Genomic DNA, 288,358 nt, shown 5'->3' with positions numbered 1-288,358 from the left:
TGCATTACTTTTTAGTGGCTCCAGTTTTAGAAAGTTAGAGGCTTTCTTTCAGTTTGTGGGACTCCATTTCATTTCTAAATCGCTGTTCTACATATACCAACGTGATTATCTGTTTCTGGCCATTAGTGATGCTTGGAAAATGGAACAATTGTCTCTAGTAAGTACATTCGAAGGGAAACGTTTCAGGCTAGCCGGCGATGGACAGGGCGACAGCCCTGGATTTTCTTCCAAGTACTGCACCTACCACTTTCAGGACATGGATAGTAAGAAAATTGTGAGTTCGGTGGTCGTGCAGGTAACACAATGTACATCCTCAGTGGCCATGGAGAAACTAGGATTTATAAAATCAGTGGAATATCTACAATCAAGGGGAATGCACATCGACCTCATAGCCACGGACAGACACGTTTCAATTGCCAAGACAATGAGAGAGCAGTTCCCACATATTAATCATCAATTTGATGTATGGCATCTTGCTAAATCAAATAGGTAAGAAAATCTCAGCTGCAGGGAAAAAAAAGGTTTTGAAAGTATTTTGCAGTGGTCCCATTCTATCGCCAACCATCTTTGGTGGAGCTCAAAAACTTGTGAAGGGTCAGTGGAAATACTACTTGAAAAATGGCGGTCACTGATGCACCACTGTACCAATGTTCACCGCTGGACAGAAAATCAACATTTCCACCAATGTGAACATGGCCCTTTGTCCCCAGAGGAGGCACAGAAGAAGAAGTGGTTGATTCCATCTTCACCGACACACAAAGCCATTGAGAAGATTGTTTGACAAAACTCTATCAAGAGATTTGAGAGGACTGACAGCATTCTGTCACACAGGAGATTTGGAGGTGTTCCACAATATGTGCCTAAAGTACAGGCCAAAGCGCTTGCATTTTAGTTTTCGGGGCATGAAACATCGCACTCTACTAGCGGTCTTGGCCCATAACAGCAATGTCATACGTGAACAATCTAGGACTAGGGGTAAAGTAAGGATGCCTCGCTACACTAAGGTGTTTTCAAAACGAAGTAAGCAATGGGTGATCAAACCAGTCTATGATGAAATGCAGTTCGACTTTGTGAAAGGCCTTGTTGCTGTGTTAGAGAAGCACAGATATGGAATTTTGGACATTTCTGTGCAGAGCAGTGATCCATTGCCACCGAACATTGCAACTGTGCCATACCCACCCGAAGCACAGCTGGTTGTGAAGTACAAATCCCGGTTTAAATAATTGCAATACGATTGTCTTTTTGTAAATAAATGTTATTGTACAGTGTACCTGAAACCCTAACCCCAACCTTCACCATCATGGGTGGCGAACAAGCTGGGTGTCATCTTTGAATTCTCTCTATTCACCTCATATATGTGTATGTATATATTTTTCTCATGTCTCATCTCATGTAAATGTAAATGCTGCGCACTGTTGCGCACTGTTAACGGATTGGAGGCTTGCGTATTGCAAATAATAAAACAAACAAACAAACAATAAATCTCACTTTTAACTCAACTCCTGTGGTACTTTATACTTTCCCTGACCTTCCGCCAAAAATTAAATGTCTCCATTTGGGCCGCAAAGCTCGCAGACAATGGGGACAAAATTGGGGGCCTTAGAACGCGCCAAGCGGGCCGTGGCATTTGGGAGAGAAGCCAGTTCGCATTTGCACATTGAGGCGCACTACATAGAGGGATTCTAAACTTCAAGTTCTCACAGATGCCTTTACTAAGTGATGTTACAAATAAAGAATGCAAAGGACAGTGGCTTTGATTTTCAGCTCGCGCCCAGAAGAGGCCCACAAGTCTCACTGGAAGTATAAGGGTCTATTGTTTTTTGACCTTGAGACAGGGACCATGCCGAAAGAACTACATTTGAAGGGGGTACGCAATAACGTAAGAGACGATAAGGCAGAAAATTCAGAAACTAGACCGAGTTTCATTTTAGTTCAGTATACGAAAAATCGTTGTCAAGAGCACGGTCCGTTTTACAGACTGCATTACGAAGAGACACAATGGAAATTTCAAATATAATGTGAGTAAATCTTTAGACGCTTTTATACCGGAATGAAGATTTAATAAATGGATGCATGAATAAATGAATGAATGAAGAGCTAGGAAAAGCAAGGAAAACGTGTTCGTAGTGGGCACATGGGCATGCAGGTCCACTGATCTCACCGATCTCGGTCCTTGGCCCAGCCACTTTTCCCTGCACTGCCTACCTGCACTACGGGACTGTCTCTGTATCCTTCAGCCCCTTCTCCCAGCATTTAACTTGCACTTGCCACTAGCTGGCCCTATTATTTATCTTGTATTCGACTAACCATGTACAGCACTTTTACCCCCCCCCCCTTCCCCATGCGTGATCAGAAAGACACCTGGCCTAGTAGGTTCGTTGTCTCTCTGCCCTTGTTCCCCACCTGCCTCGTCGCGCCTTGAAACACTTGTGTATAGGCGCGTTACAAATGCCATATCATATATCATATCATTCCAAACGCATATAGACTAACTGTCGTTTATCATTGAGTGTTGGCCTCGATTTATTTCGTTACTTTTCGCATTGATTTTAGAGCCGAACATACTCCATTGAACTATCCTTGCAAGCAAATAGTTTCTGATTAGCTGTAATAAATAAAATGAGTAATATTAATGAAGATCGGCTGGCGAGACTAATTATAATTTTTTTGTTTTCATAACAGGTATTTGCTCCCCTTCTGCTACTGTCATCGGTTTGAGACACCGGCAGACGGTTTCTTCGTGAGACACCTGCAGCTTTGTGTGAACAACTGGAGCACACTGACAATTTTATGGGACGATCGCCAAGGGCCCACATGCCCTTACGCTGTACTAGTAGCTACAAGCAACATATCAACCTATATCAACCTTTACGATGGACTAGTGCCTAGATGATGGAACAGCCTTGCGGTTCACCGTGCTTCCAAAGTGCTTCTTTTAATGAAAAGCAACACCCTGTGTACCAATGCGGATACAGATAAAAGAAAATAAATGGCTTTCGGAGTTCATATGGCAATTGCTGAATATTCTCTAAACATTCAATGTCAAATAAATGTACTTTACCAAATGTACCGTGTTGCTGTTTGATTTTAAAGTACAGTTTCATATTCCGAATTGGGGCGCGCTGTGTTGTGAGATGGTCTGTGTTGGTTTCCGGGTTCTGTGTGAAGTCACGTAGAAGACGACTGGGCGCGTCTGCCTACGCAGCACAGTAACGTCACGGAGAGAGGCGGGGAATATGAATGTTTGGCTAATGTCAGGCTCAGGGGCGGGGGAATTGATTTAGTGCCGCAGAAGCAGGTCAGCCAGGGCGATGCGGCAAGTGATAGGATTGTCACAAAATAGCGGCTCCCTGGTGCCTGTTTTCGCGTGCGTTTAATGGATGAAAACTCGGGTAAGGTCCATAGGAAAGTTTTCTAAAATCGAGCCACTTAGGCTTAAAAAAACAGGCCGACCCGTAGGGACAATAAAAAATGTTACTAGACCATGCCTTTAAGTTTAAGATGAGTGTGTGCATTCTGCCAGGTTAGGATTTAGGAGGGTTGGCTGAGCTCCAGTAAGTAGCCCTGAGGTCAGGCACATGGGTGGGTGCTGTTGGAGGATTAGGATATAGTGCTAGTGCAGGAGATGCGATGTGTGCCAAGCTAGACTGATTTCTTTCTGTAGATTGTCGCTGTATACTACTGGCAGAGGTGTTGCGGTATGTCAGGAGTTTCATTGTGGGCGGCTACGTGAGCTGCTAGACCAGGTTTGCACAGCCATAGCTGCATTCTAGAGTGCATGGATGTGGTGCAAGTTACACATACCCTCGTCTTGGATGGATTTTCGTTCAATGTCATTTTCTTCGGTATTACAAGATGATAGGTCAGTCATTCGAGGGCATCTTTGGGGGTGTTAGCATACTACTTTTGTGGAGGATCTGGCTGGTGCCCTTCGTTGAGTGCAATAGGAAATAAATGGAATAGATTTTGCCACCTATGGCCGAGACCAATAGTATTCTAAAGAACAGTCTATGTGCTTCTTAATGTGTCTCTGTTCCTACCCCCACAGCTATTAAAGTGTTCCGTGCCCAATAGCCCCGATTGAACTGGTGCTTTTCCTCAATACTCCCAGTGCGACCTATGGGTTTAGCGTGCTGTGTGCTTGTGTAAGTCCTTTGATAATTAGGTAGGAACCTGCAGCTGAGTGCGCAACTCCTAGCTGTCCCTCGTTAAAACTGATCAGGCTACCGTTGCCATCTCTAATTGTCCATCTGAAGAAGCATTTTGTCCCTGCATCTTTAAGACGCCACATCCAAGGTGCGTCAGATTTACCGGCATGGTTGAGTTACCCGATTGCACCTGTTACAGAGTTGGTGGTTCGGGCTTGGGTGAGATTGTGAAGAGTAATCGTCTGTGGGGGAGGGTTTGGGGAAGAGTGCAAGTATCTCTCACGGGGTGCTGCTACGAACACTGCCAGCATCTGCGGTGGTTAGGGAGTGTAGGTGTTAAGTTGGGTCTGGGCCAGTACTTGTGTGCCTGGGGCAGTACAAGTGCACGTTTCTCATGGTGTGCTGCTGCGAACGCTGCTGGCATCCATGATGGTTTTGTAAAGTGGGTATTTAATTTTGTCTCCACCTGTACTTTTGTGTCCAGGCAATCACAATATAGAGTGGGAGAGTTTCAGGAGGAGGAAGGAAAAAGGCAAGTTTGATGGAGCATAAAGTTCCAGATGGTGGGAGCTTGGACGTAGAAGAAGGATCTGCCCAGTATGGTGTAGTTATATTGCGGGATAACTAGGAGAAAGGCTACGCTAGATCTGAGTGTCCTGGAGGGTTGGTAGAGTGTTAATTTGTCTTGGAGGAATTCCGGCCCTGTGTTATGGATGGCACAGCAATTAATGCACATAGCTTTGAAGGTAGTTTGTCATCCAATAGGGAGCCAGTGGAGGACTCCGTGTGGGACTGTGTTCTCTGGGTGCGAGGCCGATGAGCAGGACGGACCGCAGCATTTTGGAATGTTTGCAGGAACACCAGTGCACTGAGAGAGTATGGTGAGGATGGCAGACATTCAGTGAAGATAGGTGAGGTAGGGGAAGTTATGCCTGAGGATGCGTAGGTGGCAGAAACAGGTTCTGGATACTGAGTTGATGTGTTGGGGGCGAGGGATAGATCTGTGCCGAGCATATATCCAAGGTTTTTCACCATAGTGGAGGATGCTGGGGGGCTCCTGGAGGGGCCAGGGGATAGGATGGGGAAGGAGCATGTTTTTTCCACAGACTAGGATTTCTATTTTCCCAGAGTTGAGGATGAGGGGGTTGGTCGTGATCCAGTGGTCAATATCAGAGAGGCATGATGACGGATCTGGACAGGGGGGTTGGTAAAATGAAGACTGGGAGAACCTTTGCGATTTTGGAATTTTGAGGATGATCTGGGTATGAGGGGAGACCGGTAAACTCCCTGTGGGACCTCTTTTGGCACACTAGATGGGGTGCAGAGGTGAAATGGTGGAGGAGCATGATTTGCGAGTGATTACAGATGAAGGAGGTGTTCCACGTGAGGACAGTGTATTATTCCTAGAGTGTAGCCTGTCTCCTAGGAGAACAGTGTGGTCAATCGTATGGAAGGTAGCAGAGAGGTCAAGGAGAATGAGTACAGCGCATCCTTCCGCGTAAGATGTTCTTTTTAGATCGTCCTAAATTGACACTAGGGAGGGCTGAGATCCTCAGAGGGGTCTGAAGCCGGATTGGGCAGGATCAAAAAGGTTGTTGGCTTCTGTGAAGTGACCTAATTGCTTGTATGCTGTGTAGTCCATGAGTTTAGCCATGAAGCAGGTCCGTAGTTCTGAGGAAGGAGTGGCTCGAGCTTAGGTTTGAGGAGAGGTTTGATGTAGGAGGTTTTTATGGCTTTCGGGAAGATTCCCAGTGTAAGGGACTGATTAGGGATAGAGCATGCAATACAGCCTGCACAAGTTGAGGTTAGAATGTTTTTTTTAATCAAGGGTCCTCAGGGGATCCTGATGGGTGGCTTTGTGCTAGGAGCGAGGGAACTCCTTGTGTGAGATCAAGGAGAAAGAAGTGAAGGAGGGAGTTGGGACAGGGGATGGGACGTAGCCGGGCAGCAGGCAGGGGCATTATTTGTATTTTAGAGAGGATGGAAGCATGTCTGTCGATAGCAATGTTATGAACATTTTCTGATAACACATCACATAGGGATTGGGAGTTTGGTGGAGGAGGGGTTGAGCAACCTGGCGATTTGAATTCAGGGGTTCAATGCAGTTCCTTGCTTGGGTTGCGAGATTTCAAGATTCAAAGGGTGTAGGGGGCTGGTTCTCCAGGTCAGTTCAAGACAGTGCTTGCAGGTTTTAAGAGATTTGAGGTGGGTGGTGTACCACCTGTGTGTAGGGCCTGATCTATGAGAGGTCAGTTTTGTTAGGGTAAGGGGTGTGAGGGCACTGGAGAGCCATTGGTCAAAGAGGTTGATGGGCCTGGGAGTGAGATGGCTAGATCAGGGGTGAAAACCTTCCAGAATGGGGAGAGGGGTGCAGAAGTTGGTGTTGGCCAGGCATGGTCTTGGGAGGGGGCCAATGGTGAAGATAGTAAGGCGAAGAATGCTGAGGGATTTGTCTATGTTAGGGGGGTGGGAGGCAGAATGGATACAGTGTTTGTGGCACTGAAGACCAAGTTGTGGGTGTGACCTGCAGTGTGGGTGGGCAGTGAAATGCTCTGTCAGGTTGAAGGCTTCCAAGTTATCGGTGAGAGAGCAGGTCATGGGGTTTGAGGGCGTGTCAAACCAGATATTGAAGTCATCTAGAATGGTGAGTGTGGGATGCAGGTTGGAGGTAGTTGATAGAGCGTCACTGAGCCCGTCTGCAAAGTTTCTGTTGTAGCCTGGGGTCCTATAGAGGAGTAGGAAGCTGTGGGAGGTGGATGGTGAGAGTTGGAATTTTACAAGGGATTCATAGGCTGTGGTGTTGGCTAAGGTATCCTTGATGAGCAGAGGAAATTGGTGTTTGTGTAGGATTGCTAGTCCCCATCTCTTCTTGATCTATTCTGAACAGTCAGGTTGTAGCCGGGGGGATTAGAGGGGGGTGGAGGCCTTGTGTGCAATGGGTTCGTAGTCATCAGCAAACCAGGTCTCTGATGAAAAATATGGTTTAAGTTACTTAGCTGCAACTATTGTTCTCCAGCATGGGTCTGGCATAGATTCAGATGCTCATGAATATTCCCCGTGGTCAGGCTAAGAATCCTCGGTAAAAGAAAAAAAAAACAATTTCACTTTCACTAACAAACTGTACCTCTCCTGTAAACCAATCACTGCCCTCTGGGTCATACTGTCCCATCCAATGACCGTCCTCTCCCCAAGCCCCTCCTCTGGCAGGCATCTTCAGATTTGGTAAGCACGTAAAGTGGCATTATGACCAAGAAGAGCCACAGAGGGGTCGAAGGGGCAGTTCGCATGTGAATCCATGCAAGACCCATGCTGGAGAACAACAGTTACAGGTAACTTAAACCTTCTTCAGCATGGGGTCTGGCATGGATTCACATGGTCATGAATAACGAATACATAGCAGTACAACATTACACAACCACGGAAGGTGGCAAGGATCAACAGAAGCAATTACACTTACCCATTGAACAGACTCACCTCAAGCACACAGGTTACGTAGCACTGCTTGGCCGATGTCGAGCAGGGGCCGTTGCAGCGATCGCTCTGGTGGAGTGGACTCTCGGGCAGCCGGGCAGCGGTCGGTTAGCCAACTGATGAGTGTTGAAGCCAGAGAGCCATCTTGAAATGGAACCCTTGGACAAGGCCTTCCCATGGTTCACAGGACCAAAGTTCACAAACAGCTGAGAAGTCTTCCGAAAACTCTTTGTGCGTGTCACTTAGAACTTCAGGGTACACGCCACGTCCAGCGAGTGCAAGGCCCTTTCCGCCAGGGATGAAGGTTTTGGGGAAAAAAACAGAAAAAACCCAAGGCTCATTAAGGTGGAATTCTGACGGAACCTTCAGCATAGAGGGGTGCGTACGCAGCACCACCCTAGATTCAGGGAAAGTCAGGTAAGGTTGTTTGTAGGATAGGGCCTGGATCTCACCTACACTCCTGGCAGAGGTAATGGCCACAAGGAAAACCGTCTTCCATGAGAAAGACTTGAGCGGGGCCTGATGCAGAGGCTCGAAGGTGGTCCCTATGAGCCTCATCAGAACCATGTTCAGTTCCCATGCCAGGACAGGAAACTTCACCGGCAGGAAAGTTCTGAAAGGTTTGAGAAACTCCTTGACGAGTTGTGGGACCAAAGTGAAGATCTTCCTGGTGACCTGGTGTGGCGGGAGATAGCCGCCTGATGTACCTTGATGGAGGCATGTACCAGTCCGGCCTTGGCCAAGGATAGTAAGTACGGCAGGATCTATGGGGCCGTGACTCTCAAAAGGTGTAATCTTCTGTGCCCAGCACCACATAGCAAAACACTTCGACTTGTGACCGTAGCAATTTAAGTTCGACAACGCCTTGGCTTTGGCGAGGACCTCCCTGCAGTCCGCTGGCAACTCATATCCTCCAAACTCTAGGGCTGCAGGAGCCAAGCCCTCAGGTTCAGCGATCCTGGATTGTGATGCAGGATTGTGCCTCCTCTGGTGAGAAGATCCGGAACCACCTGCAGCTTAACCGGAAGGGACACTGACAGGCTGAGAACGTCTGGGTACCAAAGCTTCCTCAGCCACGCCCGGACATTGAGTATCATCCTGAATTGACACTGAGCATAATGATGATTCGTAGCAGGAAGGAAAGGAGGAAATGCATACAGAAACAGCCCTTCCCATGGGGAACAGAATGTGTCCTCCATGCTCCTCGGTCGGTGAAATCTGCTGGCAAACTTCTGGCATTTGGAGTTCACCGCCATGGTGAATAGATCTAGCTGGGGCCTGCCCCTACTTGACCAAGATGCAGTCCACCTGATCCTGCCAAGATTCCCACTTGTGACAGGATCGCAATTCCCTGAGGGAGTCTGTGATGGTGTTCTTGACTCCCGCTAGGTGAAGAGGAACTAGGAAATCCCTTGTCCGACCGCCCAGCACCACAAGTCATGCGCTTACTTGGAGAGTGCTGGAGATCGAGTGCCCCACTGTTTCCCGATGTGCAACATGCTGATGGTGTTGTCCGTGAAGATCCTCACCACCTTGCCCTTAAGCGACGGAAGGAACGACTTGAGGGCCAGAACACTGCCCGTAGCTCCAGGATGTTGATATGGATTTCCTTCTCTGGCAGCCACAGGCCTCTGGCGTGAAGACGTCTGGTGTGGGCTCCACAGCCTTCCAGCGAAGCGTCCGTGGTGACCGTCTCCTGGTATGGGGGTTTTGAAATCCTGTGCCCTGGCCGATGCTGGATCTCGTCGTCGAGAGTAATCTTGTCCGTGAAGCTTCTGGACACCTGTATCCAGAGAGCGTCCAGGAACTCCTGAAGGGGTCACATTTGCAAACTGCAGACCCGGATTAGGTAGATGCAGGGCATCATGCCGAGTAACAACTTGATGGCCCCGCACAGTGGCTGTCCTTGTTGACGACGGTCGCTGCACCTTCCCTTGAATGGCAGCTACCCTCTCTTCCGAGGGTGACGCCAGCCAAAACACTGTATAGAGTCTGGAACCTAGGAACAACACAGTTCTGCAATGGTGTTAAGCAGGACTTTGGATAGTTGATGGACAATCCCAGATCTGTCAGTAGCTGGACGGTCATTTCCATGTGTCCGACGGCCAGCTCCCATGAGCAGGTGTTAATGAGCCAAGCATCTAGGTACAGGTATACGTGTATGCCCCGTAGACGTTGATGGGCAGCCAGTGGTGCCAGGCATTTTGGGAACACTCTGGAGGCAGACTTCAAGCTGAAAGGTAGTGCCTTAAACTGATAGGGCTGTCCCTGCACTACGAAACATAGAAATTTCTCATGTTTCTTGTGAATGGAGACATGGAAGTAGGCGTCCTCCAGGTCCAACAAGGTCAAGAAGTCTCTTTCCAGCTGGCCAAGCACATGCTGCAACGTGACCATCCTGACGTGGGACTTTTAGTTGTTCAGACATTATAGGTCTAGGGTGATCCTCCAGCCACCTGTCTTCTTTCTAACCAGAAAGTATCTGCAATAGACTCTGGAGCCATTGGGGAACTAGCTCCATTGTCCCTTTTTGCAGCATGGCCCGTACCTCTTCCAGGAGCTGAGGGATGTGCTGCTCCTGATGGGTAACCAGAGGGATCCCTGGACAGCTGCGTTGAAACTCCAGGGTGTGTCCCTGAGCGAGAGCGTCCAGCACCCATCTGTCAGCGATGTTTTTCCACTCGCTGACGAACTTAGTCAGCTGGCCTCCCACCAGGATGCACAAGTGGGGGCCAAACGTCCCAGCCAGTGGTTCAGGCTTGCTTCGGTGCTGGCGTCCTGCCCTGCGGGTGACAAGGACGCTGTCTCCCGCTACCATAGACCTGGGAACAGCCTCTGTAGGCTTCCTAAATTGTGGATCTGGAGGGCTGACGGTACAAAGTGGAGAAACTTGGGAGTGAAAAGAACGATGCTGCTGGAGAGTGCCCAGGGAATGGGCCGTCTCTGTATCCACCTTGGACTGAAAGGACTCATTGACGACCTTCCCAAATAAATTCTCTCAGTCGAAGGGCATGTCTAGCACCTTAGCATGGACCTCCAGATGGAAATTTGTGGCCTTTATCAAGTCTTGGAGATGAAGGCAGACACTGTTCCCCATCTGCCGGAACCCTGTGTCTGCAACGTCCAGTGGCACTGTGAAGGCGTGATCAGATGCTACTTCCCCTTCCGGGAAGGGAGCAATTGCTTCCATTCTATTATCGTCGGGAGGAACTCAGAATAGGTGCCAGCTTGTCCCACAGCTCCCTGTCGTACCGGCTAGGATCGCCAGTACGTTGGCCGCCTTGATAGTAGAAGCTGCAGTGTAAATCACCTTCTTTCCCATGGCGTCCATCCTCTTCCTCTCACTGTCCGGAGGGACTGAAGATGAAGACTGTTTGGCTGACAGTTTCCTCGCAGCCGCCGACATCACCGAATCAGACGACGGCTGCAACCTCGGGCACGGAGTCCAGAACCACATACTGCTTCTGCAGCCTATCCGATTTGGTTGGAGCATGCAACGATGCTTCATGAGGGCCAGGCCCTCTTGCCACACATCGTCCAGAAGGGGTACCGTGATGATAGTCTTCATCTTGGACTCCTGCCTCAGGTACAAGAATCCCTCCTTCTTGGTTTCCTCAGGCACAAGCTGGAATAGCTTGGAGGCTCTGGAGATCATGGAATGGAACGATCTCACTCCATCCAGTGGGGCACCCTATGTGGAGACTTGCCATCCCCTGCAACAATATCATCATCTGTTGTGGCCATCCCTGTACCAGTGTCAGCCTGCTAGGGGGGAAGGGGCAAGACATGGAGGTTAAAATGGGGGCGTCGGATGACGCTTCCTCTTCTTCGTTGGTGGCTGATTGGGGACCTGGGGGTTCACCAGAGCCGGATTTGGAGGCATCCACCTCTGGATCTCTGACACCAAGGTGTGCAGGGTCAACAGAATGCCCAAAGAAATGTCCCTTGACTGAGTAGTGCTATTAGCAGCTGCCAACTCTGTCCCCGAAGTCAGCCTGTGATGATTGGGCCTGCTTAGGCTGTTCAGCCTTCTCTTCCATCCACAGCTTCTCAGATTTCTACCGCAGTTTAGCTGGGGTAGATTTCCTTTTTCGAGGAGGAGCTTGATTGCCTGCTGGCAATGAAGACGGAGGGTGATGTTGATCGCACCCTATCCAACTTGGGACCTGCTTCCGCAGCGAACACGGTGGACCCATACTTGCAGTTCTTGGCCTTAGCTTGGGCCCCCACGGATGAGGCGGCCTCAAAGGACTTAAAAAATCGCTCCTCGACCGGCCAGTCCTGGGGTGAGGCATGACCCTGTTTGGAGCATGGGTCAGAGGCCTTGGCCCCCAGTCTACTGTAGGAGTAAGAATGGGTAGGTCCCAATTGTTTTGTTTATGGGGGATTGAGCAAAATAGGGACTAGTTACAATGTTAAAACAAACAAACAGGATGCTCAATTACCCCTCTTTTAGTCCACTTTAGAACCAGGTCACTAGACAAAAGGAGGAATACTGATAGATTATCTATTTCATCTATCTGAAATTCACATGGAACACAAACTTTTTTGCCAAAGCATAGACAAAGTAAAAACACATTTTAATCAGGCAATTTTCAACACACAGAAAAAATATGGGGGGTGCTTTTCACAAGACACCTCACACGTTTAAAAAAGGAATTCACGATTAGAAAAACACCAATCATAAAAAGTCCAGCAAAATCACGTTTTCTACCAGGGGTGTCTAATGTTAGTAAAGTGACACTTGTGACAGATCACCTTAATATATTGTTTTCCAATATATTTTTGTATTGCAATTTCAGGGGAACAAACTGTAAATGTACAGCATCAGGTGAATACTTGTGCTGCAAGAGAAAGACACATTTCTTTCATTGTCTAAAGGATGTCTACATATGTTTCGGCACACAGATTACATCAACACCATCCCTGGTGTTCTGCTGTTTTAGTTGTGGCCCTCTTCAGGACAATGTATTTCTTGTTCAGTTTGACAGAAAGTTCAAAAAACAAATCCCCAGTTCATGCACAGTTTTTATCGGGTGCTGTAAAAAATAGAAATGCGAGATGTGTGTTAGGGACTGGTCTAGAAGATAGAGTTTCTTAGACTCAATTGGGATACTTCACAATGTTAAAAAATCTTTTTTTGGCAACGTTCATGTGTTAAAGGTAGGTTAATTGCCCATCTCCACCCTTTTCACTGACCTTTATATTCTCTCGTAGTTGGACTAAAGGACGATTTCTTTTGCAAAAAGGGGAGAAAACACTTCCTTTCCGTGGGTTGCGCTATGCAACAACTTCTTTTGTTCTGCTTATCAATTTGGCAAAAGTTGTTCAAACGGCCATGATGCCGGTGTCTTAGGTTTCTCGAAAAAAGGTTCTCTGTTAGCCACTTCGTGGAACCTGTTTTTAAGCTCAATGATATTTCTGAATTAGGACCTTGTATTTCCCTAATCTGTGAGACACCACAAGTCATAGGACAACATTTTTGTACTGCAATTTCAGGGGAACAAACTGTAAATGTACAGCATCAGGTGAATACTTGTGCTGCAAGAGAAAGACACATTTGTTTCAATGTCTAAAGGATGTCTACATATACATACCCCAGTCTACTGTGCCTGTCCCTTTTCTTCTTGGAGAACCCAAGGCATATCTCGCACTCCACTTCCTTGTGGTCCAGATGCAGGCAGTAGAGTCATTGCAGGTGCTTGTCTTCTACAAACACATTCCGTAGCCTGTATTTGGTGCAGGGCTTGAAGAGGGACCTTCCCTCCTTCCCTTCTATCATGGTTGGACGGTGCAAAGTAGGCCCAATGGCCTTCTAGAATCTTAGACGATCCTCGCCCTTGAGGGGTGCTGAAATTCACAGACCGATCCCTGTCAAAAAAACACGAAAAAACATAGAAGTAGCTCGAAGAGCAAACTCGAGGACTCCAAACACTGAAACATGCAGTAAAGATCTGAAGATGGCTGCCACAGGGGCTTAGGGAGAGGACTGTCATTGGATGTGGGCAGTATGACCCAGAGGACAGTGATTGGTTTAAAGGAGAAATACAGTTTGTAAGTGAAAGTGAAAGTGAAACTTTCTTTTACAGAGGATTCCCAGCTTGACGATGGGGAATATTCATGAGAATGTAAATCATGCCAGACCCCATGCTGGAGAAGTCTGGCTTTTCATCCAACAGAAGGTCAAAGATGTTAAATGTATTTTTAGAGACCAGCCTGTCATTCAGGAGAATGCAAGAGACTTGGTGGGATGAGCTGGCCAGTATTTGTTTGCCTGGGTCGTCGTGGAGATTTTTTAATGGGTGGGAATGGTGGGGGGGCGGGCAGCAGTGGGGTGAGGGATGGGGAGGCCAGTGGAGGGCATAGTGGGTGGAGGGCCACAGTTGGGTAGGGGGGAACACAACAGTGAATGCAATTAAATCAAGTGATTGGTGCTCAGCAGTTATGGGACCACTACTTACTAGCTGAATAACCTTGGTGTGCTAAGTTATGTAGATGAGACATGTGGTAGGGCTTTTGGGATACAGCAATTGCTGTATTCCCCACCCAGACCACACTTACCTTGTTAGTTACTGCAGGTTTACAGCTGGCCAGCTTCCCAGGCAAACACAGGTAAACAGTCTGGAGCTGCTTCTTTTCCGGGAGCTGCCCTTTGCCCTGGAGCCCTTACCCAAGGGCTGCCCAGGCAGGGAGGCTGCCCTGGGTGCTGGGACTGAAGTAGGCCTGCAAGGCCCAATCACAGAGCTCGGGGACCAGGAATACAGAAGAGGGTGCAGGGAAGGGGGCAACAGGAGAAAGTGCACACACTAGTGCGAAATGGAAGCCAATAGAGCCAAACGTTTTTAAAGAAGGTGGAAAATGGAATACAGACCCAGACCTTACCTCTGCCTCGAGCTGGGAGCTAAAAAAAAAACCTAAAAAATAAAACAGCCCATACAAATGGATTCAATGGTGGCTATTTGGGTGGCATTCCTCAGCTTCCAGTTTGAAAACATTTTTCTCATTTTCAAACTCCACTTGTAAAATGGTTCTTTTGACATTTTTTATCTTCTGCACCTCCATCAGCAATTCTAGAAAATTATCAAATCAATATCCAACTATGGATGACAAATCGTATGTCTGAGATTTATCTGTATTTTTAACTCTACCTGCCAATGGATGGCACATTACTCACTGTAATATTTGTGATGCTTGTGAATCTGCTTAGTATCACATGCTGTGCATAGACTTTCAGACAGTACCAGGAGATGGGGGTGGAATGTAAGAAGGAACAGCAGCAAAGCGATGCCTTAACACCACCTGAGAATCAGTATTGGACTGCGTATTTAAGCAGTAATATTGAATAAAGGTGTGAACAGAACTACAGGTAGCTGCTTTGCAAATGGAATCTAGAGTAGCATTTGCAATGAAAGCTATAGTAGCTCCTGTGCCTAGGCGTAAAGGGTAAATCTCCTAGACAGAATAACACATTTGGATACATTTAACAACCCATTTAGAGATTGACGACATGGACAAAGGGTGCCATTCACTACCAGCGACAACAGAGAATGAATTGATCCGTTTTTTGTAGTGGTTTTGTCTTAAGGTAATACATCACTGCTCTCCTAACAGCTAGTGTATGGATGCTTCTTTCAGCTGAGTTAATGGGATGCTGAAAGAAAGTTGGAAATTCAACTGACTGGTTTACATGGAACCTGGAAATGAATATGTAGGTGTGTGCGCAAAACCACTTTTCCTTATGAATAGTAACAAATGGGTCTTGAACAAAGAGCCTGCAGTTTACGAATCTCCTAATGGAAGTAATAGCCACCAGAAAAGCAGTCTTATAGGTGAAAGCCTCAAAAGTAGCTTTGTGCATTGGCTCAAAAGGAGGGCTCCTAAGCTTAGTAAGGACAACATTCAAATCCCATCTGGGAGTTGGATTAGAAATAGGCGTTATGTTAAAGGATATTTATACTGTGCACTTTCGCCACCGGAGTGGTCCCCTGGCAGATCTGAAAAGGAGATAGGGTAAGTTAGTAGGACTTTGCGAGAACAGGCGCAAGAGAGCTGAGATGTGCTGTTAACAGCTTCAATTCAGTTTACACCGTTAGCTGAGCATGGGTGTTTTTTTGTTTTTCAGTCGGTAGCTGCTGTGTGCTGTTGTGCGAGGCTATGTGCGGTTTGTTTCGTTGTTGCGGTGTAGTGAAGTGTGCGGTTTGTTATGCAGTATGGGTATGGTTGTTTTATGTTTAGAATTTGAGGTGTGAGCAGAGTGATGGGATTTTTAGTGGGTTTGGTTAGTAGTGGTGCTCCATCGTAAATCCTACACTTTGGCCCCCTGCTAGTGTCGCATATTTTGGTGCTCCAAGGGGGTGGAGGTTCTCCCTCCTATATTCTGTGTAGGGTTGTGAGTTGTCTGCAGGTCTATTTAGTGGAAATGCGCCCCCCCACCCCCGCACCTCCTTGTCCTGGATAATGGATTCCAAACCGCTCTGGCACCTGGCATATCCTGGTGTGCAGCCGCCATATCCTTCCTGGGGCCCTTGTGGGTGGCACAAGTGGGGGGCAGTGGGACCTCTTTCCTGTGCCCTTGATCTACCTGGTCCTCATGGGTTTTCTGTTCAGTCGCCACTTTCTCTCCGTCAACTCCTCTTTTCACCCCTTCCATGAAAGCTTTAAATATCAGGACCTTCCACCAGGAAATCTTACTTTGAGAGGTGGCGTGAAAGAGGGCACCAAGGTGAACATTCAATGAGTTAAAAACTAGTCCCAAGTCTAAGAGGGGAGTTCAATAAAGGCCAATGTGTGGGCCAACAGTCACTTGGGTTGATGTTAAGAGTGCCACAACAAATGAGTGTTTTCACTTACTGGAATAACAAGTGCCTGGTATTTAGTTTCCATGCCTCTCGAAGAATGTCCATACAACTTTGAGGCAGTCGGGGATGCCCAAACTATGACCTCAGAAGCCATGCTGCTTAGTTGAGAGTTTGAGTGCAAGGGTGCAGTATTGTCCACCGACATAGGGACACCATGTTGTAGGGGAAAGGCAGCATCACGGGAGGGCAAATTGACATACTCATGAGATGCGAATACCACAGCTGACACGCCACATTGGTGCTATCAGGGATTAGTTTAACTTGTTCCTGGTGCATCTTGCTAATTATCCTGTGGAGGAGTTTTGTGGGGGCTGGGGGCCGGGAGCATAAGCACATCTCCCTGACCATTTGACCCAGAGACCATTCCCCTTTGACATCTTTTTGGGGATACCTGGAGGCATAGTATTGCGCGTTCCAGTGTTGCAAAGTGGTTGAGGTCTGGATGTCCCTATTCTGCAAAATCATTGTACAAAATGTGTTTGTGCAAGCGCCACTCAAGCTCTACGTATAGCTGAATGTCTCTGCTGAGCATGCCTGCAAGAAGATTGTGTTCTCCAGGAATGTGCTGTGATCGGTACATGTGTTTGAGTGCCCATTTCCAAATTCTGACCGTTTGGACAGCTCTGGAGAGTGAGTACCTCCTGGTTTGTTCAAGAAAAACATGGCCGTGGTGCTGTCTGTAAGGACTAGAACAGTCTTCCATTGATGTTGTGTCTGAAAGGCTTTGAATACTGCTAGTAGCTCGAACAGGTGTTTGTTCACTACTGATGGTGACCACGTGCTGTATGCTGCTTGGTGCAGGTGAGATATCCACCCCGACAGTACTATTTATTTTATTTATTTGACTTATTATATGCCCAGACCCTGGGGTATCACGGCATGGTTACAGACAGTTTTAGGCATTAGTAAAGCAGTTGTACATACTACAATGACATAAAAAGAAAAATATGTAGACGAAAATATGCGGTACATTAATGGGCCTAGTTTACACGATTTGCAAATTACTACTGGGAGTCTTCCGTTTCCCTAAGTTGTCACAGTGATGTGCTAAAATTGGTTAAATAACCATGTTTTTAGTAGTTTCTTAAAGCCGGGGAAAGATAACACTTTCTTGATATTGAGAGGGAGGGTGTTCGTGTTTGGGTGCTAGCACATGGAAACTACTGCCACCTGCTCTAGTTGTTTTGTAGCGGGGGGGTTCTAGCAGGCAGTTGTCCGTGGATCTGAGGGTTCTTGAAACCTCTTTTTTCTGTAGGGCATTAGTAAGGTAGATGGGGCAAGACATTTGTGAGTGATGCAGAGGGTGATGCAGAGAGTTTTAAAGATAATTCTGGCTTGAATGGGGAGCCAGTGGGCTTCCTTTCTTGCCCTGGAGATATGATCACATTTTTTTATCCCTAGTACTGCCCTTAAGGCTTTGTTTTGCAGGAGCTGCAATTTGGCAAGGTTGGTGTTGGAGGTACCTAGCAATAACACATTGAAGTAATCCAGCTTGGAAAGTACAAGCGCTCTGGCAAGGGTGAGACAGTTAGTAGGTGTCAGAAATTGCCTACTAAGAGCAATGAGCTTGGATGTGTAGGCCGTGGATGATGAGGGAGCCGATGTGTTTTGTCATATTAAGGTTGGCGTCTAGTTAAACACCAAGGGTTTTCACCTGTTTGAGTATAGGGATTGAGGTCCCATCAATGTTTTTTTTAATAACATTTTATTGAAGGTTTTTGAACATTCATACAACATACCAACTGTTTCCCCCCACCCTCCCTCTCCCTTTGCCGGGTCGGTCGTCGATCTGTTCGTCTCCTGCCACTCTGTACATCACCTTTCCAGTAATATGTTCTTTGCAGTGTCCATGTTGTGCTCCTGCACTTCCCGCTCTCCCACCCCTTAGACCGATCTCAGGTCACACGTTCTTCCCACTTTCCCCAGATTTTTGTGGCCTTTGCCGGGCATCCCTGTGCTGTATAAATTCTGAGTTCTTTCGCCGCGCAGCTGTCCATTTCGTTGGACCACTGAGCCGCTGTCGGGCACTCCAGGGCTCCCCGTTTCTGTGCAATGTCACGTTTTATCAGGCCCATTGCTGTGGAGAGAAGAATGCCCTCCCATTTGTTCGAGATGTTCTCATCTGGGACCCCCAGTAACATTATTGCGGTTCGCAATTCTATCGTGCGACCCAGTGCTCTTGCCAAAATTTGTAAGCATTGTGTCCAGAAGGTCTTGATTTTAGGGCAGTCCCAGAGGAGATGGATGAAGGTGCCCTCTTCCCCCCGGCATTTCGAACAGTTTGGATCCGTTGCCCTTCCCCAACCAAAAAGGGCCACTCGGGGGTAGTATACCCTGTGAAGTATCTTTAGCTGTATCAGTCTTATTCTGGAGTCTATAGAGATTTCACGTGGATGCATGAGAACCTGGATCCAATCCTCAGGCTCAATGTCCGCGACATCCCGTTCCCATCTGGCTTTGAGGCTGGTCAGCTCGGGGGTGGCGAATGCATTAATAGCTTTATATAGAGTGGTAGTTACCTTGGTGGGGATGTGTTGTGGAAGTAAATTGCGTTCCAGGGGCGTTTAATCTGGGGCGTCAGCAAGTGCTTGCCTGTGGCCACTAAGTGCATGTGATAATTGTGTGTAGTGGTAGTGTTCTGCTGCCGAAATACCATATTCCTGCTGGAGAATTTCAAACGAAAGAATAGAGCCCTCGGTTAAGATATTTCCTATCGTGGTTATTCCGGCCCTCACCCACCGGGTCCAGACGGCCAGCTTCCACACTTCCGTCAGCATGTGGTTATTCCATAGTGGTTGTGCCATGGTAATCTTGTTCCCCCAGCCTATGTGCTTGTATGCCTGCCTCCAGACGATCGCGATGTGAGAGGACATTGTCTGTGCGGGGGGTCTGGATAAGTGTTGATACATTGTTGCGAGTGGTGGGGTATCTTGCCTGAAGGGTAGTTCTGCTCTGATGTGTGGTAGGTCGCGGTCCCCATGGAGGAGGTCATTGACTATGTTTAGTTGACTGGCCCAGTAGTAGGATTTCAGGTGTGGGACTCCAATACCCCCCTCCCAGATTGATCACTGCAGCATGGTCAGAGCAATTCGAGGTTGCCCCCCCTTCCATATCAATTCCCTGAGGAGGCGTTCCACCCGGACAAATTCCGAGTTTGGTATGGCCAGTGGGGCGTTCTGCAGTACTTAGAGAAACTGTGGAAGTGCCATCATTTTGAAGAGGGCCGCCCTCCCCATGAGTGTGAGGGGGAGGTGCATCCAATGTCGTACATCCCCGCGAAGCGGGCCGTTAGTGGGTGCAGGTTGAGACGCACATAGTCTGAGAGAACCCCGGAAACCCATATGCCCAGAGAGCGGAAGCCTTCTCTTTCTTTTCGGTATGGGGAGTCCCGGGGGATTGCCAGATCATCCCCTTTTACTGGGAAGAGAACTAATTTCCCCCAGTTTACTCTAAGGCCACTGAAGTCTCCATAGGTCTTTAACATTTGGGTTATGATTGGGCATGCTTGGTCTGGATTACTCAGGTAGAGTAATAGGTCGTCTGCATAAAGGGAAAGCTTGTCCTCCCGTCCATTTGGCCAACGGAATCCGGACCACGTGATGACCTGTCGGAGCCATTGGGCCAGTGGCTCGATTGCTAGGGCGAAGAGGAAGGGAGATAGAGAACAGCCCTGCCGGGTGCCTCTGCCCAGCGGGAAGGTCCCGGAGGTCCAGCCGTTCACCCTAACTGTAGCTAGTGGGGTTTCGCATAGGAGTTGAATCCAGCTAAGGAAAGTTTCGCCGATGCCCAAGTGCCTCATTGTTGCCCAGAGGCTAGCCCACACCACCGAATCGAACGCTTTCTCGAAATCAATTGCGAGGAGTGCGAGTGGGGTGTTAAGGGTTGGGGCCTCTTCCAATAGCAGGTGTAATCGGCGTAGGTTCATTCTGGTCGATCTTTGCGGCATGAAGCCTCATTGATCTTGATGGACCAGTGAGGATATTACCCCTTGGAGCCTGTTGGCCAGTACTTTGGCCAGGATTTTAGTTTCACTATTGAGAAGCGATATCGGTCTATACGATGTGCACTGATAGGGGGGTTTACCTTTTTTGGGAATGACCACTACGTTGGCCGTTCGTAGATCCGATGGGAAGGTACCATGTTCTTTGGCGGCGAGGAATAGGTCCCGGAGGGGGGCGGCCATCTTATTGCTGTTCAATTTCTTCCAGGTCTCGGCCAGGAAGCCATTCGGGCCAGGTGTCTTCCCAGATTGTAGCTGGGTCATGGCTTCCATTATTTCGGTTTCGTCTAATCCCCTGTCTAAGTGAGTCCTCTGCAATTCCGATAACTGCGGAAGCACGATCTCATCCAGGAGGGAAGCGTATGTGGGGACCGTTGGGGCGGCGTAAAGCATAGTATAGAATTTGGCAAAGGCCTCTGCTATTTCTGGGTCTGTTCGGGCCGGCCCGTTCGGGCCGCTGGTGATCTGTCTGACATGTCTGTGCCCCTCCTCCCGTCTTTCCAGCCATGCCAATAGTTTGCCGGCTTTGTCCCCTTGCTCATAAATTCTGGTCTTTGATTCCCAATGCGCCTGCCGTGCGTTATCAAGCGCCGTGTTATGGAGTGATGCTCTAGCCTTCAGGAGGGAGTGGTGTATTTCCAGGGAAGCGTTAGATATATATCTGGTTACCCATTTCTTTACTTCCTCCTCTGCCTCCGTCACCTTCCTGTGATGTTCTCTCTTTTGGTTACAGATCCAGGCTGTCATTTCCCCCCTAAGCACTGTCTTATGTGCCTCCCATAATATCACAAGGTCCTCTACCGAGCCCATATTGATCTCAAAGAATTCATTGGATTTGTCCGTGATGAGCTCCACGAACGCGGGGAGGCCCAGGTAGTAGCCATTTAGCCGCCATGTTTTGGGCGGCAGGGAACGATCCGTACGGAGCATCACCTCCAGGGGAGAGTGGTCTGATATGCCCCGGGGAAGGAAATCTGCCGATATAACCCTATATGCTTCTGGGGCCGGGAGGAAGAGGTAATCCAACCTGGATAAGGATGCATGGACCCCCGAGTGGAAGGAAAATCCTTGGTCTGTAGGGTGGAGCTCTCTCCACACGTTGCTCAGACCAAGCGCTGATGTGAAGGTCGCCAGCCGCGTGGGACGGTCTGGGTTCCGGCTGCAAATGTGGGTCCGGTCAAGTGTGTTGCACATAACATCGTTAAAATCCCCCCTCACGATCCACACCTCTGCTTGCTGTTGTGCCATCAGGGCCGTCACCTCCCTCAGGAGACCCTCCCCCAACCCCGGCGGGGAATATATCGCTAGAATGGCCACTGTCTCTCCCCTCAGCGCGCCCCGGATCATCACAAAACGGCCCGAGGGGTCCTGTACCACAGCAGATAGATCAAACGGAGGTCGCTTATGGAAAAGGAGCCAGGCGTCCCGGGAGCCCATCGTGTACCCTGCATGGTATGCTAGTCGGTAATTAGTTCTGCGAAAGAACTGGAAGGTTGAACCCGCTAAGTGGGTCTCGGTTAGGAGGGCTATGTCGGGAGAGCGTCTGTCAAGGAATTGCGTGACTAATCAGCGTTTTATACTTGAGCCCATGCCATTTACGTTCCAAGTAATGATTTTGAGTGACCTGTGGCGTTCGTTGGGTGTCATTGGGGCTAGCGCGTTTCCATAAGTGGGGTCATCTTGGTGCTGTGTGGTCATTGCTGTCTAGAGATCTGGAAGGTTGTGCCAGATGGCTGGATGGTGAGTTTGGCCGTGGAGATGTGGCGTATGTGTGAGGTGGAGGCGTTGGCATCGGACATGGTGTGTTCGGTGGCATCTTGATCAATGTGGATATAGTGTGATTTCCCAGAAAGTAACTAACATAGAACTGTATCCCTTCCCCCTCCGCATACTCCTCCCCAACGTGAAGTATCTGTCGCCCAAAATCGAGCATATTACCATTGGGTAGCTACAGAGGAACCCTTCCGGAGCGGTTGCCAGTGTTGCCGATACCATGGGCGGTTGGTTCCTTCCGCTACCTCGGAATAGATGTGTATCACAGGGTAGAGGAGGAACATTTGCATAACACCGAGGTGGCTGTGGGAAAAATCTGCATAAGCATGAAGTTTTGGGAGAAGTTGCCGTTGGCGATGATGGGACGGGGGCGATGCTTAAAATGGTGGTCCTGCCTCTTAAATTTTTTCAGCAATATTCCGTATATGATACCTAAGAAGTTTTTTGCCAAGCTGAATAGTATGTGCAGAGACTTCCTATGGCATGGCACCAGGAATAGAGTGGCGCTACGGAAGTTGCAGGATTTCTATGAGACGGGGGGTATTAAGCTGCCTAATTTTGAGGCCTATTATGTAGCTGGTCAGTTGCAATATGTGGTCAAATGGCTCTCTGATGAGGTAACTCCCGAATTTAGGCTGTTTGGACAGGACTGCACTCCGTTTTACCTGAAGGAAATTATTTGGTTGCCTAGGTCAGAAATGAAGGAGCGCCCGGGAATGATGTTGCTGGGGTGGAAGATGTGGCGTAGAGTATGTCGAATGATGGAGGACCCGTACCCGTGTTCCCCGCAGGTGCCGTTGGTTGCTTTGGCAGGGGAAGACAAGCAACTAAGGATGATAATCAGGACCTACTGTGAGTCGGTCGGGCTGGTTACATTGGGGGATGTTTGGCAAGAGGGGACCATTAGGGATTTTGAAGGACTAGGGGAAGAGGCGGGCTTGCATAGGGGCCAGTATGTCACGTACCTAAGGCTGGTGCAGAATATTCGTAAAATCTGGCCTGAGACTGTATTGGCGGAGGAACCAGACGCCACTATGGGGACAATATATGACATATCAGAAGGGGGGCATGAGATCTCTAGATTATATGAGATGGTGATGACCCGGGTTGGGAAGGAGTTGACGCATTTGAGGTTGGATTGGGAAACAGAGGTGGGAGCACAGATGGAGGATGGGATGTGGGAGCGTGCTATGGGATACCACAAGAAGGTGTCAAGAAATGCTAGATTACAACAAATACAGTTGTATATAACGCACAGAGCTTTCGACCCCGATGAGAATAACGAAGTTTGTAAATACAGGACGACAAGCGTGCCCAAAATGCGATAAGGAAAATGCTGATATGACACACATGTTTTGGTTTTGCCTAGTGATTGAGAGTTTCTGGGGAGAAGTTGTGAAAAAACTAGCGGACAAAGGGGTCACGCTCATTATAGATACGGCCAGGGCCTGCCTGTTGGGAGGGTTTCCCAGACCACGGAAACTTAAACATGTTGGAAAATTGAAGGACTTGGCATATGTGCTTGCAAAACGAAGGATTGCCATGGGATGGAAGCAGTGTCATAAGCCACGGGTGGAAGTATGGTGGCGGGAATTGCAGAAATGGGCGGAGGCTGAAACAGTGGTATGGCAGGAGGCATGTAGCATGTGTGGGGAAGAAGAAGTGGGTGCCCTGATGGCATGGAGAGTATTAATAGCAGGACTGTTTGGAACAATAACGGATTCTGCAGTCTCAGAAGGAGGTGATACCCTGCCACATGTAGCAAATACAGAATGTGAAGGACAAACAAGCTCTTGAGGGGGGAGGGATTGGGGGAGCAGTGGTCTTGACTAATTGATGTTCATGTGATTGTTGAAAAAAGCGCTGCCAGTTTGGTTTGTATTGTTGGTTTGTTTTAAAAAAAAATAAAAACCGTTTAAAAACAAAAAAGTATCTGTCGCCCAAACTCTACTGGCGCTCAAAACTGTGTCGCCAGAGTAACTTAATGTGAACTGTGGTCACCTTCCCACCAACTTACTACTCGCTTGTGGGTCTGGTGACTCGGGTCAGGGGCGTGGTGTCCGCCGATGGCATGGTGTGATAGGGATGGCAGCGCGTGACTCTCTGATCAATTGTGTGGGAGCGACGGCATCCCATCACTGGTGTCGTCCGGTGAGGAGCGTTGCATTGCAAATGGTTGCCAAGAAAAGGATCGATCGTTGAGGGTACTGATGTTACCGCGAGTTCCCCTCTCTGGCCAACATGACTGTTCCAGGAACCTCATCAGGGATCGCGGTCTATGTCCGGTTCTGCTGGGATCTCCGGTATGGGTCATTGGGCGGGTCCCTCTCCCCGTGGTCGGGGTCTTGGTCTACCTCTGCGGTTTTGAACGGGTGCAGTCCAGTCCCCTACGATATGGGTCTCGGCCCATTTCCAGGCTTCCTGAGGATCGGTGAAGTGGACGGTTTTACCTTCATGCTGGATTTTTAACTGGGCCGGGAACAGCAGCCCGTATCTCACGTTCATAGAGTGGAGCTTGCTTTTAAAGGTGCTCGAAGGATTGTCTGGCTTTCTGGACCTCACAGGTATAGTCTGGATAGAATGCAATTCTGGCTCCGTTATATGTTATATGTCATTGTCCCTTTGGTTTGGGCCATTTGTAAGATGGCGTCCCTCTCTCGATAATTGAGGAGCATTGCGAATATTGTCCTTGGGGGTGGGCCCTGGGTCGGCCGGCCTGCTGGTATGCGGTGTGCACGTTCCACCGAGAAAAAGTTCGAGAGAGTCTTTGGCGCATACAGGTCTGCCAAACATTCCTCCAGAAAAAGCTCCATGCTGGGTCCCTCTTCGCGTTCCAGCAGTCCCAGGATGCGAATATTGTTGCAGCGGGACCTGCCTTCTCCCTCATCTACTCGGGCCTCCAGGGTTTTCAATCTGGTTAGTGCTTGCACCAATTATTGGTGCACCCCACCGAGGCCATCCTCCACACCGGAGATACGTTGTTCCGCCTCCCCAGTTCGGGATGACAGTTTTTGGAAGTCATGGTGGAGGAATGAGGCCTCGGTAGAGATGGCGTCCATTTTTTGCTCCACCGAGGAACGCGAGCTGGCTGTAACGCTCACCTGATTTTCGCAGAGGCGCCGGTCTTGACTGGGCGACTACCGTATCTTCAAAGGTGATGTGTAGCACCCGGTTGGCTCTTTGGGCTGGACCTCTGTGCACTGTATGCCTGACGTGTAGAGTAAGATGTCTGCAGATAGAAAATATGGGGTTAATGAACTGGGGTTATTGGGGTGTCCCTATCTCTTTCCTCTTCTCCTCTCCTGTAGACCCCCAAAGGTTAACGCTCTCACCTTAGGTAAGTGAATGCCGAGCTCTCCATCTGCCTCGGGGCAGGGTGCTGTAACCAGTTTCTTCACTGGATGGGTAGCGCAGGCCTCTTGACTTCAGAGGACTGCTGTCCGTCGTTTACTGCACGAACGGTAAGTTTCGAGTCATTCAAATGTCTTTAAAGTCTTTAGTAATGATGTCTCTTGTTTTGCAGGGTTCCGGCGATGGCGGATGACGGGCTGAAGTGAGTTGAAGATGGAGCCCGTGTGATGAATAGAAGCGCCTGGAAGCACGTAAGTAAGCGCTTGTTGCCTGCTTCACTATGCGCTCTAACTGTCTTTTTATTTTGCAGGTACGAGTTCGGAGCGGCTGCAGGGTGCCGGAATACCCACTGGATTAGATGTGGAAAGGAGTAATGGCACGTGAGTATTAAAGTTCCCCAATGTCTTTAAACGCACCTTGTTTTGTCTTTCAGATGCGGGATGCAGCGCCGAAGGCCTCCGGAGCGTGCGAAGAGTTGGTAAACTTGCCTTTCAGATGCCGGAATGCTAACCTGTTCTTTCTTGTCTTTATAGGTGTTGCTGAAGACTGGATTCAGGATGGTAAGCCTTTGCCTTTCAGATGCCGGAATGCTAACCTGTTCTTTCTTGTCTTTATAGGTGTTGCTGAAGACTGGATTCAGGATGGTAAGCCTTTTTCCTTAGGCCCAGGACCGGATGCAGAAGACACGATGAGCGTTCTGCTGCAGAGGTTGCAGAATAACGCAAAGCAAGATTCATCCACCGGGTGTGGTTTAAATAGCCTCCTGTAGTGCTTAGGTGTCTCCTTCCACAGCCACGCCTAAGTAAGAAAAGAGTTCCTGGTAAGAAAAGAGTTCCTGCCTTCCAGAAGAGTTCCAGTGTTCTGAATCTAGGGAGTGGCTCCAGCCCCACCCAACAGGAAAAGTAGTTCCAAACAGAAGAGGATCAGAGGCTCAACTGGCAGGCAAGTAAGCAGCATGGTCTGCTGAAGGTAAATCCACCCAAGCATTATGAGCCCGGCGCTTCCAGCGCTGGGACTGGGCATATTTATGAGCCTGGTGCCACTGGCGCCAGGACTGGGTCCAAAAGGTCCCAATTGGGACTGGTTGGCACTCGGAACCTGGGTTATGGATCTGCTTCCAAGGGAGTTGGGAAAACCCTGACCTTTTGGAAGCAGAGATCATGACAGTACCCCCCCTCAAGGCCCCTCCCAAACCGGGCTTCTCCGGGGGTTTTGGCTTGTCAGGAAATGTTCGGTGAAATCTTTTGATTAGGCGAGGAGCGTGGACATATTCAGCAGGTTCCCAGGATCTCTCTTGGGGGCCGTAGCCTTTCCAGTCAATTAGGTAGAATAGTTTAGATTTGGAGATCTTGGAGTCTAGAATGCTTTTGACTTCAAACTCGAGTTCTCCATCCACTAGGATAGGTTTTGGAGATTTGGTTAGTCGGGTTTGAGGTTGCACGGGTTTTAATAGAGAGACGTGGAAGACCGGATGTATCTTCATGTGCGGGGGCAAGTCCAACTTGACCGCTACTGGGTTTACTATGGTAGTGATGGAATAGGGACCAAGGTATCTTGGGTTGAATGTGCGTGGCCCTTTTAGAGATAGATATTTGGTGGATAACCAGACTTGATCCCCTACTTGATAGTGAGGGGCTTCCTTCCGATGTTGATCTGCTCCTTTCTTGTATTGTTCTTTAGCCCTTTGAAGGTGAGAAACAGCTTCCTTAAAGGCTTGGGTGATTGTAGAATGCAGGTAGTCTACTGCTGGTGTTTCAAGATCTTGGAGGGGATCCAACTCCGAGGTTCGAGGGTGACTGCCGTACAAAAGAAAAAACAGGGTTTTCCCAGTTCCCGAATGGACAGAGTTATTGTAGGCATACTCGGCTATCCAAAGGATATCTTTCCAAGTTTTTTCAGTTTGTTGCAGCATGCAGCGTAAATACTGTTCCAGAGTTTGATTGGTCCTCTCGGTTTGTCCGTCGGTCTGAGGGTGGTGACTGGTCGATAGTCTCACATCAATTTGAGCCGACCGACAGCAACTTCGCCAAAAATGAGAAATAAATTGACTACCTCGATCCGAAATTAGAACCGAAGGAAAACCGTGCAGTCAGACGATGTTTTCGAGAAATTCTCGGGCCAAAGTTGCTGCTGTTGGCAAGCCTTTGAGCGGAATGAAATGCGCCATCTTGGAGAATAAGTCCACGATTACTAGAATCGTATTGTATCCGGAGCATGGAGGTAGATCGGTGATGAAGTCCATAGAAAGCGTATGCCAAGGGCGAGGTGGGATGTCAATAGGGCGTAAGAGGCCTGCTGGTCTTTCCTTTTGACTCTTGTTTTGGGCGCATACTCCACAGGACATTATAAAGTCTCTGATATCTTTTTTCCAAGACGGCCACCAGAAGTAGCGCTTGATCTTTTCTGAGGTCTTGGCTATACCGGGATGACCTTCCATTAAAGAGTCGTGATAACAAGAGATTACTTTTTTCTGTAAATCTGTGCTGGGTAGGTATAATCGTTCTTGGAAATACAATAAGTTGTCCTTTACTGCAAAGTCCTTTCCCTGCAGATGCCAATTCTGTATGTCTGCTGGAGTTACAAGTTGCCTGGCTTTATCCTTAACTTCCTCTATGGATTCTGTGGCGATTACACCCAGAATTCTTTGTTCGGGAATGATTGGTACAGGTTTAGGGTTGACCAAGTGTTCTTCCACTCCCATCCGAGAAAGGGCATCGGCTTTACCGTTCTTTGTACCAGGTCGATAGGTAATTATGAAGTCAAACTCGGCAAAGAATAATGCCCAACGGAGTTGTCTAGAGGATTGGGCTTTTGCGGTCTTCAAATATTGCAGGTTTCGGTGATCCGTAATCACAGTAACGGTGTGTCGGGCCCCCAGCAGATAATGCCGCCAAGCCTTAAAGGCAGACTTGATAGCCAGAAGTTCCTTGTCAGTAATCGTGTAATTGATTTCAGGAGGCGAGAATTTGCGGGACCAAAATGCCACGGGATGCAACTGATTGGTTACCGGGTCCTTTTGTGATAGAACTGCCCCCATGGCAAGGCTTGAAGCATCAGTTTCCACGATGTAGGGGAGTTCGGGGCGAGGGTGTTTTAAGATTGGTGCAGAGATAAATTTAGTCTTCAAATCCTGGAAAGCTTGTTCCGCCTCGGTAGACCATTCAAAACGTTTGTTTTTCTTTAACAAGGCAGTGATGGGCTGGACTATTCGAGAGAATTCGGGGATAAACCTGCGGTAAAAGTTAGCGAAGCCTAACATGCTTTGCACACCTTTTACGGAGGATGGTGATGGCCATTTGAGAACTGCATCGACCTTCTTTGAATCCATACGCACTCCGCCAGGTGATAATATGAATCCCAAGAATTCAACTTCAGTCACGTTGAAAACACATTTTTCCAACTTAGCGAAAAGTTTGTGTTGACGCAATCTTTCGAGGACCATTTTCACGTGTTTCCGATGTTCAGATTCCGATGAAGAATAAACGAGGATGTCGTCAATGTAAACAACAACACATACATCTATGAGCTCTCTGAGGACATCGTTCATAAAATATTGAAAGGCGGCCGGGGCATTGCAAAGTCCGAAGGGCATGACCTGATATTCAAATAGCCCATACTTGGTGCGGAAGGCCGTCTTCCATTCATCGCCCTCTTTTACTCGTACCAAGTGGTAAGCTCCTCTAAGATCCAGCTTTGTATATATGCATGCTTTTCTGACTTGGTCCAGGAGTTCAGGGATCAAAGGTAACGGATATCTATTCTTAACGGTGATCTGGTTCAGGGAGCGATAATCGATACAAGTTCTAAGGTCTCCTTCCTTTTTTGGAACGAAGAACAAAGCTGAAGAAGCAGGGGACTTGGAAGGACGAATAAACCCATTTGCCGGGTATTGATCCAGGTATTGTCGAAGGTGAAGGTTCTCAGGCTCGGTGAGGGCATAAATTCTACTACAAGGAGGAGTAGATCCAGGTATCAGGTCTATCTGGCAGTCATAAGACCTATGAGGAGGTAGAGAGTTAGCCTGATCCTTCCGGAAAACATCTTGGTATTCTAGGTATTCGGGAGGTAACTGGGGAGTCTCTGAAGAAATTGCGGCCAGTGCAACACCAGGTGGAGGGTGACAAGTAGAGACACATTCTGGAAACTGGACCGTTCTTGCTCGCCAATCGATCAGAGGATTGTGTTTCTCTAACCAAGGTATTCCTAGAATAATCTGAAACTGAGGGGCCTTGATCACATCGAACACGATCTTCTCATGGTGTCCATCTTGACTTACTAGCGTCACCTCTTGAGTGGTATGCGTTACTGGCCCGGAGGCTATCTCCGTACCATCCACCGTAGTAATGACGTCCTTTACAGCCTTGGGACAAAGAGTTAGATTCATCCTCAAAACCATTTCATGATCCACATAATTGCCGATGGCACCGCTGTCGACGTAAGCTTCAATTGCATGTAATCGATCCGGATTATCAGGGCTAATGAGGACCATAGGTATCACGAAATGCGAGGTCACGGAACTGGTTTTCACGCTCGGCAAGAGGACCTCTATTCTTGTCGAGCGAGGTCGTTTCCCTGCTCAGTGTTTGTAACTTTGGTAACTGCAGCTCCTACTGCCTTCTTGGCAGGTTTCACCGGACAGTCTCGAAGAAAGTGCCCTGAGTTTCCGCAATATAGGCATAATTGCAACTGTTTCCTCCTTTCCCGCTCCCTTTGTGTTAGAGGACCTTTCAGACCCCCTATTTGCATGGGTTCCCCGGAGTCTACTCCTTTGGAAGGAGTTGGCGGTTTGGAAAATACTCGAGCATCAAACTTGGAACGATTGGCCTTCCTGTTCTGCAGCCTGTGATCTATTTGAACGACCAAGTCTATATAATCCGAACAGTCTTGTGGGGGATTCACTACTTGGGCTAAAATGTCTTTGAGCTCTCCACGTAGACCTCTATAAAACAGCGTAATCCTTTTGTCCTCGGGCCATTGAGTTTCCACTATTAGTCTATTGAAAGATGCAATATAAGCCAAAAGGTCTTGATTACCCTGTTGCAACGAAAGAAGCTCATTGTCCAAGGCCTGCCCCTGTGAATGTCTTGCGAACAGTTTTTCAATACTAAGCTGAAAGGCTTGAAAATCATGGAGAACCGGATCATCTTGATTAACTAGAGGGATCGACCAGTCTGCGGCATTGCCACTAAGGTACGAAAGTACAAAAGCTACTTTTGCTTGATCAGTTGGAAAGGCTGCTGGCCGGCATAAGAAGTGCAACCGGCACTGATTGATAAATACTGCAAACCTCTTTGGGTCACCAGAAAATCGTTCGGGCGGAGCCAGAGGTACATTCCCAGGTAGGTTGATCTGCACTGGATTCATAGAGGATGTTGAAGGAAGATTTGCCCCTGATGCGGGTAACGGGGTCTGTCCGGCTTGTGACTGTAGCACTTGTCTAGCAAGATTGTCTGTTCTCTCCTTGGAAATAATTAGTTCCCTTCTTAGAGCATTCGTTTCCTGATGAGCTGCATGCACTTCTGCCCTTAGTTCCCCAAGTAACCGGGCTAGGGGGTCAGTATCCGAGGTTTCCATAGCGCCTGGGCGAGAGTTTTGCGGTAGGCTTTGCGTTCTGTAACGCTCACCTGATTCTCGCAGAGGCGCCGGTCTTGACTGGGCGACTACCGTATCTTCAAAGGTGATGTGTAGCACCCGGTTGGCTCTTTGGGCTGGACCTCTGTGCACTGTATGCCTGACGTGTAGAGTAAGATGTCTGCAGATAGAAAATATGGGGTTAATGAACTGGGGTTATTGGGGTGTCCCTATCTCTTTCCTCTTCTCCTCTCCTGTAGACCCCCAAAGGTTAACGCTCTCACCTTAGGTAAGTGAATGCCGAGCTCTCCATCTGCCTCGGGGCAGGGTGCTGTAACCAGTTTCTTCACTGGATAGGTAGCGCAGGCCTCTTGACTTCAGAGGACTGCTGTCCGTTGTTTACTGCACGAACGGTAAGTTTCGAGTCATTCAAATGTCTTTAAAGTCTTTAGTAATGATGTCTCTTGTTTTGCAGGGTTCCGGCGATGGCGGATGACGGGCTGAAGTGAGTTGAAGATGGAGCCCGTGTGATGAATAGAAGCGCCTGGAAGCACGTAAGTAAGCGCTTGTTGCCTGCTTCACTATGCGCTCTAACAGTCTTTTTATTTTGCAGGTACGAGTTCGGAGCGGCTGCAGGGTGCCGGAATACCCACTGGATTAGATGTGGAAAGGAGTAATGGCACGTGAGTATTAAAGTTCCCCAATGTCTTTAAACGCACCTTGTTTTGTCTTTCAGATGCGGGATGCAGCGCCGAAGGCCTCCGGAGCGTGCGAAGAGTTGGTAAACTTGCCTTTCAGATGCCGGAATGCTAACCTGTTCTTTCTTGTCTTTATAGGTGTTGCTGAAGACTGGATTCAGGATGGTAAGCCTTTGCCTTTCAGATGCCGGAATGCTAACCTGTTCTTTCTTGTCTTTATAGGTGTTGCTGAAGACTGGATTCAGGATGGTAAGCCTTTTTCCTTAGGCCCAGGACCGGATGCAGAAGACACGATGAGCGTTCTGCTGCAGAGGTTGCAGAATAACGCAAAGCAAGATTCATCCACCGGGTGTGGTTTAAATAGCCTCCTGTAGTGCTTAGGTGTCTCCTTCCACAGCCACGCCTAAGTAAGAAAAGAGTTCCTGGTAAGAAAAGAGTTCCTGCCTTCCAGAAGAGTTCCAGTGTTCTGAATCTAGGGAGTGGCTCCAGCCCCACCCAACAGGAAAAGTAGTTCCAAACAGAAGAGGATCAGAGGCTCAACTGGCAGGCAAGTAAGCAGCATGGTCTGCTGAAGGTAAATCCACCCAAGCATTATGAGCCCGGCGCTTCCAGCGCTGGGACTGGGCATATTTATGAGCCTGGTGCCACTGGCGCCAGGACTGGGTCCAAAAGGTCCCAATTGGGACTGGTTGGCACTCGGAACCTGGGTTATGGATCTGCTTCCAAGGGAGTTGGGAAAACCCTGACCTTTTGGAAGCAGAGATCATGACACTGGCGATGGCGCCATCACATCATAGAGCGAGAGGGTCTCGTCTGGCGGAGGGGGGTCGGGTCACCCCATGGACCTCAGTGTCCTGTACGGTGAATGTGCTTGTGGCGTATTGGTCCATGGTACTTTGTGTCGAGGTCTTCTGCTTTTTTCTTTGCCCATGGTGTTACTTTGTGTAGGGCGCCGTATATCTGTCAGTGCCAGTGGAGGAGGCCCCGTTCGTCAGATTGGCTTCTTTTGCGCACTGGAGGTGTCTGTATGTCTGTATGCTTCTGCCCTTATTGCGTGTACGGGCATAAGTTGCTGTTTCCCCCCAGGGGCACTCCCTATGGGCACATCGGATTCGGTTTGGCAGGTCCCGCGTGGCGGCTTACCCGTGGCTGTTCACTTTAGTTCCGAGGTCCAGGGGGCGGAGGGGTAGATTCCGAGCTGTCACTGCCTGTGTCGGGTTCCCCCTCCAGGGGGATCCGCTCTCTGTCTCGCCCACTCTGGTCTTCCCTGCCCGGCCGTACCGGGGACAGATGACAGGATTCGGTGGCGGCGCACCCTCGGATCACCCCGGGGATGCTGGCGCAGCTGCTGTGTTCAGCAGTCGGGGCTCGTGGTCTGCATTCGCTAATCCCTGTCACACTTCAGCGGGTCTTGGAGGCGGCCATCTTGTTCGGGCTCGGGGAGTTCCCGGGCAAAACTTCCAACGCCGACATCTCATGTTTCCCTTTGCGAAGTTAGCTCTGTTCTCCACCGGGTATTGCTCCGAGGTTCTGCCGGCCGGAGTTATCTTTATTTTGCTTTTACACGATCCATATGGCAGGATTTTGCAGGATGTTTCAGGCGGCCACGGGAGCGCCGAAGATTCACGTCTTCATCGCTTGCTCGCTGGCCATGCCCCCCAGATCCCATAAATGTTGATGGTTGCGTATTCTGAATGGAGGGTGGCTATTTTGGCTGGGGTCCCCACGATGAGAATTTCTGTCTTCTGATCATTGAGACACAGACTATTTAAAGCCATCCAGTTTTGAATATCGGCATATATTTTGTTAATGGTCACAGTGTCTTGGTCGTAGTTACCCATGATGAGGATCTGGGTGTCATCAGCAAAGTTAGTGTAGATGACACCCATATCATCTAATGCTGAAAAGAGGAGCTTTGTGTAGGCATTATAGAGTGTGGGGGATAGGCATGAACCTTGGGGGAGTCTGATGGGGACTGGGATAGGGTCCGCTGCTTCTTTGCCTATGGCTACTCTCGAAGTGCATTCTGCCAGGAAGGATTTCACCCACATCGTGGCGTCCTTGGAGAAGTAAAAATCCTTGGCAAGGGAGGTACAGAGTTTATCATGGTCAACAAGGTCAAAAGCCGCGGATAGGTCTAAGAGCAGAAGTATGCAGAGTTTGCCTTGGTCTCTAATGGTGTCCATTTGGATTTTGAGGTCTAATAGAGCTGTTTCCGTACTGTGGTTTGGCCTGAAGCCTGATTGTCTTGTTCCAAAGAGCTGGTTCTGCGCGTGGTGTACTTGGATTTGATTGTAAGCTATTTTATCTATGAGTTTGAGTAGGAATGGAACTGTCGTTATAGGTCTGTAATTGGTCGGTATTGTGGAGTCTAGGGTAGGTTTTTTAAGAAGTGGAGTGACCCAAGCTTCTTTGATATTGGCGGTGACTGTATTGGTATTGAAGGACGAGTTAACAAAGTTGGTGATAGTGGGGGTGAGTGTGGCGGCGCATGCTTTGACTAGTTTAGCTGGGACACTGTCTCCTTTACAGTTGGAGGCTTTAAGCTTGGAAATAGTGTCAAACACTACTTCTTGGGTGACTGGGGTGAAATGGAATAGTGTGTTGGTGTTATCATTGGGTGTAGGGGTGGGGTTCGAGGTAATGGTATTTTTGACTGCAAGGAGCAGTTTTTTGTGGCTATTTTGTTTTGAAGCAAAGATATTTTGGATGCGAGTGCATCTTGTATGGTTGTGCACCATTCTTTTCTCGAATTGGAGGCTGTCACAATGGGTATGGGATTTTCCAGTGCCCTAAGGATGGAGAAAAGTTCTTTCGAATCTGAAGAGGCGTTGCTAATACGTGTGTTGTAAGGAGTTCGCTTTGTGGGATATAATGGCTGTTTTATAGATTTTGTTTACGTTCTTGAAGGCTTTGGCGGAAACAATGGTAGGACACTTATTATGGATGTGTTCAAACGCGCGTTTAGTTCTTCTTAGGGAGACTAAATCTTCATTGAACCAAGAGTGAGACTTTTTTTAGGCACGTCTGATTTTCGTTGTGATGGGGGCTACTTCCTCAATAGTGAGAGTGAGGCATTTGTGGTAGTAGTCAGCGATGATGTTAGGATAATTGCTGATGATTGCGTTATTTTCTAATTTTCTATTGTTTTGTTAAGGATGGACGCAAAGTTATCTACAGTAAGGTTCCGTGAGTTTCTAGCTTCAACGGTATCCATTATTGTAGTTTTGGGAGGACATGGTTGGTCACTCATGAGGGTGAATTCTATGCAATAGTGATCTGTCCAATTTAGGGGGGTAATTAAGTGTATGGTGAGTCTGGTGTTAAGAGTGAGGGTCCAATCCAGGATTGTACCTTTAGAATGCGTGGGGGCGTTAACCAGTTGGATGAAGTTCATTTCTTTGAGTATTAGTTCGAGGGCTGCCGCTTTCGGGTCTAGGTCATCATTAAAGCCTAGGTTCATGTCCCCTAAAATGATACATTTTGTTTTTGGTTTGATGATAGGTGAGAGAAGTAGTGGGATGTCTATTTCTGGGTGACTATTAGAAGCAGGTGTTCTGTAAATCACCACAATGTTAATTATGGTATTCTCATTCACGGCGAATGTACCTAATAGTAACTCATAACCTGCGATTTCTTCAATGGCACTTGATCTGATTTGTAGTTTGCTCTTTGCTATTATGGCTACGCCACCTCCTGTAGATAATGTTCTGTCAGCTCTGAGGATGGAGTAGTCCAGTGGGATAGCTAAGGCTAGAAGAGGTCCTGATGCTTGGTGGAGCCAGGATTCAGTAATTACTAGAATGTCCAAGTTTTGTTCAATGATTAGGTCATGGATTTCAATAGCATGAGCTCCTAGGGATCGGGCGTTCACAGGGGCGCTCTTGAAGGTTGTGGGTGGCTTAGGATCTGCTACCGGGGCAATCTTAGGGTCCTGGGATTGTGAGACAGCAGATGTTTTGTTGGTGGAGGCTGGAGTCGTAGTTGTGTTGTACTTTTTGTGTTGCCAGTGGTCAATATATTTAGGTGCTTTGGGTGTTGTGGTAGTGGGGGTGAGGCTCCAGTGGATGGACTTGGTGTGAGATCTTAGGCGATGAATTCGATCATTTCCTGAAATGGGATGAGTTTTGAGGCCTACCCTGGTTAGTGGTATGGGTGCAGGGGCAATTCTGGGATTTGTAGATGTGTGCTTTTTACCTGACGTAGTGCTAGGGGAGTGCGCTCGGATGACGCTATTTGGGGATGGTGAGGTGGATGGCAGAAAAGGTGTTGGACAGGGTATGGGGTGGTGCCTGGGGCAAGCCAATCTGGCGAGGCCATTGCTGAAGGCAACAAAGTGTGTACCTGTGCACGGGGTACTATCTGGTAAGAGGCAGAAAGGGAACATGACGAAGAGACAGTTGAGCATGGCTAATACTGGGCAAATAGTGAAGCATCTAAGGGGTACCAGGCCACTACCGATGAGCCGTAAGGCCAGTAGTGTGGATATAATAGGTATGGGTGCAGTCTGAGATAAGTACAGTCCTGCTGGTCTGGCACAAAAGAGGCAGGTGGGATGAGTGCAGAAGGCAGGTCCGACTAAGAAACAGGGATGCTCCCACAGTGTTGAGTGGCAAAACGTTTCAATACAAAATGCACTGTCAGCTAATGCGAAATACGAACAAATGCAAACAAATCACAGTGTGGTAATTGGGCTGAAAGCAGAGTGCAAGGCTAGCTAAATATAGTAATGTTTATACCATGCAGAATAAAAGTGCTAAATGCAGCTGCATTATCACTGGATTTTCTAAATGCTAATGCATTACGATATAGCGAGCGAGCTGAATACAGCAAGTAGGCCTAACTGGGTGTGAGGCTACTAACATAGCGCAGCATAATAGCTAGCGAGATGCAAGTAGGACAGAAACAAGATGCTGGGCTTTACATACAGGAAGCAATTGACATTGTACTAGTGGGGAGGATGGCTAAATAGGCAGCAGTGGGGAATGTACTTCCCCAAATAGGGGTGCGAATGTGGACGCTTGTTACAGCCAGGTCATGTGGCAGGATGATTGTCCATTGGGGCGTAGCAATGCTGAGAGACCCAGGAGGAATATTTGTCACTTCGGCAACCAGAGGTGCTAGGGTACTCACTGTCAGATATGCAGCTCTATCACAGTGTCCTGGGGGTGATGCAGTCGATGCTCCCCGAGGCGAACAGGGGAAAACAGGGCCTTTTGCAGGCCTTCTGCGTGGCCGGCATTTCCGCCTGCCGGCCAAAATCAGGTACTTAAAACGAGATGGTTGCTTGGGAACGGGCGAAGCCAGCCTCGTTCAGGCGCCGCTTAGCGCCGGACATCTTGGAACAGGAAAATAGATGTAAAGTTCACCTAGCTGGGGTCGCTTAAGTACAGAGAGTAAACTGCGGGGGTGTTCAATTTCTCCTTCAGAACGTTGTCCTTCGTTCACCATTGCAGTGACAGAGCAAGGGCTTTCAAGACGACCACTAGATCGTCCCACTGACCGCTTGCCTGACACCATTGGCTCGAGAGCCACTCTTGCATAGGACGCATGCACAGACGCAAATGTGGAACCAGGAAAAAGCAGGATGCCATCATTCCCAATAGCTGCATGGCTTTCCGTACGGTTATTGGACGACCGGCTACATACCGAGGGATCTGGAACATGTTTTGGACCCTCTCGTTGGAGGGGAAGACAAGACAGTCTTCTGTTCAAGGCCCCCAGAAATTGTATGGATGGAGAACCCCAGTTGAAAAAGTAGGTCTGTAGTCTTTTGGGTGTTCTCCAAACGCGCTTGATGTGCGTCTCCAGTTATGAGCCAATCATATACATACGGGTACATCAGAATAGACTGCGCAGGTGAGCTGTTGCCACTGGCAAAAACTTGGTAAAATCCCTCGGAGTGGAGGCAATGGCGAAGGGGAGTACTTTGAATGATAGTGAGTCTTCTCTATCTTGAACCCAGGTACTTCCTGTATGCCGGCAACATTGAAATATGAAAGTATGCATCTTTCATATCCAGTGTGCCCATGTAATCCCGGTGCATCAGTGGGGGAATTTCATCCTGCAGTTGTCATCCTGAATCTCTGAGGCTTGACATATTTGTTTGCAGGGCACAGGTCTAATAAATGGCACATGGTCAGATGCTTTTTGGGTACAAGGAAGTATATTGATTAGATATCCTAGTTTACCTGATCTGGGACGAGTTCCATTGCTCCCTTTTTCAGCTGCTTTTGCAGCAGTGCCTCCACTTCTGCTTGAAGGATGAGGAGCTGGTCAGGAGACAGTCTGTTCTTTGGCGGGTGATCGAGATGTTCGAAGAAACTCTATGCAATAACCTTCGCCTACAGTCTTGTCTGAAGTGATCCCCTCCTATGGGTGGGTGAATCATGCTATCAGACCTTCTGGTGAGGCATGGGAGAGGCCCTGAATCCAAGTCATTTGCTGGAAAGGGGAGGGGAGCCTCTGGCGGCTGCATTCCTACCCCTTCCCTTGCTGCGGCGAAAGCCCCACTGTGGAGGGGCTTGATACGTGTTAGACTTTCCTTGGCCCGTGTACCAGGGTGATCCGCTTGTACAGTAGGAACCCTGAGTAGTTCAATAGGATTGCTCACGAATGAAGCGGCAGGTATTAAAAACTCCACAGTGCACATACAGCCTGCAGGGAATTTGGTGGAGAGATTTTAGTGTCTCATGCGCTTTCTTTGCTGTCTCGAGAGCGTCGTCCACTCCTTTTCCAAAAAGAGCAGACTCTTCTATTGGCTGATTGATGAGTGAGGCTTGCGTTTTGGGTTTAAACCCTGAGTTCTTTAGCCAAGCATGGTGTTTTAAAAGAGTCCCTTCTGCCAACACTCTGCCAGCCGTCTCCACAGCATCAAGTGTGATTTTAGAATATTTTGCTGGTAAGCAGAGTGGTGTTATTGGCAATGCAGGTACTATAAGCCACAGAAGAAGTAATTCTCTTGCCCAATGCATAGTTTTTCATGCAGTCCTTATCAGGAGGAGCCTCAGCTGAAGAAAGGGAACACCTGCATGCTTTCCAGTTGTGGTGACCACCAGGGAGTCTGGAATGGAGTGTCCCCAAAAATAAAGGAGAGCAGAGGGCACGGGTCAAAACATCTTTTCAACAAGCAGATTCACTGTCCAAGTAAGGGAGAGCGTAAGTAAAGAGGGGGGAGGGGGGGTACTACGCTTAACGGATTTGAGAAGGGAAGCTAAAGTTTCTTTTACTGAGGATTCCAGCCGGATTGGGAATATTCATAAGCATGTGAAACCATGAATTGAAGGTGCGGGAGGGGGAAGCCCTGGTGCAACAGAACATCTAGAGAGAATAACTGCACTAAAATAAGCAGTCTTGGCACAATGGAATAGGTTGGGGAAGTCTAATTATGTGAAATACCTTGAGAGAAGCCATGTGCAGAGGGATAAACCAGGGATAATGCTGGCTTGGCTATGTAGACGGAAGGACACTAGGACTTCAATATGCTCTATTAAGAACACTGATATGGAGATGGTGAATACACAAGAGGGCATAAACAAGGTGTTCGACTACTATAGGGTATTATATGCGGACCCCCGGGAAAGTGCAGGGGAGGATATACAGGAGGTCCTCGATCAGATAACCCTACCCAGGCTCGATGCTCTGCAGGCTGAGCCTCTGGAGGCACCTATAACTCCGGAGGAAGTCATGGCTATCATTAGGACACCACCAACTGGAAAAACACCAGGAACTGATGGGCTTCTGAGCAAATTTTACAAAGCCTATGCTGAGAAGCTGGCACCTGTGTTGGCTAAGGTATTTAATGAGGCATATGCAGATAATATTCTGCCAGCAAGTATGAGGGAAGCTCTAATAGTTCCGCTACGCAAGCCAGATAAAATAGGTATAGATTGTGGATCCTACAGACCACTGTTGCTATTAAATCAGGACAGTAAGATCCTCACGGCTGTCTTAGCTAATAGACTCCAAAAGGTAATACACATGCTTATTCACCCAGACCAGACAGGGTATGTACTAGGGAGGAATATTTCTGAGAATCTTAGAAGGCTACACCATGCGATTTATAATACGAATGATCGTGACTCAGAGTGCACAGTGGCTTTCTTGGATGCGACAAAAGCATTTGACTGGTTATATGCCACCATGACAAGGATGGGGATCGGCCCGCGGTTCATGAAGTGGGTACAATTAATATACACCCAGCAAATGGCCAGTGTCAGGATGGGGAGTGTGTATTCAGGAGCATGGCGACTGTACAGAGGCACGAGACAGGGGTGTCCGTTGTCCCCGATCTTATACATAATAGCAGCAGAACCCATGGCGGCATATTTGAGGCAGGAATATGGCACAGGCATAGACATAGGTGGGGTGAGACATGTTGTGTCCATGTATGTGGATGACATGCTGCTGTATGTGAGCGTTTCGGAGACGAACCTCCCATATATTTGAGGTACTGGATAACTCTGGTAAAATAACAGAAATCAAAATAAATAAAAAGAAGTTGTGCCGCTTTCCACTGGCTGCCACCGCGAAGAAAGCAGAGGAGGAATGACCAGACCTTTCCCTCCCTTGGAGCAGGAACACCTTTAGATATTTGGGTATTAACATTTATCGGGACTCCAAGCAAGAGTATGAAAATAACAGTGAGAGTTAAGGCTGGATTGGTAGTGTCTATGGGGTTTTTCATTAAATTACCCTTGTCGGTGAAGGGCAGAGCGGCATTGCTAAAAAATGGTTGCACTGCCAAGACTCATGCATTGTTTCAGGAATGTCCCATATGATATACCAAGGTAGTACTTCCGTGAATTAGATGGGATGTGTAGAGGGTTCCTGTGGCAGGAGGGGAGGAACAGGGTAGCCCTGAGCACACTGCAAAAGCCGTACAAAAATGGGGGGGTTAAGGATACCTAATTTTGAGCTTTATTTTCCGGCGTGTCAGCTGCAATACGTGCTGCAATGGATGGCAGATGAATCCACTGCGGAAACGGCATTGATCCAACTAGTCATAAAGCAGAGATACGAGCGATATCCTGTGGGTCTCCACCAGGGAGCAAAGAGGGAACCCCTACTTAGTGAAATTGGGTATTCAAATCTGGCATAGGGCATGTAAGGGTATGGGGAAGAAGGATCCACTCCCACCACAGATTCTATTGGTAGCGATCCTGGAGGGGAAACCGGGTGTCAGAGCAGTGATTGTGACAAGGACAAGGTGGGAGATGAGCGAAGTGGCAACGGCTGGAGATCTGCGAAATGAGGGAGGGTGGAAGACACTCCCAGAACTGCAAGAAGCCACAGGCATACACACAGGTCAGTTCCTGTTGCATAACACAGTGATGCAGGTCCTAAGGAATAGATGGCCACACAATGAAGAAGGAGACATCGAAGGTGAGGATATCGATATGTTACTCACGATAGCAGAGGGAGGGCATGCTGTTTCCAGAATCTATGAGATTTTGATAGGCTAAGCCTTGCGTTCAGAACTGAAATGTAAAGAGAAATGGGAAACGGAATTGGGGAGGACATTTGTGGACAGGGAATGGAAAGATGTGAGATTATATCATAAGGTCTCGATGAATGCTCGACTACAGCTTATACAACTCTATCTCAAGCAAAGAGCATACCTTACACCTGAGGTTATTTCTACCTTCAAGGGGGCCCCACCAGACAAGAATGTCCCAAATGTAAAATGGACAGTGCCGGGCTCACACACATGTTTTGGGAGTGCCCTACTATACAGAGGTTTTGGAAGGGGGTGGGAAGCAAGGCGGCCCAGGTAGGCATCAAGCTAGACATTCAGACGCCAGAGGCTTGCCTGTTGGGCCGATATACGCAAAGATCTGATGTACATCATGGCTAGGCGCACCATAGCTATGGGTTGGAAGGATACAAAAGAACTGAATATAACCAGGTGGTTGAGGGAGCCAGAAAAGTGATGTGTGGCGGAGACAGGAGTATGGGAGAAGGCACTTAGAGAACAAAAAGTGGAAATGAGTATGGATATACAGAGATGGATTGCACTTACAGTAACATTGTTTGCAAAAGAAGGAGAGGAGGCTGTGGAACAGGTGCCAGAGGAGGTTGATGCGTAGGGATCTGTATGACTAAATGTGGTTTAGGCTATGTTTGGGGAGGCTAAGTAGTTTTAGTAGAGGTTACTGAACACAGACAATATGCTTTTTATTATGACGAAGTGTGTTATGTGTCGATTGGTTATAAATTCAAATAATTTCTTTTTTAAATGTGAATCCATGCCAGACCCCATGCCAGAGAAAGACACTGCCATATTGATGTCACGCGCCAGACGGAGAATTAGCACAGGTTGCACAAGAGCCACAGCAGGTCCTCTCAAACCTTCACCCAGCGCTTCTAGCCAAAACAGTTGAGTGGTCATCTCCAGTTGCTTTCAGTTGCTCATTTCGATAGTGCTGTATGTCACCACATGCAATGTCCCTTTGTCTACCAAAAGGCTCCTAAATGAGACTTGAGCACATTCTATGCGACTGCTTAAAATCACACAGAACTTTCCCTGTGCTTGCATCTATATTAGATCTGTGATCCAGTTAGCAACCCAGTTGCACAAATGGAGGTCTGGACTATTGGAGAAAGCATTGGGCCCCTGTAAATATTCCATGCCAATTCAAGAAATTCACTACATACCAGATGAGACCTTTCAAATATTTTTACATTTTTATTTTATTTTTTATTTGACACAGCTGAATTAAAACAGCCTTTCAAATGTATCATACAATTACATAAAAGATTAAAACATTTCAAATTGTCATACATTTCAGCTAACACATATATACTAAAATCAATTCATTTACATAAGTAAAAGAGGAACGTATAAACCTAGTTTGTTTTGACACACCCGCATCTCAACATACACCACCCTCAAATACAAACATTCAAGCAGACCAGACATCCCCCCCACCCCTGCATCTCAACATACACCAAACAGACAAAAACAAACATTCATGCAGACCCGACACTCCCCACCCCCGCATCTCAACATACACCGCACAGACAAAAACAAACATTCATGCAGACCCGACACCCCCGCATCTCAACATACTCCGCACAGACAAAAATAAACAGTCTGTCACGACCCTCGCCCAAAACCCCTTCTGGCAAACCTATTGGCCAGGTGGAGTCAGGACTCGGGCCTCTAGAGCCTGGCATCCTCTTCAAAAGCCATCATGGGGCCAGTCCTGGCACCTATGGCACCAGGCTCATACACCATCAACAACAATCTGCTTGGGAACTACTTTATTATATTGTCAGCCAACATGGAGGCATCCACGTAGCTTGGTTCCTAAGAACCAAGCTATGCGGTCTTGTGTTTTGGGTGTGGCAGGCCTGGAACTACTTTCCCTGGTACTACTTTACCTGGGCTATATAAACCACACCCTGACTGCTGAACATGCTTCGTGTTACTTTGCAGCTTGCAACGTGACGCTCACCTTGTCCAGCTATTCCCTCGAACCTCGGAGAAGCAGAACCTGCAAGGAGGCAAAAGGAACATCATTAGCAGCAGCATCTTACCTGCAGTCTTCATCTTTAAACACTCGCAGCTACTGAGAACAGCTTCCTCGAATCTGCACGCCTCCCGGACAGAACGACCTGAAAGAGGAAGATAGAGGCAACATTAAAGAAAGCTGTAGAGACATTTACAAATTACGAACTGCTCAAAAGGCTTACCTGGCTGGTCGCCTCTCGGCTGGCACCACTCCGGACATTCCACTCGCGCTGAAGAACACTGCGACCTGCGAAGGAAAACACAGGTCAGCAAAGGCAAGACTTTGCAGCGCTGCGCATAGCGCTTACTTACTGCATCATAGCGCTCTAAATGCACCATCATTTACCAGCGGGGCTCAACCAAGCCAGTTCGCCGCGCTGAAGCTGCGCATACCTAAGGGAGAAAAAAGACATTTTAAACAAAGAAAGGCATGCAGGATAGCAACAAAACTAAAGAACAGCAATAAGACCAACTTGAACAATATCAAACGGGCCGGTATCAGTGAAGTAACTGGACCGCACTCGCCCCTGAAAGACAACGCGCCCCTGCAAAGAAGGCAGGACGGAGAGCACGCCTAATTCTACCACAAGGTAAGGAGAGGGTGCCAGAGGGGCTGAAAGCATGCCGGGGTGGAGGGAGGATACTTACCCCAGTCGGTCAGTCTTGAACACAGTCCTCCTGTATTTTCAGGCAGAACCTTCCCCGCAGACCACATCAGGGCAAAGCTGAGAAGCATACCAGAGAGTAACCCAGCTGGGTGGCGTCCCTGTGGATACCAGGTGAGCGTAACAGTCATGCAGACCCGAAACCCCGGCCCGCATTTCAACATACATCATACAGACAAAAACAAACATTCATGCAGACACGACACCCCCCCACCCCTGCATCTCAACATACACTGTACAAACAGACAAAAACATACATTCATGCAGACCCAACACCCCCACCAACCCTGCATTTCAACATACACCGCACAAACATACAGGCAGAACAGACTGACACACAAACAGACCACTTATCGGACGTGCTAGAAGGCAGGCTAGCTGGAACGCTGGCGAGGTATCTGGAGTGGTACTACGGCTGGCGTGGCAAGGCTGAAATGCCTTCCGGCATCAAGCCTTATTGACCACACCAGCCAATGAGGGGCAGTGTTTTGTCCTGCCTGGAAGAGGTTCAAAGACTTTCCTAATGGAGGGCAGCGATGCTGCTTGCGGTACCGCACTCCATTAGGAAAGTCTTTGTTCCTCGCTGGCCGGACAAAACAGCATGGCACAAAACAGCATGGCGGGCGGAAACTGCCCCGCAAGTTGTGCACCCGTGCTGTACGTGCTTGCCACAACACATTTCTTACCAACTCAGACTTCATCCATAATTTTACTACGGATAGGTCATGTTCTCTCAAAAACTCGATCTGGTCAATATCATTGGAAACTATTTCTTCCAGCTCAGGGATCTCGGACAAGATGTTCATAACAGATTGTCTGTTAAGATCATAGACCGGAAATGAGTGTGATCGACATTGAATAATGAGCTGAAATAAGTTGGTTTTATCAGCATTCGATCGGGGAATGTTATTCACAAGTTTGTCATCAGCCACACGAGACACCGCTATCGGCTGGACTTGTTTTTACTCTTTATGAACTTCAACTGGGTCATTTAAATTTCTTTTAGAGGTGCTTCTTAGGTCTGAAAAGTGAAGTTGAAGAGATTTTTCAATTTGCTCTTGCCTATCTTCCAGCGTCAGAATGGCTACGGATTCCTCTCCAGGACGCTTAATCAGCACTTCTCTGTTGTCCTTATTTGTCAGTGGGGCAACCATTATGTGCGAGCCAACAGCTGGCACCGTGAATGTCTCAATCTTTTTGTCTACATGAGCCATAGATGATATTGTTTATTAATCGTTCATTTTAATTAGCTCATCATGGGGCTCATATGTCAACAACTGATCCTGTGAGCTGTTTGAGATTAAACTCTTTGCATAGCAGTTTTGCGGTATCTTTTTGCTATAGCTTGTCTAGTTGCCTTTAAGACTGTTTTCAGACCGATTGAGGTAAAATTTTGAATGAATTTACGTGAGCCAGATGATTTAATACCCCTCTGATCGCTCTGTAGTTTTCATATGTTTTTTTTTATATTCCTTTGTCATTATAAATTGCGGATTTGTTTTAAAAAATATAAGTTAGTTTAGGAGTCGCAGCGCCATCATTCTGTGGTAGCACAGGTAATATGGTTGCACTGATCGCCTTACTCACTGGCACAGGGCTGACAGTTTTTTATTTTTTGCTTTCGCTTTTTTTGAACATGGTTTGTCAGACTGGCAGGGATCATCTAGGGAATATTTACGCGCTGAGGGAGTATGAGAGGGAGATTTATCTTTGTAAACTTTGTCCCCCTCAGTATCTGCCATCGACAGATGTTCATGCTGATGAGTTGGAACTTGTGTCGGGCCCAAGTTATTACCAGATCTCACATCTGTGTGCAAACTCAGCGGTGAGTAAATTTGTGTTTAATCAATTGATGGCACTTCATACAGAAAAACATACAACCATCTTGTCGTTCTCCCCAGTTTGATATTATTTTATTTTAGTAGTTAAATTTGGTATCTAAAGTTTCATACAATTTCGTAAGAGAAAACAAGGCCATGTTCATGGAACGTAAAGTAGTATCAAAGTTCACAGTATATTCCTGCACAACTGTATTGGACACATTGAAAGGAGTAGTCAACGTCCGTCGCGGAGTGGATTGGTTAAAAGAGCTGGATAGCGTGGATGAGTTCTATTCTGAAGGTTGTTCAACCGATGCGAACATAACAGGAGATTGGGATAAATCTCTTTTAAGGCATTTAGAATCAGGTTCATACAGAGCAGAGACTTGTGCCTTCACCTGTATTACATTATTAAATTTTGCCACTATTACAGGGATGGGTCTTTCAGGACTTTAAGATTATCATATCATCAGAGTCAAATCAAACAGAACTAGAAAGTTGGGAGTTATTAATCGGTACTACCGATACAGATGTTTCGAGTGGACCATCTGTTTTCCTGCAGGCTCCTTTAAATAAGATTCAGAGTACAGAGATGGAAACAATAGCGCTCCAGCATGTACAAGTGAGTCTGGCAAGGTGTTAGTAAGGTCATCTTGCGCCCCGTGTCATCTCTTTGCTGGGATTTATTTACACTCTCCCTTGACAAGCTAGGTAGCTGTGAAGCCGGCACAATCTCAGGGGTCCAGGGCACAAAATTTAAATATATCGGACGTAAAGGTCCAGGTGCGTGTGTTCCTTATTGCATTACTGCTACGTGAGAGCTGAATCGACAAGAGTTGACATTTTGGGGGTAATCATTGCATTAGTGATGCGAGTAGCCATTTCAGAGGTAGAGGGCATATCCGATTTTAATGAATACGGCTTCAGTGTGAAATGTGTCTTGGACCAGCCAAGCAACCACGTAAAACAGAAATTTCTCTGGGGCCAATACCACAGTCACAAGAACACAATGAAACTGTTGTTCAACATACAAAATATACAGAGAATGTACAATACTCAAGCACGTACTCTCGCAATCTTGAGTCTGCCACACAGTGTGCAGGTATTACGATTCACACTCAAGGAGGGGAACCACACCCTACAGAGCATCCAATCAACCTGGACCCAGACAGCAGAGACAGTGCTAGAGGTGTGGAATGGCGTTCCTGCATTCAGGGTGCTGCCCTGCCCTGTCACAAAGATGTGCCAATTGTAGAAGAGAAGGGCACTTTCAATCGGTCTGCCGGGAGGGGAGACCATTCCCTACCCCGAGACCCCGGATGTCCAACAGGATGCCATACCAACCACCACAACCCCAGTACTACCAGAACTGGTTCGACCAGCCTAACCAAAAGGCGCTACGTCAGAGCTGTCGAAGAGTACCACAATCCAGACTACCCGCAAGACTATGGCTATCACAATCAGCCATCCCGCCTGGTCGACGAGTATAACGGGCCCCCGGAGTAATACCAAGAGTATGACAGCTCATACCCAAGCAAGCCCTACCAGAGCACCACCGACTACGACCAACCACCTCACGATGAGTATGTCAACCTTATCCAGGATGACAGAGGCAAAAGAGGCCCAACGCATTCCTGTCAAGATGGGCAATGGCCCTTTTCACTTCCTAGTAGACTCTGGCGCCACCGTTAACATCATGGGGAGCAGGAATACCTGAAAATCCCTGACAAGCCTTCACTCGAGAACACATATTCGAGGATTTTTCAATGGGCGCAGCAACTCCTTTGCATACTATTGGACACCTCAAGAGCCGCCTCCTCCACAAAGAGTTGCAGACCAACACAACCATCCACGTCATCCGAAGCCCGACCAAAGGTCGGTGTCTCCTCAGCTATTACACAGCCTCGCGTCTGGGGCTCATTGACATTCACTTTGGTGAGGGTGATGTGATAACATCGGCTGCTGTGGGCTGTTGATGAAGCGACACCGTGAGCACCATTGCCACTGGTGACCCCCCGTGAACTCATTACCAAACACGACATCGTGGAGCGATTTCCCCAATTATGCACGGGACTAGGCAAGCTGAAGGGCCCACCTGTCAAGCTGCACATCGACCAGTCAGTGCGCCCTGTTCCCCAGCTCCCCAGACGAATGGGGTTCCACCTCCAAGAAGCGTTCTCCAGGGAACTGAACCAGCTGCTCACAGATGGCATCATTGAATCGGCCACTGGCCCGACCCCATTGGTGCCCCCCTTGTCATCGTGCCGAAGGAAGGTGGGCAGCTAAGCCTGTGCGTAGACATGAGACTGGCAAACACTGCCATTCAGAGGGAGAGACACCCGGGACCGTGCATTGAGGACATGATAGTGTAACTCAATAACTCAGTAATGTTCTCCAAGCTTGATCTAATACAGGGATATCACCAAATGGGACTTCATCCTGAGTCAAGGGTAATCACATCATTTGCTACCCATGAAGGCCTCCTCTCGTTTTGATACCAACGTCTGAATTTTGGCATCTCGTCGGCAGCCGAGATCTTCCAAGAAGCCAGATAATCAGACCGATCAAGGGTGCGCTAAACTAATGCGATGACATCCTCGTGTTTGGCACGTCACGAGAAGTACATAAGACCGCACTGCTAGCCACCTGCGCTGCGATCCAATCTGCAGATTTGACACTCAACATAGACAAATGTCGGTTTAGCAAATCTAAACTTAAATTTTTTTGACACATCTTCTGTCGACAGCATGACTCCTGACCCCGAAAAAGTCGACACCATTACCAAGCTGAAGGAACCACAACAGATGGCAGATGTTCAATCCTTCTTGGGGATGGCTGGATACTGCGCGAGATACAACCCACACTACGCGTCGATCACCAAACCGCTCAGGAAATTGCTGCAGAAAGAGGCTGTATTGGGCTGGTCCCCCACCTGCCGCATGGCTTTCAAGTCCATCAAGGCAGCCCTGGCTGAGGCCCATCGTCTGGTGTACTTTAACCCGAGATGGCACACTGAAATAACTGGACGCCAGTCCCGTCGGCCTCAGGGCCATTCTAGCGTAGACCAATGGCGCAGACACAAACCTGCGACACATTGTTGCATATGCCAGCAGGACCATGTCCACCCCTGAGTTTGCCTACTCGCAGGCTGAGAAGGAGCGTCTGGCTGCTATTTGGGCCTGCAAACACCTTCATAACTTTATAATTGGAAAGAAGTTCACCCTTATTATGGACCCCCAAGCGCTGCTGTCCCTGTTTGGCAGCCCACGCACGAAGATGCCCCCGGATTGAGCGATGTGGGGCTTAGGCTACAGGAATATAACTAAGACATAATACACAAGCCAGGGGGCGACCTGAATCCAGCTGACTACCTGTCCCGCCATCCTGCAGGCCCTCCCATCACCCGGGCCGGCGATGTTGCATACATCGATTATGTTGCAGTCAGCTCGTTGCCTCCTGCTCGGTCCTTGGACACGGTCGCAGCCGCGTCGGCTGCTGACCCAATGACCTCCCAGGCTATCAGCCTGACAAACAACAACAGGTGGAAGGATTACCAACGTGCAATGCTGGCACATCCGGGGGGGTGCAAAGAGGAAATGGAGAGACTAGCGAGGATACAGACGGAGCTCACTGTCAAGGACCACAACATCCCACTGAGCGGCTGCCGCCGAGTCATCCCTGCAGCCCTCAGGGCCGATGTGGTCAGAACAGCTCACGAAGGACACCGAGGGGCGGAGAACACAAAAAGACAATTACGCTGCCACCTCTGGTTCCTTTTCTTAGACTCGCTAGTCGATGACTGGATCAAGAATTGCCTGGCCTGACAGTGCACAGCATGAGCAGAGCCCCTAATACCGCTGCAGCCAACCCACATCCCAGAGCGACCGTGGGAGAGAGTCGCTGTTGATTTCTATGGACCACTGGAGTCAGGAGAATACCCATTACTACTCAGACTAGTACTCACTTTTCCCCATTGTCAAGAAAGTCACCACCACAGCGTACTCTCATGTCGCTGCCACGCTTAAAGTGCTCAGCGAAAGGGGCATTCCGAGAACAAAATGTCGGACAATGGGTCGCCTTTCAATAGCCATGAATTCAAGGCTTTTGCAAAACATGTAGAGTTCAAGCATCTGAAGATAACCTGAAGGTGGCCCCAGGCAAATGGCATGGCAGAGCGCTTCCTGGCCTCCATAAAGAAGACACTCCAAAGAGCCTGCATAGAAGGCACTAGTGATAAAACCTTTATGCAGACTCCTGCGTGACTATCGCAACACCCCACCCGAGGCCATCAACAAGACCCCAGCAGAACTGATTGTAAGCTATGATTTACACACTCGCATCGTAAGAGATTCCAATGCCCCAGGAGACATAGACAGTGAAGTCATACAGCGAGACACAGAGGGGAAGGAAAAGAAAGCATGATTCAGACCTATGGCAGAAAGCAGTGCCCAAAGACTTTAAAGTTGGAGATGAAGTACTTGTCCAACAGCCAATGACCAAAGAGACAGACTCCCGATATGCCCCGAAACCCACGAATGTCATCGCAGTCAAAGGGATGACGGTGACGGCCCAAAATGAAGACAAGGAAGTAACGAGAAACAGATCCCTATTTCAACACCTTGTGAAAAGAGGACTGTGATCCACTCCGGCCAGAACCAGACCTGGAATCTCGAGAGCCATGCGATGACCTATGGGTCCCCTCCAATGAGACTAGTTGCAGAATAATGATAGCGACCAAGTCGCCAGAACCTAAAGAGCCAGGTGACAGAATCGGAAGACTCCAGCGGGTGATCCAGAAACCATTCCACTGGGTCAAAGAGTGCTGACCGCGACATTTGAATATTTGTCCAGGGGTGGTGTTACCGCTCTTTAAGGCAGAGGCCCCAGTGTTCATTGTGACGTAGGTGTTGAAGGGGAAGAGTAGGTGCGGAACAGCAGTTTCGAGTTGCATGTTGAATAAACAGGTTATGAAGTTTCCCTCTGGCTCTACGTCCAGTCCAGGAAACAGATGCAATGGCATTTAAAAAAAAAAAGTTTCAGCTTCCGCCTCAGAATAGATTGCGCCTTTACCCGGCCAAGCATCCATGTTACAGTAATATTGTTAAACAAAACACATAAAACTACAATTCTTCTCGGGCACCAAAATCACAGACATTGAGACACTATAAAACTATTTCCCCAACATACAAAATGCGCACAATATGAAGAATATAGGAACTTACAGTACTCAGAGATATGTTCTCCCACGCTCGTGTCTTATTGCACAGCGTGTAGGTAGTACAGGTGAAGGTCAAAGCTGTAATAACATTTAAAAGCAATTTCAGCTTCAGTGCTGATAAGGCATATACGGGTCAAATAGAATCACGGCTGGTCCGCGTTCTGCTGCCACCGGACAGCACTAACACAAATCACTTCCACCAAATGCACGCTTGGTGATTACGTAGGCTTCTGGGAAAGGGGGCAGGACGTGGATGGATTCAGAGTCAAATAAGAAGAAGAAAAAAAGAAGCAAAGTGACGGGGTTGCTGTTGCCCGGCTCGAAAGATGGCCGCCATCTGAGAGCACGCCGTTGAAGGCTGTTACATCTGCCCATAAATTCATGCTTTGGTGACCTGCTTGCTCATTAGTGAGGGCGTGCGGCACGGCGGGAACAACTGCTACACCCGCCGGGTGGCGGAGGGCCCGTACGGCCCTCGCATCCACGGGATGCCAGCAAAATTCGGAAAATCCGTGTGGGGTTGGGGTGCCAATCCCCCCACCAGCCGCTTCGCCTGTGGAGCCTTGAACCAGGGGTGTCCCCACCCGGGGCCCGGATGTCCTCCCCTCCCTGGGCTTTCTACTTTGGGGTGCCGTTGGCTGCCCTGCTTGGATCATTTGGGGCAGTGGAGGCTGCCCGCCATCACAGCCCCCTCCCCCCCCCCCGAGGACTCCTGTTGCGGGACGCGCCAGGAACCATTTGGGGACTGTGCTGCATCAGTGAGGGCGGCCCTGCTGTTTGGAGGGGCCGGGCCTGGGCTCAAGCTCTGGCGGGTGCCGTTAGGGGCACTCGGACCATGCACCGTGTTTGGCAGAGAAGACCGGCTGCTCCGCTTCCAGCAACATCCACACGTCGGTGCCGACCAGTGCAGCACTGGAGGACACTGCTACGAACGGAGCGAAGTGAGCCTGCATGGACAGGGGGTGTCATGTGTATGTCCCCCCCCTTCTCCCTTCACACCCAATTTTGACCACAGGCCCGTCTTGAACGGGGAGGGAGGCTCGGCAAGGAGCGGGCCCCATCTGATTGGGGAATATACCCAATTGTGCGGTCCCCACTCCCAGGCTGTGCCTTGAGTGAGGGTCTTGTGCCCCAGCTGGACTGGCATTGGAGGGGTTTTCGTCCTATATTCACCTCCTGCATAGTTGCCCCACACCAGAACAATTGGCATTGTGCGGATCCCGGATTGGTATTGGGAGGCGCTCCGTTTCACTCAGAATCTAGGTGCCATCCTCACCAAATCTATTGACAGCGGTTTCTGGTCCCCCCGCCCCGGTTCTCCACAGGGGTGCGGCCGCCCCTTCTGGCCTGAGGTTTTGCCACCCCTACATTCTGCGCACTGGACAAAGCTCCCCCACCCCATGTCTAATCATTGGAAAACAGTGCCGACCCACCTCAAAACACTAACCTGGTCCTCTCCTAAGGTGGGCTCCGAGTGTGACTCCCCTTCACAAGAGGAGTCCCCTGGCCCCTCACAGCTGGACATAGCGGCACTTAATCAGACCCCGTTAGCTTTAAAAGGCAGCACAGACAACCTTGGCACGAAAATCAATACATTGACCTGTCAGGTGGATGTTTCAGCTGTTCAAATAGAGAGGTTATGCGGCAGGATGTCTGAAGCTGAACAAAGGCTTGGTCTGGGCGAAGATAATATAAGTGCGCTTCAACGTGATGTTGCTACCCTCAAACAAACCGTGCAAAGAGTGGTCGCCAAGAACGATGATCTTGAAGGGAGATCCAGGCAAAATAACATACGGATCCAGGGGTGGCGGAGAGTAGTCCGATTGACAACATGGAGCAATTTGTCGAGAAGTTACTTCAAGAAGTACTTCGAAATCCACCAGTCGCACCCCTCTTCATGGTGGAACGTGCCCACCATTCGCTGGTGGCTAGTCCTCCCCCGGGTTCCCCCGAGAGGGCCATCATAGCACGAATTTTCAACTACTGTGATCGAGACATATTGTTACGTGTGGCAAGGGAGAAAGGGTCCTTGAAGTGGGGATCCGCGACTATCCGCTTGTTTCCAGACTTCAATCAGCAGGTACAGGATCAGGAAAAAACATTTCAAAGCACCAAAAATGTTCTCAGGAAGAAAGGAGTATGATATGCAATGCTATATCCAGCCAGACTCTAAGTCGTCCATGATGGCAAGACTTTTTTTTCACATCCCTGGAGGCGGCGGAGCGTTTTGCTCTGGACCTTCTGGACCCGGGGGCCTTTCCCCAGGAGTCCTGTTGAACAAAAGCAGAGTAAATTAAGGTTACCACTCCTACCAGGAGATCCCTCCCTCTGTGGGATGGGCTCACCCAAAGTTTGGCTACCTTTGGTGCCATACAAAATCTAAGGAACGTAACCGTGGATTAACAGGCATGGTAAACGTCCTCTCGACAGCAGGAGCGCAGCGGCCGCCAGCAAGCCCCCCGCCCCCTCCCCCTCACCCCCCATGCGCAGTGGCAGGTTTCTCTTTCTTGGGGTTGTATTACAAAGTTATGCAGGAGGCGGGTGGGAAATAGTAGCCAGTAGTTTGGAGTTTCTTGGGTGGGAAGTTCTAGGTTATGTAAGGTTGGCACTTGGAGCCTTAAGGGGACGGGTAAATGGGAAACTTTTTTTTTTTTTTTTTAGGTACCTACTTCCTCATGCATTTGGGGTGCTCAATGAAACTCATGTTCACCACAATGCCACACTTGGTCCAGAGGACAGAAACGGGAGGACCTTCCTGGTCGCGGAGCCGGGGATTCATCTGTTCACGACCACTACTAAATTCCTAATTCTTTACACACTAACCTGCCCGCTCAGAGCATATCCTTCATATTCCACCTCCGGTCCAGCGATCTCGTGACGCATCTCCAGAGTGCTACACTCCAATCCAACATAGCCATTACCTTAGCCCATGGAACATTAGAGGGTTCACCAACGGGAAAAAAACTCACCTTATTTCGAATTATGTTATGGGCCACCACGTGAATGTTTTATGTATTCAGGAAACCCACCTGGGGAAGGGGCATAGGCTTCCCGCTCTGCCTGGATGGGGGATTCACAGATATGGGTCAGCATATACCACTTATTCAAGGGGGGTTGCAATATATATTCACTGCCAGCTGGAATTCAAACTTCACAAAGTGGTAACTGATGACGAAGGGCGATTTGTTCTGGTGCCGGGGGTAATCGCGGGGTGGTCCATGCTATTTGTAAATGTATATGGTCCAAACTACAACTCCCCAGAGTTCTTTCAGTCCTGCTCTGACCATTTGCAAACTTTCTCCGGATACAAGATAGTGTGGGCGGGCGACTTTAATCTCGCCATCTCACTGTCACATGATAGATCAACTTCTGTGCAGACTTCCCTCTCTCGTGTGGCAAAAAAATGGTTGGCCATCACTGCGGATTACTCACTGGTTGATATATGGCGTCTCCACCATCCAGATGGCTGCAAGTTCACCTTCCACTCTAGCGTACATGGGAGCTCTTCCAGGATGGACTATATTCACCGGTCTCCGGAATTGGCCCGTACATCAGTCAAGTCCCTTATCCTCCCTCGTACCCTATCCGATCACTCCCCAGACTTCGTTCAGTTCATGGGTCCATCCCTCCCTCCTAGGCATCTCAGGTGGAGATTCAGAGCCTGAGCACTCAAGGATGTTGCGTTTAGGGAAGATATCCGACAAGCGATTCTGGAAATTTTCCAGATAAATGCAGGTTCTGTCCCAGACCCCAAGGTGGTCTGGGAAGCGTTTAAAGTGTATCTTCGGGGAGGGTGCATTTCGCATTTTGGATTGATTAAGTCCAAGAAAAAGAAAAAGATTTGAAAGGTATGGAGGCCCTTTATGCTCAGCATGGGTCTCCAGAGCTTCTGGCCAGGCTAGAGGTGGCGAGACAAGAAACCGCTCGCTGATGGTTGAGGAGAGATTCTTGGGTGACCCGATTGCTGCCGCTAGATACGGCGAGGGTGACCGCCCAAGTCAAACTCTGGCATGGGCCATAAGGCAGGGACGCAACCTAGATCCAATACTCAAGGTCGAGACACGAGAGGGGGACCTCATCAGGGACTCTAAGGGGATAAATAACACATTCTGCCACTATTACGAGGCATTATATACGTCCCAGAGTATGGGCGGGCATGATGACATAGTGCAGTATCTAGATCGTATTTCCCTGGGATGGCTGGACTCAGCAGTAGGCTCGCTGCTGAACGATCCCCCTACAGATGAAGAATTTCTCAAAGTTATTCAATACCTCCCCAACGGCAAGGCCCCAGGGACCGACGGTATTACCGCAGAATTGTATAAAGCTTTCCCTTCTCTCCTTGTTCCTCATCTACACAGTATGTTTGAGGCGGCTAGCTCGGCGGGTGTACTCCCTGAATCCACCAGGACCGCCTTGGTGACGGTGTTACTTAAACCAGACAAGGAGCCGCGACAATGTTCGTCCTACAGGCCATTGTCATTGGTGAACACAGACAATAAGATTCTGGCGAAACTCCTTGCCGCCAGGCTGTTATCCCACATGCCTGCTCTGTTCCTTCCAGACCAGGCAGGCTTTATACCTGGGCGCTCCACACAGAATAACCTTCGACGGTTGTTCACTCTTTTGCACAATGTGAACACTGAGGTACCAATAATAGTGGCAGTGCTCGACGCCGAGAAGGCGTTCGATTCAATCGAGTGGCCTTTTCTGTTCGAAGTCCTCCGTCGGCCGACTTGGGCACCAAGTTTCTGCACTGGATTTGCTTGCTCTATACAGCTCCATGGGCCATGGTGTACACTAATGGAGTCCAGTCTGATCTTATCTACCCATCCCAGGGAACCAGACAAGGCTGTCCCTTCTCCCCTACCCTGTTCGCCCTAGCCATTGAACCGGTGGCATGTGCCCTGAGGGAAGATCATGCCCATAAGGGGGTTAAGTTTCATTCACACACGTCCATAGTATCTCTATATGCGGATGACATGTTAATCTATATCAAGAACCCACAAACTAATTTAGAGCCCGTGGTGGAAGAGATTACTAAATTTGGTGCATTATCTGGTCTCCGCATAAACTTGTCCAAATCCGAGGTGCTCCCCCTCACCACGGGGGTGTCGAGTCAAAGGATCAATTACAAAAGGCTTATATGCAAAAGGTGAGAGTCAATAGGGTCGAAAACCAAAAGGTTCGATTTTTTTTATTTACATATTTATTTTTGGGTTTCCGTGTAGGTAAAAAAAAAAGTGGTTTTTACCACAAAAACGGGGGTTGGAAGGGGACCCCCCAGACACCCTCCCAAAAAAAAAAAATATATTACAAAAAAAATGTCAAACCTTTCGTTTGAGACTATTGACTCGTACCTTTTGTCATTCGTGTCTTTGCAGTCGATCCTGAGACCTATAACCACCACGGGTGTCTCTCCGCAAGATGTTGGGGATGCCTTCACTTGGTGTCTGCAGGGTATGCGCTGTTTGGGTGTTCGTGTGTCCATGTCCCGAGTAATGTATATGAAGAAAATTATAGTGCAGCGCTGCAATACCTGAAGCACAGAGTGGACACTTCGGTGCATCGCCCTATCTCATAGGCTGTCCAAATATCACTTTTGAAGATGGTGGTTCTCCCGAACTTATTATATATTTTTAATAACATCCCGATATGGCCTCCCGCCTCCTTCTGGAAGTGGACAAAGAGTCTGATGCTCAATTAATTTGGGCTGGGAAGCACCCCGGAATCTCTCTGGAAACTCGGACACGCCCGTACTCCCAGGGTGGGTTGGATGTACCTGACCTTTTTTTGTATTACCTGGTAGCCCAGGCTCAATACGCTGTTTGGTGGTGGTGGTCCCCCTAGGCTGATCTGCCCCACGTATGACTCGAAAGAGCTCTTACCCACCCAGATGATCTTAGGGGACTCTTGTGGGCTTCGCGAGAGAGGTGCCCGAGAGCAGAGGTACAACCCTTAGATATTTCCCTTAGGGCTTGGGAGCATTTGGCTAAATGGGCCGGTCTAGCACAATGGTATTCTCCTGACATGGCTATATATCATGTTCGAGGTAAACCGCTTACCCATGAAAATATATTCAAACAACATTTCACCAGCCTACAGGTACATAAACTGGGTGACCTAGCCCTGGAGGGTGTCTTCATACCCTGGGATGCCCTTGCTTCTAGAGGAGTATGGACCCCAGTCACGCAGCTTCTCTATTATCGGTTGCGAGAGATGTTAAGGGCCTGCTGGCCGGACTTTCCGAACGCCCCCCTATGTCTGCACTTCTGAGGTACACCACTGCATCTCTGTACTGGACTGAGGGAGAGTGCGCAAGCCATACCATACATTGTCGAAATCAACCTCCTAGTGGACAGAGTCCAATGGGAGGACAGCTTTGGGAAAACCTTGTCAGAGGACCAGTGGGGGTTGATATGTGCCCAGACCAAATCCATCTCCTCCAATAATAGACACCGCCTAATCCATTTTAAATCTCTACACCAAATGTATTACTCCCCTCTAACCCTGCACAATTTGTTTCCCTCTAAGTCTCCAGAATATAATCGATGTCGCCAATCTCCAGCTGACTTTTACCATGTGGCTTGGCTATGCCCGCGGATCCAGCTTTTCTGGTCCAGCATCATAGAAGCAGAGGCGAAAATGCTTGATGTCCCTGTAGATCCCTCCCCTGAGGTGTGGCTACTGGCCCTAATTACAACTGGTTCCCAGAACGAGAAACGCTTAGTCGTTATGGCCTCTGTGGTGGCCAGGACTCTACTGGCACGCGCATGGGGGGCATCTGCATCTCCTAAGTTCCACCACTGGCTTAACCTCATGGCGAGCTGTGAACGCAGAGAGACCCAATACACCTAACTCTTCCGTCAAACTGCAAACCGATGGACTATTGGGTGGCCATCCGGAGCTACCTGACCACGGTAGAGGATCAGGATAACGGGTCGGATGAACAGACTCTACGGGGCATGCCCCCCGATGTTGGCCCCTCATGAGGGTCACTACAAGTGGTTGATTGGGTTGGTGATGTCTGGGATGCGCCGGGTGGAACTCATGAACTTAAAAGGAACTGGCTGGTGTGGCATAACTTGTGACTTGTATCACTCCAATGATATTCAGTGAAGTTTAGTCGTGATGTTGATAAACAATGGAAGTGGGGTGGTGTGGGGGGAGGTTTTGGGCCTGGGCTTCAGGCTGAGTTCTAGTTTGTTTAATTTGTCAAAAGTTAATGGAGTTTAAAAAAAAAGAAGAAAAAAGCAAAATAAATAAGTGCGTAGTATTTGATTAGCTAATATATTATAGTCCTTGCAGAGTATCCTTAGCAGCAGCAAAACAATCCTTGGATACATCAGGCAGGGGAACTCGCCAAACGCCTCCTTAGCTGCCAGCACTTACACAAAGCACTTCCACCAAATGCGGGCGCCTTTCAAATCTATATTCTGCTTTGAACCTACAGCATGTCCCTCTCCAACCACCAGGACATTTTGTGCCACGGATTTACACATTTTGCAATAAGAAAAAGTAAAAATGGCGGCACAAATATTCAAAACTTGGAGCATTTGTACCCGGGTAGTATGTCAGTCATGGGCATCCACGCGAATCGGGGCACTCGGAAGACGGGCTATACTGCATGGTAATGCCCACGTTCAAGCGCCTAAGTGGGAGGCCACCACCATCATTCATGGCAGGGATAAGCCTTGGCTCACTCGTTCCCCACACCCCATCACCACTTACACCATCCCAAACCAGGCCCCAGCAATCCTGTACCTACACCTCTGCAACAATGGCCACCATGCAAAAGGTGCTACATGTAGTTCCCTTCTACCTACATGCATGGCAACGTTTTGTACTTTTTTTTATTAAAGATATGGCAATTGCGCCGTTTCTCAACTTAAATAGCCATTATCACCCAGGAAAGGGTGCCATTATTAGACCCCGCACCCCCCCTCCCCCCGATTAGAGAAGGAAAAACAAAGAAGTGTACAGAGTGCAAGGAGCATTGGACCACTGGCTAAATATCAGCTATTGACACACTTGTCAGTCAGAATAAAGTAGCAGACGGGTCCACTTCTACATTTTGCACTTTCTTTGCAGCAGGTTCGCAAATGACACATTTGGCACTTGTTGCAAGCTCAAAATGTCTATAAGCTCGACAGGCTGCCTTCTGCGCTTGACATGGCAACTCCTGCAGATCCATTGAGAAGTCACTTGAAAGTCCAATATTGTTCAACAACAAGCTTGGGGTTGTGTTAACCACATCTATCCATCCTGACCCGTCCCATTACACAGCAATGTATACCGTATGCTCTGCTTCTTTGGGCCAATAGTCTCAAATACGCACCTCAATAAGCACATTGGAACCAGGTGTAGATTTTAGGCAGATACTCTTCCCATGAGATATAAACACACATGTCCTCCTTTTATTTAATTATACCCTAAATACATGCCCATATAGCATTCGTGGTTTGATCAGATCATAGTTCGCTATACACATTGCTGTAGCTATTCGTCTGTCACTCATTTGACTACAAAAAGCAACTCACCCTGGCCAAACACCTCCCCCCAATCGCTTAGTTTGGACTAATGTTGTGACATCAATCCTACACCGATCACTGCAGGCAGTCTAGTTGTCTTTGGTTTGTGAAACAGATGGCGCGAATAGTTCGCTGTTGATCTCGATCACCCATTGTTAGGACAATTTTGGGCACTTTTCAGTGTTTGGAGCCACTATTTTCTATGCAGCGTTCTAAGGCCGGCACTGCCTTCGAAAGAGCCAATCACACCCCATTGGGAGCCCAATTTGGGAGTATTTTATAGCTTGTAGGCACTTGTTTGTGGGTACACTTAGTTCCGAGAACAGCCCCAGATAATAAGCGATTTGACGGTGCAGACCTACAACTGCATTGCCGCCATATCACCACAGCCGAGTTTCCAGCAGTGCCACTTCCATCATCTGGTTATAGCTCCAATGTCCATAGCTCCCTCATGGTTATAGCTCCAAGTTGAAATGCTGCGGTCCGCAGCCTTCAGCAGCACTGTGATCGCGCTGTAAAGCCCAGGGCGAAGTTTGGTGCAAAGTGCAAACGCTGCAGTGGACAGCTGCCATTCTTCTGTATACTCCCAGGTTTGCTATGTTAACGGATTGTCACCACCCAAGCCTGTAAGGATGTCTATACTTTCCTTGCATGCCCAGCTTATTCACTTGCTGGTTTTCAGTCATTTATCATCTTTGTGTCCAGTACAATTTTACTCCTCTTGACAGTCTGTTCCACTATAGTTACTACTATTGCTATGATTTCCTCAATTCCTACTTATTCCACCTCCCATGGCTCGGTTTCTCACTCATCACATCGTAACTATGGAACAAGTTACTTACTTGTAACTATTGTTCTCAAGCATGGGGTCTGCCATGGTTTCACAAGCACATGAATAACGAATAGATATCAGTACAACATTACAAAACCACGGGCGGTGGCAAAGCTCAACAGAAGCAATTACTCTTACCTCTGGAACAGACTCACCACAAGCAAATAGGTTGCAAAGCACTGCTTGGCCAACTCTGGACACTTCCTGGAATCCTTGTTGATGCAGTAAAACTTTGTGAAGGTGAGCGTGGACCTCAACTTAGCAGCCCTGCAGATGTCCTGCAGGGGCACACCAGAAAGGAACACCATCGTGGCAGCCATCGCCCTGGTGGAGTGGGCTCTCGGACAGCCGTGCAACGGTTGGTTCGCCAACCCATGACCATGCATGATGCAGCCGGAGAGCCACCTTGAGATGCGAGCCTTGGATAAGGCCTTCCAATGGTTCATAGGACCAAAGTTCACTAACAGTTGGGAAATCTTCCGAAAACTCTTCGTGCGTGTCACATAGAACTTTAAGGCACGAGCAACGTCCAGCGAGTGGAAGGCCCTTTCAGCCTGTGACAAAGGCTTTTGGGGGAAAAAACAGGTAACACCAAAGGCTCGTGGAGGTGGAATTCCAACATAACCTTCGGCATGACAGAGGTGCGTCCACAGCACCAACCTCAATTTGTGGAAAGTCACTTATGGTTGCTTGCAGGATAGGGCCTGGATCTCATCCACCCTCCTGGTAGAGGTGATGGCCACAAGGAAAGCAGTTTTTCATGAGAAGAACTTTAGGGGGCCTGATGTATAGGCTCGAAGGTCCCCACCCACTGCCCCATGAGCCTCGTCAGAAACATGTTGAGTTCCCATGCCAAGGCAGGAGCCTTCATCAGCGGAAAAGATCAAAGAAAGTCCTTTGAGGAACTCCTAGACAAGTCGATGAGACCACAGAGAAGATCTTCCGGAGATCTGGTGTAGCCGGAGATAGCGGCCAGATGCACCTTGATAGAAGCATGTGCCGGGCCGGCCTTGGCCAAGTAGAGCAGGTATGGAAGAATTTGCAGGGCAGTGACCCTCGGCGGGGTAATGTTCCGCGACCGGGACCACGTAGTAAAACGGTTCCACTTGTGACCGTAGCACTAACAAGTCGACGACACCCTGGCCTTGGCGAGGACCTCTCTGCAGTCTGCAGGCAACTCTTAACCACCAAACTCTAGGACTGCAGGAGCCAAGCCCTTAAGTTCAGCCATCCTGGGTCGTGATGCAGAATTGCGCCTCCTTCCCTGGTGAGAAGATACAGAACTACTGACAGCCTGAACGGGGGCGACGCTGACAGACTGAGAAGGTCCGGATACCAAATTTGCCTCGCCCATGCTGGGGCGATGAGAATCATCTTGCATGGACACCGCCCGAGTGTGCGGATAACTCTTAGCAGGAGAGAGAACACGTACAGTAACTCCTTCCCACGGAAAGGAGAACCCGTCCACCAGGCTCCTCAGCACATGGAACCAGCTGGTGAACTTCTTGCACTTTGAGTTTGTCGCCATCGCAAACGGATCTATCTGGGGCCTGTCCCACTCTGCGAACAGGCAGTCCACCCAATCCTGACAACGCTGCCACTCATGGCAGGAGCGCAGTTCCCTGCTGACTGTGTCTGCAATGGTTTTCTTGACTCCCGCCAGGTGAAGAGGGACAAGGGACATCCCCTGTCCAACACCCCAGTGCCACAAGTCCTGTGCTTCCTTGGAGAGTGCCAGGGATCAAGTGCCCCCTTGTTTGCAGATGTAAAACATGGTGGTGTTGTCCGTGAAGATACTTACCACCTTGCCTTTCAGGGACAGGAGGAATGACATGAGGGCCCAGAACACTGCCCGTTGCTCTAGGAGGTGAATATGAAGCTCCTTCTCCCCTGGCAACCCCAGGCCTCTGGCATGCAGACATCCGCTGTGCGTTCCCCACCCCTCTAGGGCGGCGTCTATTGGTGACAGTCTCCTGATATGGCGGGTTCTGGAATCCTGTGTCTTTGGTGATGGAGTAAACGCTGCACCATATTATCGCCTGCCGGAACCCATTGGGCATCCAGGAATTCCTGGAGGGACCAAAACTGCAACCTGCAGAGCAGGACTAGGTAGATGCAGGACTACTGTTAGGGAGAATTCTCATACATGGCTAATTTCCCTTACCTAATGAGTCCCTCAGCAGCTTTTCTGGATTTCTAGGATTTATTTTTTTCACCTGGTATGGTAAGAGAGGGAGCCTTTTCCCACTCGTACATTTGTTTTGCTGTGTGTGTTTTTACAATTTGTGTGATCTTGGGCTCTGGAGACTCACCTACTCCATGAGCATAATTTTTTGTGTGTGTTACACAGCCTCTTCAGTGCAGTGACACAGGGTTGTCTTTTAGACTTCCCCCTGACTCCATTTTTCTGGGACGGACTACTGTCTCCCAGAAACATGTAAAGTTGCCATTAACTTTATGTAGTCTCTTTAATTCACAGACCCAGTACAAACCATCTTACATGGAGTATTGGAAAGGGTTAATTCCTATCCCTTTTTGTCCGTGTCTCTTGGAGCACTGTTTCGCTCCCTTTACATCAAGATTTGGCTGGTGGCAGTGGTATCTACTTTCATTTTTCTAACGCGGTTATCCAATATAACCATGGTATTGTTTTAGGCTCTTATATTAGCCTCGAACATAAACCCGCTTGACCAAATGCATTTTATTTTGCCTGCGGCTGGGTTTATTCGTCATTTCTTTTTGTTAAAGTCTTTATCGTGTTCTTCTCTGCGTGCCAAACCGGGGGTTGATTCCTTTGTTCGCCGTCTTTTCGCGGGCTTCTGCACAGAAGCTCTCCTTAAGGCAGCTGAAAGTCTGGGTAGGCAGGATGTGAGGGAGGGGTCTTAGGACCCCTGCCATGGGTTCCCTTGGTAACCCAAGTTGCACTCCTGTTTGATTGGCTGGGTGACTGCCCTTGCCAGGACAGCCACCCTGCTGTGTGATTGACAGCCAGGCTGAATGAATGGGGGGAAAACTGCATAAAAAGCAGGTCTCTGGGACTGGAAAGGCAGGGTTGCCACTGTAACAAAAGAACCAACGAGGAGCTGATGGAAGAGGACCCTACCACGACTGAACCGCCCAGTGAAGCCCTGCCGCAGGTCCGAATCTTCAGAATTCGCCGACAGAAGATCCTCCAGGAAACTTCTTCCCCAACCATTTCACCCAAACTGCAAGCCAGGACCCCGCCTCTGGTTGAATTCGCTGTACAGAGCTACAGTGGGCCGGATAGCCAGGAAGGTCAAACCCTGCTTGGGTTTTAAGGAGCGTGCCTTTTATTCGTTGCTTTGCTGCTGGTTTCTTCACTGCGTGGTGCAGGACCCTCCAGTCTTCCTACTTCGTGTCAGTCCGACAGTCGCTTCAGGAGCTGTGAGCCTGCTGATACCGCCGGGAACGGCCGCCTCAGATACAGCTTCCTCTCTTTTTTAAGGTACTGTGCAAACCCGGTTGCTCGTTTCGTTCAGCCGCGGGGAAAGTGTGTGAAATCTTTCTCCAATCCGAGGGCGTGTCCTTCTCTTCTCTTTGAACTAACTTTTCTATCAACCAACCACGTCCGAAATCCGCAGCAAGAACTTTTCCGCAAACTACCCTGAACCGTGTGATCTTGAGCAAAAGACTTTTGTCCCATTGACTTTGGCCCTAAGCCTTTTCTACCTGATTCCATCACTGTAGTTCCTCTTGATCTATTGCCCTGAGTACTTACCTGTTGGTGTGGTTCAAGTTCTATTAGCTTTGTCTTTCCCTCCCTTTTAAATTGTTCTAGTGCCATTTTGCTCCCACTTTCTTTTGTGAGCTTAACTTGTCTGGAATTTAAGGGAAGTGGTGTATAAAGAGTGTGATTTTTAAACTGCTTATAATAGTGTAATGTTATACAACTGAAGAGTGAAATAAATCTATATTCTTTTACTTGAAAACCTTGAGTCAGTGTTTGCCTGAATCATAGTAATTGCTGTCCTTTGTGCAACTATTTGATACTGCTCACTTACTCTTGAGAGAAGTCTGGCTGCACAGCCATCGCTACCACTTTACTGTGTAGTACAGGCGTGTACCAAAGGTTAATTTGTACTGTCATTTGTAGGTGTTCCCAAAGGGTACTGCATATAATTCTGCCTAACAACGTCTTCATGCCCAGCCATAACTTATTGGCACGCACTGTGGCCGACCTTGTACACAGCTGCTGCTGCACCTTCCTCAGAATGGCGGCTATCCTCTGTTCCTAGGCGCCAGGCTAAATACTGTCTTGCCTGGCGTCTCCCTCAGAGGAGAGTGTTCTGCAATGGCGTCAAGCAGGACTTTGGATAGTTGACTGAGAATCCCAGATTAGTTAGTAGGCGGATAGGAGTCTCTGTGTGTCCTTGGGCCAGCTGCTGCGAGCAGGCGTGAATCCGCTTGTCATCCAGTTATGGGTATACGTCTATGCCTGTAGGCGTAGACAGGTCACCACTGGTGCCAGGCACTTCGTGAACACTCTGGGGGCAGACTTAAAGTCGAAAGGTAGGGCCTGGAACTGGAAGTGCTGACTGTGCAGTACGAAGCATAGAAACCTTCAGTGTTTCCTGTGAATGGGGACATGGAAGTAGGCGTCCTCCAGGTCCAGCAACGTCAAGCAGTCTCCTTTTTCCAGCTGGCCGAGCAAATGTTGCAACTGAATTTCTGGAACTTGAGGTATTTGTTCATACGTCATAGGTCTAGAAAGGGCCTCCAGTCCGCCTCACCACCCTCCAGTCTTCTTTCTGAACAAAAAGTATCTGGAATAGACTCTGGAGCCCCAGAGTCACTGGGAAACTAGTTCTATCTGATCTTTTTGCAGCATGGCCCATACCTCCTCCAGGAGCCGAGGGATGTGCTGCTCCCAACGGGCCACCAGAGGGATCCACGGACACCAGCACTGAAACTCTAGGTTATGTCCTTGGGCAAGAGCATCCAGCACCCATCGGTCGGTGATCTTTTTCCACTCGCTGATGAATTTAGTCAGCAGGCCTCCCACAGGGGTGCACAGGTGAGGGCCAGACGTCCTGGTCAGTTCAGGCTTGCTTCGGCATCCTGCCCCGTTGGCGACGGTAACGCTGTCCACCACTACCGTAGGCCTGGGAACGCCCCCCTGTAGGCTTCCTGAGTCGCAGATCTGGGAGGCTGACAGTACGATGAGGAAAAATCTTTGGAAGACCTGCATGACTTTCCTCTGTAGGATCGAAAGAGCAGTGCTGCTGGAGGGTGCGCAGGGAATGGGCCGTCTCCATATCTGCCTTCATGGCCTGTAGGGACTCCTTCTCAAAAAGGTTCTCTGTCGAAGAGCATGTTTAGTACCTTCGCTTAGGCGTCCTGGAGGAAAGTCGTCCAGACATAGTGATGAAGGCAGACAACGTTCCCCATTTGCCGGAACTCTGTGTCGGCAACGTCCAAAGCCACTATGATGGCGTGATCAGACGCTACCTCCCCTTCCTGGAAGAGAGCGATTGCATCCATTTTATTGGGGAGGAACTCCAAAATTGGACCCAGCCTATACCACAGCTCCCTGTTTTACCTGACTAGGATCGCCAGTGCATTGGCCGCCTTGATGGTGGATGCTGCGGTGTAAATCACCTTCCTTGTCATGACGTCCATCTTCCCCTCGCTCTCCGGAGGGACCGAAGATGATGGGTTAGCCGACAGTTTCCTTGCAGCCGCTGATATCACTAAATCTGGCAATGGTTGCGACCTCAGGCACTTGGGTGCAGATTCCGGCACCCGATACTTCTTCTCCAGCCTATCCCGTTGGGCTGGTGCCATGCAAGGGTTCATCATGAGGGCCATGCCCTCCTCCCACACGTCATCCAGAAGGGGCACCACCATGATAGTCTTCCACTTGGCCATGTGCCTCTGGTACAAGAAACCCTACTTCCTGGTTTCTTCGGGCACAAGTTAGAATAGCTCCGAGGCTCTGGCGATCATGGAATGGATGAACTCCACCTCATCCGGCGGGGAACGCCCTAGGGTGTGGAGACCCACCACCTGCTGCAAAGATATCCTCGTCGTAGTTGTCGTGGGAGTATCCGTCCCTGTGTCTGCTGGGGGAGAGGGCGCCCAATGCAGATGAGGAGGCTAAAATGGGGGTGTCAGATGACTTCCTCTTCTTCGCTGGTGGCTGATGGGGATCTGGGGGACCACTGGAACCAGGCCCTGTGGCATCCTCTTCCAGATCTCTGACACCAAGGTGTGGAGGGTCGACAGGATGTCCAGAGACGTATCCCTCGGCTGAGCTGGCGGGATCGGAACACTAGTCCCCGGGCCATCAGTCATCCTCATCTTCCACGTCATCATGGACAGTGTGTAAGAAATCCAGGTCATCATCGTCCATGGACGAGACCTCCATGCTTGGGCCACAGCCTGGGAGGGCATTTCAGGGGCCTCCTTGCCCCATCTCTTGCCCCCTTGCCCCCCACCCCTCCCCCCGAGGGGCTGGAACGGGATTCCTAGACGGTTTTCCCTTTTCTGGAGTGCCAGCTGACTTTGCCAGAGTCACTGCAGAGATTTCACACCTCAGGGCGGGGGATTCCTTCTGCGGTGTGAGGGCTACCTTCACAGGGTCAGCCCCCTTAGCCGTCGTGCGAGCAGCTGCCACCAACTCCATCGTCACCGAAGCCTTAGCCTTTGCCGATTGAGCCTTCTTGGGCATTTCAGCCTTCTCCTCCATCCGCGGCCTCTGGGTTCTCCCACAGTTTAGCCAGGTTGGATGATTTCCTTTTCAAGAGAGCTCAATTGTCAGCAGGCAATGGAGGCGGAGGGCGATGTCGATCGTGCCCTGTCCACTTTGGGGCCCGCTTCTGCAGCAAACCCGGTGGACTCGAACTTCCAGGTCTTGGCCTGTTATTGGGCCCCCACAGATGAGGCTCCCTCAAAGGACTTAGAAGACGGCTCCTCGGACCGGCAGGTCCTGGGTGAGGCATGAACCTGCTCGGAGTACAGGGCAGAGGCCTTGGCGTTCAGCCACACTGCCAGTCTACTGTGCCTGTCCTTTGTCGTCTTCTTGGAGCACCCGAGGCATATCTCACACTCCACTTCATTGTGGTCCAGATGCAGGCAGTAGAGGCATTGCAGGTGCTTGTCCTCAACAAACACATTCCGTAGTCCACACTTGGTGCAGGGTTTGAAGAGAGATCTTCCTTCCTTCTCCTCCATCATGGTCCAAGGGCGCAGAGTAGGTCCAAGGGTCTTCCGGAATCTTCAACAATCTCCACCCTTGAGGGGCGCCGAATTCACTGACAACAGATCCCCTCTATCAACAGATGGAGACGAGAGCACATGGGCTCTTTCAAACCAAAAAAAAGAACCTTTTCTGTCGAAAACACAAAGAAATTTAGAAGTAGCTTGCAGAGCAAACTCAGACTCCAAACACTGAAGCGTGCAGTAAAAAATCTGAAGATGGCTGCCAGAGGAGCTTAGGAAGAGGACTGTCATTGGATGGGGCAGTAGGACCCAGAGGACAGGAATTGGTTTAAAGGCAAAATAGTTTACAAGTGAAACCGAGGGCAGGGAATATTCATGAGCCGGGAAATCCATGCCAGACCCCATGCTGGAGAATCTAATTTTATTTACCCTCCCTGTTCCTCGCATCAGTCCCCTATTAACCTGGCACTTTGAAACAGTCGCTCTGTCATAAAACTCTCCATCAAGGATATTTTTCTTTGCTTGAACTTGTATTTTCTAAGTATTACCGGGACTTGGATTTTTTCGGTTAATACAGCTATCCCAGCTTCCCTTTCTACTCCCGCTACCTCTTTTCTGTACACTCCTCGTGCTGTTGGCTGAGGGGGTGGAACTGGTATTCTTTCATTCCTCGTTTACCTCCATTCCTACTTCGCACAACTTATTTCTTTTGAATCTTCATGGACAACTTTTTCTAAACCCTACTCATTGACTTGTTTTACTTGTCTATCATCCCCTGGCACTGTGAAGACATTTTACTATGACACTTTACTATCCCTTATTTTACCATGTCCAACCCCGTTTTTACTTCTGGGCAATTTTAATTTACATCTTTCATCTACTCACTTCTCCCCCTTCATTCCATTTCTTGCCATTCGTGACTCCTATTGTCTTTCTGCTCTTCTTACCCCTCCATCTCACATATCTGGATCTGATATTTGCATCACTACTATCTACTTCTTCTGTTCTAGGTCAAACTATTTACTCTTCTGATCATCTCTTTTCTCCCTTCCTCTCTGCTAACTAAACCTTCCCATCTCGGCAGTTCTACTTACTTTTGCCAGGACCTTTGAGCTTTCAATACTCTTCTTTTTTTTTTCCAGTCCTCCTTCAGACTCAGTTTGCTGCTCTATCTGCTGATGATGCAGCCACTGCTTCTTCCTCTTTGCTTTCTTCTTCTCTTGCTTCTCTTTACCCAACTTCCTTCCATGGCTCACTTTCCATCTTCATTCTATGCGCCAAGCTCTTCGCCATCTTGAAAGATGGTGTAAAACTTCATTTGACTCCGATCTTTCATCCTTTTCTTCCTATCGTGCATTAGAAGACAATGCTCTTCTGGCAGCTAAACACTCATTACTCTGATCTTATATGTGCAAATCCATCCTCTGCATTTAGTTTAGACACTGTCTCCTTTCTCCTCCCTTGCCCGACTGTGCTCTCGGATGTTGCTTTCTACTTTTCTTCAAAAGTGGTCACTCGTCAAGGTGCAATTGATCAGTCTGCTTCCTCTTCTTCTTCTACTTCAACTATTTCATCATTCTTACCCATTTCTAATGGATACTTTGTCTATTCTAGCTCGTGCCCATCCCACAGCCTCTCCTGATCCTATTCCTTATTTACTTATAGCAAAAGTCTATCCATTGCAGATCTAACTCACTGCTTTTTTTAATGTCTTCTCACATCCACTTTCCCCTCTTCCTTTAAGCAAGCTACAATTCTTCCTATTCTAAAACCAAAATCTTCACTAGACTTCTCTGCCAATAGATTTTCATCCAATCTCACTTCTCCATTTTCTTTCTAAGATGGCCAAACATCTTGATTATTCTCAGGTTTCTCTTTTTAGCACTGAAAATGCTATTCTTCCTCGTTACAGTCCAGTTTCTGCCCTCTTCGCCCCACAGAAGATGCTCTTCTCTCGGTCCAAATATATTCCATCTGCTCACTATTCTAAACACTTCTCTTATTCTACTGGAGTGGTCAGCTGCCTGCAACACAGTAGATCACTCTGCTCTTAGCGTCTCGTTTTTTTCTGGCTCATCTTGTTTTCTTTCCCATCTATCGAATATCACTTACTCAGTAGCGTGGACTGGGACCTCTTCCAATAAAATAACCTCTTCACAGAATCCCTGAGGGTTCGGTTCCGTTCAGAGACCTTTCCTCCTCTCTCGCTATACTTCTCCCTTGGCGGATATTATCTCCTTCTTTCGTATCTGTCATTTCTATGCAGATGAGACCCAACTCTTTCACTCTTCCATTAAGCCTTAAAGCTCCTCCTTTCCTTACATTTAACACCACTAAACTTCTGATTTCTTTAATTTTCTCACATCTGCTCTACTTTACTCTTTGGTCTTCCTGCTTCTTGTCTGGCTACAATAAAATCTGTATTTAATGTTTCACATTACTTTCTCCTCTTGATTCTATTTCTCTGTCACCAACTTCTCTTGGATGCCTATCCCTTCTCGATGGCTTAAATTAAATATTATTGTATTGAAAGTCCTCTATGGCTATGCGCCTTTGTATCTTTCATGTTGTCCTTTTATGTTTCCCATCATATTCTACATTCTCAAGCTCAATTTCTCTTATCAGTTTCTCAACCCCCTTGTGCTCAGTCACAGTTCCGATTCTTTTCATGGCTTGTCCCTTACCACTGGAACTCTCTTCCACCTTCTTCATTCTACAAATTCTTATGCTTTATTTCACACTCTTAAAACTAACTTCTCCAGTTTTAAGTTGAAATTTTGTATAGTCTTGTTTTACTTTGATTGTACTGGAAGTGATTTTGTTCAGCGCTTTGGTGTAAAGCGATATATAAAATACAAATAAAATAAAACACCCTTTCCAAATTCAAGGTTCGCTCTTTAAAGTTAATCCGACCTTGATCAAAACCAAACAATGATTTGTTCTTTATATAGCATGAACACCTTACATTGAAGAATATTTATATACAAGATCACCCAACCGAAGCTGGCACTCATTTATCAACCTCAGAAGGATGAAAGGCAGAGTTGGCCTTGCTGGGATTCAAACCTGCAACCCGCAGATCACACACAGATTGCTGCAGCAAGTGCTCAACCAGCAGAGGCTTCTTCTTGGCATAGTCACAAACCGACAAGAAGTTCAAGTGAGCATGTCTGCAGCTAAGCCATGTTGGTGGCGCAGAGTACTGTCAACCAAGCAGTTTTTCCAGCAATTTCTCCTCACATACACAATCCATTTGCTTGAACTGGTGGCACATTTTAGGTTCCTTTGGCACTACCTCCTGACATGCAAACAAATACACAAGACAACTTTGACCAGTTTGACAGTATTGGAGCACTGCATAGTCAAGCAGCTGAACATTTCCATGTACTCATAGGAATGGTAAAGAGCTTAAACCCATATTTCTATGTGGGGTGCCCCACACAGCAAGCAGTACATATGGCCACTTCTTACCAGTTTTGGCACAGATTTGAGATTTTATTTTTCAAGACCCCATTTCACCCACCGACAAACTGACAGGTGCTTAAAAAACCCAGCAGAGGCTCCACAGCCCACATTATCCAAAGTTCCTGCAAAGTGTGTTCACAGATCACTTCACTCGCGAGCACTATGAGGCATGATTAAAATCTCTCATCAATACCTTAACCACTGCCTGTGTATCTGCTCAGCAACAACGAGCCTCAATCCAGTTTGAGAAATGATAAGTTACTCACTTTAGTGACTAATGTACTCATAGTCCATAGTCCCCTTTCCGCCATACTGTATGGGCGTCCCTTCCAAGGGACGGGAGACGGAACCTATTTCACCAGAAAAACCTTCCTCTTTAAATTTAGAGGCATGCAGGGACGCGGCCCAGGGAGCATGCGCTGCCCTGACTCCGCCCTCCAGCACCACACCTCAGTCCCCATTGACATGTCAACAATAGATATAACATTGCCTAATGACACCAGTATTATTAGGGGGGGTGTTAGGAAGAATTCTCACACAAGTGCTAAACTCCCTCTACCTTAGAGCCCGCCAGCTCTTTTGCTATATATTTGGGGCTTTGAACTTTTCATTGTGTTTTACTTTTGTGTTCTTTGGTTATGGAGTTTTACCACAACTCCGTAGGCGGCATCTTTTTCTGTGTGTCACAGAGCACCTTTAGTGCAGTGGCACAGGGATGTCTTTCAGACTTCCCAAGGTTTAAATACTTTCTCTGGGACTGACTCTCCCAGAGCATGTAAAGTTAAATTGACTTTACTAATCATTATAAAATTTACTAACCCAGCACACACTATCTTACTATAATTCTCTCCCCCCCACCCCTGACTCAAAACACTCATGTAACAGTCAAATGCTACCTTTCCCTACTTTAAATGGCTGGTGGCAGTGGTTTAGATCATTAGATCAACTACCGTGATTTTTCCAGACCGCTAACAACGGTAGCTAAAAATCGGGTCAGCCACGTTTTTCAATATGGCACCCCAGACCTGTCTGTAAAAACAGACTCTGGTCATTTTTTTTTGCCATTTCCTTTAGGGAAAGTCCTTCTTGTGTTTGTCTCTGCGCACCAAACCATGTTTGGCCACTTTGTTTGTTGGCCTTTGGCAGGCTTCAGTGCTGAAGCCCACCTCTGGCACCTGAGTGTCTGGGGTGGACAGGATGTGAGGGAGGTGCCCGAAACTCCCTGTGCTTAGTCTCCTAGAAGACCTGAATGCACTGGCGTGGTTGGCCAGCTGGCTGTCTGGCAAGGACAGCCACCCTGCTGTGTGACTGACAGCCAGGCTGGAATGAAAGAAGGGGGGGGGGGGATGAACTGTTTAAAAGCAGGTCTCGGATATGGAAAGCAGTGTCAACCACTGGAACGAAAGAACCAAAGACGAGCTGAAGGAAGAGTACTGCTGCAACTCCTGGACGACCAGTGAAGCCCTGCTGCAGGTCCGAATTGCCTGAAACTCCATCGACAGAAAAGCCCTTCACAGTTAACTTCTTCCCTTGAGTTTGGTGGAACAACTAACCCGCAAGTCACCTGGACACCGTCCCTATCTGTTTGAATTTTCATCAGAGTGCTGTTGAAAACCGGATTGCCATAGGGAAGGAAACCTGCTTGTGGATTTTAAGACACTCACACCTTAAACCGACGTCTTGCTAAGCTTTTGGCCACATCCCTGGGCAGTGCTCCTGCACCTCCCGACGTCGTCCTTGTCCCCACGAATGAAGCTCAGGAACAGCAAGATCTGCTCGAACTGCCAGGAGCAACTGCCTCCGCTACAGCTCTTCTTTAACAAGGTACTGTGCAAACGTGGTCTAGAAATCTTTTCGGCCATCATGAAAGTTTGTGGAACTTTCCTCAACTTCAAAGGCTTGTCCTTCCCTAAAAACATTCATCAAACTTTTCACCTAGCCAAATTCTTCTAAACTCTGTGGCAAAGAGTTAACCGTTATCTACCAGAACTGTGCTATCCTATACAAAGACGCTGAACCATTGACTTTGGCCCAGGCCTATGAGAAGAATTGCTGGTTGTAGTTAACTGAAACCCTTTGCCCTGCCTATGAATGTATTTGGGGTGTCTATCCTTATAACCTTGTCTTTTTGTCCCTTTAATAAGTATCTGAAGTGCCATTTTGCTCCCACTTCAGGGGAGCTAAACTTGTTCATTTACTTACCAGTAGTATTGTTTTGGTTTATTAGTGTGTGATATTGAGCTGCTTATGCTAGTGTAATGTTTTCTAACTGAGTAAATAAATGTATATTATTTTACCAAGAAACCTTGAGTAAGTGTCTATTTGAATCACTGTATTAGTTGGTCCTTTGTGTAACTTGTTCTACTGCTCACTTAAACTCTTGAGATAAGTCTGGCTGCTCAGCCATCACTACCACTTTACTGTGTAGTACAGGCTTGTACCAAAGGTGAAATTGTGCTTACACTTGTAGTATTAATTGCATTTAGTGTTCCCAAAGGGTACTGCATGCAATTCTACCTAACAGGGAGGTTGGTGGGACGTATGGAGGAAAGGCGACTATGGACTAACTAATTAGTCACTACAGTGAGTAACTTATAATTACTCTTACGCCATGTCCCCTGCATCCAAACAGTAATGCTTGCAGAAAACAGAGGGAGCGGCCCAAGTGGCCGCCCTGCTTATGACTTGCCAAGGGACATGGCGCTGGAATGCAATGGCCGTTGCCTTGGCCCAGTTTGCATGGGCATGCATGTTGGCCGGGAGTGGCTTGTGCTGGCCCTAGCACACTTCCTTCATGGCAGAGACAATCCAGCGGGATATGGAGGCCCAATAGCCTGGCCTCAAGCCTCCGACGGTGACAAACAGAGCATCCGACTTGCAGAAGCCCTTGGTCCTGTCCAAGTAGAATTTTAGGGCACGCCTGACATCCAGGCAGTGTAGCGCACTCTGTGCTTCATCCTTCAAATCTGGAAAGAATGTAGGCAGGACTATTTCTTTGTTCAAGTGAAATGCAGAAATGCCGGGTGCGTCCGCATGACTACCTTGTCCTTGTGAAAGGTGGTATATGGTTCAGAGGCAAGCAACACCTGGATCTCGCCGACTCTGCGAGCCGAGGTAAGACGGACTAGTAAGGCCGTCTTGATGGTGACCAGCCTAATGTCCACGGATGCCATTGGTTCGAATGGTTTGTGCGCCAGGGTGCCCAAGACTATGTTAAGGTCCCACACAAGGTGCGGTCTCTTGACGGGTGGGTAGAGCCTAGCGAGACCAGTCAGATGTTTGACTATAGGGTTAGCGGAGGAAAAGATGCCCTTCTCAGAGTTCCTATGAGCCCCAACGGCTGCAAGGTATGTGCGACAGGTGTCCACCTGTACGCCCGAATGAGCGTGGTGCGCCAAAAGGAGTGCACGTTGTCCAAATTGCAGGTCAAGCAATTCCCCTGGAGTCTGCCCAGTGGCAGAATCTGGTCCATTTGCTTTTGTACTGGGCCCTGGTGGCCTTGCTCCTGGCACCCTTTATGATCTCCAGATAGACCTGTGAAAGGCTAAGGTGCCGGAGCATTAACTGCTCAGGTACCATGCTCTGAGGGCTATTTTCCCTGGCGCTGGGTGGCTGATTCTGCCCTCCTCCTGTGCCAGAAGATGTTCTGGGCCCGTTGGAAGGTATATCGGGGGTACCTCCGAGAGGCTGAGTAGTTCGGAAAAAACCATGGCCTGGCTGGCCACCATGGAGCTATTAGAACGATGCAGTCAGTGAGACGCCTTGATCTTGCAAATGATCCCGTGGATCAGGGGAGTAGGTGGAAAGGCATCAACCAGAGAGCCGGAGCCCTGACCCTGCCAGGATGCGAACTGAGGGCACTTCTTGTTGTGCCAGGTGGCAGAGATCCACTTGGGGATGACACCACCTGTTGATCTCCTGAATAACGAGGTAGTTTAGCTGCCACATGTAATTGTCTGCTCCCAGCCTGCTGAGCCTGTCCACCTCCAGGTTGGATTCCCCCGGGAGGTGGGCTGCCGAGAGGTAAATGTAATTTTCCAGGGCCCATTCCCACATGCTGATAGATAGCCTGCACAGAGGAGGGGATCTGGTGCCTCCCTGCTTGTTGACATAGTACATGCTGGTCAAGTTGTCCGTCTGGATGAGGACAACCTTTCTCTTGAGAAGTGGTAGGAATGCTCTGAGCACTAGCCAGATGGCGTTCAGCTTCAGCCAATTGATGCAGCATTCCTGTCCAGTCCAGGTGCCGTGGACCAAGAGATCGTCCAGGGTGGCTCCCCCGCCCTCGAGCGAGGAGTCTGTGGTGATGGTGGCCTGCAGAGAAATCGGCCAAAAGGGCTTGCCCGTCCGTAGGTTGCAGTCCATGGACCACCAAGTTAGGTCCGGGTGGAGAGATGGAGGAACGTTGATCATCTCGGATTGCAAGCACCGTTCCTGATTCCAAGAGGCCACGAAGTGCAGCTGAATCCTTCTCATCCTTAGTCTCATGTGCGGCACGGCTAAAAGGACCGCCGCTAGTAGACCCAGGAGATGTTGGTACCACCATGCCAAGGTCCCCTCTCTGCTGAGGAAGTGGGCAGTGGCACTCTTGATGGCTGAGATTTTGTCTTCCGACAAGAAAACCCTCTCGGAGGAAGTGTCCCAAATGAGTCCAAGAATGTCTGCGTAGGGAGCAGCTGTGACTTGAGGTTGAGCGAGAAGCCCAGGTCGTGCAATGTATTCATTAGGGCATGGGAAGAGTGGCAAACCGTTTCCAGAGATGTAGCCATGATGAGCCAGTCTTGGTATGGGTAGATGGAGACCCTGTGCTCTGAGGAGGGCCGCTACAGCATTCATGAGTCTGGTAAAGACCCCGGGGGCCGAGTTGAGGCCAAACGGAAGGACTTTGTATTGGAAATGGTAGCCCATGATCCTGAACGGTAGGAAAGAACAATGTGGCTGCCAAATTGGGACGTGTAGGTACGCGTCCTTCAGGTCCAGGGAGCACATCCAGTCTCCCTCGTCCAGTGTCTCGGCTATAAAAGCTGGCCTAACCATCTTGAACTTTTGCAGGGGTAGGGAGAGGTTGAGGGGTCAAAGGTCCAGCACAACTCTCAGGCCCGCCTGGTTCTTCTGAATGGCAAAAATCCTGGAGTAGAAGCCAAAGCCTCGCTGGGGGCTGGGACTTCCTCCAGTGCCTAGCTCTCTACGAGCAACTGGATCTCCGCAAAAAGAGTTGCTGTCCCAACCTATGGGAGTGGAGGAGGGAGGAGAGGCTGTGATGGGAAGGCGGTACCCCATGGATACTAGAGAGGATCCAAGGGTCAGCAAAATTCTGGCACCAGAATTGTGCATGGAGAGCAAGCCTGCCCCCCACCAGAGACACGTGGACCCGAAGGGGCATGTCATGCCTTCTTTCCCTCAGAGGCTGAGGAGGGTGACTGGAAAAAGCCCTTGCTCTCTCCCCCCCACCTCCCTTTACGTTGTTTGCACCGGTTCTGAGACGGCAAACGGTCCAGGTGCCTGGATCTGCGTTCCAGCTGCCTGGATCTGCGTTCCTGGAAGCCACAGAACCCTCCATATGTACGACCCTTTTCTGAGCGCTGCGGAAATTGGGTGTACGATGTGGGCATGGTCTTTGTAAGAATGAATAAAGACTTTGCAGTTTGTGAGCTGTTTTTTGTCCAGCTCTTCGTCTGTAGAGGAGTTGAAGAGGTGTACCCCTACCCCCACACACCTCAAACAGTAGATCTAGAATGCACCCCTGGATATCAGGGTTTAATTTTGTTGGCCGGCGCCAGGCTGTTCTCATGTCGGTGGCAATGCAGATGGCACTAACGCTCACCTGACTCCCACGGAGGCGCTGGCCTGGTTCGCGCTGCTGTGACCTCTTCTAAGGTGATGCGAGGGTTCGGAAGACGAACTGGACCGGGCCCCCAAATCTGGCTTGTCTGGCTCGCAGAAGTATCCTTCTGTAGGCGAAAATAGGGGATTAACTGTCTGCGGGGTAATGCAATCGGCCTCCACCTTTCCCCGCTCACCCTCCTCGAAACCCTTCTGTGATTCCCCGTAGCGTCTCATCTTAGGGTCTGGAAGGACGAGCTCTCCATCCTGCTTCTGATGCAGGGGCGCGTTGGTATCCAGTTACTTCACTGGATTTTCGGATTGGTGAGAACCAAACTTGCTTGGCTTCCAGGTAAGTTTTTTGATAAGAGGTTCCCCTTGTGTCCATGCATTAATGTACTAATGCTAGTGTCTTTTTCCCCATAGGGGCCGGGGTACGGAATGCCGGGGAACAGGCACAGACCCGAGATGAGAGGTGAAATCCTTGTAGAAATCAGGTAAGTCTTTAATGAGCGTTTTTTGGTAATGTCTTTTCATTCGCTCATTAACGCTGATGTCTCTTTTTCCCCTTAGGAGCCGTGGTCCGGAAATGCCAGGATGCGGCGCGGACCCGAAATGAAGAGGCAATGAATCAACAGGTAAGTCTTAACATGGAGATTTAGCTTTCCTTATTCCCTTCTCTCTCTCACCTTTTGTTCTTGCCTTTTTCTCCCTAGGCGCTGGGGCGTGACTGCGAATCCGGATGATCGCTGCTGAACATGGAGGCGCCCTGTAAAAGTGAGTGGAATGCGGCGCTGCAGCAATCGACGCGATGAGCTTTTAAATAAAAGTCTTCCTTTTCAGAATTGTCGGCGAGATGTCTCCGGGATGCAGATTTAGCAGGTAAGGACTTTTCCTTCTTCTGTTCTCTTCTTCTCTTCCTTTGCAGGTGATCCAGGATGCTGGCGGGCGTGGCAGAAGTCAGGATGCAGGAGCAGACACGGTGAGCGTCAAGCTGCTAGATGCAGAACGCCGCGAAGCACGTGTGGCTGTTCGGGTGGGGTTTAAATAGCCTTGGAAGAAGTTCCAGGTATGTATCCTTCCTCCAATCAGTTATGTATCCTTCCCCGACCACGCCCAGATGGTAAATTAGTCCCACAGGTAAAGTAGTTCCTTTCAGGCCTCAAGGAGGCCAGGATCCTGCAGCATGGTCTGCATCAGGTAAGTGCACCCAAGCACTCCCATAATGAGCCTGGCGCCTATGGCGCCAGGACACTGTCCAAAGGGCCCCTATATGGGGTTGCTGGGTCTTCCCTTGGGGACTGGATGTCCGCTTTCGGGGACGCAGGGATTGAACCGGCTCCCCGGGAGCGGGCATCATGACAGGCACGGCCTGCGGTATCGATACGAGCCACTGTGGATTCCATGAGGTCATGCACCACCAGCTTGGCTTCCACTAGCCCCGCCTTAAAGCATGATTGGCACTGGGTGGGGAGTTCCAGGAGGAAGTCCGCAATTTCCCATCATAACCGTTGGTTGGCGGCAGCCAGCATGGCATCCGCATTGGCCTGAAGCAGATGCAAGGAGACGTTGGAGTAGATCTTCTCCTTGCTTAGCAGGGCCGTAGAGGAGGAGGGCGAGGATGACCTAGGCTTGGAGTATAGTGATACCCGAGGAGTGTGGCTGAGGATGGGTCGAGAACAGGAGTGTATCCCCCTCCATCTGCCTGTACTTGGCGTCCAGGTGTCAGTTGACCGGCTGGAGGGAGTGGGGCTTGAGCCAACCCTTCTTGGCCAGAGACACTACATCAGTTTGCAGTGGAATCCCCGATTAGGCAGAGGGACGTTGTGTGAGTACTTCAGCCAGAAGCCCCTCTGCCGGCTATTCGACCTCGGGTTGGGGAGGCCCAGGTACTCTGCCAGGCCAGCAAGACATTCATGGAAGGCCCTGGCTGAGGATGGCGTGTCCGGATGCTGCTCCTCATCCGTATCCTGCGGATCTTGAGGAGGAGTAGATGACGCCGGAGGCTGGGGTACAGGGACAGCAGCCAGAGGCGGCAGATGTTGCGGAGCCGGAGTAGGCGGCTGTACTGGGACCTGGGGGCCCGATGGAGGAGTCTGTGGTGCCATTAACATGACAGGGAGGACCTCACTGACTGCATCCTTGATTATAACCCCCATCTGAGGAGACCTCATGAGGCAGAGAAACTTCTCAAAGAGCACCTCCTCAGTGGCCAAAGAGGTGGCACGGGGGTACCGACAGGGTGGCGGGGGGGCTGCTACAGCCACTGCGTACCCTTTCCATAGGGACGCAAAGGAAAGTTGCCCTGCGCAAATGAAGGGTAGACTAGGCCACATACCGGATTGAGGCCAGTCCCACGAATAGTGTGTCAAGGTGGAATATCGTCAGACGGGTGCCCCTTTCTGTCACGGTGGCCATATTGTCAAGCTGCCTGCAACGTGTTGCTCAGCCTGCTGGGCCCAGCCTCGTCCAAGACTCTTGCATGTGGATCACGAGGCCTACTCAGCTCCTAGGACCACAGCCCAGTAGGTTTAAGACCCTTTGACCCAGGGGTCAGTAGAGCTGCATTTAGGCACCCCCTCGGACATATTGCCGGTATTCGGGCATAGCCCCTCAGACGTATTGCCAATATTAGGGCATAGCCACTCGGCCATTGTGCTAGTAAAAGGGCGTAGCCCTGGTACAAGAACCTTCTGGTCCCTCAACACTGCGCCCAGGAGGATTCGAGGACCCCTCCACTCGAAGGCCAGTAGCTGTAGCAGCCTCAGGGCACATGCTGGTAGATGGACCAAGCAGGTCCCTCCCGTGCAGGAGAGTCCCTGGGAAGGAGTCTCCATTGCAGGGTGCGCTGGAAAATATTGGCCCTACCTTGGGCCTGGTTCAATGCTTCAGGAAGTTCTTGAGATCCTCTGGAGGCGACATCCCTTCATCTGGCTAGTCTGTTCTTCAGCGCCTTCGAGGACAGCGAGTCACACGCCAAACATGATTGCCAACCGTGACCTGAGCCAAGGAAACAGGCAGCTGGCGTGGGGGGCCTCAAGTTGGGAAGAGCCCGTTGCAGGATGGACACCTGCTGAACCCTGTAGAAGTCAACATGCGCCAGGGAGGAGCCCGACGCCTGAGGACAGAGTACCTGAATGATAGATGGGACAAAAGAATTACATGGCCGAAGCCAAACCCAGGAGCGCTGGTGAATTCGGCCCGTTCCCATCAACGCAGAAAAGGGGACTGAGGTGTTGTGAAAACAAAATCAGAATATCAAGGCCGAGTACCCCAAAAGCAAATACACTGAACACAGGTTACAAAGGAACATACAAAGTACTTTATTTTATACTGAATCCAGTTACAAAAACAGAGCAAAATCAGATAGCTATCGGCCAACAGTACAACACAACAAACTCCAGCGTGGTTCAATGTGTTCAGTGAGAGACGCTGTGCATTAGAATGCATTTGCTTTTTATACACTTGGTGGGCACGATGTCCAGCCCCACTTCGGGTAAATATTCCACTTAATATATCACCGATCTAGGGTTCGTGCCAAGTCTCGAACAACCGCATACAACTGGTTTGCCTTTAATACATGTATCAACAAGCCTATGCAATAACTGATCTGGGATTTTTCCTTGCTAGTCTTCTTAAACATTTATGTTCAGTATTTGGATACATTGTTTTTATAGTATACTCGTGGCTTAGTTTCTTTACACGAGTAATCCCTTACACACAAGTCAACGAAGGACGAGGTCTCAGTTCACGACCTCAACAAGTGGACTGCAGGCAAGTTACATATTAGCTATGTACAGAGGTCAAGACGACCATATTGTATTTTGGAATGACATCGTCCACCATTTTAACTCACAGGGTGACTTTTACAAAGCGAATCCTAAAATGGCGGCTTACATTGATTTTAAGGTCAGGACCTTGCAACACAGATTCTTTCGCAAGCGACTTTCGAGCAGCTTGGCGTAGGCCAATATACATATATTTATTACAATAGGAGGCACGATATAATTTCACTTTTGACAAACCCTCCTTTTGGCCTATGCCAAGTGCGAAAACTACTTTGGATCTCCTTGCAAAACTCCATGCATCATCGTCCATGCACCCTGAATCACTGTCAGAAATATCTATTGCCATTAGGTCATTTGCTAAAATTTCTTTCAACACATTCTTTGGAAGTTTTATCTGGGGCATACACTATGTCCTATCGAACCTATCGCTTGTGCGCAACATCCCCCTAGCATTGAACACATACCAGGTAGACACTGAATACAGCAACAAAGAAACAGGATTCCCAAAATAATTAGCAAGACCGAAAGTACCTTCCAACCCCAAGATTGCAAGAAGTCCCAGAACCAAGCGCTAAGATCCCAGTTTCCCTCGGGAACATGGACTTCGGAACTAAGAACGTGCAGATTCTGTATTGCCTTGAAGATAGTTGGGGAGGAATCTGGAACGAAAACACAGCAAGCGGACCCCACTAATTTACACACTACACCACGCTCAGCCAGAATGACATCTAATGCCATTCGGTTTTGAAGCGCTACTAGTGTTATCGCCTTTTGTTCTAACGTCATATTATAAAGTATGTCCGTGGTCCGGTTGATGGTTCTCTCCAGTACTCTCGCTAGCTTTCTAATGTCTTCCGAATTCGCTATCTGCCCCTAAAATGGTACAACTGATTTTGCTATATCTCCCAAGATTTGGGCTGGGGTGTCACCATTCTCGTCCCGCTGTGGACGAGCCTTTGAAACGTCTCTTGTACTAGCTATAAACACCCCAGGTAACAGGATCCCTAAATAACAGGCTCCCTGCCAATCCCTGGGCAACCCTGGGAATGCTACATTACCGCAGACAAAGTAGACAGGTTCGCCTACATACAAAGGTCTGTTTTCCCGTCAAATTTGCAACGTTGGCACAACCTAGAAAATTTCCCATTGACTGAGTTCCATTCCTCTGTATGCAGAAGGAGACTGAATCGGGGCTATGATTAACAGTGTATGAAGGAGGCATGGCATCCTTATTGCCTATAGGAGCCATTTTAAAGGAAATCAAAGATTGGAAAGGACAAGACAATTTATCAGAAGGCCTAGGTTTGCGAAAAGCGAGCATCCCAGGGGAGTTAAAACACGTTTCTCAAAACTATTCAAATTGGTGCCATCAAACTTCCCTGAGATGCTATCATTCCACCGGCCAAAGAAGAGTGCTCTAAGAGAAGCATAGGAAGCAGTTGTCAAAGGTAAAGGATGAATATACCAACCTAGCCCCTTTTCCCCGTGTTGCGGTAAATGTGAGCAGACCCAACAGTTAGATTTATTAAAAATGGCATGCGTAGCATTCATGATAAGCAGTAAAGTGTTATTGTGGTACCTTTGTCTATGCTGGGAATCCCTAGGGGATAGAGTATGCAAATGTACAAAGGGAGTAGGAACAATAGGTGTACTTTCAGTAGGCAACAAAAGTTCTAAAGAATGAGTTTCCTCTAGGTACCACAATCCTAAGGCAGCGACTATTAAAAACCCAAATATTATAAAAATACAGCGATACATTTTCGGGGCCCAGGCATTTTGTCCATTGTCCCGGTTGGTCACCCCCTTATTTACAAGTCTCATACGAACGGTTGCAGGCATTGTAGTCTTCAAATGGATACCCCAATGTTCGTTGCTGGCGACCTCCTGGTCGAGCGACTTTAGTCCTTCACAACCCTAGCCAACAGAATCCCTTTCTCAAATTTGGGCAAAAACAAGACCTCGATGATCCTTTTCTTCAAATGCACAGCAAAACCGTGCCGCAAGTATTTTCTTGGACGCAGATTGTACCTTACTTTTCCTGGTACTGATTGATCCGGAAACAATATGTCATCACTTCCTGGTGGAAGCAACGTGTCGGAAACAAGTGAAGATGCTGAATTCAAAATAGCAGTTTCCGGATGCAAAACTTTTGGAGAATGTGGAGACAAAATGGCAGCTTCCCCAAGCCTCACGGGCTCAGAGAGTTTCTCCGACACACAGTGCTACTCCCTGCTTTGGGATCGTTGGTTGCAGCATTAGCGAGGGGGTCTGTTTCTTCTGTAACGTGTGGCACAGGGTGAGGAAGTTTCTTGAGGTGGGATGCGTGTATCCAGTTCTTTCTCCCAGCGACCCGCGCTGCTGTCTGGGTGACCAACAGGACTTGGAATTTCCCACGCCGGCGAGGCGCAAGGCAGGAGCAGCGCTGGAACGATTTGACGAGCACCCAGCTTCCAGGCTGTATGCTGTAGCCAGGGCCCTCGTATCGCACAGGTAAAGCTTCTCGTACCTGGTGATAAATCAAATACAGGTTTTTAGTCAACTGACTACAATAATCTGAAAGTAATACATTTTCAACATTTCTCAATGAATTGCATTTAGGAAGGTTCCAAATATTGGCAGGTCTCGCCATTACCACCTCAAATGGAGAGAGCCCAGTCTTAGTTTGAGGGGTTGTACGCATGGATAACACGATCGGTAAGGCGTCCGGCCATTTTAGTTTGGTGCCGGCACACGTCTTAGCAAGCTTGTTCTTAATGATACCGTGGTGTCTTTCTACTAGTCTGGCGCTCTGAGCATGTCTGGCCAAATGGAACCGTTTGTCAATTCGTAATGCCGTACATATCTGCAGAATTACAGCAGCGACAAAATGTGGACCATTGTCGGACCAGATAACTCTTGGTAGCCCGAACCGCGGGAAGTATTCCCTTAACATGATTTTTGCAGTAGTCATAGCTGTAGCCTCTTTAACAGGGAAAGCCTCAACCCATTTACTAAAAACGCAGATAACCACCAGCACATATTTGTTATTATCACGTTGTTCCATTTCAATAAAGTCAAAGTGGATCACTTTGAAGGGGACAGAGGGTGGCCCAAAACTACCCCTTGGAGTTACTATCCCCTTTCCCACATTGTGTTGTAGGCAAATCATGCAATCCTGGACGTAGTGCTGGGCAATTTTTGAAATTTTGTCATTTACCCAAACTTTCTCTAACATTTTTGTCATCTTCTGGGCACATACATGCGTAGGACCATGAGCCATAATGACCATCATTATACACGCATCAAGGAGTAGCCATTTCCCTTCCACTATATCCACCCAACACCCGTCAAAGTTTCCCCAAGCCTTCAGCCCACCTTTTGGATTCTTCTAACGTGGCATCAGCTTGGCTATCCTTTACAGACCCAACACCCTCATCCATTGCATAAGCATTTACAGTCTCCCTTGAAGCATACATCTCCGTAAGGGGATCGGTCTAACTATCTGATCAGCGAAAGCATTCCCTTTCCCTATATCATCTGTAACCTTTCGATGTGCTGCACATTTCATAACTGCTAACTGAGTAGGGAACGCAATTGCTGAGAGTAGTTGTACTATTAGGGAGCCATGTTGGATTTTGGTGCCATGTGACGTTAGCAACCCTCTCTCTGACCAAAGTCTCCCAAAGTTGTGAACCACCCCAAAGGCATACTATCAGTATATATATATTTACTGCAAGCCCTTCGGAAAGTTCACAAGCTCGGGTTAATGCTATAATCTCTGCGGCCTGCGCAGAATTATGCACGATTCTCTTAGTTTCCACAATCGTGCTCAATGTAGTGATCGCATAAGTGGCTGTGCATGTACCATCCGGACTTTTGAAGCAGGAGCCATCACAAAACAGCTCTCCTTGCGGGTTATCCAAAGGAGTATCTTTCAAATCAATTCTACCCTTTGTCTCTTGTTCGGTCGTATAAACACAATCATGTGGCACTTCATTGTCGCAAGTAGTATCTTGCGGGAAAGGTAGGAGTTCAGCCGGATTAAGAACACAACACCTCTTAATTTGAATGTGAGGAGCAAACAAGATCAATTCATATCTTGTCAACCATGCAGAAGTGAGGTGTTGCGTTTTGAGTTCGGTTCAGTAGAACATCTACAGAGTGAGGCACCATCAGGCTTAGATCATGGCCTAGGACCATTTCCTCACTGTTTTACAGACGCAGCAGCAGCGACAGCTCACAAACATCTTGGCAAAGCGCATGCTACAGGATCAAGGGTGGAGGAAAAGTAACTGCACAGCCTATTCTTCCCTGCATGTTCCTGCGTTAATACAGCCAAAGCACATTCATGCACAAACACAAAGGCCTTTTCATAGTTTGGTGTGCCCAAAACTGGTGCAGAGCATAATGCAGTCTTAATCAAGTCAAACGATTGCTGGTGTTCTGCGTTCCATGGCAATGGCGAAGAAAGCCAACATCGGTTTGATCACTAGTGAAAAATTTGGGATCCACAACCTACAGTAAGAAGCCATATCTATCAAAGGCTCTAACTTCCTTCTGTGTATTTGGGACAGACATGCCAGAAATGTGTTTTATTCTTTCAGGTGTCAATCTTTTTCCCTCCTTTGACAGGAGATAGCCTAAATCGGCGACCTCCTGGCAACAATATTGACATTTTTTAAGCCAAGCTTTGTGACCATGCTTAGCTAGATGGATAAGCAATAACAGTGCCCTCCTTACAGGCACTCTCAGTCAGCAGCTAAAAGCAAATCATCAACGTACTGAAGCAAAGTACAGGTAGAGGGCAGTTCAAGGGTATCAAATTGTTCTTTCAAAGCCCTACTATAAATGCTAGGACTCTGTACCCTTGAGGTGCACGAGTAAATGTGAACGAGCGTCCCCCTAAGGTGACCGCGAACAAATATCTACTATCCTTGTGTATAGGAATACTAAAGAAAGCATTCTTCAGATCCACCACACTAAAGTAAGTAGCTGGAATCATGGTTAGGATTGTCGTTACATCAGGCACAATTGGAAATTGTGGAGCCACGACTTTATTAATGGCACGTAAATCGATTATGAAATGGAATGGAATTGCATTATCGCCTTTCTCATAATGGGTAAAATCGGACTGTTACACAAACTTCCTGAAATTTCTTCGATCACCCCTCGATGCACAAAATCGGAAACAATGCATTTCAAAGCTCGCTCGCCCTCAACTGAAATCTTATACTGGGGAATGCGTGGCAGCTCAATTCCATGCTTCAAAACTATCTTAACAGGTTCAATCTGTAAAACACTGACATTGTCGTCAACAGCCCACAAGCTCTCTGGTACATTCATGAATTCTGCCGGCAAAGGTCTCGTCAAGAATTGCGAGACAGATTGCTGTGGTGAAATCGTCAAGCGCACTCCATCAGAAGAACAATAAATCACTGCATTTAATTCTTTTAACAGATTCAACCCCAGCAAGTTCTCTCCACAATTCGAAGTCAACAGAAACAGACAGTGGTCCGTAAAGGGACCCAAAGAAATAGGTACCGGCAAAGAAACCGGACAAATAACTGGTATGCCAGAAAACCCTACTGAAACATTGGTTTGCCCTGACAGTCGAATGTTTGGAACCCGTAAATGATCAATGGAACACTTCTGTGCTCCAGTGTATCAAAAACTGATGTTTCCCATTTCCCACTATCATTTCAACGTAGGGACCTTTCTGATTGACGGGAATAGGTGTAGGTTCCAAACCCTGCTTCGGGCAATCCTAACGAAACAGATCATCATCAAAAGGAAGCTCTTCAGATAACTATGCAGCGGAAGGATGATCAAATATGTTCCTGGTGTCCACACTTGAAATCGGATTATCCTGCGAGAAAGGTTGCTGAGGGTCCTGTGCAAACTGACCTCTACCAGGGCCCCCTACAGCAGGGCGACCTCTGGATAGTCTACCCATATTTCCAAATGTATTCTTTGACCTTTGTTGAAGGACTAGGCATTGTGCTCGCCAATGACCCTCTTCACGACAATAAGCACACTGGTTAATGTTCACAGGACCCAAGGGCACATTCCCCTGTGGAACATACTGACCTCTAACATGAGAACTACCCCCTCTGGGGCCTCTAACAATTTGCTGCAATAGAACTTTAGTTTTCAAATCGCCTTTTCGTTCTTCAACCCTCTTTTTCATTATTGACACGGTTCTCATAGTACTGAGCCATGTGCAGTACTTCCAATTGTGATTTCGCCTGCCAAGCACTCTCAGAAGACATTTGTGACTGGATGTCAGGCAGCAATTCATGCACAAATTTGTCCACGAACCACCTTTTCCCAGACTCTGTGCCTAGGTCTTGTACACTGAAATCCGAGAATACCTGTTTGAACCGATTAAAAAACTTGGTAGCACCCTCAGACTTGCCTTGGACACAGGCCGTAAATTTGTTCCATATAATTCTTTTTCTGGAATTATATTTTTTAATTTTGCAATAATTCTATCAGGCAAAGTTAGTATCACCTGAGGCGGTCTTTCACTAGCTGGCCTTTCTCCATAGAGTCTAGTTATATTAACCCATGTACCTCCAACCCTGCTACGTCGTCTATAGTTCTAACTTGTTTCCACAAATCTATGGGCAGGAGTACAGGGAATAACAAATCAATATCGCCTAAGGTGAATACTGAGGATTGCAAAACAGACTATTTCTTTATAGAATCCTGTCGGATTTTTCCTAATATCAGGAATGGATTGCCTAATAGTATTCACTTCCTGTCTTGAGAATGGGACGTGAACGAACTGTTATACATAATGTGCAGGAATGTTCACAGCAACTATACTCTGTGCAGCATCGGCCTCAACCTTTGGGACAAATGTCGGAGGAACCTCTCTCATAGGCAACTGAGAAGTAGGTGATTCCGAACGCTTACTAAGCAACAGAGCTAAATCGAGCGCTAAAGCAATCGAAGAAGTGTCAAGTGAAAAAGCTCTCTTGTAAATACTCAATAACTGTGGGACAACTAATCTTTCTTTTTACACAATCATCCTGTAGGCACTATCATTACCTGTATCACTTTCCTCTGCATTTCTGGCGTATACTGACTATACGTGCCATATACTTCAACTGGAGTTATCGACATATCCGAAATCCATCTAAGTGCGTCCTTCGTACAAATTTGTGCTTCCTCATATCGATTTACGACAAGGAAGGAACCGTTTCTGTACATACATACTTTCCTCCTAGTCATCCTCATTCTGTAACTTTTCTAACTTCCTTCTATACCCAAATAACCTCTTGACATGCTAATTTACCTTCTCCACAGTGTCTCTAGAAAACGCTAAAGTATTTAGATCCCTTAACCCTTGCGGGAGATCTGCATTATTTAATTTTCCCCACATTACACATAACTGAATCCCTAAACCTTCAATAAAAACATTTTTCTCAGGAAAATTATCCATACTACAAAGTGTGGCAAAAACACTAGCTTGATCATCATTCTCCATACAATGCTTAGCCCATGAAATTAACTCCTGTTTCTTCTCCGGTGGTACAGTATTGCGAGTGACAACCTTTGACCCTGCACCTTGATCGATTACAAGCGGCTCAGGACTAATTGGAAGAGACGGAGCAGGCAAATTCAATGGAGGTACTGTAACTGGTGCAATAAGAAGAGGTGGAGGAACTGGAGGAAGGGGAACATTAGGAGCAGGGACTACGGGAACAGCAGGTAGAGCAGGAATAACAGGAGGAAGAGGCAAAGCAGAAGGAAGAGGAACATACGGAGGAGGCGCAGAGGCACCAGGCATTCGTTCATTTAATAATTTATCTATAAATTCATCGGAAGCATGGAGGCCTTTGGACAGATATTTTTTGATTCCAAGTGAGAAAGCCCTGTCCATATTTTTAGTCGATTCTGAATGTTTATCTTGGTCATACAATAATGCTTTTTCGGTGTTCGTCTTATGACGGTGCGCATGCTTCTCTACTTTTAAGTTGTTGCAACGCTTCTTTTTTCCAATTCTGCAAAACATCAAATGCTGCAGGTCTAGCCTTTTTCTTTAATAGAATTGACTAAATACTCAATACAAGGGATTTCAAAACTACCATTGATTGGCCACTGAAGTTCGGAGGCATGTCTGCTTTGTCTGTGCCAAATATCATTAAATACTATACTTCCAATGCCATGCTTACAGTACATAGTACATGCCAGCGACCCCTCCTGTGGTGCCAGACGGCGAAATTCCAAAGATTGTCTGTCTACCTGCGTCAGGGCATTGTTCCGCAGCGATAATTTCCCAGGCATATCAAATTATTGGTGTTACCTGGTCAATAATGGTGTCTGCAGATACAATGCGCCAAATTCAAATTTTCAGGGTTCAAGAGTCGGGTCACGACTCACCTGAACAAACGTAAGGAGGTCCGATTGGATTTCAAAGAGTCTTACCTATCTAATCTTACCTCGTGTATGGTGATTTCGGCAAATCTGCCCGCCTCGATAAGTGGACCCTCGTCAAGATGCCGTCTCAGACCACAAGCTAATCGTCCAGGGATCGGGTCGTGCAGTGCTGCTGAGGTGTCGTCTCGTCCAGTGGGGCCCCTTTTTGTCACACCGTCCGATCCCGGTCCGATAGCCTGCGTCAACCTTCAACAATCCGGCATCAATCTTGAGGCTCCCTATTCGGGTGCCAACTGTGAAAACAAAATCAGAATATCGAGGCCGAGTACCCCAAAAGGAAATACACCAAACACGGGTTACAAAGGAACATACAAAGTACTTTATTTTACACTGAATCCAGTTACAAAAACAGCAAAATCAGATAGCTATCGGCCCTCAGTACAACACAACGAACTCCAGCGTGGTTCAATGTTTTCAGTGAGACGCTGTACATTACAATGCATTCGCTTTTTATACACTTGATGGGCACGATGTCCAGCCCCACTTCGGGTTAATATTCCACTTAATACATCACCGATCTAGGGTTTGTGCCAAGTCTCGAACAACCGCATATAACTGGTTTGCCTTTAATACATGTATAAACAAGCCTATGCAATAACTGATCTGGGATTTTTCCATGCTAGTCTTCTTAAACATTAATACAATGCGTTTAAACAAGTGTTCTATGTTCAGTATTTGGCTACATTGTTTTTATAGTATACTCGTGGCTTAGTTTCTTTACACGAGTAATCCCTTACACACAAGTCAACGGAGGACAAGGTCTCAGTTCACAACCTCAACAAGTGGCCTGCAGGCAAGTTACATATTAGCTATGTACAGAAGTCCAGACGGCCATATTGTATTTTGGAATGACATCGTCCACCATTTTAACTCACAAGGTGACTTTTACAAAACAAATCCTAAAATGGCGGATTGACCTAAAATGGCGGCTCACATTGATTTTAAGGTCAGGACCTTGCAACAGATTCTTTCGCAAACGACTTTCAAGCAGCTTGGCGTAGGCCAATATGCATATATTTATTAAAATAGGAGGCACGATATAATTTCACTTTTGACAGTGTGGCGCCGGAGGGTGCAGTCAGGGCAGCAGCACATGCTCCCTGGGCCACACCCCCCCCCCTAAATTTAAAGGGGAAGAAGGTTTTTTCTGGTGAAAAAAGTTCCATCTCCCGTCCCTTGGAAGGGACGCCCATACAGTATGGAGGAAAGGGACAGGACGTAAGAGTGCATATCTAGGATTAACAGGACAAACACTCATCCACCAATGTTGAGCAACTTTGCAGTTTATTCAGATTCTCTTTAGTGTGTTGTGCCAGATGACCAACATTGGCACTTTTGCCCACATCATACCTGACGGGAGTACTTTGAACAATTGTTCCACCTCAGTTGAACATTCTGCTGCATGCCATTCTTGCCGCACCCTAGCCACCATCCTACATACGCCACACTGTGCTGCACATGTGAAATTGGCTGGGAAAAAAAGGCACAACCAAAAGACAATCACTGGAGCACCATCATTTGTCAACATAGCATGAAACCAGAATTGAACTAAGCTTTTTTTAATCAACTGTTGCTTTTTCTTGTACTTCAATTACATCACAGGTTCATTAAAGAGGTATAAGGGGGGGCTATACTTTGATAAAGTTCCACACCAAGGGGTGTAGGAGAAAACAGTCACTTTTATCAATAAGCATTTACGTGCAACTAAATCTTTAGGGAATTGACGGGCCGCATATTATATCTGCATCCAAATCTTTGAGCAACACTAGAAATGTGAGAAGAGCTTCTACATAAATTGCACTGTTAATTGGTGTACTAGCAGTGGTCAAGGGATTATGTTATGGATTCGAAACTGGTCATCCGTTTGCTGGTGATCACTAATAGGATTCGTTTGAGGTTAGCTAGAGAGTATGAAAAAGTGCAAGCAGCAATAACACTAGTCCCACCAACCAATCCACCCTGGTTGGTACTAATGAAATGTACTGATATAAAATGGGAAGGTAATGCGCTTTACACCATTAAACTAAAGCATCAAATGAAATGTAGAAGATTTTTTAATAGGGTCATGAACAGCTGACACGTGTTTCGACACAACGGTCGTCCTCAAAGCTGAATAATCCAAACAAAATAATCAATTCAAAACATCAGATCATTTATTTTATTTTTTATTTTATTTTAGCATTTGTAGAGCGCACTACAGCCCAACAGGCAACGAGGCGCTATAAGGAGTTTTTAAGAAGGCTTGCTTGAGGGTTACAGTAAGCGGCCCCAGAGGTCAGTTTAAATACATTCGCTTATGCACATTTGCATGGTTACATATTATACAGATTGATTGTTACAGTTGGTTACAAATCTTGTCTAGGTGTATAGTCTCCTGTGCATGGTGAATACAGTAATAATGCAAACCTAGAGTGGCAGGCTCTTTAGATGAAGAGCTTGGTTTTTAAGGCCTTGCGGAAGGCCATGTGTGAGTCGATTGATCTCATCTGAGCTGGGAGGTTGTTCCATAGGGTAGCCGCCATAGTGGGGAAGCTGGTGCCTCCTGCACACACTCTCCGTGTGTGTGGAACCGTGATGCGGTTGGTATAGGCTGCCCTTGAGGGTCTGGAGACAGTTGGTCTAGTTATCCTATGTCAGATAGGGAGGTGCTTGGTCGTGAAGGCACTTGTGTGTAAGAGCCAGAGTTTTGAAAATGACACTTTCCTTGATGGGGAGCCAGTGTACCTCCCTCCTGATCCCCGAGATGTGTTCCTTGCGCGAGGTGCCTGTGGCAGCCCTTAAGGCATTATTTTGGGCAATCTGGAGTTTGGCAAGGTTTTTTTGGGAGGTTCCAATGAACAGGGCATTGCAGTAGTCGAGTCTGGAGCCGATGATCGCTCTGGCTATTGAGATGCAGTTTTGCCGTGACAAGAAAAGCCTGATGGCATTGATGATTTTGGAGTGGTATGCTGCGGATGAGGCGATGGCGTTTACCTGTCTGTCCATGGTGAGGCTGGGCTCGAGGTACACCCCCAGTGTTTTGATTGTTTGAGAGACTGATGGGGATATTGTACACTGTGAAGGATTGGTATTTAGTATCAAGTTTGCCCAAAGTGGATGGGGAGCCGACAAGCAGGAGCTCAGTCTTATCGCTCTTTAAGCAGAGCCAGTTCTCAGCCATCCATGATTCAATGGTGGCGTAGATGCTGGAGTGTGTCCAGGTCCTTGGTGTAGTCACCTGACAGGGGGATGAGAACCTGTGTGTCATCTGCATAGTTTGTATAAGAGATGCCCAGGGAGTCAAGTATCCTGAAGAGAGGTCTTGTGAAGAGGTTGTAGAGGGTGGGGGCTATGCAGGAGCCCTGTGGGACTCCGCATTTGATGGGGCTTGGTGTTGCGTTGGCGGAGTCTGAGAAGACCTTCATCACCCTCTCCTGAAGGAATGAGATCCATTCACACGCTCTGGTTGAGAATTGTGCTGAGGTTGTGAGATGGTGGCATAGCGTTTTATGCTCGACCAGAACGAAGGCTGCCGAGAGGTCTAGGAGCAGGAGGAGAGCTGTTTTGCCCGCTTCTCTCAGGTCATCTATTTGATTTTTTAGGTCAAGTAGTGCCGTCTCAAAGTAACATGAAACAAACACTACATAAAACAAGTAAAAATGAAAAAGTATCGCATACCACGTGTCAGGTTGGAAGGGAAGGACAAGGGTTGCGCAGGCGGATGAAGAAAATCCCAGAAAAAGCAAAATTCCATTTATGAAAACAAATGACTGCTTGGATAAATACAGTAAGTTAGAGCTTGTCAATAGCAATGATCCAGAAAATAAAAAGAGTTCATGCTGTCATAACAACTGAACAAAATGGGCATTCTGTGTCGGGAATATGCACCCAAGTCAACCCACATATGTTTCAACCATGCAACACCAGAGTAAATGAAAACCGTTGGAGCCAAGTGAAAATGATAAATTATTAAAATGAAAAATCCAAGGCACTGGAAAACACCACATGAACTACAAACTAGTAAAATGATTAGGGATCATAATAGTGCTGTGCGATAGAATTAACAACCAGTGCAAAATTATCACACAGAATGTCCACTGTGGTTTGAAGACCCGTACGTGAACAAGTGAAATGACTAACACGGGCGGTAGTCTTAACGCGCGAGATTGCAGTCAAAGTTAGTTCATGAGATCCTAGTAATGAATAAGTCAAATGTCAAAACAGGTTTGCTGATCATATAATGTTAAATACATGATGGCAAAATAAACCATAAATAAAACCCAAAGTAACACATACCAAATAAAGGGCCGTGGCCACTATATGGCAATAAGTATCAACGTCGTCATCAAAATGGGAAGGACAAAGTGTAAAGCCTCACTGGCCGAAGCACATATCGCCTAGGGACAATAAAGAAAGAGCACGGGTTCATGTTCTGGTTGTATAGAAGAGAAAACTACTAAGGTATGAATCATTGAGAGTCCTGTCTGAAAAAATATACATATACTAACTCGTCCAATCGAGCCGCTTCAATTAGAACATGAAAATCCTGGTGCGTACCGTGTCCAAAATGGTCGTAAAGATAAGGACTTCCGCGTAAGTCACGGAAGTGACGTCGGCAGCGTGAAAGGGCGTGTGGCGTCGCATTAGTGACATCACACATAAACAAAGGCTGATCCGCGGGAAAGAAAAAGCTAGCAAGGAGGCACCAAAAGCGCAGAAGTCACGGAAGGGAAATGAGACAAAAGGATAAAGCCTGTACAGGTCATTGGGCAGTAAAATAGAAATTAAGCATGAGAAAGTCTCTAATTGAATGAGCCGAGCAGGCTCATGTGTGCAAGTCACGTCATCTAGAACATAAATGTCTAATGAAAACAAAGAAACAAGCATTACCTGGAAAACAAGCAGGGTCAGGAACGCACAGTGGACCCAAGAGGGTACAATCAGGGAATATGATCACAATAATACTGAGGATCAATATGTTAAGGATGTTCCTGAAGCAAATCTGCCTAAATCAGTTTGTATTCGCGAACAATGTGTGTATTTTCAATGATTAGTTCTTCCTACAATTGAAGGGAGTTGCTATGGGTGCCAAGTTTGCGCCTTCTCTGGCCAATCTTTTCATGGCATACTACGAAGAAACCCATTTACTTAACCAACCACAATTTGTGTCGAACATCATGTGGCGGCACTTTATTGATGACATTTATTTGATCTGGAGAGGTACCAGGGACTCATTTTCAGAATTCCTAAACCATGCTAATACTAACCGGTTTGGGATTAGTCTTATTGGCAAGTGTGACTCGAATCAAATTGACTTCCTAGATCTACATATTTTCAGTGAAGGCAAACACCACTTACAGGAAACCAACAGAAGTCAACTCTATCTTGGCAGCACCGAGTAACCATCAACGTGCTACCATTGATAATATACCAATGGGTGAATTTCACAGGGCCAGGTGCAATTGCAGCCACTAAGGATTATGAAAAGGAATGTAATTTATTTAATCAGCACTTTCTAAATCAGGGGTACAAAGGCTCTGTCATCGATAAAGCACATGCCAAGTTCACCAATGTTACGCAATCTGACGTCGTGAGCAATGCTAACAAGTCCAGGGAATCCCCAGTTTATTTCACTTGTGACTCAGTTCACCAATGATTGTTCATTTCTATACAAATTGGTTGAATAACACTGGCACATCTTGAGACTGCACCATGATCTTGAACCTTATTTGACACCAAAGCCTAAATCCACATTCACCAGAGCACCCACGATCAAATCAATGGCAAGTCCATCTTTCCTTGATAACAAAATGAGTAAATCTGCATGGTTGCACCAACCAGTGGGTTTTCATAAATGTGGCAATTGCAATCAGTGTCCAGGGGCACATCCAAAATGCAAAATTGTCTCCGATACATTTGGGTCGGAAGTGGACATATGTGATTTTATCAACTGCAAGACGACCTAAGTTGTGTACGCCATGATCTGTGTTGTGGTAAACTCTACGTAGGTAGTACCATTCGTCAGCTCAGAATTCGTATTAGGGAACATCTGGCCAGTCTCAAGATATGTGAGCCTAAATCACCCTTAGCCATACATTGGCAATTGGACCATCAGTTAGATCGTATTTCTGATCTTCGCTTTATTGGATTAAAAGCAAGTGCACAGGGGGAAAAGGGGTGGCAATCTCAAACTTAAACTCAGGCAAATGGAAGCCAAACTTATCTGTTTTTTACGCTGTACCACAAGGTCTAAATTCTGACCATGAAATGCATGTATTTCTGTAAATCTGTTTGAATAAGCAGTTTGCTCCATTTGTGGCCATCTCTCCGTATCAACTTTTTTCCAGTGTCTGTTTTGATCTGTTTTTTCAAATTGCATTATGTTCTTTTTGGGGACCTGGTTGGACTGCACCGAAGTCTCCCTTGTGTTATGTTCAAGCACCAACATCCTCCTCTCATCTTTGTCTACTGCTTAACCTTATTTTGGTGGCCTCTATTTACATCAGGCCTTTTTGCATTCGAGTATACGTGTAGCTTGTTTTTAATTTGTATTTTGGAACGTGTTATACTTTTTCATGGTGGCCTCTTTAACTTGGGCCAGGCACTTGATTACTTGTCACCTATTTGCTGCTATTTCAGCCCCTTTTTGGACATACTGCTATACATGTTTTAATATTGTCAACCTTCAATTCTTTTTGATTTAGGCAGATTTGCTTCAGGAACATCCTAAACATATTGATCCTCAGTATTATTGTGATCACATTCCATGAGTGTACCCTCTTGGGTCCACTGTACTTTCCAGACCCGGCTGGTTTGCCAGGTAATGCTTGTTTCTTTGTTTTCATTAGACATTTATGTTCTAGATGTGACTTGCACACATGAGCCTGCTCGGCTTATTCAATTAGAGACTTTCTCATGCTTAATTTCTATTTTACTGCCCAATGACCTGTACAAGCTTTATCCTTTTGGCGCCTCCTTGCTAGCTTTTTCTTTCCCATGGATCAGCCTTTGTTTATGTGTGACGTCACTAACGCGACGCCACACGTCCTTTCATGCTGCCGACATCACTTGCGTGACTTATGCGGAAGTCCTCATCTTTACAACCATTTTGCACACGGTACAGACCAGGATTTTCATGTTCTAATTGAAGCCAAAACAAATAACAGCAAAATGGTTCACAAACTGAACAAAACCAAGCGCAACATGGAAAATTTAGCGAATACATAGAATGATACAAAATAAAATACCAAAGACAATTCAAACTATACAAATCTGTCCTCGAAGCAAAAAGTACTACGCAACAAGAATAGGCAAACAATGCACAGAAATAACTCTTCTAAATCAAAGAAAATGAAACTAGTTCCTGCAAGAATTCCATCGCCGACCACAAGCAACAGGCGAAACAGATTACAGCAAAGCTCATCTGCCTAGAACCAATCGCAGAAGAAACCTTTGCCACACTGAGCAAGGACAGCAACCTTGCAGGATCCCCAGTGGGACCCTGTCCCCCACACATCTTCAAAGAAATCCTCAACCACAGAATTCCAGGACCCAATGAATCCATCATTGAAAGAGGAATTGTCAGGTTCCCAGTTAGCAGAGACTTTAGACTTGGAATAATTTAGGTGGTACTAGGTAGTTAGCTGTTAAGGGGCTTGGGTTGGTTTACATTGCACATTTCCTTGATTACACTGTTGTCAGCCTGCAAACATTGTCCCAACCCAAGATGGAGGTCACTGCACAGCAGTGATTGGTCCAGAGACTATTGCAAGGTAGTTTGGAACCTCTGGAGAGGTTCTAAACTGCCTTTCATTCAAGATCGTCAAGAGGTCACAGCCTTCAAAAGCTCCAGAGGAAACATTGAGAAAACTGAAATACACAGACAATTCACAAAATTCAGGAAGACAACTACCAGAGGGCCAGGAAACCAAGATTCAGTTTAAGTGACTGGACTGAAAAGGTTTTCAAAGAGAAAATCATTTAGAAATAAAAAGTAATGGAAAATGACATGTAGCATTGTTTGTCAGAAAAGAAATGCAGTAACATTTAGTAGAATAGTAAAGCACAAATTCTTGTAAAAAGTTCAGGAGAAATATTTATTAGAAGAAAAGTTAATTGGATAGGATTTGGCGCATGCTCCATAAGCAGCTGTGAGGTGTACGCTTTAATGCCTTGCACACAATTGTGAAAGCTTGTAAATAGTTTCGGAAATTCGTCGCAAGCGCATCGGGCATTAGTTGCTTTCGTGAAAAGGACCTTAAGCACAAGCTTGCTTGATACGGAAAGTGAAGGAGCCGAGCATTACTATCTGCATGCAAATTGCGCCGAGTAATACTGAGGCAGGCAGTTAGCAGAGGACGCAAAGTCAGTTTCTACCAATGTGCAGCGGTACTATGCAGTGAGTTATAATGTATGGTTTCAGGTGTCAGTCCCGAATTCTACATGGCGATGCTACAACAGTGATGTTTCACAGCACAAGACATGTTTTTGATTTCATTTAATCTCGCATTTAAAAGCAGAGTGCAAGCACAGCACACACTTCTAAAAGTAAAGCTATTAAGTTCAAAGAAGTAAAGTATAAGTATCAGTTTAGGAGCAGCAGCGAGCAGATACAGTCACAAGGATTCCTATTCCTTGAGTAGCCTTCAAGCTTTGGGCGGAGGTAGTCTGGTAATCCAAGGCAAAAGGGGTCAATTTTAAAGAAAGCATTCAAGTATTTTAAAATTTATGTTTAAGCAGAGATGCATTTATTGCAGGTTTCCCAATTTCTAATAGATCCTGGAGTTCGAGGTGTTTGGAGAAGACCTGAACTTGTTATTTTATCCACCCCCCCCCCCAATCTGGTCTGCTCAGTAGTTGTAGAAAATAGACTGCTGGGTGAACCAATTTGGGGGTCTGGTGGACTTAGTCTGCTCCTGCAGAATTTTGGTTCTGGGTCCCGATCGGAAAAGTAGCGTTCTTCAAAATCAGCATACATCAAACTGCTGATAAAGGAATCAGCAAGCGCAGAAGACCCGAGCAACTACAGACCAATATCCACCTGCCCGACCCAGCACAGATCCTGGAGTATCAAATGTACAAAAGCCATCTTAAACACGTTGAAACAAACTGAAGACTGGACCGGTCACAAGTTGGCTTTAGACCAATGAGGGGAACAGAATCAATATGGGATGACCGGAAAATAAACAGACTATGCCAAATCAGCCCTCATACTATTAGACATATCAGCTGCTTTTGACACAATCAGCCATGCAACACTAAAAACAAACTGATCGAATGTAGCATACAGGAATCCACACGCCAGTGGCTTACCTCATTCCTAACAAAAAAAAACGAAAGAACCCACACATCACGTTCAGCTCAAACACCAAAAATATATTCTGCCAAGTGCCACAGTGATCCCGCCTCTCCCCCTTACTGTTGGACATGTGCCCACTGATGAACTGGCTTATTACCTACAACTACACAAATTGATTATGAAAAACAAAACACGAACAAAAATACAGCCAAAACTGGCTCACAGACCTCTATAACTGGATGAAAATTAACCTCAAACTGAACCCGGCAAAAAAGGCAAGATTTGACAGAGGGAACCCACAACTGGACTAGCCCATCAGCATGGGGACGCAACCAGTGACTACAAATGTATTCAATAACCTAGGAATACTCCCGAACAACGGACTATTACTGGAACCGCAAGTCAACCAACCGCCAAAAAAATGCTCCTTGCTCTTACCACTGCTCAGAGGATTACTCCCCTACCTCTCCTTCTCCCACAGAACCCTCACAGTCATATCCTGGATACTCAAGAAATTACTATGCAACAGCCTCTACCCAGGAATGCTGGAAATACTTATCAAGTGGGAGACTGCACCAGCCTGGTCCTCTTGGCAATAGGTAACCCAACCTTTGCTAGAAGTCTGTACTACACAAGTTGGAAGAGTGACAGCACCCAAACTTCTCAAAAGGGGCCAATGTGAGGTGTAGGGTTGCAACAGAGTTTCACAGAAACAAGTATCCAAATAACACTTACACTCAAGGTTTCTTGATTAAACAATTTATTATTTGAACAGTCAGTTTGAATAAGCCTTCATTAGAAGGGAGCAAATATGTAACTCAAATCTACTTCAAAAATACAGTTTAAAAAAATCAGTAGATGCGCTTTTGTGATGGCACGCACACTTCCTACACACTAGGACACTGGACATTGATATATCACATTTAGAGCAATACTGAGTTTGGTGTCAAAAGGAAAAAAGGTTTGGGAAGGAAACGATCGTCAACAAGTTTCTCAAACAGGTAAGCACTTTTGAACCTTTCCCCCTCCTTTCCCCTCCAATGCAACATAGATGAACCCTTTCCCAGCTGAAGTAAAGAATGTATGACTTTTGGAGGGACAGATCAAAACAGTCAGGTTCGAAGAGTCTTCAGGGAGCCAGGACAGCCAATATTACTCGAGCAAAGCCTAGGGGAGCCAAGGCACTTCTTGAAGGTAAGTAAAAAGTCTTGCACAATGCTAGAGTTTTGTAGAAAAATAAATCACTGTTGGGCCACAAGCTGGGAGGCTTGTGGAGGGCAAAGCTACAAACAACTCTGCAAAAGGTAGCAAATGCAAGTCTCAAATGAGAGCAAGCAAGCTACACAAGAGGCAAGTACCCCTTAGTTCACAGTATCTTAGGTCTGAAGAAATTGGTTCCAGCTGGCTTGCGTTATTGTTGTAGTATGGCAGAGCCTGTTCCTGGGGACAAGAGGGAGGAAGGACGTCTGGAAAACCTGCACTAGAATTTTAAGATCGGCGGCAGCAATGGCCAAAGTTCAGATCAGCAGCACTTCGCAGTTTCAGCTTCTCGCGAATCGCACCACTGCGGTTCTTGGACACCTTGTGGACTTTCCTTGCTTCTGAGGTCCAGCACTCTGTTGGGGATTTCCAGACGGGTTAATCTTGGGGTCAATTGGTCCCACCAACCCAAGGGGAAAAGTCATCCTTTGCATGGCTTCTCTAGTCGAGGCAAATTCAGAGCTTGGGCACTGCAGCAGGGCTTCATCGGGCGAACCAAAGGTCCAGGAGTTGTAGCAAGCGTCTCTTTCAAATAGTTCTTCGGATTAGTTCACCCAGTGGTCAACTGCCTTCCTTGCAAAAGACGTCACCTTTTATGCAAGTTTTTCCCATTCATTCGCAGCCTAGCTGTCACTCTCAGGTTGGTTGTCCTCTGTTGGTGTCATGCCTGCCGCGGATGACGCCTGGAAGGGGAGGTTAAGGAACAGACTAGGAAGAATGGCATTAGCTAAAAAGAAAGGGTCTAGATTTTCTTTCCACCCCTAAGTCCAAACTGCAAAAGCCCCTCATCCATAAGGGATCAGGGAGACCCCATTATGTCCCATGGTCCCAAACGGATACACATATCAAGTCCCTCCCTCCACTCAGCAAGTGTGGGAAAATTGATTTAAGCCTTTGAGAAAAATACTACGAGTACCCCCTTGCTATAGGAGATATTAAAAGCCTCTATGTGTCTGATCTACTGCAGATTGTGGGTGGAGGCAGGGTTCCCAGGAGTAACATTAACGACACGCACGATGGGGCATCATTTAACAACATTTGTGAATGTGTGGGATGCACTGCAGAGGACCTTACACAACACCCCAGACTTACATTCTATAATGCAATTCGCTATGGGAGGACGATGATGCTGCGCAGTTCATTCTATGCATGCAGATGCGGCACGCGGAGACAGGCACCGCGTGGGACCAAGCTACTTCCCCATTTTACTTTATCATAAAAAGGGGATTACCCAAAAAAGTACAGAAGGCATTAGATACAATACCAAGAATAGAAGCAAAAGGGTGGCCAGAAATTCAAAGTATAGTGCACCATTGAGGGAGGATCAAAGAAAAAGATTGTTCAAAGGAGGTTAGCGGAGGAAGCAAAACTTGCAGACAAATTTGGTGAAGGTCAAAGCAGTAACAGCCACGCCGCCCACAGATCAGTTGGGTGTAGCGGGGTGTGTCAGTAGCCACACAGGTAAGAATGGCCGCAATGTGGACAGATAACGGACAAGGGCAGCCATATAAGGGATAACGGATAACGAGCAGCCATATAAGGGACCCCAGTAGCAATGAAGGCCTGCAAGAGGATGAGGTGGTTTGTTAACCCCAGGGAGGAGGCTATGTAGGGCAACGGGGGAGACAGAGGACCAGGTCTCAGAGGATGAAGCCAAGGGCAATGCTGGACATGCGGGAGGTGGGGCAACGTTTCACGAGAGCACTGCAGCAGGCGGGCTATCCGGGGGAGAACTACCACTACATCCAACCTTACTATGCACCACCCCATACAGACAATCCCAGGGATCGTATGAGGGGGGGACCCCCACAACATCCACAGCATTTACAAACCCCACCACCTGGTTATAGTGCATTACATCACCCTACCCTCACAGTGCCAACACAACCGCCCCACTCAGCAGCTTCAGCTAAACAAAAACCCCTTCTCCACTGCTGCAAACAGTGCACCAGCACCTTACCAAGGGACATGTGTGCTTAATGAAAACATCTTTTCCTGGCCAGGGACAGACCCTCACCCCAACTAGGGCAGCCCATAGAGAGCACTTGTGTGTCCGGTCCAATCTACTTCCTTCCACTGGTGGGGCAGCAATGGGGAACACAGTTCATCTTTATGGACACAGGGGTGGAAATATCATGTATAAATGAAGGCAATTTTCCATTGTCTGACAAAAATCTCAAAAACACAAGGATTCTCTGGGGCTGTAGCAATGGTTCCTTTTACAGGAGATTTGGATATTAAAATAGAAGGGAACACTGTTTTGGCACCTCTACTGTATTATGAACATTCCCCTGTCAATTTATTAGGTTAGGATATGCTCAGCAAGCTCAATATGACAATAGCATTTACCGAGAGGAGGATTGTTAGTTCTACCTCAGGCATGTGCCCCCTCAAATGCTATTGATAATCATGGCAAACAAGCTGAGAGTGAGGGGGTGCCAGTGGATCCAGATATGTTCCTCTAAGGGATCAGAGTATTGGCCAGAGCAGTACTCGAGCTCACGAGAAAAGAATGGAGCATGCCTTCAGATTGGGTTTCGCCCTATGGCTGCCCCAGAGATTGTTGCCGGCACAATTTTATCCCTAGATCTTGAAGGGGTGCAGGTATCAGCTAAAAGGATTGTGGCAATAGGAATGGATACTCATGGATGTGAATGGTGCAGAGTGTTGTGCATCGATCCCAATATACCACTACGAGAATTGAGTAATGAGGAACTGTTCACAGACAGCAATGATGGGGAGATTATTCTAGAAAGAATACCTTGTGAAATGATGGTACAGTACCGGAAGGTACCTAGCCACCTCATGGCAGTCGTCGGCATTCCACCTTCCTTTCACAATACAGATACAATTGCCCCCTCATTTGTGGACCACCAACCCGCATGATGTAGGAATGTTGAGAGAAGTGGCCCCTGTGAAAATTACATTAAAACCAGGAGTGGTATTGCCCAGAGTTAATACCCCTGTCCAGAGAGGCAGAGGAATGAAATCAGGAAACACTGAGTGCCATCTTAGAACAAGGGATAATTGTCCCCTGCAACTCCCCTGTAATACGGCAATATATTCATTCAAGAAAGCGACAGGTGCATGGCGTATGCTGCCGGATCTCTGCCCCCTCAATGACGTCGTCCAAAGAGTTCCCTCTTGTTCCTAATCCCACTTTAATTTTGTGCAGTATCCCAAAACAGGCCACCCACTTTACAGTGGTGGATTCGAAAAACACATTTTGCTCTGTGCCCCTTGATCCAGCACTTCACAGCATTTACACAGGGGGGTTTGGGGGGAGTGGGAGGAGATCCAAACACTGGAGTTTGCCCCAAAGGTACTGTGAAAGCCCCAGTATATTCAATAGGATCCTACATGAAGATCTTGGCAATAGTCAGGTTCCCAGCACAATAATTCAGTACATAGATGACCTAGTTTGCAGTGATAGTGAAGAGAGTTGTAGAAAAGACTACTGCCCTTCTCCAGCTGCTCACATACAAGGGATAAAGTAGACAAGAAAAAACTACAATACTCTGACCGAGGTCCTGTACTTGGGCCAAATATCAAAAGATGGCAAGAGAAGTATACCCAACAGGGCGGCAACAGTGCATGCCTCAGCCAGACCCCACATTGAAAGACATGCAGAAATTCCTCAGAAAACGTAACTACTGTAGAGCCGCATATATGAGACCACAACTGGAAAGGTCTTAAGGAAGTGCAAAAAGAGAAAACAGATGACGTGGACAGCAGAAATGCAAATTGCATTTGAGAAATCTATTTCCACGGCCCCAGTTCTAGCCACATCAGATTATGAACGCAAGGTTCTACCTTTTCTCGCACTGTAATGGCACCTTGATGACAGCAGCGTTGGCACAAAAACATCTATGGGTCACAAATCACTGGCCTATTACAGTGGCACACTGGATTCGGTAATGCAAGGTCACTTCGCAACAGGCTCTCGCAGGTGCTGCCTTTGCCATGGAAAAGAGCTCCACAATTGTGATGGGGTGCTCTGTCACTGCACCCTCTGGTGCAAAGGATACTTCTTTGCCGAACTAGACTTGTCCCTGCAGGCCGAACACAACCTCCGAGCCTGAATAGGCCCCTTCGTTCAAACAGCAAATCAGCCGCTGGTTACAGTCTTTGAGCATCTTCTGGGAGAACCCCTGGCAAATCGCACAGTTCTCCACAGAGTGATTAGGGTACAGGCAGTCCGAATGATCGCCCCCTTCATAAACATTCTTGAGACTGCAGGTCTCACATAGAACAACAACTTCTTAGAGCCCACAGATGACATGATGGGCCTGGAAACACCAGAGCAGCGAAGTTGCATAGAAACAACTAAGAGCAAACTCACAAGAGAACACGAGGTGATCCCAACAGTTGAGAAGGTTGAAATCTGAAGGGCAGCAGGGGCGGGGATATTTATACTGGACGTCCTATTGGTGCAGCCTAAAGCACCCATAAAGATGTCGATCGGACACTGTTGAAGTTTTCCATAGGAAAACTGCTATATTAAAAGAGGATTCCCAGCATATGAATCCATGAAAGATCCAATGCTGGACAATGAAGAAAGAAAAAAGCCTTCTGAAAAGTAGATTGTCCAAACTATGCAACTCCCTCAAGAAAAAGTGGGTATATTTCCTGCCCCTAGCCCTTTCAGCTTTCGTACTCAGTCGAGTAAGGACCACCACCTGTCCACACCTCCCACCCCCACGAAATAGTAACTGGTTGATGCATGCAAATGCCGCTGTCAGCAGTGAGAAGAGTATCTGATGCACACAGAAAAGCCACTGTTAGGAGAAGAATTTAAAGAGTACCTTACGCAACTCACATGAGCAGCGAGATATATAGCCAAACAGATCACACCACCCTTCACCACAATGTGACCGACACATCCACTGCAGCACAAGATAGCCCAGCACAACCTTTAATGCCCAGAGAATAGGTATATGTCCTGAGTTTTGTCCACATGTGGAATTCACCCATATTCCATGGACCATATGAAGTGATCTATTTTATGCCCCTTGCTGTAAAAGTGAAAGGGTTAAGGTACTGGATCCAGCTTTCGGATGTACAAAAAGCACGATAGTGTAGCACCCGACACTCCACAGCAATCAAACTAAGGCTGCAGTGCCATAAGAGGTTACTGAACAAGCAGAAGTATGCAATTCTCTGTAGTGATAAAATACTTGTCTACATGTATAAATGACATCTCTCCTTTTCCTCCATTCACCTTTCAAAGTGCCTTCTTTTCTCACTATCCATCACTTCCCCATGTTCTATTTCACATTCTATAACATCACTCAGTTTTATCCTTTTCAATAGGTGCAACAAGACTGGAGCTCACACCACTCAGTGAAGATAAGTTAGATAGCAGGCATAGCATTAGTGACACAAGAGCATATAGCTACGAGTGTTGCTTGAACTTGGTATCAATTGTATTTAACAATAATTGTTCTATGCACTTATTGTGGAGAGTCTTACCTGGGGGGGCAACATAAAAGTGGGCAGGGGGTAAAACTGACCTGGAACCACCATTCTGTACAACAATCTAGAGGGTAACCCCAGAACCTAGGGTATTTGGAAAGAACGGAGATGCCAATAATGTTAGTGTCACTTCATACCATGTTCACAGTTTTGCAAGATAACTAACATACCATACCATGACTACCTCAAATACAAATTAAACGCATTTCTTGGTCCCCATTACAGTATCTGAAGTAACACCAAGCTCCATATCCACCCCACCCCCCACTATGGTGTATATGCAAGATAACGCATGCAAATGTGAACTGGTATTTTTCCTATGCATCAACGACCCATAAGTGTTCAGAAATCACTGTGTACCACACTGTAGCAGGCTAGTAAGGAAATTAAATCTTAATACAGTCGGGAGACAGCAATTTAAGTAGGACGCATACCGTGGTCTGGGCCTGGATAAGGTAGAAGACCGTCATCCTGGCCAATCTTTTTCCAAACTTAATTGAATTTTAACATACAAGTACACATAACACCCTATTAACAGACTAACAAGAGCCCAGTCCACCCCCCCCGTCAAAAATCTCATCATTACAACCAAGTTCACGCATGTTCCGCTGCAGTTGGTCCATACTTCACACAGCAAGTGAAAGTTCAAAATAAAACCATTTCAGGTACTCTAGCTAACCACCACTGAATTTGTCTTTATATACATCCATGGGGTGAAGAATAGAGGTAAGCCCTCCTATATATGCTCTGGGGGAGAAGCAGGGGTTTGGGAAGTCGGGGCATTATCCTTCAGCTGCTGTCTGAAAGGGGGCCAGTAGTCAAATGGGCAGCTGATTTAGGGGGGTGGGGGAGAGGCATATCTAGTCTGTTCAGACTAGAGTCATGACCACATCTCCCCAGCCCTTAAGATGCTGCACTGGCTTCCAGTAGCCCGAAGGGTGCCTTTCAAAACCTTATGCATCTCCCATCGAGCACTGCATAAAACTGGACCTCAATATCTTCAAGAAAAGCTAAAACCCTATCACGCACCCTAAGATCAAGCTCAGCTGGCCTAGTCATACCCAAGACAAACTCAGTCAGGTTAGGCGGATCATTCTCAGCATTGGCCCCCACGCTATGGAACTCACTCCCAGCCCACATCTGCCTGAGGATTTAACGTCTTTCCGCAAACTGCTGAAAACCTGGCTCTTCCCCTAAAACCAACCCGTACCAAACTAACCCAGACTAACAGCATCTCAATGACACCAATCCAACAAACGACCTGATGCGAGAAATTGACAGCTAATAACCCCTAATATAAACTAGGACAAACAGAATTAAACGAGTAAAGTAGATCAAAACAGTGAAATGGTTAATAAGAATAAATCATACGGAAACTGTAAAGAGATTTAAACTCCTGAAATGGACATCTTGCATGAGGAGTGAACGAAGTGAATGGCATGGATGAAATAGAATGGATGAAGCGTGTGGAACAGATAAATGCGCTGAGTGGAAGAATGCATGAGTGGATGAACAGATGACCATATAGTTCGAATGAGTAGAGCGGGCGAGGGCGTAGAGGGGGCGAGGGTGTAAAACAGGTGAATGCATAGTGCGTGTGAGGGCATAAAGCGAACAAGTGCCTGGAGCGAACGAGTGCCTGGAGCGGAACGGACGTGTTGCGTAGAGCGGAAGAGTATGTAGAACGAGCGCAGATTGCATGCAGTACTGTTGAGTGCGTAGAATGGATGAATACGTAGAGCTGCAGAATGCATAGAGCGGATGAAACGAATGAAGTATGTAGATGGATAGAATAGAACAAATGATTTATGTGAATGGAATTGATCACATATATGGATGAAACGGGTGCTGTAGGTGGATGGATCGGGTGCCGTAGGTGGATGGATCAGGTGCCGTAGGTGGATGGAAAGGATGACGTATGAAGATGTTACGGGCAAAATATGTGGACGGAGTCCATAAAACAACTTAGAATATACAAAACGGATCGGAATAAAGCGAATGTGCGTGGGGCAGACAGGAGTGCATGCGTGGGGCAGACAGGAGTGTGTGGAGCAGACTGGGGTGCATGGAGTGGATAGGAATGCATGGAACGGACTGGAGCGCATAGAATTGCGTGACGTATATAGTATAGTTTGGAATGCAGAGAACATTTGAAAGAGCATATAACCCATCATATCACACCACCACGCTTACTCTCTCCTTTACACCACCACTCAACTAGAACACTAGATACTATGACACCATTCGGTATAACAGTTCTCATACCAACATCCGCCGCACACTCCACATCATTCTAAAGTATGGGAGGATTGGTCCAAGAGACCCCCCCTCCCCTGCATCCTCTCCCCCGGTGAGGTCCATGGCTCCTCAGGTTTCCTTCCTGCCACCAGGGCCCAGGTGGTGGATGGGCCACTGGCTGAAGACATGGACCAAACCTGCTGAATTTAGCTAGGCTCTGGAAACCATTTTGTCTAATAAAGATGGTTTGAGCCCTGTTTCAATTACCCCTGTGGCCGCAGCTCTCTGGCAGATCCGCTGAGAGTCCGTTCCCACGAACAAACGGACATGAGCTAGTGTTAGATACCAACACTAACATTTTACCTTCCGCAGTGTATCGCGGTTTCCAGCATGACCCGGCCAGCAGGGCCTGGGTGGAAAAGAACTGTAAAACGGTCCCCTGACAAAAGCAGAATCCCCAAATACTAATGAGCAAACCACCTGTGGTGAAACTTCTCTCTCCACGGCCCCTCTGACTAAAAACCTGTAAACTCCATAAAAATGACAGTGTGTGTTTACATGACATTAGGGATGAAGCACCCATATCCCTGTAGCGGTGTCCAGTCATAATGTCAAATGAAATTAGTCAAATTACAAATAAATCGAATCCAAAAAGTCGAAAAAAAAATGTCGATTTTTTTATTTATATATTTTTTTTGGGTTCCGGTGGTAAAAAAGGGGTAAAACAAAAAAAAATGTAAAGGGGGTTGGGGGAACCCCCCCCATTTCGAAAAAAAAGCAACCAAAAAAAATGACATTTTTGTTTGACTTTTTGGATTCGACTTTTTGACTTTCGAAATTATTGAATTCGACATTATGACTATGAACCCCCTGTAGCTATGCGCAAATAGTAAAAGTGTCCCGGGGGTTTTTTGTGTGGTGTTTCATCAAGAAGACTGCACCCCACGGTCCCGCGCCATAAATGAACTAATGCTGCTAGAGTGCAAAGGAAGACAAATGTAACCATATTGAGAGCTCACGTAAGGGGTGCACGAAAATGCACCATATGTATGTCCAAGCTCACCATGTGCCACTGCCACCAGTCTCATTGGTGGGTTGTTCCTGCGTGCTCCACCAACCTTACTACTACCTCACTTACCGCGCATGTATAGGCATATAACAAAATGTTGTAGTTGTTAGAACCTTAGTGTATAAGTAATATGCTCGAATTGGCCATATGGATGGCACTAGCAACGTCAAAAACGTGAGCTTTGAAAAGACTCAATGAGTATTGTATATTATATGAATGTTTATGTCTCTTCCACCTAAAATATGCAACACACAAGGAAAATACCTTTGCGAGCACATGCAAGGCCATTCTCCCTTGCCCCCAGTGAAGCCTGCCAGACGGAAAAGCAGAGGCCTGTGCTGCCCTGCTCCACCTCCCCCAATTCGGCTGGAGCTGCTTCAAGCATTCACATTCCCCCGCAGCACCCAAGGCCACAGCCTGCCACCTGAATTATTTACAACCCAGTAGTAAACCCCGGCCTTAAAAAACAGATCCAAAGGCGCCCTTTCTTAGGCTCTACGACCCACCGGCTCACCTTAGGTTAATGGCCCCTGTAAAATTAGGACACCCAATATTATGGCAACACTACAGGAACACATCCATAATGACTTCTAACAAGACATGATAATGCGGACTGCCTGTCCCATGCCCTGAGACCCAACCCTGCGACCTATGATACCCGGTCAACAGGACGATGGTAACCATGTATTGATGTATCGCCACAAGACCCCCCTCTAGGTGCATTCCTCCTGTGTTGCATTAACCTGTAGAATAACCTATTGGAAGATTTACCAGGGAAGATAATATTGCAATGTTGAATGACTGCGGTGTGCATGGCCCTAGGGCAGAAAGTCAGGAAAGACATTCATCTCGGACACTGGTCACGGTTGACACAACACCGTCCGGATGAGCCCAGCTGACCTGCCAGGCCCAGCCCAACCCACGAGGGTAACCAGTGACGTCCTCCAGCCGCGGCAAACCACATCGCAGCAGCTCCTATAGCTAGTCGTCGCCACCCAATTCCCACTAACCTGTGCCCCCTATAGCATGTAGGTTCTTATGACGTTTTTTGTAAATATATACGCCTGTCTTTGCTATTGTCAGACAGAGCGCTCTCGGAGTTTGCAGAGTCCTTTTCATGCCCTATTCTGATTGATAAACTCCCATTTAAGCTCACCCGCACTTTGTCCTGGCCTTATTCCCATCCTGGGAGAGTCCATTATTGTCTCTCATTGTGGGGAGGATCGTGCTACCTGGGGACTCTCGCCTTCAGTGGTGAGCCCGAAAGCGTGATTTTTATTTTTTCCTAACATATATATATATATATATATATATCCCTACCGTCCCCTTTGGCACAAAAATCTCCGGTCGAAAAGGGATATGCACGGTGCGCCGGCTCCGGAAGGCTGCCCGCCAACGGCGACCGGTACGCTCAGAAGTGCGCAAACAGAGGGTACGGGATCCCGGTTGAAAAATCCCCTTTGAGTACCGCTTGCCGGAGCCGGGGCTGACCGTTGAGCATACGGCAACACTGCCTGGACGGACCCATTTTCGGAGACTCTCGGTTGAAGACGGGCACGTGAGTATTGAGTGCGAGTGACCATAAAGGGAGAGGGGGAGGCAATATAGGACAGGGAACGAGGCTGGTTGAAAGGGGACACTTTGGGTCTACTAAGGGCCACTCTAAACTTACTTTGCTTTTTCTTCGCATATGGCCATTAGGATTAAGAGGTGAACAGAGATAAAGAGACAGGAACCTAGCTCCGCGAGGGGGTGGAAGGCAGCGCTGCATAGTGCTATCTTGACTAGTACTGGGAATATATGAAGAAGTGGAAAATGAGATAAAGGTGTCTGGTAAAGGAAGACACGGAGAATACATTAGTGACTGCTATTATTTCTATTCTTCTCTCTGGGTTTATGGGAAAATAAAGTGGGTTAGTACAAACAAAGATATAATCTAAGTAGAAAGACAATTTTACATCAAAATTAGGAGACATATCAGAGTAAGACGGGCAGGGACAGCTGGCAAGGGAGGAAAGGGAGGACAAACTGAGCTGTGAATAGAGTGCTGCCTATGGGTGTGTAAGCATCGTATGTGTCAGAACATATTTGTTATAATGAGTGTGTAATGGTGGTCAGAAATGCATAATTATGGTATGGTCATGGTAAGTGTGACCAGAAAAAATATCACAAGGAAGAGAGTATTGTGGTGGAGTGTTTATTTCTTTGATTTGTTGGGTAAAATTGTTGAAATTATTGATGGTTTGCTCTTGTACGTGCCCCCTAAAGTGTATAGAATAGAGGCCGTACGCAGCCATTCTCATACTGTACAGGTGGCAGGAAAACACGCAGGTCTGCATGTTTAGTAGAGCATAAATACGTGAACTCATATGGTGATACATTTATATTGAGATAGAGATACATCAGTATCGAGCAAGTACGAAGTATGGGGGCAGAAACACCCTTATCACATATTTGTAAGAATCTACCTGGGTACGCAGAACGGATTAAGAAATATCATGACCAGTGGATCACAGAGTTGAAGGGAGAAGGATTACCTCAGATATGGCCCGAAGGGGGATCGTTTGACAAGAGTGTCCTAGATATGTTAGCTACATGCATTTGTTTGAAATACAAGGGGAAGCAGCTGCACAATAGGAGAGAAATACTAGACCTATGGAGATTGTTTGAAGAAATACCCCGCCTAAGAAAAGGGAATTAGATACTGATCTACCATCTATCACTGACAATCCATTACTGATACCAAAAGATGACACGGTATTGCCAGAAGGGGAGCCACCAATAGAGGTAACTAGGTTGTACCCAATACTAAATAAGCCAGTGCCCGCAGAGGGATACAGTGACCCAACTTATGTACCCCCAACGACAACCACTCAAGTGCCAACAGCACCCCCACCATATGAGAGTCATAGGGAGCGAGAGCAGGTAAGTAACCAAGGGTGGACATAGAGAAATTAACAGGAGACCTAGAATTCAGGCTCTATAGCCAAAGACGAGCTCTCGAGAATAAAAAGCATATGTGAGCGGACTGCAATCAATACCGCTAGATCCGAGCCTGCATCAAGAGCGCAGAGTGAGAATAGAACATTTGAAGGATGGAAAAAAGGAGAGATACCGTTTAGGATACAAGAAGAACCGACACAAATAATTGAACTAGAGGGAAGGGAGGGGTGCACTGATGATGAGCTAAGATCCACAGGAGGCAGAGAGGAGCTACTGTGTGATATAGGAGAAGATTTAGAAGAAAGAAAGGCTAAGTATGGCAATGGGAGGGGGAAGCGAGGGGTTGGATGGCGCATGTTCAGGCAGAACCATGGACGAAGAGTGGACAGGACGACTAAGGAAAAGGTTGGGAAAAATTGCACCATTAGGAAAATCAGGAGTGAAGGTGAGTGCAGATACAATGGCAAAGGGGAAGTTACACCTCCCATTAATACACAGGGGAGGAGGGAGGCCGAATTACATACCCTGGGCTCAGATGGATAAGACTAATTTGTTAAAGTTATTGCCCCCGCTATCAGGAGGGGCAAGCAACTGGATATATGCCTTTGAGAAACACAGCCGGGGTACCTCTAGCAATAGGCGACGTGAAGAGTTTACTGGCATCAGCACTTGGGGATCAAGCTGACAGAGTATGGGTAAAAGCTGTCTTCCCGGGAGTAACGTTAGACTGCAATCGTCATGATGGTGCCTCTTTTAAACAGTACGTGCCAAGGTGTGGGATGCCTTGCGGGAAACGTTTCCAGATACCCCAGATTTGCATCAGTAATGCAATGTACAATGAATGATGGGTAAGAGGCTATGGATTACATTTTTCGGGTCCAAGAGATGTGGAGAGCGGAAACGGGCACACCCTGGTATCAATCGACCTCACTATTCTACTTCATAATAAAAAGGGGGCTCCCAAAAGAGGTGCAAAAAGCACTTGACAAAATAGCAGGTATTGAAGCAAAAGGATGGCCCGAAATACAGAGCATAATAGTTCACCACTGTAAACGAATAAAAGAAAGGGAAAAGGAGGTAGCACAGAGGAGATTGGCAGACGAAGCAAAACTAGTACAAACAAAGCTGGTGAAGGTCGCCGCAGCAGTAGCCACACTCCCACACAGCAGGGAGGGAGATGAGGAGGGGCTGGTAGCAATACAAGGGAGGATGGCAACGAGTTGGGCAGGAGCAGGGAAACAACAGTGGAACGAACAGGAGCAGAGTGGAGGTCCGCAGTGGCAAGAGTGGGCCCCTCGAGGGGGACGAGGTGGGTACAGGGGCCGAAGAGGGGGTGGACAAGGGTACGGGGGAATTGGAGGAAACGGATGGCAGGGTCCCAGAGGTGCGCAAGGAAGTTGTTGGAACTGCAGGAGGTGGGGGCACTTTTCCAGAGAATGCAGGAGTAGAACAAACAACGGGTTTCTAGAGGTAGAACACTATGGCCATCCTCATCCAGGGAGCCCATATGGTCTCCCAATGGGACAACAACAAAGGGACCCAGGGCAGGGGTACCCTGAGCAAAGGCAGGGACACCAATACAGAACACAGAATCACCCACAGAACAACGACACTATGCACTACGCCCCAGGCAACCCTTTCGCAACGACAGCAAATGGAGCCCCAGCACCAGCCCCCTATAGTGGTGTATCAGTAGTTTCAGGGAGTGTGTTCAACCAAGGAGGGGCAATGAGACACCCCGCATAGGACAGCCCACAGAGAACACTTGCGTGTCCTGTTCTATCTACCACCTACGATGCCGTAGAGGAACCATTGGTAGGGGCGCAGATAGACAAGCAGTTCATATTCATGGTGGATTTGGGAGCGGAGAAATCATGCATTAGGGAGGGCCGGTTTCCGTTATCTAACCGGAAGTTAGAGACACAGGGGTTCTCTGGGGCTGTAATTGAAGTTCCTTACACAGAAGTTTTGGATGTGACAGTGGGGGGTAAAACGGTAAAAACACCCTTGCTGTATTATGAACAATCGCCAATAAACTTACTAGGAAGGGACCTTCTTAGCAAGCTTAACATGACAATATCATTCACAGAAAGAGGAATAGTGTGTTCAACAACAGGAATATGCCCATTACGTGTAATGCTGCTAGTACAGGCTCAAACAACTGCTCCGGAAATACGCGTCCTGCCAGTGGACGAAAATGTTCATTGAAGGTTTGAAAACACTGGCCCAAGTAGTTCCTGAGCTAAAAAAGCTGGAGTGGAGCATACCCGCAGAATTCATCTTCCGCCCAATAGTGTGCCCAGACATAGCACAGGGGTCAGTGGTATCCTCAGACTTGCATGCTGTACAGGCATCAGCGAAAAGGATTGCTGTAATTGGGATGGACAGACGGGTGTGAATGGCGCACAGTACTGTGCATCAATGCTAACATTGCTCTACGAGACTTATCTGATGAGGATCTCTTCTCTGATTCAGACAATGATGGCGAAATAATAATGGAAATAGCAATGCCCTGTGACATTTTGATTCAGGCTAGACAAATTCCCGTCCAGTTGATGGCAGTGGTGGGAACACCACAGTCATATTTTGACGATGACATGCGACTGGTGCCAAACAATTTGTGGACAACAGGCCCCCATGATGTGGGGTTGTTGCATGGAGTGACACCAGTGGTAATAAAGCTCAAACAAGGGGCAATTCTGCCCCGAGTGAAACAATATCCATTGTCCCGCAAAGCTGAGGAAGAGATAAGAGACAAATGCATTGCTAGCACAGGGGATAATAGTGCCTTCGAACTCCCCATGTAACATGTATCTACCCGATCAAAAAAGCAAAGGGAGGGGCTTGGAGGATGATCCAGGATTTACGCCCCCTAAATGACGTCCTACAGAAAGTTCCCTTTGGTCCCGAACCCTGCTTCAATATTATGCAGTATCCCAAAAACGGCATCACATTTCACAGTGGTCGATTTGAAAAACACATTCTTCTCCATCCCCTTAGCAGAAGAAAGCAGATACCTGACGGCATTCACCTTAGGGGGAAAGAGATACGAACATTGCAGATTACCACAGGGATACTGTGAGAGCCCAAGCATATTCAACCGCATACTACACGAAGACCTGGGTAATTTATTAGTTGAAAGCACAATCATTCAGTACGTAGACGATCTGCTCGTCTGCGCACAGAATGAAGAAACATGCAGAAAAGACTCAGTAACACTCCTGTCGCTGCTGGCAAATCAGGGGTACAAAGTGGACCAGGAAAAGCTACAATACTGTCAGAAAGAGGTCCTGTACTTGGGGCAGCTGATATCAAAAGACGGAAAAAGAATAATCCCTGACAGGGTAGAAGCAATAAGATCGGTAAGAGAACCCACAACAGTGAAGGAGATGCAGAAATTCTTGGGAATGTGCAACTATTGTAGAGCATGGATATTAGATTATGCAGCCTACACCAGACCATTACTGCAAGCACTCGAAGCACAAGCACATTGTAAGGGAACACTCATGACAGCTGTACTGACAAGACTTCCCTAGGACACAAACCGTTGGCTTACTATAGTGGCACCTTGGATGCAGTGATGCAAGGACATTTCGCATGCGAGCAATCACTCGCTGCCGCCGCGTTCGCCGTTCAGAAAAGTGCCACAATAGTAATGGGATGCCCTGTCACATTGTGGAACACTCATTATTTGCAATACTTGAGAGATCAAAAAGTACACTGACCACACAGCGAGCAACTGCCTATGAAATAATATTGTCCAGCGCCAATATCCATGTGGTACGATGCAGGACAGTAAATCCGGCAACATTCACAGAACCATGCACACTAGAGGACATGCAGGAACACAATTGTGCGACTTACACAGGGGAAACAGGGGAAGAGACGGTGGTGTGCGAGAATGCCCTGAACGAGGGGGAGGTGTACTTTGTGGATGGGTCAGCATCGATTGACATGGACACCGGAGAGAAACATGTGGGATTGGCAGTGGTGAGGTTAGAAGGGGAGTATGAGACACTAGTGCAGTATCGCCTTCCATCACATTTCTCAGCACAAGCAGCAGAACTTATTGCCCTAATAGAAGCATTACATGCAGCTAAAGGTTGTGCAGTAACAATATACACAGATTCAGCTTACATGACGACAACAGTACATGGAGGTCTGGCAAGATGGGGGCGGAGGGGGTTTCGAAGAGCAGATGGGACCCCAGTGCAACATGCAGAACTACTGAAGGAGTTAATTGAGGCCCTAAAAGATCCAACAGTGGTAGCAATAGTGAAGTGCCAAGCACATACGTCCAACACAGACGTTGTGTCTTTGGGGAACGCGGCAGCGGACGCTGCTGCCAAGGAAGCCTCATACTTTGAAAAACATGAAACAGGTGAGTACATGCTACAGCACAAGACAAACGAAGAGCTCCCAGAAGGATACAATGCGATGCCCATATCACAAATACTAGAGCTGCAGGAAGGAGCAAGTGGTGATGAAAAGATGTGGGAAAAACGAGGCTGCAGCCAATCAGCAACACACTTACTATGGCGACAAAACTCAGGGAAAGTAGTAATGCCCGTCAAACCATTAGAAATAGCATTTCAGCAATTACACTTTCCAGCACACAACACCAAACACATTGCAGCAGAGATACAAGAGAACTGGTTCGTGCCCTGTCTCCAGGAGCACGTATCAAGATTGACAATGGAGTGTACAACATGCCAGATATACAACTCTGGAATGACGTTACGTACACTCAGGGGAACAATTCCAAAACCAGTAGGACCCTTCAGGGAACTGCACATAGACTAAGCGGATATGGGGGGTGGGGAGGTATAATGGGGCACGCTACATGATAGTGGCTGTATGCCCGTTCGAGGTGGGTGGAAGCAGGCCCATGTGCACGACCTGATGCTAAAAGCGCTGCAAAGTTCCTAGTAAGGGAAGTGTTCCCGTGGTGGGGAATTTGTGACGTAATTCGCTCAGACAACGGCACTCACTTTGTGAACGAGCTCTTCAAAGAAGTGACCACATTATTGGGAGTAAAACAAATTGTGCTCAATTTATCATCCTCAAAGTAATGGCGTGGTAGAAAAGTTGAACGGACTGTTAAAAGGGAGACTGTCCAAATTGTGTTTCTCATTAAAGAAAAACTGGATCTACTGTTTGCCCCTTGTGCTGTTTGAGCTGAGGAATCAGCCAAGCAAGGACCACCATTTGTCCCCGCACGAAATCGTGACCGGGTGACGAATGCACACAGCACACTCGCCACTGCGCCAACACTCCGACGCGCACAGAAGCGCCGCGATATTGGGAGATGAGTTCACAGAATACCTGAAAAAGCTAACTAGGGCAGCGCGCGCAATATCAAAGCAGCTCTTGTCACCATTCACAAGGGAAGAAGGGAACACAATGGAGTCCCTTACGGAACCTGAAACACCGGTACAACTGATGCCAGGAGAGTTCATTTATGTCCGAGCTTTGTGCGCCGGTGGAATGTGCCACGGTTCCATGGACCATATGAAGTGGTATTTTGTAGCCCTACAGCTGTAAAAGTTAAGGGCCTCAAATATTGGATACATTTAACGGATGTGCGAAAGGCATATAATAGTGTGCAGGAAGAGGTAGATGAGGCGGCACAGACAACAGCAAACAATACTAATGAAAATGAGTGAACGTGTGAGGGGACGAAGTGTACCTGATAGAGAAAATTGTTAATGAGAAACATATTACAGGTTATCGATAGATGGATTAAAAAAATTAGATTCATGTGTAAATAATAATGTGAAGAATACGTATATTGTCTGCTCCCTTATCTGTACATCCCAACCCCCCCCCCCTACCCAATACCATTCCCCTTCCATGATATCTTGGCACTGGTAGTGCCAACTAAAATGTTTACATGCATGCACTTAATGCACTTTTATATCTCAAATAGGAACTACCATGGCAACTAACGGGCAGCCTGCAACGGATAGATTTATTAGATATAGGAATATCTACATCTCTCAGCTAAAAATTCTCTGAGTGTGGATTGTCTGTATGCATTACATTATTCTTTACAATTATGTTTGGCCTGGTTACGTATTGGTTTATAGCCTTCATCTCTATCGAGATGAATGAGGGGGCGGGATTAACGGGACTAATGTGACAAATGAAACAGCAATTGTAAATACTAAAGGTGATTTTTTGGTATGGGATGGAACTAAACTGGTATGGGAATATTACACGACACCATCTAATGTTGCTATCTCACCAAATGAAGGTTTGCAGGGAAAAATGCAAAACAGCACAACTTGCCCACCAAAGGTATCCAATTACAATGCCCGCAGTCTAAATGATCGTAACCCCTCTGCTATATCCTGATTATATAACACCCCCACCGGCCCGCTCCCGTGACAAAAAACACGCTGTTAGATAGCATGAAGAAAGAGAATGAAGAAATGACAGCGAGATATGAATTATGATTGGGCAAAGGGGGCGAGAGGGAGAAAGGGGGGCCCACACGGTCCATCGCCCATGAAGCTGGGAAATACCTTAGAAAAAGAAATAAGATGAAAAAGGGAGGCGGGGAGGAGGAAATATGACGAATATTATGGGTTAGGATTAGACAAAATGGAAGATCCACAACACCCCCACCAGACAAATAAATGGTATGCGGACACGAGTGCAACGGCTAAGCAAACAACAAATGAGAGCTGTTATGTCTGCTCCCTCATTCCCCATGCTTCAGGCACACCCAAAGTATTGTTACCCAAAGAGTTGCCTATTGATGCCCAGTGTCTCCTTCATCTCACGTTGTGCAGAATTAAGAACACCTTCCAGGCACATGAGGTGACTTAAAATGCTGCAGAATGAGAAGACCTGTTATCCAAAGGCGGTAGGAGTGGTAGGTTTGGAGGAGCCATTTTTTATAAATACAAGGGACACTTTTTTTCAGACAACAAGTGGAAGGACGAAGAAATAATGTGCAAGGCTGAAGCACTGCAGGGTGTGGCACCAGAGAAACTGCAATGGATAGAAGAGACATGCACACCAGTATGGAAGGAACACATCTCAAAATTGACTTGGGTAACGGCCATTGAAAAACCCTTCAAGCTGCAGAAAGAACTAAACTATGAACTGTGTTTCAAGGGAGAACCACCATGGGGGCAAACAAGAACTGTAACAAGACCCTCATCATCCCAGATATGAGAAAAGGGACAGCGGCCCTAATGGATACCTATTGGTTATGTGGCAACCAGGCATACCTACACCTCCAGCAATCCTAAGGTGGCAGCTGTTCATTGGCCACCCTACACTCCGCACTAATGGTAATCCCGGAAAGCCACATTGATGGGAGCAAGAAAACGCGAGGAAAATCTCAACAGAGTGAGGCCCAGCCAACTGCAGAGTCACAAGCATATGTCCTGTCTTCCGGGAACAAGGAAGGGGTGCTGTCCCGAAACAAACGATCATCAAACTACATATCAAAAGCATCATCAGAACAGCTGGCACAGATCCCGGATAGATATCGATTATTCAGCTCTGCAGAAACGTTCTTCGCCTCACACATCCAGGCGCGAGTAAATGCAAAGTGGCTACAAATCACACGTTGGGAACTGATCCAGCTGGCAAATGATACTGAAGAAGGGTTTAATGTAATAAAAGTGGAACTGCGAGCACTACGGCTAATGACCATGCAAAACAGGTATGTCTTGGACCTGTTGACAGCAATGGACGGAGGTGTTTGCCGAAAAATTGGAAGTGCCTGCTGCACTTTCGCACCTTCCGAAGACGCAGATAACGGCTCCCTGTCCCATGTGATCGAAGCAGTACATAACCTAGGAGAAAGAATGAGAATGGAAGGTGGAGCAGAAGAAAGTACATGGTTCGACAATATCTTCTCCTGGGTCCCATCGTGGCTGGGCATGACTGTCAAATTTTTGTAGTGTTCCTCTTCATTTTTTGCCTGTGCCAGGTGGGTCTTCAATGTTGTGCTAACGCAGTGCCGAATAGTGCAATGATGGTGACAATGGGCAACGCCCGCAGTACAATACAAACTATGCAGGAAGTACAGGTACAAACAGGAACAGATGACATGTCAAGATACCAGATAGTGCCCAGGTACCACAACAAGGATATAGTAGATAAATTATGGCATACTACAATTAAAGAGCCCCGTATACTGGAATGGTACGAGGAGGTGTGGGTGGACTTGCAAGGGGAGAGCGGATGGATCTACCTGACCTGCACCCCCAATGAATATGCTAGGAGAGGTGAGAGCCTGCGAGGGGTGTGCAGAGCATGGATGCCCATAAAAGGCACACCTGCATGGGATGACGCAATAATTGATGAGGAAGAGTGCAGGAGATTGGAGGATTTAAAGAATTCGTTACTTAAGTAACGAAAGGGGGGAAATGTATGGGACGATTGGTCCAAGAGACCCCCCTCCCCTGCATCCTCTCCCCCGGTGAGGTCCATGGTTCGTCAGGGGTCCTTCCTGCCACCAGGGCCCAGGTGGTGGATGGGCCACTGGCTGAAGACATTGACCAAACCTGCTGAATTTAGCTAGGCCCTGGAAACCATTTTGTCTAATAAAGATGGTTTGAGCCCTGTGCACTGCAGCGCGGCCCCCACCCTTGGAGAGTTTCAATTACCCCTGTGGCCGCAGCTCTCTGGCAGATCCGCTGAGAGTCCGTTCCCACAAACAAATGGACATGAGCTAGTGTTAGATACCAACACTAAAATTTTACCTTCCGCAGTGTATCGCTGTTTCCAGCATGACCCGGCCAGCAGGGCCTGGGTGGAAAAGAACTGTAAAACGGTCCCCTGACAAAAGCAGAATCACCAAATACTAAATGAGCAAACAACCTGTGGTGAAACTTCTCTCTCCACGGCCCCTCTGACTAAAAACCTGTAAACTCCATAAAAATGGCAGAGTGTGTTTACATGACATTAGGGATGAAGCACCCATATCCCTGTAGCTATGCGCAAATAGTAAAAGTGTCCTGGGGTTTTGTGATGCGTTTCATCAAGAAGACTGCACCCCACGGTCCCGCGCCATCAATGAACTAATGCTGCTAGAGTGCAAAGGAAGACAAATGTAACCATATTGAGAGCTCACGTAAGGGGTGCACGAAAATGCACCATATGTATGTCCAAGCTCACCATGTGCCACTGCCGCCAGTCTCATTGGCGGGTTGTTCCTGCGTGCTCCAACCTTACTACTACCTCACTTTCTGCGCATGTATAGGCATATAACAAAATGTTGTAGTTGTTAGAACCTTAGTGTATAAGTAATATGCTCGAATTGGCCATATGGATGGCACTAGCAACGTCAAAAACGTGAGCTTTGAAAAGACTCAATGAGTATTGTATATTATATGAATGTTTATGTCTCTTCCACCTAAAATATGCAACACAAGGAAAATACCTTTGCGAGCACATGCAAGGCCATTCCCCTTTCCCCCAGTGAAGCCTGCCAGACGGAAAAGCAGAGGCCTGTGCTGCCCTGCTCCACCTCCCCCCAATTCGGCTGGAGCCGCTTCAAGCATTCACATTCCCCCGCAGCACCCAAGGCCACGGCCTGCCACCTGATTTACAACCCAGTAGTAAACCCCAGCCTTAAAACACAGATCCAAAGGCACCCTTTCTTAGGCTCCACAACCCACCGGCTCACCTTAGGTTAATGGCCCCTGTAAAATTAGGACACCCAATATTATGGCAACACTACAGGAACACATCCATGACTTCTAACAAGACATAACGCGGACCTGCGACCCAACCCCGCGACCTATGATACCCGGTCAACAGGACGATGGTAACCATGTATTGATGCATCGCCACAAGACCCCCCCTCTAGGTGCATTCCTCCTGTGTTGCATTAACCTGTAGAATAACCTATTGGAAGATTTACCAGGGAAGATAATATTGCAATGTTGACTGACTGCGGTGTGCGTGGCCCTAGGGCAGAAAGTCAGGAAAGACATTCATCTCCAACACTGGTCACGGTTGGCAGAACACCACCGTCCGGATGAGCCCAGCTGACCTGCCAGGCCCAGCCCAACCCACGAGGGTAACCAGTGACGTCCTCCAGCCGCAGCAAACCACATCGCAGCAGCACCTATAGCTAGTCATCGCCACCCAATCCCCACTAACCTGTGCCCCCTATAGCATTTAGGTTCTTATGACGCTTTTTGTAAATATATACACCTGTCTTTGCTATTGTCAGACAGAGCGCTCTCGGAGTTTGCAGAGTTCTTTGCATGCCCTATTCTGATTGATAAACTCCCGTTTAAGCTCACCCGCACTTTGTCCTGGCCTTATTCCCATCCTGGGAGAGTCCATTATGGTCTCTCATTGTGGGGAGGATCGTGCTACCTGGGGACTCTCGCCTTCATAAGTGAACACTGCTGGTTACCACCCCCCCAGCCAAGCGTTCTCCTCAGGCCTAACGCAGCCACATTCGGTCTGGATAAATCCTGCCAGAACGAACACATACTCCTGATCTCTCAACCACACGCACCTTTAACTCCCTCTACTGATCTGAACTTCGGTTCCCAAGGGCGTTCAACCTACCAGCGCCTTCACACCATACCAATGGTATATAAGGCGCTATATAAATGCAAAATAACATAACACTCCAGGAGTGTTGGGTGGGGGGGGGTTGATCTCCCCTAAGTTCTGGCTACTAAATATCTGGCCACCACTGAAGCCATACCCAACAGTCTTTTTTCGGTGCGGTTGTTTCCTTCGATCAGGGCTAAGAGTCAAAGCTTCAGGGAGTATTCTCCCGGTGAAGACCCCATACTCATTGCATCTTCCACCCCTTTCCAAAAAGGCCTAATGCAGGGGCAGCACCAGGCAACATGGAAGAAATTAGCCGCTTGCATCCCACACCTTACAGCTCGGGGAACTATCAATGAAGAATTTACCTAGGGCCGCTGGAAAGTAGTAAATCTGATGAAGGAATTTGTAGTGGATCAACCTATATCGGGAGTTTAGAGATATGTAGCGGGACTGGATGCAGATGGATTTCCACTGGTCATCCTGGCCAATCTAAAAAGTGGTACTCTGACAGGAGTGCTTCAGGGACAAGAGCTACCAACAGTAGTTGCCATGTGTGTTAACTGATACCGCATGCATCTGGGATGCCCAAGGTTCTGGGTACCTCAAGAGGCCCCTCTGTTAGAAACTCAATGCCTCATCCACCTTACACTATGCAGGATAAAGAGCACCTTCCATGCACACAGTAAGAATGAAACTCCTTCCGCCCAATTAGAGAATCTGCAAAAAGGGATTGCAAAGTGCAAAGTGTTTCAAGGAGCCATTCTTGACTATTGTATTGGTGGGGTGGGGGGGGGGGGGGGGGACACAACATTTGCAGAAAATAAATGGCCCGAGTCAACGCTCATGTGCAAAGCTGCAGGAATGCGTGGCCTGTCCGATGAAAGACTAGAATGGATGGAACATACATGTGCCCAAACATGGACTGATCATGTTACAATGCTGACATGGGTTACTGCCCTCGAAAAACCAATCAAAATACAGCATGAAGAAAATTGATTATGCTTTCATGGGGAAGGAAAGGTACCAATGGGTATCACACTGCAACCCTTGCCCTCCCTGACCTCCGAAAAGGCACTACCGCCCAAATGGACTACTACTGGGTGTGCAGCAAACAGGCACACTTGCACCGCTCACCTTCATTGAGGGGCTGCTGTACTTTGGCAATGCTGCACTCCACACTACTGGTGATACCAGAGGAGCATGTAAAAAGGGAGGGAGCGGTGCCAACAGGACTAGAATCTGAACCTCGACCAACAAGCATCTCCCCCATCTTCCGCATACGGTCTAAAGAACAGATTGTCGAAGAAAACGCACCTCAAACTACCTATCTCAAGATTCCTCCGACCTGCTCACCCAGATCCGACTCATACAAAACTCAAGACATTTTTTGCATCGCTTATACCAAGCATTCAAACAAACGCCAAGTGGCTCCAAATAGTCTGTTGGGAGCAGATCCAGTTGGCAAATGACACTGAAGGATTTAATGTGATCAAGGTGGAACTAAGAGCGCCGTGGCTCACGACGATGCAAAACCACTACGTCTTGGAGCTCCTCACAGCAATAGAAGGTTGTGTTTGCAAAAAGATCAGAAGTTCATGTTTCACATTTGTACCTTCAGACGCTGAAAACGGGACACGCGATTGCAGCAGTGGTCGAACTTGGGGTGAGAAGGAGAAAAGGAGTGGTGCAAGACAGCAGCAGGTTCAGCATGGCATTCAACTGTGTGCCTTGGGACTCTGATGAAGTTCCTGGGCCCCATCATGTGCTTCCTGCTGATCCTGTGTGCCAATTAGGGCTCAGTTTTTGTGCAAAAGCTATTTGCAGCAGTGCAATGATGGTAACTTGGTAAGAGAAACTTTAATAACCGAACGCCTCATGAGACACAAGCACAGGTGCAAACTGGGGAGTGATTAGCCCAAATATCACATGGTGGCCATATACAATACTGGGCATGAGGTAGATAACTTACCACACCACAAACAACCCAATGATCTCGATTATAAAGAGGTATGTTGGATCTGGCCGGTGTGTGTAGGGCCCATCAAAGGTAGCCCTGCATGGGACAAGACAGAAAGCGTGAGTAATATCAATTTAATGAAGGAGGGTATTTGTTACTTAAGGAGTAACAAAGGGGGGGAAATGTTGGGAAGGAGACTATCCTTGCCCCCCACGCATCACTCCAGAACCAAAACATTTAATAACCAAGGGGGGGAGGCGTAGCCACCCCCGCAGTATTCTGTTGCACCACATCTCACACAAAATAACACCTACACCATAGCTTCTAGCCCTGCATTGGGAAACCAATTTAAAACAAGCCCAACGCCATTTATCTACTGGGCCTGAAAATCCATCTCTGCTGAGATGCAGCTCTTCCAGCACCTCGCACAACTAGCTCCCCAACATCCCCTTTGCCAGCTCCAGGCAAGCCCTGTTCTCACAGAAGCTAGCAATGCCTAGTTATAATGCTGTAGTATAATTTCCGAAAGAATGTGCTCTGCAGAGTGCTTGATACACTGACAAGTCATAAGCCCAAGTGCCCATGTATCTCCACTAAACTGCCTGTGCCCTCACAACCCCCACCCCACCAGGCCAGAGCTCACCAGCTCCGACACCCCAGTTCTATCATGCTGATACCCATATGACCCTCCTGTGCCCCGATCACACCAGGACCCCCATTATTGCCCTAATCCTATGTAGTAATATATTCTCCCAAAAAACAACATACATCTACCTATGTCTTGAGGACCCATGCAGGGCCGATGGCAGCTCAAACCTTTAGGGTAGGCACCTGGGTGCAGAGTGTGGCATCAAAGCGAACTCAAAGGGTAAAGGTTGGAATGCCAATATATTGGCTCATGTGATCCAAGTACCCCCATTCATGCAAGATTGTGTGCCATTATTTTTTTATTTTTGCATCATCAGTTCTTGTTAAGTTAGATGAATTGCTCCCTTGCCCTGACCTTCACACTGCGGAGATGAGCCCAGCTGACCCATGTGTGGCAAGAGCAGAGATGATGAGCAATTATCTTGTTTCCCTTATAACTGTCCCATAGACCACTCACCAATCCGATGCTAGAATATGCACCCAATACAGGTCTTCAGTGATGCTGTGTGCCCTTTTTATGTACTGCCCATGTAATGTTTCATCAGAGCACTCTCGGGCAGCAGAGTTCTTTGCTGGCAATTTATGATCATCTTCTTTGCAATTCATCTCCGGGTCTAATTCCCCTGACAGGGGAATTGTCTTATTTCTGTATATTTTGGGGCATGTGCAAGGAGGCTGCCTTCCCTTCCAAGGACAGCCAGCTAATCCCCTTTGGGTGCATGCCAGTAACCAAGGAGACTAAGCACGGAGTTTCGGGAACCTCCCTCGCTTCCTGCCCTGCCAGATACACTGGAGCCAGAGGTGGGCTTCACCATTGAACCCTGCCAAAGACAAAACAAGCAAAGGGCCCACACCTGGTTTGGCGCACAGTAAATCTCAAGCACCTTTCCAACAAGAAATGGTGAAAAAAAAAGACAACCAGAGCCATTTTGACCAAAACGGCACCCATGGGTACTGCGGCTGCACACGCAGCCCGCGGTAAAAACTCCCAATGGTGGTTAAAAGTAAACCACTGCCAAAAGCCACTAATTGTAGAAAGGGTAACAAAAATGTTACATGAGCAACTAGACAAAGTTGAATACTAAGTAACCCCTCCAGCACACCAATGGCATGGTCTTTTTTTCACCATTTGATGGAAAGGTCCTTGAGATTTTACTCTCCGCGCCAAACCAGGTTTGGCCCCTTTGTTAATTGTCTCTGGCAGGATTCAAAAGTGAAGCCCGCCTCTGACTCCAGTGTGTCCAGCAGGGGCAGGGAGGGAGGTGCCCAAAACTCTGCTTAATCCCTTTGGTTACATGAATGCACCCAAAGGTGATTGGCCAGCTGGCTGTCCGGCAAGGACAGCCACTATGCTGTGATTGAGAGCTAGGCTGGAATGAATGGGAGAAACCTGCATTAAAAAGGTGAGGCTTTTTGGCTTGGAAGGCAGAGTCACCCACTAGACGAAGGAATTCGAATAGTAACTTGGAGACGCCTGCTGCAACTGACCGTTGGTTTTCCCAGTGAAGCCCTGCTGCTGTGCTGAAGCTCCGAATTCACCTCCTCTAGAGAAACCACACAAGGTTTAGGACCAATCAGCTCCTAAGTGAACTCGTTTGGACATCTTCTCAAAGCTGGCTATACTTCCACTGCTGCTGGAACCGAAGTGCCAGGGAGAGGAACACAAAATCGAGTGGATCGCTTTTAAGCCAGACCCGAGCACTAGGAAGATCCTCCAACATCCCTAATGCAGGACTGACCAAGTCTGAGTCACCTCAGAGTGCTGGACCCCAGAAGCAAGGAAAGTCTGAAGTGGTATCCGAGAACCAAAGTGTTGCCATTTGCAGTCACACCCGAGGAGCTGAAATGCCGAAGTGATACCGAATCAAAGTTTGCCCTTTGCTGTCGCCGACCGTCCCAGGAGTCCCCAGACGTCCTCTTGTCCCCACGACTGAGGCCCAGGAACAAAATGATCAGCAGAGCCACACAGGAACAGAAGGCAGCTGGAACCATTTCTTCTAACCAAAGGTATTGTAAGGTTACAAGACGAGAGGTAAGTTCTTAGACTTTACTTGTTCTCAGTTAAGACCCGTCTTGGTAGCTTCTGTAGAGTTGCTTGCATCTTCTACACCTCACAAGCCTCCCAGCTTGTGGCCCTACTTGGATTCCCATTTTTTCTACGACTATTGCTAAAACATTGTGCAAGACTACCTGCAAGAAGTGCTTCAGCTCACCTAGACCTTTGCCCACTTGACATTAGCTGGCCTGGTTCCCTGAACGACTCCTCTCCTCGACTTGTGTCTTACCTTCCCTACAGGAAAGGGTTAGTTTACTTTGCATTGGGGCAGGGATAAAAATTACTCACCTGCTTCAGAACATTTGTGTGATCTCGTCTTATTCTGAAACCTCTAACAATCATCTCAGTATTGCTCTAAATGTACCAGTGATATATTAATGTCCACAGTGTCCTACCTATTTAAGTCACCCGAGGGTGTAGGAAGTGTCTGTGGGCCATCCCAAATGGGTACTTGCTGATTTACAGAAACTAAGTGTGTATTCTGAAGTATATTTGTTACTGTTATATTGCCCTTTCTGAAGGCTTATTCAAACTGATTTAAATCAATTGTTTAATCAAGAAACCGCAAGTGTAAGTGTTTGCTTGGATACTTGTCACTGTGAATCTCCAACCCCTACTGCTCACATTGACCCCTCTTGAGATAAGTTTGGCTGCTCAGCCACACAACCAACCTGTGTAGTACAGACATACCAAAAGGTTGGGTTCGTATTGCCAGGAGGTAAAGGTTGTTGTAGTGCACCCCAAGGGTACTGCTCCAAATCTTGCATAACTTCATGAAACTGCTCAAAACGTGGCTATTCAGCAGACAATGACAACCTTGAAGAGACACTGGCAACACCACCACAGACAAATAAGAACCACATCTCGCTAGATCCAGTCAAGTGGCATACAAAGGGCCATGCCATAGGCTAAAGACAAATGGCCAGATCTTACTAACCTACATTTCCTCCCTGCTCTTCCTACATAACTGTCTCCACTACACCAGACCTGGACTAGCCACACAACACAAACAACCATTAATGTCCACACCTACAATGAACCACTCAGCCCAACCCCACCCCCCCCCCCCCCCCCATCTACATTGCGACTACACACCAAGATACTGGATTATCTTACAGCTATGACCACCTGTGACTTTTGATCCCTTATGGACACGACCTAACCAGTGCACGCGACCATCCCTTCATAACCCACAAAAACACCCCTGAGGCACCGTATCTTATGGTTACAATGCACAAAGCCTCACAATATTACCACAAACGGCAGTTCCTCCTGGTTCTGAATCCATCTCTCACCCTATTCCCCACTAACCCTCCCTCTTCTCTTGCAGAGCCACAAGAGCACCTGGAGACTGCCTCTGGGTGGTAGCTGTGTGCAGTACAAAACATTAGAGAGGGCTTTATGTGAAAAAGGGGAGAGCGGTGTTCCGAACACAGGTCTGAGAACATGGGGACCGTGGGGAATGTGATTGCTGCACAGTGGTGTATGCTGGGGAAAGGATGTGGGTGACAATTGGTCTCAACACTGCGGGTGGAGAGGGCGCTCCAATGAATAGCCCTGTTGAGAACCCACACCCCTGCACACAAAGGGGCAGCCAAAACACAGGTTGCAGGATAAGGTACAGCCACTAACAAACCCTACTAAAAAGAAATCCTTCTGCATATACCTCAAAGTCTGAACTCAATAACGAGACCACTATAAACACGCAATTCACTACATCACAACTAAACAAATTGCACCGCCTTGCCCAACTGCACATGGCGGCTACAAACTGAAAACACTTACGCTCCGTGAACGCTGTAAACCAAACTGAAGCTGCCAACATCACAGCTCCCACTCATTCATACTTACTTATCCCACCCCCTCTGCCCTTACTTTACAGATCCACCAGAGCGCCAAGACACCACAGCTGGCACCAGTTCACAGTACAAGATCTTAACGTGCAAATGCTCATTTTACCTCTAGGAAGGCGTTTGCCGCTGATGCCCATTCCAATGTTTGAAGGTGCATTATTACCTGTAGAGTACATAACATGGTAGCATAAACCATTGCCGACAATATACAACTGCACTGAAGATCTCATTTTGCTAGGTTTAGGCACTTTTAAGAGCATGTACTTCAGTATTAGTAAGACCTCTTGTACCAGTTGAAGGACTCCTAATGCAGTTTGAGTTTACATAACTGCAGCTTTTGGTGCAATGACTTGTACCCCCATTCAGCCAAGGCCAATGGATATACCAGTGCATCCTACTTACAAGTTTTTCAGAAGGGGAGGAAACCAGGTGGTCCTCAACATCCAAGTGTGTGCGGTTGTGTATCGCCGTAGAAGGCAAGGCATACTGCAAACCAGAATTAAGATGAATTAATGAAGTGTCAGGATGTAGAGATGGGAAAGCAATTGCTGTGGGTGGAAAATGGTTTCCAGGTAGCAATGCGACAGGGACAACCTAGCAATGCCACAGGGACAACCAATTCTGGGAGCTGTAGCCAAACCAATTCAAGGTAGCAAGATGCGTAGTCTAGGCTAAGTCTCGAGGTGGTGAGCTTGTAAGGGTCCACGATGAGCACACAATGACCCAGTCAAAGAACCCACTTGGACAAACCGGTGTAAAATTCTTTGTGACTTGCTGCCAATTAATGAAAAATGACTGCTAACAGGTAATATCACAACACTAATATATACATATGCACAATCCCTGGAATAGGGCAAAATACATATCAAACCCCTGAATAGAAAGGTACAGCTTGGTAACTGGACTACTGGTCCACAGAAAATCAATTCCAACATCAGAAGTCCATCCGTAAAATGTATGGGGACTTGTGCCCAAAAGTTCAGCAAATTTCCATACAGTTTGGTAAACTGGAAAATAACATGAAGTTAAGGTCTCTGGAGTCCAACGAACAGTTTTAAGTGTTAGGGGGACAAGTTAATCCAACAAACTGGTCCACACCTTTCAGAGTGCATGTGTGAACAAGAAGTGGCAGGCAAAGCCAAGAGGATACAAAAGATTAGAAAAGATATCAAAACCTTTAAGAGGAAGCTGGGGTGGGGGGGGGTTCGGGTAATCACTACAACTCACCCCCTTGTACTAATTCTTTGTGGGACTTGGCAGGTCTGCTGAAGAGGGTCAGAGGTTGCTTTTCCCTCCGCCAGCCTCGTCCCTTGATTCCCAGGGCTGCAGGTTCAAGCACTCCTCCAGTCGGTGACTAATGCTGGTGGAAGGTCTTCAAGTTAATAAATGCAAAATAACTGTAGGGCCCAAGACACAGGTAAGCAGTTTCGGGCGACGGCCACCGATACAATGAGATTCACTTTCCATGGTCCGACTTGACCTATCTCAGGTCCCCTTAATGCTAGGACAACAACATTCAGCAGATGCAAGTCTTTTTGCACAAGCTCAAGATCCCAAGTTACAGTACTCCACTCCGAGCAGCGATGTCTGCAGCACGGTAGCCCAAAGTCAGAGATGGTCAGCCACAGGGCAGTCCAGGGGCACTACTAAAGGGTCTCCTTTGTAGAACTGAGGACGAGATTGGATGTTCCTTCCACTCCCAAGGATTGCAGCTTCTTCGCAGAACTGCTAAAGATCACCTACAAGAGAGGGATCTTCCAGGACAGCAGAAGTTGGTAGACAGGCCTCCTTCCAACTGGTCTCTTTGCAGGTCTTGCAGCTGGACAGGAGTCTTGCTTTCTTCCAGGATCTCTCCAGAGTGGGTGCAAGGGTACTCCTACCCCCAAAAGCCAGGTAGGCGCTAACACTCCCTCTAGCCAATGACTGATCTGGCCAACACCCCAGCAGTGGTCCAATCAGGACCACTAGTGGCAATAAATCATGCATACCACTCTGGTCCAAATCCAGGTGTCAGTGAATCAGACTGTCCCAGCCCACTTCCTGGCAGCAAACATACATAGCCCTCCAGTAATCCACCAAAAGCCTCTGCTTTCCCGGGCACTGGAAGTCCATATAAGGATTTTCCTGGCCCGATAGGCCAGGAAGGGTTAACGGCAAGATGTCCAAAGGACAAGAGAATACCCATGTGGCCCGGCAAAGTTTGGACACTAGCCACCCTTGGTATCCATCAGGGTAAGGCTAAAATGAAAAGAAAATAGCAAAACGTAACTGCTGCCACCAGTTTGTCCCTTTAGCACACCTACAGTAACCAAAGTGTTAGTCTAGGGCAAAACAAAGTGCATGTATCCCTATTGTACACTGATAAGTTAACTAGACTAAGGGAACCAATCTTTCCCAGCACCGACAGCCTGAAGGACATGTCAGTTTCCCCATGACAAATTAGCAAAAGCCAGTGTAGTGAAGGTTAAGGTTGCAATGCACTGAAAATCCCAAACGTTTGGGGTTCCATAGAAATGGAAGGAAAGGTGATGTAATGAGAAATCTTGCTTAACAGAGACCACAAGAAATTATGTAAAACTAAATTTACAGCTCGTAAATCTTGTAAAAACCGTATCTGTACCTGGCTTCACCGAGTATTACATGATCAAGACATCCTGACCAACTACTGCAATTCCCTTCATTTGGTTTGTTTAAAAATGGATTGGCAGAGTTTGTGGTAGAGGTTTCATTTAACAATTTGAACTGTCTCTGCAAAACAACCCAGTGATGCAAGCAGTACAACGTGGCTTGTGGAAAAACCTTTTAAAATAAGCTGCACAAAGTATATACGCTCCATCAAGATAACAGCTTTGTTGGCAATGTAGAATTAGGCTAAAGAAATTAATGTATAAAGATGCCAAGAATATAAAAATGTTTAGTTTATTTAATTTCTGAAGACAAACATTAGCAATCTTATTTGAAGCCAAATATTAACAATATAATTTGAGAAAAAGACAAAGCTCATTTGTAGGAGTTGTACATCCTCTTCACAGCCATTCTCAGCCTTCTCACCATTCAGACAAGACATTATAAAAGTATACATACAAAGTATTTACATATATTGACATTGTTAATTTGCATCGACAAGTGACTAGTGCATTGTGAGGACAACCATAGCAGCTCAACATCACCATGAAATCAAACAGGTTCACTGTCAAAATTTGCATGGGTCACATTAAGGATCATACCAGCCAAGCTTTTTCATTTTGAACACTCCTGTCTATAACCAGAAATGTAGGACCATTACTTGCCCTCTGATGGAAATAAAGTCATCATGGTTGTGCTTCTCGCAAAAGCACCATGCAAACTATTAAGGGAAACTTTTCTCCTATCCAAGAATATTTTGTTGAGCTCGGGCAAGCGCGCCATCTCCAGGAGGTGCAAAATTACGCAATAAAGGCCCTTCAGTTACAATGTAGGTCATTGGGCAGGTGTGCCAGTGGTAACAGAAGATCTGTGAGTGCTGGGACGCTTAGTTGAGTTTGCCACTATCCATGGGTGTTCAAGCACATCCTTCAAAGGCAGTCTGTGGTTTGGATTGTGCTTCAACAGCTTAGAAATCAAGTCACGAGCACCATCCGAGACAAATGAAGGAAACTGAAATTCAACCTAAAGAAGAAAAAAAAAAGTTTTTAGCTAGCAGCAAGATTAAACTTAAAACCATATTGTCCACCTTACCTCCACCTATCACCGTTAACCCCTGTGAAAACAAACTAATCCCATCAGCCAGGAATACTCCCCTCCGTGCACCCCATCCATACCTTCACATGTCATGGACATCGAAAAAATACACTTCAACAAAATTCCATTCAAGTTTGGATCCATTCCAAGAGGTAGAATTAATGACAACCAGTAGATTACCAAAACAGTAAAGTCACAGTACAAAGTTTTGAAGTTATAGCTCTCACCAATATGGCATGAAACTCTTAATCAATACAAGTCCAACAATGTACTGAACAATTATTCTTTCAGGTTTAGAGGTCAAATTAAGCAAGGGGGTGTTTACGGGTTAACAGGACTACTGTACTCCAACCCTTTCCCGTTATACTTCAACCCTTTCCTGTTATGTAAGATTATCATAGAAGTGGTAAGTGCATGTTGCTGGGTTGCCCTAGGGGCTATCCTTTTAACTTTTTGCTAACCTTGAGAGAACTACAGTTCCCAAAGGTAGAAAGGAGATCCTTTTACATTTTATTTATTTTGAGAAACCAGCACACTCTACCGTTTGTGGAGTGCTGGGGAGATGTAATGCATCTCCATTTTCACACTAAAACTAACAATTCTGTTAGAGGCACAAGCTTACCTTCAATGGCTGGTGGCAGTGATACCTTTAATTAATGTGGTGCACCTTTACCGCAGACTGCGTTCACAGCTGCAGTAAAGGCACCCAAGGGTGCTCATTTTATCATAATGGCCTCAGTCTTCTTTTCACCATTTTCATCCGTTCTGGTTCCTTCCCCCGACACCCAGTGCAGGAAAATCCTTTGCGATTTTGTCCTTGCCCAGGCTAGAGACTGAGGACAGGAAGCGAGGGGGGGGGGGGGGGCGAAGACTCCACAGCCATTTGTCTTCCTCCTTTCCTGAATGGGGCAAATACCAGTGGGGGGGCTGGCTGTCCTGATTGGACAACCAGACGGCCCCTTTTTGTAAAACGCTGTGAGAGAATACAGAAGTTGCGCTGTAGTTCCTGTTAAATACTGCAAACCTGGAAGCTGAAGACAAGTCGACCACTGGAACTGAAACCAAAGAGGATGAAGCAAAAGGGTCAAACCATTTCCAGTGACCAGAGCCTGCTGTGTAACCAGAGCCTGCTGTGTAACCAGAGCCTGTCGAGCTGGGGTCTCTGAAAACGATGACCCAGGGCCTGGTGTGACCCACTAGACTCAAGACCTGCATTTTGAGCCATCCCACGTGTTGCTACAATACCCCAATACCATGGGAACTCAAGCCACTGTGCAGTGAAGTCTTCTGAATTCGGAATCTTGCTGAAACTTTATGGACATCCTGGTGGATCTCCAGAGACACGAAAAGAGTCTGAAAAGTCCCAACAGAGTGCTGGACCTTAGCGACGACGAGACTGCAACCGCGATTTTCGGTCTACTTCTGTGCTCCTTGAAAAGGCGCCAAATCTGCAGAACCGCATTCAGCTGCAAGGAAAACCTTGTCTAGAACCTTCATCGATTCCTGTGGCAAAGTTCCTTCTGAGGTCTTGTTTTCAGTCACCACAAGAAATCCACCAACCAAGTATTTAGCTGTAGTGTAGACCCTGAAGTCCTCCTGCTGCAAAATCTTCAATGCTGAGGTACTGTTTGTATGTACTTACCTTAAGTATGTACTTACCTTAAGTATTCCCGTTTAGCTGTGGGGAGTTTTCTGTGATGGGGAGGCCTCATCAAGTGTACCCAGTCCCATTGCTAGAATCCTGCTAGGGTGTCTTCTGTGAAGCCCTTGGACCCTCTTCTAACTCAGAAGTAAATTGCTCAGCTGTTTGCCCAGTCTTCCTAAGGAACTCTGACTTTTGCTGAACCCATCCCGACACTGCCTGTTGGACAGGAGATCCTAGTGGACCCCCTTCTGCCACTGAGAACAATTACTTATGCTCCAAGAATAAGGGAAAGACTTGAGGGATTGGGCATTTGGCCTTGAAAAGAAAATAAGTTTTTCAAAGTTACTTGCAAAAGAGTTGGTTGGTAACTAAGTGAACAGTGAAACGTTCTTATTTACCTTTGGTGTGTGATGCACTACGGTCAACATCTTTCCTTAGAAACTGTTTTGCCATTCTAATATAAAGCAGATGTGAAGGTATATTCCTCACCTGTGATTAGGTTGTGCCTCTTACCAAAAGTAATGTTTGTTTCAGATTATCCCTGCAGGGTAATTGTACAAGTGTCCTACAACTGTTGGTATCGGCAGATTAGTCCCGTTAGGATAATTGTATAAGTGTCCCACAACTGGGTCTCGCTTCCCCCGACTGGCTGTGAGCCTGTCCAGAATAAGGCCGTATTATGTTATTGCCTACCTAGAATACCAGAGTCATTCAGTAAAAGTAACATTAGGGTTTACTTTCCCTGTGCTATCTAACCCAGAGTCTCTGGTTCCGACTATCCCTTATATGTCCTACATCAGTCACTTGTATAGTTGGGAAATATCTAACCTTGACTCCTTGTGAGATTAAGTATATGGGTTTTACTTCAGTTAGCTGTGTGCCATCCAAAAATAAGTTACTGCTTATCTCAATCTGTTTCACTGATCTCAAAAGCACCTGTAATTGATTATTACATCCTTAGGTTTTACTCACCTAGTATAAAAATCAGTTCTAGGTTTTTACTGTACCTGGAATAAGTGTTCCACTATTCACAAAAAGTGGATTGTCCAGATGACCGATTAAGTGATTTGTACTGAGTCACTGTACAACTGGTGGTATCAGGTACTATCCCCACCAAAAATATCGCCATATATTTGGTAGTCAGGAACGGCTATAGGCGATATTTTTAGCGGGGATTATATTTGGGGTTATTGGGAGCAGGGGTTGTGGGGGTGTCCCCAGCTCCCTTTAAAATATAGGTGCTGCAGTGGTGTCCCCCCGCAGGTTCCATGCCTTAATATCGCTGCAGAAATATGGCAATATTTTTGTGGGGATATTAACACATGGAACCTAACTGGTAGGGTCTATTTCCCCCAGCATTACTGAAGGTAATTGTGAAAGTAACCATTTGTTTTTACTCTACAAGAATAGGTGTGACCTATACTGTATGTGTATGACAAGGGTTTGACTTCCCTAGAACTACTGTGTTTTTATAAATGTGATTACATATAATGTGAGATAGTATGTACCCCCAGATTTCTGTGCCCACCTGCATTTAAATTAATCCATAGTGTTTGTGTTTCATTGGACCATTTGTATTACAATTTCATTTGTACTGATTCTACAGCCCTCTCCCTCCAAAAATAAACCTGGCAGCTCCGTCTAGGCTACCATGTAATCAGGTGGTACAGCATTATACAAAGAGTTGCCTTGTACTGCCTCAGTTGAATGGGTTTGATGAAGTTGGTTAGCACTTTTCTTTTTTTTTATTAATATAGTGTGTTATAGTTACAAAAAAAAGGAACTTTTCACACTTCAAAATTCAAATTCAATTACATCATTTAAAAATTATCAGCACGTCTTATGAACCAAAAATATAAAATAGCTCAAACTTTTACAACAGTGATATTTAACATGGGTAGTGTATGGGAGGACTGGTCCAGGAGACCCCCCCCCCCCTCCTCCCATGCCTTTTCGGTGAGGTTCATGGCTCATCGGGTGTCCTTCCTGCCACCAGGACCCAGGTGGTGGGTGGGGCACTGGCTGAAGACATTGACCAAACCTGCTCAATTTAGCTAGGCCCTGGAAACCATTTTGTCTAATAGAAATGGTTCGAGCCCTGTGCACCGCAGCGCGGCCCCCACTCGGAGTGTGTCTTATACCTGTGGCCACAGCTCCCTGTCAGATCCGCTAAGAGCCCGTTCCCACGAACAGACGGACATGAGGTAGTGTTAGATACCAACACTAACATTTCACCTTCCGCAGTGTATCGCTGGTTCCAGCGTGACCCAGCCAGCAGGGCCTGGGTGGAAAAGAACTGTACGATGGTCCTCTGACAAAAGCAAAGCCCCCAAATACTAATGAGAAAACCATCTGTGATGGAAGCATTCTCTCCACAACCTCCGACTAAAAAAACCTGTAAAATATATGAAAATGGCAGATGGGTGCTCATATGACACCAGGGATGAAGCACCCACATCCCTGTAGCTATGCGCAAATGGTAAAAGCGTCCCAGTGGTTTTTCATGATGTGTGTTAAGAAGACTGCACCCCACGGTCCCGCGCCAAAACTGAACTAATGCTGCTAGAGTACAAAGGAAGACAAATGTAACCATATTGAGGGCTCATGTAAGGGGTGCACGAAAATGCACCACGTGTGTCCAATTCCTCTATGTGCCACTGCCGCCAGTCTCAGTGGCAGGTTGTTCCTGCGTGCTCCACCAACCTTACTACTACCTCACTTACCGTGTATGTATAAGCATATAACAAAATGTTGTATTTGTAAAAAATGTAGTGTACAAGTTATGTGCCCAAATTGGCCATATGGATGGTACTAGCAATGTCAAAAACGTGAGCTTTGAAAAGACTCAATGAGTGTTGTATATTATATGAATGTTTATGCCTCTTCCCCCTAAAGTCTGCAACACACGAGGAAAATACCTTTGCGAGCACACGCAAGGCCATTCCCCCTTCCTCCCAGTGAAGCCGGCCAGACAAAAAAGCGGAGGCCTGTGCTGCCCTGCTCCACCTCCCCCAATTCGGCTGGAGCCGCTTCAAGCATTCGCATTCCCCCGCAGCACCCAACGCCACGGCCTGCCACCTGAATTATTTATAACCCAGCAGTAAACCCCGGCCTTAAAACACAGATCCAAAGGCGCCCTTTCTTAGACTCCACAACCCGCCGGCTCACCTTAGGTTAATGGTCCCTGTAAAATTAGGACACCCAATATTATGGCAACATTACAAGAACACAGCCATAATGACTTCTAACAAGACATGATGACACGGACCACCTGTCCCATGCCCCGAGACCCAACCCCACGACCTCCGATACCCGGTCAACAGGATGGTGGTAACCATGTATTGACGAATCGCCAACAGACCCCACTCTAGGTGCATTCCTCCTGTGTTGCATTAACCTGTAGAATAACCTATTGGAAGATTTACCAGGGAAGATAATATTGCAATGTTGAATGACTGCGGTGTGCGTGGCCCTAGGGCAAAAAGTCAGGAAAGACATTCATCTCTGACTCTAGTCACAGTTGGCACAACAACACCGTCCGGATGAGCCCAGCTGACCTGCCAGGCCCAGCCCAACCCACGAGGGTAACCAGTGACGTCCTCCAGCCGCGGCAAACCACATCGCAGCAGCACCTATAGCTAGTCGTCGCCACCCAATCCCCACAAACTTGTGCCCCCTATAGTATGTAGGTTCTTATGACGTTTTTTGTAAATATATACGACTGTCTTTGCCATCGTCAGACAGAGCGCTCTCGGAGTTTGCAGAGTTCTTTGCATGCCCTATTTTGATAAACTCCCATTTAAGCTCACCCGCACTTTGTCCTGGCCTTATTCCCATCCTGGGAGAGTCCATTATGGTCTCTCATTGCGGGGAGGATCGTGCTATCTGGGGACGCTTGCCTTCAGTAGCACTTCATAAAAACTGTCCATGTCGACTGGAGACCTCTGCACACCAGGGTATTTAATAGAAAACAGGTTCCCCACTCATGCATGACATTTCACGCAATCTAAAACCTTGCGATGCTGAACAGCTGCTGCACCTGGTAGGTTTACTGACATTGCCATTTGTTTTGATGACTATGTGCAGGGCTCTCTCGTGACAGCCTGGGCTACCAGTCAGTTTTGGGACTGCCCTCCCAAGTGCTCATCTGCCCACTGTTTAATCTCTGAAGGGTACTGAAATGAGGATTCGGAAAAGCCCTGTAGATCATACCAGCTTTGCATGCGAAATCCTACTCGAGTTTGCATACCCTGAATACTATAGATCTCCTGGACCACAGCGGCTCTGAAAGCAATCCTCTAAAACCTTGTTCCTGGCAGAGATCATCCGATTATGCAGCGTAGGCAAAAGGCAGAGACCAGTTGATGTGACTAATTATTGCTCGGATGGTCGACATGTTGGAGCCTCCTTGGGCATCATCCCTGATATGTGCCACACACCATAGGCACAGAAAGCTCATGGCCCATGTCAATAAGTGTGTTGTAGGCTTGGGGAGGGTTACCCAGAGCAATTCCACAAGTCAGAAGTGTGTTTCCAGACCGGCACAGCATTTGTCTGCTCATTTTAAGTCGGATATATGTTTTTACATAGTTTTATTGGTTTCCTGCATTGTGCTCAGTATCTGCATCTTGCCACATGGTTCTGGTTTCCTGCTCAGATTCCTCTTCATCCCACCATCCTTGGCTCCGATTGGCCTTGCCCTCGAGCACACGTGACCAGGACACCCTTTGGGAGCACTACCATGGCAGCCTTGCCAGCGAAGGGCTAAAGCAAAGGGAAGCTCCTGTTTCCAGTTTGCCTGAGAAAGCCAGATGGTGAACACCTGCGGCTACAACCAAATGAGGTGGTGGGGAACAGCCATTACTATGCTCCAGAAACCTCTGCTGCTTCTTTACACCAAATAAACGCAATATATTACTGTATCCCCCATTTATGCTGGTTGTGTCCTTACATTGTACCTGGCTGTGTTCGCTGGTAAGCCGCCGGGTCCAAAAGCTGAACTACCACTATGAATCGGGGCAGGTTTCTGAAGTATGGCCTTATAAATGTAAAATATCGGTGTGAAATCCCTTCAGACTATAGGTGAATCCTGGAACATTCTCACTGTTGCACACAGGTCTGAATCATTTATCCTCCGATAATTCCATACAACATGGTTCATCTAGGTATTTCACACTACATCGCCACTGCTGAATCAGAACACTATCGCACTTCATTTTCAAACCTGAACAATGGCTGAAAGTGAACTGCATTTTTCAGAGACTGTCCTTGTTTTGATTCCAACTGCATTCCAAGCCCTATTCTTAATTCTAGCTTTCCATCATGCCTCTCACTGCACGCTGGTGTTCAGGAACCCAGACCAATGGCACCCTCTACCACACTTCCTACCCCCTCCAATACCTGTACATGCACCTCTTGCCCCTATCCATCCCCTTCTAACTACCCCCCCTCCAACACTTCCACCATTGGCTCCCAGGCACACCCCTTAACACAAAGGCTGTATCCTCAAAGCTCAGCTCCGACAGCCCCCGATGCATCCCCCATACAATCAAACTTCCAACCCTGCCCAATCTTTACCTCCCCTCTAAAATTTCCCAAACCTGCCCACCTTCTCCGACCGTCACCTCCGCCTCCTCCCCAGATCACCCTCCCATCCTAAACAAGCACACCACTGCTGCCTCAGACCTACAGCCCCTTCACTTCCCTCCACCTCAGATTCCTTGTCCCACTCCAAACCTCCCTCACAAACCTTAACTGCTCTCTCGCATCCTCATCAACGCCAGATCAGTCTTCAAAAACAAACATCTTTGAGAATCAGGTTTCAGTGATTAAGAGGATGTTAGGTTTTTCATCAGACTACTTTAAAGCAGTCGCACATGAGGTCCTCCCCCTGGATACTCTCCAGTTGTCCAAAATAGGTCCCGCAGAGCTTTAGGATTAGCCATCCTTCAAACCTCTCAGTCTTGCACACCAAGAAAAAACCCTGCAACAGACTGCGAATCATTGCTAACAAAAAACAATGAACTCACCCACAGCTTCCGACTCCTTTACAGACCCCCCCCTGGCTACAAATTAATATTTGCAGACTCCCTTAGCAACTCCCCATCATCCTGCCCGATTTTGCACCAAGGCATTTACCATCTGGTCTGATGTTCCCCTCCAACCCTTATGACCCATCCACTTGTCAACATGCAGGCTCTGAATAGGACCGAATTGATAGCACTCCCCACAGCATGGTACAACTTTATTCAGCGCCACAGACTATCTCCACCCTGCCACCCCCCTCCCCCAGACTCTGGACTGACCAACCAATCTCTCCTGACCGCCCCCAGTCTCTGTAGCCCCACCTCTGAAATAAGGTCATAAACCCCAACCTGACAGATTCCCTTCCATGGCGCGCGCGCGCGCCTCCCCCCCCCCCCCCCTAACTTACTCATGCAGAACCTCCCTCTATTGAACTTTGACCAATGGCTCTCCAATGCCCTCCATTTGGGATTGGGGCCAGATCTCTGGGGGTGCACATCTCATTGAGTGGTGTACACCCTTCCTCAAATCCCTTAAAACCCACAATCACCTGCCACGCACTTGGAGGGCTAACCCCATGCCTCAAAACAGAGCCATGTATGAGACCACAGCCTATAGTATTATTAGGAAAGGGCACTTTGAAGAGCCTTCCAAACCAAATTCACAATAAATAAAATGCCAAAAGATCTTATATGGAAACTTAATTTCCAACTCTGTAAATCTAGCAGGGTATTTCACAGGATAAACGGAAACACTCAAAACTGCTCCACCCCTCCATCCCCCACTACCAAATACTGAGACCCCGCCCTGCCAGACCACTTTCAAAACACTGCTATAGAAGGACCACTCCATCACCAAACCATTCATCCCCCACTTCTCATCCAGTCTCCGCACTCCGACCCCCAACAGCCCCGGTTGGTTCTCTCCTCATTTCTCAGCCTGAATTCTGGAAACTATCATCCCAAAGATGCCCTTCGGTTCCCCTGGAGATCCTGTCCCTTCACTCCTTAAGAACATCATATCCCCAACCTGTGCAGGCAGTGATGCACGATCCACAACCACTCTTACTTCAGGCATCTTGCCAGATTGTTTCCTACGTAAAGCCCATTCTTAAAAAGCCCACTCACGCTTGAATCCTTCCTTCAAAATACCACCCAGTCTCCAACACCCACTTCTTTGCCAAAAATTCAGACCGCACAGCATACATGCAGCTCTGCCTCTACACAGAATCCAACTGCCTTCTCAACCCTGCCCAATCTGGATTCAGACCCTACAAGGTAACAATCTTCCCAGTAGACTGTGCTGAACTCACCCTCCTGCATCCCCACTGCCTTCAACACCAATGACCACACCATCCTCACATGCTGCACTCTAATCAACAGGGATGCCATTCTAAGTTCCAATTCCTCTCCAACCACTCTCTAATCACGCTCCACCCCCTTCCTCTGCCCCAAAGGGCATCCAATCGGAGCCTCTGGTCCCCCTCTTCAAACTCTGTCCGCTCTCATAACCTAACCTGTTACAACTACGCGGATGACATCCAGATCATTTTCAAGATTCTGGGGTCACCAGCCTACTGCCGTCCTGACCTTCCATCCAGTCTCTGAAATCTGCTGCTGGATGGCGGCTAACCACCTCCCCAATCCTGGTCAAAAATCCTAATCTGTGATAAAATCTCTCCTTCCCCCAAGCCCCACCCCCACCCCCACCCCCACAGCATCCACCTCTAAAAAACCTGGGATACACAATGGACTGACCCATCACAACAATTCCATGTCCAGAACTAACTCATTTCTACCTACACATCCTCATTCTACCCCCCCTCCCCCCACCCGTCTCATCAATCCTTGCTATCATAGTCTCCTGCTTTGGCTACACCAACCTACTCTGGGTACTCCAGCCATCAACTTAGAAAACTACAGAGGATCTCTTCCTTGCCCCATCACTGAGATCTCACCCTGGTCCTTACAGTACCACATATTGGGTTCCAATGAGCCGAAGGGCAACTTTGAAGCCCTTGTACATCAGACATTGCGCAAGAATGTCCTTTAATTCCTCCACAAGCTTACACTACAACCCATCAGAAACCTTGGACAGAAATGCACTCCTTGCGAGTCCCCCCCCTCCCCCCTCCCCCCCCCCCCCCCCCCATTTCCCTTCCACCAGAATTGGAGGATCCTCTGTCAATCCCCACCCTCTGGAACTCTCTTCCACCGAATATTTTCTGCAACAACTTTCAGGAAAGCCTTCAAAACCTGGTTATTCCCTGCAACAACCTGAATCACTTACCTCACTTACAACACCTAAACATGGTTAGTCAGTTTCCAAAGTTTATCCTCCAGTTCAAAAAATTGCACTTGAACAGATTGGACGGCTCAGAACACCATCACACCAAGGGCAAGGCTCCAATGTGAGCTTCAAGGTATTTAGTCAAGCACCACTTCGGTGGACACCAGCCGCAGTTACAGCTACCCACTCGCACATATGTACCTATATTCACCAGACTAAAAAACACAAAGCACAACATACTGCCTTCAGAATGCAGCAACTACCTAGGACAAAAATTCGGTCTAGTTGGTGTCGGGAAGGAGGGGCGGAAGCCCAAGGCCAGTCTATGATTTAGGAAAAGGAGATTGTAGAAGGGAATGCAGTGGGGGCACTAGGAGAATGGGGGGGGGGCTTACCCACAAGTTGGTTTTAGTAGAAATGCAGATCATTGTTAGGATCACATGTATAATGAAACTCTAGAAGTTACAAGCCACTTTGAAATTGAGGCCTAGTGTTCCAATTATTCCAGCAAGCTTCCATTCAGCCCCGAGGATTAGAAAGGTGTGCGTGCGTCCTTTTGCTTGCAGCCATGCAGACAGTTAATTTCTTGAAAACGCAGTTCCTTGTAGCGCCTTCGTGTATGCAACCCAGTAGGAATGTGCCCCGCAAGGCCACGACAGAGCCAGAATAGATCTCTGAAGAACGATTCCCACAAGGGAGCAAGGGCTTTAGGCCTTCGCCAGTCCAGATTTGTAAGTTATGACCCATAATGACCAGCCCAAGACCCCTAGCAATAAACCTGTAAAGTGATCAGTAAATCAGGAAGTTGGGTAATGGGATTTGTGCTGTGAGGTGCCAGGGGAGAAGGTAACAAATGTATGCCGTGGGTAGGAAAGTAGTGGAGGCGAGGGTGTATCTGGTAAAGGAGCAGAGTTAACATAGTTTTGATAAGTTATCAAGACCTCTAAAGTAGCCACCTTATGTCCTTGGTACCAGGTGCACTGTAGAGCTTTGAAATAATAAATTGTGTAACTAAATAGCCAAGTAGCATCTTTGCACTAGACGAAGGAACAAGACCCCCCCCCCACGTGTTAAGACTGACAAAGGTGATGAGACCAATCGCCTGGCATCCTGTATGGAGCAGGCTATATGAGTATAGGGTCACACCAACCAGCTACCTGGATCGGTAACCTATGCAATGTAAGTCAACTGTGACGGAGTAGGAACAACTTACTTACCATGCTGTTCTCCAGCATGGGTCTGGCATGGATTCACATGCTCATGAATATTCCCCGTCAGGCTGGGAATCCTCGGTAAAGAAAAAACCAGTATCAGTTTCGTTTCTGATCTGACTTTCGTAGTAACAACCAATCACTGGTCTCTGCGTCATACTGACCACAGCCAATGACTGCCCTCTACCTAAGCACCGCCTCTGGCAGCCATCTTCAGATTTGGAAGCACGTGAAGTGGCAGTATGACCAAGTGAAGAGCCGCAGAGGGGTAGGCGGGAGGGTTCGCATGTGAATCCATGCCAGACCCATGCTGGAGAACAACAGTTACAGGTAAGTAACTTGTTCCTTCTCCAGCATGGGGTCTGGCATGGATTCACATGCTCATGAATAAAGAATATATAGCAGTACACACATGCACAACCACGGGAGGTGGCAAAGGCTCAACATTAAGCATTACATCAAACCCAACATTAAGCATCTTACCTCCTCACCAGGCTCACCTCAGGCGAACAGGTTGCGCAGCACTGCTTGGCCGACCCTGGACTCCTCCCTGGAATCCCGGTCGACGCAGTAGAATTTCGTGAAGGTGTGCGTCGACCTCCACGTAGCAGCCCTGCATATGTCCAGCAGGGGCACACCAGATAGGAACGCCGTGGTAGCTGCGATCGCTCTGGTGGAATGGGCTCTCGGACGGCCAGGCAGCGGTCGGTTTGCCAACCGGTGACAGTACATGATACAGCCGGAGAGCCATCTGGAAATGGAAGCCTTCGAGAGAGCTTTCCCCCGATTGACAGGTCCAAAGTTCACAAAGAGTTGTGACGTCTTCCGAAAACACTTCGTGCGGTCCACGTAGAACTTCAGCGCTCTAGCCACATCCAGCGAGTGCAAAGTCCTCTCAGCCGGCGACGAAGGCGACGGGAAGAACACAGGCAACACCAAGGGTTCGTTGAGATGGAAGTCCGACGGTACCTTGGGCATGGAGGGGTGCGTCCTGAGCACTACCCTTGTGTCGTGAAAAGTCAAGTACGGGGCCTTGCAGGAAAGGGCCTGGATCTCTCCCACTCGTCGTGCGGAGGTGATGGCCACAAGAAACGCTGTTTTCCACGACAGAAATTTCAACGGAGCTGAGTGCAGAGGCTCGAACGGAGGTCCCATGAGCTTGGTCAGCACCACGTTGAGCTCCCACGCCGGAGCCGGAGCCTTCACCGGCGGGAACGATCTGAACAGTCCCTTCATGAACTCTTTCACCAGACGGAGACCACAAGGACGTCCGCCCCGTGGTTCTGGTGTATCGGGAGATCGCAGCAAGATGAATCTTGATGGACGCGTGTGCCAGTCCAGCTTTGGCCAGCGTCAGCAGGTACGGCAGTACTTGGGGGGCCGTAATCCGTAGAGGGTTAATCTTCTGTGCGTGGCACCAGACAGAGAACCTCTTCCATTTGTGTCCGTAGCATTTAAGAGTCGAGGACGCCCTGGCCTTTGCAAGAACCTCTCTGCAGTCGGCCGGTATGTCGTATCCTCCAAACTCTAGCGCTGCAGGAGCCAGGCCTGCAGGTTCAGCGATTTCGGGTAGTGGTGGAGGATGGCGCCTCCTTCTCTGGAGAGTAGATCCGCGTCCACCGGCAGCTTGATTGGCGGGGACGCCGACAAGTCCAGAAGGTCCGGGAACCATATCTGCCTCGGCCACGCAGGTGCGACGAGGATCATCCTGCACCGTGACCTCTTGAGCTGGTTGACGAGCCGGATTAGCAGTGGCAAAGGAGGGAACGCGTAGAGGAACAGGCCCTCCCAGGGGAACGAGAAAGCATCGCCCATGCTCCTCGCCTGGGGAAACCTGCTGGCGAACCTCCGGCACTTGGAGTTCGTCGCCGTCGCGAACAGGTCGATCTGGGGTGTGCCCCACCGTCGGAAGAGGCGATCCACTAGATCCTGCCGTAGCTCCCACTCGTGGCATGTGCGCAGCTCCCTGCTGAGTGAGTCGGCGATGGTGTTTTTTATCCCTGCCAGATGAAACGGCACCAGAAATATCCTTTGGGCGATGGCCCAATGCCACAGGCCCTGCGCCTCCTTGGACAGTGTTGGGGACCTGGTTCCGCCCTGTTTCCTGATGTAAAACATGGTGGTGGTGTTGTCGGTGAAGATCCTCACCACCTTGCCCTTGAGGGACGGAAGGAAGGACCCGAGGGCCCAAAACACTGCACGGAGCTCCAGGACGTTGATATGTAGGGATTTCTCCGTCGGGAGCCAAAGGCCTCTTGCGTGCAGATTTTCAGTGTGCGCTCCCCACCCTTCCAGGGAGGCATCCGTGGTCACTGTCTCCTGGTGGGCTGGGGTCTGGAAGTCCAATCCCGCCATCAGATGCGCGCGGGTGCCCCACCACCGGATCGCTCGTCGGAAACTCTCGTCGAGTGTGATCCTTTCCTCGAAGCTGCCCGTCGTTTGGATCCAGCGCGCGTCCAGGAACTCCTGTAACGGGCGCATCCGGAGCCTGCACATGGGAATGAGGTAGATGCAGGAAGACATCATTCCGAGGAGGGACTTGATGGACCTCACCTTGGCCGCGTCGGCCACCAACATCCGCTGCACCTTGCCCAGGAGGGTCCGGGTCCTCTCCTCCGACGGGGAGGCCAGAAGGGACACTGTTGAGCCTCGCTCCCAGAAACATAGCGTCTTGCGCGGGTACCAGGTGGGATTTGGCGTAGTTCACGGAGAATCCCAGGTCCGTGAGAAGTTGGACGGTCCTTGCCGTGTGAACCACGGCGAGCTCCCTCGTCTTGGCTCGGATGAGCCAGTCGTCCAGGTAGGGGTAGATGTGGACCCCCTCGCGGCGCAGCTGCGCCGCCACCGGTGCGAGGCACTTGGTGAATACCCTGGGTGCCGACCGTAGTCCGAAGGGGAGGGCTTTGAACTGGTAATGACGCCCTTGGACCACAAACCTGAGGAATTTTCGGTGCCCCTTTAGGATGGGAATATGGAAGAAGGCATCCTCCAAATCCAACGACGACAGGAAGTCTCCTTCCTCCAGCTGACCCAGGACGTGCTGGAGGGTGACCATCCGGAACTTCTGCGCCTTGATGAACTTGTTCAGACGTCGCAGGTCCAGGATGGGGCGCCATCCCCCCGTCTTCTTCTTCACGAGGAAGTATCTCGAGTAGACTCCGGAGTCCCGAAGCCTCTTTGGGACGAGTTCGATGGCGCCCTTCCTGAGCATCGCTTTTACCTCCAGGAGAAGTTGAGGGACGTGAAGTTCTTTCCTGGCCACGGGGGGACGCACAGGCACCTTCTCTGGAACTCAAGCGCGTGGCCCCGGGCCAAGGCGCCAGGCACCCAACGGTCGGTGGAGATGGACTCCCACACGCTGACGAAGCTCGCCAGCCGGCCTCCCACCGGGGTGCTTCGGTGGGGGCCCGACCCCACGGCCGGTTCAATCCTGCTTCGACGAGGCTTTGCCGCCTTGACCTCCTTGGCGACGACGGCGGGGGGGTCCGCCGGACTTGCCTCGTCCTCTGTAGGCCTCCTGAGACGACGACAGGCCGCTTGACGGTAGGTGGAGAAACCGCCGCCGGAACCTTTGGAGGCGCCCTTGCCTCCGCTGCTCCGAAAGGGCGTCCGTCGTCGTTGCAGAACTCCCAGGGCCCGGGCCGTCTCAGTGTCCACTTTAATGGCCTGAAGGGAATCGTCCACTGTTTTCCCAAACAGGTTGTTCCCATCGAAGGGCATGTCCAGGACTCTGGTCTGTACGTCTTCACGGAAGTCCGTAGCCTTGAGCCATCCACGCCGCCTAAGGCACACGCCGTTGCCCAACTGGCGAAACCCAGTGTCGGCGATGTCCGTCGCAATAGTGATGGCGTGGTCCGACGCCACCTCGCCTTCCTGTAGGATCTCCAGGGCATCCGCCCTCTTGTCGTCCGGTAGGAAGTCCAGCAGGGGAGCCAGTTTGTACCATAGCTCCCTGTCGTAGCGGGCCACGATAGCCAAGGCGTTGGCCGCTTTAATCGTCGTCGCTGCAGACGAGATGACCCTGTGTCCCATAGCGTCCAATTTCTTTCCCTCGCCGTCCGGTGGGGAAGTCGACGTGGAGGCCGCACCCCCCCGCTTTTTTCCTGGCCGCCGCAGAAACGACGGAGTCCGGGGTAGGCTGCGCCCAGAGGCACAGGGGGGCCGCGTCCGGGACCCGGTACTTCTTCTCGTACCGGTCTCTCCTAGCTGGCGTCGTGGAAGGGTTCTTGGAGGGCGAGGCCCTCATCCCAAAATGTCGTCCAGTAGAGGCACCGCGAGAACAGTCTTCCTCTTGGCCTCGCGCCGTTGATAAAGGAATCCTTCCTTTTTCTTCTCCTCAGGGCAGAGTTGGAAAAGCTCGGATGCCCTGGCGATCATGGAGTGGAACGATCCAATCTCGTCGGGAGGAGAAACCCTGGTGGGAGGTGACGGTAGATCCTCGTCGTATACCTAGTCGTCCGTACCCGTCGCTGCCGTGTCAGTCCCTGTATCATCCCCTCGGGTGGACGGGGAGCGACGGCTGAAAAGGAGGTGGAGGGTGAATCCTCCTTTTCTTGGGCGGGGGAGAACCAGAAGGTCCCGGTTCAGGATCCCCCGACGGGAGAGGTTCCTCCGTCGGCAACGGTAGTCTCGTCCTTATCTCTGAACATAAGGACTGTATAGCCAACAAAATGGCCGCCGAGTTGTCTTGCGGCACTGGCAGAGGGGAATCCGACGGGCGATCAGGAGCCCCGTCGGCACCCTCGACGATGTCGTCGTCACCTGCGTCGGAAACCATCCCGACGGGCCGGTCTTCTTCCACGCCAAGGCCGTGGCTTAAGACCTCAATCAGCTCTTCCTCTGAGGTTGAGGCCGAATCTACGACGACGCCCTGCCCCCCCCTTTTTCTTCCCCGCCGGGGTTTTCACGGGGGTCCTATCGATGGGCACAAAAGAGGACTCCCTCCGAGGTGGCAGGGAGACTGAGCCCCGAGGTCGCCACCACTGGTGTAGCCTCCACAGGCTGAGCCAGGGCCGCCGCGACAGTATCGATAGAGGGCTTGGCCGGATGGATTAAGGCCTTCACCACCTTAGGTGCGCTCACCGCCTTATCCTTGAGGGAGGGGACACTGCCTCGCTCCCCCTCCGATGGGGCCTTCGAGCTCGACCGGGGCCTCTCCAGGAGCTTCGCCGGGTGCTCGCCCTTCCTCTTACCCGACCCAGAGCGTTGGCTCGTGGCTGAAGTGCCGGGGAGGGTGCGCCCTGCCTGGCGCCCGTAGAGCCCGACCGTTCGGCGCTCCCGGTGCCAGCGGACTCGCGGTGCTTGGCCTTATGTTGGACCCCCGTCGCCGGGGCGTCCTCAAAGGTCTTAGAAGACCGCTCGGATTTCTTCCTCTTCTCGCCTGACGGGCTCTTCCCTTCCAGCCAGTTGGCGAGACGTTGGTGGCGGTCCTTCATGGTCCGTTCCGACATATTGCCGCAAAACGCACAGTCCTTCTCCACGTGCGTCTTGTCCTCATGTAAGCAGTAGAGACAACAGGAATATTTGTCCTCAAAGACGTTCTGCAGCTGGCATCCAGGGCAGATCCTGAACAGCTTTCCGGGCGTCGAGCTTCCCTTCTCCTGGGCCATGTCCGGGCCTGAGAAACTTCTGGAGTCCTCCAAAAGCATAGCTCGACGAAATCTTCACCCTTGAGGGGCGCAGACGAATCCGACACGGGTCCCCGTTGATCGGATGGAGAGTCGGTGGAGCTTGAGGCTCTTTTGACCGAAAAAACAAAGTTTTTGAGAAAAAACGTGAAAAAAATAGCACTAACGCTCGAGAGCAATAGCACGAGTATCCCAACACATGAACGTGCGGTAAAAATCTGAAGATGGCTGCCAGAGGCGGTGCTTAGGTAGAGGGCAGTCATTGGCTGTGGTCAGTATGACGCAGAGACCAGTGATTGGTTGTTACTACGAAAGACAGATCAGAAACGAAACTGATACTGGTTTTTTCTTTACCGAGGATTCCCAGCCTGATTACGGGGAATATTCATGAGCATGTGAATCCATGCCAGACCCCATGCTGGAGAAACATTAAAATCCATTTCTTATGCGGTTTGTCAGAGCGCTCAGTGGCAGCAGAGTTCCTTGCTGGCACGTACTTTTATTGGTATAAGAATAAACTTTGTTGTCCTTGCAAGAGGTGTGCTGGGCCTTTTCCTCCCCCCATTTTTTTCTGGTGCGAGTGTTGAGCTCTACAATTGGTGACCCTGATGGGAACCCAGCTTTTCCGCAAAGACTGAGGATTCCAGACCTGCATTTGGATGGGCTCCACCGCACCTACAGTGACCAGTTTCAAGCGTGCAACTCAGTGGTATTCAGAGTAGTTTTGACAATTCTCCAAGGAAGGTGTAAGGAGTTATTGGGGCCCTGTGACAGAGGAGCTCAGGACACGGTGCAAGTACCTCTTGCATGCGACAACAGGGATTGATGCAGAGGGATGGTCGGAGGGCGGGGGAGAACAGGGGGCAAAAAGGTGTGTGGGTTTGAGTGCATTGGAGAAAAGGGGTTGCACAAGTGCATGGTGGAATGGTGCGACTTAAGCGTGTAAAGACCACATGGCAGGTTTTTATTGATTAGTATATGAGAAGTGAAATAGAGTAGTGGGAGCCTTTCTAGGAAGGGAAGGTGGAGTCTTAGTTTGCAATCAGTATAATTGGAGGGCTCGAATTCCTGAGCCCAATATATCCTAGGCGGGGGAGTAAGAATAAGCAGTGGTGGTTATTTTAGCTTGTTTTACATTTTTGTCTACTGAGCGGGGTCCAAGAGGGCCTGTGGAAAAGTAGCATGTGAAGTGAGTGGGAGAGAAGGGAGCGTTGGCAGGGGCGACAGGAAAGGGAGCAAAGGATTGGAAGGAATGCTTAAGACGAATTTGTAGGTCTGATATTTTTGTATACAAAGCTTAACATCGGGGTAGTTACTCATTTAGAGCACATGCGAGTCCTGATTAAACAGTGATCTTCACCTTTCTGTAAACTGCATGGAGAGTCCACAGGATGTGCAAGTGTGAAATCTTAATAAAAGGTGAAGTGGCAGAAGCCAAGTCTACCACTGCAATAGAAGATCCGAAGAATACAACCAGTGAAGCCTGCAGCCCCTTCCAGCAACTGCTAAAACCAGGAACTCCAAAGACTACTCCTTCACTTTGGATGGTGAGACCAACTAGCCACATGACAACCTGCAGAGCGAGCCATTCTCCCCCCCCCCTCCAACATGCTGTGATCTTTCTGGGCTTCAAAATGCCAATACCAGGGGACCTCAGACCCAATTGCAGGGCATAGACTTCCAGTGAACAAATCCTCCCAGAACTTCAGTGAGCTCCAAGTGGACCTCCAGCGGGCAGGACCAATCACTGTACTCTGGGTCATACTGCCCCCAGCCAATGACCATCCTCTTCCTAATCCCCTCTGGCAGCCATCTTCAGATTTGGAAAGTGGCAGTATGAGAAGGCCGCAGAGGATCGGGAGGGTTTGCATGCAAATCTATGCCAGACCCATGCTGGAGAACAGTTACAGGTAAGTAACGTGTTCCTTCTCCAGCATGGGGTATGGCATCGATCACATGCTCATGAAGAATATATAGCAATACATCATTACATAACCACAGGAGGTGGCAATGCTCAACATAAGCAATCACCCTTACCTCTGGAACAGGCTCGCCTCAAGCAAACCGGTTGCACATCACTACTTGGCAGACTCTGAACTTGTCCCTGGAATGCCTGTTGACTCAGAACTTTGTGGAGGTATGCGTGGACCTACACAAAGCAGCCCTGCAGATGTCCAGCAGAGGCACACCAGACAGGAGAGGCACACCAGACAGGAATGCTGTCGTAGCAATCGCTCTGGTGGAGTGGGCTCTCTGACAGCCAGGCAGCGGTCATTTTGCCAACTGACAACAGTGCGTGATGCAGCCCGAGAACCACCACCTTGGGATGGAAGCCTTGGACAAGGCCTTCCCATGGTTTACAGGACCAAAATTCACCAACAGTTGAGACATCTTCCGAAAACGTGTGTGCCACAGAACTTCAGGGAACAAGCAACATCCAGCGAGTGCAAGGCCCTCTCAGCAGGCGAGTAAGGTTTAGGAAAAAACACTGGTGGGGAAATTCCCACAGAACCTTTGGCATACACGAGAGGCAAGTCTGCACCACCACCCTAGACTCATGGAAAATCAGATAAGGCTGTTTGCAGGATAGGGCCTGTGTCACACCTACTCTGCTTTCCTTGTGGCCATCACCTCTACCAGAAGACTTCCACAAGGGGAACTTGAGGGGCCCGATGCATAGGCTTGAAGGGCGCCCCTCCCTCATCATCATCCTCCCCCCCCACCCTCAATGAGCCTAGTCAGCATCACGAAGATCATTAACAGTTCCTTGAGGAATTCCTTTACGAGAGTGGGACCAAAGAACTACCGAGAGACCTGGCGTAGCGGGAGAACCACCAGATGCACCTTGACAGAGGTGTGTGCCAGTCCTACCTTGGCCAAGAACAACAAGTATGGCAGAATCTACAGGACCCTTACCGAGGGGTGATCAGCAACCAGCACCACGTAGCAAAACTCTTCCATTTGTGACTGCAGCAATTCCAATCGATAACGCTATGGCCTTGGCAAGGACCTCCCTGCAGTCTGCTGGCAACTCATACCCTCCAAACTCTAGGGCTACAGGAGCCACGCCCTCAAGTTCAGTGATCCGGGGTTGCGATGACAGCAGCAGGAAAGGCAACACATACAGAAACATGTCGTCCCATGTGAAGGTGTCCGCCATGATCCCAGTAGTTGGAATCTGCTGGCAAATTTCTGGCATTTGGAGTACGCCACCGCAAATCAATCAATCTGGGGCCCCACTTGATTAAGATGAAATCCACGTGGTCCTGCCAAAGTGATGCGATCCACGTGGTCCTGCCAAAGTTCCAAGTAGTGGGAGGAGCGCAAATGTCTGCTGAAGGAGTCTGCAATGGTGTTTTTAACGCAGGCCGGGTGAAAGGGGATAAGTGACATTTCATGTTATACAGCCCAGTGCTACAAGGCATGCGCCTCTTTGGAGATCGCTGGGGATCAAGTGTCCCCCCGCTTCCTGATGTAGAACATCGTAGGTGTTCAGTGAAGATCCTCACCACCTTGCCCTTCAGGGACGGAAGGCATGAATTGAGGGCCCAGAACACAGCCCACAATTCCAGGATATTGATGTGAAGAGCTTTCTCCTCCGCCTGCCAGTGTCCTCTGGTGTGCAGGCGTGGGCTCTCGAGCCCTCCAGGGAAGCATCCATGGTGAGTGGTACAGGTGGCTTTGGAAACCTGTGCCCAAGCGACATTGGGGTGGACGCTCCACCACCGAATGGCTCGTCAGAACTCCTAGTAGAGCGGGATCTTGTCCGCAAAGCTTACAGACAGCTGAACCCAGCAAGCGTCCAGGAACTCCTGAAGGTTGCATCCGTAACCTGCAGAGCTGTATTTTGTAGATGCAAGACATGCCGAGCAGCGACGTGGTGGTCTGCACTGTGTTAGTCTTCAGTGACAACAGTCGCTGCACTTTCCCCAGAACGGCCGCTACCCTCTCCTCAGAGGGTGACGCTAGGCAGGAGACTGTATGGAGTCTGGCTCATAGGAACAGGGTGTTCTGTGATGGCGTCAAGCAGGACTTCGGATAATTGGAGAACCCCAGATAAGTCAGCAGCTGGACATTCGGCTCCGTGTGTCCAATGGCCAACTCTCGCGAACTGGCCTGGATGAGCGAGTCGCTGAGGTACAGGCACACGTGTTCCCCTGTAGATTCATCTGGGCCGCCACTGGTGCAGGCACTTTGTGAACACCCTGGGGCCAATTTCAGGGTGCCTCTAACTGGTAGTACCGTCCCTGCACTATGAAGTGTAGGGGTTTTCTGTGCTTCCAGTGGATGGGGACATAGAAATAGGCATCCTCCAGGTCCAGCAACATCTCCTTCCAGTTGGCCAAGCATGTGCTGCAAAGTGAGCATCCTTAATTTTTGGACTTTACTTGAGACGTTGCAAGTCTAGATGGCCCACCAGCCCCTGGTTTTCTTTGACCAAAAATAATGTGGCAGACCATGCATCCCCGGAGTCATCGTGGAACCAGCTCCATTGCCCCTTTTCGCAGCATGGCCCGTACCACCTCTAAGAGCTGAGGGATGTGCTGCTCCGGTTGGGGATCCAAGGACACTTGTGCTGAAACTTCAGGGTACATCCGTGGACTAGCGCGTCCAGCACACAACCGTCAGATCTTCTCCCACTCGCTGATGAATCCAGTCATCTAGCCTCCCACCAGGGTGCATGGGTGGGGGCCTCCTCGACATTTTCACCGGTTCAGTCTGGCTTCTGTGTCTGGCCTTGAGGGCCAGAACAGCACAGACCACCTCCACCATAGGCCTTGGAACAGCCCACTGTAGGCAGTACGTGGAGAATCCTTTCATTGATCGGTCCGACTTTCCTCTTGTGGTGCAAAAGCAAGAGCAGTGTTGGAGTGCCCAGGGCACAAGTAGTCCCAGCCTCTGCGCCTGGATGGCTTGCAAGCACTAGAGGTCATCTCCGAATGTCATGTTCAGCACCCTAGTCTGGACTTCTTGGCGGATTTGTGGCCTTCAGCCAGCCTTGAAGACTGGCAGACACTGCTCCCCATCTGCCGGAAACCTGCGTCAGCAATGTCCACCACTGATGGCATGCTCCGAAGCCATCTCTCCCGCCTGGAAGATGGTGATTGCCATCAGGCAGGAACTCTAGAATCGGGCCCAGCTTGTACCACAGCTCCCTGTGGTACCTGGCCAAGATAGCCAACTCATTCGCAGCCTTGATGGTTGATCTGCAGTGTAAACCTACCTCCCCATGGTGTCCAATTCCTTCCCCTCGCTGTCTGGAGGGACCAAGGATGACAAGGAAGGGTTTGACACTCTTCCTTGTGGTCACTGAAACCACCAAGTCTGGTGATGGTTGCGACCGCAGACACCTGGGAGCGGACTAGAGCATCAGGTACTTTTTCTCCAGCCTATCCTGTTTGGCCGGGACTGTGCAAGGATTCTTCAAAGGGCCAGGCCTTCTCCCACACGTCATCCAGGTGGGGCACTGCCATGATGGTCTTCCTCTTGTCCTCATGCCTCTGGTAACAGGAGCCCTCACATGTTTGGTTGCCTCTGGCGTAAGCTGGTAAAGTTTGGAGGCTACCCCACCTCATCTGGATGGGAGACGCTTGGATGGGAGACGCTTGGTTGCGGATCCTCCCATGTTTCCTATCCTCAGACACTGGCGCTTCGGCAGGCTACACTAAGGGTTCCAACCGAATACATAAACCAGGACCTCCACCGCCAAGAATGGTAGAAGAACCAACAAGTGAAAAAACACATGCCATGTTGTAACAAAGGTGAGCCTTCCCAGCACAGCTGCAGCTGTGAAAACAGCCTGCATAAATATCACATAAGTCCGTCCACTGCCAGCCATACTGTGACAGAACGGTTGCAGAAAGCAGAAAGGGGATGCTAATTAGCCCCTCAGTACTCCACATAGGGTGGTGTGTGCCTGTCTCAAAAGAATACAATATATTACTTCAGTAAAGGAAAATAGAAGATACAAAGGAGAGCCCAACGGACTCCAGCAACACTGCACATAAGTTGCAGTGTGGTGCAAAAGTGAAACAGATGCCTTTAAAAAAAAAGTATGGAGGAAAGCATGACTCCATAAAATAACAGGGTTCCCATGGTCAGAGCAAAAATAAATGAGGGGCGAAAAGAGTCCCCAAATCCAGAGAAGAAAATGGTCCAAAAGTCCAGCAAAAAGTGCTTGGGGTCTCACAAGAAGAGATTTGGCATAAAATCAATACATCTTAACATCCCATGCACAGCCCACCAACCAGTGGACTGCCCAGCTTTGCACAGAAGTCTCCAGTGCACCAGTCACCATCCACAGATAGCGTTTGGGACCTTGCAGGTCAACATGTGGCCGCCTGCTGTAGCTGCTCCGACACATACAGGGTACTCTGTGGAGCCATATCCATCGTCACTATTCTCGCTTATGTACACTCAGAAGCGACTGTTGGTGCATGTGATGTGCTCTGTGGATCTCCTTTAGTCATGGGGTTTCTGTCCTGGGGTGCCCTGGGCCATCCTGCTGGAAGCATTTCAGGCCAGTCTCAAGAGTGCAAAACCATGGTCTAGCTGGACCAGCCCCCATAGTCTGAACCACCCTAGAACCCTGCAAGCAACATGTCCCCAGCGAATGAGTTCCTTGAGATTACTCAGGAAATTACTAGTTCGGAAATCTTTGCCTTTTATTCCCCATAAGACTTCTATTGAACACCGTCATTTTGCTGTTGTCTGCTACCTAAATACAAGTAAAGTACTCCACTTTAGTAAGTCCTCTTAACAGTTTTGGTAAATGCTGCTCCAGCAAGGCACAGGCAAATACAGGCACTTTTCTTAGGGAGTTGCTTTACAAGATCTGGTACCATGAGCCAACAAAGACCCCATGATTGAAGATAAAGCACTGCCCAACAGTGGAGCCCCACAGGCCAGCAGTATAATTACAAGCAAAGATTTTGGGAAGGCTTAGTAACCCAGCAAAGAAGAATCCAGCAGCTCAGTGGAAAAAGTGTGGCCCCAGCCACAGAAAATGGTTCCAAGACAAGGGCTAAAGTAGGGGCCACAACCAGACTAAAGACTGGCGGGGGTTATCTGTACTCCTCTCTATATGGCAGAGTCAAAGCACAGAGCACCCCAATAGAGATTCTCTATTGTTGGTAGCAATGGACGAGCAATCAAGGCTTAGCTCTCAAGCGGTGATGCTGGCTGGTTCTTAAGTACAGTGTAGTGCCCAAGCACCGACAAAGTAATGTCCACACTAGGTTAGTGAAAACAGTCTTTATAAATAAGGTTCCATTTATATACACAATCACAATAACTTTGTACTCTGGCAATACTAGGCAAATATATACAGGTCTACGTGGTACCACTATTGATTCCTTTGAAATGCATCAACTGCTAACAGTTCAAATGGCATACGAATCAGATTCTAAGATGAATCAATGATGGACACAAAGAAAGCAAGTTAAATCAAGCAATGGCAGAACAGTCTGTCGTCTACCTAGAGACTGTCTGAGAGGACTACCACCTGGGAAACCTGCAAATAAAGCGTATTTGACAAGCCCAGTCCAATTATGCTCAGTATCTCAATTCCTTTTAAAAGGTTTTACGACCCCAAATTACCTGGTTTCGTAGAGTTATTCAATGAGTTGCTGGACCCTTGAGTGCACTCCCTGTTCGTCACTCAGCACCTCGTCGCAATCGCCAGTTGTGGCAGCGGGAGAACTAACCTCTGCCTGCACCATTTCATAGACCGCCCACCGCTTAACACAGCACGCTCCTTCAGTGTCTTCCGATGCAGGAGCTGGCAAGCCGCACAAACCATCTCGTGATTAAGGGACAAACACTGATTACACTTAGTGTTTATCCTTCCAGGGAAATTTGGCCTTACAAGGAGGACAAAGCCTAAACTGTGTCCTCTCCATAGCTGAGGAAATATAGTGACGAAAAGACACAGGGAACAAAGAGGAAAGGCATTCTTTGAAAAGGAAATGTCCACCCTGACCCCACTCTCCCTACTGTGGAGGTCGGCCAGAAGGCCGGGGCACAGGGTCGGCAGCGCTGACCGGAACACTGTCCGTCGAAGATCCATGGAACATCCTTCGGCAGAGATCTGGAAACTGCCATCGATGGGACGGTAGGATAATATTCAATAACTAATAAACTACCAAAGGACGAGGATGACAATAGCAATGTCTCTGGATGAGCTCCGCATAAGGCAACCAGTATGCTGGGCGGAAAAAAACAATCTGAGGGACCTCGACGTGTGAGGATTTTGGGTACACTACACATCACTTAGGGATAGTGCTACAGGCAGGCCCATGTAGACTTCCCTTTTGAATTCTCGAAAGACAAAATGCATTAGTCCATGGTTACTACTGCAGGTTAGGCTATATGCACAGCTTGTGATTCTAAGTTGATTAACAAGCATCAGAAAATGTTTTATGTTACCCGCACTACTTTAAATGGCTGGTGGCAGTGGTTTCATTTTGCCACCATTGTGCTTTTCTACTGCAGGATGATTCCTTAGCTGCAATGTAGCACCCGTGGGTTACCATTTTGTCACAATGGCCTGGTCTCTTTGCCATTTGTTTGGGAGGTCTTTCTTGGGTTTTACCCTGCGCGCCAAACCAGGTTTAACCCTTTTGTTTGCTTTACCTTTCGCGAGCTTCAGTACTGAAACCAGCTTCTGGCGCCAATGCGTCTGGCAGGGCAGGAAGCGAGGGAGGTGCCAGAAACTCCATACTTCGTCTTCTTGATAATCTGAATGCACCAAGTCGTGCTTGTCTGGCTTTGCTGGACAGCCAGCCAGCTGTGTGAGTGACAGCTAGGCTGTGCATGAATGGGAGAAACCTGCATAAGAGGCGAGGCCTCTTGAACTGAAGACAGTCGAAACATCTGAAGGAATTGTGAAGAGAGCATGCTGAATCTTTCTGGAAAGTTGAACTGCCTGGTGAAGCCCTTCTGCTGTGCAGAAACTAAAGCTCTGATGGACTATTTCACTTGGGTTGGTGGGACCAACTAACCCCCAAGACTAACTTTGCTGGAGGACCTTCCCCAACTGTCTGTACTTCTTTGCTGCTGCAAGAGTGCATTCTACTACAAATTTCTCGACCCCTGGCAGTGTCTAAGCCGGACCAAGGCTCCGGGACGATCCCGATGACCCTCCCGAAGAAGGCCAACCCAAGCTTGAGGCACCTCACCAGAGTGCTTGACTCAGGGCAAAGAAAGCCCATCTACTGTGCATGATCTGCGGTGGTGCCATTTACCAGTAGCTGAAACCGCAAAGTGCCGCTGCACAAAAGAGCCCATAGCGACTGCCAACCGCTGAACTGCTGTGCAGGAGTCCTCTTTTCCCCCACGTCTGGGGCCCAGGAACACTGGATCTGCAAGTCTGCAACCAGGATAGAAGCCAGCTGGATCCTCTAACCTAAGGTAATGTTATGACTAAAGGGGTACTTAGCCCTTTGTCTGTAACTGGCTTGTCTCAGTTAAAATTTCCAGTAGCTGCCTTTAGAGTTATTCTAGCTCTAACTTTTCACACAGCTTGTGGCCCAACAGCGATTTCCTACAAATTAACTTTGTGCACAATTTTCTTTTGCCATCTAAGAAGTGCCTCCGCTCCATAGACTTCCCCAAATTGACTGGCTGTTCTGACTCCCTGCAGTTTCCTCTGTCCCATTGACTTGGATTCTAACTGTCCCTCATAGGTGATGCATTGGTTTAACCAATATTGCTGGGCAATTTTTTTTTAATCTACAGTTCATTGGGAGGTTTAAAAGTACTCCTGTGAGTGAGAACCTTTTAACCCTTTTCCTTTTTCCTTCCATTAACCTTGCCTTTTTCCACAACCTCAGAATTCTACCAAGTACAAAAGTGACAAATGCCAATACTGTCCTAATAATTGAAGTCACCCTAGGGTGTAGGAAGTGTGTATGAAGCATCTCTAAAGAATTTCTTCTTGATGGTGTTATGAAGTGTATTTTTATAGTTGCATATTGGCTTTAAGGAATGCTTAGTTTAAAACTAACCGTTAAATATTTTACTAGAAAACCGAGTGCACGTGTTATTTGAATACTTGTATTGCTGGATTTCATTGCTACAGCTCTACAGCACACATTTACCCCTCTTGACATAAGTCTGGCTGCTCAGTCATACTACCAACTTGTGTAGTATAGACCTATACCAATAGGTGGGTTACCTGGTGTAGTCTCCCACAGGGTTACTACATACAATCTTGCCCAACGCATGGGAACCAATTTGCTTCCAGTATTTCATGCTAACTAGAAGCACTGGTCTGTATGGGACAAAGAAGCTGGTCATATTGCTGTGCATCAATCTCCTTGGGTTCTGCTAAATGCTGTTTGAGCTCAGTGAAGCAAGATGCAAAAAATATGTTGCAGCATGACCAGGCTTCTCATTACTTGCTACGCAATGGCCTTCAACCCACCCACTCCAGTACAAAGAACCACTTAGATGACCCAAACATTCTTGTGGTCTCAACATGTGTCTTCCCAAACTTTGCCTTCTTGAATTTTTCAAATCCTCCCATCAGGCCCTAAAAACTCCATAATAGCAATACAGCCATCCTGGGGAAGTTTGCTGAGAAGCCAAGCAATCTTGTCAGGCTCAGACACTAATGCAGGCAGCCAGTCAGTCATTTTTTGTAAACATGCGACAGATCCATAGGAAATCTTTGATGAGGACCCAGAATCACTCCTTATCCCTGTGGAAGAACCTGTAAACCCATTTAACCTGGCCAATTCCAGAAGCAAAGCGGTCCTTTTACCCTCAATCTTATCAGACTCTTACCTCACAAAATCAACAATGACAAATAGATCTCTTAATCAAAGGCATCGCAGAAGCATTGTACATGGACAGCAATAGAGAACTGAACAAAGAAACTCAACAACAAGCACATGCTACTGCTCTAGTCTGTCCTTAAGTACCAGTTAAGCTAGTGAGCCGAGCCCACCCCACGGTTCAACCTGGTAGGGCACAGTGTTTAGAAATCAGTTTAATGTATTCAAGAAAGCCCCTGCTTTTGCAAAAGAAATGATGTTAAGGGAATTAGTCACCCTTCGGTCGACTTTGTGCCACTTGGTGCTCCTTCATTTCCAGCGCACCGCTCCATGCATTGCACACTGTGCGGAGATTGTCGAGGGACACTTGGACATGTGCAGCACTATGATCAGCTGTCTGTTGGGAGGCCTGCTGGAGCTTGGCTGCTCATTTCCAGTTACTAGACCGGGCTACACAGCCAGTAGGCAATTGCAGGAATTTTCTACAGGCCAAGTCCTTCCCTGCCAGGCCCTGTCCAGGACTAGGAGTGCCCGGAGGCCCCTCCCCTCGTTACCCTGCAGCAAACTAGCGAGTGAAGGTTGAACATTGCCTTTTCCTCTCCACTATCCACAACTGTTGAAACAAGGTGTGCCTACAAAATCCTGCCTTAGTTACTCTCACCTATTCCTTCATCATTGTCAATTCGAAGCCTGGTGTGCATTTCTAATTTATTTGCACCCAACTGAAGTATTCCTAATGCACCTGCTCTGTTTGCCTTGGCCATTAGGCCGCCTGCTGAGTTTGTTTGGACTGATGTGCAGCCCCTCTATTCAATCCTCCACCAGCCCTATGGCTCTCATCTCCACATCTGTTAACCCATCTCCCCACATCTGCTGCCCCATTACCTATCCTCACGAAGTCTGGAAGAATAAAGCAAGAGACATCCCGACTATTAAACCCTAGCTTACTCATCACCTAGGTCAGCACTGACAGATCTTCAGATATCCTCTGTCCCCTCTCCAGATCTATGGAATGGTCTCTACACTGGCCTCATCCTCAGTCATTAATGGTAGCACTAAATGTCAAGTCCTCTTTGTTAGACAAGACTGCATGCAGGATCCTTTGGGTGTACTACAATCCGGACCTCCTGGCAATAGGAACCCAACCTTTGGTATAAGCTTGTACTACACAGGTTGGTAGCGTGATTGAGCAGCCAGGCTCATCTCAAGAGGGGTCAATGTGAGCTGTAGAGGGTTTAGAGATTCACAGTGACAAGTATTCAAATAAACTCTTACACACAAGGTTTCTTGAATAAACTATTAAGAGTAAGCCTTCTTCAGAAGGGAGCAATATAACACTCAAATATACTTCACAAAATACACACTTCATACCTCTAAATCAGTGAGCACCCTTTTTGGGATGGCTCACAGACACAACTTACACCCTCAGGTGACTTCAATAGCTGGGGGACATGAATATAGCACAGTTGCATTTAGAATCATTTATGAGTAAGTCAAAGGAAAGGTTATTAGAACATACAAGAGACCAAATATTCTTAAGCATGCAAATCCTTTCAGATCCCCAACAAGTCATTCAGTGGAACTACGAGCTGAAGCACCTCTCTGCAGGTACTTAAAAAAAGTCTTTTAAGAAAAGGAAGAATCAACGTAGGGCCACACGCTGTTATAATTGCGAGTGGTAGAAGATGCAAACAACTCTACAGCAAGAGGTAAGTTCTGTCTTTTTAAGGTAACTTAAAAGCAGATAACTGTTCGAGCAGTACTGCAGATCTCGCTGCTCCTGGGCCTCAGTCGTGGGGACAAGAGTGAGTACTTCTGGGAACTACTGCACTGCAATGGGATGGTCACCGCTCGCAACTGTCAATCTTCAAATGAGTGGCTGTTTAGTGTTTCAGCTCCTTGCGTCTACCACAAATAGCAACACTGCGGTTCCTGACTGTCGAGATGGGCTTTCCTTGCTTCTGGGGGTCCTGCACTCTTGAGGGGGCTCAGGCTTGGTCAGTCCTGCTTCCTGGGAGTCCAGAGGATCTTCCTAGAGCTCTTGGCCAGCTTAAAAGCAATGCACACAATCTGGTATTCTTCTCCCTGATGTATCTGTTTCCAGCAGCAACTCTGGAAATTCAACCAGCTCCAAGAGAGTCCAGGTGGCTTACTTTGAAGTGGATTGGTCCCACCAACTCAAAGGGAAAAGTCCTTGCAGGGGCTTCTGTCAATACAAATTTGGAGTTTCAGCACATCAGCAGGGCTTCACCAGGCAAACCAACAGTCCAGGAGTTGCAGCAGGCGTCCTCTTCAAATTCTTCTGTTCCTTTGTCCAGTGGTTGACTGCCTTCCAAGCCTAAAGCCGATCCTTTTATTCAGTTCTCTCCCATTCATTCCAGCCTAGCTGTCACCCAGAGACTGTCCTCTCTGGACAGTCAGCCGGCCAATCACTACAGAGTGCATTTGGGTCTCCTAGGAGAATAAGTACGGGCACCTCCCTCACTTCCTGCTAAACCCAGAACACCCTGGAGCCAGAGGCAGGTTTCACTCGTGAAGCCCACCAAAGACAAAATGAAGGGACTAAACCGGGTTTGGTACACAGTAAATCTCCACAAAGACATGGGAAAAAAAAGAAGACAGGCCATTTTGACAAAAATGGCACCCAGGGGCGTTTTACCTTGACTGAACGCAGCGTAAAATCACAATGGTAAAATCACATAATGGTAGTAAAACGTAAACCACTGCCACCAGCCATTCATCAAGGAAAGGCTAACATTTAAATGTTACATGAGAAGCTAGACAATGGGGATACTAGGCAACCCCTACAGCACCCCATTGTAAGTGTGAGAAAGCCTTAATCCATCCGGCCAAGGCCTCTATCGAGACAGTCGCGGCGGCCCTGGCTCAGCCTCTGGAGGCTGCACCAATGGTGGCGACCTCGGGGCCCAGAGTGCCTGCCACCGCGGAGGGAGTCCTCTTTCATGCCCATCGACGGGACCCCCCTCCGACGGAGAAGAAAAAGGGGAGGCAGGAGGTCGTCGTGGATTCGGCCTCAACCTCTGAGGAAGATCTGATCGAAGTCTTAAGCCGCGGCGTTGGCGTGGAAGACCAGCCCGTCGGGAGGTACCCCGACGTAGGAGACGACGAGAACGTCGAGGGTGCCGACGGGGCTCCTGACCGCCCGTCGGACTCCCCTCAACCAGTGCCGCAAGACAACTCGGCGGCCATTTTGTTGGCTACACAGTCCTTATGCTCGGAGATAAGGACGAGACTGCCGTTACCACCAACGGAGGAACCGCTCCCGACGGGGGACCCGGAGACAGGCCCTTCTGGGAGCTCTCCCCCTAAGAGAAGGATTCATCCTCCACCTCCTTTTCAGCCATCGCTCCCTGTTCAGCCCTCCTCCCCGTCCACGACACGTGGGGATGATACGGGGACTGACACGGGTACAGACTAGGTTTACGACGAGGATCTCCCGTCACCTCCCACCCGGGCTTCCCCGCAGACGAGATTGGATCGTTTCACTCCATGATCGCCAGGGCATCTGAGCTTTTCCAGCTCTGCCCGGAAGAGAAGGAAGGGTTCCTTTATCAACGGCACGAGGCCAAGAGGAAGACGGTCCTCGCTGTACCTCTACTGGATGATATTTGGGATGAGGGCCTCGCCCTCCTCAAGAACCCATCCACGACGCCGGGTAGAAGGGATCGGTACAACCGACCCCGGACTCGGTCGTCTCCGCGGCGGCCAGGAAGAAAGCGGGGGGGCGCAGCCTCTACGTCGACCTCCCCGCCGGACGGCGTGGGAAAGAAATTAGACACGATGGGACGCAGAGTCATCTCGTCGGCAGCGACGACGATTAAGGCGGCCAACGCCTTGGCTATTGTAGCCCGCTACCAGATGACAAGAGGGCGGAAGCCCTAGAGATCTTGCAGGTAGGAGAGGTGGTGTCGGACCACGCCATTACGATTGCGACGGACATCGCTGACACTGGATTTCGCCAGTTGGGCAACAGCGTGTACCTTAGGCGGTGTGGATGGCTCAAGGCTACTGACTTCCGTCAGGACGTGCAGACCAGAGTCTTGGACATTCCGTTCGACGGAAACAACCTGTTTGGGAAAACAGTGGACGATTCCCTTCAAGCCATCAAGGCGGACACGGAGACGGCCCGGGCTCTTGGGGGTTCTCCAGCAACGGCGGCCGCCCTTTCGGAGCGGCGGAGGCAAACAGGGTGCCTCCAAAGGTTCCAGCGGCGGATTTTCCACCTACCGTCAAGCGGCCCGTTCGTCGTCACAGGAAGCTTACAGGGGACGAGGCAAGTCAGGCGGACCCCGCCGTCGTCGCCAAGGAGGACAAGGCGGCAAAGCCTCGTCGAAGCAGGACTGAACCGGCCGTGGGGTCGGGTCCCCACTGAAGCACCCCGGTGGGAGGCCGGCTGGAGAGCTTCGTCAGCCTGTGGGAGTCCATCTCCACTGACCGTTGGGTGCTGGACGCCTAGCTCAGGGTCACGCGCTCGAGTTTCTAAAGGTGCCCGCGCGTCCCCCCCTGTGGCCAGGAAAGAACATCACGTCCCTCAACTTCTCTTGGAGGTAAAGGCGATGCTCAAGAAGGGCGCCACTTAGCTCGTCCCAAAGAGGCTTCGGTTTACTCAAGATACTTCCTCGTGAAGAAGACGGGAGGATAGCGTCCCATCCTGGACATACGACGACTGAACAAATTCATCAAGGCACAGAAGTTCCGGATGGTCACCCTCCAACACGTCCTGGGTCAACTGCAGGAGGGCGATTTCCTGTCGTCGTTGGATTTGGAGGATGCCTACTTCCATATTCCCATCCTAAAGGGACACCGAAATTTTCTCAGGTTCGTGGTCCAAGGGCGTCACTACCAGTTCAGAGCCCTTCCCTTCGGATTGAGGTCGGCACCCAGGGTGTTCACCAAGTGCCTCGCACCGGTGGTGGCGCAGCTGCGCCGAGAGGGGATCCACGTCTACCCCTACCTGGACGACTGGCTCATCCGAGCAAAGACTAAGGAGCTCGCCCTGGAGCACAGGGCAAGGACCGTCCAGCTACTCATGGACCTTGGATTCTCCATAAACTACGCCAAGTCCCACCTGGTGCCCGCGCAAGACGCACTGTTTCTGGGAGCGAAGCTCGACAGTGTCGCTTCTGGCCTCTCCGTCGGAGGAAAGGACGAGGGCCATCTTGGGCAAGGTGCAGCGGATGCTGGTTGTGGACGCGGCCAGGGTGAGGTCCATCAAGTCCCTCCTCGGAATATCTTCTTGCATTTATCTCATCCGCCTGTGCAGGCTCCGGATGCGCCTGTTGCAGGAGTTCCTGGACGCGCGCTGGATCCAGACGGGCAGCTTCGAGGAGAGGATCACACTAGACGAGAGTTTCCGACGAGCGATCCGGTGGTGGGGTACCAGTGCGCATCTGACGGGGGGCATGGACTTCCAGACCCCCCGGCCACCACCTTAGGTGCACTCACCGCCTTCTCCGTAGAGCCCGACCGTTCGGCACTCCCGGTGCCAGCGGACTCGCGGTGCTTGGCCTTCTGTTGGACCCCCGTCGCCGGGGTGCCCTCAAAGGTCTTAGAAGGCCGCTCGGACTTCTCGCCTGACGGGCTCTTTCCTTCCAGCCAGTTGGCGAGACGTTGATGGCGGTCCTTCATGGTCCGCTCCGACATGTTGCCGCAAAACGCACAGTCCTTCTCCACGTGCGTCTTGTCCTCATGTAGGCAGTAAAGGCAAAGGGAGTGTTCGTCCTCCTTAAAGACATTCTGAAGCTGGCGTCCAGGGAACAGCTTTCCGGGCGTCGAGCTTCCCTTCTCCTGGGCCATGTCCGAGATGGGCCTGAGAAAACTTCTGGAGTCCTCCAAAAGCGTGGCTCGACGAAATCTTCACCCTTGAGGGGCGTAGACGAATCCGACACGGGTCCCCGTTGATCGGATGAAGAAACGGTGGAGCTTGAGGCTCTTGACCGAAAAAAGAAATTTTTCTGAGAAAAAACGTGAAAAATAGCAATAACGCTCGAGAGCAATAGCACGAGGATCCCAACACTTGAACGTGCGGTAAAAATCTGAAGATGGCTGCAGAGGCGGGGCTTAGGTAGAGGACAGTCATTGGCTGTTGTCAGTATGACGCAGAGCTCAGGGATTGGTTACTACTACGAAAGACAGATCAGAAACGAAACTGATACTGATTTTTTCTTTACCGAGGATTCCCAGCCTGACGACGGGGAATATCATGAGCATGTGAATCCATGCCAGACCCCATGCTGGAGAAAGGGGTCTCTCTCCAGGTTAACAAAATCAAGTCCTCAAAATCCATCAAAGTTGCTGGGGGTCTCCAAGGTAGAGGGGATTAGCACATTTGAGAATTCTCCCCAACACACTTGGTGGGCTTTGCATCAGCCAGGTGTGTCATTAATGTCAATCATACTGGCACTCTTGGTTCAATGTCCTCAACCTAACCTCTGACCGGCAACAGGAACTTCATTCCCACATCTGTGACCTTCCACCCTGTCCCTTCCCCTCCAGCTGGTGTACAACACCCCCCCACTTCGTAATCACTTCAAATGTGGTGACCTCTTGCATCTAGCCATGCTTAATACTACTTCTGCCCTCAAACACTGCCAACATTTGCCTCCTCGAAGCCAATGACCGATATCCTTGCCCTTACCAAGACGCAGTTCAATGCCAGCTCAGTCACTGCTTTTGACCCCCCCTTCTCCCCGATGGCTACAAAATCATATCCAAGCCTGACCCCAACAGTGCTGGTGGTGCAGTTGCTCTGATCTTCCGAGTTGGTCCCCTCATACCCAGCTGGCCTTACTCTTCCTTCAAACGTCTGGTCTGCAAGCTGGTCATCTCTCCCACCTCTGAACATTGTCACCATCTACAGACCACCGGGCTCTAACCGGTTCCTCTGAATGGGCCAATTTCTTCTCTCTCCACAACCACCTCTAAACGCTCGTGGGCGATTTCAAAATCCACCTCTACTCCACATCACGGCATCCACGCTCTTCCATGACTTTTGCACCTCGCTCTCCCCTCCTGGTCCTAGAAACTCTGCTTGACACTATTCCTTCACTCTCCTTGATCACCCCTCTCTCCTAGTCAGACCACTGTCCTCTGAGCACACCTCCCTCCAGGCCTGCCAAACTCATTCATGAACATACGTCTGATGAAACATCCGTCCAATGAAACAAGTGTCCGCTGTTGCCTTTGCATCTACCTTATTGCCCCCAACCCCCCTGTCTCCAGACGACCGCCGACACGACTCAGCAACCTCCATCTTGCCATTACTAATACGCTTGACATTTTTGCCTCAGTCATGAGGATCTGCCTGAAACATGCCTTGAATGGGTAGCAGACTAACTGCGCGGCCTCCATCACCAACTCCTCCCCCTCCCCACCCCCCAACCATGGTCTGACCACCATCTCCTCTCCTTTACCCTCGAAGCTTCGAGCCCCACCACCAATAATGCGCTAGCCACAGCCATGCCCACGAGAAGAAAAATATCAGTGGAAAAATTGATCCCTCTCCTCCCAACGCTTAACCAACTCCCTGCTACCACCAACCCCTACAACCTTGTAGAAAGCTACAACAAAACCATGCGCACAGCCTTAGACTCCATTGCTCCACTAAAACTAAGAAAATGTAAACCGAAAAAGCACCTCAACCAATGGTTCTCCAGCCACCTTAAAGCTCTGAGATTAGAAAAATGCAAAATAGAACAAGCCTGGAGAGCCTCCCACAGACCATAAGATAGTGCTTAATAAAATAACGTCCAAGAGTCCTACAACCAGAGAATTGCACAATCCAATCCCAGCACCAAAGAGCTGTTTACGATCATTTAAGAACTGGAAACACCAGTGCTTACCCCAGACACCTGCGTGAAGGACAAACAATGGTGCACTAGCGTCCAAAAAGCCCTAAACAATAAAGTCACAGGCCTACAAGCTAAAATTTAAAATAAGAAAATCCTTAGCTAAACCAACCCCACTAATAGCGCCCCGCGCCCCACACACCACCACCCCCGACCCAACCCCTTTCGCTTCAACTTTTCCAAAGTCCCCACTCTCGAAGTGGCAAAAAAAAAACCATTCTCAGCCTAAAACACACTGTCAGGGCGACCTTTGCCCCCCACAAATCAAAGATGCGGCAAGAGACCACTCGCCATTCAGACTCATTAACGCCTCCTTCTCCACAGGTACCGTCCCCAGAAACCAAAGAGTCCTGGGTCCTCCCCCCTTCTCAAAAAGCCCCCCCTTAACCACCTCCATTCCCACTAACTACAGACCTATTACCACCGTCCCATTCCTGCTCAAGATATTAGACAAGACAGCGTACCAACAAATCCAAAATTACCTTGAAATAAACCATCTCCTAGGTATTCGGCAATCGGGCTTCAGACCCCAACACGGGACAGAAACGGCCCTTATCGACCTGAAAGCCCAAATTGACACCCTCAGAGACAATGGGAAAACTGCCTTACTACTTCTCCTGGACCTTTCCGTGGCATTCAACCTAGTTGATCACAAAATCTTATGCAATCACTTGGACTCAGCTGCACACTTCATTCCTCAGCAACAGATCCATGCGTGTCTTCTCCACCTCTGCTGCCGCCGACCCCATCCCATGGAGTTTTCTTCCCCTTCCCCCCCCCCCTCCCCAAGGTTCATGAGTCTCCCCCACACTGTACAACGTGTTCACGAAGCCCCCGTTTGATCTAGATTGTCTGGGTATCACCTACAATAATTACGCTGATCCTCATCCCGTTGACGGGAGATTACAACCATGATTTGGCCTTGGTGAACAAGGTGTACCTCATCCAGGAATGGATGCTTCTCAGTCTATGCCTGAATGAGACTGAAATCATCCTTGGTTCCACCTCAAACTTAACCAAACTGGACCACAATTACACAAGCTTCATTATAGACGGGAACCCGATTAAGGTAGCCAAAGAAGTGAAAACTTTAGGACTATACATCCGACTCCTCCCTTTCCTTCCATAAACAGGTTAGCTCTATGACATCTTCACGGCCTACACATGTAAGCTGATAAGCAGCCAAACCCTTCTTATCCGCCCAGTGCTGCATTACGTTAGCCAGAGCCCTTGTATTATCAAAACTGGACTACTATAATGCCCTCTACGTAGGAGTCAACAAGCAGGTCACCAACAAAATACAGACGCTACAAAACAACGCTCTTAGAGCAGCGCTCAGTATCCCTAAGAGATCACATCTCTAACATTAGGAAAACCCATAATTGGCTCAACACCACAGACAAAATCTTGCTCAAAGTAGCCTCACTAACACAAATGCCTCAACAACGCTGCCCCCCACTACCTAGTCGATCGAATAAGGAAATACACCTCTAATAGACCTACCAGAAATTCCAACTCAAACCTGCTCACAGTTCCCAGATTCAAACGCACCAAAATGGGTGTCAACAGCTTCCAGGTGAAAGCAGCCCAACACTGGAACTCCCTACCACCCTCCTTAAGGACACTACAAACACACTTCAGATGCAACTATATCCACTGGATAAACAACAATGATCACTAATACTATCCAGCCCACCACACTGCTGCACAACATGTAAAATATGCTAGTTTGTAAATTTGTACACTTTTTGCCTCATCTGTAAATTTGTAATCCTTGTGCCTTCCACTGCCCATTGTAATTACTGTAATGTACTATGTACTGTAACTAATGCATAGTAACGTGTAACCAAGCTGTGAATAACCTTGTTGCTCCTGCGCCCCCCATAACCCCAGGTCTGGTGCGCAATACAAATGAATAAACTAAACCTTGTACAACTCTTAACTTGCAGCCTTAAACCGCTAGTGCATAGTTGTGGAACGGAAGTGGCAGACCCTCTGACAAACTGGCCCGTCACCTGCTTCAAAGGATAACAAAAAGGGTGCCTGGCTGAGCCCCGATTTACTCAGGTGGGTATATACTTGAAATAATCAGGTGAGACACTCATGGTTCTACCCCTACGAAAAACCTATAGATCTTCAGGGCCAGAAAGGTTTGAACCCTAGATTTAATACACGTTTATCATGGTAGAATGTAACACCCACGGACACGTCAATTGACAGTTTTGCACACAATACACATGAGTACAGTTCAGTCAAACTGACCTGGATATTAGTGAACATGGAATAATGTTTTTTTGATCTACAAAAACAAATGTTACAGTGAACAAATATCAGTGTTAATAGTGGACACTGCAGTGACAAAAAGCAATGCTACATTAGGTGATGGGAGAGGTAGAGGGCGGGATGGGAGGCCATTATAGGCAGGCGAGTTGTCTGCTCCATGAAGGTCTCTTCCAGATGGGTCTCCGCCACTCCAGAACCATGAAGGACCATATTGGCTCTTGCCCTGCACTGTGATTTCTGCAATCACTCTTGCGACTGGATCATTCTCCCTCAAGCACGCCCTTGTGTGCGACCTCTTGAAAAATCGTTCAGCAAACATGGCTTGTCCAGCCACCTACCAACCCATATTCATCACCCCCTTCCTTGGGAAACTGAGAAGCTGGTCTCCCCCCCCCCCCCCAGTCCTCTCCCCCCACCCCCAACTGACCCAGCACACTGAACTTGGTTGCCTCCACAACCATCAATCTAGCCTTTTCCGTAATCTAACCTCTTCTTTACAACCCCCTCGAGCTAATCCAGTATAGGGCTGCAAGACTTCTCCTTGGCTTCAAGACCAGGGACCACATCTCGCCTGCCACTGGCCCCAGGTTGCTGCAAGGTTCACATTCAAATCCCTCTGCATCATCCACAAGGATGTCTGGGGACCACGCCATCTACAACTTGCTCTCACCAAATCCTCTCCCTCCAGATCTTTAAATTCCTCTGGCAGAAGTCTGTCAAGCGCTTCTCAAAACAAGCTAGTGGCCGATCCTCAGCAGGCTCCCACCTGTGGAACAGCCTGCCCCTCTTAGTCTTGAACTGGGTCTCCTCAAATTACACAAGCTCCTCAATGTCTTCCGTTTCACCTTCCCCTTCCTCCCGCTTAAATTCTGCAGTTGCTGTGATTGGTGACCAGGTCTATGTGACCTCCTGGGCCCTGGCCTCCCACACCCAATCTCATTCAGCGTCTGCCCACTCCCAGCACTTGCCTTGGCACCCACTATCCTATGCCACCACAGGCCTGCACATTTTGTTGACCGCCGATTCCCTCCACCCCGCCTCCCCTCGCATAACAGCTGTTCACTCCCTAGCACTTCCTTCTGGGTCAGTCATCCCTTCTCTCTGCATTTGCACATTCTAAATGCTCATGGCCTAGTAGTTCCACCTCCATCTTTCAATGTTATATTGGATTTCATTTCCATGTTCCCTCCGTTGCCCTGTGGACGCTTTGAAACAATGTACTTGATAATGCACAATAAAATAAAAATCAATACAATTATGCAACTGTTAGATGCCTAAAACCTTTCAAGCTTCAGTCTGTGTACCAAGAACTATGACGACTCCAGTGAAGCGACAGTGCCGAAGACTTCCATCCACCCACAGCTGAGCTCCAATGTTGCAAATTAATGAGGCCGATAAAGCAGCACAGATTACCTTGGAAATTCGCCTGTAGGTTTCCTGGTGAGTGGCTGCTTCAAAAGGGGGCTTCCCAACAAGAAACTCAAAACACAGGACACCAAGACTCCACAGGTCCACTTTATCGTCATGCGTTTTTCCCTCGATCATCTCAGGTGACAGATAGTCCAATGTACCGCAAAGTGTGCTTCTCCTTATGAAAGAAAACTACAAGTCAGTAAAGTGCGGCAATTATAGGGACTTGAGCTAACTAAACTGGCTATAGCAAGTTGAGCACGAAACGTACCACCTTTAGGTCAGGTCACTAATCATGGATGACTAGTGTTCAGGAAAAGATGGGAGTATTTTACTTCCCATTTCTTACAGTTGGGAGTAAGAAGTCCACTTCCCAGTGACTATTTCTTATTCCAATATATGTTTTAACTGAAAAACCTGTTAGTAATATTTTTTTGCACCTAGTTATTCCGACACTAAAAGATGTAGGTGTACTGCTTCCAATCAGGCAGTTAAAATAGTCTTCCTGTTGTACTACCTGCACTACTTGTCCAAAAATGTCCATAGAGCTGTGAGGATAAAAGCAGGGGCAGAAGATTATACTTTGGGGTGTTGGGGGTATGAGGCAGATAAAATTGTAAGGTGCAGATGAATCTGCAAGTACCAGCTTCTAACCCCCCCCAGCATCTACATCTAGCAGTACCAAGTAGGTGAAGATACAAACTGAGACAACCATACTCCCTTCCTGAGAAATAGAAATTACAGGCGCTGAAAGCAGATTCCACAAACTAACATTTCTACAGGCAATGCATATGTTAAACTGCCATAACAATTAGTTAAAATGACAGTGCAGACTTAAAGAAAAACCAGAGGCACACTGCTAAAAACATTCAGGAAGGAGATGGGAATCCTGAATACAATAGTTTGTGTTTCACTGCATTGGTAAAGGGATGGTTTAAAAATAGAGGCAAGATGTGGTGTACACTTACAGGGCGAAGCCACATGGAAGAAAATGCATTTAAATCCAAGTAAAATCAGTGAAATGCAAGTATAATTTTTTTAAGGCATTAATGGAAAAACAGGCTTTTACAAATTTAGCCAAGCCTTGAAGCTAAAATGCATCTTTCAAGCAGCCGGTAAAGCACAAAATGCTCAGGAGATGGCAGCATGAAAAATGTGCACAAGCTGGACAGTGTGCAGTAGTTAAACTGCATGAGCTTTAGAGTAAGGCAGATCAGGCCTTTTCCAAGTGCATGGGCGAGCAATCAAAGTAAACAGCCTAATTTTGACACTTTCAGCCAATTGGCTTTGTATACACAACATTAAAAACAGATTACAATTTACACATTAAAACAATGTTACAAAATTTAACGTCACTAACATTTTTCTATAAAACCATTTAAATATGAGTGCGGTCTTAACATCTGTATTGTCAGAAATACAGTTGTGTTACCAAATTGCAACTGGATTCAGGATATCATTGACATGTCCAATAACATGATAGATTAACTGGTTAGCGATTTAAGAAACTCCATTTCCAATAAAATGTTACTAGACAAAAAGTAATTATGGTCCCATCCATTTAAAAACACTGGCCACAACGAAGAGACATCCCAGTTAGAAGAACAAGTTACTTTCTTACCTGGTAACATTCTCTCAATGGGATGGTCCGACGACTTATTCCATATCTATGACATGTAATCACCACAGCTGTGCTGCTTCGGAAACTTTTTTTCGGAGTCTGCGTCGATGACGTCGATGCGCCTCCTCCGACATCATCCGATGTGATAAGTAGGACGCACGACGCCCGTAGCCTCAGTTGTAGTTTTTTCCCCCAGAATGTGTGACATTAGACAACTGCCAGTCAGACACAAAGCCTTGCAGAACGTAAGCTGCAATCGCAAAAGAAATTCTGCAGCGGGGAAGGCAGGGCGGGAGCGATATGGAATACGTCGGACCATCCCATCGAAAGAACGTTACCAGGTAAGAAAGTAACTTGTTCGAGGGGATTGGGTCCTCCGACGTATTCCATATCTATGACAGACTCCCAAAGCAGTACCAGAACAAGGAGGGAAAGAATTTAGAATCAAAATTTAGAATAGCCAATCAAATAGCAGAGCAAAAGACCGCCTTGCCAAAGGCCAGATCCTGTCCTCGGATGGAATTGAGGGAATAGTGACGTACAAATGTATGTACTGAAGCCCAGGTGGCTGTATCACACAAGTTGCGAATAGGAACACGCCTCTGCAGGGCAGTAGATGCAGCCATACCCAGGGTAGAATGGGCCCGCAAGCCAGCCGGTGGGTCCTTACCTGCCAAGCGGTAACACTCCGAGATGGCCAAAACAATCCAGCGAGACAGTCTGTTTCGTCACAGCTTGCCCCAAACGCTTTCCAGCATAACCAATAAAGACTTGATCGTCCACTCTGACCCGGGACATGCGTGAAACATAAAAGCTTAAAGCTCTCCTAGGATGAAGCCTCTCCTCTTCCTTACCAGGATGCGGAGGAGGATAGAATGCCGGAAAAACAACCTTCTGGGCCAAATGAAATTCCGTCACTACTTTCGGAAGAAAAGAGGGACGAACTCTAAGGACAACCCTGACCTTGTGAAATACAGTGAAGGGTGGCTTAACTGAAAGTGCCTGTAACTCACTCACTCTGCGAGCGGAAGTAACCGCAACTAAAAACAGTTTTCAGAGTTAACAGCCTCAAAGGGCAAGAATGTAAAGGCTCAAACGGAGCACCCATAAGAAACTTAAGAACAAGGTTTAAATCCCAACCGGGCACCAGGAAAGGTGACGGAGGGAACACATTAGTGAGCCCTTTCAGAAACTGAAATTAAAGGGATTTTAAAGTAGGAACACTCTTCAGACGAGCGCTTAAAGATGGACAGCGCCGCCAGGTAACCTTTAATGGTACCCACTTGCAAGCCCCTGTGGGCCAAAGAAAGTAAAAAGGACAGAACCATGGGGATGTCACATGCAAGAGGATCCATATTCTGCACTCTGCACCAGTCGCAGAAATACGCCAACGGTACAGAGACTTTGTTGCTGGCCTTCGGGCCGAAAGCAACACCTCCATCACGTCTTCAGGGAGGTCCCAATCCTTATACCTCAACCTTTCAGAAGCCAAGCGTGAAGGTTGAAGGATCTGACCTCTGGATGAGAACCGGACCCCCCCCCCCCTCCCGTGAGCAGATCGTCTTGGTAGAGAAGACTACGTGGAGGGCAGATGGACAAGTCGAGAAGGTCCGGGTACCACGTCCTCCGAGCCCACGCCGGAGCAATGAGGATCATCCAGGAACCGAACTTCCGTAACCTCTGCAACACTTGCGGGATGACTGGGACTGGAGGAAACGCGTACAGCAGCGGGAATGACCACTCCACCACAAACGCATCTCCTAAGGCTCCTTTGGGAGGAAATTCCCGCGAGCAAAACCTTTCACACTTCCGGGGGTCCCCCAAAGGGCAAAGATCTCCAGGAGAATCTCCTGAGCCAACTCCCACTCGTGAGAGATCGCGCTCTGCCTGCTCAGAGCGTCTGCCGTCACGTTTGTCTCCGGCCAGATGAACTGCCGAGATCGAAACTTCCTGCTGGATGGCCGAGAACTCTAGCTGCATCGCCTCCCTGCACAAAGGAAGTGACCCTGCCCCCCCCCCTTTTTGTTGAGGTAGTGCATGGCCACTGTTGTCCGTCAGGATCAGGACATTCTTTCCTCGCACAGTCGGCAGAAAAGCCTTCAGGGCTAGCCTGACTGCCCTCAGCTCCAACAGATTGATATGGAGTCTGGACTCCGACTGAGACCAACGACCGCTGACTGTCAGCCCGTTGGCATGAGCTCCCCATCCCGTGAGGGATGCATCCGTCACGATCGTCACCTCCGGCCAGGGAAGCCAAAATGGAGCCCCCTTCATCAAGTTGCCTTCGACGGCCCACCACAGAAGGTCCCGGGCGACTCCGATGTACTGGAGCCGCTGTGTTGGCGTCAAATGGGGCTTCTTTAAATTGAGGGAGAAGCCCAGCCTGTGAAGGAGTGGCAGGTGGCAGACAGATCCAGGATTTGCTCGGGAGAGCTCCCCCTGATCAACCAATCATCCAGGTAGGGGTAGACGTGAATCCCCCTTGCCCGAGATGCGCTGCCACCACCATGAGCTTGGTGAAAACCCTCGGGCGGAGGTCAATCCGAACGGCAGGACCCGAAACTGAAAGTGCGAGTCACCAACCGCGAACCTCAGGTACTTCTTGTGCTTGGGATGGATCGGCACATGGAAGTAAGCATCCTTGAGGTCGAGTGACACCAACCAGTCCTGAAGCTGAAGGGCCTGGAGGACGAGAGTAACCATCTTGAACTTGTCCTTCCTGAGGAGTTTGTTCAAACCGCGCAAGTCCATGATGGGTCTCAATCCCCAGTCTTTCTTCGAAATCAAAAAATAAAGGGGAATACCATCCCTTGTTCCTCTCAGCTACAGGCACCAGTTCTATGGCGCCTTTCTCCAGCAGGGCTTGAATTTCCTGCACAAGGAGCGGATCCGGACTCTGCAAAGAGACTCCCCGGTGGATTGTCGCGAGGCCTGTGCCGAAAGGGAAGACAGTAGCCGTGCAGAACCTACACATCTGAAGTAATGGCTTGCCACTCTACAAGATGCTGCGCCAGCCTTCCCCCAACCGGCGAACCATGGGACATGGCCTCATGACTGAATGGGAGCGGCTGCGGCGTTACCTGAGGGCAAAGAGGCAACTGCCCGAGCGGCCTTGGCACCACGTATACCCTGTCGTCTACCTCTGGTACCCCTGCGTTGGCCTCTTTGACTGCCAGCTCCTCTCGCTTTACTGAAGGACGAGTAATAGCGAAAGGAACCACCCCTCCACTGCTGTCCCCCTAGGACGAAAAGGTGGAGGTTGGCGAACTGCAGCGCCCAACGACTTCGCTGCAGCTTTTGAGGTCTGCAACCTCAAGGCTCTTGTCAGCCTTGCTGCCAAAAAGGTGTTCACCGTCAAAGGGCATGTTGAGGAGCCGGGACTGCACATCAGGAGCAAACCCCGACTTCCGCAACCATACAAACCTGCGTTATCATGGTGCTCGCCGCCATGGACCTACTGACGCATTCAGCTAAGTCCAAACCCGACTGAACGGACTTACATGGCATCCATACCATCCTGGACCATAGCAAGGAAACCATCCCGTTCGTCCCCTTCGGGAATATGTTCAGCCGCTAACGCAACAGTTCCACAGAGTGTGTGAAACGAGACAAGGCACAAATGGAGTTGGTCGCCTGAAGCGCCATACCACCAGAAGAAAACACTTTCTTCGCCCAGCCATCAAAACGTTTGTCGTCCCCATCAGGAGGGATGGTAGGGTACGACGCCTGCTTTGCCGGGGCCGTTGCCGCCTGCACCACCAAACTCTCCGGAGTGGGGTGCCTGGTAAAGTAGCAGGGGTCACTACTGGCTGGACGGTATTTTCGCAACAAGGACCTGCCCACCGCCGGGAGACTCTCCGGAGCAGTCCAAGCCGCCGTCACCCTTCCCTGTAAAGCCATATGGAACGGCAGTACCTGGTCAGTTGGGGGATCAACATCAAGGATGTCCGTTAGATCATCCTGCACAAACTCCCCTGGGGGAGCAGACCATCCCAAGTACTCAGAAACCCTAGCCATAAGGTGCCGGTACGAGGAATCGTCATGAGAGCCAGGCTCAGGCCTACAAAACTCCACCTCCGGAGAGGTGTCCAGTCTACTGGCATCATGCAGTGACTGCCTCAAATCGTCAAACCGACTATGGCCCGAGACAATTTCATCTGGAACCTGACTAGGAACCAGGCCATCATAATCCTCATCCGCCTCTGAAATATATTCCAGGTGACGAAAAGAAGGCACCCGAGAGTGCTTGCTCTTAACCAGAGCCTTCCTAGGGGGTTCCCCCGTGCCACGGAGTACCTCCGACACGAAAGGCGTCGAGCAAATTGGCACAGACGCCGAAAGAACAGGCATCAGCGCCGAGAGGATCGGCGTCGAGTAAATCGACGTCAGATGCAGCGGCGACAGCCCTCGAAGCCGGAGCCCCAACCGTGTCCTACGACAACCTGAGCGTCGACGCCTCAGATGTCGATGTCTTCCTCAAAGACCTCACAGGTGCACACGGTCTCGAACGCGTCGAGGACCGGACCTGGAACGGTACGTCGAGAACGAGTCTCCTTGTCTGAACGGGACCTCTCCCGTGACTCGTGCCGACCACTCTTGCGAGCGGTGTCTCTCGACCTCTCACGACCGACCCCACTCGGGGGCGCGGACGGCTTAGTACCCTGCGACTCGAGAATCGCCAGCATTTTCTTCCCGAAGGAAGCCCATTCCTCCGGTGTCGCACGGCTGGTGGGGTAAGCGACGTGCCGGGCAGAGTCCTCCGAAGAGGACCTGGAAGACGACCGGTGTCGGCGCTTCCAAGAATGCCTCGAAGAGGCTGAGTGTCGAGACCGACTCGAAGGAGACCCACGAGACTTCTGACGACGCGGAGAGTCACCTCTCGAATCATCCGTCGAAAGTCCCGCAGACTTCGACTTCCGGGGCTTGGACACCTGACCTAACGACAACGTTCGCGTAAGGCTTTGGACGTGAGCGACTGGCAGTCGATAGTCATCCTTGTCGTGGGCCTCCCCGAGGCATCAGAGGCAGGCGTCGTGCGAGTCCGTCACCGACATCTTGGACCCACACTTCCCGCACTTCTTGAAGCCCGGACGCGGGGTCGAAGACGAAGTAGAAGACATCTTCACACGAAGGATTTTCACAAAAACGAACAGGTTGGAAGAACCGAGAAGAACAGAACTCCAAAGAGTCGAGGCGTTAACCGAGATTCACGAAGCAACACGTTCGCGGAAAAAACGGAACTGAGGCTACGGGCGTCGTGCGTCCTACTTATCATATCGGATGACGTCGGAGGAGGTCCTCGACGACGGCGCATCGACGCAGAAGCCGAAAAAAGTTTCTGAAGCAGCACAGCTGTGGTGATTACATGTCAGATATGGAATACGTCGGAGGACCCAATCCCCTCGAATCACTATTATAGCATTTGAGGTAACTGATATATATTTTGCAAACACAGTTAAGATGCTCAATGGTGTCAATGCGTTGGGTACCACAGACAACGAAAGCAATAGATGCACACTATAGCTGACGAGACCCTTGGGTAATCAAAGCTTCTCTTATACTAAAGTTGAACAGATACTGTCTAGCAATGGAACTGTTGGGCTAAGCAGTTACGTAGGAGGGTTTAATGAGGCGAGATGTGCTCACAAAAGCAAGCACCATTACCGCTGGAGTACATATTGACAAGATTCTTCTTTGCTATGTCGAAAGTCTATCTTTCAGGCGAGCCTTAATCACATACAATACACCATCCGCGGATTGAGAACAGCATCCAGTTTGCCACTGTAGAGTGAGGGGAGTGAACCTAATGTCCCCATTGAGTTTCAGTTGTCTATCGCACAGCATGCGCTAACAATCTTTGCCATAAAACACTGTTCACAATGAAATCTGACGGGAGGCCATCAATTTCAAATTTTAAGTATAGGTATTGTATTGTCAGTGACTGGCATGCAAAGCAGGTTTCACAGTATTGAGCTTGCATAGCGCTTTAATGCAGCACCATATTGGTGTCCCCATAACTTGATTCCATAGAAGGATGGAGCAAACTAGTCTGGTTTAGAAGGAGAACAGTCAATAGAGATACCACTTTACCTATGAATTGAGAGATGGCACTTGCTGCTGTTAATGTGTTTCCCACTTCAAAGTATCCTGAACGTAAATGCCTAGATACGTGTAGGTGGAAAAACTTGCAAGATGCAATCCATTTAATTTGCAGACATTTTTGTTTTTCAGGCGATGGGGCAAATTTCATCGTCTTACTTTTCTCTATGTTGATAGATAATCAGATATCTGCATACTCTCCCTAGTGCAGTGAACAAGCTTTGTAGACTTTGGTGTATGGTCAACCAAAACCAGATCAGCATAAACTAGCAGCCAATTTTCACAGGGCTGTGTAGTGTTAAGCAATATTGTATGCAGTACCCTTTGGGTGCACTACAATAACCCTGGCCTCTTGGCAATAGGAACCCAACCTTTGCCACCAGTCTGTACTACACAGGTTGGTAGTGTGGGTGAGCAGCCAGGCTCATCTCAAGAGGGTTCAATGTGAGCAGTAATGTGACAGTTTCACAGTAGCAGCAAATAAACTTATACTCAAGGTTTCTTCATAAAACAATTTATTTCAGTCAGTGATATAAGCCTTCTTCAAAAAGGGAGCAATATATGTTACACTTAGAATGCACCTCAAAACAAGTAGCTTCTCTGAATCAGATTATACCCATTGGGGACTTCCTACACTCTCGTGACTTAAATAGCTAGGACACTCGACATTGGTTTATCACCAGTACATTAATACCGAGTTTGGTGCCAAAAATAGTAAAAGAATAAAACAAAGGTTAACAAAAAAAATCACAAACAAGTACTTTTAAAAACCTTCCAATGTCAAATAAGTTGAACCCTTTCCTGAGGGTGGGAGGGGGTGGGGAGATATAGCACAGAGGCAAAGGCAAGTCTCTCAGGGAGCCAGCCAATGTTAATTGCAATGTCTAGGAGAGCTGAAGATCTTTGCAGGTAGGTAAAAAGTCTTCCAATGTTTTTAGAAAAGTTTGTTGAAAATAGAACACTTGAAGGTCCACAAGCCAATAGGCTTGTGAGGGGCAAGGCTTTACCAACTCTGCAAGGTAACCAAGACAGGTCTCAAATGAGAGCAGTAAGGCTACACAACAAGAGGTAAGTTCTCTTAGACACAGTACCTCTAGTTAGAAATAGTTCCAGCTGGCTTCTGTGCCTGTATAGCCCTGCAGATCCTGTTCTGGAGCCTCAGTCGTGGGCACAAGAGGGAGGACGTCTGGGACTCCTGCTCTGCAATGGGAGGGTCAGCGGCAGCAATTGGCAAACTTCAATTCAGCGGTTCTTCAGGGTTTCAGCTCCTTGCGTCTGACAGCAAATAGCAACACTGACTTTCCTCGCATCTGGAGGTCCAGCACTGTTGAGGTGGCTCAGGCTTGGTCAGTCCTGCTTCAGGGAAGTCCGGAGGATCTTCCTGGCACTTGGGTGCAGCCAGAGGATGTCCAGATGGGCCTACTTTGCAGTTGATTGGTCTCACCAATACCCTCGGTAGAGCTCACTCTAGACTCCACTTCGGTGACTCGAGTGTCAGTTTCCTCCATCCAGGTTTTGATAGTGTTAATGGTCCTGCTCAGGTTGTCCAGAGTAGTAAACTCCTCTCGCATATCTTACATCATCTTCTGCAGGTTTGCCCGACTTCAATGGGAGTACGGCATCTAGATGTGCCTTGGTAGGCTTTGGTGTTGACTTGGCGAACATGCTGATGGAGCCCTGTTTCCTGCCTTCCCCTTTGGTCATGGTCGCACAGGGTTGCGTGTGGAATTGTAGCGAGATGCCTCAGGGCTGCGCTGGTACCAGTGAACAGAAAAAGTGGGGCAGTCGGTTCAACCCCCACCATGCGTGAAGAAAGGATAGAAGCCAACTGGGCAGCTCTATCCGTTGGGGTCAGGGGTCGGTGTATGCAAGTCGAGTGGGAGGATCCGTGGGCAAGATATTTATATGCAGCACTCCTCACAATATGGATCTACGGCGCCACACCCCCCAGGGGTTCCAGACAGTAGGTACCTGGTGTAGCGGCCCTCTACAAAAACCAGCAGAGGAAGTGCGGGTGCCAAGAGACTACAAGGCAACTGGAGAGAATCGGAATCCCATGCTTGGGAGACAGGAGACTATGGTGCCCAGTTCACACTGCACATTCAGTGTAGGAGTAGTCCTGCCCCTTACCTCATGTAAAAAGCTGCTGGTGCTCCACGCTGAAGGCCAGGGATCATATGGGCCATCCATTGAAAGAGGGGCTAGGGCTCCCTCAGGAGCATGGGACATGGCCCCCAGCATCTAAAGTAGGGTGATGGGAGGGCACTGCTCGAGGTGAAAGCAAGTCACCAGATCAGGCCCCCGGTGCTCTGGGGGATACCCAAGAGATGCAAAGCAAGTAAGAGTGGGTATGGCAGAGGATAAGGGTCACCCCAGGAGCAGGTGGTGCACAGGTCACACTGTTCGCCTAGTGTAGACGTGGGCTCACTTCTACCCTGATATCTCAAGTCGTCGTTCTGGATTCTCAGCAGGGTGGGGGACACAAGTTATCCGTGGGTTGAGGCGGCTGTATCCCACCGAAACAGTGCTCCAGGCACTGCGAGGCAGGAGCCAGCCCCAAGAAGAGAAAAAAACTTTATTTCAGGTGACAAGCGGGGCACACCCGTGGTGCAGGCGGAGCTCCCGTCCCAAGAGTCCAGCCTGGAGCAGTCTGGTTAAGTAGGAATGTCACAGGTCACGCGTTTCAGCCCCAAGGGCACAGGCGCCAGCCACCCCACGAAGCTGGGCTGGCAGGGATTCCTCACACTACAGAGGTCACAGAAATAGCTGCCACTCTACTGCAGCCAAGTGGGCAGGCAGAGCACCGCCATAGAGCGGATCATAGCCCAAGGAAAGGACAGTCATGCACTGATGTCTTCGAATGGCACTGTAAGTGGGCCAACACGGCCCAGGGCGCATGTGTAGGCGGACGTAGGAGCCAGTCATCCAAAACAGAGTGGCGGCGGGTTCAGGGGAGGTGATCTGCTGTAGTCCTAATCTTCCGCCGAGCAAGGCCACAGAGGCGAGACAATCCAATCGGAGCAGGGAGGCACCTTAAGATGTCAAACTGGTACCCTAGGATGTCGGGTGTTTAGTCATCCTGCCATTAAAGTGTGAAGCTTTGTTGTGCTAGATTTGAGTAATTCACAGCGTATGAAGCAGATAGGCAGTCTGAGCAGAAACTCATGCGGCTGTTAGGCAGAATCACCTGCAGTACCCTTAGGGAACACTACAGGTAATAAGGACTACAAGTATAAGCACAATTTCACCTTTGGTACAAGCCTGTTCTACACAGTAAAGTGGTAGTGATGGCTGAGCAGCCAGACTTATCTCAAGAGTTTAAGTGAGCAGTAGAACAAGTTACACAAAGGACCAACCAATACAGTGATTCAAGAAAACACTAACTCACGGTTTCTATACATTTATAAAACATTACATCATTACGAGCAGCTCAATCACAAGTGAATGAACTATTTTAGCTAAAAAATTAAGTGAGCAAAACGGCACTCCAGATCCTTAAGGGAGGGCCAAGACAAGGTTATAAGAATACACAGCCTAAATACATTCATAGGCAGGGCAAAAGGTTTCAGTTAAATACAACCAGTAATTCTTCTCAATAGGCCTGGGCCAAAGTCAATGGTTCAGAGTCTTTTGTATAGTATAGCACAGTTCAGGTATGTAACGGTTAAGTCTTTGCCACAGATTTATAAAGGATTTGGCTAGGTGAAAAGTTTGACGAATGTTTAGGAAGGCCAAGCCTTCGTAGTTGAGAAAAGTTTCATGCACTCTCAATGGCCGAAAAGATTTCCAGACTGCATTTGCACAGTACCTTTTAAATGAAGAAAGCTGTAGCTGAGGCAGTTCCTCGCTGTTCCTGAGCTTCAGTTGTGGGGACAAGGAGGAAGTCGGGAGGTTCCTGCACTGCCCGGGCAAGAGGCCAAAAGCTGTGGCAAGACATCAGTTTAAGGTGCGAGTGCCTTAAAGTCCCCCTGGTTTCCTTCCCTCTGGATATTTCTGGTTTTCAACACCACTTTAAGAAAATTCGACCAGAGTAGGACATTATCCAGGTGGCTTGCGAGTTGGTTGTTCCCATCAAACTCAAGGGAACAAGGTAACCTTAAAGGGCTTCTCTGTCAGAGTTTCAGGCAATTCGGACCTGCAGATTGGCTTCAGACGTCCAGGAGTTGCAGCAGTCCTCTTCCTTCCCCTCTTCGGTTCTTTTGTTCTAGTGGTCGACTCCTTTCCAAGTCCCAGAGATCTGCTTTTAAACAGTTCCCCCCCCCATTCATTCCAGCCTGGCTGTCCGGCCAATCACGCCAGAGTGCATTCAGGTCTCCTAGGAGACCAAGCACAGGGCGTTTCAGGCACCTCCCGTACATCCTGTCCACCCCAGACACTCTACGCCAGAGGAGGGCTTCAGCACTGAAGCCCGCCAAAGGTCAATGAACAAAGGGACCAAACCTGGTTTGGCGTGCAGATACACAAGGACTTTTCCTAAAAGAAATGGTGAAAAAAGATGGCTACCCCTGATTTTGACAATCACATTAGTTGAACTAAACCACTGCCACCAGCCATTTAAAGTAGGAAAGGGTAACATTTTACTGTTACATGAGTGTTTTGACTCAGGGGAAGCTAAGCAACCCCTCCAGCACTATTGTAAGCGAGGGTGTGCTGGGTCAGTAAATTTAAAGAGACCAGTAAAGTCAATTTAACTTTACATGCCCTGGGAGATAGTCAGTCCCAGGAAAGGTATTTAAACCTTGGAGAATCTGAAAGACATCCCTGTGCCACTACACTGAAGGTGCCGTGTGACAGATGCTACTAGAGTTGCTTTAAAAACTCCATTACCAAAGAACACAAAAGTAAAACACAAAATACATGGAGTAGGAAAAAAAAGGCACTCTTCCCAGGTAAAAAAAAATCTAATCCCAGAAATCCAGCAAAGTTGCTGGAGGTCTCAAAGGGTAAGGACAATTAGCACATTTAGAGAATTCTCCCTAATGGCCGCCATCTTTGTTCGTGCGCAACAGCGCCTCCTTGGACGTCTAGCATTCTATAATTGGCCACATTACAGGTGCCTTTTTATGGACAGGCAGAATGACTCGCGCCATGTTTTGGAATGCAGCCCGTTTTACCCATATGGGTAAAAACTAAATGTAAGGTGTGAGCCCACATCCCCCGGGGATTCTTTCACAAGTGCTTTACAAATAGGCCTGCCTCATTTCTTGATAATGATAGTAATATTCAATATAGACACTTGGTAAGTCTGAGGAGACATAAGCAAAAGGGATGGTCATGTATGGTCGGACCCAGAATGGTCCGAATGTGCTTTTAAAAGCCCAATTGACATGATACATTAAGACTGAAGCATAGCTAAATTCTGAATAAAATCGATAATGCAAGCTAAAACATGGACTCAAGGAGCCAGCAGCCCATTAAAACGACAACTGAGATTAGCAGCAGGTGCTGTACTAGACAAATGATTGGCATGACTCAATTAGCTTTGCATTCAGACATAAGTGTTAACAAGAGCTAGTGATTATTGTAAATAGGCGGCACACTAATCTCCATCCTCACAACAAAATATTTTACACTTAGTACAGTTTCTTCCCCTTGCTGCCCGGGGGTGCAGATGCTGAAGGAGATGAGTTGGACGACTTCCTTTGAGCGGCTGCCGAGACTACCAAGTCTGGTGATGGCTGAGACCGCAAACATTTGGGTGCAGACTCTGGACCTGGCATTTCTTCTCTAACCGGTCTCTCTTCATGGCCGGAGTGGAGGTGTAGGATGTCTCCTTTACTTAGGCGGTGGTGGCCCTGTTGACAACTGGGTTCACAGTGGAGGTGTAGTCAGCATCCTTCTCTGAATCTCCGACACCAGAGTGTGGCGGGTCGAGAGAATATCCAGCGACTGATCTTTGGGAAGTAGGGTCACTGGGCCCAGGGCCCCTGTCCTTGTCCTTGTCCCTATGGACATCTTCATAGTCACCGGTGGGCATCTCCTAGATGTAGTTGTCCCCACCCTCTTCCGGGATGGTGTGAATTAAAACAATGTCCTCTTCGTCAAAAGAAATATCCGTGCCCTGGATTTCTAATTTCTACCACATCCCCCCCCCCCCCCCCCCCCCCATAAACCCCTCTTTCCGGTCCTGCAGGGTCTGTCTCTGGCTAAGGTTCACCATCCTCTTCTACGGAGTCTTGTCTACTGGTTTGGCCGAAGAGCCACTCTGGCCGCCACCAAGGTACCCTGTGTCAGCACCTTTCACCTTAGCAAGGGTCTAAAGTTGGTTGCCTTGAGCAAGCCACAACAAAGACAAAACTAGTTTCCCCATCTGGCAGAACCCAGTGTCCACAATATCCAAGGCCACAGTGATGGCGTGGTCCAACGCCACGTCACCTTCCTGAAGGCTTTTCATTGCCCCCAACCCACTTGGCCTGGAGAGACAGGCTTTATGAAAAGATTGAGGCCACCACTAACTATAGTGGACAATGTAGCTTGGGTCCCCTGGTCCTTTGTAGGCAGGTCATCATTTACTGCTGGGCCTTCTCCGGCTTCTCCCGCAGTTTACCCAGGGTAGCTGACTTTCTCTTTGAAGAGCTGGAGCGATGGCTGGTGACGGAGGCCAATGGTGACATTGCGCCTTGGCCGTTGCAGGACCTGCTTGTGTGGTGACCGATGGCAGCAGACTAGCGGCGCTTCTCATCTTGGGCCCCGACAGGTGGAGCGCCCTCAAAGAATTTAGAAGCCTGCTCTGACTGGCTGGCTGAATCCAGATGAGGCATGCCCCCGCGAACCACATGGGGTAGAGGCCCTGACTTGAAGCCACACCGCCAGTACGACGTGCCGAACGAGAGTTTGGGAAACACACGGCAGATCTCGCAATCTTCCTCCTTGTGTGTCAGATGAAGACGAAGGCACTGGGAATGCTCGTCCTCCATTAAAACATTACACAAACCGCAGCTGCTGCAGAGCTTGAAGAGGGGGGACCCCCCCCCCCCACCCCCTTCTCCGACATGGTCCGGCGTGTGGTTTAGGCCAGATGGCCTTCTGGAAACGAAACACTCAACGAGTATGCCCTTGAGGGGCGATGAAGTGCCGACAAACTTTTCCATGCTCAGGATTGATCAGACAAAAAACATTTGTAAAGTGTGAAAAATGCAGAAAGCTCAAAGAGTGAAACACATGGACTCCCAACACTTGGATGTGCAGTAAAAATCAGAATATGGCTGCCAGAGGGCTTAGGGAGAGGGCAGGCATATGACCCAGAACTCAAATTAAAATGAAACTTTACTGAGGATTCCCAGCCCTACAAGGAATATGAGCATGTGAATCAATGCCAGACCCCATGCTGGAGAATGAGTCCATAGGTCGGGAGAAGGAACGATAGAGGATGTTGATAACAGAAGAACCAATGTAGTTGTCAGCGATGTGCAGGCCTGGGTTGGCGCACGAAGAGACGCAGTTAGAGAAGATGGGAGAGATAGAAAGTTCCATATGGAGGGGCACAGAATGTAGTATACTTAAACCAGGCAGAGCAGCTGAGGTGCGTGTGAGGCAAGGGAGGGAGTAGGCGAAAAAGGGGACATGACAGGGAACAGTGGGGTAACAAAAGTGGGAAAGGCAGTAACCAGTGAGCACAGAAGGAAAAAGTAGGATGAGCACACCTAAATTCGATATTTAAAAATGGGGCACACCACAGTGAAATGCAGGAGGGTGGCGTAGGAAAGAAGAAACTGCTAACAAATGATTAGAAATGAGATACACAAGTACAATTTGCAGGATGGTCAGAGGAGATGCAAGAGAATGTAAGAGGAAAGGAAGACCGTGGAAGTCCATTCATCACTCATGTGAGGTGTGAATGCGGTGTGATCAGGTCCGTGTTACCCATCATTACAGCTAGTTGAGGGGCAGGGACCCTCTGGAGTCCCACCATTCACCAACCGGGGCCTTTGTTCAGGGGGCGGCCATCACCTACCAGCACCCTATTTGGCACTACTGGGGGGCCCAATCAGAAGGTGGGCAGGCCTTTCAGCGCTTATAGGAGGCCATGTTGGAAGGAGCAGAAAGCCAAGCACCTCATGGCCAGGTAGTGCAAAGACCAATGAGCCTGGGACCAGGTGGAGGGGCGGGAGAGCGCTTCTGCTGAAAAGTGGGCACAGCCAGAGCAATAAAGCATCTTTGTTGAGATTTCAAAAATAAAGAAAAAAATGCTCCACAACCCAACAGGGCTTAACTTAACGTCTGTCATGCCTGCTGAAATGTAGTTCAGCCTCCTGGTGCACTTCGCAGGCAGTTGAGATGGCTCCACTGCTGGCAAGAAGGAAATGAGGTGGAGGTTACCACTTATCATGCAACTTTGTTCGACCACCAGACATTCAGGTTAGTGTTAGTTTTTATACTACCTTTTGTAAAGTGTCTGCAGGCCGATTTCTCAGCTGCAGTACAACACCCATGGGTGGCCATTTTACCAAAATGGCCCCAGAGTTCTTTTTTAACCCTCTCGTTTATTAGTTCCTTCGGGCTTTCTGTTTAGATCAGGTTCGAGTCCATTGTGTGTTTTGCCTATATATGATATATTTTATTTATATTGCGCTCATACACAAGTGTTTCAGAGTGCGACCAAGCAAATTGAGGGGAACAAGGGAGAACAAAAATACAATCTTAGTAGGCCCAGTGACATTAAGAACATACAAATGCAAGGAAAAGGGAGGAAGGGGGGGGGGGGGGGGGTGAGTGCGTTGGAGGGTAGATGTGGAAAGTGCAGACAGAACAGAATAAATAATGTGGGATAAATAAAGACAAAAGGGTAGCGCAGCCAGACACCTGGCAAGTGCATGATTAGTCAGATAGGGTATATCTGATAAGGAACAAGTAACTTACCTGTAACTGTTGTTCTCCAGCATGGATTCACATGCTCATGAATATTCCCCGTCGTCAGGCTGGGAATCCTCGGTAAAGAAAAAACCAGTATCAGTTTCGTTTCTGATCTGTCTTTCGTAGTAATAACCAATCACTGGTCTCTGCGTCATACTGACCACAGCCAATGACTGCCCTCTACCTAAGCACCGCCTCTGGCAGCCATCTTCAGATTTGGAAGCACGTGAAGTGGCAGTATGACCAAGTGAAGAGCCGCAGAGGGGTAGGCGGGAGGGTTCGCATGTGAATCCATGCCAGACCCATGCTGGAGAACAACAGTTACAGGTAAGTAACTTGTTCCTTCTCCAGCATGGGGTCTGGCATGGATTCACATGCTCATGAATAAAGAATACATAGCAGTACACACATGCACAACCACGGGAGGTGGCAAAGGCTCAACATTAAGCATTACATCAAACCCAACATTAAGCATCTTACCTCCTCACCAGGCTCACCTCAGGCGAACAGGTTGCGCAGCACTGCTTGGCCGACCCTGGACTCCTCCCTGGAATCCCGATCGACGCAGTAGAATTTCGTGAAGGTGTGCGTCGACCTCGACGTAGCAGCCCTGCATATGTCCAGCAGGGGCACACCAGAAAGTAACGCCGTGGTGGCTGCGATCGCTCTGGTGGAATGGGCTCTCGGACGGCCAGGCAGCGGTCGGTTTGCCAACCGATGACAGTACATGATACAGCCGGAGATCCATCTGGAAATGGAAGCCTTCGAGAGAGCTTTCCCCTGATTGACAGGTCCAAAGTTCACAAAGAGTTGTGACGTCTTCCGAAAACACTTCGTGCGGTCCACGTAGAACTTCAGCGCTCTAGCCACATCCAGCGAGTGCAAAGTCCTCTCAGCCGGCGACGAAGGCGACGGGAAGAACACAGGCAACACCAAGGGTTCGTTGAGATGGAAGTCCGACGGTACCTTGGGCATGAAGGAGGGGTGCGTCCTGAGCACTACCCTCGTGTCGTGAAAAGTCAAGTACGGGGCCTTGCAGGAAAGGGCCTGGATCTCTCCCACCCGTCGTGCGGAGGTGATGGCCACAAGAAACGCTGTTTTCCACGACAGAAACTTCAACGGGGCCGAGTGCAGAGGCTCGAACGGAGGTCCCATGAGCTTGGTCAGCACCACGTTGAGCTCCCACGCCGGGGCCGGAGCCTTCACCGGCGGGAACGATCTGAACAGTCCCTTCATGAACTCTTTCACCAGACGAGACCACAAGGACGTCTGGCCCGTGGTCCTGGTGTATCGGGAGATCGCAGCAAGATTAATCTTGGACGCGTGTGCCAGTCCAGCTTTGGCCAGCGTCAGCAGGTACGGCAGTACCTGGGGAGCCGTAATCCGTAGAGGGTTAATCTTCTGTGCGTGGCACCAGACAGAGAACCTCTTCCATTTGTGTCCGTAGCATTTAAGAGTCGAGGACGCCCTGGCCTTTGCAAGAACCTCTCTGCAGTCGGCCGGTATGGCGTATCCTCCAAACTCTAGCGCTGCAGGAGCCAGGCCTGCAAGTTCAGCGATTTCGGGTCGTGGTGGAGGATGGCGCCTCCTTCCCTGGAGAATAGATCCGCGTCCACCGGCAGCCTGATTGGCGGGGACGCCGATAGTCCAGAAGGTCCGGGAACCATATCTGTCTCGGCCACGCAGGTGCGACGAGGATCATCCTGCACCGTGACCTCTTGAGCTGGTTGACGAGCCGGATTAGCAGTGGCAAAGGAGGGAACGCGTAGAGGAACAGGCCCTCCCAGGGGAACGAGAAAGCATCGCCCATGCTCCTCGCCTGGGGAAACCTGCTGGCGAACCTCCGGCACTTGGAGTTCGTCGCCGTCGCGAACAGGTCGATCTGGGGTGTGCCCCACCGTCGGAAGAGGCGATCCACTAGATCCTGCCGTAGTTCCCACTCGTGGCACGAGCGCAGCTCCCTGCTGAGTGAGTCGGCGATGGTGTTTTTTTATCCCTGCCAGATGAAACGGCACCAGAAACATCCTTTGGGCGACGGCCCAATGCCGCAGGTCCTGCGCCTCCTTGGACAGTGCTGGGGACCTGGTTCCGCCCTTGTCGGCGAAGATCCTCACCACCTTGCCCTTGAGGGACGGAAGGAAGGACCTGAGGGCCCAGAACACTGCACGGAGCTCCAGGACGTTGATATGGAGGGACTTCTCCGTCGGGAGCCAGAGGCCTCTCGCGTGCAGATTTTCGGTGTGCGCTCCCCACCCTTCCAGGGAGGCATCCGTGGTCACTGTCTCCTGGTGGTCTGGGGTCTGGAAGTCCATGCCCGCCGTCAGATGCGCGCGGGTGCCCCACCACCAGACTGCTCGGCGGAAACTCTCGTCGAGTGTGATCCTTTCCTCGAAGCTGCCCGTCGTTTGGATCCAGCGCGCGTCCAGGAACTCCTGCAACAGGCGCATCCGGAGCCTGCACATGGGAATGAGGTAGATGCAAGGAGACATCATTCCGAGGGACTTGATGGACCTCACCTTGGCCGCGTCGGAAACCAACATCCGCTGTACCTTGCCCAGGATGGACCTGGTCCTTTCCTCCGACGGGGAGGCCAGAAGGGACACTGTCGAGCTTCGCTCCCAGAAACAGTGCGTTTTGCGCGGGTACCAGGTGGGACTTGGCGTAGTTCACGGAGAATCCCAGGTCCGTGAGAAGTTGGACGGTCATTGCCGTGTGCTCCACGGCGAACTCCCTAGTCTTGGCTCGGATGAGCCAGTCGTCCAGGTAGGGGTAGACGTGGATCCCCTCGCGGCGCAGCTGCGCCGCCACCGGTGCAAGGCACTTGGTAAATACCCTGGGTGCCAACCGTAGTCCGAAGGGGAGGGCTTTGAACTGGTAGTGACGCCCTTGGACCACAAACCTGAGGAATTTTCGGTGCCCCTTTAGGATGGGAATATGGAAGTAGGCATCCTCCAAATCCAACGACGACAGGAAGTCTGCTTCCTCCAGCTGACCCAGGACGTGCTGGAGGGTGACCATCCGGAACTTCTGCGCCTTGATGAACTTGTTCAGACGTCGCAGGTCTAGGATGGGGCGCCATCCTCCCATCTTGTTCTTCACGAGGAAGTATCTCGAGTAAACTCCGGAGCCCCGAAGCCTCTTTGGGACGGGTTCGATGGCGCCCTTCCTGAGCAACGCCTTTACCTCCAGGAGAAGCTGAGGGACGTGAAGCTCTTTCCTGGCCACGGGGGGACACGCGGGCACCTTCTTTGAAACTCGAGCGCGTGGCCCCGGGCTAAGGCGTCCAGCACCCAACGGTCGGTGGAGATGGACTCCCACACGCTGACGAAGCTCGCCAGCTGGCCTCCCACCGGGGTGCTTCGGTGGGGGCCCGACCCCACGGCCGGTTCAATCCTGTTTCGACGAGGCTTTGCCGCCTTGACCTCCTTGGCGACGGCGGGGTCCGCCAGACTTGCCTCGTCCTCTGTAGGCCTCCTGAGACGACGAGCGGGCCGCTTGACGGTAGGTAGAGAAACCGCCGCCGGAACCTTTGGAGGCGCCCTTCCCTCCGCTGCTCCGAAAGGGCGTCCGTCGTTGCTGTAGAACCCCAAGGGCCCGGGCCGTCTCAGTGTCCGCTTTAATGGCCTGAAGGGAATCGTCCACTGTTTTCCCAAACAGGTTGTTCCCATCGAACGGCATGTCCAGGACTCTGGTCTGTACGTCTTGACGGAAGTCCGTAGCCTTGAGCCATCCACGCCGCCTAAGGCACACGCCGTTGCCCAACTGGCGAAACCCAGTGTCGGCGATGTCCGTCGCAATAGTGATGGCGTGGTCCGACGCCACCTCACCTTCCTGTAGGATCTCCAGGGCATCCGCCCTCTTGTCGTCCGGTAGGAAGTCCAGCAGGGGAGCCAGTATTGTACTTCTTCTCGTACCGGTCTCTTCTAGCTGGCGTCGTGGAAGGGTTCTTGAGGAGGGCGAGGCCCTCATCCCAAATGTCGTCCAGTAGAGGCACCGCGAGGACCGTCTTCCTCTTGGCCTCGCGCCGTTGATAAAGGAATCCTTCCTTTTTCTCCTCCTCAGGGCAGAGGTGGAAAAGCTCGGATGCCCTGGCGATCATGGAGTGGAACGATCCAATCTCGTCGGGCCGAGAAGCCCTGGTGGGAGGTGACGACGGGAGATCCTCGTCGTATACCTCGTCGTCCGTACCCGTCGCTGCCGTGTCAGTCCCCGTATCATCCCCTCGGGTGGACGGGGAGGAGGGCTGGACGGGTCGCGACGGCTGAAAAGGAGGTGGAGGGTGAATCCTTTTCTTGGGCGGGGGAACACCAGAAGGTCCCGGTTCAGGATCCCCCGACGGGAGAGGTTCCTCCGTCGGCAACGGTAGTCTCGTCCTTATCTCTGAGCATAAGGACTGTATAGCCAACAAAATGGCCGCCGAGTTGTCTTGCGGCGCTGGCAGAGGGGAATCCGACGGGCGATCAGGGGCCCCGTCGGCACCCTCGACGCTGTCGTCACCTGCGTCGGGATCCATCCCGACGGGCCGGTCTTCATCCACGCCAAGGCCGTGGCTTAAGACCTCGATCAGCTCTTCCTCTGAAGCCGAATCTACGACGCCCTGCCCCCCCTTTTTCTTCCCCGCCGGGGATTTCACGGGGGTCCTATCGATGGGCACAAACGAGGACTCCCTCCGAGGTGGCAGGGAGACTGAGCCCCGAGGTCGCCACCACTGGTGTAGCCTCCACAGGCTGAGCCAGGGCCGCCGCGACAGTATCGATAGAGGGCTTGGCCGGATGGATTAAGGCCTTCACCACCTTAGGTGCGCTCACCGCCTTATCCTTGAGGGAGGGGACACTGCCTCGCTCCCCCTCCGATGGGGCCTTCGAGCTCGACCGGGGCCTCTCCAGGAGCTTCGCCGGGTGCTCGCCCTTCCTCTTACCCGACCCAGAGCGTTGGCTCGTGGCTGAAGGTGCCGGGGAGGGTGCGCCCTGCCTGGCGCCCGTAGAGCCCGACCGTTCGGCGCTCCCGGTGCCAGCGGACTCACGGTGCTTGGCCTTGTGTTGGACCCCCGTCGCCGGGGCGTCTTCAAAGGTCTTAGAAGACCGCTCGGATTTCTTCCTCCTCTTCTCGCCTGACGGGCTCTTCCCTACCAGCCAGTTGGCGAGGCGTTGGTGGTGGTCCTTCATGGTCCGCTCCGACATATTGCCGCAAAATGCACAGTCCTTCTCCACGTGCGTCTTGTCCTCATGTAAGCAGTAGAGACAACAGGAGTGTTTGTCCTCAAAGACGTTCTGCAGCTGGCATCCAGGGCAGATCCTGAACAGCTTTCCGGGCGTCGAGCTTCCCTTCTCCTGGGCCATGTCCGGGCCTGAGAAGCTTCTGGAGTCCTCCAAAACGTAGCTCGACGAAATCTTCACCCTTGAGGGGCGCAGACGAATCCGACACGGGTCCCCGTTGATCGGATGGAGAGTCAGTGGAGCTTGAGGCTCTTTTGACCGGAAAAAACGAAGTTGAGAAAAAAACGTGAAAAAAATAGCCCTAACGCTCGAGAGCAATAGCACGAGGATCCCAACACATGAACGTGCGGTAAAAATCTGAAGATGGCTGCCAGAGGCGGTGCTTAGGTAGAGGGCAGTCATTGGCTGTGGTCAGTATGACGCAGAGACCAGTGATTGGTTATTACTACGAAAGACAGATCATAAACGAAACTGATACTGGTTTTTTCTTTACCGAGGATTCCCAGCCTGACGGGGAATATTCATGAGCATGTGAATCCATGCCAGACCCCATGCTGGAGAAGTGCAGAGGAAGAGTGGGGGACTGTATGGGTGCAGATACAGATCCCAGAGCCAGGGGTGGCCCGGAGGCAGTTCAGGAGAAAGCCATGGTGCGCAGGTACCGGGGCCCAAAGGACACAGGGTGGCCAGGTGCACGATGCCGAGCAAGAGGAACAGATTGCCCCTCTTCTCCCCTGCTAAGGCAGAAGCAAAGAGGAAGGTCTTGAGGTGCTTTCGGAGATGGTTGAGCCATGAAGCCTGCCCAGGCTCCAGTTTTTGCCATAGGAACTTGCATACAGGTTTGATTAGTGTTACTCCATGCGTTATGACATTCTTAAGTACATCCCTAGATGAACGCTCAATACTGCAGCAATGTAAATGGTTTTGCGATCATAATGAGCAGAGGAAGAACCTACTCATATGGACACCGTGACCGTCCCGTCTCCCTGTTTCCATGGGGACACAGGGCACGAGGCGTCGCTACGTAGGCCAGATGCCACGTGATAGCGCACGATGAATAGTGTTGCCATAGGAACCCGCATACAAGCTTGGTCAGTGCTTCGCTACGCGACGCTGGCTCGCTAGAACAGTCTCCATGCTGTAGAATTACAGTTCATCAGAAACGGCCACAGATTGAAAGACTTTAACAGGCGAGCATTGATTCAAGGAGCTCAATAGTACGCACGGGTTCTCTAATGATAGCAATTCGCTGAGCATTTGTTATTTTTGTTTAGACAACTGGCGGGTGAACTGTTGAATGCAGAGAGTTTTGTACTCCAGAATGGTGTTAAGCACCACAGGAGATAACAAAGGTAACAAGTTTATTTCAGACATGTATAGCACTGTGGATTTGTTAGTTTATTTGCACAACCATGAAGGAATATTTATCTAACAAAGATACCATGTTATTTTCCTCCTTTTCATTTACTGATAACATTGATTCATCATTTCCAAAATGGCGGATTGTGACCTTTGACCTGCATTTACGTGATGTGATTACCCACACATGGGACCAATGTATCCTTTTGTTGAAACTTTTTGGTTTGTTTATTAATTATGATATTTGGTTATAACTGAAGAATTAATTTAACAGTATGGTTAACGCCCTGAAGGAGATTTGCTCCGAAATGCATTGGCATTAAAACCACCATACGAAAAATTTAACAAGTCTGCTTCTTGCCTGATAAATACCTAGCAGTTCATCAGTTAGTGACTCAAGAACTATTTATGAGACCAATTTTGAGTTTTTCCTAACACCTCTCTGGACATCTATAAGTTGCACACGAACTTCCAGTTGGTTCAAACCTTTATTTAGTTTTGCACAAACGTATATCAAAATAAACAAACGAGCTCTCCAAGAGCTCTCACGGTGAGCGCCAGACTTAGCTGGATGAGTTCATCCAACTTCTTTTGCATAGAGTAGACTACTGGAACATCAATTCATAATATGCAGAGTGTAGCCAGAGACACGGACAAAGCCTTGCAGCTGTGCTGACCCAATTTTCCCATAGACAGGGAAGCTCGCCAAAAGAAGACTTCCTCCCTTAGGCTGGGACCAACCAGCCTCAACACTCCATTCGTTCTGGGCCAACGCCTGTGTCGCTGCGACCTTCCTGGGTCCCAATACCCAGGGTAACTGGACCACCAATGAATGCAACGTCTTCCAAAGTAAGAATCCAGTTGAAACTTGCAGGCATCCGTGTGAGTATACAGGACCAAGGAAATTCCAAACAAGGATATTTGTTCTGGTTGTGTGCTGAGAAAAAGGCGCCAAAGCCGCTGTAATCAATTAATGCAGAGTCACTCTAGAGTGCTGCTGCAGAGGCCTGCCAGACGTCCTTTTGTCACCACAACCAAGGTCCATGAACAAGGGTCTGCATCGCTGCATCAAGAAGGAAGTCAGCTGAACATCTGATTCAATTCTGAGGCACTGTGGGGCTATCCACCTTTAGCCAAATCTAGTGCTTCTTATTCTCCTTTTATCCTTTTGCAATTCACTTGTGCAGGCCTAACAGCTTGTGCCACTCAGGCTCTCTTGAACTCCTGGATGACTGTCCAACTAGCTTTTTCTAAGATTGCATCAGAACTAAGATAGCCTTTCTGAACGCTACTGGCTTTGCAGTGCTTGTTCCCTATAAAGGTTTTAATTGTGTAACACACATTCCTAAATCCCTTTGGGAGCAAAGACTTGTTGCAATGCTACAGCGTCCTATTTTACTCCAACACTTACCAAACTCAATATTGTATGGTGAACCAGAAGTGCTAATACTGACCTTAACTGAGGTCACTGTGCAGGAAATGTTTTAGTACAAAAAAGAACGTACTCACCTGCATTATTGCTGCTTAAATAACTGGATTCTGAAATTTTGCTTGATGTTACTATTAGTTGCTGCATAACAGCAATTCATTTGCTTTGTGTATTTAAATCAATCATGATTTAATATTAAAATCAATGTAAAATATTCACAGTACCCCTTCTAAGATAAGCCTGGCTGCTCAGCCACTACCGACTTGTGTAGTACAGGCCTATGTTGAAAGTTGGGTCTCCAATAACAAGCAGATCAGTCTTGTAAAATCCCACACCAGTTGGACTTCAAAAATCTTACCCAACAGTGACCAATTTCTGCATCAGTTCTGCAAACAGTTACAATATCAAGACAAATTACTTCCTCATAGCAGCTAACCAGGCTTTGAGAAGTGCATTAGCAGCCGCAGAAAGTAAATAAAATCTTTACCGAGATGAAGGGGCATGCACAGACCATCCAAAATCCGCAATCTTCAATTCTCCATTTAAGCCAAGTAGCAAGTTCTCGGGCTTGATATCTCTATGAATGACATTCTTCGAGTGACAATAGGACAGTGCATCTCCAAGCTCTGTGATATACTGTTTAACACAAAGCATTAGAATTACTTTGTGATCGCAAAAGCAAACATTTACCATTTGCAATATCGGCCAATAACATGGGTAAAAACACACTAATCACTGAAAAGGTATAGAGGACATCATGGCCTGGAAAAGCAGGGATACTCAGCCATTCCACTCGTTAGGAACCCAACACAAATCTTACTGGGCTATGTTCCAATAGTCAAAAGCATAACCAGCTAAGGGCTTTACGTGGCCGCTATAAACTGAAGAGTAGCCACTAAAATAGGAAGCAATACCATTTCATTCAGACATCAAAGTCCACGCTAGTCAATTGATGGCCGTCTAGTTGCCACCTTTAACACAATTAGCCAATCCTAGCAATCTGCTAGAAGCTGGCTCATTAGCAGTGAATAGACTTACTGTAGCAGTTCTCTGGTCATCAAACTTCGAACGTTTTTGAAGCTCTCTGAACAGTTCACCACGAGGAGCATATTCCAAAATAAGGTACACTCTTGTAGCATCATGGAAGTAGCCATAGAGCCTCAGAATATTGGGATGCCTAAAACAAGAAAAAATAAATCCTTCAAACTGGTAATAAAAATCTTCACAACTGCTGCGCCTAAACGCCAAACTCCTGCTCTCCCAGACTGCCTTACTGATCATCCCATGCTATCCTTTGTTTGACAAAAATGTGTGAAAATTAATTGATCACCGAGCCCTTCGAGAGCTGAACAGGAAAATTACCATTTGTAAAGTCAATGGGACCGCCAACTCCCTCACCCACCCACTTCTAACACACCTGCTGTCAATGTCGCCCTCTCTCAGAAACAGACTGGAGGCAGAATCACACTACAAGTAAGTCGTTTGGTAGTCTTTACAGCATCTGAAAGACCAAGAAGCTAAAGCCCAAATTTCTGAAAAGAACCTTTTCAGATGAGATTGTGAACACCTTAAGCCAATGATAAACAGGAGACAGGAAAACTAATCAGCATGAAGAACTGAAATATGCATGAAGAATAAACTTACCGCAAATGAGACTGTATTTCAACTTCCCTTCTTAATTGATGTTCAACTCCTGCTTTTTCAAGTTGTGATTTAAATAGCACCTTTAATGCCAGGATGAATTTGCTTTGCTGCTCACGGGCAAGATACACGTTGCCAAATTTTCCTTTCCCCAAGGGGCGGCCAATTTCAAAGTCTTCCAAGCACCATTGCTTTCTAGAAGGAATTGGACAAACTTGATCAAATGTCAAACCTGCAGTCATGAATCTGACAGAAGAAATTGCACATTCATAATGCTCTGAATATTGGACTCAATGCACACATGGGTTAAAACCAAGTTTTTCGATGAGCAGGAGCAGCTCCTCGGTGTCAGGGAGCACTCAAGCAGGAGCTACTTGAGAACCAGGAGAGTACAGAGCACCACACATCTGACTTCCTTAACAGGTGCCCACTAATATTTTGCCCATCCATGACAGCGACCTAGACTTATAGCAATTACCGAAACCTGGCTGCAGGAACCCACCTCGTGCTTGCCATGCCACAGACACTACACTGTCCTTATCTGACAAATTAGCAGGTGGCATTGCCCCCACAACCTGGCCATGAACCTCTTGGCCAAACTTCTTTTCAACCTGCAAACCACCAAAACCACATGACTAGCTCAGAACTTGACATCCCCTCCCACTCTCCCCCCTTATCAAACCAGCCACTAAATTCCTAGTGATGGGGGGACTTCAACCTCAGATTCAGTAAGGTCAGACTAAGCCAACAAACTCCAGGGCATACATTATCAAAAAAAATTCAGCATAGTTTGCTCATAAAAATGTTATGAATTAACAAACTCAACGGATTAACAATTTTGTACTAATTTTAATGTTACCATAAGTTATTTCTTCGCAGGACAAAGTTGAAAATACTGCATTTCTGTGTACCTCTCAAGGTAGACATTAGTAAGACTAGTTTAGGTGCATCAATGGGCAGAAATTGATATGCATAAAAGGCCCTGAAAAGAGTTTTCTGGGCTATGTGCAGCTGGGTACAGTCAGTGCTGCAGAGCGCAGTGTCCAATATTTTTAGACCGTTAAGCACACTTAGCTTTGGGGCATCCAAACGCTGGTTACCGAAGTGTGGTGGTTACAATGGATCTCTTAGCTTACAATCAGTACATGATTAGGTTACAGAATATGACAGACGTTAACAGTTAACCAAGATTGTGTGCAGTACCCTTTGGGAGACAACAGCAACCTTGTCCTCCTGGCAATAGGTAACTCAATCTTTGGTATATGTCTGTACTACACAGGTTGGTAGTGTGGCTCAGCAGCCAGGATCATGAAGAGGGGTCAATCTGAGCAGTAGGGTTTTACATGGCTTCAAAATGACAAGTAATCAAATCTTACACTCACGGTTTGATTAAACAATTATTGAACAGTCAGTTACGTAAGCCTTCTTCAGAAGGGAGCAAAACACTTAAAACTATACTTCAAAACACTTAGTTTCTCGAATCAGAGGACACCCATTGGGGATGGCACACACAATTCCTACACCCTCAAGTGACTAGTCGCTAGGCCACTGGATATTGATTTGCCACTGGTACATTTAGAGCAGTACTGAGTTTGGAGCGAAGGTTAGATTGGGGAATACAACAAAGGTTAAGTAATTCATAAACTGGTAAGTACTTTTTGAACCCTCCACTGCAAAGTAAATTGAACCCTTCCCTGGAGGAAAGGTAAAGGCACAGAGTGAGGTAAGACGTCTGAGCCAGGACAGCCATTGTTAATTGAGCAAAGTCTAGGGGAGGTGAAGATCTTTGCAGGTAAGTAAAAGTCTTGCACAATGTTTTTAGAAAAGTTTGCAGAAAAAAAAAGAAAAAATCACTTGAAGGCCCACAAGCAGTGAGGCTCAAGGGAAAAAGTTGCAAGCAACTCTGCAGGGGCAACCAAGACAAGTTTCAACTGAGAACAATTAAGGCTGCACCACAAGAGGCAAGTAAACTTTACAGTACCTTTGGTTAGAAGAAATGGTTCCAGCTGCCTTCTCTTCCTGTACAGCTCTGCAAATTTTGGTGTTCCTGGGCCTAAATGGTGGCGAAAAGAGGGAGGACTTCTGGGGACTCCACTATGGGAAGGTCAGCAGCAATGGGCAAACTTCAATTCAGCAGCACTCTGCGGATTCAGCTCCACGCGTCTACAGCAAACACTGCGGTTCTCGGATACCACTTCAGACTTTCCTAGCATCTGGGGTCCAGCACTCTTGAGACGGCTCAGGCTCGGTCAGTCTTGCTTCAGGGAAGTCCAAGGGATCTTCCACAATCTCAGGTCTGACTTAAAAGCGATCCACTTCGATGTTCCTCTCCCTAGCACTTTGGTTCCAGCAGCAGAACTACAGTCAGCTCCAAGAGGATGTCCAAAAAAGTTCACTTTGGGGTTGACTGGTCCCACCAACCCAAGGGGAGAGGTAGTCCTTGCAAGGCTTCTCTAATCAAAACGAATTTGGAGCTTTCATCACAGCAGCAGGGCTTCACCGGTCAAACCAACGGTCAAGGAATTGCAGCAGGCTTCTCTTGCAAGTTCAGATTACTTCGTCCAGTGGTCAACTCGGCCTTCCAAGCCAAATAGCCTCAGCTTTTATGCAAGTTTCTCCCTTTCATTCAAGCCTAGCGTCAATCACTTCAGGGTGGCTGTCCTCCAAGGACAGCCAGCCGGCCAATCACCTTTGGGTGCATTCCTGTAACCAAGGGGATTAAGCACAGGGAGTTTCAGGCGCCTCCCTCACTTCCTGCCAGACATACTAGAGTCAGAGGCAGGCTTCACTCGTGAAGCCCGCCAAAAGGCAAACTAAAGGGACCAAACCTGATTTGGCAGGCAGAGTAACTGAGCTTTCCAACAACAAATGGCGAAAAAAAAGACGGGGCCATTTTGACAAAATGGGCACCCATGGGTGTCTTACTGCAGCTGCAATTGCAACCCACTGTAAAAACAATGGTAGTAAAAAGTAAACCATTGCCACCAGTCATTTTAGAAAGGGTAACAAAAATGTTACATCAGAACCTAAACAAAGGGGATACTAAGTAACCCCTCCAGCACCCTATGGCAAGAGGGTGCGCTGGGTCTAGAAAGTTACAAAATGTAAGTAAATTCAATTTCACTTCAAGACTCTTGGAAACCAAGACAGTATTTAATCCTTAGGGAAATCCAAGAGGCTTCCTTGTGCCAGTGCACTGAAAGTGCCATGTGTCAAAGTAGAGATGATGCCTGTGGAGTTTTTTCAGACTTCAAAGTTAAGAGACTCAAAGTTAAGAAACAATTGAAAGTACAAATCCCAAAATTCAGCAACAGTGCAGGGGTCTCTAAGGTGGGAGGAATTTAGCACTAAACTGAAAATTCTCCCTAACAATCGTCCCCCCCAGACTAAGGGACATGAGGATCTAATCCTCACCAGGATGGATCTCTTGTTGCAAGTCGGTTAAATGGCCTGCTGAGGACACCTTGCAACCCTTGCTATGGCACTTTAACAGGCGTTTTTCCATTTGTAAGCTATATGACCTACAAATATTGTGGGGTACATCTTTCTTATTTAAAGTATAGGGGATCTGAGTGAACAGTGCTCCAGAAGTTGTGACAACTGCTGAAGCTACAATAGGCTTTTTCAAGGGGTCAATAGAAAGGAAGACCTAGAAGGGCCTCCATGGCTCCTCACCACCTCTCACAATAGTAGGTTCCTCTGTTATCTTGGTTGGAGGGGTTGTGGGTAAGCAGGGTGTATGCTTCCACTACTTCAGAGACCTGGCTTAGACTTTTCCCTCCTAAGACTAGGATTTATACTGGAGTCTTCAACAGAAGATCCAACAGTTTTAAGGGGTTTAGCCTTGGACCCATCTTCCCTGGTTTTCCACCAGCTTTGGGAATTACCAGTTTTCACAGACCTAGATAGGGGTTCAAAATGTCTATCCATCTCTTCCTCAGAAGCAGAGTGGGTCAAAGACTTTGCAATTGGAGTGGCAATGATGGGAGCCAAATCACGTTCCATTTACTTAATATTCTAGTCTTGGATTTGCCTTGGTTAGAGGTCAACTTACTAACACAAGGACTTACACAGTGGGGTCCTCTGTAGAGGCACCCACAGGCTCAGAGGGGTCTCTTAAGGTTGCCCCTCTAGCCAATTTGGTTTGGTTCCGTTTCTTCCTACTGGGCGGCCTGGGGGTACTGGAAACTATTCCTAGAGTTTAAGTCATTCCCTAACAGGACTCTCCCAGGCACCTCGTTCTGAATACGGACAGGGATCCTCACCATCATGTGACACTGAATGAGAGCTGGCAGAATTGGAACCATTTGGACAAGGCCTCCAGCAAATCTAGTGGGGCCTTTGGATGCCTTAGCAACATGCTCAGGCTTGAAAAAGCTTTCATGCACAACTGTTCTGCTGGCCCCAGAGTCTCATGGCAGGAGTTTCCTGGCCATTTACAACAACACTGTCCATATAACACCCTTTGGAGTTATCTGGTATGGAGCTATACACATCCATATTCTGATTTTTACACAGACCCAGGGACACTAAGGATACACTGGCTTAACACTAAAGGGTTCTTCAGCCAGTAGGTGAAAGTGTTTTTACTCCTTCCTCGGGGATGAAGGCTAAGGAGGCAGCGCTGACCCCTGCAGGTTTACCCTTGCATCTGGTATCTCCTTTTAGATGGTCCACAAACAGCATTAACCAAATGCTCTCTGGAATGGAGGCTTCTGCTGACCTCCCTCTGGTTGGGCACCAGAGAGTTCACTAAACCTACCAGGCTTCACATGGGATCTACCCTTATGTGGTTTGGGGGCCTCTTCTGGGTGGTTGGGATTAGAACTTTCTCCTCACCTTTGTGCGAGTGGCCGCAGAATCCTCATGAGTGGCCCTGTTGGCCATCCATGGGTCAGCCGCTCTTGCTAACTTTGAGATCAATATCAAAGTTCTTTCTGGAAGGACCACAGAGATGGGTCTGATCTCAATGCTAGGGGCATGGTGTTCCAAAGTGTAGCTGCGACCACTGGGAAGCTGCAGCCCCCTGCTTTTTGGCGCTTGAAGCAAGGGATGTCAAGACAGAATGAGTAGGTAGCGCATGTGGGTCTGATGGACAGCTTTGGAGAACTGGCTAGATGGATAGCTGGGACACTCAAACATTTATGAGTAAGGGATAGAATTTTATATTCTATGTGCTCCCAGACAAGTAGACAGTGCTTTTTGTGTCTAGCTGCACGGATAGGATCTTTTAGGAATGTTGACCGCTGCTCTGACTGCATTATTTTGAATTATTTGTAGTTTGTTTCTGGCGTTGTAGCCTGCAAAGAGAATAGCAGTAGTTGGCCCTCGAAAGTATCAGCGCTCTAGCGAGTGTGTCTAAAGACGGGAGAAGGGGAGTTGGGGGGCGTTATCTGTACTCCTGCTCTCTATGTGGCAGAGTTGAAGCAGAGTACCCCAGCCAAGATTCTCTATTGGTAGCAATGGACGAGCAATCAAGGCATAGTCCTCAGGTGATGCAGGCTGGTTCAAGTACAGTGTAGTCCCCAAGCACCCACGACCACCACAATAACACTTTGTACTCTGGCAATACTACATTGGCAAATATATATACAGGTCTATGTGGCACCATGCTTAATCATAGATTCCTTTGAAATGCATCAACTGCTAACACTTCAAATCGTGATGACTCGATAGACCACAGAAAGGAAGCAAGTTAAATCAAGCAATGGCAGAACAGTCCCCAGTCTACCTAAAGACAGTTCTGTGCGAGGATTCCTTCCCCCCCAACCCCCCGAACCTGGGCAATCAAGCATATTTGACAATCCCAGTCCAATTATGCTCAATATCGCGATTCCTTCTAATAGCTTCCACGACCCCAAATTACCTGGTTTCGTAGAGTATTTAGATGAGTCATCAACGGACCCTTGAGTGCACTCCCTTTAAGGCAGGAGCCACAGGTCGTCTAGTGTCGGTGAAGAAAAGGGTGAACACTGTTGCGGCAGCAGCTTCAGTTCTTGTGGTGCTCGTTGACATCAGCCGAAAACGTTCCACAAGCCGAGATGTGTGGTGCACCTAGACCGAGTTCGTGGTCTAAAAGAATTAATGAAGAACTGTCGCTCAGCAAGGGTGTCAGGTCATCCACGTCTGGTCTTCGGGTGGCGGGAAACCCACCGGCAGATTCTCCTCGGTCGTTGGCAGCCTTGACTTTCCATGGTGGGACAAAGCAGTCAGTGATGAGCGAGGGAATCCTTGTTTCAAATGTCTTAGGCAATGGAGCATTGCAGCTCCGGTCGACAAGGCGATGGACTTAAATATCTGGGCCCTTTGCTTTGTGATTCCGCAGCAGTCCGTTTCCAGTCGGCAGCCTTTCGAGGGTCTGACGTCCAGGGAGCGTTGGCAAAGACCAGCTGGTGCACAATAGTCCCTCGTAGCTCGGGAAGAGCCGTCGCCTAGCCACCTCCTCCCTTGGATCAGTTCCTTGAGTCCAGCAAAGGACAGCTGCAGCAATTCTTCCAGCGGGCTTCAAGGTTAAGCTTAAAGTATCAATTTCAGCTTCTGGACGATTTCCATCAGTGAGAGGTCCCCAGATATACTGTTTGACTGACCCAGCAGAGTGAATAAGACCAAACAATCATTCAGAAGGGCAGTCAGGCAGCCAATCGGGCTCGCAGTGCATTCAGGCCATTCCTCTCCATTCAGACACTCCCGTAATGTGGATTCGGACAAGCACCCAGCCATTGAGCACTCCATAATGCATTCATCCCAGTTTCGGACAGGGCTCATTGTGTCAGATACTAGATACCACACTAACATGAAATTCATATTCGTCACACTCCATTCACCCAGGTCCCACCCCACAGGCGTACCCACAACATAGACATTGGGAAGGCTCCAGCCAGTCTAGCCTGGACTTCCCCCACACTACCATACATGGAACTTATACCCAACAGCCAGTCAAGGAGGGGGGGGAGGGGCAGGGGGGAATTGGACAGAGTCAGGGCTTCCCTGAACTTCGGGAATACAAGGCAATAGACATCAAGAAGCCACAGGGGCCATCTTGTCTTCTATCAGGAAATAAATAATTCCAATGGCAGGGCCTGGGTATCCCAAAATGGAGGATACTCAGAGCACCTGTCAAATTCAGCATGGAGCTGCCACCAGCCCATACCCTGCTCTGTGGGCCACACACACACACACACACACACAGGTGCCCAAAAACAGTTCAGTGTTGTACCCCTACCCATTGGTGCCATAAAGGTATCCCAAGGGTCTGTTCACCACAACCAAAGAGGAAGCGCCGCACAGCCAGGAGTCCCACATGAACTTCTGCACAAGACCGAACATACAGAAGGCATAAATGACAAGGATATGGAGGCCATGTCCCTCACATGCATTTCCAGCATCAGTGAAGCAGTTGTCCGAGGTCAGGAATGGTCTATTGACAGATCAATTGGCAGTGTAGGGCGCTGCAATAGCATTGACTTGCCTAGTCAGGTTGAGTGGTGAGTCAAGGTAAACACCTAGTGTATTTACCTCAGTGGTGATCGTGTTGCCAATGTTGAAGGCTTTGTATACATCAGGTAAGAGTGACAAACTGAGATACTCATTGGCATTCAGACAGAGCTTGTGTACCATCCAGGCCTGAATGGTCAGGTAGATTTCATTTAAAGCATTGGAATCTAGGCAGTGATGGGCAGGAGTATTTGGGGGTTATCCGCATAGTTGGTGTAGATGACTCCGTTTGTCTAGTAGGTTGAACAATGGCTTGGTGATGCCATTGTATAGAGTGGGGGACTCGCAAGGGACTGGGGCCAGGGGAGCAGCCACCAGTGGTAGATAATAACCTCATGGTATGGTTGGATAAGAAGGATTCAATCCATTTTATGGTGTTGTCCAAGAAGTGTGTGCATCTGCGGATAGGTGTCTGCACATGGTCTTATGGTTAAACTAGGTCAAAGGCTGCTGAGAACGCTAGTAGTAGGAGTGCAGACATATTGCATCCATTTGGATTTTTAGGTCCAAAAGAGCGGTTTCAGTACCATGGCCGGGGCGGATGCCAGATTGTCCGAGGCCCAGGAGGTTCTGCGTTTCCAGGAATTTTTGTATTTGCACCCAAGCTAGTCTATCCAGTATTTTGGCGGAGGAATGGTACAGTGGTGATTGGATGATAGTTCGTTGGGATGTTCAGGTCTAATGTAGATTTTTTGGAGAGGGAGAACCCAGACCTTTTTGATATTTACTAGTACATCGCTCAAGGAGAACGTGTTAATTCGGAAGACGGTTAAAATCTGAAGGGAAGCCATGGGGGCGGGGCTATGTATTGGACATCCAATTAGTGCAGCCTAAAGCACCCATAAGGAAGTCAATGGGACACCCAGCGTGTCAAGTTTTTCCATAGGAAAACCTTGATATTGAAGTTAGAGGTTTCCCAGCCTGACTACGGGAAATATTCACAGCATGTGAATCCATAAAAGATCCAATGCCGGAGAATAAAAATATACAGGATCACACTGCAACAGACTTCCTGTGGCACTCTGTTAGTGATTCACGAGTGAAGCTTGGCTCTGGCTCCAGGGTGTCTGGGGTAGGGAGGTGCCCGAAACTCCATTTGCTTAGTCTCCTGAGACCCAAATGCACTCTGGTGATTGGCCAGCTGACTGTCCGGCAAGGACAGCTAGGCTGGAATGAAAGGGAGAGAACTGAATAAAAGGTGAGGTTTTTGGCTTGGAAGGCAGAGTCGACCACTGGACGAAGGAACCAAAGAACTTACTCCTTGACTGTTGGTTTGCCCAGTCAAGCCCTGCTGCAGTGCCAAAACACCAAGTTTGGATCGACAGAAGCCCCTGCAAGGACTTCTCCCCTTGAGTTGGTGGGAGCAACTAACTCCAAAGTAAGCCACCTAGATAGACATCCATCTCTGAGCTGGTTGATTTTCCAGAGTTGCTGCTGGAATCCGTATAGCCAGGGAGAGGAATACCAGATTGTGTGCGTTGCTTTTAAGCTGGCCAAGAGCTCCAGGAAGATCCTCAGGAAGCAGGACTGACCGAGACTGAACCCCCCCACCCCACCCCCTCAAAAGAGTGATGGCCCCCAGAAGCAAGGAAAATCCATCTCAACAGCCAGGAACCGCCATTTGCGGTAGACGCAAGGAGATGACAAACTGAACAGCCACTGAAAGTGAAGTTTGCCGGTTGCGAGTTGCGGGTTTTCACCGTCCCAGTGCATTGCAGGAGTCTCCAGAGGTCCTCCCTGGTCGCCACGACTGAGGTCCAGGAACAGTGATACCTGCAGAACTGCACAGGGACTGGAGCTATCTGCTGCATATTTTATTCCTTTAAAGGTACTGTACAAAGTCTAAGATGTTTGGCAAAGTTCGTATGCAGTACCCTTTGGGACCACTACACAACTAGGACTACAGGTGTAAACAAAACCAACCTTTGGTAGAAGTCTGTACTACACTGTTTTGGTAGCTGAGCAGCCAGGCTTATCTCAAGAGGGAATGTGAGCTGTTACGATGTTACAGAGGTCTACAATCGCAGGCGTTCAAATAAACTTTAAGGTTTTTTGGTTAAACACTTTATTCAACAGTCAGTTATAAAACATTCAGAAGGAGGCAGTTAACTATCATACACAAATATACACTAAGTTTGAGGCATTCAGACTACTTTGAAGTAGGAGCAAAAAGGAATAGGTTATTCAGAACATGAAAGGTTACAAGTTATTCTTAGACATTGCAAATATTTAGAGTTCACCAGAAGAGGCGATTCAATAGGTTACGCCAAAGTCAGTCTTCGGCAAAGTCTCGGCACAGGTTCTTATGAGTAGTTTGTAGCAAGAAGAATTTTATGTTGGGTCACAAGCCGATTACCTTTACAAATGAAGAAAAAGATGCAGCTGGTGACCTCCGTTCCTGGCAGTTCTTGCAGATACCGCTGGGCCTCAGTCGTGGGGATAAGAGGGAGGACGTCGGGGGACTCCTGCACTGGGACTGGTCAAAAAGCAGGCAACTGGCAAATCTTCAATTCCGGTAGCTGTAGTCAAGCACACAAACTGGTGTCCCTCTCCCTGGTCATTCGGTTTCCTGCAGCACTCTGAGGAAGATGCAATGCGCTCCGAGAATGGTATCCAGGTGGCTTACGGTTCGAGTTGATTGGAGAAGTAGTTCTTGCAAGGCTTCTGTCGAGTTAAACTTAGCAATTCGGACCTGCAGCAGGGCTTCACTGTGCAAAACAGTCCAGGAGTTGCAGCCGTCATCTTCAAGCTCATCTTTGGATTTTTTTGTTCGTGGTCAACTGCCTTCCACGCCAAGAGACTTGCCTTATATCCAGTTTCCTCCCATTCATTCCAGCCTAGCTGCCAATCACCCAGCAGGGTGGCTGCCCTTGCCCGACAGTCAGCCAATCACGCCAGAGTGCATTTCAGTCTCCTAGGAGACTATGCACAGGGAGTTCAGGCACATCCCCAACTTCCTTCCCACCCCAGGCCCTCGGGCACCAGAGGCAGTCTTCAGTCCTTAAGCCCGCCAAAGGCAAATAAGGAACCAAACCTGGTTTGGCACGCAGAGTAAAACTTTCCAAAGAAACGGGGAAAAAGGAAGACTGGGACCTGTTTTTACAGAGGGGGCTCAGAAGCCATTTTGAAAAACATGGCTCCACAATTTAACGCTATCATGGCCGGGAAAAATCATAGTTTGTTGTAAAACCACTGCCACCAGCCATTTTGAGAGGAAAGGCTAGCATTTGACTGCTACATGAGTATCTAGACACAGGGGAGACCAAGTATCCCCTCCAGCACTCTATTGTAAGATAGGGTGTGCTGGATCTAGGAATTTAAAAGACTAGTAAAGTCAATTTCACTTTACTTACTCTGGGAAACAGTTTATCCCAGAGAAGGTATTTAAACCTTGGGAAAGCCTGAAAAAGTTTCCTGTGCCACTGCACGGAGGGTGCTGTGTGACATCAAGATGATGCCTATGGAGTGGTCTAAAACTTCATAACCAAAGAAAACAAGAGTAAAAAACACAAAAGTTCAAAGTCCCAAAGTTTAGCAAAAGAGCTGGAGGGCTCTAAGGTGGGAAGCATTGGCACATTTATGAGCATTCTCCCCAACATGAGAACTTACCTCTTGATTTAGAGTTGCTTGCATCTTCTACCACTCACATGTAATCAGCTTATGGCCCTACATTTGATTCCTCTTTTCTCCAAAGACTTCTAAAACATTGTGCAAAGACGTTTCCATTTACCAGAGAGGCTTCATCCTATATAAGACTTTTGCCCATTGACTTTGGCCTAGTCTATTGCACTGAATGACTCTCTGGTGGGGATCAAAAGTATTTGCCTGCTTGTGAATAATTGTGGTCTTTTGTATGTTCTAAATCTTTTCCTTGTGACTTATTACTATGATTCTAAATGCAACAGTGATCTATTAATGTCCCCAGCACCCTAGCAATTGAAGTCACCTGAGGGTGTAAGTGTTTGTGGGCCATCTCTAAAAGGTACTGATTTATATTAAGAGTATTTCTTGAAGTGTATTTGAGTGTTATTATATTGCTCCCTTCTGAAGGCTTATTCTAACTGACAGATAAATTGGTTATTCAAGAAACCTTCAGTATAAGTTTTTGACTACCTGTGGTAAGTCTCTGTACTGCACTACAGATCAGACCCCTCTTGAGATAAGCCTTGCTGCTGAACACGCTACCAAAACTGTAGTACAAGCTTAAACCAAATGTTAGGTTTCTTATACCTTTAGACGGAGTGTTCCCAGAGGGTACTGCATACAAACTAACTCCTCCACAATACCGGCACCAAAATGGTACCACTAGAGGAAAAGTGCCACAAGAATACCAGTCTTAAGTGGCAGTTAACTAATGTGACAGTTGCTAGGTTGGTTTCTCACCCATCCTAGCAACCGCTGCATATATTCCGAAAGTGGTGCATTCATACTGAGCCACATTTAGACTAGGACTTTACCAAAAAGGTCATTCATGCTTTTAACGACCTTTACGGTACTTAACACTCACAAATAGGCCACCTGTGGAACAACATTCCCGGTCACACCAAAGTTAACCATCTTTACTAGTCATCAAAAAATTCACATGGTTAACACAACTTGTTTGTACTATGCTCACTGTTTGCCAGCAACTACCTACTTTGTACATGGGTAATGATTGTTAGGTAAGAATCCGTGCAGTCCAACTGGTGTGGACTACACACCTTCTCCTTGGTATTAGACCCACCTTTTAATAAAGGCCTGTACTACAGAAGTTGGTAGTGTGACCGAGTAGCCAGACTAATCTTAAGAGGGGTAATGTGAGCTGTGCAATGAAACTAGTAAATGCAAGCATCCAATCAAACTTGCACACTTTATAATACATTTAACCACAAAGCTATGCAAAGCATTTAAAAATTAGTCATTAGCTGTAATATTAACCCCAAGGTAGGATTCTATAAAAAAATGAATAAAGCAGGTGAGCAAGTCATTCCTATGTTACACATGTCCCAGCAACCGGAGGCAACTGCAATGGATGTCAGTATAGCATTCATATTGCATCACCTTTGCAGGAAGGCAAGGTTAGGGCTAGATTTGGAACATACCGATAGGTCACAATACCAGTTATATTCTCCTAAAGGGATGCAGGCAGTCAATTATCCCAGCATTAAAGTTTAACATATAAAACCTTTAAGGGAACAAGCACTGCCAAAGCCAGAAGGAGGCGGCCTTAAGGGAGGCAGTGCAGCCAAAGTCAATGGACAAAGTCAAGTTCTGATGCTCTTAGAAATGTTATTTCGATAGTCAAGAGAAAAAAAAAAATCACAAACTCAAGGAACCAACTTTGGAAAGCACAAGCTGTAAGGCCAAGGCAGGCAAGTTGGTCAACTTGGTGTTGGGTTAAATGCACAGTCAAGGTAGGAAGCACCCCAAATGGCAAAGGATAAAAATGCCCCACAGTACCCTGAAAATTTGTTCCTGGTAGCTTTCACAATGCAACAGACCCTTGTTCCTGGTCCAAAAGGGAGGACGTCTGGCGGGCTCCTGCGCCAGGACAAGATGAACTCTGCAGCAATGGATTTCCGTTGATTCAGCAGCTTTTTGGATTTGGCACCTTTTCCTCAGCGCCAATGAATAACGAAAAGCGCTGGTTAGGAATTCCTTGTTCACTCAGTCCTGGACTCTGGTGAGCGGACTCAGATATATTGATTCAGCAGGGTTGTCTGGATGCCTACGAAGATCTGAAGTCAGAATCTGGCCAGAAGACAATGCACTCACAAGTGGTCGATGTACCCCAGGTATCTGGCTTCTGCAGCCTTGGAAAGTTGCAACAAGTCAGGTTGCGCCAAAATAGTGCGTCAAGGTTAGTTGGTCCCACCAGCCTAAAAGGTCCTTTACAGGTCTTCCACAGTTGATTCGAAAACAGGGTCAGCACAGCTTCAGGGCTTCACCAAGCACTTTGCAGTACAGGAGGGTGCTGCACGTTTCCCTGGTCTACTTCAGATTCTGTTCTCCAGTGGTCAACTCTCCTTCGTCCCAAAAACCCTAGCTTTTTATGCAAGTTCCCATTCAAAGCCCTAGGCTGTCAATCACAGCTGGGTGGCTGTCTTTCAGGACAGCCAGCTGGCGAATTGGAACTCGTTTCACTTAGGCACACCTAGAGACAAAGGATAGGGAAGTTTCAGGACCCTCCTAACTTCCCACCTTTCTACACACTGGAGCCTAGGTGGGCTTCAGGGCTGAGGCCTGTCAAGGGAAACACAAATGACTCAAACCTGATGCAAACAAAAGCCCAGAAGAAACTACGGCAAAAAAAAAAAAAAAGTCGGGCCATTTTGGGAAAAGGTCACCCTTCAGTGCAGTACTGCAGTCGAGGTATCAGCCTGCAGATACATGTCACTAGGATGGGTTAAAGGAATGACTATGCAACACCGCTCTCCCCCCACCTTCCCAGGGTGGCGTGTGCTGGACCCATAAGTAAAGGTAAAATAGACCAGGGCCATCTTGCATCAACAGTAGTTCACCCAAGAAAATGTATTTAAACATTGAGCAGTCCATGGGATTCCTCAGCGGCACCGCACAAAAGGTAGTGTGTCAATGCGAAAGCAGATGCCTATTGAGTTTACCAGACTCAAAACAGTAAGGCAAATTGAAAATCATAATCAGATAAACACATGGGTGAGTGAGACAAGGTCCCACAAAAGTGAGAATGTAAAGGCCCTGAATCCAGCAAGAGAGCTGGGGGATTATAAGGTTAAAGGGAATTGGCACAGAAATAAATATTCTCCCTAACAGGTATACGCCCAGGCCTGGACGCTATATAAAATTAAATAAATGATCCATTATATTCAAGTGTCCTAGATGTGCCCCAATTACTGAACTCAATGTTATTGTCACAATAGGGGACTTCAGGACCAAGCCCAGACATCCTGCCTATAGCCTGAGATCAACAGTTACTTACCCCGAGTCCTAAACCACCCGACAGCCGAACGCCCACTACCACAAAACCCGCTGACAGCGCACCCAAAAGAAACATCTGAGCCACCTTCTGTAATGTCTTGGCAGGTGAAGAATGGTGGTCTGGAGGGTTGCCTAGACCAATGCCAGTGGTTAAGATTCATTCTAAACCTTCCAGCCATCACCTCTGTTTTTGCTTTGCCACCAACAGGAAGGACAGAACGAACCAGAGTGCATCCAAGGATATCAAAAGTAGAGGAAACATCAATACTGGCCTTGCACAATACATTAGAGGACCACTTAACCTGCCATCTGTGCAACAAACCAATATGCACTGACCCAGAAAGGGACACAAATAAAGATCACGCAACAATGGACACAGACACACAAATCCAACAGCACCCAGTAGAAGCCTCAAATGCAGAATCACCCCACCTCTTATCACCAAAACAAGGTATCTAAGAGAAAAAGCTCCATCTCGCACCATACCTCATAACCACAGAGCATCGATATCTCTAACACTGAAATCCTGAGACAAAGAATCCCCCGAAACCCCGGGTAACAAAGACAGGAGCAACAATAAGAGGGAGGACTTGAACCCCCTTACCAGATACATCACAAGAACAAAGGGGCACCATTGGTACCCACAACATACCAGAGAAGACAAATGCTGGTAACCAACAACCCAACCATTAACCTAACAGACCAATTCAATGAAGAAGCCATCGCTGATCTTCAACCAATCGTCACTGGAGAAGCACCACGATTGAACCACCATGCTATGAACCTAGTGGACCGCTTCAATGAAGAAGCAGCCCTCAATTCTCATAAATGTGCCAATTCCTCCCACCTTAGAGCCCTCCAACTCTTTAGTTAAACTTTGGGACTCCAATTGTGTTTTTTACTCGTGTTTTTGGTTAGGTTTTATTAGACAACTCCATAGGCATCTTTTCATGTGTCACACAGCACCCTCAGTGCAGTGGCACAGGCAAAATGGCTTTCCCAAGATTTAAATACCTTTGCTTGGATAAACTAAGTGAAATTGACTTAGAGTGCTGGAGGGGTTACCTAGTATCCCGTGTCTAGATACTCCAGTAGCATCAAAATGGCTGGTGGCAGTGGTTTTACAACGGACTACCATATTTTTCCTGACCGCACACCAGTGGCGTAAATCGCGGGAGCCATGCTTTTCACCAGGTTTGGTGCCTTTGTTCATTCGCCTTTGGTGGGCTTCAGGACTGAAGACCGCCTCTGGCACCAGTGTGTCTGGGGTGGGCAGGAAGGGAGGTGCCCGATACTCCCTGTACTTAGTCTCCTAGGAGACTCAATTGCACTCTGGCGTGATTGGCTGACTGTCTGGCAAGGACAGCCACCCTGCTGGTTGAGTGGCAGCTAGGCTGGAATGAATGGGAGGAAACTGGATAAAAGGAGATTGTCTTGGCTTGGAAGACAGTCGACCACTGGAACGAAAGAACCGAAGAGTAGCTTGAAGAGGACAGCTGCTGCAACTCCTGGGCAGTTGGTTTGCCTGGTGAAGCCCTGCTGCAGGTCTGAATTGCTAAGTTCATCTCGACAGAAGCCCTGCAATGACAACCTCTCCCTTTGTGTTGGTGGGACCAATCAACTCCAACCGTAAGCCTCCTGGATACCATTCTCAGAGCCGATTGTATTTTCCTCAGAGTGCTGCAGGAAACCGAATAACTAGGGAGAGGGCCACCAGTTTGTGTGCTTGACTACAGCTACCGGAATTGAAATTTCCCAGTAGCCAGCTTTTTGACCAGTCCCAGTGCACGAGTCCGACATCCTCCCTCTTGTCCCCACGACTGAGGCCCAGGAACAGATCTGCAGGAACGGAGGTCACCAGCTGCATCTTTCTTCATTTGTAAAAGGTACTGTAAAATCAGACAGTACTTTCCTATGAAAGTGCTTTAAACTTTCCCAACTCACAGGCCTAACCAGCTTGTGACAACATAGAATTCTTCTTGCTACTACTCATAAGAACTTGTGCCGAGACTTTTCTGTTTATCTACCAGAACTGCTTTAACCTAGCCAAGACTTTAGCCCATTGACTTTGGCCTAACCTACTGAATTGGCTTCTGGTGAACTCTATAACTTAACCATTCAGGTTCTGACTAACCCATTCCTTTTTGCACCTACTTCAAAGTAGTCTGAATGTGTAGTACTGAAGTATTTGTGTATTATAGTTAACCGCCTCCTTCTAGTGAATGTTTTATAACTGACTGTTGAATAAATTAGTGTTTAACCAAGAAACCGAGTGTAAATTTGAACACCTGTGATTGTAGACCAACATCCTTACAGCTCACATTACCTCTTGAGACGAGACTGACTGCTCAGCTCTGCTACCAAAAACAGTACAGACTTCTACCAAAGGTTGGTTTTGCTTACACCTGTAGTCCTAGTTGTGTGTAGTGGTCCCAAAGGGTACTGCATACAAACTTTGCCCAACAATTCAATACATAAATACCACGACTGAACTACAAAACAAGGAACAACCAAAAAACAAAGCCACACCAAAATAATCCACTGCAATTTAATAAACGCAAGGTCAATATCCAAACACTCACTGAAATATACAACCTGACAGCGGTATTGACATCCTATTTGTAACTGAAACCTGGCTACAAGATCACCCTCAACTGCCTGGAAACTACAAATGCATCCAAGCAAACAGGAAAACTAAAAAGTGGGGGGACTGGCAATCATCCACGAGGAACACCTGGCTATCAAACTGGAAGATCCATTAAACAATCGATAAATGCGAATCCCTAATACTGCACACATCAGTAAACCCCAAAATAAACCTGAAATTCATACCGATACACAGAAACCTTGGAGTCTTCGACTCTTTCCTTCATCCCTCACATTCAGGACCTTGCCAAGAAATACCACTTTCAACAGTGCCTCCTCAAAGGAATTCCGACTTCGCTCACCTTCCCCCAGAAGCTCAAGGTCTCTAGAGCTATGGTTCCCTCTAGGCTAGGCTACTGCAATAGCCGTTTCCTTAATCTACCCTCTTCTCTACAACTGCTCCAGCTAATCCACAAGACTTATCCTTTGCCCCAAGCCAAGGGTGCACATCTCTCCAGCCCTAAAATCTCGAATGGCTCCCAGTTGCTGCAAAGATAAAATTCAAAGTCCTCTGCATCATCCACAAGCTGTCGGCTAAACCGTGAGCTGGTGTCTCAGCAGGCTCCCTCCTATGGAATAGCCTCCCCTTCCTCTTGAGCCGGCTCTCCTCCAACTCCAGAAGCTCAAGACCTTTTTCACCTACCCCACTTACCCCCCTCTGTTAAATCCCCACAGTTGCTGAGTGTTTATCCTAGCAATGATAAATCTTCCTGACCTGCGTCAACCCCAGGAACATGTTGCATTACTGGTGGATTATTTTCCCGTATAACTCAGTGGTGAGTGGGAACCTTTTCCACACAGTACTCTGTGTGTCATTTTTAAGACCCCATAGTGCTGGGTTGCCCTTGGGGCAACATTATTAACTTTCTCTGGTTAACCTTGTGAGAACGACAGTTCCCCAAGGGGAGGAAGGATATTTGGATCCCTTTCACATTTAAGTGAGACCAGTGCCCTACACCTTATTGGAGTGCTGGGGAGATACTGGGTATCCCCTCATTTTAAATATAACATTTGTTACAAGGACAAATTTGCCTTCAATGGCTGAGGCAGTGAACCTTTTTATTAATATGGTGCAACTTCACCGCAGGCTGTTTCCACAGCCCTGGTAAATGCAACAATGGGTACATGTGACAAATTCTCCCCCGCCCCCCAAAGGGTGGGAAATTCCTGTGCGTTAACTTTAGGTGGGAGTCCCATGGACTCCCCCAAACAGGCCCCAGAGTGGCAGGAAGCGAGGGAGGAGTTTTATTTTAAACTCTGCAGCCCTGGTCTTCCAGCCGGCCTGTGAGAATCCAGTTCAAACTGGGCAGCTGGCAGTGCGAGGCTAGGTTCTTAAGTAGCAAAAGTCAGCGATCCTAAGAAGACAGTGAGCATTTTACTTTAGTTAGTTGAAGACACCCTCGGAGGATTCCAGCAGTGGGACTGGGTGAACTGGAGAGGCCTCCTAATCACAGTTAGCACCACAAAACTACACAGGAATCAAAAGAGACTTAATACCCAAGCCAGCACAATACCTCAGCACAGAAGATTTTGCAGCAGGACAACTTCAGGATCTGCAGCCAACAGTGGATCTTTGTTGTGGTGACTCAAACAGGACCTTGCAGCAGGGATCAACCAGGAAGGCTCTAGCAAGGTTTTCCTCATGGCTGGAGGCGGCTCTGGATTTGGCACCTTTTCAGAGCACAGAAGACAGAATATCGCCAGTCGGATTCTTGTTTTTACAAAGGTCCAGCAATCTGGTGAGGGGACTTTCTGGCTGGAATTGTACCTCTGGAGATCCGATTCGGAAGACTACACAATGGCTCGAGGTCCCAGGGTATGCAGCCCTGCAGTGTGGGATGGCTCAAAATGCACGTCTTGAGTCTAGTGGGTCTCACCAGGCTCTGGGTTATCGTTTTAGGAGTCCCTAGGTCGATTGGAAGGAAGGACTACAGCAGCTCCTGTTACACAGCAGGCTCTAAAGTCACTGGAAATCTCAGTCACTTTTCATTCATCCTCTTCAGTTTTTGTTCCAGTGGTCTACTACCTCTTCAGCTTCCAGGTTCGGACCAGGTTATGCAGAAACCCAGCACAGCCTTGCAACTTTCAAACTTCGGGGGTTGGCAATCTTTGCAGGACAGCCAGCCTTCCAGTTTGAACTGGAATCTCACTCAGGCTGGAAGACAAAGGGCTGCAGAGTTTTGGACTCCACCCTCGATTCCTGCCTTAAGAGACTCTGGAGCCTGGGCAGACAGTCCACAGGACTCCCGCGGAAGATAGAAGTCACACAAAGGAATTTCCCACCCTGGATATCAGGGCCATTTTGGAAAAATAAGCACCCATGGATGCAGTTACCAGAGCTGTGCAAACAGCCTGGGGTACGGGTGCACCAAATAAAAAGGTTCACTGCCACCAGCAATTGAAGGTAAACGTGTTCCTGTAACAGAATTGGTAGTTTTACATTGCAAAGGGGGATAGATTGCATCTCCACAGCATTCCACTTAAGGTGGGATGTGCTTCACCAAACATGTAAAAAGGGATCCAAAGATCATTTCTACCCATGGGAACTGTAGTTCGCAGGTTTAGCCAGTGAAAGTTAAAAAGGGGAGACCCTAGGGCAACCAAGTAACAATAGGCACTTTTTGCCAAAAGTTTGATTACTTATGACACTGGAGTGTCTCAAAAATGACACCCCATACCATACAAAGAGTTAAAGATTCTGCGAGTGGAAAAAGATTCCCACTCACTGTGGTATAAAGATAAAAAATACACAAGTAAAAGCAAAAGGTTCTGAAGTTGACGCATTACTAAGAAAATGTTAACAGTTCAGTGAACAGTTACAAAAGTTATTTAACTTAATGTTCTGCCATTCTGAAAAGTATATGCAACCTTTTTTCCTTTCGCCATTCTAACAGAGGATGTAAGGGTATATTACTAACCTGTGATTTGGTTGTGCCCCTTCCAAAAAGTCATACGGTTGGTTTCACTTAACTATCCCAGTTAGGATAAATGTAGGCATGTCCCCAACTGTGTCTTGCTTCCCCCCCCACCCCGACATGCCGTTAACCTGTCCAGAACAACTCTGCATTAGGTTTTACCTACCTATAGTAACCTTAGTCATTCACAAAGTGTAAGAATTGTTCTTGCTTTGCCTGGTATGTTGTAGACATACACAAAAACAGTCTTAGGTTTATACCTACCTTTAAGTTGCTTATAACTCCTGTAAAAAGAGTAACTAAAATAAGAGGAGTTATTGCTTCCCTTAGTCTGAACTGAAAAGTAATTGAATTACACCACAATCCCCAACTCCCCTACAAGAACTTCTCCTGAATCAGTTATAGGTGTTTAATAGTTCCTAGAATACGTGTTCTACATTCACAAAAAGTATATTGTGCAAGTGATTTCTTGATGAGTGTCACGGTAAGATTGCTAGGGACCACTAGCCTTATATTATTGAATTTAATCTAAAAAGTAACTAGTGGTCCAACTTCTAGTACTCCAGTTAGGTCTTCATATTAAGTTATATGCTTTGGTCTGTAAGCATAGTGTTCTATAATGTATTTATATGTTCTGTGACAGTACTTCAAGATTTATCTTGCCTTTAAATATACCATTTATTTTTTACAATACATAGTGTTTCTTTGGATCCTTTGCATTACAATTTCATTGTACTGATTCTAAATCCCTCTCACCCCAAGATAAGCCTGGCTGAGTCTTGTACTGCCTCAGTTGAATCGTTTTACTAAGCAAGAAAAACGGTCCTAACAGTCTTTAATGTGTGGACCCAATGTCTACCTCAGATCCCACTCAGAATAGCCTGGACTGCTCTCCAGTGCTACCTTGATCTGGGTTTTGCCTAACAATTCTCCGTTCACTATGGAGGCTTAAAATTCGACCAGGCCAGATTCTAGAAATCTAGTTTAGCAGGTATTGCATAAAGGAACTGCCAGATCTATCGAGCCTAATACAATACATGTGAGCATACAATTTAGTGGAGACTGGACAGCTTGGTAAAGTGGAAGCTGTAGATGGAAAATTGAGGGTGCACCCGTGTGTTTGGTTTGTGACAGTGCAGACTATTGCAATCGACAGTACTGAAGGTAAGCCAGGAGTTGTGTGATAGTGAAGTTTTGCATGAGTTGAGTAATCCACATGTAAAAATCGAGTTCATATTTAACAGGTTATTCAGGGGCTCTGTGGCAAATGTAGAAAGCCCCGAGGGACTCTGCTTTGATCATAAGCTTAGACCATTTGCACTTCAAGTTCACAAGGATACAAAAGATGAGAACCAATCAGCCTGGCAACTGGGGTCAATCTCTGTAGACCAACATAGTCCTGGGAGTCATAAGCAGCAGGGATCCAACATTAGGATGCTCTTTGCTCTAAATTCAAGTAACGCATCCCAGACATCAAAGGCAGACTACCTCATAGCCAGAGTACCCAGCAACCCCTTCACAATTATTCCAGCCATTTGCTTTAGAGTGCTGGGTAAAGTGCAGTCACTAGGAGCAAAATCGGCAACTGCATAATTTAGGAATATCAGAAAGGATTTGTTCCTAAAAACAAGCAAGGACATTCACTCAAATGTGTAATACCCAAACGTTTGCTTAGCAACTAGGTTTGTGCTCAAAACACCACAAGATGAACAGAAAATTAACTTACTTATTTTCTTTATCAGCAGAAGGATCATTAGTAATTTTTTGATCAGGCACCTTCTCAGGATTCTTGTCTACAAGTAAGAAAATGCAATATTAAAAATGTGCAGAAACGTGCATTTTGAATGCCTTCTGACTGCAAGATGCCATTCCCCAGCAGTAACTAAAAAGTTAATTTTACAACTTAAAATATCACTGGGACCAGATATTGTTTGAGATGTGCCCTGAGGTTCAGCATATAATTGTTTACACCAATCCTGAACACTTAACGTGTAGCATTGTTTAGACTGCAGACAAACTTGCATTTCATGCTGGACAAGTAAATATTGCCTTTATAAAAATCTGCTAGCTTCAGGAATTACTGTAATGCTACTGTGAGGTCTATGGGTGTTAGAGACCACCAGTTCTTTAGGCCCCAATTGTTACCCTTTAGTGTTTTGACCTGATTTGTATGTGTTTACTGTTAGAATCTGACAAACTCCATAGGCATCTACTTTTTGTATGGTGACAGCACCTTCAGTGCAGTGCCAGAAATCCTTTTGATTTCTCATAAGGTTTAAATACTTCTTGTGTGAACTACAAATTCCCAAGAATAGTAAAGTGAAAGTGACTTACTTTTTCCTTTTTAGGTCCAGCACACCCATCTGATGTGGCTGCACATAGGGCATGGCCCGGATAAGGAATTTAAATGATGCACTCTTCCCCAGGGCATCCTCAGCCAACGGGTACATAGCACCATCCCTCTGACTTAATCTGCAGTGTGCAATGCATAGGATGCAGCACTCACCGGTTGGGGGTATAATCTAGGTAACCATCTATATGATCACATTGGCCCTGCCTGATACCAGTATCACCTTCTCACCTGGTCTTTATCACCCCCCCCCCCCACATGGGTCACATAATGACTGCTCAGACACTTGGCACGTCACAGCTAGCCAGTGCCACCACCCCCCAGGCTCTGTATTGGCCACCTTGAACACATCTACCCTTATTTCAACTGCCCTCCAGCTACCTTACACATGATCCCATACCAACATACCTACCACGGTAAGAGCCTGTTGCTACTCATTCTCCATGTGAGACTTACCACATCTAACTTCTCCTTGGTGCCCCTACATAGCCCTCCTCCAACTGGGCCCTCAATCTACATATTTATGCTGTCTTCTGAAATGTACACATCTTTACCAAATAGGCATGTGGTCACTTTGTGTACAAATGCAATATATATGTACTCCTTAACAATACATTGCATCCAATGACACAATTCTCATCACCATTCACACAACCACCCGCCACAAAAATCACTTGGAACAGTCGCACTACATCACAACCTTGACGATTATTTGTTCGAAACACGCGTTGGCTTGGCTTATGGAACTGACAAGATGGTGTACAATGTCATACAATTTCTAAGACGATATAAAAAAAAGCAGCAAACTCATGCTTAATAAAAATCTCAGTGGTAAGACCACATGTTCATGTGATCCATGCACAAGCTCTGAGAAATCCAGCGCCAGGACCAACATGGTTCCCAAAAACCACCCTTCTCAAAATAAACATGTTTTTGAGCATCGCTCCTTGGGAACAGTCAAGCAGGAAGAACTGTTGGAGAAACTAGATCAGTGCAGGGATCCAGCAATTCCTTTTGCTCTAGCTGCCATCTACCCTCTAATAGCTGATGCAATCCTAAATTAGTGTAAAGATTACTTGCTCATCTTGGACTGTTCCACTGAGCTAAAAAAGCAACTAGTATTACACCCAAAAAGGCATTACTCACCTAGAATAACTGTTCTCAAAGTAGTTCAATATCTACTGTACCTTGAATCTGTGTTCCACTATTCAGAAAAGTATCCTGTAACAGGGTTTGTTTACTATGGCATTTCTTTGTTGAATGTCACTGCATGACTGACAGGGTCCACTACCCTTTAATTACTGAAAGTAACCTAAACTATTGGTTTTACTCCCCATGAAAAGGGTGTTGTCTATACTAAATGTGTGTAAGGTCCGACCTACCTAGAATTACTGCTGGATATTCTGACGGTTTTATGCTTTGGTCTATGCGCCTTCAAGCATTGGTGTGTTTTTATTAATTGGTTTACAACTCTAGGACCAACCCCCAAGACTTAACTTGGGGTACTTTTATTTATACAGCACCTTTACTTTATAGTACTGCTGGTTGTGTTTCTAATAAACCATTGGTGTACTACAGGTTCAGTGTACTTTCAGTTCCCTCTCCCTCCTTAAGCCTGGCTGCTGTCTACGCTAACATACAAGTTGTTACAACCTTATACTAAGAGTTGGGTCTTGTACCGTCTCAGTTGAATGGTTTTAATAAGCCCTTGTTAAGGAGAATTTAGTATATGCTAATTCCCTTTAACATTAGAGAACACCCCTCCCCCACCTATCTCTTTGGCTGTAATCTGGAATAGTTTTGATTTTTAACCACCTGAGCAAGTGTAGCTTTTTGCCACATGTGTTTTTCTCTGTGTGTCTGGTCCACTCAGACAACTGCTTTTTGCAGAGTGACAGCACCAGAGAAGTCCCTTGGACTTCTTTCTTGGGTGGACTACCGTTCCCAAGAACAGTGAGAACTTCGCTTTCTTTTGTGGGTCCAGCAGAAACCACCCTATGTGGAGTGCTGGTAGGGGGTTACATTATCCCACTTCTCATGCAACTTTGTTACACGTACTTGAATGGCTGGTGGCAGTGGTTACTTTGTACTACCTTTTGTGCAGGGTACTAGCAGGCTGAATTCTTAGCTGCAGTACAGCACCCATGGGTGACAATGTCTCCAAAATACCCCCTCCCCCCCCCCCCAATAGTCCTGTCACCATTTGTTGGTTAGTATCTTCTGGGCTTTTCGTCTGTTTAAACTAGGTTTGAGCGAGTCCTTTGTGCGTTTTGCCCTTTGGTGGGCTTCAGCCCTGAAGCCTGCCCGGGCTCCAGTGTCTGGAAAGGCAGGAAGTGAGGGAGGGTCTGTTTCTAGGTGTACCGACTGAAAAAAAAGTTTTGATTGGCCGGATGGCTGTCCTCTGGGACAGCCAACCCCCAGGTGCTTGACAGCCCTTGGGCTGTGAAGGATTTAACATTAAGGTGAGGCTTCTGGGATTACAGGCAGAGTTGACCACTGAACAAAACATCCAATGAGCAGACACGCCAGCAGCACATTCCAGGACCGCAGATGCAGCAAAGCCATGCAGCTGTGCTGACCGTTTGTTGGACAGGGAAGATTCATGCAGGATCTACCATGGGCTGGTGGAACCAACTAGCCCCGAGACCCGCTTCATTTTGGCTCATCCCGACTTGCTGCAACTTTCCCAACGCCCAGGGACCCCCTATTGTCTTTCAGATAACGAATCCGGCCAAACTTCGTGGCACTTTACAGGACCTCCAAAAGCAGGTGGTCTTGGTCCAGGATTGAGGAAACTCCAACCAGAGCCATTAGTTTCACTTTGGCACTGTTAGAGAGAATTCTCAGTAATGTGCCAATTCCTCTCTACCTTAAAGACCCAGAGCACTTTTGTTGGACTCTTATTTTTAACCGTGAGATATACATTTTTTACCACTCATGTATTTCTCATTTCTTTCAGGTTTGGAGTCTGAAACTCTGTAGGCATCTTTTCATTGAGACACAGCACCTTCAGTGCAGTGACGGAAATCTTTCAGATTTCCCAAAGGTTTAAGTACCTTCTCTTGTTTCCAAGAGCATTTTGTAACTTTCTAGACCCAGCACACACTTATCATGGGGTGCTGGAGGGGTTACTTAGTATCCCCTTAGTCTCGTTTCTCATGTAACTTTTTATGTTACCCTTTCTACAATTAATGGCTGGTGGCAGTGGTTTACATTACTACCATTGTGTTTTTACAGCAGGCTGCAATTATAACCTTGGTAAACCACCCATGGGTGCCATTTGTCAGGCACCGTCTTTGCCATTTCTTGCTGAAAGGTCCTCGAGATTTACTCTGTGCACCAAACCAGGTTTGGTCCCTTTGTTCGTTGGCGGGATTCACAAGTGACAAGGACAGCCACCCTGCTGTATGATGGACAGCTAGGCTGGAACAAATAGGAGAAACATGCATAAAAGGCGAGGAAGGCAGAATTGACCACTGGACGAAGGAATCCGAAGAATTTGGAAGCAACGCCTGCTGAAACTCCTGGACTGTTGGTTTGCCTGATGAAGCACAGCCGATGTGCTGAAGCAGCCTCAGAAGCCCTGCAAGGACAACTTCTCCCCTTGAGTTGGTGGGACCAATCAACGCCAAAGTGAACTCTTTGGGACATCTCTAAACTGGCTGTACTTCCACTGCTGCTGGAATAGGAGGGGAACACCAAACTGAGTGCATCACGTTTAAGTCAGACCCAAGCGCTAGGCAGATCCTCTGGACCTTCCCTGATGCAGGACTGACCAAGCATGAGCCACCCCAGAGTGCTGGACCCCCAGAAGCAAGGAAAGTCTTGAGTGGTATCCGAGAAACAAACTTGCTTTTTGCTGTCAGACACAAGGAGCTGAAATGCCGAAAATCCACTGACTTGAAGTTTGCCGTTGCCGACCGTCCCTTTGTGTCCCCAGAAGTCCTACCTTTTGTCCCAACGACTGAGGCCCAGGAACAAAAGGATCTGCCGAGCCACACAGGAACAGAAGCCAGCTGGAATAATTTCTTCTAACCAAGGTACAGTACAGTCTAAGAACTTGCCTCTTGTTGGGGTAGCCTTACTTGTTCTCAGTTGAGACCTGTCTTGGTTGCTTCTGTAGAGGTGCTTGCATCTTCCACACCTCATAAGCTTCCCATCTAGTGGCCCTACTTTGATTCCACGTTTTCAACAAAGACTTCTAAAACATTGCGCAAGACTTCCTTCCCTGCACTTCTGCCCAATTGACATTGGCTGTCCTGGCTCCCTGAATGATTCTCTCATTGTGCCTTACCTTCCTTCCAGGAAAGGGTTAATTCACGGGGGTGTTCCAAAGTACTTAACTGCTTCAGAATATTTGTGTGATCCCTTACGTGTGCCATCCCAAATGGGTACTTGCTGATTTACAGAAACTAAGTGTATTTGTGTGTTACTATTAAATTGCTCTTCTGAAGAAGGTTTATTGAAACTGACTTTGTTTAATCAAGAAACCTTCAGTGCAAGTGTTTGTTTGGATACTTGTGTTGGCAAAGTTTGGGAACACTACAAACAACTGACTACAGGTATAGGAAATCCAAGCTTTGGTATAAGCTTGTACTACAGTGGTAGGTTGTTGAGCAGCCAGGCTCATCTCAAGAGGGGTCATTGTAAGCTGTACAGATTGACAATTACAAGTATTCAAATAAACTCTTATTTCTTGCATAAACAATTAGTTTGTCGGTTAGACTAAGCCTTCTTCAGAAGGGAGAAATAGTAACAGATACACTTCATTACTGTATACTCGTTTCTAAATCAGTGAAGACCCTTTTGGGATGGCCCACAGACAACCTACACCCACAGGTGACTTCAATAACTAGAGTGCTGGGGACATTAATATCTTACTGTTGGCATTTAGAATACTCTGAGGAATTGGCAAAAAGGTTATAACAAGAGACTTCAAATATTCTTAAGCAGGCAAATACTTTTGGATACCCCTAGAAGAGTCATTCAGTTCAATAGGCTAAACCAAAGGCAAAAAGTCTTGTATAGGATGAGGCACTTCTGGTAGGTAAATGGAAAAGTATTAGCACAAGTTGTTAGGAGTCTGATGAAAAGACGAATCAAATGCAAGGCCACAAGCTGATTAGACTTGTGAGTAGTAGAAGATGCAAGCAAATTTACAGCAAGAGGTAAGTTCAGACTTTTTACAGTACCTTAGAAATGAAGAAGATGTAGCAGATGACTTCTGTTCTTGTGCAGCTGTCACTGTTCCTGGGCACAGTCGTGGGGGCAAGAGGGAGAACGTCAGGGACTCCTGCAATACACTGCAACAGTCAAAACTCGCAACCGGCAAACTTCACTTCAGTGGCTGCTCAGCGTTTCAGCTCCTCGCTTCTACCCCAAATAGCAACACCACGGTTCCTGGCTGTCGAGATGGACTTTCCTTGCTTCTGGGGTCCCACACTGTTGTGGGGGCTCAGTCAGTCCGGCTTCCTGTGAGCCCAGGGATCTCCCTGAAGCTCTAGGCCAGCTTAAAAGCAACGCACACAATCTGTTCCTCTCCCTGGCTATACAGTTTTCTGAGATGGATGTCCAGGTGGCTGGCTTTTGAGTTAATTGGTCCCACCAACTCAAGGGGAGAAGTCGTCCTTGCAGGGGCTTCTCAGTCGATGGGAACTTTGTTTGCCCGGTGAAGCCCTGCTGCAGTGCTGAAACGCCAACGGTCCAGGAGTTGCAGCAGGTGTCCTCTTCAAGTAGTTCTTCGGTTCCTTCATCCAGTGGTCGAATCTGCCTTCAAAGCCAAAAGACTCTTATACAGTTCTCTCCCATTCATTCCAGCCCAGCTGTCAGTCACCCAGCAGGGTGGCTGCCCTTGCCGGACAGTCAGCTGGCCAATCACTACAGAGTGCATTTGGGTCTCCTAGGAGACTACGCACAGGTAGTTTGGGCACCTCCCTCACTTCCCGTCTACTCCAGACACCCGGGAGCCAGAGGTGGGCTTCACTCATGAAACCCGCCAGAGACCAGATAAAGACCAAACCTGGTTCGGGTGCAGAGTAAATCTCAAGGACCTTTCCACAAAGAAATGGCAAAACAAGACGACCAGGGCCATTTTGACAAAAATGGCACCCTTGGGTGCTTTGCTGCAGCTGTAAATGCACACCATGGTAGTTAAAACGAAACCACTACCACCAGCCATTCAGTGAGAAAAGGCTAACAAAAATGTTACATGAGAAGCCAACAAGGGGATACTAGTTAACCCCCTCCAGCACCCTATTGTAAGAGGGTGCGGTAAGTAAAGTCAATTTCACTTTACTGCTCTTGGAAACCAGTTTATCCCAGAGAAGGTATTTAAACCTTCGGGAAATCAGAAAGACTTGTGTCACTGCACTAAGAGGTGCAGTGTGACAATGTAAAAGATGCCTATGGAGTTCGTCAGACTCCATCACATTAAGATACGAGAGTGGAGAAGGGTCTCACTCTACAGGTATAAATAAAAATCCCCAAAATCCAGTTGCACGGGTCAGTGGACGGAATTAGCACATTTGAGAATTCTCCCTAACAACTTGTCACTGAATCGCTAACTCCACTACTGCTCACATTGACCCCTCTTGAGATAAGCCTGGCTGCTCAGCCACACTACCAACCTGTGTAGTACAGACTTAAACAAAACGTTTGATTCCTATTGCCAGGTGGCCAGGGTTGTTGTAGTGCACTCAAAGGGTACTGTTCCAAATCTTGCTCAACACCACCTAAACGGTTGCGGAAGGGTGGCCGATCCTGAGGGCTGTGGGTTCAGACAGCTCTCAGCGTACCCGCTGGCGTCTGTGGCCTACCCGACGAGGAGGCTCAGGGGGTTGCAGTTTGCCTTTCTGTGATGTGTCCTTGTCACCTGGGCTCACCTTCTCCATAGCAGAACCAGTGGCCTGCCTGCCGGGGACTGACATCTTGGAACTTGGCTGTTCTGTAGATCGGTCAATGGTCTCCTGATCCGAGCCATGGCCGTCGCTTGCTTCCTTGTCACTCGAGGCTCTTGGGCCAATAGGGGAGCTATATTCTTGCCTGCTGCGTCGTGTTGGCCACTCTCCGTTTCGCCCGTTGATCTTTTAGTGTCTTCAGCCGTAAAGTAAACAGGATTTGCAGGACTGCTAGTTATGATCAAGGGCGACACGTATTACACCTCCAGTGTAGGTCTTTCCAGGGATATTTGCCATGGCAAGGGCAAAATGTATCCTGTCCATGGCTCAGGTTAAAATAGACAGCAAAACAAACAGGGAAAAGAGGGGAGAAGGAAATGCATTCTACAAAAGAAATCAGAATCCCAGGCCCCACTGTCCCTATTGTAAAAGGCCTGGCCGGAGGGCCCAGGCCACGGGTCGACCAGAACACCAGCTGCTGAAATCGGCAGTCTAGTGATCTTTGGCGTTGGTTCTGAAGTAGTCGGTGAGGGACTGACAAATATTAAACGATCGGAGGTCATGGACAAAAATATCTTGCCCCATGTCACGATAGATAGCAAGGGAATAGGGAGCATGCAACCTCAGCTCCGACACCAGAGGGAGAGAAAGAGACATACCCAATCACATCATACAAAAGCTCATTAGGATAGAGCTGGGAGCGCGCCTCCACCACACACTACAGTCAGTCAAAAAAAGGAAATCAGCAACAACCCCACCCACAAGAATACAACTTCAAATGGAACAAGATTTTGTAGAACCAGGATACAGACCAACAACCCAACTTTCAAATCTCTGCATTACCAACCCACCCATAATTCACACAACCATCTCTAGCCCAGCAAACCGCGTGCACTTTACCACACTGCATCAACAAATAGCACAAAAGGTCTTGCACGGTCCATACTCGCACCAAAGCTCAGCACACAGTGTATACCAAACTGAAGCCGCCAACAGCACACCACTTCTCGCACTCTCCTACTCCCCCTCCATCTGACTAACCCTACCCGCCCTCCTCGTTTACAGATCCACCAGAGCGCCTGGGGATCAACTCTGTTGGTGACAGTGCACTATACAAATCGCTTTAAAATCTTAGCAATTTGAGCTCCACATAAAGCAACCAACTAGCTGTACGGGAAAAAAAAAATCTGAGGGACCTCGACGCGTGAGGGTTTTTGGGTACACTACACACATTGTGGATAGTGTTAAAAGCACACCCATGTCAACGTCCCCCTTCGATCCTCGAAATCCGCCTGGAACTCAAACCATACCTTAAGGAAAAAACTTGAAGGCACCTCCTACCACTTAGCCGCAAAAACCTGGAACAGCCCAAAAGAAACACCACTGAAGATCACAAAATTCAGGAAATCACTAAAAACCTGGCTCTTCAACACCAGACTAAATCTGGAAACCAAAACCGGAAAAAGGAGGACTAAACCGGAAAGGACACGGACATCCCTGAGCCGAGAGGGTAACTCCCACGGCACCTGGACGGGTGACACCGGATAGACTGGAACACAGGCGGCACGCACGGAACCTGAGTCAACTACCCCAGACAATCCCACCATCACTTTCGCCGGCCCCTTAGTTACCGCCAGGCACCACAGTGATGATGAATTGTCGATATATTGGCAATCACCACATGACCTGAGAGGTTGACAGGAGCATGAATGAGGATAAGGGGAGCTATGAGAGAGCATGTTAGAGGTTGGGCCAGAGGAGTAAGGAACCTTATATGCCAGTCGGACCCAGATCAGGACAGAGCCGCATCAGGGGAGACTACGCAAGCCGAGCGCCTCAATTCAGGATAGAGACGCAAACTAACCAACCCTGCTAACAACTTCCCTTTCTGCATACACCTCTCAAACTCCAAACCCAACCCAACCAAAACCTACTGCACAAACTCCACTACATCGCAAACAAAACAAAAACAGTCTTGCACAACAGTACACAGCGACTACCGGCCGCAAACACCCCAGGCCCAGCCAATGGACCCACCGGGCTGAGGCCGCCAACAGCACATCACTGCTCCCTTGCACTTTGCCTGCTTCCTCCCACTAACTCAACCTACCCTCCTCTGTCAGAGCCGCCAGGGGACCACTCCGGTGGCGATAGTGCGCGGTACAAATGTCCTTTAACATTAACATGTAATAAACTCAAGCCTTTATCATAATTGCATTCTGTTACTGTCCAAAATATACAAATATGCATTGCGTTACCGATCTATATGGATTGTTCTAAACTACAAACATACAATCTGGACAATTACATTGCACTAATGTTATTGCAACTCTTGTCAGCCTGGAGCACGACCATGGGTCGAAACACGCGTCCGATGATTTCCACAAGAATAAATCACCTGTGAAAGATCCAATTACAAGTCTAATTGAATGCTCAATTATATAGAACTGTTGTAAAATTAAGGTGAAGACTCAGCGCAATTCACCCTATTCCAAATATAATTCTTGGTTCACACCATCTTAGCCTTTTTTGGGTGGGCTTTGTGGAAGGGTGGACGTTGCCTATAGCACATCAGTGAAAGTTTCACACCCAAAAAAAACCTAAATTGAGGACAAAACTCATTTGAAGGGGCAAGTCCCTCAAACAGGTCAAGTGACAAGAGTGAAACTTGATGTTTTAACATGAATGGACAACAATGCATTCAGATTTTGAATCAGGGAGCCAATGCTTTGCTTGCTCAAGTCAAGAGATAAACCACTTTATGATTAACATTTGTCACCAGCATGCATGCCCTTCGAAAGAGATCAGCAATCACAAGCTCGAAGTCCACTTACTAGGTAGGTGTTCCCGTTCGTTAGCCCCTTTGGATGGCTGTGGTCTGCTAATTTGTTGATTTGGAATTGCTGATTGCGATGGCAGTGGTCTCACTTGAGTCACTGGTTTAGGCTGCTGCTGGCTCTGTGGCTGTCTGGACTGCGGACCAGGTGGCTTCTGGCTGCCGGAAACAGTCTTTTGTCCCTGTGATGGAACACGCTGAGAAGCATTTGAAGAACATAAAATTCTCTGTGCAGCAAGTCCTCCACTACTTACGGGCTTCTGAGTCACCGGTACACGTTTTGCATCTCCAGCTGGGAGCACATTCTGAACAAACAAGATACTTTGTTACAATAGGCACACAATGCAGTCGCAAAGCAATTGCTAAGGTGTTGCTGTAAAAGGAACACTAGGTTTTACAAGGCATTGGAATCCAAATACTAGGCAGACCCACCCCACCCCCAATGAAGCACATTAGGACCGGATCACTGCATGTGAAGTAGAAGCAATCCTGCAAGCCTTTACCAAAGATAAATACTGAAAAAAACTGGAATGCTACTTCAGCACATAGGCCATAAAAGCACACACAAAACCAATAAAAATACACAAGAATAAAATAAGCATTATTTAGAAAAACCAAGTACCATGTACACGTTGAGCTCTTACTCATTTTACAAACATATCTGCAATCACTTCTAGATCCCATTCAGCTGTTTGCTAGATTAGAGCCAACAATAAGGGTGCACTGAGAAATCTGATCTTTGTCAAGCCATTTTCCCTGCCCCTCCAATCCCATTGAATCGTCCAATAGCTTCAGTGTGGACAGTGCAGCGCCAAGATTTGTGCAATTTTGCAATGCAAAGGTGTGTTGCTCCTGTCCCATTCCGTTTGGCACATTGCGATCCCTGTTACAGCCGATTCTCCTATACCTCAATTTACGTCACCTCTAGGTACTAAATATTGCTGGAATGTCCCATATACCAGCAATAAGGACGTGATGCAAGTCAGACCCAACCATTTACCTCTAGAGGATCTTTTTTACTAGCTTTTTGCATTAATGCAAAAAGCGGTTGGTGAATGTGGCCATCTGTGTCCAAAGTGTTAAAAATATACCAGACTCTTGGCGCACATCCGCGATTGTTCAGAAAAAAAAGGTGACCGTATGGATCCTAAAAGCTATCGTCCAATTGCATTACTGGATGCCCCAGGAACAATCTTCTCTAGGCTGGTGTTAAGAGATTTTAATGTCTGGTCGGCAATAGCGAGACAATGTGATCCAGCTCAGACTGGTTTTGTGGCTGGTTTGGGAATTGTTGTGAATCCAATTACTTTAAATGCTATAAGATTACAAGCCCAGACCAAAAGACAACCAAGATATTTTGCATTTATCGATCTTCACTCCGCCTTTGATTCAGTATCAAGACCAAAACTTATGGATAGGTTAATGAAGGCGGAGGTTTGTGTCAGAATGAATGCGGAGGGCCTCTTATCAATTCCAGTTGCCACGAATAGAGGGCTGAAAAAAGGGGTGCATTTTAGCTTCAGCATGGTTGAATTTTTTTTTATTAATGACGTACATTGGATTTTTATTAACATACTGGCTGATGCTCCCAAATATGCTGTGAAAATTAGTGCATTGTGGTATGCAGATCTTGTTCTAGTATCAAAACGCCAACTGGTTTGCGTAATCTTCTGTCGGCACTGTGTTGCTATTTTAAAGAGAAAATAGCAACAAAACACAGATTGTCACATATGTCCCTAAAGGTCTTCGAAAGCACTCTGGAATGGCAAATTGAGAATATTCCTATAAAGGTGGTCCCAAATTATGTTTACTTGGGCCTTATTTTTGATGGTTGTCCATCACTACACTCAACTGAATAAGAACAGAAGCCAACTACTGCAATCTGTCAAACTAGATTGATTATTTCCAAATATGGCAAATTCTCTATAAAAGCCGCCATTACATATTGGAATCAGAATGTAGTAGCCACTATTCTCTATGGGTTAGAAACTCATTATTCCAGCAGCATTTTTGACCACATTGGAAGCTAAATTCTGGAGTGCCATTTTACACCTTCCTCAGTGTACTCCTGGAGTGCTGATTCGTAATGAATTGGGCTTAATTTCATTAACTGCTTTACATAATTGGCGCTTATGTGCCTTATTTCGTAAATGCTTGCTCTCTTCATGTGATAATTCTACATTAGCCTCCATCTCCAATTATTTACTTAATTCAACTGAAGCATTTCCAAAACAATGGTCCACAAACAACCTGACAATCTGACAATCATGGTGAATGCCGATATATCACTTGATACCCTTGTGTCTAACCCAGAACGAGCAAAAAAAATTATACATGATGGACTAGGTTGATACTAGAGCTAGATGTTTATTGTACAAAGATTTTGACTGTGCAGTATTTGGTCCCAAACGCTAGAGACACTGCATCCTATTTATGTTTGGCTCCTTCTGCCGCCACTAGATCTGCAATTTTACGCCCGAGATTCAATATTTGGCCCACTCGAGAGGTTAAAGCAAGAAGAAAACAAATTGCTCCAGACCTTAATTGGTGCCGGTTCTGTAATAATCTGGCCATTGTTGAAACCTTGCAGCATGTCATAGACTGCCCAGCTCTTACGAATTTGAGGAGATTTCACTTTGTAAATCTTGCGTATTTTGCACAAATTGACCCTGGAAATAGATGGGTCGCATCATATGAGCATCAGACTAGCAACCATTAATTTTTGAAAGGCTTTGAAGATCGAATGAATTGAGTAAAAACGCGTGGAGGCATAATTTTAATTCGAATTCTCCAATAGTGGGTTTAGCAAATTACGACTTTTAAATGGCTTTAAAAACTGTTTTCCACCAGTTCTATTAAGTTAAATTGCATTTGAAATTGTTCTGCTTTTTAACGCACTTTTTTTGATATGACATATTGATTTTGTAAATCGAACAGAATGTCCTTTTTGTAATGCATTGTTGATTTCTGAAATAATGTATAAATTGAAAAAGTTGATGTAATTTCAACTATATTCAATAAAACAAATACATTATCCATAAAAGTATTCACTTGCACAGTAAACCAACCAAGCACAAAACCTGCCATAGGCAGATACCAGAAATAGACTTGACCTGGTCCATTACAAGGTAAAGCAGTTAGGATATTGCCATTGCAAAGAAAATTCTTCAATACACCCAACAAATCAATGTGCAATGGCCCTGCACCAATAGGGTTAACTATACAGATCACTGGCTAATCTCACTGCTCTAAATAGGGGCTATCCTACTACTGCAGATTATAAAGCTTCGAGTTCACAGACAGAAATCAATCTGCTGTATTCATTTAAAAAAAAAGGAAAAACAGGTCTTTAAACTGCATCAAGAACACCCTTCAGAAACCAACCTGGCTTTATGTGGGCAGCATTTCCTATCACTTTGCAGCGCATTAACTTACTGCAGAGAATAATGGAGTTTCCCTTCCTAGAACAAGTGGTGACTGGCAGCAACCGCTTCCCTTTCCACAGGTAAGACAGACAAGGCAAACCATGACTGGCTGATCTGGCTGATCAGTGGTAATCGGTGGGCCCAAAAGGCAAACGGTCTGAATGAAGCTCAATGGGCTGGCTGAATGTCTCTGCTCTAAAGAGAACTTAGCAGTGACAGTCCTTTTAGTGCAAAGGGGTTTTGTGAAAAACTAGAGCAATACAAGCGAGAACCTAAACTGAATTTCTCACCAAAAATGCTGTGCTACATTATGCTGTGTTCATGGTCGTTCATATATCACTCAACAGAGGTTGCCAAATTCATCCACAATGTGCAAGACCCAGGGGCGGACTGACTAGATTTTCATGGTGGGCATCAGCACTTGTGATGCATTTCCAAGTTTTCCCATAGGAAAAGGGTCAGGCTTTGTGAAAATGCGTATATGGGGCCACTTTGAAAACTATTTCCAGGGCCGCTTGGCCAGAGAATCTTCCTACTGGGACGTGGTTTTCTCCCACAGAAGAGCTACTTAAGGGCTGTGGTGGGACACCAGCAACTGTATATATGCGTGTGGATGCTGATGGGACATGGCTAGCGAAGGGCTGCCCACAGAATTAGTGAAGCAGTGGAAACTAGGTGAGCGGGCTGCTTGATATCTCACTCCTTGCGGTGGGCATGGGTAGTTAATGAGGCTACCAGTTTTCAGTTTTTACTGATTTTTTTTACACAAATAGGGAAAAAACAGAAAACGGGTCCGATTCTCTGCGATGTCACTCATACATCGCAAGCCAATCACATTGCAGATAGGAATGTAAAGGTTGCATAAAAATAAGTGGCTGACAGCATATATCTTCAGGGAGCAGCAGTCACAGCAATAGTGTGTTATGGAGAAAAGGGAGCAAGCATTTCTTTCCTAAATGGCTGCATGTGTGCTTCAATAAATACATATTAGAATGCAGAAACAATACTGGTTGTCAATTATCATTTTAGATGACAAAAAAATAAATGTGGATAAATACATGTGGCAATGGCAGAAAAAAGCCTTAAATTATAAAGCACCACAAGAAAAGGTTATGGAGATAAACTAGAACCCCAGCGATATGCATATGACAATGTCAGTTATTAGGCACCAAGAACAGAATACACCACATGCGATAAAGTACTCACCCACTCAATGGGGCTGGGGCATCAGACCTGCCTGATATAGCTAGGTTCAGTTTCAAAGCTACTAGCTAAGATAAGTCACTCTCTACCTCTTACTTGCCAAGGGTAAATCGCCACTAGCCGACGGCTAGAAGACTGCACATTTTACACCCTGTAACATTATGCTATACTGCTGTACTGCCTTTTAGGCCCCCCCCCCGCTCCATCACTCAGCGCAGCAAACATGCACTTTTTGCCTTGGATTACAGGCATGCCACACTACCAAAACTTACTGCAACCCTTTTGCACAAGCGCTTAGTTTCCTCTGGAAGCATTCTGACCAATCTGTTAAGTGGACAACTGCAGAGGGCCTTATCCATGGCCACAAACCACCGCCCCCCCCCCCCCCCCCCCCCCAACAACCCTCTCCCCCTACCATCTGGTGAGGAAAGGAAGGACTGAATGGGATGTCTCAGCAGCAGGTTCGATTGATTGACACTTGGCAAGGCCTTCAGTCTCCTTGGTCCTGCGGTTTTGGTGCCTTTTTATCAGCTCCAAGAAAGGACAGTATTCGCCCGCTCGATCTTTGATTTGAGAGGACTTGGATGAGTGAAGTCACTCCTATGGAGTGAAACTGGAGCTCATGGTATTTGTAATTTATTGAATTTATATAGCACTTTAATCCAAAGCGCTTTACATGAGGAACATACAAGCATAAAATGGCAATTGAATGCCAGCTCGAAAACAGCACAATGAACAATTTACATTGCTGAGGTAATGCGAGAGTGGAGAGGGACAGGTGTGAGGGAATGGGCGATATGAGTGGATGCAGAAGGGGAGGCGAGAAGGTGTGAGGGAGAAGAGTGGAAAGAATAAGACTAGATAAGAGCAGGAGGTATGGTAGAGGGAGTAGAGGTGAGGGATGAGGAAGCGAAAGGTGTTAGGGAGGGAAATGGAAAAGAAGATTTTAGAGAAGAGCGGAAGGAAGGGTAGGAGGGAGAAGAGCGGATGGGGAGGCGGTTCCAGTAGAACGGAGCGAGTAGGAAAGAGCGAGAAGTGCACAAGGTGGTGGAGGAGGAGAGAGTAGATAAAGATCAGCATAGCGGGGACGAGAAGGGGTATAGAAGTAAGGGAGGAAAGGTAGGCGGGGCAAGACCATAGAGGGGTTTGAAGGCAAGACAGAGAAATTTGAATTTGAGCTGGGAGTGAAATGAGAGCCAGCCTAGATAGGTGAGAAGAGGAGATTGAGTCAAGAGGTGAGAGAAGGCAGAGGGAGCGGATGGCGGAGTGGTAAACCGATTTGAGTTGGGAGGGGAGTCCAAAGAAGAGGGAGGAACAGAATAAGGTTAGGGGGGAGGGGGGGGTCGAATTTTACGAACAAGACTTGGCAGTGAGAAATGTGGCGAGATAGGGAGAGGTGAGGGTCAATATGAAGACCAAGGTTACGGGCATGGGGAAAGAAGGAGAGTTGGGAGGGGGAAGAACGAAAGGGGTGAGGAAGAAGAGTGTTGGCAGGGAAGAAAAGGAGTTCAGTTTTTTCAGCATTAAGAGCAAGGAAGTGAGGACATCCAGGATTTAATAGCAGAAAGGCAAGAAGAGAGCTTATCTTGAATGTCGGGAGAGGAGAAGGAGAGGAAAAGCTGGGTATCATGGGCGTAGAAATGGTGAGAGATACCAAGTGAGGAGATAGGAGCTAAGAAGGAAGTATATAGTTAGAAAAGAAAGGGGGCCAAGGACAGAACCTTGGGGACCCCATGGTTGAGAGGATATGTGCGAGAGGTGGAGCCACCCCAGGAGACAAAAAGGTGCCATTAGAAAGCTAAGAGGAGAGCCAGTTAAGGACAGTCTTTGAGGCCAAATGAGGAGAGGGAGTTAAGAGGATGGTCAACAGTATCAAAAGCAGCGGAGAGGTCAAGGAGAATAAGAATGGAGGAGTGCTTAGAGTAGCGTGCAGAAAGAGTTAACAGATGAGGGTGGTTTCAGTGGAGTGTAGAGGGCGGAAGTCGGATTGGGTAGAGGGAGTGGTTAAAGATGAAGGAAGAGCGTTAAGAACAGACAATACGTTTCAGAAGTTGAGAGGAAGGGTAGGAGAGAGATGGGGCGATAATTGGATGCAAGGTGGGGATTAGCAGAAGGTTTTTGAGAATAGGGCTAATAGTCGGTTGGATTCGACCTTGCCAAGACATTGCACTGAAAATGGGTCAGAAGTCTTAGTCGCAATCTGCAGCCCAAGAGAGGCACAGCACCTCTGGAGATGGTGCCATTTGTATTTCAGGCTGGTTGGTCCCATCAACCAAAGGGAAGGAATGGTCCTCTTCAGATCCGTCTATAAGAAAACCGGGTCAGGACAGCAGCGGCCGCTTCTATCACTGTAAGGGTCAGCAGGTGTCTCTGGTCTTCTGGATCTTCTGTTCTTCTGTTCCAGTGATCAATTTGCCTTTCACCTCAGGAACCTCACCTTTTAGTCTGTTTTCCCCCACTCCTCTGCAAACAGTATTGTTCAGATAGAGGCGGGTGGCTATCCAATTGTCCAATCAGGACAGCCAGAAATTGGCGACTGGTTCTATTCAGGCACTCGGCAGACAAGGAGTGAATAACTCCTCCCCCTACTTCCTACCTGCCCAGACACAATGAAGCCTAGGTGGGGACAGCCAAGGGTTCCCACCAATGGCAAAAAACAAAGACCTCCCCCTCCCACAATGGTAGAAGGGCTAACAAAGAACCACGATAGAAATGGTGAAAAGAAAGGAGCCACCATGGGAACATAGGTGACCCTATTGTACATAACCAAGGCTGAATACAGTAGAAAATAGAACAGTTAAGGCACCCACTTCCAACAGCCATAACTATAGGGTTGTCTATGTGACTAAAGTCACAGGAGAATACATAAGGGAGATACTAGGTACTCCCTGTGCTAATCTGTCAAAGTATCCCGCTATCATTAACAGTAGTTAGGAATAGTGAAAGAATCTCAAAGGAGAACCCCAAGGGTTCCCACCAACACTGAACATAAGGTGATGTGTGCTGCAAAAGGTTAACAGATGCCTTCAGAGAGATAAGGAAAGCAGATTCCATAGTAAACCTAAAACAGCAAATGAATGAAGAGGTCAAATGCTCCATTCAGGCTAGAAAGAAAAAGGTCCAGAAGTCATAAGTGCTGGGGGCCTCACTAGGAGAGGGGATGAAGCACAAAATGACTTACTGCTGGTTAGGGGGGGGGGGATTTAACAAATCTAGGAAATATCCAGCAGCACTAAAGCGAGCTTATGGTTTTCCCAGTTCTACTCATGGGTTGGATCTCAAATCCAAGGTCATCTAAACAAAAAGTGCCAGTCAGTATTCAGGTACACCCAGAAGGAATGTATAATGGGTCTAGGGCCAGAAGTATACACCAGACAAAACCACAAAGGTGGGTGCAGTGCTGAGCTCAGCACATACTTGAACAGCCATTTTAGGCCTTGGATTCCCCCTCAACAAAATAAATTAAAAGCATAAAAAAAGGCACTAACAGGACTCAGATTGAGACTAGCTTAATGGCTAACATAAAAGTACTTTGTCTGATGCAACAGATACTCAAAGCTGTTGGTGAGACTTCACAGAAGACCTTGCCAACCTTCACCTCATATGAGCCCCCAACTGAACGGACTACTGGAAGCACCATGCTCAACACCACCCTCTCAGACTGACACGTGCTTCTGAAACACCTGAAAACCGAAAGCACCCTGGTACACAGAACTCAGTAATCAAGAAACAAGAGAAAACCTGGCACTGCTCCAAGACTGCATCAGACATGGCACTCAAAGAACTCTGCAACCCACTGACTAATCAACACAGCCAAGGCCTCTAAACACCATAGCAGAAGCAGACAAAAGAGCCCCCCACCCCTCAAAGCGGTTAAGCACTGCGCCAACCCGCTACAATACTCTGCCATACCACACCATCAAAATATCCACCATCATCAAAATCATTGACAATCTTGCCATAAACACCAACTCTGCATCCACAGACCCACCTCATGTCCCATTGTAAAATCTCCATACCCTGGACAACATTTAAGACACTACAGATGACCTGGTAGCAACCCTAGCTGCCCTCAAAGCCATCTCACAGAACACTTAAGATCCTCCCGGAAGCTAATCGACCCTAAAGACATGGCAGATCCTCCTCTAAAGAAACCCAATATGGATCTCGACAACCTAGGTAAATCACCCATCACCAACTTCCCTTCCTAGGTAAGAATGAGAAGCCGCAAAACTGCAGCAACAGACACCAACACCACCTACCAATCTAAGTTCAGACCCAGATGCAGCACAGACAGCAACCATACAGGTGGACGCTGCCCTCAACAGCCACTCCTGCCTCCTGGTTCTACTGGACATCTTGGCCACTTTCAATACAGTAGGCCACCAGGCACTCACCAACACCCTATGTTGATAAAAAACCTTGTCTGAAGCTCATTCAAGTACTACCTCTTGAACCACCAGATGTTTGTTCAAATAGACACCTACATCACCAATGCTACATGTCACCTATGGGTTGGGGCGGAAACACCAAAAATAATTTAAAGATTCGATTGTTTTTCATGAAAAAATAATTGCAGTAAAAACCCCACGAAAAAACATCTGATGAAAAGACATGGAACCCACCTGTGGAATCCTGCGTGGTTCCAAACCTTTGCCCAGAATCTGAGCCGCTGGGAGCCCTCCCAGTCACCAACACCATCCACATTCACCAATACTCAGATGACCCAGCTATACCTGAAGATTGTCATCCACATGCTCAAAACATGCCTCTAATTGATGGTCTTGGGCGTCTAGTTTATACTTAAAGCTCAACCCATCAAAGACCGAAATCCTACTCACCAACACCTAACACCCAGATCTGGCTAATCACCATGAACCCCGAGGGCCTCACCCCCCAAGCTCACCTACACCAAGTCCTTCAGCTTACACATGGACAAACACCTCTCCTTCAAAACAGATATAGCTAAGAAAGTCAAGACTGCTTGGTATCAGTTCTCCCTCCTATAGAAAGGCAAAACCCTTCCGTACGGACAGCTTTAGATCCACCATGCAAGCAAAGATCCAATCCCACCTGGATGGGAGCAATGCCCTCCTTGAAGGCCTCCCATCCTCCATTGTGCCCCTGAGAAATGTCCTACGTGCGCCCACACTCATCAGGGGGTCTATGCAGATTCGATCACATCACCCCAGCACACAGACCTTCACTGGCTCCCACTAAACGTACAAATAACCTTAAAGTCTTGCTGCATCATCTATAAGGCAGTTGCCCTCAAGTCAACCAGCAACCGCAGAAAAGCTCTGCATCTCCGGTGGACAGTGCACCACCAGAAGCCAGGAAACCTGCAGACTTGAAAGCCACTGCTGCAAAATGGAAAGGACCGGAAGACCAACCTTCTCTGCCTACGCCCAAGACTATGGAACCTCCTCCCCACAATCAGACTAGGTCCTACAATTCAAAAAAGACCTCAAGAGCCACCTCTTCAAGGAGTCTCCGCTCAACACCTAGGCCATCACATCGGCCCGCCGCGCCACTTGCTAGCCACCACCCGCCCCTCTACTTTCACCCTCTACTGATGTACCCCTCTGTATCCTCCCCCACCCACTGTAGATCGGTTAGAAAAGTGCTCCATTATGCATCTATATTATATACCTTTAAAGAGCCAATTTGCTTCTCAAGCCAAGGGGCAGCACCAAAAACATAACAAAAATCCACGTTACAACTGCCATAAACTAAGTCAAAATGGGAGGGCGTTAAGAACCCCTGTGCAATGAGACATGAGCTACCATCAAAATGTCCATTTTAATTTGCAAGCATACATAAAATGCTGCTCGCCCCTCAATTCTGCACATACACTCACCCATTTCTTGCTATTGTAGGGTGCCCAGTAGAATTACATTACATGCCAGCACAACCTCAGAGGTTCCTCCGACTGCAACGATCATAAGCCAAAAAGAGAGAAAGGGAAAGCAAAAAGATGTCTGCTAACAGGGGCAGTAACTGCTTAATACTGCAACAAAAAAAAATTCTTTAAGAATACTGAAAAGTTCAAATGCGTGCAAAGTAGCCACAGGGCGAGAAGCTCCAGATAATGAGCTACAACCTGCACTTCAATTACTAGAATCAGATATAGGTCTGAAAAATATACTTTCAGGGACCCAAAATAGCTTCAGCCCCATAAAGTATGCCTAAATGACACCCATTAAAAAGTACCACAGAAAGTTGCCACAGACCAAAATAAATGCAAGACTAACCAAAAGTATGACTCGTATGCTTCAATTATTGAAGCTAGAGGACTGGCCAAAGGGGAACTGGCCCTGGATGGGTGGTTTTAAGGGGCAAGGTTATAGCCATCTCTAATGTATTTATTATGCATTTGTAAGGCGCTTATATATCAAGTACATTTTGTTCAAATCGCCCACAGGGCAACAGGGTGGGGACATGGGAATGATGAACACAATGAGAGGGGCAGACCTTATAACGTGTAAGTACAGAGCAGAGGAAGGGGGAAAGGCATAAATGCTAGGTGTGTCAAGAGCTAGGGCGTGAGCAGCTGTAAGTGCCTAGGCAGAGTGGTCAACCGCCAATAAAGAAGTGCAAGGCCTCTAGTGACCATAGGTCAGTGGGTGCCAAGGTAAAGTGTGTGGTGGAGTGGAGGCTGTAGGCGATCGGGCGTGTGGGAGGCCATGATTTGTGATGACACATGGACCCTGGTCACAAATCTTAGCAACTGTGGGACTTAACAGTGGAGGGAGGAAGAGAAGGAGGTGAAAAGGAAAGTCTTAAAGGAGTTTCTGGAATTTTAGATCATTCCAAAGGAGAGCTTGCTGAGGAGAGATCCAGCTCACTGTTTAGCGAAGCGCTTAACAAACAGTTGGTGCGCGGGGAGTGTAAAGATCTAGAGGGGGGTATTTAGTGAGAGCAAGTTGTAGATCATTTGGCCCCTGGGCGCCCAGCCCCAGACAGTCTTGTGGATGATGCAGAGGGATTTGAATGTGATCCTTGCAACAACCAGGAGCCAGTGGATAGTTTAGGCCGAAAGAGATGCCGTCCACGGGCTTGAGGCCACATCTTGCAGCCATATTGTGGATTAGCTGGAAGAGTCAGAAGAGGGTAGATTCAGAAAAAGGCTATGCAGTAAAGTTGAGAGAACCAGAGCTCTAGAGACATTGAGCTTCAGGGGGAAAAGGGAGAATTCCTTTGAGGCGGTTGAGATGAAAGTGGGACTTCTTGGCAGGGTACTGAACGTGATGGAAAGAAATTCAAAGAGGAAGGTTTCTGGCTTCAGTTGAGGGAGAAGATAAGAGCCCATAGAAGATGGCCAGAGTGAGGGACAAAGAGGGAGCAGGAGTCCCAATGGGAAGGATCTTGGTCTTGCTGGCATTGAAGCAGCGATCATTGAAAGTACACCAGGGCTGAATGGCAGATAGGCAGTCAGGAATGGAGGATCTAAGAAAAGGATGAGAGGGAAGTTTGAAGAGGAGTGGTGCGTCATCTGCATAACACTGGATAAGGTAGAAATTAGGTGTGCAAGCAGAGCAAGGTCGTTGGAGCCAGGGAGAAAGGTTGGAGGCCCGGGGGACGCCACAGGTGGCAATGGAGGGGGGGGGGGGGGGGGAGAGAAGGAGCCCAGAATAACCTGGGATAGACTGTCACTGAGGAAAGGTCAGCTAGTCCAGTGCCTGTTCCGAGAAACCTAGGGTGTTGTGGAGCCGTTTTATGAAGATGGATTGGCTGACGTATCAAATGCAGAGGAGAGATCAAGTAGCAAGAACATTTGGAATCAAGCGATGCTAGCAGTTCCTCTTCAGAAGGGCAGTTTCAGTGCTTCTGGATGCTCTGAATCCAGATGGTGGATACAGCCAACATGTTCATTATGCCGGGTCAGTTGGGGGGTGGGGGGAGGGACCAGCCTCTCCAGGAGTTTTCCCCAAGGACGGAGGTGATAGATATTGGGCAGTAGTTTAATAGACAAGACAGGTTTGCAGAAGGTATTTCTCAGGAGGGGCACTGAGTGTGGGGGCAAGGGAGCCAATATTGTCCTTAATGGTTCTAGAGGAGCAGGGGGGAACCCATTTGGAGGGGACCTTCATGGAGTGGACAACCCTGGTAACCTCATCAGGTGTAGTAGGAGAGGTGGCGTCAGGTTCCCCTTCAGCTTGCAATACAGGGGAAGTCCAGAGCAGGGGTTAGGTGCACGTGAGTAACTGATTTTTACTTGTTCATTTACTATTAAAGCTAAAACTAGTTTCCTTAACCCAAACATTGTAGGAGGCACAGGAGTGTCCCATTTCAAGATGAGGGAATAGTGCTTAGTGCCGATTGGCCCCTTGGCTTGAGGTAGTTTGGAATCTTGTGCGCAATTTTAACTGCCTTTCATTCAGACACTTGGCACAAAGCCCCTGTTTAAGACGCCAGCTAAAAATTCAAATAAAACATTTACTGAGAAAAAGATAACCCAAGACAAGGTAAAGCAGATCAGAGCAAGTGCAGAGAGATTTCTGACAGCAGCAACTGGAAGCAAAGTGCATTCTTTAATTACTTAAGCACTTGTGTAATAAATGTGCTCAAGTCGGCGATCCTTGCGTTGCGCGTATAGAGTGCCTGGGAGAAGTGAGGAGGAGATTGTGGAGGGGTTGGCTAGTTCCCTGCAGATTTTAAAGAGTTCAGCTGTGTTGAATGCACTAGAGACGTGGGCCTGGATGGAACTGGAGAGTCTGGATTGCCTTAGGAGTAGGCAACAAGCCAGTTTGTCAGAGGGCGAGACTGAGGTCTGCCACTTCCGTTGCAGTTCTGCAAGTTCAGTCATTCCAAGTGCTACACTTGGAGGCATGTTTCAGGCGGATCCTAATAACTGGGGCAAGAATGTTTAGGGTAGTGGGAATGGCAAGATGGAGGCATCATCTTTAGTAGGGAGCAGGGGGGCGGGAAATGAAGGTAGATGCAAAGGCAGCAAATGACACTAGTTTAATCGGACGGATGCTCGCGAACGAGGTCGGCATTGCAGGAGGAGTATGCTTGCCTTGCAGTAAAAACACCCCTTGCTTCACACAAACATTTAATATTGGAACAGACCACGAGTGAAAATAACCCAGGTAGCAGCTGCACTAATAGTAGCTTGAGACCCTCACTCAGTGTTAGTATTTAGCTCATGATTTAACGACCTGCCATGAAGAAAAGCAGCGCCAAGTGTATTAAAGTTATTGCTTTCCAGAATAACCTCACTTACGGACAAAGGTTTGCTGTCGTTTTGCACAGTTTTAACACATTGTGAATGAATAAACTTGACTGCCAGACAGCACTGTGCTGGTATCTCATTCTCAGTGTGTCCCACAAACCGGCATTATGACTGGATTTACCACAGTCCTAGAGAACATGGCTAGATTGCCACAAGTATATCACTACAAATTTACTATGTTTTGGCATTTGTATAAAAAGGTGCATTAATATACCTTTATAAGAAATGTAACATGGTCATCTACTGTACACAAAGTTGTAGTTGCATCTCATTTGGAAGTTAGATATGTTGCATACTATACATCAGCGCCTGTTTATGCAGAGAAAGCAAGCAGACTTGCATCACAGAAAAAGGCTGCCACAGAGATTGTAACTAATGATTAACAGATGTAGGGGCAGAGTTAACAGCAAATATGGTTTAATAAATGAGGGAAAGCAGCAAGATGAACCAAACAAACTAAAATAAAGAAATGGGAAGCAATTTCAAGGGAATCTTGAAAATGAAGCCACGTAAAACAGATTTGGAAGAGAGGCGTCAACAGAATAGAGTACAAGACATAGAAACAAAGGAATAGGAGAGTTCAATTGATATACATATAAATAATTCAAGGACTGCAATCTTTTAGGTGCTCCATTCATGAGACCGACTTCTCTCCAGTTCCGGAAGCACCCCAAGAGCTTCCTCTTTGCTTACCTCCAACTCTCTTCGTAAATACCTTCCGACTCAAGCGCTTCAATCCTCCAACTCCCCCAGGGTCTGTCGCTTCTCCAATTAACACAGTGGTAGATCTTTCTTCGGCTGGGGCCTCTCTGGAACAGCCTCGCTGCCTCTCTGAAACAAGGAGTACCATCTCCAGTTCCGGAAGCACCTCAAGACCTTCCACTGCTACTGCCCGCTCTTCCTCTCACCTGCTGATTTCCAGTCTGATACTGCACTGGTCCTCTGGCTACCCGCCAATTCGGGCCCAGGTCCCTGCACGCCCAGTTGCATACCTGAACTAAGTGCACGGGTTGCCAGGAGGCAGATCTGTCATCTGTAATTCTACAGTTCCCCTATCTGCCCTTTTGGACACCTGCTGTCTGCCCTTAACCCTGCCAACTGCTGCCTGCACTGGTCGTTTCGATCCCATGTACAGCAATGGCCGCACTTGCGCAATCTCAAGGTCAGTTGGCCTAGTAAGATCGTCGTCTGTCCTCCCTCTGTTACCCTTCCTTGCCTCGCCGCACCTTGAAACACTTGTGTATAGGCGCATTACAATATAGCTTTTAGGTCATAAGCAACTCTTAGTCCGAGGAATATTCAGATCCTTCCAGCTCTAATTCCAATTTTGACCCTGTAAAATATACAGCAACTCGCGACACTGGACAAAAATTCACAGTGAGCTCCGGGCTATGCTGAAAACATCAAAACGCCATAACAAAAATAAAAGGGTCAAACGGTAAAAGCTAGAATTTAATGGATGAGAAATCCACTGAATCCTGGCGCAGACAAATGAAATCTGCAACTGAAAGGTCTCATGGGAGATACTGAATGCCAGAACCTGGAGCCAACAACTTCGATTTTATGGACCCAGAGACCCATGCTGAGGGAACTGTTCTAGGATACACAATTTGGTCCACCAAGAACAGGTGGCGTCATGGCCCCCTGGGATGTAGTAAAATGACATTTGCATCCGAAAGGAAACACTTAAGGTAAAGTAAGTCCGCTCCTACAAGGGCAGAATTTGCATCTTTCAAGTTCAATCTCCAGAGGTTATATTATGTGATTTCATAGTTTGTAGTAAACATCCATAGGTAAAAATATGTTAACCCACTAAACACCCTTCCCAACTTATTTTAGGACTGGTGCAATTATATAAACAAACTTCAGTCCTAGAATAGTGTTGGATAGAGGCATAAGAATTGTTTCCATGACTAGGTTTATTTCCAGCAATGAAATAACTAGGTACCTCTAGAAGCTACAAAAGGATATTGTATTCAAGAAAGCAGAGGCCGGTGAAAGACACAGCTGGACCCTTCCACTTGGCATAAACTACAGGTGATAGCAGCAGGAGACCATAGCCAGTGGCATAGAAGCGAGAAAGGAAAGCCTGATGCACCAAGACCACCCTGTGGAGGGAGACAACCACAACAAAGTCACAAGAAAAAGCTTGGTGAGCCAAGAACCACCATGGAAGCTAGATCAGAACACACTAGGTATACCCCATGCTTACATTCCCAGATGGATTACAGTTCTGGGCAGATCTAAAGCAAAAATGTCAGGGACACCAGTAAGGGATAAGATTTAACTCTTACTCTGGAAACTAATGACCAGCTGAGATTTAATGACCAGCTGAGATTTAACCAACACACGGGACAGGACCAACCAGGTTGCTTGAAGACTCATCCATTTTTTTGCTGCCAGAAATTGTCTTACTGTTATTTGGTCGTACCAACTAGTTCAGCTGTCGGGGAGATAGAGATTGTTTAAGGCACAGACAACTTCATACTCCAGTTCTTTCTTGGCCGACTGCTAACGCTGGCCAACAAGAGGATTTTGCATGGGGTTATGACAGAGCCCGATTTGTTTTACCCTTTTGTAATGGCTTGGCAGGCGAAGAACTATGGTGTTAAGGGTTGCCCACAGGATAGGATTTATTAGAACACTTCCAGCCATCACCTCTAGATTTGCCATCGTCACTTTACATACACCAATATGATACACTCAATAGTTCTCCGTCCAATTAAAAACCCACCCAGTAAATGCAGAGTACGGATTTCCTTCACTTTTAAGATAGTTGACAAGGAGGGGAGATGCAGGCAAACAAATAACTCACAATAGCAACAGAATACTGCTCCAATGAATGCCAAAGGAGATACCAGAGGTGATGTCTTCCTAACCTTCAAGCTGCAGCAGAGGGCCATACAATATTAATGTGACATACATTCTACAGCTCAGTCAAGTCAAGGTTGGATAGATGTGGACATGCCCAAATGGTTGGTTAACGGTCTGGAGGGATCTCAGAAATGGGATTCATGGCATTCTGAGCACATCCCAATGCTTTGTGCACAAGACCGAAGGTTGTCAAAACCTTACCCACAAGATTATATTTGAAAGAACATGCATTTGACAACACCGACCTGCGATAGATCTACAGCAATGAGATGAGCACTTCGAGAAAGAAGCCAGACAAAAACAAACAGGAAATTAAGGCACTCAGAACACAAACTAAAGAAAACACTATTAAGCCAACTAGGCGGTGGGGGCTATAGAGAAATGAACAGCATTAACGTACCAAGCTGAATTTTGGATCCACAGAAGAACAACCCATCCAAACTTCTGGCTTATCAGTTAGGGGGGGCAGTACTAAAATAAAGGTAAAAGGTAGCATGGACAGGAATTCACCCTTTTTGGAAAGATGCCACCCACCTTCTCCCCTAAAGAATTGAGAAAGAAATGTAATTGCCCATAACTGAGGATGATATCATGAACACAAAAAGCCAATATTAGGGAATTCCTAGGCCCCGACTGCCATTCCACTCTTTTACAAACAGTGTCTCAATGCAGCAATTAACCACATTTAAAGAAATTTTGCAGCAACGACCCATCACAATAAAAAAAGGTTACAACTTCAGTCCTACAACAGCAAGGGAAAGATCCAGAGATATGCACCTTGTAAATGTGGCTGCAAAGGGATACAATACTGGCACAGCGTGTGGAACAAATCCTTCCAATTAAGACTGGCAGAACCAATGTTGCTTTGACACTGGATGCCAAGCAGACCATAAGTCCACAAGTTCACATCCATTCTGGTCTCGAGATGCTGAAAAAGCCCCTGCCTGGGTGTAATGCGATTGGGGAGGGTGAATGCCCTGGACGTGGTGGACCCTGATTTTAAAAATGCAACAATGGCCATCTACACCACTGCGGAGAATCAGGAGGACACACTTGCAGATGACACCCTTTATTAGTAAAGGTAGGTCTAATTTGCCCTATATGGGTGGTCCCTGTCTAGATAACGAAGGTGCTTGTTTGTCAGCCGTGAATGCCCAAAGAAACAAGTCTGCTGTTAAAAACTGTCTGACCATACCACCAAGAAAAATGTGCTTAGGTCAGACTTCTCCTGAGGCTTCTGCTAGTACCAGTCTTTAATATTCAATCTGAAAATAGTCTTGTGACTTCATGCATCAATTTCTTTAACTTCCCAAGAGGGATGCTCAAGTTTTTCTTCACTTTGAATCTTTTGGCCAGTTTAATTTTTGGTCATAAACCGGCTTGTAATTCCTCGGGGCACATTTTTCCTGGGCTTATACTTTAAGAATTCCACTCTTATTGAATAACCAGTGCTATTTCGATTTAGGTCTGTCGGCTCGTAGCCTGTTCTGTCCAAGTATTGTATGGCTCTTGTGCGGGATGCTTAGCTCCCCCTTCTCATGGTATTTTGTGGCATTGGTTCCATTTTCCAGCTTAGCAACAGTTTGTCTTGATTCGCAACCTTACTTTCCATTTGTTTTCCCAGTTCACCCAGTTTTAGTTGTGCAATATACTAAAACCCTTGAATCTCCCTGTACCACTTCTTTCTTTAAGGGGGGAACGTTGTCAGAGCTTTCAGTCTCGGGTCTCGTCCCACAGATTAAGTCTATACCCTGAGTTTCACGTCTGCTTACTTCTTCCTTCTCTGGAGTCCCTGTGCTCTCCTGCACTCATGCAATCCTCTGGTCCAGGCAGTCCGCCGACATTCTTCAGACCATCGGTCGACCATAGATGCATCTATTGTCTCGCCACCACCACCTCTGCTTGGGTCACTGCCCTGTCATTTTACCAAGTCTCTGGACTTTCGTAGCTTTGGCTTCCCATGTAGCAGTTAAGTTTGAAACCTGCCGGTTTCCAAATGTTCTCATCCAGTGTTGGAGCTTGGGACCTCCCACAGCCTCAGCCTATGATCCTCTTCCCCCAGCTTCTCTCCTCCCTGTTTAGAGGCACGCTTTTGAACATACTTGTCCCAGTAAGGCGGACGTCTGGCTTTAAAGAGAAACTAACTTTTCTTACAAGAGAACTATACCCCGTAGGAGTTTCTTCATCCCAGTCAGAGTTCTTATTTGCTGGTGTTTTAAACACCGACCCCCCATGTAGGCCACGTCCGGTCTAGCTAGCAGGAGTTCGTCCTGGGAATGGGGGGGGGGTTCTCATGGGTAGGTCTCACTTGCCCATAACCCCTAGGGAGGGTATTGCAGAGCTGGCTCACCTTAAAATCACAAGGGAGGCGGCCTCTTGGGGAGAAGGGACGAATTACCCCGATTTGTCACTGCACTTTCAACTAGCATTTGGGTAATGGGTAACTACAGTCCCATTCTGGTTATGGAGCGGCAACAAGAGGTGCTCCCCTCCCCATAGCTGTTTGCATGGGTGGTGGAATGCCTGGAACACTACAGTGTGCCCAGACAGTTTTGCTTCTGATGAGGAGTATAAGATCTCCCATTGCGGACAATGTGTTGCTGCACCTCTACAGAGCCAAGACATCAGTCCTGGTACACATCTGTCTGGGAAACCTTGAAATTTCCTACAAGAAGCTCAATAGGTGGGGGAGGGGGGCAAGGAACAGATTTTTGGTGGAAGAAAAATAACCACCATTTATTGAAGGGGGGATTTTGGTGAGCCCCGACAACCCACTGGAAGAGGTCCAGACAGAAGGATTTAGAAGGTAGAAGACATCTCATGGCAAAGAGGAAGATATGGGGCAAGAGATCACCATGGCCCTACTGCTCCTAGCGCACCAGCTCCAGTTTGTGGACTCTGCCCTTCACACCATAGGACATTAATAGGGGAAGTTCAACGTATAAAAAATATTTGTAAACAAATACCAATGTAACATTTTGAGCAAATTAGGCTCAAACTCACAAATGTCAAGAACTAGGGAGGCATCCATTTTGTAACTGGATGAGCCTCCTGTGCTTGTAAGCTCTGCCCTCGCGGCAATATTAAAGCAAAAGCCACCTACTGGTACCTTTTGTTAATTACAGCTGGCTTTTGGTCCATTAGTGAAAGAGCAGAGAATGCAGACAGCATCCTTTCTGCTGGCTGGTAGTGCTTTTTTTATTTAGAAAGAAAACCACAGCAATTATAAATACGTTGTATTTATTGCAGTGGCTTTCGCTTGAGTTTCCCGGGCAGACTCAGTGAAAGTAACATCTGTGGTTCTCCGGGCTCCCCCGAGCTGGTGGAGCCCAGGAAACTAGAAAACCACAGGCATCAGATTAGATTTATAATTGGTATGCCTTTTCTTTTAGGCAAGTCCAGGCAATTATAAATACTTGTTGGCATCCCGCAGAGCTGCACCGGCAGCCGGCAAAGTAGTTATAATTGCTATGCCTTTCATTTTACGTTTTCTGCGTTTCCCTGGGCTTGGGGAGCACACAATGTAAAATCAATGTGAAGGCAGCCTCCTCCATGTTAAAGGGATAGTCCAGTAAAAAAAAAAAAAAAAAAAAAATAGATAGGCAACATTAAAAAAATACTAGCACTTTTTTAAAACTTCCCATGTAAAATTGAGCTATTCAAGCTCAAAATTCGCAAAAGCAAGCACATGGGCGCATCCATTTTGTGAAATGGATGCCCGCCTGTGCTGGCTTTTCCTTTTCAGCACTAATGAAGGAAAAGCCAGCCAGCTGTAGTAAACAAAAGCTACCGCTGGGTGGCTTTTCCTTCATTGGTGCTGGGACTCTGAGGACGCGGACCGGAGACCAGACGGGAAAGCTGCAGCTGAATCTCGGTACGTGCTATTTTTTTTATAAAGCGACTGCAAGCAAATACAATGCGTTTGAAAATGCTGCAGTTTTTCTTTCCAAGTTTCTCAGGCTCCTCTGGCTCGGAGGAGCCTGAGAAACTCGGAAAGAAAAACCGCAGCGTTTTCAAACACAACCGCGTTGTGTTTCTGCCTGTTGTGGCCATCACTTTGGGTCTCCGGTGCACCCCGAGAGCCCCAAATGGGAAAGCAGAAACACTGCAGCATTTAGCATTTTCCATTTGGGGCTCTCGGGGCCCCCCGTGGGGAGCCCGAGAGCCCCAAATGGAAAATCAGAAGGCAGAAACACTGCGGCATGTAAACACAACCGTGTTGTTTCTGCCTGCCTTGGCTTTCACTTTGGGTCTCCGGTGCTCCCCTGAGGGCGCACCGGAGACCCAAAGTGATAGCCACAGCAGGCAGAAACACAACGCGGTTGTGTTTGAAAACGCTGCGGTTTTTCTTTCTGAGTTTCTCAGAAGCCGGAGGAGCCTGAGAAACTTGGAAAGAAAAACCGCAGCGTTTTCAAACAACGTTGTATTTATGTTTGCAGTCGCTAGCGACCGCAAACATAAATACAACGTTTTTAAAGCTGCGGTTTTATTTTATTTCTAAGTTTTCCGGGCTCCTCCAGCCCGGAAAACTTAGAAAAAACCGCAGCTAGTGCTTATTTTTTAAAAAAATTTAAATTAATAGCACTTACCGAGATTCAGTTGCAACTTTCCTGCTCTGGTCTCCGGTCTGCGTCCTCCGAGTCCCGGCACCAATGAAGGAAAAGCCACCCAGAGGTAGCTTTTGTTTACTACAGCTGGCTGGCTTTTCCTTCATTAGTGCCGCAAAAGCCAGCACAGGCGGGCATCCATTTCACAAAATGGATGCGCCCATGTGCTTGCTTTTGCGAATTTTGAGCTTGAAATTTTATACGTTTTTTTAAAAAGTGCTAGTATTATTTTTTTATGTTGCCCATTTTTAAAATAACATTTTTTACTGGACTATCCCTTTAAACTCTGCTCCCTGGCTGCTTGATTAATGCTGCCAGAGCAGAGCTTAACATGAACAGAGGAAGCTGCTTCATATCACAAATGGATCCCCCTTCACTCCCCTCCCCCCCACCCATGTATAAACTTGAACCTCATTTGCTCAAAATTAGGAACTAGGTTTTATATTTTTGATTATTGCCCATCTTTTGGGACAATAAAATGCTTCAGTGTACTTCCCCATTAATGACAACTCGTCTGTTAGCTAGAATTAGCAGGAATTGTACCATCTTTCGCAGTTCGTTCCATCTTTACCTGGCACCAGTCCCCATAAAAAACACTGGCTGTGCACTCACAGGGTCCATGCACTAAGGAAATTGGCTAGCACCTCTTCCCAGTAAGTGATCACTGGGCATCCCCCCCCACCATATGTGATCATATCCTATGTAGGTAGTTGAATCGAATCAACTGGAACCTTGCATTCCTCAATACTTTTTTCACTTGGTCCCACATCCAAACCCATGTTTGCTCAGATATAACGAACCCTATGTCCCTCTCCCACTTTGCTTTAATGCCTAGATCCTGTTGTGTTCTCTTGGAGCCTCTTATACAGTGATAGTCCCTTTCACAGCAAGTCCGGTTCCTCTGGAATAACCCCCGCCCACCCCAACCACAGTTCAGCCAGTGCCAGCTCATTCTTGAAATCAATTTCAAGTCATTCATTGAGAAACGGCTTCCCGGCATTTTCCAAGATCAGAAATATGCATGGTTTAGATTAAGTGGGCTTCAGACAGACGGCGGCTGAACCACAGTGCAGGCATCAAGAAACGAGATTAGAGGGAGACTGAAGTCTGTTTGTTTTTTTACAACCTCCCAAGGACTGCGCAGCCAGTGACGGTGGAAAGGCCTAAATCACCTAGCCAAAAAGAAATAAACCTCAAAGCAGGTTAGTAGGGGCAAAGCAACACTGCTCATCTCTCAGGAAGGGTCAAGTATAGGTCCACATAATTATCCATTGAAAAATACACACTGATTATATACCTTGTGTTACACAAGTTAAGGTAAAATAACTACTCAAAACAATATGCAGTGTATTTACCTCAGGCCATACTATGTGGGTCCGCTATTGCAAATAGTGACAAGTGGGAAGCAGGGAGAAAAAAAACAGCGTCTACACGTAAAATGCGCAAATGACAGTGTTACACGTGCTAAGGACAGACAAGGGGTGTTAAGAAAAGTGAACCAGACATTTTGTAGGAGGAAAACTAATCGTAGGGCCTGTATCAGCAATACCTCGGCTCGGCACGCACGGACTAAGGCTCTTGCTTTAGCCACAGCGCATCAACATCAACAAATGGAAGTGTATCCTCTTTTAATTTAGCACTACTGCGAACTGTGCCAAGCAAAATCTCTTGAGTTCACCAGTTCGTCAAGATCGAACCACGAAAGTTACAGTGCATGAAATTAAATGTATGGTATTCCTGTTGGAACCCATTGAAATTGCTGATAATTATCATACACGACCCAAAGAAGTTGAGAAACTCTCAGATGTCTCAATAATGGGAAAGTATCCATTACGGAAAAATACAAATTTGCTCCTGTCCTGAAGACGGCCATTATCCACATCCAGACCAACGGCACCAGAGAGAGTCCCGTATGAGTCAAAAAGGCCGAAACATATGTCGACGTATTAATGGGAACCTATGTATTTGCTGATTCCTATCTCTCATATCAAAAGATAGCTTTCGTGTATTAAATAACCCTTAGCTACCTTGTATTAATGTAAGTTATGTGAAACAGAGTGATTAACAAACCAAAGATACAATAGTGGATCATTCACTCTGGTCTAACACCTTTGAGGCACACATTAGAAGTTGGGCGCTCACAATACATTTTGACTCCCTCATACAAACATATGCTCACACACTCACAGTAATACACACTGTCCTTTCCCGTTACCTTTCACTATGGTCTTAGGCATTCTGAAAGGCCTGGTGAATCCTCACCAGTTAGATTGTTAGATTGTAAGTGACTAGCACAGTTTGTTTTAATACTGTTTAGGTGTCTTTTTTATACTCATTCTTTGAATAATAAATTGACAAGTGAAAAGCAACAGATTTATGTGAATTAGATGTGGAATGTGTAGCTGAAAAACTATATGAGGCTACCTTGGATATAACCTTTTTGCGACTCAGGGTCTCTAGGTAGGGGAAGGCGACCTATCACTCCTTGTTTTGCACGGCCCAACAATCCAGACTCATTCTGGCTCTAGGTCTAGGTATTTGACTTCAAAGACACTTATTGGAAAACCAAAAACGGCCACAGGCTTTACATTTTCAAATACTTTAAGCAACAATTAGCATTCCAATTCACACCTTGGATATAGTGTTAACAGCGTACATACAAATTAGGTAACGTACATCTAAAGTTGCAAGTGTGGGGATCAGGAATACAAATCATATGTAATGTAAATAAGACTCGTGAAACCCCCAAAAAAGGATTCCTGCAACTCTGAAGTGTGGCTAGGCCATATTCCCAGGGTAGAAGGCAGATTGGTTAAGCCAGTAACCACCAACAAGAAACCATATTCTGGAAAAAAGCAGCAGCTGACTGTAAAGTGTTCGTAAATGCATTCACTTAATCATCAAAATCCAAGCTATATGGAACACTGGAAGATTGTAGATAACGCCTCATTCATATACCTCTATTACCACTCCCACAGGTGACCAGTAACATCCAGCTGGCTAGAGCTTGGGGTAGTTCATGCAACAGCAAAATCACGGGAAACTATGTACTATACTTACACGTAGGCCAAATATAGCTTTTAACAGCCATAAAAGTCAGCTGTTTAATGGAGGGCCATAGTCTTCCAAGGCTGGATGAACAAAGCGGTGGGCATCCTGGATGAGGGCTCGGTGCAGAGATTTTTCAGACAGATTCTGTCTGGTGTCACGAAGTGTGCAAGAATAGTCTGCCTTCAATTATCTTCAACCACAGGCGACTTTGCAAAACATACATCTCACTTTGACAAGACTAGTCTACTCTTAACTGTACTTAACAGCCTACTTTAAGGTATTTCAATTAACATACATTTTGCGACTGCAGCTCACTGGGAGCACGGGAGCATGAGAAAACTGCACTTTTCCATACCTCTAAATCTGGGTTACAAGATAATGCTCCATTCTACACCAGTCGCAGCTCGTAGTTCAAATGTGCTTTCAATGTTCTGAATAACGGGCCAGAAGACGTTAAACTAAACTGGCTGCATAGTCCTTTCCAAAAGCTATCCCTGTTGCAGGACACCAAACATAGTGGAAAATCCTAAATCAATACCAAAACAGGAAATTTGAGTAGAGAACGGGAAATCACTTAGCGGAGAAATTAGAAGGTAATGGTAGCAATTAACTCAGAACAATTTTGGTACAGTTCGGCACATCTTAAAACTGAGATGCTATGCACCCTAGTTACCCAATGTAAAAAAGGGTGCATTTTCCCCCAGTGTGAAAATCCTACAATTAGCATTGAAGAAAAAAAATTACAACCCTTACTTGCCCTTCTTAAACAAATTCATAAGAATGATACAAATATCCCATTTCTGCTTCCTTGCACAACAACTTGGGGGACCGGGCTAGCCAGCACCAGCTGACCAAGTCAGGGCTCCTCAGAGCCAGTAGCAAGAAGTCAAGAGCCTATGAAGAAGTGGGACGCTTCAAAATTAACAGTAGGAATTCCATTAAAGACGTGTGCAAGAAAGCAGTGTGCATGCTAAAGCTGGACAGCCAGCATACGACTCCTAAAGGATAACTCAAAATGTGCATATGGATCACCGTCATCCTACTGGTTAAGGCCATTAAATGAAATAAATAAAAAGGCCAATGTGCACTTATGGGCTCAGCAGGAAAACGGGTTTAACAGGATCCCAAGATCACTCAAATGTCAGAAAAGGTTAACATTTCACCCGTCTATTGTGCATTTTTTGCACATCAGGCTTTTAACTGAATAGATTGGCATAAATTGAAAAATCTTGGGGCGCGCTGCTAGTATTCCAAGTATCTTGATAACCTGGTATTCAGATAGCATAAATGTGCATCTGGATGAGGCAGGGACTGATATCCAATGTGGACTTAGTCAGGGCTGGGCGTTTGCTCCATTTTTGTTTAACGTGTACATCAGAAAGCTTGACGAAGCCCTTAGGAGTAAACCTTATAACCCTCAAACTCTGTAGCATCGTCTTAAATTATGCTACAGTCCTTTTTGATTTAACACCAAGACTTCAACAGGCCCTTAATTAAAATACTGACTTAACTAGAGCAAGTGTGTTAAGCAAAATGGGTATTAACGCGGTTGAAGTGGTATGCAGTCATTTTGCTGAATTAAAACATTTTTATTGAAGCATTTTTGCTAGAAAAAAAAAAATGGGATAAGGGTTAAAGTGGGTGGGGTGGAAATATAAACAAAGTGATACGGCGACCCACCAAATAAGCTCAAGTTACAAAGGGTTTTCGTTATTTTTTAATTCTGGCGAAGAAAAAAATATATATCACATGTAATCTAGTTTCAAATACATTGGGGTCTGCATCTATGCAAAGCAGAATGAAAAGAGAATAGATAACGAGGAACAAGGCTGCTGAGTGTTTAATTACGATAGGCATTTCGGACAGTTTGCAATAATGAAAAATACATGGGGTAAAAAGTGTGGGGTGATCATGGGTGTCCCCCACATTAAAAAAATATGAATATTTGTTTCTTCAGTATTCAATTCTTTTAAATCACATGTAGTCATTTTGGATGGTTCTCTGCTATAATGGTCCTAAATATCAGATACATTCCTTGTTCGCTTTACGGTGACGAGTCAGGCTTGCAGCCTTCAAACTGGGATGAGGCAGCAGGTTTCTCGAGGAGAAAGAAGCGTTTTATTCCTGCCAAAGGGAACGCCGGTCCCGATTAGACACGAGTCGGGACTGCTCTCCCTGCAGGTTCGGGTCAACTAGAAAGTTTTGCAGCTATTAAGGAAACTTTTCATGCCCCCAGAACACACTAGTTAATCAAGGCTGCTAAACGATTTTTGCAAGGAATTAAGCATTTGGTCAAAAAAGGCAGGCCTCATCTTAAGCGCGCATGAGATTTCATTAGGGGGGCACTTTGTCAATCCTTAACATGTTAAAAAGAAACTTTTCGAAGAGTGGTTCAAAAATCAAGCAATTGCCACAAATCATTTGTTTTATCCCTCAGATATGAGGTGAAAGCTTGTAACGTCTTGCCTGGTTACTTGAAAAAGCATGCACCTATTTGATTAGCAATGATGTACTTATCTGTGTAATGCCACCAGGAGTTATTTGTACCCAAGCCATAAAACGAGCAGCAGCACAGCATGTTTTTGTACCGCTGAAGACAGACATTAATGAGATGAGTCTGTGCTTGAAACTTTAAAAATTCCACTAGACCTGCAGTTTGAGTAATTTAGTTTACTTATTGGACCTAAGAGAAATGCACTCGACCCAGGTCTGGTTGACAAAAAATTGAAATGCGCCTTCAGTAAAATGGTGCATATCCATACAGACTGAAACTTATTTGACATCTACTGAAAAAAATAAATGTTACCTAAAAGCATCAAACATTCCCTGCAAATGGTACTCGCCCTTCATTAAATTTACTTGACTGCGAGTGGGAGAGTAGACTTTGCAATCCCTGGCTTAGTATGTAAAGTGTAAAAGGTTAGTTGCATGAATGGACAGAAATAGATAAAACAGTCTGTTCAGATCTCTGTGGGTGCTAATATAGAATGCAATCATAAAGCAAAGCGAGCTCAGGATGCCAACTACACTACTATATTGCAGTAGATCTGTAGATGTACAGAGTGGATCGAAGTATTGCAGAAACATCTAGTAAGCTTTGTGTATTCATTATGTAACAGAAAAGAAAGTAAAAAAAACTAAGCAGAGTGGATCACATAGCAGGAAGAGAACTGGGCAAACTAGGTGGAACATTCTAGTTTGCGGCCATCTCCCTTTCAGGGTAGCTGGTATAAAGCAGCAGTGATGAGAAAATGTCAAGGAGGTTGGGGGGGGGGATCAGCTCATGAGTGGAGCATCAGTTTCACAGATGTATGCAACTAGCAGGTTACAGAACTAGGTTTGCCATTAAAAGCATTTGGCCATATGATCATTTAGAAAAGTGTTCATGTGTCAATATGATGCATCTCAAATTAAATATAGGGAACACTGAGTAGACACTAACCTTCAACAAAGCATGAGACAATGCAGTGTTTTACGGTAATTATGCATTATGTAACAACTTACATTTTTAGGAATGTTAGCGCAGGATTTTTTAAAAAGTTGACATGCGACACTGCTTATTTTATGACCAAAACTGAGGAAACTCAACCATTAATTGACTAATAATGCTACAAGAGCTCCAAATTGACACATTTGCCAGATTTGCTTTCTTTTTAAATTCAGAGCGGTTTTTGTTTAGAATATTAAATTGCCAGGAATTTTATATTGTAATAGATTTTTAAATAACATTTTAGTGTGAGTGCGTTTGTGTTTTACTGTACTAATGAAGTTGCTGATTTTACTCAGTAAACATTTTCCCAAAATGTACCAAGTTGTATAACATATGCACTAGCAATAAATAAAATGTTAAGACGCAAACTTCAAGCCAGCCTTAAAATCACTTGCCATAGCAATTTAACACATACACAAAGCACATTATTTCTTACTCACCAAGAGTCAATTAGTCAGACAAGTGCACATCTTGAGCCCTGTCAAACACTTGTGTGTTCTTAAGTGCATAGCCTTTAGTTTGACTGTTACCGCCCTAAGGAATATGTCTGTTAGACCTCTTGCATAGGAGTAAATATGATCAAAAGGACAGACAGCAGGGGAGCTGAAAGCCTAATGAGCACTTAGGACTGGCCATTTACAGAATCAACGAAGGAGATTTACTAACCAATTCAATTGCCCATATCCAGAGTTATAAAGGGATTGAACGACAGGAATATTGGGAACCTAAACAGAATTAGATTTACACAGACCCTCCAGCTTATAGCGATCCCGCAAAATGCCACGAAAAACGACCGTTTTGCAAAAAAGCGCGAAAACAGCTGTTTTTGCAAAAACACCCACATAAATATCCGTTTTAGAATTCCTTTTTTTAAACTCAAGGGACTCAACTCATTTTTTGGACTGAAATGCATAATCACATTTCCTCACTTGAGCAAAAAAATAAAAAATAAAAGCAGTCGATCCACAAAGGACATCTGAATGGATGCTCCTTATATGCGCCCATTCAGATATCCCATTTTACCCCTTTGCGCAAATCAGGGGCATTTCTGCGCATTTAAAAGTGCATCCCAAATTGACAAGCAAGATGCGCTTTTAAATGTGCAGAAATTGTAGGCCACCATGAGCCCACTTTAAATACATGCACGAGCGGTGCCACTGCTTTACAGGGTCTTGACTGACCCTGCTGACGCATGCAATGCTTAAAAAACATTAAGTGCGACAGCTGTCTCACTTGCATTTCTGTTCCCCAAATGGGGTAGAAATGTGTTTGTGGGTTGCATTTTACAGTGGCAGGAACCTTGGGCCAGTTACGGTGAAATGCACGGGGAGCCTGTAGACCATTGTCGGGAGAGCATTTTAACGTATTCAAGGGGGCTGGCGAGCGCATCATTTGCGCTACAGCTCTGCCACGTGGAAATGCACAGATCACCTTTGAGATTAAGGTGGCCGGCTCATTTCCAAAAATGGGTTATCTAAAAAGATCACATCTTCTGCTGTTTATAGATGCCTTGTTTTTTTTGGAACAAAATCTAGTTTTCTACAAAAATTGAAAAATGGTCAATATCTGGCATGAGAAAGGAGCGAGAGGGGAGTGATGGGTGAGCTGTGGCATGGTGGGCAACAAAGCGCGATCAGAAGGAGAAGCAGTGGGCAAGAGAGCAGAGCAGAAGCAGTGGGGTGGTGGGCCAGAAATCGGAGAGAGGAGGTACAGAAAGTGGAAGGAACGTGGCTCAGGGGTAGTAGTGGGCTGCAGATTGGGAGAAAGGATGAGGGAAGAGTGATAGAAGGGAGAAAGGATGAAAGATGCAGAAGTAGCATGCAAGAATGAAGGACTGTATACTGCAGGAGGAATTGGGGAGCGTACAGTGTGAGTTGGGAGTATGATTTGGTGTTTGGCAGGGTAAAGACAGCGTAATTTGTGACTTGGCAGTGTGAGAGCATGCGAGTATGTGTATGACTGAGCGTGAGGTTAAAAAATACAAGTTGTGATGGGGAATTGGTGCGAGGTGTGGGGTGAGAGGTGTGAGTGTTTGCGGGATGGGGGAACATAGAAGGGGAATATTTTCAGCATTACAACTGATAATGATAAATAATGTTATTAAATAGGAATGCACATTAAACCAAAACATGTAGACAAAACAAACACTGTTTTGCCAAGCCAGAGACATCTAGGACTCTTCCTATTTGATATTAAAGATAGATATATTGACACCCTGGCTCTCTTGTAGCCTTGCACACAGCCGCTTTCCTGCAATGTACCAATCTTGCACCTTCCAGTCAAAAATGGTGCTGAAAAAATGCCGCCATAAAGTTTTGTGCTGCAAAATGTGCCATTTCATGCCACAAAATCCTGGAGGGTATGTTTACAGTATGGTGACTGGATGCAATCAAGACCACCCGAGTCAATGCTGGGGGACCTAAAGTACATGCGTGACCGCATGTCCTTTGCTTAAGTCACATTGTCCTCCTTTAGATCACACCCAGCATCATTTAGCCATTAACCCCCCCTTTCCAGTGTCACCCCGATTTCGTATCCACCCTCTCAGAGACCAACATTGTTTCATTTATTATTGAGAGATGGTTTATAAAATAAACCACTCATTGACTGCCGAAAATCAGCAGGAGCGAACCCCATCCCTCAGCCACTGACCTGAGGAAACCAACCACTCAGGAGAAACGTATTACCTTGACAAAACACGGTGTTCCATTTTTATTTTCCTTGCTATTTTTGTCCATGCCTGTTCCCTGCAAGAGAGAAGAGCGTTATAAACAAATCAGGACTCCCAACACAAGGCAGAGCAAAATTTCTCCAGAACGAGTGAAAATCCAAAATGCATCGTTCGACTAAAGGGATTTCCAAATTTAGAAATGTAATTAACGCCAACTTAACCAATTGTTCATGTATACAAGAACGAAATAATGTTCAGAAGGCAACCACGACATCGGGAAAATATTCACCAGTTGCAAAGAAATGTTTTTGGGACCTACTAGCGAATGGCCTGCGTTAATCAGTTCTTGTCGAGAGAATTCACGGCTACAAGGTCACATTTACGCATTAAAAAAAAGTTGGTGTAGAAAATGGACTCAAGAGTTGGTGGGAAATCGGTCATAAAACAAGTCCTATGAGTCACGCGGCTCCCCGCAATGTACCCGTTTATTGCAAAGTACTGCTTCCCCTTCGCTCCCAAAAAAGACCGGATCGTTTAGATAGTTTACCAGGGGACGAGTACCGGGGTTTACACCGCATAAACACATCAAGGTTTTTCCTAAGACTAGGTCCCACCCAGAGAGCACGTTAACGCCTAGGGACAACCACAAAGCGCTCGCTAGCAACCTTTATGCCCCGTCTCTTTAAATATATTTTGGAAAAAGCACTCACCGAGCCAGGATATGCTGATTTCGCTCAATCCCCCGGCTCAAGTAAGATGGTTGTCCAAGATCTGTAATGTAGGCGAAGACTAGAACACACGGACACACCAAACCTATGTTTAAATTCAAACTGCCCGCATTAAATACCTTTAAAACTACGGCCGTCCAGCAATTGGCTGCCTTAGAAGCCTTTCTACGATCCTATTGGTCAACGAAACTAGTGCTCGTGTAACTGGGCAACCGGAAGCGTAAACTTTACGTCTGCTCGCAAAACCACGCTGCCAACTGTCAGGGCAACGTCAGAAGTCTAATAAGGAACTGGATAGCTGACATTCTGTTTTAGAGTATGTAACCCCGGACGCCATGTTGGTAGGCAAAACACCCAGAGACTGAAAGACTGGATTCGCTGGCTCGCTTGTTAGTCAGGAAGAATGCTGCGGGGTCGCTGGGTATAGGTTATAGCACATTTTTTGACCTAGAAAAGATGAAAAGCTCAATTGGTTCTGACAAATTGTATCCAGTGACTGTCAAGCTGTTCCAATTTTAACAAGATGTGCTTTGATCTACTTAACCATCTTGTAGGATTAATAGATGGCACAGATATTTTAATTTCTGAAAATATGAGCTTGAAAGCATTTTTACATGTATTCGTATGAGATTTATTTTAAGCTTCAAAAGCGAGCAAATCCTTGGAATTTATTTATTATTTTTACATTTGTATAGCACGCAAACAGCCCTGGTGCATCGAGGCGCTGTTACTTGTGACGAGCTTAGTTGCAAGGAAGTAGTAGTACATGTTAATCATATACATTCATACGTATATACATTTATACATTCTTATCTTTCCGGAGTCAGTCCAAGCTTGCAGTGGTGAGGTGGAAGGTGGTGCTTAGGTGAAGAGCTGTGTTTTCAGCGTTTTGCGAAATGCTAAGAGGGAGTTTTCTGCTTGTAGGGGTGGCGGCAGGGCATTCCATTGCATCGCTGCTAGATAGGGGAAGCTAGCGCCTCCTGCTCTGACTCTTCTGATTTTGGGCACCATGAGCATGTTTGTGTAGTGGGTTCTGATGGGTCTAGAGGAAGCTTTGAGGTGAATTCTTTGTGAGAGGTGGGGGTGGGGGCAGTTTGGTGGATACACCTATGCGTCATGGCGAGGGCTTTAAAAAGAACTCGCTCTTTGACTGGGAGCCAGAGTGCCTGTTTCCTGGCGGCAGTGATATGCTCTCAGTAGGTTTAGAACGTGCACCAGAGCTGTAAGTGCAGGTTTCACATAAACCACATCCCAAAAGAATATCACGGGGAAAAGGTGAGAGTGGTTCTTTAACCATTTAATGAAATGCACACCAATTACCAAATGGTCTGTTAAGAAAATGTACTAGGGGTCCTCTGATCACACCCTTTAAAGTTGTAACTAAAAAGGAGCACACACCAAGCAAGAATCAACGCTGTTTATTACAGCTGTCCGAGCACACATCAAACAGAACAGTGGACTGGAACTAATTGATGAGATCTGGCATACAGCGAACAGTAGTTTTATACTACGAATATTATTCTGCCATGTGTCAGCACCATTGCAATAGATACACGAGACACCCTGATTCTGGCGTGAAGGGCAATATTCGCAAGGCACCAGTTGGATAATGGCTTTCGCAAACCTTGTGGTGGATACTCTGAAGACTAGCCACCTCCCAGGGACACATACACGTACTGTTTGATTGGTCCTCCTAGGAAGGCCACATATGCTCAGCTTCCCCGTTCCCATATCCACCTGCCGAAAGGCACTCATAGCTATGTGAATGGTTCTCTGTCTCAGGTCCACTTCCCCTCTCCCTGGAGTGCCCATTGGATTGGTTTGCCACCCGGCATTACATCATCCAGTGCTGTCTCAGCTGCTTCGGTCTGCCCCTGATGCATCCTGAGCTTCGTCTCCCTCCCTAATCCTTGGTGTGTTGATCATGCGTTCAGGGCAGGTTTCCCCGAGTGAGGCCCATCCTGGAGGCATCCCTGCTAAGTGTGTTTACCTGGGATTTTTCACTATCTCTTAGTAATATACATAAACTCCCTCGGCCGATAGCATGAATAGTTAAACCCTTCCCCCGCATTTGCCCATGAGGCCTTCCATTGTGGCGTTACCGCAATTTGTTTGTGTGCCCGTGTTTTCCCCTAGGAGGTGCCCCATCCCCTCTTGCTTACTCCCGTAGGTGGTAGGTGCGCCCCCAGACCGGGCACTGAAAAAGCACCTTTAATACATTCCCCATTTCAATCAATCTTTCGATCGACATATCCTTCCTGTCATTTCCTTACTCCTTTCCTTACGCACCCACACCCTGTAACCCTGTTCATGTCCCCTTTTCCTTCGTACCCTTCTAGGTATTCTCCAAACATTAGTATTTTTTCCCATATAGTGAGCATTCAGCTGAAAGTGCTTCATAGTTTTCTAAATCTAGTGGGGGGGGCTGCAAAAATTAACTCTACATCATGCTCTCTCTCATTCATGAATGAGAACTCCTCAGAACTCCTCGTCTAACTCTTTATCAAGCTCAATTTTATTTGTCGTCATTATGTAACATGCATTTCATTGGTGGCAGTCACCCCGGCCGATGACCCACCGACCGGCGCAGATGGTGACGAGCATCACAACGAGCACAGAAACAGTTCTTTTGTACATTGCAGACAATATGGAACCCAGGCAAATAATGCTTCAAGCCGGGCATTTAATGTGGTGTCCTGCATCTCTTTTTATCATTCTTTCATGTATTGTTCGTATCTCCGTGACAGCTTCCGTAAGTGTCCCATTGTCAGCATCATTAGTGGGTGTTGCTGTGCAGCATGTGCTTCCGATCTTGTGGCACACGCTGCCTTCCAAAGCAGTTATAAGGTCCAACACATAACGATTCTGTAGAGCCATCAGACACAGAGCTCAGAGCTCTTCTCGCACTGCATTCAGTCCTTTTTCAGTCACAGTAGCCAATTGGAGCAGCTCATAATGCGTTATCTGAGTGCACTTTGCGTTAGCTGCTGTTTGCACCCCGGGAAGCAGGAGCGAGCTAATAAACACAGACACTTTGCTGAAGAGTCTCAAATGTGGTGGGATAGCGTCCAAGCTCTAGGTGGATTTTGCTGATACGTAATTGCTTGCTCTCTTCCTCCTTGTTATCTTCGGTTGTTCTTCTCGTATCTTTATTTTTGCATTATTCTTCCATTTTGAGTGGTTAGCCCATTAAATGCCACCACATCTGTGCAGGGCTCCACCAATGCAGGGCTGTGGAGGGTCATGAGTGCACATACTCCTTCCCAATCTGGTTGTAGCTGGGCGTGCGCTCTTGTCCCACAGGCCCACCATACGTCCATCACTGCCGCTGTCCCTTTCTGCAACGCCGCAATGCTCATCATCCTCCCGCAGCTGGTGTTCATCCCCAGCGCCACCATCCTGTTAGCTCTGAAACACACAAAGAATACTGTGTGAGCAGTTTTATGTAAACTGGGCAATGTTTTTCATCTATCCATGTTAAGGGATGTACATTGGCATTCCATTTTCTCCTACACTCGGCATCTATTTTCTTCACTACTTTCTCTTCAAACCCCACAAGCCCTTCTACGCGACACCGTACCATCCCCTTTTCCCGTTTTCCAATGTGATGCACCAAACCCTGCATTTGCATTAAGGGCCTGGTGTGGCACCATGGTATATCATGTCCTGTTGAATTCTTACAGATTATTCACTTGTGGGTAGTGTAAGGGAGGCATGGTATCACAAGTATAACACTGACACAAGAGGTACAAGTTTAATACTTTTATTCTATTTTCGGGGTTTGGAAAAACCCCTGCTTTGACCTACAGCTGTGACAGGAGTATTCTCTACCATCAAATAATAAAGAAAACACAGTCTAAGTCAGTCTCTGTCAAATCAATATGGCCTGTACTAACAAAACCTAATGCCTGCCCTATCTCTTATACAAAAAGTGTGTAAAGGGAAATATGTATGCAAAGGAAAATTAGTGTTATAACATAAATAATCAAGATGGCTGAGTCAGCTCTCCTCCCCACGTAGGACAGCACAGAGTGAGGCCGCCCCCGTAGACAGAATGTCACACTCTGGCTCAGGTTCTCAAAACAAAGGCATTTTGAGGGGCATGGCCTGCAGCACCACCAATGTGACTGCTCTACTAATGGCCTCCATCGGAAGCCCATGTAAAGGCCTGCATCCCCAAGTGTGTCAAGTGTGCTGTTGGGCTAGCACGCTGAAGGAATCTATTCGTGCTACCCTAGTATGCTGTAAGGAGAAGAGGAAGACCATCACCTTTATTTCAAGCGAAACGCTAGTCTGGACTGGAATGAGCATATTGGACTTCATTACCCAAAAGGCTGTGTGCACCGAACTCCTCTCCGCCTTCCCAGAAGCCCTTCTTTAACTGTGGTGCGCGCACATCCCCAAGTGTGTCGTGTGCTGTTGGGCTAGCACGCTGAAGGAATCTATTCGTGCTACCCTAGTATGCTGTAAGGAGAAGAGGAAGACCATCACCTTTATTTCAAGCGAAACGCTACTCTGGACTGGAATAAGTATATTGGACTTCATTACCCAAAAGGCTGTGTGCACCGAACTCCGCCCCCTGCCTGCCCAACAGCCCTTCTTTAACTGGGGAGCACACGCATCGCGCGGGCGCATCCCCAAGTGTGTCAAGTGTGCTGTTGGGCTAGCATGCTGAAGAAATCTATTTGTGCTACCCTAGTATGCTGTAAGGAGAAGAGGAAGACGATCAACTTTATTTCAAGCGAAACGCTAGTCTGGACTGGAATAAGCATATTGGACTTCATTACCCAAAGTCATTTTTCAGTTTTATTCATATGCATACTGACACTTATGAGCGGCTTCCATTAATTAGCCTGGCTGGTGCGAGGGATTGGTTGGCCTGGGCTGGGTCCTTGAGCTGTGTGGGCTGGGCTAAACATTCATCTTCTCTAATGCCTGCAACCAGTGTTTATCCCCCGCCCACCCGCCTCTCACATCATCTTTGTTTCCTGCCTTTTGCAGAGGCTGTGTGCACCGAACTCAGCCCCCTGCCTTCCCAGCAGCCCTTCTTTAACTGGGGTGCACGCGCAACCCCCGCGCGCATCCCCAAGTGTGTCAAGTGTGCTGTTGGGCTGTTAGGGTGGTAGGTGAGTGGTGCCCCCCCTTTTAAAACCATCAGTATTAGTACTATTGTCGCTGTGACTATACGTTCTCTAGGACTGCATTGCAGTCCTTTTTGTTTATTGTAATACACATAGAGCAATGGCGTCCGGCTTGCATAGCGGCCGCCTCACAGAACCTCCTAGTTCAAATATATTGAACATGGATGCGCTTATCTGTAGCGGTAATGCTGTTTACTCGGACCATCTAGAGGGGGAGAAGTACCGTGATTTAAATAAGGATTTTATCGCTGAGTGTATGACTATGGGCTTACCTCCTGTTCATTACGTCCCTATGCATAAGGCTGATGAGCAGCCGCCTTCTTTAGTTAAACCACGTAAAGTGAGTTTGATTATCATTCCCGCATGTATCTCAGCTGCAAAATCTCTAATATCAGAAGCAAACTTGGTAAATGAGTATGTTGCCATAGGCATTTTATGCGATAAGGAAGTGGCATCCTTGAGTGTGAATACCTCAATGAACACCTCTTTTCTGGAAAGTGGTATTGCCAATGATATTCCAGCACAGGGGCCTCGTGCGATTTACGAATTAAATAAATGCATTTGCAACTCAATTGGTCTTTTGACCCCTCTGATTGATCGGAAATGTTTGTTTGACTTACCTTCTAATGCACAATTTCCTATTCTTTCCCTTTCCTCTGATTCTCCATCTAAAGATACTGCTTTAAGATTCCCTACTAACTTCAACATTAATCAGAGGGAAAGGAATCCTATCCTTAACGCACCATTTTGCGATTACCCTAACACAAATGAGCCCTTGAATAACATCAAGTTCGTAGAGCAACATGTGGAGGAGAGCAATGATGTACTTCACACTCTCCCACCATCTAGCCCTTACTCATTTCCTGTTATGATCAGGATATAAGACCTGCTCGACAAAGGCCACAATTTCACACACATGGAGCTACGTGAGATGAAAGTGGCATCGAATGAAATGCTCTACAAACTCAACCGCCTTGAAGGCTTTATTATGGCAAATGTTGCCAATCCTTCAACCCTCTGTCACTGTACTTTTATGGCAAACCATTTAAACAATATAAATGACAGACCACTTTGTGAAGACAAACAGACTCAGCTCTGTACTACTAAGATAAGTGAGGAGATTCAGATATTGAAAGATGTTAACATATGTTCACCGCCTCCTTGTCCCGCTACGATCCCTGTAAATTGGTTGAGTGATATTGACCTCATTAAACAAGACAAAAAGGGATATTAAGTTAAATTGAACAGGATTACGTCCTCCCTCGCCAGGATTACGTCCTCCCTCGCCTCATCAAATACCAGCAACTCCGGACAGATATAAATGACAGACCACTTCGTGAAGACAAACAGACTCTGCTCTGTACTACTAAGATAAGTGAGGAGATTCAGGTAGTGAAAGATGTTAACATATGTTCACCGCCTCCTTGTCCCGCTACGATCCCTGTAAATTGGTTGAGTGATATTGACCTCATTAAACAAGAAATTAGGGATATTAAATTAAATCTAACTGCAGGATTACGCCCTCCCTCGCCTCATCAAATACCAGCAACTCTGTACAGTCCTTCCGTTCTGGTGAAAATCATCGAAGAGACTGCACTTGAAGAGGTCAATGAGTTTATACCTAAAGACAAATCTTTGTTTATATCACAGTGGCTAAAAAAAAATACATCTTAGAGCCGTTAATCACACTGAAAAGCGCAGGAAAGAGAAATTGAATCTGGAAAAAAACTGCATTAATGCCATCGCAGCGGAGGTCCATTTGGATCAGGAAGTGAAGAAGGCGATGCCCTGCCTCCAGGATGACGACACAATTGATGTTGACCAACTATCTGAGGAGAGTCGTGCTCTTCTTCTCCCTACCTCACCCCCCACAAAAAATAGCAAGCCCCCCCCCCTTAATAGCTTGCCCAAAGGCGGGCATGCTAAGCTTATTCGCACTCCGAAACCGGAGAGCAAGACGATCTTAAAGGGAAAGGACACTCATCAAGGCGCTCAGACAGGTATGCCGCAATCTCAAATCAACGAAGGTCTAAAAACCCAGAATAATTTGACCAACTACTTTCCCTCTACAGGCATGAAGTCTACCCACAAATTGGTGAATAGGGTGGAGAACCCAGAGCACCCCAAAGGGAAAGTGTCTCTTACCAATCCCTTAGGGGTCATCACTGTAGAACCTGATGAGTTGGGCGCAAGTTTTGTTCCTTCTTATGCTGAGGTCAGTAGCATTTCATCTAGTATTCCCAAACGGTTTTACCCCCTTACCAAAAATGACTATGCCATCATTAGCGGGCCTGGTAAATATAGAGGCCTCTCTCACCCAGAAGTGAAGGACTCTTTACCAACGTTATCTAAAGTGCCTTTAGTCCCCATGGATAAGGGCGATCCTGGGGATAGGCATGTAAATCTAGCAAACATAGTGATTCCTGATCATGGCACAGGGTTTACTCCACCACGCGGAGCTCTACTTGGTCCCAATGTGAATGGTAAAACAAGTGGAACTTTGCCGAATCCTTTGAATTATGCAAGTACGATTCAGTCCCTGAACACAGCGGTAGAGAGGGGTGTTCTTTCATCACAATTACTAGAAAAGGAATTTAACTTAATTGAGGTGAAGGAACCATTGTTACAAGAATGGTAGCAGGAATCCCAATGCTGACTGCATGCAAGGGGAAACCCGTGAGCACAGAAGCGCTGAACAAGGTCCGGGATGGAAACGGAGAACGGCCCTTGGCAGAAGCAAAGGGGCAGCTCCAAGGGTACCAGGAAGGAAAGGACGATAAGTATCGGGAAGGGGCACTGACGGAAGGAAGAAAGTAACAAGCACACTTGCCGACAACTCAGAACAGTAGCGTTGAGACACGCAGAGCCGCGGGGGGGCGTGCCTATTTTCTAGGAGGCAGCGCATCATGCGTAAACGCTAGAGTGCAGTGTTTTCGTGAGGTTGACCATGTTGGGAGAATAGCCGACCCGATGTTGAGGTGCATTATGTACCATGAAGTACAAAAGGGCCGGAAAAGGCGATTCATGACAGAAACATGTTGAAGGTGGAATTGTCTCATGTAACCCTCCACCTCAGTTGCCTCATTGTGATCTAACAAGTAAAGAAATAGGGTCTCCATCCCAAGAATTTAACATCATCGGATTAGAGGTGAACCCAGATATATTACGGGGTGAACGGATCGATAGAAAATATGCATCCTCACTACTGGGGACTTTGATCGGATTGCCCTTGCCAGCTTGAACAATTATCGTATGTTATGTTATGTCTCCAATGCGAATGTGTTAAAATACATTTGGGGATTTAGATCCAATTTAATGGATCTGGGATTCTATTTACACACATTTAACTGTGAAGCTGCAGCAAATGAGTTCTTGCAGAAGTCAGTAGTGAGGACTGAGGAGCTCTCCTCTCATGGAGCATTGGATGGTTCATCTATAGAGCAAAATTGTATTTCACAGCTGTTTGCCATGACAGCGGGTAACCAAGATCTGGCCTGGGTCGAACCCTTAATGCGTTCAATCGCCTCCTTCAAAAATGTAAAAACCTCGACTTAGCAAGTAAGGAAATCGGGTTTCAATATTGTTTCATTGAACTCTTCCGTACAGGGGTTGCGGGGGTGTCCCCCGCATGTTTTACATTGACTGCGGCGCAAAAACGGCAGCATTTTTGCCGCAATATTTTGTTATCATGGCAATTTGTGCCGCGATTATATCACATGGAACCGTTTTAACTGGACCGAGGAGGACATTACTTGGGCAATTAGCAAATTAAGTCAGTCCAAGGCGCCGGGCACTGATGGAAATCCGCCATGAGTGTACAAAGCGGAACCGGCCATATGGGCTTCCATCCTTAAGATCCAGTATGATGTAATAGTAAAGATAGGGAATACTCCGGAACAATGGGGAACACCTATAATTATTCCTATCTATAAGAAAGGAAATGTTAATGATCCCCAGAATTACAGACCAATTTCATTATTTGACACATGTCCCCTCTCAATGCAACCCTGATGTGCCATACTATAGCTTATACCAAAAAGAATGGAGCATTTCCTGAATATATTGCAAGCATAGACCTGTCTTCCGCTTTTGATTCTGTGGTGAGGGACCTGCTTTGGCGCAAATTACATCTCTTGGGGATACCAGCAGGACTCATATTTTGGTTGATGAGGTTGCACTCTTATACTGCGTATAAGGTGAAAATCTCTAGAGAAGGTGCCACTACTGAGTCCATCAAAACTTTTATTGGACTCAAGTAAGGATGCAACCTTGCAGCGATTCTCTTCAACCTATATCTTTGTGACCTAGATGACCTATGGAGTGGGTTAGGGATGTACCCTTGTAAAGACTGGAGGGGGGTGTCTGTACTTCTGCTCTCTTTATGGTAGAGGAGAGGCACAGAGGACCCCAGCCAAGATTCTCTATTCGGTAGCTATGGTCGAGCAATCAAGGCCTAGCTTCTCAGGAGGGGATGCAGGCTGGTTCTTAAGTACAGTGTAGACCCCAAGCCCCCACAAAGGAATGTCCACACACTGTATTAGTTAAAACACAGTCTTTATACAATTAATATTCAAGGTTATGTACACTATCACAATAACTCACTTTGTGATCAGAAAATCAATAATGGTAAATATATACAGTTCTAAAGTGGTACCACAATTATTATCAGATCTCATTAAAGTGCATCAACTATACTGTCAAAATGCCACACAGATCAATAAAGAGGAAACCAGCAGTAGAGAGGAGAAGGAAAGCAAGAGGGTTGAACAATTGGCAGAATACTGGCCTTTACCAACTAGGCACAATTCTGCATGGAGACCCCCCCACCTGGGCAACCTGTAAATTAAGATGTATCACAAGCCCAGTCCATATGTTGTTCTACGAGTCTTATTTCCCTCTACAATAGTTCTACAGCCCCAATGTACCTGGAATTGTAGCGTTCGTCGTCGGGGAATCGACGGCCCTTCTTGAGTGCCCTCCCTTTAAGGCAGGAGTCACGGGTCGTCGAACGTCCGACGGAGAACAGGGTGAACTTCGGCGGTGAAATGGCAGTTTGTTCCTAGCGGTGCTCGTTGACGACAGAGCTTTGGCGTCCTGCAAGGAAGAGACATGTGGGGCACCTCGGTGACGGTAGGTCTGGACCGCAAAGAGATGTTGAAGAACAGTGGCCCAGCAAGGGTCGTCGAGTCGTCGGCATCTCTGTGGTCTTTAGGTGGCGGGAAACCCGCCGGCAGAAGCTCCTCGGCACGTCGACGGTCGGGCCTTCTCCAGCGGGATAAAGCGGGCGTCGATGCAGACGAGAGTGTCCTTGGCTCAAGTTAAGTTCTTAGGCAAACGGGAGCATGGCGGCTCCAGTCGGCGACGGCGGTCGTCGACAGTGGCGGACAACAGTCCGGGCGCTTCTCTTTGGGATTCCGTGGCAGTCCCCGTCTCTGGTCGGCAGCCTGTCATAGGTCTGTTTACCAGGGAGCTTTGGCAAAGATCAGCTGGTGCACAATGGTCCCTCATAGCTCAGGAAGAGGGCCCCTTACCAGGTCCTCTCTGGGTCAGTTCTTGGAGACACAGCAGCTTTCAGATAATGAAGGAGAGCAACAGCAATTCTTCTCTTCCAGCAGGGCTTCAAGGTTAAGCTTCAGATTCACTCCAGTTACTCTTCAGCTTCTGAACACGAATTCTAGCAGTGAGAGGCCCCCAGATATACTAGTTGATCTCCCATTCATTCTGCTGGGTCACACTCAGGCAACCAATCGGTCAGAAGGGCATTCATGCAGACAGGCATCCAATCAGGTGCAGAGTGCATTCAGGCCATTCACTCCTCTCCAGACACTCACAACAAGTTATGTGTATTGGGACAAGTACCCAGCCATTCAACATTCCACACTGCATTCATACCAGTTCCGGGCAGGACTGTCTCAGTCATTGTGTCAACCACCAGATACTAGACACCCACAACACAGAATGCGTATTCGTCACAGCCTCCATTCACACAGGTCCCACCCACAGGGTGTACTCACAACATACAGACACTGGGAAGGCTCCAGCCAGTCTGGCCTGGACTTCACAACAACACCATATATGGAACTTCCACCCAACAGCCGGTTAGGGGGAAGGGACAGAGTCAGGGCTTCCCAGGACTTTGGGAAAACAAGTTAACAGGCAATAGAAAGCAAGAGGCCACGGGGGCCATCTTGTTTCCTATCAGGAATCAACTGATCCCAATGGCAGGGCCTGGGTATCCCAAAATGGAGGATACTCAGAGCACCTGTCAAATTCAGCCCATACGCTGCTCTGTGGGCCACACACAGGTGCCCAAAAACATACACTAGGGGCACAGGGTTGTACCCCCACCCATGGGTGCCATAACGGTATCCCATGGGTCTGTACACCAAACCAAAAGAGAGAGCTGCACTGCCAGGAGTCCCACATGAACTCCTGCACGGAAAACACGACAGAACACATGATAAAAAGCAGTAAAGGACAAGGATACGGAGGCCCTGTCCCTCCGATGCATTTCCAGCATCACAACCCTGTTAGATTGGGTTCCCTTAAACTACACTGGCAAGCTTTTTCCAACGATTTAATCATAATGGATGCTACAACTAGCAGGGTTACAGGCTAAATTACACCTATTTGAAAAATAGGCTTATGACCTGAATTTAGTTCCTAATGTTGGCAAAACTAGTGTAGTAGTGCTCCATGCTGGCAGAAAATTAAAATCATGTAAATGGAAAATCTGGGAAATCATGGTTCAACAACTAACTTTGATCTGTTACCCAGGTTACCAACTGAGTAATAACTCATCTATTAATATATGGAAAGAAAGGCTTAATCAGAAAGCGCGTCCTTGTGCGAGCCAAATGAAGCTGATCTTTTAAAATATTGTAGATTTTCGCTTATACCTCTACGGGACATTTTAACAATGAAAGTTCAAGCAGCTTTAATTTACATTCTCGATATATGTCTGTTTGATTTAAGTACTTCTCTTGATTCCCTACAAGGTCGGCTTCTTAAAGGAGCCATGCATTTAGCATTATCTATTCCTAACTGTGTAATTAGGCATGAGTTAAGTCTGATTTCACTATCATGTAGGGCTTCATGGCGTTGGTTATCTAACTACGCAAAGTTCTTAAACCCTCCAAGTAATTGTTTATATAGTGACTTATAACTCTTAATGGAAGCAAAAACGGTCTATTCTATTAACATGTTTCAAAAACGCATGCAGGAAGTTTTGAACAGGCTCTCTGTAACCCAAAATGACCTTTGTTTCAGACCTGCCTTTGTCAAGAAGAAATTGTTTGAAAATGATTGGATCTGCACATTCGATCAAGTGAAGCAATATTCTACGTGCACAGAATACACTAAATTCACACGTAAGCGATTGCCGTGTTGCCATTATGTCTCAATTTTTCCTTGTTCTTCCATAAGGGGTCTTTTTATGCGTTTTAAACTGAATCAATTTCGAACCAAGGAGCGATGTCGATATTGGGCAGATATGTCACAGTCTATGCAATTGATGAAATGCAGGTTTCCCGATTGCAATGAATCATATAAAACCTTGAAGCATTTGGTGCTTGAATGCCCACATTTTAGAACACCTCGTACTCTGCTTTTAAGGAAATTTGTTAACCCGGATTATGTCAATTGTACTGTATTCTTATGGGATAGACTTATTAATGGTTCGTGCTACCCATTCATTATAGCACTAGGTCAACTGTTAAGGGTTATAGAAAAAGATCTTGCACTTTTTGAAACAATATGAGGTAATAAGAGATTGATGAAATGTTAAACATTTTAATGTTGCATATCTAATATGTTAAAGGGCAATTGTCTTGTGGTGTTTTATGGATGTACCGTAAGATGTATATATCATTTGATTTTATCATGATGTAGTATTTTATGTAACTGTTTTGTCTTGGATGACCTTTTAACCGAACACAAATAAAAATATTTTTCTTTTAAAAAGGCCTGCATATAGCATTATGTTGAGGAAACCGGAGCACTGACTAACCTTATAGATGTCGGAAGGTGTGTGGCAGCAGTCGCACCGACTTGCAGCATCAGGGAGCCCGGGATTCGATATGGAATCAGAGCTTTGCTGCACTGAGAGGGCTGTAGCGTCCCCCCAAGATGATGCCAGACAGCTTTGAGGCGGCTGAGAGTGGGATCCCCGCTCCACGGTGAATCGGAGTCCCCCCTCCTGGCAGGACTCTCGAGGCTTGTGTCCCCAACTGGAGGGCTCCCCACAGGCTCCCGGTGCCAACCAGTAGATGCAGGAGGGGCAGGCCCTTGAAGAGCAGCGAGGCGAGGAGGAGCGGCCCGTCATGACACTGTTGAAGTAAGTCAGCCAGCTGTACCGGTCCTTCCCTGTGGTGTCCGGTCAATTGGTCGACAACAAACTGGTCGACTGCAATTTGGTCGACACCATTTGGTCGAATGCCAAATGGTCGAATTTATTTTTTTTATATATATATATATATGTGTTTTGTGGGTTTTCGTGTGGGAAAAAAAAAAAACCAAAAAAGGGGTGAAAAAAATAAATAAATAAATTCGACCATTTGGCATTCGACCAAATGGTGTCGACCAATTGTCCTGTCGACCAAATGTTTTCGACCATTTGACTGGTAACCCTTCCCTGTCCCTCACCGCGTCCCGTCATATAGACACTCCTGACCCTCGGTTCCTCGCCCGCTTGGCAGCTTCATGCTGTGCCATTGGAGCGGCAATCGGTTCCATGCTGCCCCCTAGAGGCGGCCCGACTGTGGACCCAGCATCTCGCTCACTCCTGGCAGAGTTCCCAGCCTGCTACTACAGCACTGACATAAGGCATTCTCAGGAACCTCCGGGTTCCTAATCTTTTTGGCAATAGCTGCAGCTGGAGGTGCTCATTGGGGTGGACGAACTGCCTAACATACTGACCTGGCAGCAGTCAACTAACCAGGAGGAGCCAATACCCATGGTCTTTGAGGCAAGTAACATATGAACACCCCTCTCTGAGGGTTAATCACAAACACAGCCTAACAGGATCCACGGCTCTCTGACCCCTACATCTGACTTACCTGGATACACTTCCCCCCCCTTCTCTGGTGAAGCGGGTGGGGGCAACCAACTCTCTAAGCTCAGACTCTCCACAAGCATTACATAGGGGAGGGGTCCCCCCCCCCCGGAGATCCATCAGCTGGCAGGGATTGGTTCCACCCCGGCCATTCCGGATTAATACAGTCCTCTGAAAACGTAAAGGAACCGTCGGAAGGCATACTCTTGCCCCATCTTCTCCATCCTGGGACAACGACCCACTGAAACACCTGACCACGGGCACAAAGACTCTGCCTTGACCTCACTTGAAACAGCTTGCCCACATGTCTAAACACCTAAAGACCCAGAAAAGTGGGGACATTACCACCATGCTGCTTCCTGCTGAGAGGGGGAAGAATTCAGAAATAATCCCCAACCCAAGCTTCTCCTGGTGCCCCAGATCAACTGGCCACCAAGGAAGACATCTAGGCGTTCATGCTTGATATCAAGGAGGATTTCCGCAGCTGCATGACAGAGCTGACTACGAAAATTGAACACACGGACCAAAGGGTGACGGAGGTAGAGCAACAGCTGGGAGAAATGGAGGAGCAAACCCGAGAACAGGCAGCCTCCCTATTTGAAGTCCATCAAAAGATTCTGGAGTACATACAGGTGGACCTGGAAAACAGGGAAAAAATAACCTACGGATAAGAGGAATCCCGTCATCCGTCCAAGACTGTGAGTTGCCTGACTACGTAGGGGATATGTTTCAATCCCTTCTTCCTCACCTGGAGAAACCACAGGTGCAGCTCGACCGCACTCACAGGTTGCGCACCATTATGGGCCTAGATTCAGAAAACCCTCCGGACGTCATCACCAGGGTCCACTTCTATACTACAAAACAGGAGATCTTGATGGTGGGCCGTACTGAAGATCCTGTGTCCCCTGTCTCTCTTCCTTCGGGATCAGAAGATCAGGTACCACTGGCTATTCCCCACAGCGGTACAATTCTCGTACAAGGGGGTCACATGCTCAATTTTATGCCTGGAAGACGCAGATTAAATCCTGAAAGGGTTCTCGCCAAAAGATAGGGCAATGGACACAGAAAACCTTCCACCAAAAGCAAGGCGTCCAGCATGATCCAAAGATCAGAGGGGTCGCAACCCACATAAACTACCCTCACACACCTGACAGGCAGAGCTGAGCAGCACTTGACCCAAACACCCTAACATCTGAGACTATGGCACCTAAAAATCCTCATAAAACAGAAATGAAAGGGCGGGATGGGCTTCACACGGCCTAAACCCTACCCCAAGGCAGATGACACCTAAGAACCCTTGGGGTGTTCGACCAACAGTTTTTGGCATTTGGACAGTTTGGAGTCCATGGTTGGAACTCAGTCCTTTTAGTTTTAAGTTGCTTTTGAGTTACACACTCAAAAGTTCGGTTGGAGCCCGCTTACTGGAAATTACACGCTGAAGATGGCAACCATCACCCATTTGACTCCCACCACCCCCCCTGCTTCACTGGGGAAGGAGGTAAATCCAGAAATACCCCACCAAACGTTGAATTTTGTTTTACTAAACGTCAAAGGCCTGAACTCTCCCTGAAACGGAAATATATTTTGAGGCGCCTGAAGGATTTGGTGGGAACAGTGGCATTCCTACAGGAGACTAATCTTCTCCTGGAGGACTTCTCCCGCCTCCGAAGCAGGGACTTTCCCAGACAGTTTTTGGCCTCAGGAGGTTCTAAAAGAGGGGGTTCGGCTATCCTATTGGCAAGGGGCGACCAGTTCGAGGAGCTAGATACGTTTAAAGACCCGGGAGGGCGATTCATTGGAATAAAGGGCTTACTGTCGGGCCAGCTATACTCCCTGGTATCAATCTATGCCCCAAATGAGGGTCAAGAACTCTTCTTTGAGGGTCTGGAAGCTTCTCTTCTCCCCTTTTTGGAGGGACATATTCTCATGGGGGGGATTTCAGTGGAGTCCCCGACCCTTACAAAGATAGAACTACCTCCCCATCCCCCCAGGATTTCAGGGTAGCCGTGAGCATTCTTCACCTGTTCTGAACGCTGGTGGTTGTAAATTCCGGGAGAGTCCTACACCCAGAGGAAAAGGACTTCACTTTTATTTCACAGGCTCACCGCTGCTCTTCCTGAATTTACTTAATTTTGGCCTCCCCCAACTTATGACTTTCACGAATGAGGTGGTCATAACCCTGAAGGTCCTCTCAGATCATGCCCCGGTATGATTTCAAATTAGGGCCTGTAATCCAGCCCCGAGCCCTAGATAATTATGGCAATTGTACAACCCAATCCTGAATGATTTGGCTTTTAGTGATGAGGTAGCAAAGGCTATTAGGAACTACTTTAAAGAGATCCCCACGGAACTCACGTCCCCAGCCATCACATGGGATGCCATGAAGGCAGTCATTAGGGGTATATTGATCTCTCAAATTGCAGCCTACCGCAGATGTAAGAAGCAAGCCAGGGAGCTTCGAGAACAAGAAATCATAGAGATTGAAAGCAAATAAATGCAAGGGTGGTCTCCTAAAACACACTCTGCCCTGCGTATTGCTCGGAAAAAACTAGAGGCACTTTCTGCGGAGGAAACAGCACGTTCCCTACCTTCAGTTGAACAGGGATACTATGCTAAAAGCAACAAGGCCAACCGACTCCTAGCTGGGAAATTGGCACAGGCCAAAAAACATAACTTTATCATAGGCCTCAAAAACCATCATGGGGTAACCCACTATAGGGAGCAGGAGAAACTTCACCTGGCACAAACACATTTCCTAGAGACCATGGCGGGCCCTGGGAGATGGGCTTCAACACATAGGAAATACATTGCAGAGGCAGCCCTGCCGCGTTTATCCCGGGAAGAGATGGAGACGTTAGAGGCACCCATCTGTCAAGAGGAAATGGAGGCAGAAATTAAATCCCTGAGGCCCAGGTCTCTGGGCCCGGATGGGTTCTCGCCCAAATTTTATAAACTCTTTAGAGCTCAGCTGCTTCCCCCCTTAAACCCCTCTTTAATTACTTCGGTGAAACAGGTAGTGTGACCTCCGCCATGCAGACCTCGTACACGATCAGGCTGTTGAAACCAGGAAAAAAAACAAAGATTGTGCCTTCTACAGGCCAATCTCCCTCCTGAATATTGATGCAAATATTTACTCAAAAGGTTTAGCAAATTGCCTATCCCCACTCCTCCATATGCTAATCAATACCGATCAGACAGGGTTTATGACGGGGAGAAAGACAGGGGACAACATTAGAAGGGCACTAAACCTAATTGAAGCCACCACACTGAGGAAGGGGAAAAAGGCCATTGTAGCACTAGATGCGACCAAAGCTTTCGACAAGGTGGACTGGTCCTTCTTGCATTTATTAAGAAATCAGTGGCCCTGGGGGTGGGATTAACCCCACAAGATATTGGCTTGCTTCAAACTTTGTGCCTGATTCGCTGGGACACAAGGGCGATTGAATACTTGCTGTTCATCCATCCCGGTGGTGATCCCAAAAACGCCATTGGACTTGCTCCAACACAAAGTCCTTAGATTTATATGGCAGGGTAAGAAACCTAGAATTCCCAAGAAAGTAATGACGGGGGCTCGCTCTTGAAGGGTTTGGGGGTCCGAAAAATCTGCAGAAATACGCAGTGGCTGCTCAGCTTACACACATATTAACGTGGACTTCCGATGCTTCAACTCCCAAGTGGATGGAGATTGAGCAATCCCAGTGCTCTCTCCACCTTCGTTTCTTGGTGTTTGTCCCCCACATGATGAGAAAACAATAGCCGCTCCTACTCTCATCAACTAAGGATACTCTGAAACTCTGGGACGAGGCACTAAAAGGAAAGAAGATTCCTAGGGGGATGGGCCTACTTTCCCAGGTCTTTGGCAACCCCTCCTTCTCTCTTTGGCAGCTGGAAACAAGGGGGCTTATACACACTGGCACAACTATTTGAGGGGAGCCAACCCTGCACTTTTGAAGATTGCAAAAGGGAATTTTACCTGTCGAGGCTGATAGGTTCTCCTACTCTCAAATTCGTCACTGGATCACACACACAATGATAAAACAAAAAGCCAAATGCACTTTAAGCCCACTCAAACTAACAATTTGGGAGGAGTTAGGTAGGGGTGGAATCTCGAGACTCTACAAACTTCTGAGGGATGATTTGTTAACTCCCCGGAGACCATACTTTATGACCCGATGGGAAGTGGATTTGGGCTGCCAATTGGACGATACAGATTGGCTGGACATCTGGGCTAGAGCGCACACCTCTTCCAGCTGCGTGACGAACAGCAAATGTGCTTTGAAATTACTGTTCCGGTGGTACTATGCCCCCGACACAGATACACCATTTCCAGGTCTCAATTCCCTCTACCTGTTGGCGAAACTGTGGGGCACAAGGTTCATATCTCCACATGTGGTGGAGTTGCCCCCAGATCCGTTCATTCTGGGAAGCCATTGTGGAAACTATAGAAGCTATTATGGGGAGCAAACTCCCTGTTTGTCCGAAGACCCTAACACATGGAACCCCGGGGGAGGGCAAATACCCAAAAACTGACCCGGGCCAAACTCCTGACACATTTGCTTCTGGCGGCATGGATCACCATCGCCCGACACTGGAAAGCCCAGGAGGGCCCAGACATGACCCTATGGTGGATTAAGGATTGGGATGTGCTGGTGTCAGAAAAAGTGACTGCGGCAAGGAATTTGGTCCCCACTATTGGAATAAGACTGTAAATACCCAGCTCGAACCTACAAAACCCGCCTGGCTCCACGATACCTGGGCCCAGAAATGAACAAGTGACCTAGGCAGCACTGAGGACTTGAACAATCAGGAGAGCTTCCCTGCCCGTATTTGAACTGAGGGGGGAGGGGGATCTTTAGCTTTGATCTCACTTGAACTGTTTGCGTTCTCATGTTATAATGCTTTTTTGTTATGCTCCGACCATTTAAAAACAATACAAATTTGTTTAAAAAAAAAACAAAAACAAAGGCATTTCAAAATGTGGATCGAGGCCCGCCTGACCCTCCACATTAAAGTCACCAATTCACACTTTCAAAAGTTCTTTCACAGTTCACACAGCTCTTCCTCGGTCGGGCTTGGACTTCTCAAAGCAAAAAGTTCACATAGGTCCTTTCAACCAAAAAGAACCGGATTCAACATAGATCTCCCTCAGTCGGGCTCGGACCTCGCAATGGCAGCACTTACAGGGGTTCACTTCCCCAAGCTTTATTCACATTCATTAGGGGTTCACTTCCCCTAACTTATTACAGTTCCAGTCTCCCTCAGTCGGGCTCAGACCTTTTCCTGATGTCAAAGACATTCGAATGTACGAGGCTTTTACTAAAGACCTCCGCAGGACCACTTCGACTTTCTCTTCAGCTCACACTCTCATGTTATTTGCCCCAGTGTCTCTTGGTCTTGGTAGTTCAGTACCATAAGCTCAAAAGTTCAAAAGAAATCTTTCTCTACAGGCATTCACCTTTTCACTTCCCATTTTGCCAGGCTTAATCTTGACCATTTCGCACTTCAGAGTTCATTCACTTTGTCGCTTTACAATCAAATATTTCAAAGTGACTTTCGAGTGGGCTACTTCCTTTCACCGCCCCTGGTTCACTGGCGTCACAGGTATTAGCCAGTTAAAAGTTAATCACTGGTTAGATTTCTTTCGCGTTACATCAGCATGGGTCTAACCTTCACTTGTGAGATACACTGTTGCAGCTTCAATGTTTCCTTGACACAAACCGGCCTTTCATGTCTTTCACTAATTCACCGGTTGTGTGCGTTCCTTTCTTGTCTTTGCGGCTTTGATTCACAAATTAAGGTTAATACCACAGGATTGACCTCGCCACCCCAACTCTGTCATTCACCCGGGAGGGTAGCTGACGTCCTTGAAACAAAATGAAAGTTTCTTATGGTCTGCAATTTTGGCTTTCTCCACGCCTCCTTCACGGCTTTCTGGAGGCAACAACCTCCTGCAGGGAACTTCAGGCTTTCTGTGCCCTTTTCTCTAGTCCCTCGATCGTTCGCTCTGCTCCATTAGGTTTGCCTTTGCCCCAGAAATTCTGCTCCTTCTCGTGTTCCACCTTGCTCAGAGTGTGTCTATATGTTGGGGAGAGCTAATGGGTATTAGATGCATCTGATTAAAGCCAAGTGCCTGACAGCCTGACATGTCCAATGAGATATGTAAGGGTTAGCCTATTTACTCTCAGTCTCCCTCTTCCTCTACCCAGTGTTTTTGAAGGGGGTGGGGAGGTTGGAACATTGGAGAATCCTATAAAATAGGATGGGTCATGGATACGGGGCAGAGGTGAATACCGCGTCTCACAATCAGTCACCTCGCCTCACCCCCATTCCCTGAAGACCCCTCACCTAGGTGATCCTCCCGCACTGGTCCACCCCCAGGGTCTGGATCCAAAGGCGATGGCTGTGCCATGACCATCTGAGAGAGAGATCCTCGTGGACTAGTAGGTGAGAAACCCTTTGGTTTCTCACAATCGTGACCACCTGTTTTCCCCTCTGTGTCCCTTCAGTGTTATACTCTAATATCATGTGCTTGGCAGCTTTTCCCTGGGCCATGCTTTCTAGTTGCATATAGTTATCTCAGTACATTTCCTCCCTCTCATCTATTCATTTCACTTCTACGGTGTGCCCCTGGAACAGCCTCAATGTTTTACACAGGGACATATGCATCAGACATCCCCCTTCCTCTACTGTTACCTCTTGTGGCAGGAATTGTTTTGGTGTCCCTGCGAGATGTGGGATGAGTGAGCACACATAGCATGTGCCATTGATGCTTTCTCGCCCGACCCTCTGGATCTCTTTATACTATACATTTTCAGACGCGAGTTCTCACCCCAACTCAACAGCACTGTAGAATTCTTCAATACTAGATATACTTCCTTTGTTATGTGTTTTCCTTCCACAATCAGCCAGAGTACCCACGCTACCCCAAAGAATTAGGAACCAGAAGAGGAAGAGAAGGCAGATGACAGAAAAACAGAACAATTCAACCCCTATTGCATTTTAATCAAGTTTTGTTTTTCTCCCGTTCCCCGTAGCAGTGCCATGCTCATTTTCTCCTTCATGTATGGGCCTCCGATATAGTCTTATAGCAATACACAGAGTCAATGATAACTCAGTTATACTTCCCATTAAATTATGCTTCTCTCTTTATGTTGTGCTGCTGTTGTCTCTGCAGACGTCGGTTATATGGATTCATGCCCTCCTTCCTTGATCTTCACTGCCTGTAACACTCACCTGGTATCCACGGGGACTGTTCTGACCTCTTACGACCTCAAACCCTTCCCTGGAGGCTATTCGACTGGAGACTGGGCCTGAAACACAGGATTGGTAGAGTTTAACTCCCTATTGTTTCTGTGTGCTTGAACCCCTTCTTCCCCGGGGTCCAACCCTTCCCTTTGATCCACAGCTCTCCTTGTTTTCTTGGATAGTGTGCTTTCTGTCCTGCTTTCAGCGCAGGGGCGCGTTGATTGATGCGGGCTCGTTGCTGCCTAGTTACTTCACTTGCAAGAGTCTGACAGGTAAGTATAATGAGTCTTTTGAACAGTTCTCTAACTTTGTTCCTTTCCTTCCTTAGAAGATGGCCGGCGTCCGGGGATAGCGGCGTGCTGCTGAGATGAGTAGCGCTGAAGGTGAGTGAGACCGCGATGCGCGATGCACCCCTTTCGCATTTGCATTGAACTGAGTTCTTTTTCCGTGTCTTTTAGGTGCCGCGACGTTTTCAGCATAGATGCCGGTTATGAAGAACAAATGCGATGGGTAAGCGCGGTATGCGGCGCCTCCAGATGTTTCCATGTTCACCTGGAGTGTCTTTTCCCTCTTGCAGATGGATGAGAAGTTCCGGAGACAGAGTTCCTCCAGAGCGGCTGGGATTCAGGTAAACGTTTGCAGCTCGTACAGTATTTAAAAAGAAGCAAAGATTTGCAGAATGCTTACTAATGCCTTTTATCTGTTCTTTTCCCTTTTCCTTAGGAAGCGGCGTGCCGGGATGGGAATGACACCGCCGAAGACGCCCGCAGAACGGAAGGAGCGATGAATGATGGGCAGAAGCGTTGCAAGATAAGGCTGTTCCTAACAGTGTTCTTGTTCTTACAGGAGCTGAGCGCAGAAGAAAGATGCAGGCCTACTGGAGACCGATCCGAACACAGTGAGTGTCACGCTGCACGTGCAGAAAACGCAAAGCATGTTTCTCAGCCTGGGTGTGGCTTAAATAGTCTTTGGGTATCCCAGGTGTCTCTGGGCTGAACCACACCGAAAAGACTAGACCGCACATGCAGTTCTGGGAACCGAAATATGTGGTGGCATCCATCTTGTCCCCATTAATGCACTACAAGTCCAATCCCCAATGTTATCCTATGGGAGTGAGTGATTCTGGTGCCACAAGCGCCAAGCCTGACTCCAAGTGGGTCTTTGGAGGGATGGAGAGGCCCTTGAGGGCCATGTAGGTGGTTGTGGCCTGGCTCCAGCCTGACATCTTGGAGGGCTGGGGACATGAGGGGCAGGAATTATGACACTGCCATTGGGGGTTGCGTAGACAACTTCGAAGTGTACCGCAAAACCTTGGTTCTTTCCACTTCCTTACAACGTTGTGGACAAGAACTCTGTCTCTGGGATAGAGAGGTTGTTCTTGTGGAAAGTCCTCTTCCCGGTGGTCTGCCGACATGTAGGTCACTGAACCTGGCGGGAGATGTATTTGATGACATTTGTCATTTCTATTAAGTAATTTTTCATTTTGACTCTGAGAATCCATGTGCTAGGGTTAGCATCCAAAATTAAACGTGAAGGAAAAACAGGAGCATGCATCCTCCTACCTGTGAAAAACCTGAAGGTGTTTCACGACTCAGTCCCAGGGATCCCTTATTCAGGTGGCCACGGAAGGGCCATCGCTATTGGATCCCAACACTGGGGGTGGACAAGCAAGGGAGGATCACCTGGGTAGGCGGTATTAGGAGGGTGGGGAGGAGAGACACGTAAAGGGAAGATCTAGTGTCCCCCATATCCTGACAGTTATTTACCACATATTCCCGCTACCTTTATAGGATACTACAACTGCTATAACTCCACCCCTTTCCTTATCAAACCAACTATTAAGACAAGGAAGAGGAAGACTGAGGGCCTCATCACGAGGTTGTCAGAATACTGCCAACACAAATAGTGTTATGGCTACTCGGTCCGGCATCGAGGTCACGCTATTGGCAACGGATCACAAGTAGTGGCAAGGCAATGAATCCCCATTCCCCATTGGGTCCATTGGACCCACTGGGGTTGGGGTGGCCCTATTAGCACTGGCGCAAATAGCGCTGCACTAATAGTGCCGAAAAGGGCCCAAAAATTATGATTTTTACCTCCAGCAAAAAGCTGGAGGTAAAACTCCTATTTTCAGCAAGGCTCATGATAGGGCCAGCCCTTAGTCATGAGGCTAGGAAGATGACCACTCGTAACATGCACTGGCCTTGTCCCACTAATAAGGCCAGGCAAGGTCAGCCACTCAGTCCCAATCACACAAACCTGAAACTCATGGAGCACAGAAAGACACACAGAGCGAGGCAGGGGCCAACGAGGAAGGCAAGCAGAATGGCGAGACAGAGGAGTAGCTGAGATAGAGCTGCCGAGAACCAGGCCAGGGAGAACGGGATGCAGAGACGCTACCAGGCTGCAAGTTGTGACAGGAGAACGCCTGGCGAGGGAGCCTTGTCTCCAATAAGCTGGAGAGTTCAGAGAAGGGAGCTGAGGGGCCAGCTAATCCCTTTCCTCCATGCACCAGCATACTTCTCTTTTCCTTCCTGGGGCCGCGAGTCCGCACGGGAGTGTCTGGGGGCAAGTGGGGAAGACCCTGACCTCAATGAGTTGAAAACTGAAGGACGCGCAAAAGCAATCACAGCCAGTGAGTGGGAGAAAGGAGGGAAGATTACAAAAAAGAAAAAGCAAATGACAGTATGACAAAAGTATGTTAACTATTGGACTTTGACAATGTATGGTTGTATGTTGAAAAGCAATTAAAATTGTTTAAAGAGAAAAATCACAGCCAGTGAGTTTAAAGAAAGGAAGTGCCCGGTTTGTGATAGCAACGATTGTGTTACACGAAACGCATTGTGCTCAAGGACAAAGACAGGAACTGAAAGCTTGAATGTATTTAGCCGATGAGGGAGCCCATGAGGAACAAAGTATCAGTGCTGTGTGAGAAGGCACATTGTTAAATGCTTCTTGAAAGATAACAGAACAGTTAATGATGAAATCCAAATGTGTTGAAAGCCATTAAAGATAAGGGCACGAGGGAAAAAGAGCGTGCAGAGAAAAGCTAAATTGAAATTATATTTTTGTGAAACGAGGAACAGAGTGGCTGCTACCCATTCTATTGAACTATATGCTTTTGTGAAATAAGAACAGAGTGGCAGAGGGCCCAGTCTGCGAAACGAATGCCAAGAGGCACGGACATTGAAAAGTGAACCCTATTGTCAGAGTGGTCATGCACAGGAGTGAGAATACTGTGCAGTTGGGAAAAGTCTCTGGCAAAGCAATACTTATAAAAACCCTGCTGTCGGAGCGGTCATTCATGGGGGTGATAATACTATGCGGTTGCCATGGTCTCTGACAGATGAGCATTGTGAAAGAGAAGTACAAATGTTGGGGAAGGGAGTTCTCCCCGAGCTCTGTGAAGTAGAGCTGTTTAGCTGAAAAGTGTTTCAGCCACATTTAAGTCTTTGAAGACAGGCAAGCACAGCCTGTGAAAGTAGTTAAAGAAGGAACTTTGTGAATACCTGCTTGTTGAGAATTGTGAAACCCGGTGAGGGAAGCCCAGAAAAGTGTCAGTTGAAGAGAACTGTGATACAAGTTGAACTGACATTGAAATCGGCGAGGGAAGCCTAACCAATTTATGGCAAATCTTTGAACTGTATTTACTATCTACTGTGAGAAACGTGAAGGTGTCTCACCCTCTAATCCCCGGAGATCTGTCATCCAGGTGGCCAGGACACAGCCATCGCTTTTGGATCCAGTTCCTGTCGTAAATCTCCCCCGTCTCACCTGTGATCGGGATCTCCCTTGTTCGGCCGCAGGACTCTTCCTGTGGATCGTTCGGGTCTTGAATAGGCTCGCCCGAGCCTCGTCAGGTTGCAAGACGCATTCAGAGTTCCGGGAAATTCCTGGTTCCAGGGTATCCAGGATAGTGATGAACGAGTAAGTAGGAGGGAAATCCAGGAACAGGATAAAAGGCAAGGAAGAAAGTAAGAGGATCAAAGGAAACTAAAGTAGAGAGTAAGCACACGTCGGCTCACTACCGAAGATAGCGTTGAGACGCGCGGACCCGCAGAGGCGTGACCAATTTATAGTACGTGCCACGACGTGAAAGCTAGTGCGTAGCACGTAGCTTGGTACGGCCATGTTGGGAGGAACAAGGAGTACAAGCCCTTCGTGACAATGACCTTGAGGTCCAGAAGGGGCAATTTCGCCGGGTCATGACAGCATGCCCCCTCCGAAGACTGGTTCCTCCAGGCTTGCCTGGGTGAATAAGATGGAATCTTCTGAGCAAACCAGGGGTCTTTAAATTAGAAACTGGTTCCCATGTTCTCTCGCTAGGGGGGTAGCCTTTCCACTCGACCAGATATTGTAGTCGACCCCTCCTGTACCTGGAATCACATATCCTGGACACCTCATATTCCAACGGGTCGTCCACAACAACAGGTGTGGGTTTGAAGGGTTTTCGAGTAGAACTAACGTACGGTTTCAACAGGGAAGTATGGAAGACTGGATGTATCTTCTTCCAGGAATCCGGGAGCTTAAGTCGGAAGGAGACAGGATTGATGATCTCCTTTATAGAAAATGGACCATAATAGCGAGGAGCTAATTTGTTTGGTTGTAGATGTCGAGGTAACATTTTCGAGGCTAACCAGACTTGATCGCCAACTGAATAGGAAGGTGATGGTCTTCTCTTAGAGTCTGCATATCTTTTGGTTCGAGTCTGGGCCTGTTCTAACTGATCCTTTGCCTCTCTTTGTAAGTCAATTAGCGTCTGAATCCAAGAGTCAAGGGTAGGTACCGGAGTAGATTCTGGAAGAACTGATGGTAAAACAGACGGGTGATAACCTTGACTGCAATAGAAAGGGCTGATCTTGAGAGCTGAATGATCTGAGTTATTGCAGGAGAATTCGGCTAAAGGTATGAGGAGAGACCAATCGTCTTGAACCTTGGTGGCAAAACAACGAAGATATTGTTCCAGGGTTTGATTTACTCGTTCCGTTGCCCCATTGGTTTGTGGATGATAGCCTGAAGAAAGGGCACGTTGGATTCCTAGAACACAACAGAGATGTTTCCAGAATTGTGAAATATACTGAGGTCCCCGATCCGAAATATTCTTGGAAGGAAGGCCATGAAGACGAAAAATATGTTCCAGGAAAATTCCAGCAAGTTCTGAGGAAGATGGTAGTTTATACAATGATGTAAAATGAGCTAGATGAGTGAACAAGTCAATGGTTACCATGATGGTTGTATATCCTCGGGAAATTGGTAATTCAACAATGAAGTCAGTGGCAATAACTTCCCAGGGTCTGGTTGGCAACGTAGGCTGTAGAAGCAGATCCGCCGGCCTCTGATTATCGTATTTGTTCTGACTACAAATAGCACAGGTCTTGATGTATTGAACTACACTGGACTTCCTCCCTGGCCACCAGAATTGTCTTTGTATAAGACGGAAGGTGTTGGTTACTCCTCGATGGCCGGAGTGAAGAGTATCATGGCATAGATTCATTACCTTCTGTTGAAGTTCTTTTGTCGGAATGACCACTGAATTGTTCTTGAATAAATATCCTTCCTTGATTGTCAGACGCCAGGGATTCTTCTTCGTTATGTCCTTCCAGAGTTCAGATAATTGAGTCTGTGCTCTGATTTCTTCCAGGAGATTGATCGCTTGAACTACAAAGATTGTGGGTGGAAACATTTTAGGGTAGATCTTATCCTCCAAGGGAACGTAGTCGGGACGCCGTGAAAGGGCATCAGCAATCAAGTTTTGCGATCCAGGAACATGTGAAATTTGAAATTGATATTGAGCAAAGAAGTAGGCCCATCGAGCTTGTCTACTGTTCCTGCACTCCGTGGATTGCAGGATCTGAAGATTTCGATGATCAGTACGGACTTGAACTTGATATTCAGCACCCAGGAGTAAATGTAACGCTCACCTGATTCCCACGGAGGCGCAGGTCTGGCTTCGAGTGCTGATGCTTCTTCAATGGTGAAGCGCAGGACTCTGAAGATGGACAGGAAGGGCCCTCTACTCTGGCTTCTCCGGCTCGC

At 47.6% G+C, this 288,358-nt stretch overlaps 1 protein-coding gene across 2 annotated transcripts; it reads right to left on the bottom strand.

Moving 5' to 3' along the window:
- Positions 1-131,354: 131,354 nt before the first annotated feature.
- Positions 131,355-261,001, bottom strand: AURKA (aurora kinase A). 2 transcript variants are annotated; one of them, XM_069651120.1, is made up of 9 exons: positions 260,867-261,001; positions 260,173-260,232; positions 229,596-229,902; positions 219,242-219,308; positions 197,528-197,719; positions 196,922-197,060; positions 196,371-196,519; positions 171,310-171,484; positions 131,355-132,099 (listed from the first exon to the last, which is right to left on the bottom strand). In XM_069651120.1, exons 2-9 carry the CDS (start codon positions 260,221-260,223, stop codon positions 131,911-131,913), a joined length of 1,269 nt encoding a protein of 422 aa, XP_069507221.1. In that variant the 5' UTR covers positions 260,224-260,232; positions 260,867-261,001; the 3' UTR covers positions 131,355-131,910. The 2 variants fall into 2 exon arrangements, with proteins under 2 accessions (XP_069507221.1, XP_069507222.1); XM_069651121.1 differs by lacking the exon at positions 171,310-171,484.
- Between the last annotated feature and the right edge of the window lie 27,357 nt (positions 261,002-288,358).

Source organism: Ambystoma mexicanum, chromosome 3p, assembly GCF_040938575.1.
Source record: "Ambystoma mexicanum isolate Mex_15411 chromosome 3p, UKY_AmexF1_1, whole genome shotgun sequence".
Lineage (NCBI taxonomy): Eukaryota > Metazoa > Chordata > Amphibia > Caudata > Ambystomatidae > Ambystoma > Ambystoma mexicanum.
This window is presented reverse-complemented; position numbering and strand designations above follow the sequence as displayed.

What these genes read in the sequence shown, in the direction of transcription:
- AURKA (XM_069651120.1), bottom strand. Translation starts at nt 260,223, where the DNA reads ATGGACAAAAATAGCAAGGAAAATAAAAATGGAACACCGTGTTTTGTC. An exon ending in CGAACGGGAACACCTACCTA is followed by an intron (nt 219,309 to 229,595) that starts GTAAGTGGACTT and finishes TCTTACTTGTAG; the next exon opens with ACAAGAATCCTGAGAAGGTG. An exon ending in ATGACCAGAGAACTGCTACA is followed by an intron (nt 196,520 to 196,921) that starts GTAAGTCTATTC and finishes TGTGTTAAACAG; the next exon opens with TATATCACAGAGCTTGGAGA.